At 44.9% G+C, this 220,079-nt stretch overlaps 3 protein-coding genes across 3 annotated transcripts; 2 read left to right on the top strand and 1 right to left on the bottom strand.

The window, feature by feature from the left end:
- Nucleotides 1–25,499: 25,499 nt before the first annotated feature.
- SLC12A7 (solute carrier family 12 member 7) lies at nt 25,500–130,336 on the top strand. Its single transcript, XM_060253941.1, has 23 exons — nt 25,500–25,600; nt 26,204–26,326; nt 27,449–27,595; nt 37,003–37,057; nt 47,307–47,437; nt 49,581–49,822; nt 50,853–51,064; nt 53,149–53,316; nt 58,541–58,639; nt 60,541–60,598; nt 61,519–61,693; nt 65,100–65,218; nt 66,962–67,060; nt 69,252–69,371; nt 71,378–71,482; nt 72,127–72,295; nt 77,533–77,728; nt 79,061–79,230; nt 87,356–87,487; nt 98,196–98,303; nt 109,786–109,967; nt 129,329–129,462; nt 129,978–130,336. The coding sequence occupies exons 1-23, from the start codon at nt 25,586–25,588 to the stop codon at nt 130,067–130,069; spliced, it is 3,051 nt and encodes a 1,016-aa protein (XP_060109924.1). The 5' UTR covers nt 25,500–25,585; the 3' UTR covers nt 130,070–130,336.
- A 65,143-nt stretch (nt 130,337–195,479) lies between these two features.
- CAVIN4 (caveolae associated protein 4) lies at nt 195,480–217,764 on the bottom strand. The gene is made up of 4 exons (XM_060253656.1): nt 217,629–217,764; nt 217,289–217,447; nt 207,607–209,819; nt 195,480–196,139 (listed from the first exon to the last, which is right to left on the bottom strand). The coding sequence occupies exons 3-4, from the start codon at nt 208,039–208,041 to the stop codon at nt 195,492–195,494; spliced, it is 1,083 nt and encodes a 360-aa protein (XP_060109639.1). The 5' UTR covers nt 208,042–209,819; nt 217,289–217,447; nt 217,629–217,764; the 3' UTR covers nt 195,480–195,491.
- On the top strand, nt 196,389–199,202 carry C14H2orf76 (chromosome 14 C2orf76 homolog). The gene is given in 4 exon segments (XM_060254490.1): nt 196,389–196,456; nt 198,620–198,879; nt 199,080–199,137; nt 199,139–199,202. Coding segments are annotated over 4 exon segments (450 nt in total).
- Nucleotides 217,765–220,079: the final 2,315 nt, after the last annotated feature.

The raw sequence follows: 220,079 nt of genomic DNA, 5'->3' as shown, positions 1-220,079 counted from the left end.
GAGTTAGGTCATTCTAAACCTGTTGAAGTTAATAAATTTAGAAAGGTGTAACTCTGTTTAGGATTGTGCTGAAGGTCATTAACAAAATGGTTACAAATATTCTTGTATATTAACTCCCAGGTTACTTAATTTGAACACTGAGTGAGTGGATCAATTTTTATCTTCTTACATTTCAGTACTTCAGTTTTGAAAATATTGATTTGATTGGGGCTAGAGCCCTGACCGTGATGGCTCCGGCTAGCCCAGTTTTCAGGCTTGGAAACTATGCAGTGTTGGCCTTAGTTAGTACTTGGAAGGGAGACTACCCAGGGAGTCACTTTTATCCTGGGATGATTTTATAAATAGTACCAGGTTGTTACATTCTCTGATTTCGTAGTTACATAGAGAGAAATACATAGATGAATTACCCACTATTAAACAAAGTTGGAGTTCAGTAGCACCTTTAAGACCAACAAAGTTTTATTGACTGGACTCCAACTTTGTTACATTGCTTCAGACCAAATGGCTGCCCACCTGGATCTATGCTTAGATATGAAATGTTTAGAATAAATTCTCTGAAATTCATGCTAACAGGAATAATTGTTTCAAGACAGCAGATCTGATGTGTGTAAAGTGCTGTCAAGTTGCAGGTCATATATGGCAACCTCACAGGGTATTCAGGACAAGAGACAGACAGAGATGGTTTGCCATTGCCTACCTGTGCAAAGTAACCATGAACTTCCTTGAAGTTTTCTCATCCAAATACTAACCAGGGCTGACAGTGCTGACTTAGCTTCTGAGTTCTGACAAGATCAGGCTAGTCTGGACTATCCAGGTTAGGGCAGGACACCTGAAGCAAGTAATAAATCTTGATGGTTTTGGAAGTATGTTAACCTGCTTGCAGCTCATCATGAGTTGTTGTGTGAGGATATTACATTTGGGGAGCAGTTGCAGAAGAGGATGAAGTTCATATTTTCAGGAGAAAAGGAAGATGGGGAATTAAATTTGGTGGTTCCTGTGTTGCAAGGCAGAAACTTCTAGTGGTGGAGTGAAAAGACAAAGGACATTCAAAAGAGCATGTGTTAAGAGGAGTTTATTTAACATTCCTAGAAATTATCTTTAGAAACATTGAGGAGAGGAAAGAAAGGATGAGAAAATAGTTATATAGATAAAAGAATAGATCTATATTGTAGGATTAATTTGATTAGTGAGCACTTAGCCGTGCTAAACTGGGGCAAATTCCAGCAATGCTGGACCAGAGAAGATGTAACAAGGAACAACTCCTAAATGATGTTAAGAAACTGGGAGCATGCTGTGAGATTGTGCACTCTTTCTATTCACACACTTTCTTACTCTTGCTGTTTTTATCACTAATGAGGGATACATAAGCACTGGCTTTAACCATTGATAAACTCAAGGTTCCTTTTTAAACTGGACTTTGCTTAGAACATCAGACTTTCAACATTGAGTGTCTATCGCCAGCATTCCCTCTAAGCTGAGTTAGTGAGAGGTAGCTCACAGTTTTTTAGCCTCTGGCTCACACATTTTTGTCTTAGCTTAGGAAGGACATATCCAAAGCAAAGTAATTTATGCAGTAGCCAAATCACTTGGCTCACAACTTTAATGCCAGTTGCTCACGAAATAGAATTTTTGCTCACAGAACTCCACAGCTTAGAAGGTGCACTGTCTATCACCCTCCACAACCTTTCTCCCACAGGTTCAAGGTTATAGGTAGGTCAGGCATTTTTACATGCCTACCCAGCCCGTTTAATAATTACCCCTCAGACAACACACAGAGCTATTGAGGTTGGGGATTCAAACACTATTGTATTCATATGCTGCCATCATTTATTCATATCTTAAAAAATATATAGGCTGAAATCTTAGCTTGTGTGTGTGTTTCTTTTTCTGAGACAACCAGCCCACAGGGTTAAAGAAAACATATGGTTTGAACATGACAAGTCAGGTAGAGTTTTCAAGGTTTCTTTTCAATTGAACTTTTAAATTGTTTCCCTATTCCATATTGGGTCCTTTCTTATAATTTGACTTTTTTCAGTCAGCTGTTAGCAGCTTTCTCCACAGCTTCACTCAGCCAGTCTCTCCCAACTCACTACTTGTCTTTAATGTAAACCACCTTTTTTGCTTACCTATTAAAGGCCATTAATATACATTTTAGCTTAGTTATTTCACATTTACATATTTATATTCACAAGAATTACAACTTTTTCCCTGAAACCCCCCTCCCACATTAAACATATGTATATATTATAACGGAATACTTTCGACTTATTGACATAACCAGGGCTTTTTTTGTAGAAAAAGCCCAGCAGGAATTCATTTGCATATTAGGCCACACCCCACGAGACCAAACCAGCTGGAACTGCATTCCTGTGCGTTCCTGCTCAAAAAAAGCCCTGAACATAACCATTCTTCTGTTTTTCCTGGAGAGTGGATCTGCCAGTCTGTTTTTGCGTCTTCTCATACACTGCAGGTCGAAGTGCAAGTTTTGGAACAACAGCACAGCAGTTTGCTGTTTTTACCTTTAATGTGGTACACACAACTCATTGGGGAGCAGTCCATGTGAAGGATGAATTTCCTTTCCCATAGGTATTGCTTTTTTTTGGAGCAGAAACTCATTTGCATATTAGGCCACAAAACCCTGATGTAGCTAATCCCCCAAGAGCTTAGTACAGGGCCTACCGTAAGCTCCAGGAGGATTGGCTACATGAGGGGGTGTGGCTTAATATGCAAAGGAGTTCCTACTACAAAAAAAGCCCTGGAGAGCAGTATAAAAGTTGAATGAATAACAGCAACAGCAACAATAAATTCCTGTTACCCAATAGGGAAGGCTATAAATTAAATTGATCCTGCCCATATTTCCATTGGGACCAGTAGGTGGGGTTCGTTCTGGGCTATCTAAAAACAGTTCTTTCAGGTTCGCAGATACACACTTGCCTCACCTGCACTCTAATTTAATGACAAATAATTTCACATCCATACCTTTAACTCCGGAAGAGTTTGGTCTATCCCACATAAGTGCTAACCATTTCTCCTCCACACATGCATTTTTCTCCACACATGCATTCATGTCTAACCATTCTCTGTTGTAATATGCTCTCAACAACTTAGTATTCATGTCTCTAGACTTGTCTGGATCCATGCTAGGAATCATAGAATCATAGAGTTGGAAGGGACCTCTAGGGTCATCTAGTCCAACCCCCTGCACAGTGCAGGAAACTCACAAACACCTCCCCCTAAATTCACAGGATCTTCATTGCTGTCAGATGGCCATCTAACCTCTGTTTAAAAATCTTCAAGGAAGGAGAGCCCACCACCTTCCGAGGAAGCCTGTTCCACTGAGGAATCGCTCTAACTGTCAGGAAGTTCTTCCTAATGTTGAGCCGGAAACTCTTTTGATTTAATTTCAAAACATTGGTTCTGGTCCTACCTTCCAGGGTGACGGAAAACAATTCCATACCATCCTCTATATGACAGCCCTTCAAGTACTTGAAGATGGTGATCATATCACCTCTCAGCCGCCTCCTCTCCAGACTAAACATCCCCAGCTCCTTCAGTCTTTCCTCATAGGACTTTGTCTCCAGACCCCTCACCTTCTTCGTTGCCCTCCTCTGGACCCGTTCGAGCTTGTCTATATCCTTCTTAAAATGTGGTGCCCAAAACTGAACACAATACTCCAGGTGAGGTCTTACCAGAGCAGAGTAAAGCGATACCATCACATCACATAATCTGGACACTATACTTCTGTTGATACAGCCCAAAATTGCATTTCCCTTTTTAGCCACCGCATCACATAAGCACATAAGTGCTTATGTAAGTGCTTACAGCATTGAGTCTTTCTAGTATATAGACCAAAATCATAGCTTAACTACTTTCAACTGTCCCTCTTATTAATATTCTGTCAGCTCCCATTAAGCCCATCATGGGCTGTCCTGCAAAAGCTCATAAGTGCAGTATAAACTTATGAAAAACTGTGAAGGGTTAATGCCTCAGAGAACTTTGAGTGACAGCCTGCTCAAAGAGATTTGACAGGTTAGTGTCAGTTGAGGAGAAAGACTTGGGGAACTGACAGCTGAAGGGAACTGAGTTTTAGCTCTGACTGAAAACAGTTTCATACAGACTGAGGGACTGGGAAGGCTGGCAAGGAGGAGCAGGTGGGTCAATGAAGACCCCCACTCAGGCAATAAAAAGGGATAGTTCTTCTAGTTAGAGAAGAGATTTCCTGCCCAGTTGAAAGAGAGATTGCTCTGAAGAGGGAATGATGCCTGGTGTGTTTAGAGAAGGAATTTGGGTTCTTGGTCATGTATCCCTGCCTTCTGAGACCTGAAGAGACAGTAAAACTCAAGAAAGTATACTGGAGTGTTTAGGAAACACTAAAACAAAAGCTTCAAAGATTCTAAGACTGTGTGAAAAGTTTAAAACTCAATTGCTGGAAACATATGAACTGTAGTTTGTGAAAATATGTTATTTCAGAGTTCATTATCAATTCATCTCAGAGATTTTACTCTGATTTCACCTGACCTTCCCCCGTCTACATTGAATAAAATATTTTGTTTATTTTTGAACATACTAAAGCTCTTCATGCGATTTTCAGAAGTATAAGTTAAGGAGGTGATCTTGTCTCTTCCTTCAAGTTCTTGGTCTGAGCCAACATCAAAATACAATTGAGTGACAGGGTGGAACCTTCAGAAAAGAAGAAAATAGATAAAGGGGCTGCTCAGCCAGGAAGGAAGGAAAAATGGATGAAAAATCCTGCATCTGAGTGAGGGAACGGAGCTAGATTGTTATACGTTACTCTTAGGGAGAGGCAGAACCTAACCTTTCTGTCACACTTTGGTCAAATTGGAAAGTTAATTGTTCTTACATATGGCAAATATTAATGCCAGTCTATCCCTTAACTGTAATTAAGGTGAGTTTGAGTTCCCAGTTTCTTCAAAGTTCAGAGAGGATAAATGTTGTACTTAGACAGCTGTTGTTTGGGTCTGTGTGCTTCTTTAAATTCCTTATGCTCAATGTGGCAGCAATCAACATCCTCTTGTAACCTCAATATTATAGGTTTTGAGGGAAAAGATATGCCTCAGGTGAAATCTGGCTTTAGTCCTACCATCCCCCAATGGTAATTGTGCCTCAAAAATTGAACCACTGTGTTAGATCATGCTTACAAAGAGCACAGACAATCTGCTGAGTAGTTATCTTAATTTACTGGGCTTTAATTGGTACAGTTAAGAGTACAATCAAGTAGGAGGCTTCCGACATGCTAGTGTTGACTTGGTCCATCCTGAGACTTCTGTGGTGTTGAACTTACCTGATGGTGGGTTGTCAGTAGATAAACTCATGTTGTGAAATGTGCAGCAACAAATTAGGGGTTCTCAGACATTACCTGGTCAACTGGGAGGGTAGGTACACAAGGAGAAAAAGCTGATTTAAATCATGGTTGTGGGATAAAAATTCTCATTTATTATTTAGATACTTTTCAAAAAGTGCATATTTTGTTTGTTCTGACCATACAGCAGGTTGATTTTAAAATGAATACAGCTTTTATATGACTCCAGAGAAAACACTGTACATTTTTAAAAAATAATAATATTTTAGAATGTGGTATATATACTATGCATTGTTTGTGACCTCAAGGAGGGTCTCTTTTGCACTCTGCAACCATGATAAGTTTTTGCAGCATCATTTCTTGCCAATGATTTTATGTCAACTAATCTCCAATGGTTGATCTGGATATATGTAGCATGATTTGCCTTTCATAATACATTTTGCTTATCTGTTATGATTTTGCTTTTCCTGGCTTTGCACATTGTTTAATGCATTTAATCTTAGAATGGAATGGAGCATACAGCAGATTCACAAGAGAGTCATGGCCTCTCTTTTCTCTGACCTTAAGAAACAGTTGCCTTATCAGAACTGCTGGAAAGAACAGTTTGGAATTTCATTTCCAGAGAAAAGACACTTAACAACTGGGGGGGGGGGGGAATCGGGCACATACGGTATATTGCAAACGCTTTGCCCACTGCTTTTTCGCGCCTTGGATTGCTTATGTCATTAACTGCCATGCCTAATGTATAAGTATCTGGCCCTATCCTATGATGTCAGTTCTAACAAGAAATTTCTTGCTGTGAACATACATCTGTGCAATAAACTCCTTATTTGATTTAAATCAATGAGGATGAGTTGATGAGAACTGCACAGATCACTGACACCAGGTTCCATTTGGAATGAGCACTAGAGCATGGTGCTTTCTCTCTGCTTTGCTCCGTGCCTTGGATAGCTGCCCTGCCCCATTCTGCAAAATAAATTATCCAAGCAAAAACCAGTTTAATACTGATGTCATTGCTCTATATGAGATTACATGTCAATATCTATGATTGATTAGTAGTTGGAGTCATAAATATATAGAATGATATGTTTGAGAATTCCAGTATCATTTTGCATCAAGTTGTTTTAAGAAGAAAATTATAGCTAATAATGAATTTTTAAAAACTATACCATTTGTCAAGCATCGGTATTTCAAATAATCAAGCTATTGTTTAAATCAAAGACTCGTTTTATTGATAATCCAATACTTGCTCCAAGGAACGAAACCTTGGAAGTGATACAGAATGTTACACAGCATAGCATCTTAAAGGCTACTTCAAAGACAAAGTTTCAGATAACTTCAAAAGCATAACATACAGATGTGAATTGCATAGAGGGTTCAAAGCGTACTATCAACTATTCATTTGGGTACTACAACATCTCCTGGTTCCCACACATTCCTGGCTTACTGATATGTATGGGAACTCGGGGGAGAGGCATATTGCTTTACAATGGTAAGATTACTTGCATATCCTGCATCCTTGAGAGTTACCAGGTAGGGGGGGACTTTGAAGAGGAGTCTTTATTCAGAAAAAGGGGAAAAAGTGAAAAGAGGGGGGAGAGAATACATATTGATTCAATAATCAGAAATATCATGCTTGGCACCATTGTTTATTCATCCACTCTGCTTGGAAGCAATCTCTAAGTAATTAGTTGTGACAAGCAACATAATATTGACAACCTACCTTACCCTTTACTTTGTGTGGCGTTGGCAAATAATGCAATGTACAATGTATTGGGTTCCATTTGCTGTTGTGTCACTTACCATAACACTTAGAACAGCTGTATCCCTTGGAGGATGCTTTGCTGTTGTGCAGACCTTACCATCTATGAAGCATGGACAACACTACCCCACATAAATTCACTGGAATTAACTGAACTCCAGCCTCCTTTCTGCCTCTCTCAAAGGGCAGCACAGTAGGCATAGAGGCAGGTAATGTAGCCACCCAGCATCATGGGAGCAAGCAAGTGGGAACAGCATCTGCATGCTGCTGAATTTCTTGGAGTAGTGCCTAGATCATTGTTCCAGTTGTAATCCAGCTTCATGCAGAATTCCATGTGGGGAAGCTTCCTTTTTTTCCATACAATTATGATGTTTTCAATATGGCTTTGCTATGCCTGATGGCGCTGACACGAATGGGCTAATGAGGAATAATCCTTCCTTTTCTAAGGGTGTGTAATGACAAGGATTTTTCAAATAAGATTTATAGGTTCTCTAAGGATAAGACTTGTTAATCCCAGAGGTCAACAGAGTAGCCATGCTCTTTGTATTTGTCCCAGGTGCCATTAGATCAGGAAGCAAGGGAAAGTGGTTTGCAGTGGAGGAAGGAGCTGGTCTAATTTCAGTCTAAAATAATTTTGCAGAAAATTAGGTAAAACTATTAGCAACTCAGCTGGATTATCCTTCCATCTTCATAGCTGAATTAATCAAAGCTTGTTGCTCTTCCTTTCATCGCAGGGATATGATGACACAATGAGGCAGAGTGGGGCTGGTGTAAGATAATGCCTATACGGATTACTATGTCTTCACTCTTTTTGCAGACATTTAATTGACAAGTGACATCTTCTACCTTTCAAATGGTATTATTGACAACCAGTGAGTGGGGAAGGCAGGCGAGCCTCAGTTAACGGTGGAAGTGCAAGGTTGCTGACTGACTAGTACACTCTCTAGTGCAGTCCATCCCTTCTAGACATCCCAAACACGGTAATACCAGTATCCTCAAACTGATCTGTGACACAATTATAATCATGGAAGGGACCTCCAGGGTTGGAAGGGACCTCCAGGGTCATCTAGTCAAACCCCCTGTACAATGCAAGAAACTCACAAATACCTCCCCCTAAATTCACAGAATCTTCATTGCCGTCAGATGGCCACCTAGTCTCTGTTTAAAAACCTCCAAGGAAGGAGAGCCCACCACCTCCCGAGGAAGCCTGTTCCACTGAGGAATTGCTCTAACGGTCAGGAAGTTCTTCCTAATATTGAGTTGGAAACTCTTTTGATTTAATTTCAACCCACTGATTCTGGTCGTACCTTCTGGGGCCACAGAAAACAATTCCACACCATCCTCTAGATGACAGCCCTTCAAGTACTTGAAGATTGTGATCATATCACTTCTCAGCCTCCTCTCCAGGCTAAACAGACCCAGCTCCTTCAACCTTTTTTCATAGGACTTGGTCTCCAGAGCCCTCACCATCGTCGTCGCCCTCCTCTGGCCCCATTCCAGCTTGTCTATATCCTTTTTAAAATGTGGTGCCCAAAACTGAACACAATACTCCAGGTGAGGTCTTGCCAGAGCAAAGTAAAGTGATATCATCACTTCACATGATCTGGACACTATACTTCTGTTGATACAGCCCAAAATTGCATTTGCCTTTTTAGCCAACACATCACACTGTTGACACATGTTCAGTGTATGATCCACTAAGACCCCTATATCCTTTTCGCACATACAACTGCTAAGACAAGTCTTCCCCATGCATTAGATTTTTCCTAACTAATGCAGAACTTTACATTTATCCCTGTTAAAATTCATTTTATTGGTTTTAGTTCAGTTTTCCAGCCTGTCAAAATCATCCTGTATCCTGTTTTGTCTTCTACTGTATTTGTAACCCCTTCTAATTTAGTATCATCTGTAAATTTAATAAGCATTCCCTCTATTCCTTCATCTAAATTATTTATAAGGATGTTGAACAAAATGGGTCCCAGGACAGATCCTTGAGGCACTCCACTTTCACTTCTCTCCAAGAGGATGAGGAACCATTCACAAGCACTCTTTGGGTGCGATGTGTCAACCAGTTACAGATCCATCTAACGGTAACAGGATCCAAACCACATTTTACCAACTTGTAAACAAGGATAGTATGTGTAATCTTATCAAAAGCCTTACTGAAATCAAGATAAACAATGTCTACAGCATTCCCCTGATCCAGCAAGGTAGTCACTTTCTCAGAAAAAGACATCAAGTTAATCTGACATGACTTGTTCTTGAGAAACCCATGCTGGCTCTTAGTAATCACAGCCATTCTTTCTAAATGTTCCAGGGCTGACTGTTTGATGATTTGTTCTAAAACTTTCCCAGGTATAGATGTCAAGCAGACAAGTCGGTAGTAACCCAGATCCTTCTTTTTCCCTTTCTTGAAGATGGGGACAACATTCGCCTGCCTCCAATCTTCCAGTACCTCTCCTGTTCGCCAAGAATTCTCAAAAATAATAGTTAGAGGCTCAGAAATTACATCCACAAGCTCTTTTAGAACCCTTAGATGCAGTTCATCTGGCCCTGAGGACTTAGTTTCATTTAAAGAAACTAGGTAAACACCTAGTTTCCAACCTACCCCTATGCTGATCCTAGGTTGGAGCTTCATTATATGTTCAAAGTAAAATTGGTGAGTTGGAATGATTAGTGTTGGGAGAAAACATGGACATTGGGGGAATTTCAGAAACTTGATGGAATGAGGAGAATCAGTGGGACACGGTGTTTCTTGGATATAAGTTATATCGGAAGGATAGGGAGGGAAGGGTTGGAGGTGGGGTGGCTCTGTATGTCAGAGAGAGTATACAGCCCAGTAAGACTGAGGTCAGAGAATTAGATTCCCTTCTAGAAATGCTTTGGGTTGAAATAGAGGGCCCCAAAGGAAATTTAACTATAGGAGTTTGTTATCGCCCACCAAATCAAAAGATAGAGGACAATTATAATATGATGGAATGATTAAAGATGGTGGCTAAACATAAAAACTGTGTTGTAATAGGTGATTTTAACTACCTGCAGATTGATTGGGTCAATATGTGTTCTGGTCCAGAGAAAGAGATTGAGTTTCTTGATGCTCTCCAGTCCAACACTCTGTGTCACACAGTGGCCCAAAAATTATTTATTTATTTATTACGTTGACCTTATATCCCGCCCTCTCCGCAAGCGGACTCAGGGCAGCTCACAACATCACATTACTTCCATTAAAACCAATAAAATATATAAAACATAATTACATATTTAAATTATTTAAAACATTTCATGGTGTTGTATTAATACAGTACAGTATAGCGGTTCTGAAAGTTCGATGGTGACCATCGGTACTCTGCATGAAGCTCTATATGATGTCCAGTGGCAGCTCTCTCTCAGTTAAATGTCGAAGGCCTGTCGGAACAATTTGGTCTTACAGGCTTTGTGGAATGTAGACAAATCCTGCAGGGCCCTTATGGCCTCCGTGACTGCGTTCCAGAGTTCTGGCACTGCCACCAAGAAGGCCCTGGCTCATGTCGTACGCAACCTGGCTTCTTTTGGTCCAGGGATGGACAATAGATTTTTCGTCCCTGAACGCAGTGCTCTCTGGGGAATATGCAGAGAAAGGTGGTCCCGCAGAAAGACAGGTCCCTGACCATAAAGGGCTTTAAAGGTCAACACCAACACCTTGAAATGAACTCGGAACACAACAGGAAGCCAGTGCAGCTCTTTCAGCATCGGCTGAATGTGCTCCCATCGAGGGAGTCTCATTAACAGCCGCAGCATTCTGCACTAGCTGTAGTCTCCGGGTTAGCGTCAAGGGTAGCCCCATGTAGAGAGCGTTACAGTGATCTATTCTTGAGGTGACCGTAGCATGGATCACCATTGCTAAGTCGTTGTGCTCCAGGAACGGGGCCAGCTGCCGTGCCCGCCGAAGGTGGAAAAAGGCGGATCTAACTGTGGCCGCTACCTGGGCCTCCATTGTAAAGGAGGACTCAAGGAGCATGCCCAAGTTCCTGACCTTAGGGGCTGGTTTTAATGGCACCCCGTCAAGAGCCGGCAGATGAACCCCTCCCCCCCGGACCACTCCGGCTCAGATAGAGAACCTCCGTCTTCGTCGGATTCAATTTCAGTCGACTCAACCTGAGCCACGAAGCCACGGCTTGAAGGGCCAGGTCTAGATTTTCCGGGATACATTCGGACTGGCCTCCCATCAATAGATAGAGCTGGTTGTCATCTGCATATTGATGACAACCCAGTCCATACCTCCTGACAATCTGGGCAAGGGGGCGTATATAGATATTAAATAGCATCGAGGATAGGACCGCTCCCTGTGGCACCCCACAACTGAGAGAATGCCTCTGGGATGCTTCCTCCCCTATCACCACCCTTTGTCCCCAATCTTGGAGAAAGGAGGTCAACCACTGTAAGGCGGACCCCTGAATCCCCACATCGGCAAGGCGGCTAGTCAGTAGCTGATGGTCAACCGTATCAAAAGCAGCTGACAGATCTAATAACAACAGCACCGCTGAGCTGCCCCGATCCACATGTCGCATGAGGTCATCTATGAGAGCGACCAGAACTGTCTTCGTCCCGTGACCTGGTCAAAAGCCGGACTGGAATGGATCCAGTGCGGAAGTGTCCTCCAGGAATCCCTGTAGCTGAGTTGCCACTGCCCGCTCTATAACCTTACCTAAAAAGGAAAGGTTTGATACCGGCCGATAATTTGCCAATACGGCCGGATCTGCAGATGGTTTTTTTAAGAGGGGACGGACCACTGCCTCTTTAAGAGGTGTAGGAAAGATCCCTTCTACCAGGGATCTGTTGACAATACCTTGTAGTGGGTCACGTAGCTACGTCTGGCTAGCTTTTATAAGCCAGGACGGGCACGGATCCAACCTACAAGTCGTAGGGCGTACAGCCAAAAGGATCCTGTTGACTTCCTCCAGGCTGAGTGGGCTGAAAGAATCCAAAATTGGACCAAAAGACGCACTCAGTGCCCCAAGTTCTTTTACTGTATCAACTATGGCGGGAAGGTCACGTTGGAGCGACGAGACCTTATCTGCGAAAAAACTCGCAAAAGCCTCACAGCCTATTTCCAATTCTCTAATATTTTGTTTACGCTGTGATAGAGTTGTTAGTGACCGAATTATACTAAACAATTGTGCTGGGCGCGAGGTCGCAGATGCAATTCTGGATGCAAAGTAGGTCTTTTTTGCAGCCTGAACTGCCATCTCATAGGTCCACATAAATGACCTATAGGATGTTCTCGTAGCTTCGTCGCGAGTATGTCGCCATTATCTCTCTAGTCATCTTAATCGCTGTTTCATTGATTGCAACTCCATGGTACACCATGGAGCAGATCGTGAACGAGGATGAAGAGGACGTCGGGGAGCGATCTCGTCGATGGCCATGGAGAGTTGGTTGTTCCAAATCTCCACTAGCTCATCCAGCGAGTCACCAGAGGGCCAGGGATCCCGCATGGCCATTTGAAGGCACAAAGGGTCCATCTGGCTACGCGGGCGAGCTAAAACTTGCTCACCACCTAAATGGGAAAAGAGTGGTATGTCCACACAAGCCTTCAAGGCCTGGTGGTCAGACCATGGCACTGCCTCGGCAGAAATCTGATCCACTATAACTCCCGCCGCAAAGATCAGGCCTAGTGTGTGCCCAGCCCGGTTCATGGGTGCTGTTATATATTGGGAGAGTCCTAGTGCTGCCATAGAAAGCACTAGGTCCATCGCCTGAGTGGAAGCCGCATCCTCGGCATGGACGTTGAAGTCACCCAGGACTACAAGTCGCGGATGCTCCAATGCCCAGCCTGCTACAGCCTCCATCAGGGACGGTAAGACACTGGCCGGCGCGTTAGGCGGACAGTACACCAGCCAGATTGCCAAACTATTCCTAACATCCCACACCAGGCTCACACACTCCACGCCCTTGATCTTTGGTGGCAGAAGCACCCTGAAGGAGCAATCCTCCCATATGAAAAAGGCCACTCCTCCCCCCGCCCGCTAGTCCGAGCCTGGTGAAGGACAGAGAACCCAGGCGGAGCCACTTGGGAGAGAGCAACTGTCTCCCCGTCCCGTACCCAGGTCTCTGTCACGCAAGCCAGGTCCATATCCTGCCTGATAAAGAAATCCTGCAGGACTGAGGTTTTATTGTTTATGGACCTGGCGTTGCACAGTACCAGGGACGGAGGCGAGTGTTTCCACTTGGCCCTCCTACCTGCTATCCATGGGATGGGACACAGGCTGGAAGGAGAGCGAGCCCTCTTGTGTCTCAGTCTCCTTCCGTTCCAACTTTGCCTGTTCCCACCGCTATACTTTCCCCTCCCCAGGAGCACTGGAATCCCCTGACCTGACATCAGCTACCAACGATCTTACAGAGTACCAGGACACCTATCTCAGTCAACAAAAACATATACAATCACGTATTCTGTTCCTCCCACCCACTCAACCTAATACTCCAGTTTGGTGTAGTGGTTAAGTGTGCGGACTCTTATCTGGGAGAACCGGGTTTGATTACCCACTCCTCCACTTGCACCTGCTGGAATGGCCTTGGGTCAGCCATAGCTCTGACAGAGGTTGTCCTTGAAAGGGCAGCTGCTGTGAGAGCCCTCTCCAGCCCCACCCACCTCACAGGGTGGCTGTTGTGGGGGAGGAAGGTAAAGGAGATTGTGAGCCGCTCTGAGACTCTTCGGAGTGGAGGGCAGGATATAAATCCTATATCTTCTTCTTCTTTTAATTACTGATTACTAATGCGTCTTGTAACCTAGCTAAAAACTTATTCTAACCACTACTAACTATCCCAGCCAATTAATATATATATATATAATATATATATTATATATATATATAATTTATTTTTTGGCCACTGTGTGACACAGAGTGTTGGACTGGATGGGCCATTGGCCTGATCCAACATGACTTCTCTTATGATCTTCTTCATGGTCTCTGTGCAGTCCCACATATGGGTTTATCCGCCAGGATCAGGCCCACCTTGGAGAATTCAAAGCAATCCTTAAGCGTTAATTTTGGCGTGCCTTTCCCCTCGTCCTGGGGAGGAGGCATCGTCTGTGCATGCCTAGACGAGGTCAAAATGAACCTTGGAGACGTAAGCCTCCTCAGACAAAACAACCTTTCCAACAGAGGGCACGCCCTCAAACCGCAAAAAAGACAACACCGACCAACAAACAGTCTCTTTGACTCCCTTATCCCTCTCCAACAGCCCCAACATCGCCCAGACATCAGACTGCAGCCGTTCTACCACAACTGGGAGTCCATAACCTCAGACTCTTGGGTTCTGACAATCATACAAAACGGATACTCCATAGAGTTCAGTTCGACTCCAAGACACCACAGGTTCATAGCTACCCCCCCCCCCCCGTCTCCCCCTCTGCTCCTAGAAGTAGCAACCTTGCTGGACAAGGGAGCTCTAGAACCAGTTCAACCTAAATATCATCACACCGGTTTCTACTCCCGCTACTTCTTGGTGCCGAAGAGAGACGGTGGGCTGCGCCCCATACTAGATCTCTGAAAACTCAATCTTCATATCCGTCACAAAAAATTTCGGATGGTCACACTTCAGTCCATCCTCCCACTGATTCCAGAGCATGCATGGATGGCATCGATAGATCTACAAGATGCCTACTTTCACCTCACCATCAACCACCATCTCAGGAGTAGGGTTGTGATGTAGGACTTTGCCACCCTGTTGGGAGAGTAGGTCCTGGACTTGAGGGAATCGGTGAAATGCGCCGTTCGATAGTAGAAGGAGAGTGGTGAACCAAGGTTGGCGGGGCCACCATGGGGTCACTAGGATGCAGTTGGCATTGTCTGTCATAATTCTCTGCAATACTCTCATGATGAGTGGTATTGGCGGGAATATAAAGTGATACCACATTAGGTAGGAATGCGGGGTCAGGGCGCAATACTACCTTGTTGTGGTGGAAAACTGTGTATGGGGGGTCTGCTCTGAAGGCGCAGATGTCACTGGCTCGTCTGCCGGTAGTAAGGGCTGCTAGTAGGGCCATTTTTCAGGTTAGAAGATGTAAAGGAATGGAGGCCATGGGCTCAAAGGGTGGCTTCATTAACTGACTCAGGACCAGTGATAGACTCCAAGCAGGATTGATTTTGCGGCTTGGAGGGTGGAGGTGAAGGATCCCCTTTAAGAAGGCCTTGGTGGCAAAGTGCGAAAATACAGTGGAGCCCTCAATACGTGGGTGGAACGCGGAGATAGCTGCTAGATGGACCTTCAGGGAAGAGTAGGAAAGTCCAGTGTTGGAGAGAGTTAGAGTGTAAGTAAGAATTTGGTTAATATTGGCTGATTCGGGTTTGAAGCTATGTTGATTTGCGTATTCAGAAAAACGTTTCCATTTGAAGGAATATGATTTCATAGTGGCAGGTTTTCTGGAATTGAGTAAGATATGTCGGACCTCCGGTGGGAAGGTCATGAACTGATTCTCCATGCTGCTGCGCCCTGACCCCACATTCCTACCTAAGGTGGTATCACCCTTTCACCTGGGAAAGCCTTCCATCTTGCCGGCGTTCTTTCAACACCCCACAGATACGGGACAACGCACCCTGCATAACTTAGATGTACGCAGAGCTCTGGCTTTCTACATCGAAAGAACTAGGCAGTTCTGTAAGGACAATAGACTCTTTTTAACTTATGCAACCCACAATCAGGGTACCAAAATCTTAACTCAGAGATTCTCGAAGTGGATTGTAACCACTATTGCACTATGCTATGAACTGGCAAAGCAGCCCATAACTGAGCACTTGCGAGCTCACTCTACTAGAGCCGTCGCAACCTCAACAGCAAGGGCATTCCAATGGAGGACATCTGCGCTGCTGCGGTTTGGTCGTCCCCATCCACATTCGCCTCGCACTACGCTCTGGACGTCCGTGCCCGGCGTGATACGTCCTTTGGACAGGCTGCGCTGCGATTGATCTTCGATTGATGCCTTCTGCTATCTATTTGTGAGTACAAATTTATTCTCTTGAATAACTAACAGTGCTTTAATTTACAGATCCAGCACCCGCCTCCTGACAAATAGCTTGCCAGTCACCCATATGTGGGACTGCACAGAGACCACGAAGAAGATGGACAGGTTTCTTACCTGTAACTGATGATCTTCGAGTGGTCATCTGTGCAGTCACACATACCCACCCAGCCTTCCCCGCTGCTGGATGATCATATCAATGCACTTACGACACCTCTACGGTGGCGGGAAGAAACTGAGTGGGTTGGCGCCTCCCCCTCGTCTATGCATGCGCAGACGATGCCTCCTCCCCGGGACGAGGGGAAAGGCGCGCCAAAATTAACGCTTAAGAATTGTTTTGAATTCTCCGAGGTGGGCCCGATCCTGGCGGATAAACCCATATGTGTGACTGCACAAATGACCACTCGAAGATCATCAGTTACAGGTAAGAAACCTGTCCTCCTTATGTTCTGTTTTTGCCATGTTGAGCAGCGTTTCCCTCAGAAGAGAAGACTGAGGAAGAGTAGGAATTGAGCAGTTTCACCTTCTCTTCATTACCTGTTACAATTTCACTTTGCAACCCTCACAATGGGCATATCATGTCCTTACTCTTTTACTTACTCTGAAGAAAATAACCCTTTTTTGTTGTTTTTAGCATCTTTGGCCAGCCTAAACTCATACTGAGCTTTAGCTTTCCTAACTTTTTCTCTACAAGCACTGGTGATTTGTTTATATTCATCCTTGGTTATAAGGCCCTCCTTCCAATTTATAAAGGGGTCTTTTTTATTTCTCAAGTCTTTAGAGAGCTGTTTATGGAGCCAACTCGGCTTCTTTAGGCTTTTTCCATTTTTTCTTCTCAAAAGGCATTGTCTGTGATTGCGCTTTCAGTATTTCGCTTTTAAGAAACTCCCATCCCTCTTGAACTCCCTTCTTCCTAAGTATTTCTGACCATGGGACCCAGCATAGTTCTAAGTTTATCAAATTTTGCCTTTCTGAAGTCCAACCTATAAGTCTGACTGCGTATAGCTTTCTCCTTCCCTAAGACTGTAAATTCCAAAATCACATGGTTACTACTGCCCAGGGTGCCCACTATTTCCACTTCTTCAATCAATTCTTCCTTGTTGGTGAGAATCAAATCCAAGATAGCACATCTCCTTATTTCCTTCTTCACTTTCTGGAAAAGGAAGTTGTCAGCAAGACAAGTCAGGAATCTGTTTGACTTTTCATTTTTAGCAGAGTTGGACTTCCAACAGATGTCCTGGTTATTGAAATCTCCCATGGTCACTGTATCCCTTCTCTTAGAGAACTTTGCAATTTGTTGGAGGAGTATCTCATCCAAGTCCTCTGCCTGGCTTGGTGGACTATAGCAGACCCCCACAGTATCATCACTGTTATTTCTTACTCCTTTTATTTTTACCCAGAGACTCTCAACTGAGCTGCCATGCTCAGATTCACATGTTTCCTCACAAGTATATACCTCCTTCACGTACACTGCTTCACCTCCACCCTTTCTCATTTTTCTGTCCCTTTTAAATAAGTCGTACCCCTGAATCCTAATATTCCAGTTGTCAAGCATGGTTGAATATTATTGTCAATTGATTGTTTTAGAGTCGGGCCTGAATCTGATCTGCGAATTGTCATGGAGGACCCAAGTCTATTTGTTTGTTATTCTTTCCCCTTTCCTTTCCCGCTTTATGGCTGTTAATTTAGAGCAGTGAAAAGGGAACAAAGTAATCAGCACCTTCCCATATATCCTCCGGAGGGAGGATGAGACATCTGGCGAAATCAAGGACAAAGTTCTGATAAATGTCCTGGGAAAGTAGACAGTCTGCTAGTTTAGGTGTGAATGCGTCCCCGCAGCCCCCTCCCTTGGAATCCTTTTGAAGTATGCCTTAAAAGTATCGTATCAATGTATCAGTTTCATTACTCTCAAGAAATGGCTTCAGCTAAAGTATCGGTCTATCAATAAACGTAGTCTTTGTATCAACTTCGACTCGTCATTGAACCCGCATGCTTGACATTTTGAGAGTAATCCCTTTGAGAAGTTTAACCGTCCTGGCAACTTTATAACTGAATGGCTGAAAAGATTCTAGTAAGCGGTAAATTTCCAGAACCTGAAGAAGGGGTGAGAGCACCAACACTGCCGTGGCATGTGCTGGACGCCCGGAGAGGACCGAGTTCGCCTCTCCACATCCAATGCGCTCTTTTAACTACATAACTTTTTAATTTTAAAGCTATTTTATGGCCTGATTTTAGCCTGAAAACTGTTGTATGCTGTTGAATGGTGCTTTATGCTGTTTTTTATGCCCATGGATTGTTCTTGTGGCTTGTTTTAACACTGATTCTTAGATTACATTATGGTTTTATTGTACTGCTTTTATTTTGGTAGCTGTCAATAAATAATACATGCAGGAGAAACTGAGAGCTTTGTTAGCTTGTGGCTGGAGATTCCTGGAATGACTTCGTGTGCCAAACATTTGTTTGTTCCCAATATTAGGAACAGTTGTAAATTGCTAACTGTTGCTATAAAAAGGAATTTCATCATGACCTGTTACATCTAGTGGTCATAAGAGCAGAATTGTAGGGCCTTCTTGGCATGGAATGAACTCATTATTTTGAAAGCATTTTGTCTGTCAGCTGCTGGATGATTTTCTATAATCATTGAAAAACAGCTACAGGATTTGTCTTGCTTGCTTTTCAAAACTAATACATATAGCTGGATTACTCTTGTTAAATCTTTATTGTGATGTTGATGTTTGAATCATTGCTCACATAATACATTTGAGCAAACCTATTAATCCTGTTTGTTTTTATCACTTTACGCTTTGCAGATGTGCATACTAGAGTTAATCCAGGGCTGGTTTTATGTTAATGGATTATCTCTGTGAGTAACATACAGTTCTTGGAGGGAGGGGAACACAAGTTGAAGAGTTTGCTTCATTCTTTAATTTGTATTTATATATGAGAAATGTGAAAAGAGTTGCACAACCTCACCCCACCCCCCCAAAAAAAATTCACATTAAACAACTTTTTAACGCTTTGATTTTTAACGCTTTTAACGTTTTCTAAGAGAAAAATATTGCTGAGGTGTGTGGGCACATTCAGCCTGTTAGGGCAGACCTGTGCTGCCACTAAGTTGTAAACTCTGGTTTGGGAATTTCTTGGAAGTTTGGGAGTGGAGTCAGAGGAGTCAGGGGTTTTGGTTTTATTTTGGGGGGGGGAACCTCAGAAGAGTATATTGCCATAAAGTCCACTCTTGGAATAAGCCATTTTCTTCAGGGAAACTGTTCTCTGTTGTCTTGAGATCATTTGTAGTTCTGGACACTGCAGCCCCTAGCTACTAATTTTAAAAAAAGAGGCAACGGGGCACTGAGGGGGAAGGGGGTAGGAAGAGCAAGCATTGCACACCTTGTTCCCAAGTTATGGATCTGAGTTGATGGAATGCACAACAGATAGAAGATGTACCAGAATGCATCAGTGTGCTGAGAGAGAGGTGTACCATGAGAATGCTAAAGGGACTGGAGTTGAGCCTCTTTGGTATCAAAATATAATTCAAAGCCAAAAGGCAAGAATATTAATTTGACAGTTCAGTGGGTTAGTTCAAGGTCAACGGATACGTTTTTATGGGTTTTTTTTAACTTACATGACAAATCATTGTTCAGCAGAATCTTTGGTTCCATTGAATTTAATTTGACTCAGGCACATGTAATTTCCAATGCCTGACTCAGCCAGCCTCGAACATAACAAATGGTAGCTCAAGTAGTGTTGACCACAGTGCCCTTCCTACATCACTAATCACAGCTGTCCTGCATGCATTTGGGCTTGGAGATCGAAGAATTTGAGTGTGTTGTGTGGATATGAACATTTGCACTTCTTCTCAAAACAAATCACTGGTCAAAGTGTGCAGTGCCTTTTGGGTTTGGTGAATATATGGACAGCAAACTATTCAAGGAATCATAAAAAGGAATGCCTGATGATAACAAGTTATGCAAGTTGAAGGTAGGATGGAGAAGTTTTTGTTTTCTTTGGCATTTCCTCAGTGATCCCTCCTTCCTAACTGATGTTTTAATATTTTGTATGTTTTAAGTCTGTTTTTAAAAACTCTTTAAAGAGTTATTTTATTTATTTATTTAATTTATATCCCGCCCTCCCCACCGGAGGCAGGCTGAGGGCGGCTCACAGGTTGGGGTAAAAAAAATGTACGAACAAGATAAACCATCGATAAAACATAGGAACATAAAACAATATAAAACATCAGTTATAAAACAACGTATTAGTAGGTGCTAGTGCATTATGAAACACTACCTGGCATGATATTTTATGACACACGTGGCCCGGCCCCACAAAGCCCCATTTGTGTCAGATCCAGCCCTCCTAACAAATGAGTTTGACACCCCTGCTCTAGCCTAACTTCCCTGCCTCTAGTGGACTGTAGCCTAACTTCCCATATTTTAATAATATGTTTTATTATGGTTTAATAAATGTAATTTTATCATATATATTTTTTAACATGTTAACTGCCTTGGTAGCCTTTGTAAGGGCAGAAAGGTGGGATATAAATTTTGAAATAAACAAGCAACAGATAAAAACCAACAAGGGGCTTTCAAGGCAAGTGAGAAGTGAGACCCTGGGACGATAGGAAGAATGACAACCTTGGTTTTGCAGATTAACTGGGCCAGTGTGCCAAATAATTATTTCAAGGGCTCTAGGAATACCACTGACCTTTAATCCTTGATGGCTTGCTTTGTCCTTGTGTTTCTCTCACTGCCATTATTTTGTCAGACCTGAAAATAGGGTAGCCACACCCCTGGTCTGGGGAGAGGTTCTGCCTCCCTGCTACTGGCTGGCAGGGGGAAAACCCCATCAACAAATGCCCTGAAACACAGTCTAATGACATAACTCAGAAGTGATGTCATTACACCACCAATGTTGCACAGTGGCACTCTAGTTTTTTGGGCAAAACTCTATGGTATATTTGGGTACAAATCATATAGTTTTTCCCAAAAACTGGAGCATCGCTATGTGGTATCAGCAACATGATGACATTACTTCTTGGTGATGTCATTGAGCGGGCACATCAGAATATCCTAGGGAGGCCTGTAAATCCCCCTGCTGGGAAGAAGGTGGACCTGGCAACCCTACCTGAGCCCAAAGCATCAATCTCACCTTGATAGCTCTTTCTACTGGCAGATATTCAGGATGATAAAATAGTTGGTTTGTTTTTATTTTGTAATCCTCATTTTATTCTGTATGGATTATGTATTCTTTTAATATATAACCTGGCCGACCCTCTATTTTATATTCTTATATATGCCAATAAAAGCTGTCCTTGTTTGATAAAATAGTTGGACTGTGTGTGCCATCTTTGCAGGTCTGATCACGGCCTACTCAGGGTGCCATCATGCAAGTAGATTAAATCAATATATAATGTATGTATGTAATGGAACATTCTGCTCCTCCCCTAATATCTGTGTGATTTAGTTTAGCGCTATTGAGTGGAGCTCTTGTTTCAGTTTCCAGTTTTGTACATTAGCTGAAGTTGCTTGTTGTTGGTGTTGTCTCCTTGCAAATAAACAGCTGATGTTTTGCACCAGCTTGTCTCTGCTGAATGGCCCTGAAAATGGGTGCCTGAGTGAGTATTCTAACCTGAAAACCCAAAGCCAAAAGGTGTGGCAGTTTATGGTGTCAGAAATTCATGGTGTCAGAAGTGGCAGAAGTTGGCCTGTGTCTCCTTTGAGTCTCCAGCATTGAATAGGAAGGTTCCAGATCGCATCCTTCCACAGTGGAGTATTTCAAGCCTCCATCAGATTTATCCTTTGTGGGAAATTTAGGGGAGAACTGGAGGAGATGGGAACAAAAGTAGCCTAAAGATCACACAAAAGAATAATGGTTGTCTATAGATAAGACAGTGTTGAGGCAACATTTCTCTATTCCCACTGTAGAAGATCAGGAAAAGCTTGGCTGGGAAGAAGCTGTTTAGATGAAAAGGGTGGAAGGTAAAACTGGACAAAGAATCAGAAGTGTTTACCTTTAACATCCCATGGCGAACATAATACTTTTTAACAGGCTCCTTTTTTGTATACAGTCAGCAAGTGAAGTATTTAAGCAGAAAAAAATTGGAATTGGAAAAAAAATTGGAGTTGTCCATATTATTGCAGATGTTTTGATCATCACAGGAGCAAAGAGGAACGTGACGCCATTTTAAAGCAGAGAGCACAGTAAAAGGATGTAAAGTTCAACAAGGATAAACTACAGTTCCTGGTGGAAGAGGTCCTACTCAAGAGTATGGGCCATGTGTTTTCTAAAGATGGCATCAGGCCAGATGATCAACAAAATGTCCCCACCTGTGGACATAGCGTCAGCATAAGGCCTGCTATGACAAATGGGCCATGCCCCTTCCACCCCTACAAGACGGGGAGAGGGTGCGGATGCAGATCCCTGCAGGTTGGGTGCCAGCATCAGTCACAGAAAAGAGGGCTGAACCACATTCCCATAACTGTTGAAACACAAATGAAAACATGTATAGGAGGAATAGGAGACATTTGAGAAAAGATTATTCCTCTGTCCCTTCAGAAACTGGCTGGGCCTGATCATGCTGCCTCAACAGATCTCAGCTGATCTAGACCTGGCCATAAAAGAGGATCATAGCATTCCAGATGTGCTCCCAGCACTTGATGACTCCCTCCCAGCTGAAAGTGTATGGACAAAGAGTGGACGGGTGGTCAGGTTGTCTGCTAGATTAAAGGACTATGTGATGGGTTACCTGTAAAGTTTGAAAGCCAGTTTGGTATAGTGATTAAGTGTGCAGACTTATCTGGGAGAACCAGGTTTGATTCCCCAGTCCTTCACTTGCAGCTGCTGGAATGGTCTTGGGTCAACCATAGCTCACATAGGAGTTGTTCTTGAAAGGGCAGCTGTTGTAAGAGCTATCTCAGCCCCACCTACCTCACAGGGTGTCTGTTATTGGGGGGGGGGGCAAGGAGATTGCGGCCGCTCTGAAGTTCTGAGATTCAGACTATAGGGAGAGATATAAATCCGATGTTATCGTCGTCGTCTTCTTCGTGAGTCAATTGCTAGCAACTTCTGACTCCGCATTTTTGTAGTATTTGGGTTGCACCAAGCACTCCAAAGTAAAGTAGGGAGGTATCATATATTTATTGTATATATGTATGTAATAAGAGACCCATAGCACAGAATGGTAAAGCTGCAGTACTGCAGTCAAACTCTCTACTCATGACCTGAGTTCGATCCCCGGCAGAAGCTGGGTTTTCAGGTAGCCGGCTTGAGGTTGACTCAGCCTTCCATCCTTCCGAGCTTGGTAAAATGAGGGCCCAGCTTGCTGGGGGGAAAGTGTAGATGACTGGGGAAGGCAATGGCAAACCACCCCGTAAAAAGTCTGCCATGAAAACGTTGTGAAAGCAACATCACCCCAGAGTCGGAAACGACTGGTGCTTGTACAGGGGACTACTTTTTACTTTTTTAAATGTATGTAATGGAACAGCTTCTCCCCTAATATCTGCAATTTAGCTTGGTTCTGTTGGGTGGAGTGCTTGTTTCAGTTTCAAGTTTTGTATATTAGTTGAATTTGTTTGTTGTTTTGTCTTCTTGCAAATAAACAGCTGATGTTTTGAACCAGCTTGTCTCTGCTGAATGGACCTGAAAACAGGTGCCTTTGTGAGTATTGTAAGCTGGAAACCCACAGCCAAAGGAAGACATTACACTATATCTGTCGAAACCAGTTTTTTTGAGCGATGGTGAATTGGCCTTCCAGAACAGGTTGAAAAGGCCCTCACAGGATTAGTGTTGTGAAATCAATTTAAGGCTACTCAGAAGCATCTTTATTAAATGGTTAGTTACTTCATGTTTTAAAGTGGGCATTTGAGAAATGATCTTCAGTTTTCTGAAGTTCTTTTAGTTTGATGTATTATAGGCTTGGATCCTGTATAAGTTTCTACCAGGAAAAATAGGGTCAAAGAGAGCCAGTTTGGTGGAGTGGTTAAGTGCACAGAATCTAATCTGGGAGAACCGGGTTTGATTCCTCACTCCTCCACATGCACCTGCTGAGTGACCTTGGGTCAGTCATAGTTCTTGAAAGAGCTGCTTTCTCAAGAACAGTTCTCGAAAGAGTTCTCTCAGCCCCACCTACCTCACAGGCAGTGTTCCCTCTATGCTGAGTGTGAGCTGGTTCACAGTTTTTTAGCCTCTAGTTCACACATTTTTGTCTTAGCTCAGGAAAAATGGCCTCAGAGCAAACTAATTTATGCAGTAGCTCTCAACTTTAAAGCCAGTAGCTCACAAAGTAGCTCACAAATTTCTGTACACAAGACTCCACAGCTCACAGGGTGTCTGTTGTGGGGAGAGGAAGGGAAAGAAGATCATAAGCCACTCTGAGACTCCCAAGGGAAGGGCGGGATATAAACCCAATTTCTTCTTCTTTCCAAGCTAACTGCTAGATTTTGTGCACAGGTGATTCAGTCCTGCCCTTTTGAGGCTTGACTTAGATTTTATCACAAGGTTTATTATATAGTTCTTGATTTTTAGATTCCAGGTTCAAATTTTAAATACAGTTATTTATGATGTCATTTTATGTATTTTATATTTTATTCTCTTTCTACTATGTAATTTTATCTAGATTCTTTGTTAAATTTTCTATTTTTATTTTAACTAGAGCTTAATACCTGTATACCTGATAATGTCAGTTGGATCTGGTTGCTGGCCATATAAAATTGAACTGAACTTCTTCAATATTCACCAGTCCACTCTTCTGCGGGGAATTCTGGTAATTCCCACAAGTTCCCGTTCTCTCAGGATAGAAGCTTTTTGAACAGGGCAGTTTGGGCTGCCACAAGAGGGATAAACTGGTAAAATTCACCCCTTTCAAGACACACAAATTTGAAAAATCCACAGTTGTATACAAAGCTTTATATCAGATAATCTGTATGTGTGTGCCTTAAATTGTGTGAAATTGTTTTGAATGCAGAGAACAGGCGTGTGTACTTTCAAAAGACAGTAGATGTGTATAATCTCACGTGAATTGAATGTTGGTATTTCTGTACACTGGAGTGTTGGTAGCGTGTTGCTGAGTGTGGAGATCAAAACTACAAAGATGTTTCATCTTCCCTGAGGAAGTTGTGCTAAGAGTGCTGTTTTGGGTCGACATGACTCCTTCCCTCCCTAGCAAGTTATAGTGGCATCAACGATAGAATCTTCTTCAAGGAAAAGCAACAGCATTGATTAATCCACACTTTTTACATTTCTCAGTACAAAGTTCTCAGTTTTCTAAAATCCCAACAGGTTCTACACTCTTGCCCCCCAGTATAGAAGTGAACTGCCCAAATCTAATTCATACATTTGGAAATACAGAGCTTGTGGACTTTTTGGTAAATGTGTAAATATCCTGATGATTTCTTTGCAAATAGCTGTCCTTTTTTCTTATTCCATGATAGGTGATGGAATTCCTAGGGAAAGTAGCCCATTCATCAATAATTCTGGACTGGAGAGAGGAATCCTGTACGAAGGGAAGAACATGGCTCTTTTTGAGGTGATTTCTTTTCCAACATTCACTTTATTCAGTGTACATTTCAAATACAATAGTAGTACTTGTTTTGTTAATTTGAAATTGATAGCAGTAGTATTTGTTCTGCTTTCTTTAGATCCATAGCATGATGTCCAAATATTCATGATTTCTGTTCTTAAACATTATTCAGCCTTATTTATTTAAAAAAAATCCTCCGTTTTGTGTAGGACAATTATTTCAGTTATTGAAATATGATCATATAAGAATATAGGAAGGGCCCTGCTGGGTCAGACCAGCTAGTCTATCTAGTCTAGCATCTTCTCATACAGTGGCCAACCAGTTCCTCTGGATGGCCAGCAACGAGGCATCTTTCATTTGATAAAGCTTGTGCATGGGAAAACCCTTGTAGAAGTAGACTTGGAGGGTTGTTTTTAAGATATGAATATTTAAAATATGATTGGTTAACTTCTGCTTTACACTGTTAAAAATAAAGACTCCTTTAAAACTTCATTGTTTCATTTAATAGGTTTTTACAGCAGTGTTTACTCCGCATATATGATGATCTTTAAATGTTCTAGAATGTGCTGTTATCTGATACTAAATTTTAAATTTTTGAATTTCAAACAGGAAGAAATGGATAGCAACCCCATGGTATCATCTCTTCTGAATAAGCTAGCCAACTATACCAATGTTACCCAGGGAGTCGTAGAACATGAAGAAGATGAAGACAGCAAACGTAAAGAAATCAAGGTAGGTGCCATTCAGATGCTGAAGTGGTTTTTGCAATTAATGCAGGATGACTGTTAGTAAAGACACAGAACAGGTGACATTATGCATTGTGTTAGACCCTGTTTCTCTTGCTAACAGTGTCTTTGCATTATTTTGTATGTATGTGGAATCAAGTCACAACAGACTTACAGCAACCCCAACAAGGAGTTTCAAGCTAAGTGAGAAGAAGAGGTAGTTTGCCATTGCAGAATCGTTAGGGTTTCCCATTCGAATACCAACTCTGCTTAGATTCCAAGATCTGATGTGATCAAGCTATACCATACCATACTGTACCATATTATTCCACATCCACCTTTTGATTCATTAAAATAAAAATGTTGCTACTTATCAGCAATGTAGAACACCAGCTTTCTCATAGTCAGGGCTTTTTTTGAGCAGGAACGCAGTTTCTGCTGGCTTGGTGTTAGGGGGTGTGACCTAATATGCAAATAAGCTCCTGCTAGGCTTTTTCTACAAAAAATCCCTTTGCAAAACAATGGTGCCATCAGGGGTGTGTAGTCTAATATACAAATGAGTTCCTGCTGGGCTTTTTCTACAATAAAAGACCTGCTCATAGTACAAGTATTTGTTGCTAAGATGGGTGATCTTAAAGGGCAAAAAAAATACACTCCATTTTCTTTCCTGACTCTTCCCGCTTTGTGTGGGCTGAAGAGAGGGACAGTGTGGGGAAATGAAACCAGCTGGGGCATTTGAGTGAAAGATTGACTCCAGGTGTAGGGTTGAGAGATTTAAACCCTGCCGATCTGCCCCACAAGGCTGGAAGAAGCTGAGGCATGACTCTGGAAGAGGCAGCTGAGAGAGCAACCTGAGGGACAAGCTGGAAAGAAGCTGACTGACTGGCTTGAGTTTGGCTCAGAGCGACTTCTCAACGGGTACAGTTGAGCTTAGAGGGCAGAGTACCAAAAATGTTTCTTTGGATCTGTATGTGTAGGTAATTATTAATTGGTCACATCTGACATCAGGATATATCTCACCTTTGCAGTAGAGCCATTTCTTTAGAAGGTGTGCTTGCCTAATAAAACAGAATATTCTTTTCTCATTAGAGAAACAAACTGCTATATTTTTGTTATGTGTGTTTTTTAGGCTCCACGTATGGGCACTTTCATTGGTGTGTACTTGCCCTGTCTGCAGAATATTTTAGGAGTCATCCTGTTCCTGCGATTGACATGGATTGTGGGGACAGCAGGAGTTCTTGAATCTTTCATCATAGTGTTCATCTGCTGTGCTGGTGTGAGTAGGACTGACCTCTGTGTTCTTTGATGCTTAGTACTTTGAAACTCGGTCTTGCATTCCAGTCCCTGTCTGTTTCCCCTCGTAATGTTACTCGGGTATCTGGGAAGAGACTAAAATCTTCCCTGAGCATCCATATTCCTAGCGGCAGTCTTGTTGACATCACAAAGCAACATAAACTAGCACACCAGCTGGCCATCTCCTTAGCTGTTTCACACATGAAGCTGGTGTAGAAATGTCAGGGCCATGCTGATGTGAGACCTTCTCGCTGGAATCTCCTCAGAAGAATCCCTGGAGGCAGCCCCTCTGCCGGAGCTTTCAAATGGAAATGTGGTGGATCTTCAAGGACCATGATGTCTCCCTGTCCTGCTTCTGAGTAATTTTCTTATCCATGAGTTTAGAAACCAAAATTTCCAACGTGGAAAAATTCTTTACCGTCACACCAGTCCCAGAGGCAGCAGGAGATATCACATACCTGTATAGAGAACCAGATCTATAGAATCAGATCTCCCTACATTTCTATTTCTAACTTCAGATGCCCCAAGATCTTCTTTGTGGTCTCTGTGCTTCACACTCATGCGATAGAGCGCCTGCGCCGATCCCCGAATCAGTACCTAAAAAGCCCGGGATTTTTTTCACGCTCGGCACCAACGGGCATGCGCAGGTGTCCCAGTGCGCATGCTCGCTGCGCCAGCGCGAGGATCCCACCAGTTCCTTTCTGACTGCTGTGCTGAGAGGATCTCCTTTCATGTCCCCGGTCAGTAAAGTAATCTTGGATTGCTTTTTGCCTTTGTATATAGCCCGTTTATTATTTTCTTAGTGTAGTTAGTTAGTTGTTAGATAGTGTTGTAAAAAAAAAAAGTTTGTTGGACTTGCCCTTCGGGGCTTAGTTTTTCCCCCGTTTTCCCCCTCAGAGACTTCCTGGGCGGGGGTTTTTCCTGGGCGTCTATGGAAAGACTGGGTTTTTTTAAGAGGTGCCGTTCCTGTGGGAAGAAGATTGCCCCCCCCCCCCCCCAAACGGCCATTCCCTCTGTCTCCTCTCTCTGGGCGAGGGACATCGAGTTGATTCTTGCACTCACTGTCTGAGTTTCTCGAAGCAAACTCGTAAGAATCGAGCGGCGAGACTTTCGGCGGCTTTGGTCGAGTCGGCACTTTGTCCGCAGAAGATGGCATCAGGCACGTCAGTACCGATGGGTGAGGCCACGGCCCCGACAGTCACATCGGCTGAGACTTTGCCGATCAGGACTGAGATGCCTGTCGAGCATGGGTGTTCCACAAAACGGCCTTCTGAAGGGTCAGTGGACACCCCGGCTAAGAGAAGTCAGGATAATTCGGGGACCCGATCATCCGCGCCGAAGAAGGGGAAATCGAAGGAGAAGCGGAAGAAGAGACCATCCCGCACCCCTTCGCCTTGGCTTGGCATCGACAGCCCCACCGAGGAAGTTCTCGGCGTCCCCACGTCATAGCCCTTTGGTGTCGAGAGGCAGTGCTTCGCAGCTGCGCCTATCGGCATCGGAGCACGAGATCAACCTGACTCAGCGCTCCCACTCTTCAAGGTCCAGGTGTCGCAGTAAGAGCAACTCGGTCTCGGAGGTGGAGGTGTCGGCGCCGATGGAGCCTTTGGCACCAATGGATCAGGCGAGAGGCCGGAGAGAGCTGGAACTGATTGCAGTAGCTCATCGCTTCCCACCGCTTCCACCATGGGAGCAGTGCCAATGGCTTCCTACCCTTATCCTTACCCACCGTACCAATGGTACCCTCCTCGCGAGTTCGCAGACTGGGACCAGCAAACTGAGGCATCCCACATGTCCTGGCTGTCCCAACATTCTAGACGGTATCCCTCGGCATCGATCACTGTCCCACCTGACAGACACGGCGTGGTGGTTGAGGAAGTCCAATCTCGGTCGTCGGGGTCGATCCGGTCGCCCGTCAGAGAGTCTACTCCGGTGCTCTCAGAATATTCTCTGCACAGAGAGTCTTCATCGTCAGACTCTGAGGTCGGTACCGACGATCCGGGCCGGGCTTTGGAACCTTCCCCGGTGTCTCATCCGGCTGAGGATCTTCCCATCTCACCGTCAGAGGATCTGAAGTCGTACAGGGACCTGGTGAAGAGGATGGCACTCTCCCTCTCGCTTCCGGTGTCACAGCCGCAACCCATTGTAGACGATAACGTGTTTGACATCATGCAACGGGATACATCTACAGTGGTTGCCCTGCCAGTAACGAAGGTCATCCTACAGGCGGTGAAGGAGCCTTGGGCGAAGCCTGCTTCTACACCTGTGTCATCGAGAAGGTTGGACCATATGTACCGTGTCCAAGAGTTCCTCTTCACACACCCGAAGCCAAATTTGGTGGTTGTTTCCTCCTCGTCGAGGGCCTGCAAGACGCACTCCTCTCCACCAGACAAGGAGGGAAAGAAGCTGGATAACGTCGGGAGGAAGTTCTATTCTGCTGGGGCACTGGGAGTAAAGGTATCTAACTATGCCACGTGCATGGCTAGTTACCAATACTCGGTATGGGAACAACTAACCCCCCTTCTGTCTTTCCTGAGCGAGGAGAAGAGGTCGGCTGCAAAGAAGTTGCAGAAGGAAGGCTTTGCTGTAGCCAAACAACAACTGGCTGCAGCAAAGCACATGGTCGACGTCTCAGCAAGGACCATCACTTCTGCTGTCTGCCTCCACCGCCACTCCTGGCTCAGATCTACGGCTCTCCAGCAGGACACCAGGGCCTTCATTGAAGATCTGCCCTTCAAGGGCGAAGGCCTGTTCAGCTCTACCACCGACAATGCGCTCCAGGAAATGGACAAAAGTATAAAAACTTCCAGGAACCTGGGCGTACCGGCACCTTCCAGAGCTGCAAAACAGAAACAGTGGCACAAGCCTTGGGCAAAGAAGCTGTACCAAAAGTTCTCCCCGGAACAGCAGTGGAGACCTCGCTCTGCTCAACCTGAGAGTAGGTCCCCATACAGGGGGAACAACAGAAACCATTATGCTTCACAGACCACTGGCAAGTCCAAGGGCACTCGCCCTCAAAAGCAGGGCCTTTGACTTTCTGGCAGCACGCGTCACCATCCCCTCTTCCACTTCGTCTATCCACCTCCGTCCATTCCTGTCGGCCTGGGAGTCCATCACTACGGACAGGTGGGCGCTTTCCATCATAGTGGAAGGCTACAAAATAGACTTTGCTCAGATTCCGAACCAATTTGTGGTAATTACCACTCCCCCTTCTCCACCTCTGCTGGCGGAGGTGAGCAACCTCTTACAGAAACAAGCCATAGAGAGGGTCCCGATGGAGGCCAGGATGGGAGGCTTCTACTCTCATTACTTCCTGGTTCCCAAGCGGGACGGGGGTCTAAGACCAATCATGGATCTTCGGAATCTGAACAAATTCATTTTGTACCAGAAGTTCAGAATGTCCACTCTGCAAACAATTCTGCCCCTCATCAACCAAGGGGATTGGATGGCAACGCTGGACCTCAAGGATGCATACTTCCACGTCAACAGCCATCCTGTGTTCAGACGTTTCCTTCGGTTTGCAGTAGGTTCTCAGCACTTCCAGTTCAAAGCTATTCCGTTCGGCCTGTCCACTGCACCTCAGGTGTTCATGAAGATGATGAGCGTTGTGGCTGCCCATCTCCGGTTTCAAGGGATAGTCGTCTTTCCATACATCAACGACTGGCTCCTTGTGGCGGAGTCGAAAGAGAGTTTGTCATCCCACATTGCCATCACTCTTCGTCTTCTCGACGCCTTGGGTCTGCAGGTCAATTTAGAGAAATCACACCTTACTCCATCAAGGACAGTTCAGTTCATAGGGGCTTTGCTGGATAGGAACCTTCATTGCGTGTTTCTGCCTCAGCAGAGAGCTATGGACATTATCAAGCTTGTCGAACTTCTGCAGAATCTAAAGTGGGGCATGGCGCAGCAGCTGCAGCAGATGCTGGGGCTGATGGCGGCGACTACAAGCGTGCTGCTCTTTGCGAAGCTGAGGATGAGAGGCCTACAGCTTTGGTTTCTTCGTCAGTTTCGTCCGTTACGGGACTCACCTCGAAAGAGGTTTGTAATTCCACCTGTGACACTTCAAACACTGCAATGGTGGAAGTCGAAGGACAACATTTGTCAGGGAGCTCCCTTCCATCTACTTGCACCAACTGAGACTATCACAACAGATGTGTCTTTATGGGGTTGGGGGGCCCACATGGACGATCTGTGGGTCGGGGGTCCTTGGCCTTTGAAATTGACTCACTGCCACATAAATTACTTGGAACTGCTGGCAATTCATTTTGCTCTTCGGTCTTTCCGCCCTATGGTGACAGGAAGATTGTTGCTCTGCTAACAGACAATACCACTGCCTTGTGTTACATCAACAGGCAGGGAGGGACAGCCTCTCGACGGCTTTGTGCGCTGGATATGTGGTCGGAGTGCCTGGACCACAACATCTTTGTGAAGGCAGCGCATCTCCCAGGGGTCTTCAACTTGCAAGCAGACTCCCTCAGCAGGGGTGCGGCTTCCCTGCACGAGTGGGAGTTACAGTGGCGCTTCCTTCAACCCAGTGCGAGCATGCGCACTGAGATGCCTGCACATGCCCGTTGGTGCCGAGCGTGAAAAAAATCCCGGGCTTTTTAGGTACCAATTCGGGGATTGGCGCAGGCACTCTATCCCATGCGTGTGAATGCACAGATGACTACTCGAAGATCTACAGTTACAGGTAAGCAACCTGTCTCTCTTGCTAGGATAATATGTCAAGTCATCGGCTGTCTGACTGAGGCAATGCTGATGAATGTAGCCTTCATTTTGCCCAGTACGAAGGACTGGATACTGTGGATCCATTCAGTATCAAACACCCATATCAATCTGTTTAACATCTATTATACAGAGATTGTTATCTCTTGATCCTTGTTTCCCTTTCTTTTTAACTTTGCTGCTAACTCGAGGAATAAAATTTTCATTATCAAGGGAGGTCATTCATTCAAAGCATTCATAAATAGGATTTGTAGACAAATGGTGCCTCTCCCCAACAGCTGATGGGCCCAGCCACCAGTTTGGACAGCTTCCCTTGCATCTGTTTCCAACTGTTCTCACTTTAAATAGCAGCAAGTGAGGTGTTGTTTCCAGTGTCCACAGCCAACAGACATGGTTCTCTGTCTTTTAAGCCACCCCTTGTGATTTGAGCTAAAGACAGCAAGTGCTTCAGCCATGGGCTGTCTTCCATCTTTCAATATGATTTCACAGCAAAGGATATGACCAAAAGAGCAAATCAAATCCTGCTGACCTTGAAATGTCATCCTGGTGGAGTTGGCAATGTTTGAATATATGTGTAGCTATACTACCCTTCCTACCTTGCCCGCCTGCCCTGGCCATGTAATTTAAAAAAATAATATTTTTTTTTAAAAATTACATCCTACCTTTTAAAGCACTAAGGCTTACATGTTAGCCACAACATTAAAAGCAGATTCTTTATTTTATTTCAAATATTTAGATCCTGCCTTTCTCACACACCAAAGTAGGGCTCAGTGCTGCTCTGAAATGGCCTGTAATTTATCAGTGTCCATCAGACAAACTGGAAAAACAATAAGAAACTTCAGCATGGAAAATGAAGAAACAAAGAAAAATATGTAGACCTTCTGAATGGTTGCTAGAATAGTTACTTTCCAGATCACCCTAGAGAGCCTGTTCCTTTGTCTTTCTCAATTACATCCCCATGTGTCAGCTCTGGCCCTCCAGTTCTCACCTTCTGTCACCCCCTGCTTAAAGCTGCATATTTAGGGTGAACCAAAACCTGTTTCTTCTGAGCGTGGGGTCCCTGCAGAGGGGAGGGGGGTGCCATCCTTTGAGGTTTTTAAGGAGGTATTGTAAAGCTCTTTTTATTTTCTAGAATGTTTTATCAGAGTTTGAGTTACATTTTCTGGGCATCTAACCAGTTTTATTGAATGTTCCTTGAGTCACAAAGGGGAAAGCAGTACATAAATATTTTGATAAAACATTGAGGCCAAAGAAAAGCCCTTTGCCTAGGGAAGATGCAAACAATGAGGCCTGTTGGGCTGACCCAAGGTCAGGCAGGGGGTCCTTTAAATAGTAGGTCTCAATGTAGGGCTTAGAAGATAAGAGCCAACACCTTAGGCAGGGAGTGAAGTTATTTCAACATTGGTGTATTTATGTGTGTGATGGTTTCTGTCTACCAAGAGATGCTGCTTGTCCATACCAGTCATCACAGGATATTGCACTGTTGTCGTGTTATTGGCTGTCATTTGAAACTGGCTCTTGCTGTGTGGACAGGACAGTTCAGTTGCAAATGCTCACTACAGTACATCAGTAATGCCATATCCAGCGATGAGTGGATGTGTCCAACCAAAGCTTCCTGACTGTCTTTAAGAGCTGTCCCAATCAGATCATGTTACAATTATACAACCCGAAGGGTTATGGAATACTATGGTTAGAATCCAAATGCTCTTTTTGGAAAAAAAATGCTAGTTTTTATACACACAGACACTTGCTTTAGGTATTGAGGCAAAAATTGTACTTTGCTTTCTGCTACTAAACGTTATCCACTTGCTACTTTACAATACTTAACATGAAAAAACTTCTAAGTTGCCTAGACTAGGGACAGCTTTATAATGGTAAGTAATGGAATTGTTCTGTGCCCTCACTCAGTGTCTGTTCAAATCTATTTAAATGTTTTATGCTTCAGCTGCCGCAACGGAGTCCATGTGTTAGACTGATAAAGTCAAACTTCTCTAACTTGAATCAGTGCATCATGAGGAAGCATCTGAATGTAACATCATTGAAGTTAAGGCAATATGGACTTGAAACATGTCTTTATGGGATTTCACTGATACCCTCATTTGGGCTGTTCTTGAGTTTCAGTGGAATAGTGGAATACAAACATGACAAACTGGCCTTTTTTGCACTGTTGTTTCCCTTGCTTTAAGCCTGCACCTGTCCCTTCCTTCCTCTCCTTCTGCACTTGCCTGTGCTCTCCTTGAGCATTCAATTCATGTCCTTTTTTTGTTCTTCACTGATCCCCCCCCACTCCCCCCCCCCTTTAACACCCAGATCACTTTCAGCCTGCATTTACCTTAGGCTTTTCAAGAGTAGTTTTATATCCTTTGTTCTCCTCCAAGCCAAAACTAATTTAAAAGCAGAAGTATCCCCTCAGATTTTCCCACCCCGCCCATCTCAGGTCCCTCCTAGGCCAATCCCCCTCCTCATCAATGTCCTTATTGGTTAGTTCAGCTCTGGGTTTTTGTTTTTAAATCGGAAGCTTTCCACTCCTGCACAAGTGACTGGCGGGTGTGCAGCCCTTTGCAGATGCAATTGCTTGTCTCTCACCCTGTCCCAGGCAGTGAAGCCGGCTGCTACAAGGCTCCCCAGTAAGCACTTGCTGCTAAAGGTGTGGGCGAAGCAGGCTGCCTGCCTGTCCCCACTTCTCCATGGCTGCTCCTGCCTGCAGCTTCCCCCTTCTAAAGGGGACAAACCAAGCAGTGCTGCAGGGAAAGGAGAAGCCTGCCAGCCTTTTCCTGACCCCTCCACTCCCGCCTAAACAAAACCCGCTGGCTGGCCGCTTGCTAGGGTCTCTTCTCTGGCAAGCCACATCAATTTCAGGCCTGGGGAGGGGAACAGGCTTTTCCTTGGCTCTCAAGGGAGAGATGGGGATGGGAGGAAAGGAGGAGAAGGGGGCCTGGACAAGAGCAGGGGCTTTGCTGCAGAAAGGATGATTGCAGGATCTTGTAGCTGCCCTCCTTGGCCAGTCTCAGTCTGGCTTCTTCGCTCCCATTCTCCCTTCCACTTTTGGCTCCCTCCTTCCTGCATCTCCCCCCTCCTGGCTGGGTGCGCCCAGCCCTCTTCTTCAGCTGCCTCCTGTCCACTCTCTCCCCAGAATGCTGATGACAAGGCTCCCCAGTGACCTTCCACCCCACACAGGAGGATCACGCGATGTCACAACTAAAATTAAGCAAAAAAGGAGGGTTTTAATTGTAGATGCAGATGCAGGATGCATACACGAATATGTGGAGAGAAGAGACAATGCCAAGGGCAGGCACACAAACCTGAAGTCAGCCTGGCTGCTCGGATTCTCGGGAGTCAGCAACAGAGAGTTGTGCATGCAGAAAGGGACATGGTCTGTCGCTGGAAACTGCCACCACTTGAGGCTTTTACTTGATTTACCCAAAGCACTCTTGAGCATACTTTGGAATTCACTTTGGTCGTTTTCGCACTCACCTCCAGCCGGCGCGACCCCCCTCTTCACCGCGCAGGATCTGCGCGGATTTCGCACTAAATGCCGCGGAGCAGCCTTTTGCGCCGGAAACTCCCGTTGCAAAAGCCGCGCAAACGCCATGTTTGCGCGGCTTTTGCGCCGGGAGTTTCCGGCGCAAAAGGCTGCTCCGCGGCATTTAGTGCGAAATCCGCGCAGATCCTGCGCGGTGAAGAGGGGGGTCGCGCCGGCTGGAGGTGAGTGCGAAAACGACCTTTGTTTTAAATTAACTTGATGGAACTGAGGTTTTAGGCATGGAGTTTGGATCGGAACCCCCCCCCCCCCTTTGTTTTTAAACAAAGCCAGCCTAAGCAAAGGCACACCCTCCTAAGCTCATCAACCTCTCTGGATTTAGGAGGGTGTAACTCTGCATAGGATGATACTTCCCTTGGCAGTTTCTTTTCACAGATTTTTTTCTCCAGGTCTCTCCTTCAAAAACTGTCCAAATGACCTAAAAAAACAAAACTTCCCACCAAACACACTTGTAACTCCCCAATCCATCCTATTCAATCAAGACAAGTAATAACCAGTCCCCTCCAGTTCCATACATCCTTCAGTCAATATGAAAAGTGTTTTTCTAAATCCTTTTATTTTCTCTAAGCTCCTACCATAAATAATACTTCTCTTCCCTGGTTTCTCTTTTATCTTTGAAGTCTGATATTTAAATCAAACCTCCCTTTTTCTCACTTTTGTATAAATAGCTTCACTCTACAGTGTACTTAAAAGTGCAGAGAAGACACAAAGACAATGTCCAGCCTTTCTCCCTCCCCCCCGTAAAACTCCATTGGATAATAAACCAGTGCTACCCAGATCAGTCATGATCCATGCTTAGCAGATATAGGGCATCATACTTTTTAAATTAACCAATAACCCCCAGTAGAGTTTGTGCTTGGTTCCTGTCTCCACTTCCACCATTTGGCCAGTGCATCCAGCAATATTGACCATGTCTGCTTACAAAAGAAGACTTTCTGTCATGTGAAGGAAAGGATGAGAAAATCGTGCATGAATGAGCTTTCTTCCAATAAATAGCTGGTCAGAGTCTATTATGTACATAGCTTTTTTGCTTTCATATCAAAATGCCCTTGCTGCTCTGAGGGATCCCCTAGGCTGACCTGCTGGGATTGCTGGTGATGTTCTCTAATATGTTTGATGTTTTACAGACGATGCTAACAGCAATATCAATGAGTGCAATAGCAACAAATGGTGTAGTTCCAGGTAATTATAAATTTTGCTTTTCTCTTCAAATGTTTTCTGCACTTTGCATGTGATCACTGGGTCTTATCACGAGGCGAGTGGGAGGCAGGTGCCTCTTAGCCTTCCTTGCCAGCATGGGAGGTCTCCCAAACAAGGAAGCACCCTCTTTTCTGTGGTCTGGGCTGTCTCAGGCTTATTGTGTTAGAACAGCCTAGGCCTGTGGTTCTCAGCCAGTGGTACATGTATCACTGGTGGGGCACATGTCATCTAGATGGGACGTAGCTTTCCTAAACATTACTAAGAATTTGCTTGCCCTCAGTCCCAGTGACCTTGGGGCATGCTAGCAGTGCAATCAGAATGCCTGTGAACATAGAACTGTATTTCTCCACAAAAGTGGACTTTTTATGTCTCTTACAGGGGTGGCCAAACTGCGGCTCTCAAAGCCCCCCCCCCCCCATCAGCCAGCTTGGAGAAGGCATTTCTCTCTTTAAATTACTTAACTATGCCAAGCCAAAGAGCCCCGTAGTGCAGAGTGGTAAAGCTGCAGTACTGCAGTCTGAGCTCTTTGCTCATGACCTGAGTTCAATCCTGGCAGAAGCTGGTTCAGGTAGCCGGCTCAGGGTTGACTCAGCCTTCCATCTTTCTGAAGTCAGTAAAATGAGTACCCAGCTTGCTAGGGGGAAAGTGTAGATGACTGGGGAAGGCAATGGCAAACCACCCCGTAAAAAGTCTGTTGTGAAAATGTTGTGATGCGACGTCATTCCAAATTCAGAAATGTCTGGTGCTTGCACAGGGGGACTACCTTTTTTAAGTCAAGCCAACCAGCAGCTTGGAGAATGCATTTAACATTAAAGTTGCTTTATTTCCACCTCTCCTTCCCTTCCTTCCTGTCATGTGGCTCTCAAACATCTGGCATTTATTCTGTGTGGCTCCTACATTAATCAAGATTGGCCACCCCTGATCTATCATGATGGGACCTGGGTTGATAGAACAGTCAGTAAGACATAAGATACAAAAGGATGAGAGCTGCTGGACAAGACCATGCCAAGGAATGTAGGGGGATTTCTTCCTGCAATGCTGCTTTTACCAAAGGATTACCTACCTGCATGTGTGAAAACCCTTCTGCTCTTTTCAAGGTGGCAGTGTTGTAGCTCATGCAGCTGAACTGCCCCATGAAGTGGAACAGGCCTTCTGTTCCTTCCCTATCATACTTTCTGTACTTCAGTGGAGATTTAGGCACTTCCATCCACTGTGTACATTGTAAGAATCGGTGTAATCTTGTTTTCTAGATATAAGTCCAATGTGTCCAAGCAGTAGAAGCTAGGCACTTCTTGTGTGTGTGTGCAGAATGCATAACAAAACTTTATGCAGTCATATATTGCATACAAAATAACTTTCACAATTATATTTATGATATGAATAAAATTAAAGAAATTACAGTCTTTCTCTGTAGTGTGCTTTTATTTCAAAGAGTAAATGCTTAGTCTCTCTCTCTCTCTCTCTCTCTCTCTCTCTCTCTCTCTCTCTCTCTCTCTCTCTCAAATCATGACCTTCATTTATATATCATGACCTTTATAATACATACAGTATGTAATTTTTGGAGTTTGTGTTATTGTTAAAACTAACGCTCTAAAAAATTTAGGATCAGATGCTATTTTTCTGTACTTTGACCTATAGTGGGAGAATTGTATAGACATTTGTGCCAACAGGAAGTATTAGTAATAGAATCCTGTCCGTGGTTAGTTGAAGTCAGTGTAACTTAATTGTGCGTGTATCTGTGAGCAGAGCTGCTGCCTAAGGCTGTGAAATCCAGCAGTTCCAATTAAACCCCTAAAAATGCATAAGCATAAGCATTTATAAGCATAAGAAAGTCAAGACTGCATTTATTTATGGTAATATAATATTTTATTGTTGCACTTTTATGCAATTCCATTCCTTATTCCACAACAAATCTGAACAAAGAGCTGCCACTTATGCAGTTTCCTCATCTTTTCTGATGTTCTGGTCTCTTTATAATAATAGTTGTATAAGCTAAATTCAGGGGTAACTCCATGGCAGTTGCTTTGCATTGCATTGCTTTTGTGACACAAATTAAATGCAGAACACAGATAGTATTGGCAAATTTTTTAGCTTGCTTAGGGTTTTTTTTAATATCATAGTGAAGTGGAGAGCATTGGGAAGAAATGGTGGCTCAGTGGCAGAGCATCTGCTTGGCAAGCAGAAGGTCCCAGGTTCAATCTGTGGCATCTCCAACTAAAAAGGTGTGAAAAACCTCAGCTTGAGACCGTGGAGAGCTGCTGCTGGTCTGAGTAGACAATACTGATTTTGATGGACTGAGGGTCTGATTCAGCTTCATATGTTTTATCCCAGGTTTTCTTCCAAGTTTCATTTCACCAATGCCTCATACAGCATTAAATCACCACTTCTCCATCCCACATTTATATCTAAGAAGTATTTTCACTCTTCTGATAACTGAGGTGCAGGATTGTACTCTGATCTAAGACTGGATGCCTGCTTTATTCTTCATAGAAATAACTAAGTATCTTTCATTAGTTCCCAGGAAAGCAAGCAGGCAGCCACAGGATAGCTTTGTTAATATTGCCTCCTGGAGTTCTGCATCCCCCTTCTCTTGATCCGAGGGGCACAGGGACTGGGCTGGGTGTTCTGATGATTTAGCAGGGAGCCTCCCTGTTTGGTAGCAGTTGCATCAAGGAGTTCCCTGTGCAAAATTCTTCCCTTGGGATGATGTTGCTGTCAATATACAAGCATAGGGTCAAAGTACACAATATGTGTGAAGCAAATTCACTCAGGGGACACCAGAGCTGTGCCGCATGCATTTTGTAGTTGGCCCTTCGGAGGAGTTTACATGTACTGGTATTATAGCAACATGTCCTAGTTTGGATAAGAGGTTGAAATTAATGGAACACTTTGGATACTTATGATTCTGTCACAAGCTGTTGAAATCAAACAGCAGATCTTTTAAGACAAATATTTATAATAACTACATGGCTTCTGAGCATCCTTTGAACTCTCCAGTGTTACTTCTTGACGTGACCATCCAAACTGGAGATGCTGTTCTACAGGAAATTGCTTGCCAGTCTCCTGCTTAGTGCTACTGGATAACTACCTTTTAATACTCCAAACAGTATGCTCTCCAGTTAGCCAGAGCACAGCACAGCAAGAGACCATTTGCTATTCAACTTGGCTAAATGTTCAGCTGCTCAAATTAAACAGTTTTTCTTTGCAAGGGGCAACCAATTAGTTCCAGCAGCTATTAAAGTGTTCAAAGCCAAAACGCTTGCCCCAATCCTCTATGGTATCCCTATTTGGATCTCAGCTTTTACCAGGAAAGTGGAGGGCATTCAAGCCTCATTCTTTAGACAAATTCTTGGTTTGCCAAAATGTGTGTCCTACTTTGCTGTCTGCTCTAAAGTGGGTCAGTCTTTGGTGGAGACAAAAGCCTGGATTGCAGTGTTTAAATTCTGGCTCAAAATTCATTTTAGAACAGATCCCAACAGCCTTCTTGATTGTATGAAAAGAGACCCATATATTTCATCCTGGACAGCAGTGCTTCTGTCTAAACTCAATCAATTGGGGTTAGAGGTAGATGATTTTTCTACCGCTGATGAGTCATATATCTTCAGATGTATTAAACTGAGACTATGGGAATCGGAGGAAACAAAATTACGGCCAACTGACCCTTATATTTGCTCTCCAGCTTCCTTAGGTCTTTATGCTTTTTGTGGCAAAATGCCCAATTATCTATCAGACCTAACCACTCCAAGTCATCGCAGGGCATTTATGTTGGCTAGACTAAACGCGTTTCCCTCCAAAGTTTTACAAGGGAGATATCAGCGAGTCCCTTTAGCCGACAGACTTTGCTCCTGTGGAGCAAATACCCCTGACTCAATCCAGCATATATTGCTTGATTGTTCTTTATACCATAACCTCCGTAAAGATTTATTTGGCAAGCTTTCCTTTTCTTCAGATTTTTCTATTCTGCCACCCTGTTATTATTTATTGAGTGATACTGAGGGGGTGGTTAGTGAGGCTGTGGCAAAATTTCTGGCTGAAATCCTTAAATTTAATTCTGACCATGTTTGAATGCATCTGTAAGCTCGGTTTTATTTTGATTTTATCTCCAATGTTTAAATTTTTATATTCTGTGTATTTTTATCTGAATCTATTATGCCATTAAAGGTTTGGTATGGTATGGCTATTGGTGGATTATCTAGGCTTTTTTAGTTGCTGTTTTCTAATGTGACATTTTGAGTATCATTTTCTTCAAGGTATTAATAAAATTGGATCCCAGGTAGCACTGGACTCCTAGATGGAAAGTGAAAGGAGACAGTGGGAAGTGGTGGAAAGGAATGTCCTAAAGAGGGCATTCATATTTGCAGGGTTGTTTGTTTGTTTTTTGCCATAATTGTACCTCTATAAATAGGTAGAGCAAGTGTCTTTTTGTTGTGTGTTTTCTGTCATACTTTCTTTGAAGGCAAGGAGAACATGTTTACATTATTATTTTGCAAGGCACAAGTGTTTGGATGAGGGCAGTAATCTGCTTTCCAAAAATTAAATCTGAAGTGGGCCCAAGAACCCACTGTGACTTGTACGGGAACAGAACTTGCTCTTCTGGAATTCTCTTAATGGTAACATGATGATTACAGTTGCCCTTTATAAATAAGTCCGAATTCTGTGCCTTAACTCCAGTTCAGTGGCCCAGGTAAGACAAGAATACTATGCAGATTTGCATTATTTCTTTTATAGTGCAGACTGTTCTTGCTAGCCATTGGTTGGGTCGAGGAGCTACACTTAGCACTGAAGCCCTATTCCTCTGACTACTGAAATATAAATGCAGCAATTCTTCTGATTCCTGAGATTTCATCTGATGTAGCTACAACATATTTGAACGTGGGCTGGATAGTTGTAAACACTCAGCTGATTACCTGGATCCATTTCAGCTTGGGTTCTTTGCAATCGACAACCTATAGCAGGCAACCTGGACCTCTCAGCAGTGTTTTACTGTTGACCATGATATCTGGACTGCCAATCCATGTTTAGTATCAGGAGCACTGCTTTCTGATGGTTCTGCTGGGGGGACCACATTTTATAAGGCGATGCTGGAAGTCTGCATTTCTTCCAGGCGGGGGTGGTGGGGAGAGAATGTTGTCTTGTAGGGTTCACTTTTGTTTTCCGTGAATATAAGAAGATCCCTGCTTACTGAGACAAAAGGCTCATCTAGTCCAGCATCTAGTTTGTCAAATGACCAGAGGATTCTGGGAAGGAAGCCCATCAGCAGGACAAGAAAGCCAAAGCCATTTTCCTTTTGTTGCCTCCATCGGCTGCTGATATTCAGAGGTATGCTGCATCTCACCAAGGTGGTACCGTTTAACCATCAGGATTAGCTGTTAACAGACCTATCCTCAAAGGAGTTGTCTCTTCTTTTAAAACTAAATTAGCAACCATCACATTTTGTTGCAGTGAATTACATAAGTTTACTTAGTCCTTCTGCTTCCCTTTATCCAGTACTTTTTCTTATTACCTGAAATCACAGAGAGTGGTCACCCAGAGTTATAGGTTCATGCCTCTCAGTATACTGATGGCCAGGGCTTTTTCTGAGCAGGAACACAGTTCCGGCTAGCTTGGCATCAGGGGGTGCGGCCTAATATGAATGTGTTCCGGCTGGGCTTTTTCTACAAAAAAGCCCTGTGTGAAACAATGGTGCTATTGGGGATGTGGTCTGGTATGCAAATGAGTTCCTGCTAGGCTTTTTCTACAAAAGCCCTGCTGATGGCAATATTTCTGCTTTCCCCCATCTTATCCAGGGATAGCAATGGTGTTCGTGTATGTGTGACTGGGGTTAGTGGTAGTGAGAAAGGTATGACAGTGATGGCAGGAGGTTCAGGGTATCTGCTAGCTGGAGAAATACGTATCCTAGCTGGGTTCATACCTTTCCTAAAGGGGGCAGGTCCAGGTGGTGGCTGCAGTTCAGAGTGCCTTTTACCAGCTTTGGATGTTTTCCAACTGCATCAGTTTCTATAAAATACAGATGTGGCTACTGTCATTGATACCTTGGCTTTGAGATCAGCCTGTGAGGTCATGATAAAAGTACCGTCTCTTGTTCATGCTGAATTACTTCCACGAGAAACATGGCCCCCTCGCTTAGGACATTTATTTTTCTTCCTCCTTAACATAATTAGAGGAAGATTTGTTTTACTATACGCTTTGGGATGTAAGCCATCATTAAAAGTATTTCTGCTTCTGTTTATTTACTTTGTTGTGTTATCTTTTACTTTTTTCAGATATTGTTGTTTCAGTTTTATATTGTGAACTACTTAGAAATGTGATAAATAAATAACTAAAACAGTGGCAACCATAAAAAACCTGAAATAAATATTGATTGATTGAAAAAACTGTTTTTGGTGGTGTCAGGTTCACAGTGTGGTCTCTTCTTGCTACTATCATATAGCTTCTAAAACCAAAAAGGGTTAATAAATGGATAAGAAAACCATCTATTCTAACCATGACAGGAGTACCAATTTCTTCAAAATGAAGTTAAACAATAAACCAGCTATTAAACTAGATTCTGCTGTGATGGCTGTGTCACGAGCAAAAGTACCAGAGCCTGTGGAAGAACACAGGCCACACATGGACATGCTCATTTAAAGAGAAAAACCACAAAACTCCTTTCTGTCAATGAAACATTTAAATAAGAGGAATATGAAGGAGTAAAACAAAGCTTGTGTTTCTGTTAATTTAATACTCAAACTTGGGATTTATCTAGGACAAAAATACTAATACTGGATAGACTGCATTGTGCCATAGACATAATTTAGTAAGCGAGCATGGATCTTTACTGCAAGCAAACGTAAATTTTTGGTCAGAATGAACCTATGAGAAGAAGGATCCTTTTGTAACATAAAATGCTGCTTGGAACAGCTGTGCACAGATTTTAAATGAAATCTTCAAAACCTTTGTATATTTTATAACAACCTTGAAATCTGTGTGTCATCTGGTCAGTGGTAGTGACTAACAGTTACCCCTGTCATCCAGTCACAGGTGACTTATGGTGGCTCATGAAATTCTACCTCGTGGTGTTTTCAAGGCAAGAAATGAACAGAAGTGGTTTGGCCCTGCTTAGCATCTGAGCTTCGATGATATCAGGCTAATCTAAGCTATTCATGATCAGTGTGTGTGTGTGTGTGTGTGCAGCAATTTTTTTTACCCCCATCTTAAGGCTGTTGGAATTTTGTGGGGGAAGTGAAGTCTGCATGCCCCTCGTGTGGTTGGGGAGTTGGCCATCTCTACCTATTAGTTGTAAGGTTACTTTACAGTAATATTCAGGGAAGTTACCCATTACAGTCAATCTAAACAAGGAGCACATTATTTTAGATTGTGGCCATGGCAAATAGGTGTTATACTTTGCTGATTTGTGGAGTGGAATTTGGATTTCAGTGTCCAAAGATCTGATTAGAAGCTAAAGGAAAAATTGATCATAACAGCAAACAGAGGAGAGCAGTAGCCCAACAAGACCAAAAAAAAGAGTCAGATATGAAATGCTTTCCTGGTTTGTAAATTGAAAACTGAAATAAGCTTTATAATAGTAGTGTATGTGCATTTAAAACAGTTTAACCTGAGTAGGAAAGGGAGAAAAATACATGTTGTATACTTAATATTGCCACTGCATGTTTTAAGAATAAATTTTGTAAAGGTGTTTATGAGCTGCCTTAAAACTGTGTAACACAGGCAGATATGTGGGATGTATATGCAGAGCACGTATTGTGAGAACCTGGATGGAGTGTCCCTCATGGCAAAAGAGCATGCGTGGAAGTCCCCTTACTTACCCATCTTAGGTCTTCTCTCTTCTGTTTATTTACTTTGTTATGTTATCTTTTGCTTAAGTGTTAAGCAGTATGCTATGGAATGAGTCAGTTCCCCGCCCCTTTGCTTCTGCATTAATCCATAATATATGTGTCTGGATAACAAGCCCAGAACAGGCACTCATGCAGAGATGCTATGAGCAGCTGAATGTGGAATGCACAACAGAATTACCTGCCTCCCCACTGGTGAAGCAGTGATTGAAAACGAGGCAAACTTGCTGTAAATCGGCCAACGGATGCAGCAGGCTGCAGGCAGCTCTTCTGAGTTCATTATTTGGACATGGGGACATTTTTGTTAATTTATTGTTTGTAGCACATGATTAATTCTCTCTATTATGACCTGACATGCAGTTATAGACTGCATATTTTAATTTTGTATTAAAATTTATTTTATATAATAAGAATTCATGAACAAGAACAGTGGATTTTTTTATCAGCAGTTCAGCAAACTGTATGCATGAATGAATATTTATATTTAGATTACTTCTAAAATATTTTCCTCCCTTACTCAGTAGTTCTTAATATAATTATCTCAGTCAGTTGATTATGTTTACAGTTTATTTATTTATTCATTTATTTATTTATTCTATAACTTATACCCCGCCCTTCCCATAAATGGCTCAGGGCGGCTCACAGCAAACGATAAAACAATAAAACAAAGTACAGAACTATTACAATTAAAAAGTCGAAGCATTTAAAAACCTAAAAACTTTAAATTCTTAACATTAAAATTATTCAATATAATTCACTGAAGTCTGATAAGCTACATTTATCCAGTCAGGTGTAGGCTAACCGGAAGAGGGTTGTCTTACAGGCCCTGCGGAACTGAGTAAAATCCCGCAGGGCCCTCACCTCTTCCGGTAGCTGGTTCCACCATGTAGGGGCCATTGTAGAAAAGGCCCTGTCTCTAATTGTCTTGAGACGGACTTCCTTAGGCCCGGGGATGGTGAGAAGGTTTTGAGTCCCAGACCTCAGTACTCTCTGGGGAACATGTGGGGAGAGACGGTCCCTCAGGTAGGCAGGTCCCAGGCCATATAGGGCTTTAAAGGTAATGACCAGCACCTTGTACCGGACTCAGTATGTTATTGGGAGCCAGTGCAAAGCCCGAAGACCCGGCCGAATGTGCCCCCACCTTGGGAGGCCCAATAACAGCCGGGCCGCGGCATTCTGCACCAGCTGCAATTTCCGGGTCCGGCACAGGGGCAGCCCCATGTAGAGGGCATTACAGTAATCCAACCTCGAGGTGACCGTAGCGTGGATCACTGTTGCTAGGTTGTCGCAGTCCAGGAAGGGGGCCAACTGCCTTGCCCGCCTAAGATGAAAAAACGCGGACTTGGCAGTGGCCGCTATCTGAGCCTCCATCTTTAGGGACGGCTCCAGTAGCACCCCCAGGCTCTTGACCCTGTCCACCGCCATCAGCGGCGCACCGTCAAAAGCTGGCAGGGGGATTTCCCCCCCCCCCCCGGTCCTTGACGGCCCAAACAAAGGACCTCTGTCTTCGCCGGATTCAGTCTCAGTCCACTCAGTCTGAGCCACTCAGCCACGGCCTGTAGTGCCCGATCTAGGTTTTCTGGGGCGCAGACTGGTCAGCTGTCCATAAGTAGATAGAGCTGGGTGTCATCAGCATACTGGTGACACCCCAGCCCATACCTTCGGGCAATCTGGGCAAGAGGTCGCATATAGATGTTAAATAACATCGGGGAGAGAACCGCTCCCTGGGGCACTCCACAATTAAGTGTGTGCCTCCGGGATAGTTCCCCCCAATTGCGACCCTTTGTCCCCGACCTTCGAGGAAAGAGGAAAGCCACTGCAAGGCCAGCCCCTGAATCCCCGCGTCAGCGAGGCGGCAAGTCAGTAACCGATGGTCGACCGTATCGAATGCCGCCGATAGGTCCAACAGCATCAGCACTGCCAAGCCACCCCGATCCAGATGCCGTTGAAGGTCATCTACCAGGGCAACCAACACCGTCTCCGTCTCGTGACCTGGGCGAAAGCCAGGCTGGAGTGGGTCAAGGATGGAAGCGTCCTCCAGGAAAGTCTGTAGCTGCCTCGCCACTGCCCTCTCAATAAGTTTGCCCAAAAAGGGCAAATTTGAGACCGGCCTATAGTGTGCCAATTGGGCCGGATCTAACGATGGTTTTTTTAGGAGGGGACGGACCACAGCCTCTTTAAGCGGCGCTGGAAAAAGCCCTTCCGTCAGGGATCTGTTTATGATATCCCGTATAGGATATCTGAGATCCCCCTTGCAAGATTTAATAAGCCAGGAAGGGCATGGGTCCAATTTACAGGTTGTCTGATCAAGTTGACTTTTCAGCATATTGCACATAGCAGTATGAATATATTTGAATGTGATTTCTGCATTATATACTGAATTTGTGTTTGTTTCACAGCTGGTGGCTCATACTACATGATCTCAAGGTCATTGGGGCCAGAGTTTGGTGGAGCTGTAGGTCTCTGTTTTTACTTGGGCACAACATTTGCAGGGGCTATGTATATTCTTGGCACAATTGAAATTCTGCTGGTAAGTTTTAAACTTCTGTCATATCTTTTTTTATCTGATTGGTTTAATTTTTACTCTGGTTTTGATCTAGACAGATCCTCAAGGTGGCTTTATATAGGCCAGTAAAATGCAATTGATTTGGTTGAGGTTCCAGCTTCTTGGCCACATCCCTACAAATACTCAGTTCCTACCTGGTCATGGTGGGTATTCCTATCCCCTTTAATGCCATATGACTTTCCCACCTGCTTTCAGTTGGATGGTTAGTTGACAGACTGTTCTTACAGGGTCACCATCTTCTCACTGTCCTGGAGCAGAGGTTAAAAATGAGACAGGCAACTCAGCTGAGGTGTGTTGTGTTGACAGTTGAAAGAATAGTTGCTTGGCTTATGATTCTTTTCATTGTCCCAAGAGCAGAGAGCCAGGAGAATATTTAATATCAGTATTATTTTGTTGATAGATCCCAGTAGGCAGCCGTGTTGGTCTGAAGCAATAGAACAAAGCAGTAGACAACAGCACCTTTAAGACCAACTAAGTTTTATTCAGAATGTAAGCTTTCGTATGCTCTTAAGCAGACTTCATCAGACAAATGGGAATGGAAGCAGCAATACTTAATATAAGTGGGCAGTGTAGAATCATGGGATTGCTTTTAGCAGATTAAAAGAATCACAAATAAGGATCTGTGTTTGTTAGTGTTATTTTTTTGTATTATTTTGTGTGTCTCAAATGCATATTTCATATTTTCCATTAAAATGTTGATATGGTCAACATTTTCAATATGAATTTTGTTTCTTGGATGACCTGTTTTTCTGAAATGTAGATACACAGACCGTAAAATATTTAGCGGGCTTTAAAAATAGCTGCTGTCTGTATGCTTTGTTTAAGAATCTAGGAGTTTCTCTCCAATAGCTAGTTTTCATGGGTTTTGTTCTTTATTATGGGACTCCTACTTTTTCTTGGGGTTGTGTGTCTTTTTGGCTTTTTGGAGAGATTTTTTTGGAGTCCCTGGCTGCCTGGTATGTTTTTGTTTTTTCAAACATTTCTGCTGCTTCTAAATTCAATTAGAGAGCTGTGTGTGGATATTATTGCTGCCAATATGGACTGTATTTTGTTTGTATGGGGGTTTTATTATCAGGTTTTAATTATTATTATTTGGCATTTAGTAAATGATCTCTGGATTGTTCAGTTTTAAAAGTGTACAGATTATAAATATTTTAATAAATACAATTATTATAATGCTTTAGCAAATTATGCTGCCTTCACTAATGTTATGTCCAGTGACTTTTTTACTAAAGTGTTCTTTATCATGAAAATTCACTTGTCTCCTCATAGGAGCAGTAGACACAGTAGTGCCCAGATTTTTAAAAGCATTAAGGATGGCACACTTTGCTTATTAGGCAGTTTCCAGTAATTCTGGGGTCCCCAACTTTTTGAGCCTCTTGGGGCACTTTTGGATTCGGAGAGAGGGTGGTGGGTGCGGGCGGAGGGAGAGGTCATGCACAACTCTAAGAGCAAGTTTGCATTTCAAACAGAAGTTCTGTTTAATAGGATGTCTTTTAAGTTGATCCTAATATTGTGTAAATATTTTGCTGCATATACACAGCTCACCTTTAATCTGTAGCAAAGATCCTTATGCTGTTGTGGCTGCTGCTGGCAAAGCGACCTTTAAAAATCTGCACAGCCAATCAGAAGCCCTGCTGGGCAAAATCTCCACCTGACTCCACCCACTTTCTTAAAACCTTTGCCAGGCATCAGGAAAGGGGCTGGCGGGCACCATGGCACACGTGGATGGACCAGCAGCAATTAAAAACCATTCAGTGATAGTGCTGTTTCAGGAAAGGGGAAATTTCAAAACACATCTTTGAAATCTTTGACTAAAACCCTAAAGTATTTTGATAATAGCACAAATCACAAAACACCCCCCCCACACACACACACACACAACTCATTTACCTCATTCCAGTGATAACTGAGGAAGAAAACCCAATTCAACAATATAAAAATTCTTCCCAGGAGTACAGGTTTTTTCCTGATATACATCTTCTTCCTTTCATTTTCTAAAACAGCTTTCCAGATGAATGTCCCAGTTGCTTTCTATGTTTACTACTGAAGTGATTAAAGCTAGAAACTGAGTATTAAAACTGCACAATATTTCCTTTTTCTGCAGAAATATATTTCCCCCAATGCTGCTATTTTTAAAGCAGAGGAAAAGACTGATGCCGAGGAGGCCATGTTAAACAATATGAGAGTTTATGGAACATGCACCGTTGCCCTGATGGCCATAGTTGTTTTTGTGGGCGTTAAATATGTCAATAAACTTGCACTTGTCTTCCTTGCTTGTGTGATCCTTTCCATCATGGCTATTTATGCTGGGGTTATTAAAACTGCTTTCGACCCACCAGACTTTCCGTGAGTAAGATATTTTTTTAAAGGTCTGTGATTATTTTGATTATAGTGTACTTTAAACATTTTGGGTTGGATTTTATGTCTCCTTCCACTCCCATGAGTGGCACATGCATGAGTCCCCTCCCTTCCCATTGGAGATCTTCTGCAGGCCCTCAGTTCTCTTCCCAAGGGCTCAGTGACCCCCAGGAGCAGGATTTCAGGGAGCAGGAAGGAGGAGGTAGGGAAGTTCCATGCCAGAAGTGCAACTGTGCTTTTGCAGTGCATAAGATCCAACCTATTTTCATCTATTTGGGGGAGACATAATTTAAGCAAAACGTGAACACCCGCAGTGCAAAAATCGTCTGCAATGTTCACAGTGGAAAAACTGATGTGGATATCCACTGATATGGATGTTCTATACACAAGTATGATGCATCTGGAATAACTAATGCTCCATTCTAAATGGTCTCTTGTGCAGGGTGAAAACTGCTAGTTTATCCAAGGTACACACTGAAAGGATGTTAAAAAATGATCTTTATCAGAATAACATAGGGGTTAAAGGATGAATTTTGTCTCACAGTCAGTGCATTTTCATAGTTTGGTGAAGCAATTCTAACCAGATTAATTCTATTCCATTTTGTTTCAGTACTCAGTTGTTAGTAGCCTGCTGAGATGTGCTTGCTCTGTTTTCTCCAATATAGTCAATATATTTCAGTGGAAAGACATTGTTTTCGTTAAGCCAGACTAACAAAGGATGCCTTTTTTAAGAGTCATTGCCAAGTAAGCCAAATGTAGGCCTCATGCCAGGTATTATCACTCTCATGCCTTTATTCAACTTTATTAGAGCCAGCAGTATAAATGAGAGAACAATGGGTGTCTCTACAAGTAACTTCTCCTATGTTTATAAAATGCATTTTTCTATTGTAAAAATTTTTGCCAAAGGGGTGACATGTTGTTTCATGCTGTGACAGGAAGCAGACCTTCTAAACGAATTACCTTTGTTTTAACAAAACCTTCCACCATTGTGTATGTTTGTATTTATTTCAATTTCTAGTATATGTCTCCTTGGAAACCGCACATTGTCAAGGCAGAAGGATTTCCCTTGCGCCAAGTATACTGTAAAGGGCAATACAACAGTGGTGACTGAGCTATGGGATCTTTTCTGTGACAGTGCCTCACCAAATGCCACATGTGATGAATATTTTAATCAAAACAACATCACACAAATCCAAGGAATTCCTGGAATTGCTAGTAGAGTCCTAATTGGTAAGTTTACAGCCATAATACTACTGTGAGTAAGTGACAAAGTTGATTTTACAAGGTACAGCAAAGTGGAAACAGACCTAATCTGAGAGTCAAGTCAGGAACCTAAAAGGCTGAGCTGATAAAACCAAAGAGGTAGTACTATTGTGTGCTGTATAACTTGTATTTGTTACTTTTTGCAATGTCTTAATGGATGTGATGTGATGTGATAGCCATTGCCACCTTGTTTTTATCTACATTCTACAAATGTTTTTAATTTGTGGTTACCATGCACGCTGTAATAAAGAGATGTATTTTGCTCTATGTTTTAGCTGCTCAACCGTCTAGCTTCCTGACAGTAGATTATACATACAGCTATATGGGTAGAAAGTGTGTTTTTCAGTGGCAACAAAGGCTGCATTCACACACACTAAATAATGTGCTTTGCAACTGGATTTTCACTGTGTAAGAATAGCAAAATCCATTTGCGAACACTTGTTGTGTGAAAGCACCCAAAGGCAAGGATATATTTTAGAGGATGATATTCTTCTCCAAATCTCAGAGTCAGAGTGGCTCATACTCTCCTTTATCTTCCTCCCTCACAACAGACACCCTGTGAGGTAGGTGGTGCTGAGAGAGCTCTCACAGAAGCTGCCCTTTCAAGGACAGCTCCTGCCAGAGCTATGGCTGAACCAAGGCCATTCCAGCAGGTGCAAGTGGAGGAGTGAGGAATCAAACCCAGTTCTCCCAGATAAGAGTCTGCGCACTTCACCACGACACCAAATCGGCTCCTATTCTGTTTTGAGCCAGTTTATGCTTTCTGCAGCCTCTGTGTGAAGACTTCCTTCAGCCTGTTATGATTTCACAAATTGCAGAGAATAATTGTTAGGAGCTCCATGTTTTTCTTGTGGGTAATTCTGACAGAAGAAAGACAGAAGAGAAAAGCTGTATGGAAAGAGAATTTTAAAATCACAGGCTGGTTTTGTTTGTAGGGTTTCTAACTGAACACTGAACATTGAATTTGAATTGAGTGTAGCTTAAGACCACTGAATGATTTTAATGTTTTATGTATATAACAAATGTTTAGATTTTTAACTAGATTTTTAACTATAAATTATGTAATGTTAATTTTAATGTTTAATTTATATTTTATGTTAGTTTTACATGCTGTAAGCCGCCCTGAGCCACCTAGTGGGAAGGGCGGGATATAAATCTCAGATAAATAAATAAATAACCCTGGGTTGGGAAATTCCTAGAGATTTGAAGGGGGGGAGCTTAAGCAGGGCAGGGGCCATAGCAAAGCAGCCGTTTTTCAAGGGGAACTGATGTCATTCCAGATCTCTCTCCAGTCCCCACCTGGAGTTTGGCAAGTCTGTTTCTTGGGTTCTTTGCACAAGGCTGTAGGACAGCACAGTGCCAGCTGCCCCAGGAGCAGGTAGCGCAAGGGTAGTTTTATTGGCCTCTTCTGCTTCTGTTCCTTCCTCTTCAGGGTAACTTTTAATGAGTGAATTCCGTCTTTCTGTAATGCAGGAACAGGCAACCTTTTGGGCCCAAATGTAAAATTGAAATATCTACCTGTAAAGATGTTTCTGTGCTGGCAAATAAAATGTTGAGGGGAGCAGGGACAGTCTTTCCTTGGCAAGGTACTCTTGGAGCAAGCCATTCTCCAGCAGCTGTGCCAGCATCTTAGGGGCCTTCCGTGGGCTTAGCTGGCCGCTGTTCAGGCCTGGGAGTCAAAGAGGGGAATAATCTGTGCCTTCTCCCAGGCACTGGACCCAGCTGTGCAGCTGTTCCCTTGGTTGTCTGGGTGGATTTGGAAGTAAAATGGTTTAGTTTGTGCCAGGGACTGCCTCCCTCCCTCCCTTTTAATGTATACCTTCTCGGGTCTGTTGACACTCTGCAGGTGTTTCAGGCCACATGCATTGCAACCGCTTCTTCTCATAAGCCTGGCGATTTTAAGTAACATTCCTGAAATTTCTAGGGGTTTCTTATATGTGATTGTTGGATAAAATGAATATTTGAGGGATACCTCACATAATTTGTGGGGGGGAGGGTGTATTAAATAAAGCTGGCGCAAATGACCAAAATATTGTGCTTTTTTCTTACAGATAATTTGTGGAGTGTATATGGAGACAAAGGATCAGTTGTTGAGAAGCAGAATCAGCCATCAGCTCCTGTGCCGGATGAGGCAAAAGATCTTGATCTCCCCTATGTATTTTCAGATATCATGACCTATTTCACCATGCTAGTAGGGATCTATTTTCCATCTGTGACAGGTAACTTCTCTCACACATGTGCATGCACAGCTATATATCAAGCTTAAAGGTGACACAATACTGTGTACACTTTAATTATATTTGCATTTTGTGTTTCATTTGTCTAATAGCCCTAATTCAGGGATGTCGATCTCATTTGTTATGAGGGCCGGATCTGACACAAATGAGACCTTGTTGGGCCGGGCCAGGTGTGTCATAAAATGTAAGGCCACGTAGCAGAGATATAAACTTTGTAAAGGACACAGACAAACACAGGATTTTTTTTAAAAACCCTTAAAACATTAGCATTTGTTGGTCTTAAAGATGCTTTCTTTGTATCTCCCCTGGGATCCAGGGAACTGGGCAAAGGAAGCTCTGGCTCTTTCCTGCCTTCTCCAGGGGACCATGAAGGGGAGGAGCTTCAGCCAATAGAAGGAAGAGAGACTTGGCTCAGTAGCTCTGCTTTGTGATTCAGAGAGCCTGGCAAAGCAAGCTCTCTCTCTCCCCCCACCTTCCTCCCCAAGGGAGAAGCCTCAGCCAACAAGGAAAATACAGGCTCTGTAGCGCCTGAACAAGCCCGGCAAAGCAAGCTGTGATGAAGAAGGAAGCAAGAGAGAGGGAGAAGGGAACAGATGACAGCCAGTTGCTCAGGGACCTGATAGGAGCCCTCTGGGGGCCTGATTTGGCCCCTTGGCCACGTTTGACACCCCTGCCCTAATCTGTCCCTTTGGAACGCAGGCAGCATATTATTTTATTCACACAGACAGGCAGACTTGCTTATTCAGGCATTAGCAATATGGGTGTTCAAGAACACTCTTTTTGTGCTTCAAGGCTTTTACATTTTTTCATTCCTCTACAACTTCTACCATCTTTCAAGGAGTGATGTCCACATTGATTTGTCTGCTGATGGAAACCCCCCTGCTGCAGGAGACTCTGGGGAGTGGGAGTATCCTAGGGCATGGGGCAAACAGGATGCTCGTCTGGCATGGTGGATCTGCCCCTGCCCTACTTGGACACTGGTTGAGCATCACCCAGTCATACACTGAAAATTCTCCTGCAGTTACTTATTGTAGGGTAGTGGACAAATTCCTTCAGTTCCAAGATTGCTGCTCTTTTTCACTGAGGAGCCCACGGATACCCTCAGCATTCTCCAGAACCCAGCAGAACTCTTACTGTTCTGCCTTATCTGTGTCTTTCTCCACTGTCTTCTTCCTACTCTTCTACTTCAACTCCTCTTACTGCTTTCTTCTCCTCTGCCTCTTTACTGTCTCAGATACCAGCAGGGCTCTTTTTCTAGCAGCAGCTCCTCTGCATATCAGGCCATGCTCCCCTGAAGTAGCCAATCCTCCTGGAGCTTTCAGTAGGCCCTGTACTAAGATCCCTCTAAGCTCTTGGAGGATTGGTTACATCAGGGGGGCATGGCCTAATATGCAGAGGAGCTCCTGCTAGAAAAAGAGCCCTGGATACCAGACAATAAGAACTGTATACTATATAGTCACTATATAAATGTTAATCTTCAAGGTGAGCCTCTTGCTCTGCTGCTTAGAGGACGGAAGTTCAGAACTGGTGTATTACTGCTGGGGGTGTACAAAGGAAGGACTATTTGTTCTACGCATTGCATACCAAAAAAATGCATGAAAATTGGCATGTGTATTGGATCCAGGTACTCCCTTTTTCTAACTCTTCCTCTGCAGAAGGAAATCCTTGCATCCATTGAATTTCTGTATCGGCCAGTGTTTGTTTCAAGTTGACAGCCTTGATAGTTTATGGCCCCTATATGGTGGAATCAGCTGCCGGAGGAGATGAGGGTCCTGCGGGACCTTGTTCAGTTCCGCAGGGCCTGTAAGACGACCCTCTTCCGGCTAGCTTACATCTAGCTAAGATGAGAACTCAATGTAGCTTGCCAGACTTCTGTTTTATATATATTTGGATTGTTTATGAGTTTTTAAGGTTTTATCTGTTTTAAATGTTTAACTGTTTACATATTTAAATATTGTTCAATTTTTATGTTTGACTAATTGTTGGAAGCCGCCCTGAGCCACTTGTGGGAAGGGTGGGATATAAATCCTAAATAAATAAATAAATAAAATGTAAAATTCAAAACATAAACCTATGCAAGTTTGGTTTTTTTCTGAACTTCTGCTTTTTTTTTTTGTAAAAACAATTTGTATTATTCTACAACATATTATATCACTATTTAATTTACTTCTCTCAAATAAAAGTCAATATGTTTCATCACATTTTCCACCTCCCCTCCTCCCTTTCAAGACTTCCCCAGTGTTACTTACAATATAAAAGCAATAAAGATAATTTAACATTTTAAAAAAACTGTTTTAAAAGAAAAAAGGAACTTATATTTTTTTATGGTTATTACCTTATTCGATTAATGATCCAATATATTACTAAATTAGGTCATATTATCTATCTTATTATAATCTTTTAAGAAAGAACAAAATATTTTCTCATACTCTCATTTTAACTATCATTCTTGTCTCAGTAAATTAAAAATAGCTGATAAACAAGTTATCCATTATCAAATATCACCAAGTGTCCTTTCACTCTCCAATGTTCTTCCACATAGTTCTGAAACTTTCGCCATTCATTATTAAATTTTTCCATATCAAGTTCCTTTAGTGTTCTTGTTAATTTGTCCATTTCACTCCAGTGCATAGTTTTCATAACCCAATCCCATTTTTCTGGAATTTTATTTTGCTTCCACAACTGCGCATACAATGTCCGTGCAGCTGAAAGCATGTACCAAAGTAATGTTCTGTCTTGCTTCGGAAAATTTTCTATTTGTAATCCCAACAAAAAGATTTCTGGTGCCTTCACTTTGTATCCCAAAGTCTTTGACATTTCTTGCTGGATCATTTGCCAATATTGTACAGCCCTTTCACAAGTCCACCACATATGGTAGAAGGACCCTTCATGTTTTTTACATTTCCAACATCAATCAGACATCTGATTATTTGTTTTCGACAGTTTTTTTGGTGTCATATACCATCTATACAACATTTTGTAACAATTTTCTTTTATGTTATTACAAGTCGATATTTTCATAAGAGTTCTTCCTTTTCTGAACTTCTGCTTGTTCACTTAAGGCCTTTGGTAATTTTCTTCTTGACTGTACAGTTGGCTTTTCTTGGTAAAGAATACGTGTTTTGGGTACACAGCATGAGACCAGTGTATGTTATTTTTAGCATGGCTGCCAGAAGAGAGAATGAACTGGAATTTTGTCAGCATCTCTTTTCATGCCTGAAAAAATATAATTTTTTTCTTATTCTGTGCAGCTTTGATTCTTGTAAGTAATGGAAGAAATTAAATGAATTCCTTTCATGCAGAGAATAAACGTGGCACTTGGTAGATTAGCCAGGGTAATAATTGTTCTGATAATAGTCAGTTGGCTAAAAAGTATCGATATGAATTGTGGTGCACTGGAAACGTCTCCGGCAGAATCATCATAATAATTCCCTAGTGGAATTGGCCAAATACAGCATTCCCATTGGCTGTGATGTGCACTCCTTCAGTGATTGGCGCATCAACCACCACTCAAGAGAACTCGCATGCCATTGACTAGGCCCACTCATCTCTCCTGCGCACTGTTGCCTACCCACTCTTTGTGGCATTTGGAAGAAAAGGTAGGCAGCAGCAAGAGGTAAATGGTCAAGAGACAGGGAATGAAGATGGTAATGTGACTATGCAGAAAGGCTTGACCCTGCCAGGAGCATTTCCTCAGAGGCCCTGGCGGCCACCACTTTCCTGTCACTCTCTCCCTCCCTCTGCGTCACCCCAGGACAGACGAGGATTGGGCCACTGGGGAAGAGGAACAGCCAGAGGCTGTTGCTAGGCAGCCAAAGTTGATTCTGTCAGTAAAGGGAGAGACCTCAGCTGAATAGAATGCATGGAGTCCACCTGCCAAAGCAGTTATTTTCTCCAGGGGGGAGAGATCTGTGTCTGGAGTTCAGTTGTGATACCAGGAGATCTTCAGGCTCCACCTGGAGGTTGGCTACCCTAGGCCTGGCTGCTTGCTCCTGTTCAGCAGCAGGTCCCCTATGACAGCGAGTGTTGGCATCCATTGTTGCCAATCCCCAGGTGAGGGCTGGATATCACTCAGAATTACAACTACTCTCCAGATGGCAGAGATCAGATCCTCTTGAGATGGAGGGGGAGTGAATATCTTCACTTGGGTGGGTGGAAAGACAGCAAGGGTGGAGGGACACTCACTCAGAGCCTTTTTCTAGAGCCTGTTGTATTTTTCTTCACAAAGGGCCATATTCCTACTGCCATATATATTTCAGTACAGTGCCAGTTTCCAGTACAGCATAACCTGAATGCTTGCAGTTCCAACTTTGCTTTAGACTCTCCCTTCTCTTTTTCATCCATTTCCAAAGTATGGAAGTTGGTGTTTCTTTGTGTATGTATCTTCTGATAATGGATGAGCTCCCCTTCACTCAAACCGCAGCTGGGCATGTTTTCTTTAAGAGGGGTGAGGATCAGTGATTTTATCAAGGCTTTCTTTCTAGCTGTATGAAATGTACATTCAGTGTAACCCGTTAAAGGAAACCTAGCAATATTACATTAGATTATGAGTATGTAAGGTTCAAGCAGAAATAAAAATCTCTTCCCTACCCTTTATCAGTTTGTTTGTTCAATTTACATGAAGCTCCCCCCATCAGTTATTTATCATAGCTCTAAAGCCAATCAGACTTGTGATCCTTGAAGGACTGACATTGTGCAGACTGCACAGACATAAACTCTGTATCCCCCCTGTGTTGCCAGTTCTTTGCTGCTTCTCTAGGCTTTACAGTGACATCCAGTCACTCCATCTTTGTTTTATTTTATTTTATTTTTGTATATTTTAGGGGGGGGCATTGAGTGTGTGCACCTGGAAGTTGTGGTGACCTCTGGTGATGACTCAGTACTTCAAGGAAATCTCCCATCCAGTCAACCCTGCTTAGCTTCTGAGATCTGGTAGATGGGCTTGGCTGGGCTATCCAGGTTCGGGCCAGCCACTCCATCTTGATGCTGCCATTTCATTGCTCATCTTTCCATCTCTCCATCTGAGGGATGATATCCCAGAAGTTTGAAATGATTAAATACAGTTATATTGGCACATTAGCTTAATGCTGATACTGTAATTTTTTATGTTGGATCAATATACACAAATGCAGTCTCCTCTGCTCTCCATTTTTCTTCAGTTATGAACATACATAATATGAACGCATATTTTATTTTTGAATGTTAGGTATCATGGCAGGTTCAAATAGGTCCGGTGATCTTCGGGATGCCCAGAAATCCATTCCTACTGGAACAATTTTGGCCATTTCCACAACATCATTTATCTGTATCCTTTTAACACAATTTTAACATATCCCACTTTCATACCTCTTGGTTTGCATATACTCTGATTGAGTGGTTGACTTTTGCTTTGAGACAGCTAAAGGGATCACAGCAGCAAAATCTGTCATTCATGAAGTCTTGAAAGATCAACAACTGTTATAGCGGGAAAAGAACAAAGATGGATAAACCCACCCTAGCTTATCTGCTAAACAAATTTAAGTTGGATTGTTAAGTGAAGACATTGCAGACTTACCTTGAGTGTGGTTACAGTTTTATAAATACCATTATGAAACTGTTTGTTTAAAAGTTTTACATTCTTATATATGTCAGGAACAGATACATGTAACAATAAAAATCCCAACTAAATTTCTTTTGTTTCTTACCTTTTTTCATTTTATATATGTGTGAAAATAAATAAAGCCAAGGCTTTTTTTCTGTAAAAAGAGGTGCTTCCTGGAAATGAAGGAGAAACGTGTGTGTGCCCCTCATGAACTTTTAAACTTTTTTTAAAAAAAAAAAATTGTTTCCATGAAGAGGTCCTGGAACTCTGTTCTGTTGTGCTCCCCCCAAGAAAAAGCCCTGGCAAAACCTAGTCTGCCTACAGAACTGCTGCTGTTTCCTGGAGGAGATCAGGCAGTGGCTGTTGCATGGGCAGCAATTCCCAATGAAGTGTTTGTCGTTCTTGAATTTATGTCAACAGAACAGGGATTCTGATGGTTAAACTGACAACAGTTGCTTCAGTCCAGCAAGGCAGATTTGCCCAAATGCCTCTGGTGAATATGCCTATCAAAACACTCATCAACTGAACTTGTTGTAGGCATCCATTATAGATGCACGCCATAACCCAGAGCAACTAGCAGCATAGAATAAAGTGTACCTAGTGCCTTTATGTGCATACTCCTAAAGCTATTTATTGATTTAAAACATTTATTAGCCACCTTTCTACCATATAGGAATTAATGACCGGTTACGCTGTAAACTAGAAATTTCTTTGTATCAACTGCAAAGACAACATATTTCTCACTCATATCTGGGCTCTACCATTACTGATTGCACTTGAGGACTGCCATGACGTACTACAACAAATTCTTTGTGTATAGAAAACTAGATTTCAGGGAGAAACATTCTACCATAATATGCGTAATATTCTATGCTGAGCCAATTTCTGATCTGCCTATTCGTTCAGCCCTATAAGCCCCCACTTGCAATCTGAGGTGGTACAGCCCAGACACAGGTTTACCTCCTGTGGGCGAGAATGGACCCATGAGTGAAATATACCCTGTAAAATTCCTGCCTCCTCACCTTTCCAGTTGATTCAGTCCCACAATCATATAGATAAACACAATCCAGCAACTGGCAGAGCACAAAACCAGCTACCACTGTATGGAGCTGTTCTCTGCAATATCTGAGCTTACATTCAACATCTGCCCGTACCAGAAATAATTTACGGCAGTGCTTTTATGACATTCTTCAACAAAACCTGAAACAAACGCAGAAGGCATTACCAAATTATTAACAAATGTCCAAACTATGTGATAGAACTTTCCGATTCCTTCCAGTACACCAATAGAATAATACCAAGATAAGGATTTTTCATATAAAGGGCCTGGTTCCAAAAGAAAGTTCATCACTGCAGCAAAATCACAGGCCTTCTTGGACTGCACTCCTTCAGCCTGCAGGAGATGGGTAATATTTTGCCTGTTTTTAAACTTTCCTTACTGAGTACTTTCTACAGTTTTCAGTAGCAAGCATATAATTTCCCCACTTAAATCAATAGAAGTTAAAGGTACTTAGCCTCTTTTGGATTCTGCTGTGCCTTAATGCTGTGCTTCCCAATGTACCTGCACACCTCCCTTTTTTCTTCCATTTTTTATGCCTGTAAAGTTCCTTTAGTCTTAATCACAGATTTGTCTTGTATAATCCTTTTCGGAGCCTGTATAGAAGGTGTGGTCTTGAGGGACAAGTGAGTAATGTTAAATTCTATGCTTTGCTGTGGTTAGACCTCAAGGAGAGTATTCAGTTTTGGGCACCACAATTTAATAAGGATATAGACAAGCTGGAACATACTCGGGGGAGGGCAATGAAGGTGGTGAGGGGTCTGGAGACGAAGTTCAATGAGGAGAGGTTGAAGGAGCTGGGTATGCTTAGCCTGGAGAGGTGATATGATCACTTTCTTCGAGTACTTGAAGGGCTGCCATATAGAGGATGGTGCAGTGTTGTTTTCTGTTACCCCAGAAGGTCAGACCAGAACCACTGGGTTGAAATTAAAAGAGTTGGGAAGAATTTCCTGACAGAGCAGTTCCTCGGTGGAACAGGTTTCCTTGGTAGGTGGTGGACTTCCCTTTGGAGGGTTTTAAACAGAGGCTGGATGGCCATCTGACAGCAATGCTAATTCTGTGGACTTAGGCAGATCATGAGAATGAGGGCTCGGGGAGGTACTTGTGATTTTCCTGCTTTGTGCAGGGGGGTTGGACTAGATTACCCTGGAAGTCCCTTCCAACTCTGTGATTCTAAATTTCTGTGCTGCTGATTTGTGCTGTGTATTTTATGTGACTAAGAATTCTCCCTATTTTTTATAAAGAATAGTACATCCACCTGTAGAGGATATGTACATTAATTGCCATGCAGTATGAGATGTTTTAATCCAGAAGTGAGCCCAGAATGATTGAAAAATCAGCTCTTATTTGAAACCGATATCAGCTGCCATTTCTTAATCGTCTTTTTTATTCATCCTGAAACATTTCTGTGTGTATCTATGTATTCATGTTTTCTAAAAGCAGTTTAGCCCCACATTTTCATGACATGGATGAAAAGGCTGATAGATTGATATATTTGTTAATTCTTCTTTCTTTTATAACACTGCATGTCATCTTCCCCCACAAGATTTGGAGAAGGAGTTAATGGAAACTTAGTCATCGGTACATTGGCATGGCCCTCTCCTTGGGTTATTGTAATCGGATCTTTCTTTTCCACGTGTGGGGCTGGCCTCCAGAGCCTCACTGGAGCTCCCCGGCTGCTCCAGGCTATTGCCAGAGATGGCATTATACCGTTTCTCCAAGTAAGTTTCCTCCCTTATTGCCTTCACTATTTTCAGTGCTTTTACAGTTTTGCAGCAGAATGAAAGCATCAGATGTAACTAAATGATGCTTTTGTGCAGTGGTCTAAACAAAGGTTTTACCCTTGTTGCCTTTGTGATCAGTTGGACTTGACCGATAAAGTTCCTCTGAATTTTGTGGTTCCAAGGGCGGAGCCTCTTTGAATATGAGAAACATTCTGTACTGCCAAGAGTTTGCAAGAAGGAGACTCAGTGTCTTTTGGATTACAAGAGCTGTAACTTGGAGCTTGACGGTGTCCATCTCCCCCTCCTCAAGTGCTCTTCCAAGGGAGAGATTGGGAGCAGGTTTGGGGCCCACGGTCTGCCTAGTCTTTCTCATGCACTCCCCCTACAGGGAGAGGTGAGCAGGGCAGGGCCTGGAAAGAAGTCCCACTGCTAAGACCAGCAGAAATCCTGATCTCAAAAACAAAGAATTTTTGACGTTTAGCTCTTCCAGAGGCAGAGATGTACAATTTTTAGAAATTAAGTTTTTCCTTGTTTTATTTTTTCCTGCCCCGGGGGGGGGGGGGGGAGGAATTTGAGATAATATTGAGCTATATGCAGTACTTATTTTGTTATCAAATGTAAACTTATTTTACTGCTTTAATAACCTATAATTAGGGATGGTCAAGAACCAGCAAAATGGTGGTTCATGTTGGTTCATGGTTCGTTTTATTGTCCAAACTGGTTTTTCATTTTGGTTCGTGGTTTGTTTGATTGCCCAAACCATTTTGTGGTCCATTCAGTTCGACTGGTCCTTAGCCCCGAAATGCCTTCAGAGCTCAGTTCCCCTTGGGCAAGGTTTCTTGGGCAGGTTCTCCCTTCCTTTCCTTTCTCCAGCCGACACTCCTCAGCAGCCAGATGGAGAAGTGAAGTGGACAGAGTGCAGGTCACTTTCACTCCCCTGGGCTTGGAAGCCAGGGGAGTGAAACTGGCCCACTCTACCTCCTATTCCCTATTCTGGCTGGGGACACTAAGACAGCAGCTGGGGGAGAGGGGGGAGGCATTTAAATGCCAGCTCTTCCTTCTCCAACCAGCCTGCAGTGGCCGCCCATGGCTGGAGGAGGGAATGCCGCCCCTTCCTTTCTCTGGCTCAGGATCTCTCCATAGGATACAATGGAGAGATCATGCCAGCACTTCGGGCACAACTCTAGAGAGAAGGGGTTTACATTTTAAAGCCCTTCTCAGGAGTCACGCTGCACATGCAGCACAATCTCTCCACTGTGTCTATGGAGAGACCCAGCCTTGGCAGGCTAGCAGGTGAAACAAAGAAAACTTGGAGAGAGGCCTCCCTGTAGGCTTAGCTGGGCTGCCTGGTTGAATCTGGACAGCCTAGCAATCAACTGATCTTGTGAGGAGACATCTCCCTGCAGGCTCAGCCGGGGCTCTGAGGGAAGGCAGCTTGAAGTGCCTTCGCTCCCAGGATCAACTTCCCCAAATTTCCCACCCACGGGGCACCTGAGGAAGCTGATCTGGGGAGGGAAGGCACTTGAAGCCTAGGTGCCTAGGGAAGCCAAGGCATGGAGGGGGACAGTTTAAACTGCCTGGATCGGCTTCCCCAGGTGCTGCACAACAGCGGGGCACCTGAGGAAGCTGAGCTGGGGAGGGAAGGTAGTTTAAACTGCCTCCCCATGGCTTCCCCAAGCATGCCCTGCAGCTGTAGGGCACCTAGGGAAACTGAGGTTTGGAGGCGGGCAATTTAAACTGCCTTCCCTCCTTGGATCGGCTTCCCCAGGTGCTCTGGGGCAGCAAGGCTCCTAGGGAAGCCGAGGCTTGGAGGGAAGGAATGAACCCTTTCTGAACTTAACAGACCTCCATGGGAGATTCGGAAGGGTTTGTGGGAGGCACTTTCTCCCAAAATGGTTCAAAATGAACCACAAACCGATCAGATTTATGCATGCATTCTGGTTCATAGTTCATTTCATGCCCAATTTTGCTAGTATAAAACAAAGCCATGTATACCTTTAAATTTCATAATAATGTCAAAAGGAACAATTGTATATGCTGTTACAAATAATGCCTCATATGTAGATATAATGCATTATTTGTAACTTAGCATATAAAATTGTTCCTTTTGACATTATGAAATTTAAAGGTTTACATGCCTTTGTTTTATACAAGCAGAATTGCAAGAGCACTCAATGGCGAACTTCTGCAGCGTCTGCTACCTGTGCAGGGCTTTTTTCTGGGAAAAGTGGTGCTGGAACTCTCAAGGGAGATGAAGGAGAAACACTGAAGTGCCCCTCATGAACTTTCAAACATTTTTGATGAATTTTGTTTCCACAAATAGGTTCCGGAACTCTGTTCCACCTCATTCCCCCAGGAAAACATGCAGCCTGCTGGGCGACCCTGAGTCAGTCACAGCTCTCTCAGAGCTCTCTCAGCCCCACCTACCTCACAGGGGGTCTGTTGTGGGGAGAGGAAGGGAAGGCAGTTGTAAGCTGCTCTGAGACTCCAAGTGAAGGGCAGGGCATAAATTCAATCTCCTCTTCTTCTTCTTCTTCTTCTTCTTCTTCTTCTTCTTCTTCTTCTTCTTCTTCTTCTTCTTCTTCTTCTTCTTCTTCTTCTTCTTCTTCTTCTTCTTCTTCTTCTTCTTCTTCTTCTTCTTCTTCTTCTTCTTCTTCTTCTTCTTCTTCTTCTTCTTCTTCTTCTTCTTCCCTTTGTGCTGTAGGTTTCATTTTGAGTAAAACCTTTCACATTTTTCCAAAAGAGGAATATTTTACAGCAGTTTTTTTTAGTGTTTCCCCAAGTTTCCCACTGGAAAAATTAAAAAGAGCCTTTGGGGGAGATGATTGGGGGGGGGGGGGGTTCCCTTTAGTTTTTCCAGGCCCCTGCAACTAGATCCAATGTGAGATGCGTGTGAGATCTAGAAGCGATCTCAGGCAGCTTTAATTTTTATTGTATGTTTTTGTGCAAAATATCAAAAAAATGAACTCTTCAAAATCACAAATTTGGCACAGGACAATTGTCTAAAATATTTTGAGGTGGCCAGTTTGGTGTAGTGGTTACATGTGCAGATTCTTATCTTGGAGACTTGGGTTTGATTCTCCGCATGCAGCTGCTGGAGTGACCTTGGGTCAGTCATAACTGTCAGAGCTGTTTTTTCAAGAGCAGTTTCTGTCAGAGTTCTCAGCCCCATCTACCTTACAACAAGATGTCTGTTGTGAGGAGGGGAAGGGAAAGGAGATGGTAAGCCGCTCTGAGACTCCTTTGGGTACTGAAGGGTGGGGTATAAATCCGTTCTCTCCTCTTCTTCTTCTAACTTATAGGCAACTAGGGAAAATATTTTGAATTGGAAAAGAGTCAATTGGTTTGAATTTTATGGTGCTTGAGGTTTAAACCCGACATTGCTCCTCTTTCCTGCAAATAGGTATTTGGTCACGGGAAAGCAAACGGAGAACCCACATGGGCTTTGCTTCTTACTGCTTTTATCTGTGAAACAGGCATCCTTATAGCTTCCTTGGACAGCGTGGCTCCCATTCTTTCTATGTAAGTATTCACAGCAACGTTTGAACAGCACTTTCTTGCAATTTATTGAAATACATGTCACTTTAAATAAAATGGAAATAAAATATAGATCTGTATGGTGATGATTCTGAATTGGTTCTTCCAGTCCTTAATTTAGGCTCCATGGGATGCTGGGAAGGGAGTCACATTGTTGATGGGGCTGGGTGGGGAGAACCAGCAGTTATAAGCTGTTGGGGGAGGAGTGCTATAATTTAAAAAGAAGCAAGAAGACCAGTCAGACAAGAAGGAGATTGGATTTATACCTTGCCCTTCTTTCAGAGTCTCAGAGTGGCTTACAATCTCCTTCACTTTGTCTCTCCACAATGGATACCCTATGAGGTAGGTAGGGGCTGAGAGAGCTCTCAGAGAGCTGCTCTTGAGAGAACAACTCTGTGAGAACTCTTTGGTGACCCAAGGTCACTCAGCAGCTACATGGGGAATCAAACCCAGTTCTTCCAGATTAGAGTCTGTGCATTTAACCACTGTACCAAAGTGGCTTTCCCGCATCACTATACCAAACAAGTACAGCAGTTTCTTAGCTGGCTGATGATTGCACATACTACATCACCTGTGTTGAGGCTCCCTCTTCTCCTTCTCCTTCTCCAAGATAGAGTATCATTTCCTTTGTATCCTGACTTCATTGCATCATGTGTTTCTGCATCAACAGTGACTAATTTTATGAAGCAGGATGGGGAAACAGAAGGACATTATCAGGTGGTTTCCACACAGGGATTCTGTTTACAGCAGAAGCCTCTTGTCAGCTGTACCATCTAATTCCCCATGATCAAAGGTGAACTCTCCTCTTAACCTACATAGGACTGACTTTGTTGTATATGCCTTGAAATGGCCTCTGCCTTTTTGGAATGTTATGTCACTCATTGCCCTTTGGGAACATTTGTACATTTACTGTGCTTATGCCCAGCAAAATTCCACAAGATACGTGGCAGCAGGGCTTTTGTTGTAGCAGGAACTCCTTTGCATATTAGGCCACACACCCTGATGTAGCCAATCCTCCAAGAGCTTACAGGGCTCTTCTTACAGGGCCTACTGTAAGCTCCAGGAGGAATGGCTACAACAGGGGTGTGTGGCCTATTATGCAAAGGAGTTCCTGCTACAAAAAAAAGCCCTGCATGGCAGCAACCTAAAGCGTTACACATACACAACACACACCCCATATACAATTTGGCAGAAAGGGCAATAAAACTAAGCAAGTAAAGTGAAACCCAGACCCCAGCTTTAAAATGTAAAAAAAAAAAAAAATCTTCATCTTAGATCCTCATCTAAAACAGTGTTTCCCAACCTCTGGCTCTTGATCCAAAGTGAAGCCTATGCAAGTGGGTTCCATGCTTTTGCAATTCTGTTGAATGGTGCCTACTTGTGGATTGCCATACCAAGTTAATTTGGTCTTGTAGGCCGCCATACCAAAAAGGTTAGGAAACATTGCTCTAGAAAAGAACTGTCTTTACTATCCAGGCCAACAAGAAGGGGCTGTCTAGACTTCTTGGGGCAGGGACTTCTAGAGCCTAGAGAGCCAAGAATGGGGAAAACCCTCTGTTACCTACCAAACTCACCTTGAATGGGTCAGGCAGTGTACAGAAGAGGAGAGTCAGAGACAGGTTCACAAACTCTTTGCATAGTTCTATTCCCTTTTGCTTTGATCTTTGTTCTGGAGACTCGCAAAAATGGAGGTATTCTTTTAAATTGGAAATATGTTTTTCTTTGCAGGTTTTTCCTAATGTGCTATCTGTTTGTAAACTTGGCATGTGCAGTACAGACTCTTCTGCGTACACCAAATTGGAGACCTCGTTTCAAGTATTATCACTGGTATGTTCTGTACATGTCCTTTATAAATTCCATTGTTTGAAGGACTAAAAAAGACATATTTGGTGTGTGTTTTCATGTTGTTTTATAGACTCATAGAACATTATATTTTGTTTACAGGGTATGCCTTGATGTTATGCTTTGTTGCTGTATTATGTGAATTTCATTCAACATGGGACAGAAATCCAGCAGTGGATATCTACTAAAGGGAGGAGGGAGTGATTTTTGCCTCTGTAGACATCTGACTCCCCTGCCCCCAAGTCGATTTTGGGGGGCATTTCAGGCTGCAGCAAGGTAGAGGAGGCAAGGAAGTCTCATTCCACTGATGGAAATCTCTTCAGTCACTGGAACTTACTATGTGGTCCAACCAAAATAAATTCCCACCCTAATATATGGAAGTGGTTATGGCCTAATATTTGCCCCAAATTTGATCTAATCTGACTTAAAGGGGAAATTAATTATTTGTCACTTGTATCTGACACCACATAAACTGACATATATTCATAGCCATTATTCTAGGACTTGTTGGAAATGCTGTGTAATCTACAAGCTTTTCTAATGTGTACTTTTTATCTCAACGTTCAAAATATCTATTATTTGAAGAACAAAAACAAATATTTGGCATATATTCTCATGGTCCTCATGTAGGCCTGTCATTCTGCTCACAGCAGGGGCCTTGATTTTTCAGCATTAAAAGTGAGAAATGAGAGGGTTTCCCATTAATTGTTCCCATTACTCTAGAGGAACACGAGGATACATAATTATAAATGAGAGCACAATAGGTATTGTTAAAATGAATATAGGTACTAATAATATATTTCATTGAACAAATTTTCATGACATAAGCTGTTTGTCAATTTTAGGTGCTCAGAACAAAATGTAAGGGTTGTTTTTTGTATGAGAGAAGAGAGCTGGGCAAGTTTAGCTGTAAAGTTTAGCATTTAATGTCTCACCTTCTCTCTCTCTCTGTCATTTTTATTTCCTTTTCATTTCCTTTCAATTGGCTGGCTGCCAGTTGACAGGGCCAGGAAGGAGTTTTACTGGTTCCTTGGCTGGCTGGTTGGGACCTAAATATCTGCCTTCCTCTTAACAAGGAGCTGTTGTTCAATATTGCATGTTGGTTGCTTCTTTAAAAACAGTCATTTCCAGGAACCCAGCTGGCTTTGGCACTTGGATGAATCTGGTTCCCTCCATGCCCCCTAAGGTCCTTGGGGCTCATAGACAATCCAGCATGACCCAGGTTGGTGGTGGCAGTCCAGTCCTGAGGCACCACCATTGCCTCAGTCCAGTCTTCCTTCCAAGGGTTGCCAGCAAGCTCCCTAGGGTTTCGTATTTGCACCTGCTGAACCACCAGTGGCATTCACATCTCTGTGTCCCCTCCTAAACTTGAGGAAGCAAATAGACTTCTGACCATTTTGAATCCAGTCCTCTCCCTCCCCTTGCCTTCCTCATCTCCCCAGTCAGCACACCATAGGGCTGTATGTTGGAGAGTGACAGTGTCTCCTTAAGCAGCATTACACCCTTCCTAAGCTGATTGACTTCAGTGGTTTTAGAGGGGTGTAACTTTGCCCCGTGGCACAGAGTGATAAAGCTGCAGTACTGCAGTCGGAGCCCTCTGCTCATGACCTGAGTTCGATCCCAGCAGAAGCTGGTTCAGGAAGCTGGCTCCAGGTTGACTCAGCCTTCCATCCTTCCAAGGTCGGTGAAATGAGTACCCAGCTTGCTGAGGGGAAAGCGTAGATGACTGGGGAAGGCAATGGCAAACCACCCCGTAAAAAGTCTGCTGTGAAAACATGAAAGCAACGTCACCCCAAAGTTGAAAACGACTGGTGTTTGCACAGGGGACTACCTTTACCTTTTAACGTTGCTTCAGATGGCACTGTAAATGTTTCTGATTAAAATTATTGTCAAGCTCAAAATCATGAAATCTGATCTACCAATCAAGCCCTCTCTGTGGAATTACGTAGTGGGGAACAGTCTGAACATCTCATCGTACTCCAAGTTTCCTAGTATCTTAAGATGTTATGCTTATATTACTGGTTGTATGCATTGTGATAATTTTACCATTTTATTGTATTAACTGCTGTGGCTCTTGCACTCAGTAAATTAACAATTTAAGAATACCCAAAGTTACATACCAACACGGCTTCTTGTTTTTCAAGTTCCCAGTTCAAAGCATCTGTTTTTCTTTCAGGACACTCTCATTCCTGGGGATGACTTTGTGTCTTGCCTTGATGTTCATATGTTCTTGGTACTACGCCTTGATTGCTATGCTAATAGCAGGGTGCATTTATAAATACATAGAATATAGAGGGTAAGGCTGCACATTTATTTGAATTTTTAATGATTATGTTCCAATAAGAAAGTTAGCAAGAAACTTCCTGCTGTGCAAAAATTAGTGAAATTGACACCAACACAGTCTGTCGAGAGTTTGGGCATGATTTTGGATGCCTCCTTGAATATGGAGTCCCAAGTTACACATATTGCCAAGTCACACAATTGGTCCCTTTCTTGTGATGCCTGGACCTAGCCATAGTAATTCACGCAATGGTCACCTCCAGACTAGACTACTGTAACTTGCTTTATGCTGGCTTACCCTTGAGACTGACCCTGAATCTCCAGATGATCCAGAGTGCAGCAGCGTGAGTCCTGATGAGAACATCATGGGAATAGCACAAATACAACCTGTGCTATGCCAGCTGTGCTGGCTTCTAGGGACCAACTTATATATTGGACCGTCCCCTCTGGTATGTCCCCAGACAGTGGTGCACTCACTGGATAGCAATCTGCTGGTGGTCCCTGGCCCCAGAGACATTCAGTTGTCCTCAACCAGGGCCACGCCTTTTTGGCCCCGGTCCCAACCTGATGGAACTCTCTGTCAAACACCATCAGGGCCCTGTGGGACCTCATGCAATTCCACAAGCCTGTAAGGCAGGAGATGTTCGGCCAGGTTTTTTGTTTGAGGGCAGCGACAGTTTTCAAACTGGCTGGCACCCTCCCCCTCCTCCAAACGTACTCTGTTCCTCTTTTCCCATACCTGTGAGGAGGTCAGCAGTCCGGAATGGGAAACAACTATAAAACTTGCCATCTGACTTTTTAGACTTGTATTGTTTTGTTTATACCCTCTGTTTTATGATTTTGATGTTTTTAATCATATGTTGTCTATTGCCCAGAGCCCTGCAGTAGCAGAGATTAGGCAATTCACAAATGTAATAAATAATAAAATGCTCATTAACATGGTAAGTGTATTTACTTCTGTTTGTAGAGGTAAATATCTCTCTTTGACTGTTATGGAGTATGGTAAAGTTCCCAGAACTAAGGAACTGGCAGTGGTTGTCATTTTTGCATACCTGTTGTCTTGAGCCATTTCTGTGTGGGCACACTAATGATACTTGTCTTCATGGCCTCATTTAGATATTGTGCAGATATTTTTTGCAAGTTTTTTTTTGTAAGATTGTTTTTTGTAAGGCTATTCCTTGCTCACTTTGCAGAATTCTCTGTGATTTTGCAGTAAGGCAACTAGACAGTTTGGTGTAGTGGTTAAGTGTGCAGGCTCTTAACTGGAGAACTGGGTTTGATTCCCCACTCCTCCATTTGCACCTGCTGGAATTACCTTGGTTGGGTCAATCATACATCTGTCAGAAGCTTCTGCTCAAGAGCAGTTTCTGTCAGAGCTCTCTCAGCCCCACCTACCTCACAGAGGGTGTGTTGCGGGGAGGAGAAGGGAAAGGAGATTGTAAGCCATTCTGAAACTCCTTTGGGTAGTGAAGGGTGGGGTATAAAGCCAATATCTTCTTTTTCTTCTAGACAGGAACACAGCTCTCTATATAACTGTGTGATCCCTGATGCAATATTATTTTATCCAGGCACACAGAACATGATCAAGGATAAGTGTAGAGTGGGTTTTATATAGGTAACCATGTTGTAGCTTAGTTTGTCCTACAGCCTCATCTATTAAAAAGTAAGTGAACTATAGAAGGGCTGATCACATTCTAGCCTTTGACTCACATAAGATATGGCAATGACCATAAAAGCTTGGTATCATTGGAAAGAGACACAACTGAATGTGAATATAATCATCCCTTTAAATTCTCCACTGTGTTCAAATACTGCCATGTGTTAGAAAAGATCTGAAATTTTTCTCTTACAAATTTTACGTCAGGGAAAATAGGGTTCTTAAAAAAAAGTTACAAAGGTATGTAATTTGGAGCAGAATTTTAGTGACAACGGTTTGTAATTTTGAAGAGTGTTATTGTCTGTAACAAGGAAATAATAGCATAAAAAGATATACTTGGCCAATTAAACCTCTCTCCTTTTAAGAGCTGAAAAAGAGTGGGGAGATGGAATCCGGGGGTTGTCCTTGAATGCTGCTCGCTATGCTTTGCTTCGGGTTGAGCAGGGCCCTCCTCACACCAAAAACTGGAGGTAAGAGTTGGAGTAAGTCCACTGCTTAATTAATACCATTGAGGAAGATGATTTCAGAAGAGGAAACCCACACATGTGGTTGTGTGTTTATAGTTAGAAGCTCTCTTTTCCTCTGATCATTTCTCTTAGTGTTGGACATATACATTTTGGTCTTTTGAAAAAAGGTTCTGTTCAGAAGTGTTGGATTTAGCCTGTGCACTGTAAAATAAAACATATATTGACCAATACTCCCTCTAAGCAGTGGAGTCTTTTGAGCAAAAAATTCCACTTTGTGAGTTACTGGCACTAAAGCTGTGAGCTACTGCATAAATTAGTTTGCCATTTTTCCTGAGCTAAGACAAAAATGTCTGAGCCGGAGGCTAAAAAACTGTGAGCTAACTCACACTAACTCAGCTTAGAGGGAACACTGACAGTGACCTGTTTGCAGGTTTTCTCTTTCTAAATTTTTGTTCTCCTCGACCTCTTCTTTTTTCCTTGCATATTAGCTCCTTATCTGCAGGTTTTCCATCAAGAGATAATATGAATTTCCATCCCTACAGCCATTTTATCCTGTACTTCCATATTCTGAAACATATGTGTGTGTTAAAATACATAAACACACAAATAGAGTGTAGTGTTCATTCTGTACTTTATCATCCCTTCAGGCCTCAAGTCTTGGTTTTGCTGAATTTGGATTCAGAACAGTTAGTCAAACATCCACGGCTGCTTTCTTTCACTTCTCAATTGAAAGCTGGAAAAGGATTAACCATTGTGGGATCTGTACTTCCGGGAATATACTTGGATAAATACACCGAAGCTCAAAAGGCTGAGGAAGTATGTATTAACTAAGAAATAACCCAACTTTTGCATAGTCACAGATTGCTTTCAGATATATGTATCAGAGCACTTTGTATCTTTACTGGCTGCTATAAAAGTTAAGTAAATTGCAAGTACTGATTTTAGAATATGCTAATTTTAGTATTTTAGCACACTTGTATGAATACTAATGAATATGAGTCCTCTCCCCCCGCCAAACTAGCAGATCGACACATCCAAATGCTATTGTATGCGGATGATGCCATAATTCTCTCCAGAACGTCTATAGGGCTGAAACAGGTCCTGAAAAAGTTCTCCTTTTATTGTGAAATTGAACATCTTAAAATTAACTATCAGAAAGCTAAGGTTATGGTCTTCAGGAAAAACACAAGGGCTAGGTGCTGGGAGATTCAGCTGGAATAAGTATCTAGTTTCAAATACCTGGGAGCAGAGGTGCAGGCTGCTGGTTCCAACACAATCCATAACAGCAGCGCCACTGATGCAGGAGAGAATCAGCAAATAGTATCCTGAAATTTTATTGGACTCAGGGGAATTACAATGCTCCAGCTGCACTTCGCCTGTTCAAAGCTAAGGCACTGGCCCAGCTAGCTTATGGAACACTTCTGGGGTCTTCAGCTTCCTCCTTGTCCTGCTCGAGAGAGTCCAATCCAGATTTCTCAGAACATTCATCCAAGTACCCAAGTGTGTATCAAAATCCTGGGTCCACTTGGAAACAGAAATAACTGGAGTAGAGCCTAGAATCTGTGTTCTTTCTATATATAAATGGGTCACTGGTAACATAAATCCTAAAGGGCTGTTCCCTCTTATCTTGCACGACCAATTTCAATGCAATTGGCTCCAAGTATTCCAAGCTGCCATTAGGAGGTTGGGGTTTTCCCCCCAAGCCCTTCTAAACCTTGGCATAGACCAGGCAAAATCATGTAAAGCAGAGAGCACTATTCTCTGATATTCTCAGTTCCCCAGACTATTTCTCTTCAGCAAACAGAAGATACATAGTTGCTCCCGCCACCTGCCTATACTTTCTTGAATCTCACAACATTAGAAGGGCCTTTATTTTAGCTAGGACTATGTCCCTGCCATCTGCGGTAGTAGAGGGGAGGTAGAAAGAGGCTCTGTTCCTGTTCCCAGCCTGAAATAGATTCTCTGGAGCATATATATTTTAATTGTTCTTTTCATACAGTGAGGCGAAGGGAAATTATTAGCCCGCTGTTGGAAAGGTTCCCTGGCAGATCAAATAAACACAAATTAGATTATCCTCTGCCAAATAGGAACCACAAAATAACAAGACAGGTGGCTAGGTTCTGTTCCCAGGTTTATAAAGAATGCAAAGAGCGAGACAAATAGGCCAAATTGAAAATCTTTTAACAAGTTTTAAAATGACTTTTTAAAATGGTTTAAAGGGTTAAATAATAACCTTTTAAATTCTTTTTTTACTGTTATAACCCTCAATTAATCAAATTTTAACGTGCAGATTCTTTGTGTTACTTTTTATAAGGTACTTTTAAGGTTGTTCTAGATGACTAAAATGTTCTGGTCAATGACTGTAATAATAAACTGAAATGAAATGAATATGAGTTTACTTTTTAAAAAGACTCTGGCCCAGTGGAGTCTTAACGTGTCCCAGCATTCCTCTCCCAACCCTGCTTCTTTGCCCACGGGCTTTCTCTCTCCTTGCCTTTTTTGCTTGCATTTCTCTCTTCTCTCTCCTTTTCATCATTATGTTTTACCAAAAATGATGTTAACCCAGATAATCCTTTCAGAGTTCTTCTGAGGATAAAAGAGAGAGGAGAACCATGTATCCTGGACAGTGTTTCTTGGCAGAAAAAGTAGATAGCATCAACATTTGGCTTAAAATTGAATATTATGGTATAAATGGATGTAAATTGGACTGAAAAAAGGTTTTGTTTGCATTGACTTCATCCTGCATGAAACTGAGAATTAAGATCAATTAATATGTAACAGTCTATTTCAGACTAACCTTATCTCTTTTTTTGAGAAAGTTGCTTCCTTTCTGGATCAGGGGAATGCTGTAGACATAGTTTATCTTGATTTCAGTAAGGCTTTTGATAATGTTCCACATACTGTCCTTCTTGACAACTTGGTAAATTGTTGTTTGGATCCTGTGACTGTTAAGTGGATCTGTAACTGGCTGACAGATCGCACCCAAAGAGTGCTTGTGAATGGTTCCTCAGAACCATTGAGAGTGGTTCCTCAGTGGAATAGGCTTCCTCAGGAGGTGGTGGGCTCTCCTTCCTTGGAGGTTCTTAAACAGCAGCTAGATGACTATCTGACAGCAATGCTGATCCTGTGAATTTAGGGAGAGCTGTCTTGAATGTCCTGCATTGCGCAGGGGGTTGAACTAGATGACCCCGTGGATCCCTTTCAATTCTATGATTCTATTATTCTAGTCTGGTATCATAATTAAAGTGTTGAACTAGGACCTGGGTTAAGATCCTTACTTGGCCATTACACTTGTTGAGTGACTTTGGGCCAGTCACCTTCACTCAACCAATCCTACCTCACAGGGTAGGTGTGATTCTGAAACAGAGGAAGGAAGAACCATGCATGCTTCTCTGAACTCCTTGGAGGAAGGGGGGGCAGATAAAATGTATGAGATAGATATAAGTATATCGCCTACAAGGAAAAAAATCATTATACTGTTATAAAACTCTGAAAGATAGATTACTAATTGATGCTTGTGTAATAGTGAAAAATAGTGGGCAGTCATTGGCATTTATGAATACAAATTAAAATACTGTGTTGGACACCATAACCATTTTTGGGCAGTTAAACAGGAGAGATGAAAGCCCCAGACTGTAGAAATTGGGACAGGACCCACCCATCTCATGTAGGACTCAGCTTTCTGTTTCTGTCTGTGCTGCTCCATCTAGCCAGGCTGTTATCCTGCAGAGGGCTTATATGTCTTAGGCCAGCACAAGCCATCTCAGAGTGGAGCTGCTGGTGCTTATGTAGAAAAGTTCCCCTCTCTGGATCCTGGTATCTGTCATGAACATATAACAATAAGGTTTTCTTGTTTGAGAGAGCAGACTGTGTTTCAGCTCCCTGTAGGCCTTAGCCACTCACTCACACTAACCATGAACATACCAGGGAAGGGCTGAAGTAGCTGGGAAATGCTGCCTTTTGCACATGCTCAGATGCAGCCTTTAGCAGTGCTCCTCAAGTCACTGGTAAAGTGGGAGGTTGTATTTAACTTGGGGTGGTGGTGGCATCAAAGAACAAGCACATGAACATGCTACATGTTAGATCCATGTATGGAGCAACATGAGAGACATTTGCAACTGTCAGATGTTGAAGCTCAAGATTCCACTTCTGCATGTCCAATGCAACAAGGATGTCCCATAACTGAGCTTCTCTGGGACTCACAATGCATGAGATTTCCCTTAAACTTTGCCCAATTAATCAGCCTCTTCTTGGAGCAGGACCACAACACTTTATTTTGGTTTGAATAATCAGTTAATATTGAAGATAAGTTATGTATTTTGGTGGGTGATGTCAAGCATGGTAAAAGCTCAATGTTGATCTATGGTTTTAGAGCCCTCCATAAACCTGGTCTGTGAAACATCATGGAGGGTCAGTGTAGTTTGGCTCTGTTATTCTCCCCCCCCTCTTCTTGCTTTATTGCTTTGTGTAGTAGAATAGTGAGAAACGAAACTAGTAACGGGAGAAGAAGAATGAACACCTTCCCATGCATTCCTGCACGGGAGTGTAAGCCACCTGGGAAAGCAAGGACAAGACACTGATAACATTGTGGGAACGTAGACATTTATGATAGTTTATGTGTTAGCTGTCATTCCTTATCCCCTCCTTTGAGGATCCTTTGAAGTGTGTCTTAAAAGAATTGTATCAATGTATTTCTAGTATCACTCTCAAGGTCCTGAACCAAGAGAGTATCTCGATTTAGCAATAAACGCAGTTTTGTGTCTACTTGACTCGTTCTTTTGAAAATCGCATGCTTGACAGTGATAGCATTTGCCTATCTACATATCTTATCCCAAGGGATAGTTTGCATAATGCAACATATAAAAACACAGGAAAATCTGTTTGGTTCATTGCTGTCTTTTCTATCAGATACAAAACTCTTACTCAAGTAGGAAGTTTTCTTGTGAATGAGACTGTGCTCTTGTGTAGGAGAATTCAACAATGTCCCAATGCAGTATGAACCACCTGTCTGAGAGGAGGCAACCTGCATTGTACATCTGAGTTTTCATCAAAATCTTGGTGGCCAGAACTTGTTCTAGCTAAGACATTGACCTGTATCTTCCCATTCCACTCAAACTGACTACTGCCTAAGGAGCCTTCCTCTGCCAGATGAAATTGTAGGGAGACTTTCTACCTACTTTAGTGTAGTGGTGGAATACAAGCCCATGTTATCTGGTGGCCTACTTGCACTATGTATTTTATTATTTACAATAAATTAAGATTAGATGCAGATAGAACCAAAGATCACTTCTGTGTCAGGAGCAGATTACTGAGCCCATTACTTTGACCTCAGCTGCTGTGTCCTACTGCAGATGTATTGTCACCTGCAGTTAGTAGTACAATTGCAAAGAAATAGTTGTATGTTGAGTTTATATTCACTTCCTTTTTCTCTGTTTAAACAAATTAACAGCTTCTTTTAAGATGTAAATCTAATTTCCAGGTAACAAAAGTGATAATTAATTCACTAATTGATTTCCACATTTTAGGCTATTAATTTTTTAAACTAAGAAGCATTTCTGGAAACAGTTTAAATTGTCATTGTCGTGAGCAGTTGGGTTTCTTGTGGTTTTGTGGAGTCTTAAAATATGACTAACTGGAAACATTGGCTTCACAAAATCTTGACTTGGATTTTTCTGAATACTTGGTTCTATCAGAATAGTTACTGATGGCCAAGAAAAATGTCAGTTTAAGCTATTGGTTCATGTTTATTTGGTATGGATTATATAGCTCTGGTTCAGGAGTGTCAAATATGTGGCCCCACCCACCTCACAGGGTGTCTGTTGTGGGGGAGGAAGGTAAAGGAGATTGTGAGCCGCTCTGAGACTCTTCGGAGTGAAGGGTGGGATATAAATCCAATATCTTCATCTACCTCACAGGGTGTCTGCTGTGGGAGAGGAAGGGAAAGGAGATTGTGAGCCGCTCTGAGACCCTTTGGAGTGGAGGGTGGGATATAAATCCAATATAATCATCATATTAGGATTTGTGACAGCTATAACTATTTTCTTCCTCTATAGAATATAAGATCCCTAATGGGAGTAGAGCGAACCAAAGGATTTTGCCAAATCGTGGTGTCATCCACTGTCAGAGACGGAATTTCCCATTTGATACAGTCAGCTGGCCTTGGAGGAATGAAGCATAACACAGTCTTGATGGCATGGCCTCAGTCCTGGAAGCAGACGGATAATCCCTTCTCTTGGAAGAATTTTGTTGGTATGTACTATATGGAATTGGTGCAATTATTGTAAAATCATGTAACACAATATGGGAAGGAATGGGCTTGCAGGCCCTTCCGTGTTCCTTCTTACTGAACCCCAAGAAGGTCAAATTAACTCCTGCCGGATCTTCCACTGAGGGGGAGCTGCCTACTCTGGGTTGGGAAAGATTTTGAGGGCAGGGTTTGAGGAGTGGAGAGAACTCAGCAAGGTATAATGTCCATTTTCCAAAGCAGTTGGAACTGATGTTTGTAGCCTGGGAATCAGTTGTAATTCCTGGATATCTTCAGCTGCCACCTGGAGACTGGCAATTGTACCTGACTGAAGAAACCTTCCTGCAACTCTCTTATGTCTTTGGTGTCATGAAAGATCTTTCTTAAAAGGGCCACAACCGCTGGAATAGTAGCAGTAGTGAAAGCAGCCTCTCTCTTGGAATTCATAGCAGGGACAGTAGAAACTACAGTCTCTTTGCTCCGGTCAGCAGCCATTTTGGATTTGGCCTTCTTGCTGTTGTCTCTTCCTCCTGCCAGCTTGAAACATCTCTGAAGAGTCTCAAAGTATGCCAAAGACAAGGTGCAATCAGACAGGCTTTTTGCCTGCCATAGCCACCCCCACCTCCGGATTTAATCAGCATGATCACATGCCCCCGTGCTGCACTTGCCTTTATCTCCTGGCCTGGCAACGACAACCTCCCACATGCATTAATGAGACACTGGGAACTTCCTGGAGGCCAAGTCGATGCAGTGCTTCCATGGTGCATTCCCAGCTGTCTGATCAGCCCTGGTATGCATCGCTTGCACAGGAGTGGTGCCTTCACTCTCCCCGGCACGTGTGTGCCCCATGACTATGCTGCAGGGTGGGTGAGCACCAGCTGATAGTTGCGACACATCTCTAACTGGAGCAGCTTTTTAAAAGCCGAGAGATGACCACAGCTAACTCCCAGTCTGATCTCACCCACATGCTACTATCTATCTCAGAAGTCTGGAGCTTACTCAGAAGTCTGGAGCTTACTCAGACATGCTGTGTATGGCTAGGAGGCTCCTCCACACTTCAAGTAACTCCTAGGTTTTATGAGCCTGTAGCATTCTGATGGCAGCCTAGATAGACTAGACCAGCCTTCTCTCATCAGAGCTCAGAAACCATGTGGGGTTGGACGTGGTTGGTACTTGTATGGGAGACCCCCAGGGAAGGCCAGGGCAAATCGCTTCTGCTCCTCTCTCGCCTTGGAAATCCCAGTGTCGACTCAGTCACCAGAAGTCAGTTGTGACTTGGCAGCTCACTTGACCTTCAGCATTCGGATGTTTTGAGACGTTCCTGATTCCTTTTGCAGACACTGTACGTGAAACTACAGCTGCTCAGCAAGCCCTTCTGGTTGCCAAAAACATAGATTTGTTTCCAGCAAATCAGGAGCGTTTCAGTGAGGGCAACATAGATGTGTGGTGGATCGTTCATGATGGTGGTATGCTGATGTTGCTTCCTTTCCTACTGCGACATCACAAGGTATTTGCATTTGTTTTACATTTGAATTGTAAGCTCCAAGGGACAAAGAATGATATCCCATGAAAAACCAAATTCCTTGATAGGATCCCCCCCGCCCCTACAGAGAGCTGGGGAGGGGGAACAAAAAAAAAGCAGCCTATAATTCATTTTCACTATCAAAAAGGTAACCAATTTGTCCCAACTGCTCTATGAATCTTTCGGGCTACAGTGATCTCCCGTGTGGCATTCAGGACCTTAATAAAAAAGTTGAACATTGTGAAAGCAATATCACCCCAGAGTCTGAAACAACTGGTGCTTGCACAGGGGACCTTTCCTTTTCCCAGATAGTCTTATCACTGCTTTACCTGTTGACTTGTATGTTTCTAAATGGTCCCAATTAATATGGGAGAAAATGAACTCTTTAGGTATCGATTTAGACTCCCTGGCTAACTCCAATGAAACCTATATATTCCAAACAATTCAAAGGAGAATCCAGGACATTGATTTACAACTAATAAAAGCTGGAGCAGAGGGGACTTGTTCCCCCCATTTCCTGGGTCTTGCCTTCCTGCAAAACTCTGATCGTTTTCGCACACAGCTTACCTCGCAGTCACAATCTTGTTCCCTCCGCAGCGTCTGGTCGGATTTCCCACCATCTGCGCCGGAGTTACAGGAAGTGCCGTGGCTTTTGCGTAGCAAACGTAAACCGCTAAAACCCAGTTTGACTATACGGACTATTGTTGGCAGGGTGATGTCTCTACTTTTTATTATACTGCCCAGGTTCGCCATAGCTGTCCTGCCAAGGAGCAAACATCTTTTAATTTCATGGCTACAGTCACCATCTGCAGTGATCTTGAATTCCAGAAATGTGAAGTCTGTCACTACTTCCATGTCTTCCCCTTCTATTTGCCAAGGTGTGATAGGGTCAGATGCCGTGATCTTACTTTTTTTGATGTTGAGTTTCAAGCCTACTTTTGTGCTCTCCTCTTTCACCCTCAACAAGAGGTTCTTTAGGTCTTCATCATTTTCTGCCATTAGAGTGGTGTCATTTGCGTACCTGAGGTTGTTGATGCTTTTCCCGGCAATCTTAATTCTGGTTTCTGCTTCATCCAGGCCAGCATTGCGCATGATGCACTCTGCATATAAATTAAATAAGCAGGGTGACAATATACATCCTTGTCGAACCCCCTTTCCTATTCTGAACCAATCAGTTGCTCCATATCCCATTCTGACAGTTGCTTCTTGACACTTATACGGGTTTCTCAGGAGACATGTGAGGTGGTCTGGTACTCCCATCTCTTTAAGGACTGTCAGAACTGGCAGAACTTCAAGAAAGGCCCAAGACTTAGTTGCAAGTATAGGCATTTATTAGAGAACTTCAGAGCTTGAGGTGCAGAATAATACTGATAACAGATAGCCAGTATTCGATACACTTTATGTGGTTCTGTTGACAACAATAAACCGATCACTCACAGAGGTAGAGACAACAGTCTGTTTCTCAGCGTTGTTATCAGGCAAGGAGGATGGAATCCCGCTGAGAAAGTGTAGGCCGGTCCGGCTTCAAAGGCCATCTGCAGATGTTGACCCTGGGCTATCTGTTACCCTTCAGTGATCACAGTTTGTTTGAAATGCACAAGCATACACAGCAAGGGAACTGGTTAGTGTTTTGGGCAGCTGCCTGGGTTAGTATTTGCTTTCAATATGGAGTCGGTTATGCTAAGGGCATATAGGAAAGTTACAAGTTTTGACATACTGCCCCCCCTAAGCTTTCGCCCTGGGCTTGTGTGGGTACAGTAGGTGGAATTTTTTAAGCAGTTGCGGGGCAGCTACATCACTGGCTTTGACCCACTCGTCGCAGCTCGGGGGGAAGTATTTCCAGCGGATCAGATAGTACAGAACCCCCTGGTGGACCTTGGAGTCCAGGATCTCCTGGACTTCATGGTGACTCTGGCCCTTCACTCGTGTAGGAGGTGGCTCGGGAGGGCAAGGGTGCCAGGATGTAGCCCCAGGATCTTTGCGAAGAAGGCTGCAATGAAAAACAGGGTGGATCTTACTTAACAGTTTTGGCAGTTCCAACTCCACCGTTACGCTGTTAATTACCCTTTTAATCGTGAATGGGCCCAAGTATTTGTAGGCTAGTTTCTGGCAGGTTTGTGGAAGGGGTAGGTTCTTGGTGGACAAAAAGACTTTCTCCCCCACCTTAAATTCCCACTGGGGAGAATGTTTCTTGTCGAACTGCCGTTTGTATTCCTCTTTGGCTTGTTCCAGGTTTTCCTTTATTGCTCCCCACCCTCATCGTATCCCCTCCCACCACTGCTGACAGGAAGTCGGCTTGGGCTCCCCTGCGGGTAGAGGGAGGTGGGGGAACGGCTTGCCTTCATAGCCGTTCACTATCTGGAAAGGCGAGGTTTTTGTGGAACTGTGTAGGCTGTTGTTATAGCAATATTCTGCGAAGGCTAGCAGCTCCAGCCAGTTCGACTGCTGGAAGTTGATATAGCACCTAAGGTATTGCTCCAGAAGCCCGTTCACCCTCTCCGTCTGTCCGTCTGTCTGCGGGTGGTAGGCGGAGCTGAGTCCTTGTTCTATTCCCGCAATTTTACAAAACTCCCGCCAGAAGTTGGCAACGAACTGTGGCCCGCGGTCACTAATGACCTTGTCTGGGAATGAGTGTAGGCGTACCACGTGATTAAAGAAGAGGTGCGCCAGTTTCTTGGCGGTGGGGAGTTGTTTGCATGGGATAAAGTGGGCTTGCTTGGAGAAAGTGTCTACTACCACCAGTATCACCGTTTTCCCCCGGGAGGGGGGTAGCTCGACTATGAAGTCCATCGAGACTACCGCCCATGGCCGGGTGGCTGTTGGCAGGGGAATGAGGTGGCCCGGTGTTTCCCCCCCCCTCCGTTTTGCCATGATGCATGTGGGGCAGGAGCTTACGAATTCCGACACATCCCTTTTTAATTGGGGCCACCAGAATTGTCTCGTGACTAAGTTCAGGGTCTTCACATAGCCAAAGTGCCCCGCTAGCCTGCCTGAGTGGCAGTTTTCCAGTACTTCTTTGCGTAGGGCTTTGGGTACGTAGATCTTCCCGTTGTGATACCAGAGCCCCCCTTCCCCCTTCGTTATTCCCTCGGGCCGATCCCCTCCCTCCGCTTCCGTCTCGGCCACAAACCGCTCTTTCCCTTTCAGCTCTGGGGCTCCGGTCGTTTTCCCCGATCGGGTGGTGACGCCCCCTGCTACCTGGTCTGGGGGGATTAGAGAGTCTATTATCTCCTCTCTTTGACTATCGTGCTGGGGCATGCGCGAGAGCGCGTCTGCGAGAAAATTCTTGGTGCCGGGGATGTGTTTTAGCACGAAGTCAAATTTTGCAAAGAATCCGGCCCACCGAATTTGCTTTGCCGTTAATTTGCGGTGGCCGGTCAATGCTTCTAGGTTTTTGTGGTCTGTCCGGATTTCAAACGGTACTCAGGCCCTTTCTAGCCACGATCGCCAGGTTTTAAGGGCGAACGTGACTGCGAAAGCCTCTTTGTCCCACACCGACCAGTTCCTCTGTTCGTTTGAGAATTTGTGGGAGATGTAGGCGCAGGGCCGGAGCTCCCCCCCCTCGTCCCTCTGCATTAATATTGCCCCCACCGCGACGTCGGAAACGTCGCATTGCACCACGAAGGGCTTTAGTTCATTGGGGTGGGCTAGCACTGGCTCGCTGGTGAATAACCTTTTCAGTTTGTCGAAAGCGCACTGACACTCAGGCGACCAGTTGAGGCGCGCCCCGGGTTTTTTCGCCTCCTCCCCCTTCCCTTTGGTTTTGAGGAGCTCCGTGAGGGGCAACATGTCCATGGAGAAGGGAGTCGGGTCCCGGATCTTGCGCCTCACTGCCGTTACTCCGGGCTCCAAGGGTCTGTCCTCTAATGGAGTGGTGGGCTCTCCGTCGTCTGGAGCCTTGGCCGCCATTCAGCCAGGTTGCCAGTTCGGATAAGTCCCAAAACAAAGGGATCAGTGTTATAATGTCAGAACTGGCAGAACTTCAAGAAAGGCCCAAGACTTAGTTGCAAGTATAGGCATTTATTAGAGAACTTCAGAGCTTGAGGTGCAGAATAACACTGATAACAGATAGCCAGTATTCGATACACTTTATGTGGTTCTATTGACAACAATAAACCGATCACTCACAGAGGTAGAGACAACAGTCTGTTTCTCAGCGTTGTTATCAGGCAAGGAGGATGGAATCCCGCTGAGAAAGTGTAGGCCGGTCCGGCTTCAAAGGCCATCTGCAGATGTTGACCCTGGGCTATCTGTTACCCTTCAGTGATCACAGTTTGTTTGAAATGCACAAGCATACACAGCAAGGGAACTGGTTAGTGTTTTGGGCAGCTGCCTGGGTTAGTATTTGCTTTCAATATGGAGTCGGTTATGCTAAGGGCATATAGGAAAGTTACAAGTTCTGACAAGGACTTGCCACAGTTTGTTATGATCCACACAATCAAAGGCTTTAGCATAGTCAATGAAGCAGAAATAGACATTTTTCTGATACTCCCATGCTTTCTCCATAATCCAGCAAATGTTGGTAATTTGATCTCTAGTTCCTCTATCTCTCCAAAACCCAGCTTGAACTGGTAGTTTCCAATCTACATACTGCTGAAGCCTAGCTTGTAGGATCGTTAACATGACTTTGCTGTAGGCATAGCCAAAACTTTATAGTTAGTAGCTATGCCCTGGTCTCAATCAAATGGGTTCCAGTCTCTAGGCATATTACCGCATAGCTAACACAGTTGGGGACCCTCCAAAATGCAGCATAAAACGCTGCCTGAATTTGCTCAAGTTGGAAATTAAGGGTGCAAACCCAAATGGGGATCCCGTATAACAACTGAGAAACTGTTTTAGAATTAAAACACATTTAGCAATTTTGTATTTTTAAGTAAAGGGTTGACTAAATTAGCCCTCAACTAATTAAATATAGGGCACTCCATAATCATATGTTCAACTGTTTTGATTTTATCATATGAGCATCTTCATGTTCTATTAGAGTATGATACTCCATTATATCTGCCCTCCAAAACTGCTGAGGGAAGAGCATTCATTCTTGCCAAAGCAAAAGCTCTTCTTAGGGTGAGGTCAGACGTTCATAAAATCCCGCTACGAGCATGAGTGGAGTCCGGGAGCATGTCGGATTTTAAGCGGTTGTCCAAACGTCAGCATCTACAAATGGTGGTTAGCTCGTTCGAGTCCCGCGTTGAGACGACTGGGGCGCGGACTAATTTGATACTGCTTTAAATCAAGAACAAAATCTTTCTGACGGTTCCTGAGCGGAGTTTCTCTTTTTGAATGCTCCATCGTTGGCGAATCGTCAGAAGTGCACCACCGCTTCCCTCCCAAAGCCCCTGCAAGTGATATCACTGCACCAGTGAATGAGCGAGCGAATGTTGGCTCGATAAATCGTTTGCCTGCCCTTATGTCCAGAAACAAAAATCACTTTGAAAGTAGATGTGAACTGATTTGAATTCCTGGGTTCTTTTCTGCACGCGTAGTGCTCGTGCTGGAAAAGTAGTGCCAACGGACTAGCAAAACTTTAGTGATCTGACCCATTTCAAAGCGACGCGCTGCAGATAGCAGGCAGCACTGCGCCTGCGCTAATGCAGATTGATGTCTCATAAAACGAGGTCCCGTAAAGCAATCTGATCGACCAGCAACGGGACCCACATGGGATAGAACGGGAGCCTGGCTGTTGTCTGATCGGAAAATTGGTTGTGCGGATTATAATACAGGCACGTTGCAGATGGATTTAATGGTGAGTGTGACCGCACCCTTAGATTTGGGAATGTCAGTTGAGAAAAAATATTTTGGCAGTTACATTGGGAGGGCATTTCCCAGATGGAGTGATGAACATACCCTAAAAGACATAATTGTGCCCTAAAAGGCATAATTGTAACATCCGGCTTTCTTACACACTTTTTAATTTTTCTCATAATGGCTTTAGTTTTAGTATTCTTAATAATATCATTTGTTATTCCTAGACATTTCATTTTCTTTTCCAGCAGTTGGTCTCATTGACTGGAATGTTTATCTGCCTGGATAAGCCCAAGCAGAGTAGATCCTTCCTCAGATTTAAAAACCTTTTCTTTGAAGAGAAACACTTTAATCCAAGCTCTGGCTTCCATCAATAATTCGCCAACTTCTGCTCTCACTGCTATGCCTGAGATACACCTGGGAGTTGTAAATAAATGTTGGCAAAAGTCATACTGGATGGAATCCATTTTTTCAGAAGCGTCCTGAATCCAAATTTCCACAGCGTACAGGAATCAGTTTGGGACCTCAGCATTAAATGCCTTTAAGGCTGAGGGGACAAATTCACCTCCTGATGAGTAGAAGTATTTTACAATTGTCCTCCCTACTCTCAAGGCTGTGTTCCTTGCTGGATCCAAGTGTATTTTCCATGTAGGAGATGCTTCAGAGTGGATTCCCATGTACTGAAATGTATTGACCTGTTCCATAGGCTGTGTCAGAACTTGTAACTTTTGCTCTATTTGCCTTGACCAAACTGACTCCATGCTGTAACTTAGTACTAACATAGAGTGCCTGGCCACAGCAATTAACCCTGGCCCCTTTGCTATGCCAAATATTTAGGGCAGCAGGGCAGGCGGCAGATAGTCTCTGCTTAACATCCACAGGTGCCCTTTGAAGACAGGCCGTTTGGCCTTCACAACAGGGAAGCATCCTCCCTTCTGATAACGAAGGCTGGGAAAAGAGACACTTGTCTGTGACCGTGTGAATGATAGCTTTATTGTACTTTACTGATGGCATAAAATGTAACCAACTGCCAAGAATTGGCATTACTGTTATTTCGTTGCTCTAGTACTGTAGTTCTTCAATAAAGATCCTAACTTTGTAACAAGTCTTGGAATCGTCTGAAGTTCGTCCCAGTTCTGACAGGCTGGCCAGCTATGTCTTATTTGAAGTTTCCCCCCTTCTTCCTTTTGGTGAATCCCGTGGCCTTGGATTTCACCAGGCTGATAGACAAGTCCTCAGGATAACAGGAAAGCTGAACATTTTTTATCTGCTTGCAGAGGCCCACTATTGATCTAGACATTATCACTGCGTCATCAGCATACAGAAGGATTGGAACTTTGCGCTTGGATGAATGTGGAGGGTGACAGGCTTCCCTCAAGAGGCAGGGCTGAGGTCATTTATATCCCTGATTGACTCCTTTGTGTCAAATGAATGGCTCAAATAGCTGTCCTAACTCTCTGCATTTAACCCAGGCGGAAGGGTGGTTGTAAAGTCGTTGAATTAAGTGAAGGAGACATGGTTCAATGCCATGTTTCTGCAGCTTTTCCCATAGCCAGAGTCTAGAGATTGTATCAAATGCTGATTGAAAGCAGTTGCCAACATGCCTGCTCCAGAACTCGTGGATTTGTCAACCAAAAACTGCAGGGTGTGGCAATGGCCGATGGTACTTGCTTTTTTTCTGAAACCAGCCTGTTTGTTTCCCAAAATGGTTTTTTCTTCAGCCCAAGATCCCAATTTTTCAAGAAGCATTGCAACATAAAGTTTCCCTATAGTGGCAGCAAGTTTACTGGACAGTTAATTCACTGGGTCCATCGGATCCCCTTTTTTATAGATTAGAACAATTACTGTGCTATGCCAGACTTCAGGCATATTTCCCATCTTGTTTATTTCAGTGAAAAAAGGAGCCAAAATCTGTGCCTGCTAGTCTGAGTCAATTTTGAAGAGTTCAGGTGGGATTAAATCAGGTGCAGGTGCTTTCCCTTTTTTGTTGTTGTTTCATTCAAGTCCTAATCTCACTGGCTGTTACCAGAGGCCATTCCTTCATACCCAATGTCAACATTGGTCAATCCCCAATACTATAACTGGAGGTCTTAAAGTGACATTCTCCCATACTCTACTGGGTTTAGGTTCCTGATCAAAGTTAGCACCATTGTGGAACAAATTGGAAATCAATCTCAAAAACAATAGAAAACACTTGTAAAATGGGGCCTTCCATCCCCAGCAAGCAACATAACTGTAAAGTCTCTAGGAACATATTAATTAAATATTTTAGATGAAATTTTGGGGAACTTGGGATAAAAGCAAAACTTACAACCTAGACTGTATCCCAGCCACTTTTTTTCTAATGATGTCTTCATTTCTCTTAAAGGTATGGAGAAAATGTAAAATGCGCATTTTCACTGTAGCTCAAATGGATGACAATAGCATTCAGATGAAAAAGGATCTTCAGATGTTTTTGTACCATCTTCGACTTAATGCTGAAGTGGAGGTTGTTGAAATGGTAAAGTATTATATTTTTCCTCAACTTATAAACATTAAGTTCTTCTTGGTGGTCTCTGTGCTTCCTGCCCTTGGGATTATGGTGCCTGCGCCACCCCCAACAGTGATCTTCAAGGATTTTTGCACTCCTCTCTGAGCATGCTCAGGAACTCCACCACGCATGCCCAGAGGAGGTGCTAGGATCCTGCCAGTTCTCTTCTAACCGCGTGTGCTGCAGTCACACTATTACTTACAGTTAGTTCTGTAGTTTAGTCGAGTTACATCCAAGTTCTCCCCCCAGCTTGGGCCTTTGGCCTATGTGGGGATACTTTCAGTGTTGTTCCTGCTGTGGAAGCAAACTCACCCCGACAGACAGACACTCTCTCTGCCTTATCTGCCTGGAGAAAGTTCACCAAATAGATACTTGCCATCACTGTTTGAAATTCAACTGTCAAACTCGGAAAAACGGAGCAGCTCAGCTCCAGACGGCTCTCAGCCTCATCCCGAACCCCACGGTCTCTGACGGAGGACTCAGTCAGAAGGACAAAATGGCATTGGTAGTAGTCTGTTTCCACCATACTGTACCTGCCAAACAGACCACATCGACCTTGACACCATTGGCACTCATCGATACAGAGGCTTTGACTTCTAAAAAAAATCCCAGTCATCTTAGACATCATCCTTCCTGAGCTAAAACAAAAATGTGTGAGCTAGCTCACACTAACTCAGCTTAGAGGGAACACTGGTTGGGACCTTCTGATATGGATGAGATACCCAACTCCTTGAGTGGTGAATCTGACTTGGAGTCAACAGATCCTACACCTGACACTCCGAAACCATCAACTCCAATCAGGGAAGAACAGTCTGTCTCTCTATCAGGAGATCTCAAGTCCTGTGGGGAATTAATCAAATACATGGCTCACACTCTGAAAATTCCTATTGTCCAACCTCAGCCTGAAGTAACCGATTTAGTGTTTGATGTGGTACAGAAAGATTGCCTTGCCTTTGACAGCTGTACATCTTCTTCGTGGTCTCTGTGCATCACACCGATGGGAGAAGGCACCAGCACCGATCACGATCGGTAAACTTCAAAGCTGCGGATTTCCGCGCCTCCGTCCCAGTGCGCATGCCCAGGAGCCCCACCGCGCATGCCCACTGGGACGGGAGCGGACATCCCGCCAGTCCTCTTCTGACCGCCGTGCTGATCAGTCGATCTCTGGCTACGGTCGGTGAACTTCGTTCCAATCTGTTGGTTGGTTAGTGTAGATAGTTCTTAGCATAGTTTTTAGTATAGTTTGTTAGTTAGTATAGTTTAGGGTAGCTGTTTGAGGGAGTGTGGGGTGAATTTCCACCCTTTGGGTGCCCCCCCTTTTTTTCCCTTCCCGCGATTCCCTTCCCACCGCCCTTGCCTCGCGCATGGAAAGGCGGTGGGGCTTCTTCAGACGGTGCGTCAAGTGCGGGAGTAAAATCGCACCGCCTGACGGACATTCGTTGTGTCTGTTGTGTCTTGGAGAACGGCACAAACCGGACTCTTGCGTGCACTGTTCCAAATTCTCCAAGCAAACCAGAAGAAACCGGGCGGCGAGGCTGGCGGCGGCGCTCATGGAACAGGCGCTTTCCCCCCGCAAAATGGCCGCGGAGCAGGCGGATATTCCCGAAGAGGTATCGGCACCGAAATCGGTCGATACCGATCAGGCTCCCTCCGACCGCCCTCGAAAGCGTTTGGGCTTGGCTGCGGCATCAGATTCCTCAGTACCCGCAAAACAGCACAAGGAGGATCGAGGGGCGCATGGGAAGGTTAAGAAGGCCGAGAAAGTGAAGCCCCATAAATCCGCCTCGCAGATCTCGCCGGAGTCAGAGGGCCCTTCGGATCTGACGCGGACTGTTCCCCCTCTGAAGCTGTTTGCCTCGCCTGCTCGCCGGCAGAGCCCACTCGCGTCCATGTCGACTCAGCTGGTCATATCGGACTCGGACTCCGAGATCGAACCGGCTCAACGCTCCGGCACCGATAGGAGCCCTACAGATCGCGTCACCCCCGGACTGGGGACTCCCCGCTCCCAAAGCCCTCGGGGCCGATGGGATCCATCCCGGGAGCGTCCGGTGGATACCCGCTCGCCACGCTACATGGAAGGCGACCGCTCTCCGCATCGGCCAGTGACTCATGCAAGTAACTCCAATCCATTCCAATCTAAATACTTTTGCTCTGCAGGCTTCCCTTCCTTTATTCAGAGACAAGGTAGCAGCAGGCCCTGTTATATCAACCAGCAAGGGGGCACGGTGTCAGAACTGGAAGAACTTCAAACGAGGCCCAAGACTTCGTTACAAAAGTATAGGCGTTTATTGAGAACTATAGTCCTGAAGGCACAGAATAACACTGATAACGAAGTTAGCATTGGTTACATTTTTATGCGGTTGTGGCAGTAACAATAAAACAATCTTTCACACGGTCGGAGACAACTGTCTGTTTCCCAGGGTTTGTTATCAGCAAGGGAGGATGGAGTCCTGCTGAGATGTCCTGGCCGGCCGGCTTCAAAGGGCACCTGCAGATGTTGACCAGAGGCTATCTGCCACCCTTCAGTGATCACAGTTTGTTTTGAAATGCATAGCGGCTTGGTTAGTGGCCTAGCTAGAAGCACATTGAGTTAGTATCTGGTTACAATATGGAGTCAGTTGGGCTAACAGCACATAGGAAAGTTACAAGTTCTGACACACGGTCTCCAAGAAGTTATGTCAGCTGGCAATCTCCCTATGGACTTGGCATCACACTTAAGGCAACGGACCTGACAGGGAAGATAAACTCACAAGCAGACTTCCTGAGTTGCAGAGGGGCAGTCCTTCATGAATGGGAACTCAGCGATCTATATCTCAGCTCAATCTTCCAGAAATGGGGACACCCACTCAAAGACATGTTTGCTACCAGGAACAACAAGAAACTCCAGGAGTTCTGCTTCAAGAACAGCAGAGATCCTGTGTCTCTGAGGCAAGATTTCCTCTTCCCATGGTTGAACCGCCACCTCTACATATTCCCTCCAGTACCTCTCATCACTTGGGTTGTCCACAAGATCATGCATGATGCTTCCAGCTGCATCATCATGGCCCCAGCAGCCATAGTTCCTGCTGCTACTCTGTCCCAGTGGGGAAATGTTTTATCCCTTTCCACAGGTGGAAGCCACAGCCACAGGGCATGGTAGTAGTAGTAGTAGTAGAAAATATTTATTGTATGTGGCCATTGGCTGTCACAATATAAGATCTAGATGATGACGATGGTGTCTACATCCGCTATCGCACCGATGGCAGCCTGTTCAACCTGAGGCGACTAAAGGTTCACTCCAAGACAATGGAAAAACTTATCCGAGAGCTACTGTTTGCTGATGATGCTGCACTCGTCTCCCACGCGGTATCAGCTCTGCAGCATATGACGTCCTGCTTTGCAGAGGCTGCCAAGCTATTCGGTCTAGAAGTTAGTCTGAAGAAGACAGAAGTTCTCCACCAGCCTGCACCCCAGGAAGATTATCACCCTCCCTGCATCACTGTGGGTGAATCAGTTCTGAAGACAGTCCAGCAGTTCAGCTACCTGGAGTGCATCATCTCAGATGCCAAGATCGACAAGGAGATTGACAACAGGCTGGCAAAGTCAAACCGTGCATTTGGCCGACTGCACAAAAGAGTGTGGAGCAACAAGCATCTGAAAAAAGGCACAAAGATCAATGTTTACAAAGCGGTTGTGATGACAACCCTCATCTACGGCTCCGAGTCATGGGTTTTATACCGTCATCACCTGCGACTCCTTGAGCGCTTTCATCAGCGCTGCCTTTGCACCATCCTCAACATCCACTGGAGTGACTTTGTGACCAACACTGAAGTCCTCAAGAGGGCGGAGGTTACAAGCATCAAGGCACTGCTGTTGAAGACGCAGCTGCGCTGGGCAGGGCATATTTCTAGGATGGAAAACCACCGCCTTCCCAAGATTGCTCTGTATGGCGAACTTTCCACCGGCCATCGAAATAGAGGGGCACCAAAGAAGAGGTACAAGGACTCCTTGAAGAAATCCCTTGGCACCTGTCGCATCAACCATCACCAGTGGTCTGACCTAGCCTCAGATCGCAAAGCATGGAGGCACACCATCCACCAGGCTGTCTCTTCCTTTGAGAACGCATGCATAGCTGGTCTTGAGGACAAAAGGAGATTGAGGAAGAATCGCACTGCTACAGCACCAACCCCAGATCAGACTTTTCCCTGCAGCCACTGTGGCCGGATCTGCCTGTCCCGCATTGGTCTTGTCAGCCACCAGCGAGCCTGCAGCAGACGTGGACTATTGCACCCTTCTTAAATCTTCGTTCGCGAAGTCAAGCCGAGAGAGAGAGAGAGAGAGAGATAAAATTATAGACATCTAAAATAAAGTCAACTAATCTAAGGAGGCAATTTTGGCTCTGCTTTTTCTAGCAGCCAAGCCAAAAAGAGACACTCTATAGGTGGCAAATGGATCAGTGTCAGATAACAAAAAGACCAACTTATCGGTATCAAAAGAAAACTTATGCCCTGCTAACATTATCAATAAATTTGGCTCTAGCCTCTTTGTACATGGGTCAAAATAAAATATAATGGATTAAATCCTCTAAAACTGTAGCTCCACAGATACAAAACCGCTGAGCCATTGGGATTTGAAGATATCTTCCCTTAAGAAGAGTCATTGACATTGACTGGAAATGCAAAGATGTGAATGCCTTTCTGAGAATTTGAAATGAGATGTTCACGATGTAAGGAGACCTAACGTGGTCTCTTTTAAATAACTTAAATCAAGGTGAAGATCTGGAGTGGGCAATTGTAGAGCTGTCAAAATGGGCATCACATTTGTAGACCCAGTTTCGTAAATTGGAATTATTAATCAAAGCCCCTAATAAATCATCTGGAATAGAGTACTGAACAAGTATGTTATTATAGCAAGCAGCCCAGGGTGTATCCTTACGTGTCATGAACTGATGACATTGTTTGCTAAATATGTTGGTGCTGTTACCTTTATTCCAGAATTTAAGCAAAGCTAGATGAACACGAGCTCTGATTGAGGGCAGGCCCAGTTCCGCCCTCATTAAGGCTGCCTGGGTTCCCTTGGGTAGAGCAAGAAGTCTTCTAATCAACAGATTTTGCATTGTTTCCAGTCTGGAAATAACATGTTCCTTCCATCCCCAGACTTCTGTGCCATAAAGGAGGTGGGGAACTGTCTTACTTAAAAATAGTTTTATTGCTGGATTCACAAGACATCCGTCCTTGGTATAGTAAAATCTCAGAATTGCTTCTATAATTTTTATTGTGGAGGATTTGACAATATCGAAATGTGTATTCCAATTTAAGGTTTCACTAAAAGTCACTCCCAAGTATTTAAAAGAGCTGCATTGTTCGATGGGAATACCATGGCTGCTCCAAGAGTGCTTTTTAGGCTTTTTAAAGCACCATAGCCTTCGTTTTTGTATATTTTATATTAAGAGCCTCCTCTTTACAGTATTCACCTAGTTGGAACAGCAGCCTTTTCAGTCCTATCTTAGTAAGAGATATTAGGACCATGTCATCTGCGTATAAAAGAATCGAGATTTTCTGATGACCAAGTGTAGGAGCGACAAACTTGGGACCTGACTATCTGTGTACTATATAATTTAAGTACAGGTTGAAAAGGAGGGGGGCAAGGGCACATCCCTGTTTTACCCCCCTAAGTATTGGAATTTCATTTGTTAGGAAGCCTGATTTTAGCAAAGATGTCTACGTGTAATTCTTGAAGAAGGAATAACAAACGTTTATCTATGTTTGTGTCCACCAATGAGGAACACAGGTGGCCATCCTGAAATGTACAGAGAGCACTCCTTTTCTATCTGGACAGGATGTGTGCCTTTTGGAAAACACTACATCTCCTTGTCACCTAAACGGACAGTAGACAAGCTGTCACCTCAAAGTCTCTCAGAGTGGCTTGTGGAAACCATCGAGCTGTGCTATGTACAAGCAAAGCATCCTCTCCCAGGTTTGGGGTGTGCTGACTCCATGAGAGTGAATGGCCCCTTTGGCAGCCTTCCTGAAAGGTGTACCACTACATGAGATTTGCCAAGCAGCCACTTGGGCTTGTTAAACACCATGCACTTGATGACTGTGAACGACGCAGAGCTGTGGTTGGTCAGTCAGTTCTTCCAATACATTTTGCCAAGTGAAATTTTCTGACTAGTAAAATCCCCGTGTGGGCTAAACAAGGTTGTTTGCTGGCCCTGCATATTTTTAACTTATTTCTAACTGAGCTGGCTCAATTTTTGAACCCTGTTAATGGCCATCCGCCCAAACTAGCAGGCCAAGCGGTCCCCTTTATGCCAATGATACCACCATCCTTTCTCGTAGAAGAGTGGACCTGCAAAGGTATCTTAATGCCTTCTATGACTACTGTCACTCTAATTCACTCTCTATTAATTATGGCAAATCTAAAGTAGTTGTCTTTTCAAATTGCTGGTGCCCACAGAGATGGTTTATTGGCAACTCAACAATTGAGCAAACAAAAAAAATTAAATACTTGGGGATCACTTTTAACCACAAGCTAAGCTGGGTACCACATCATAACAAGACCATCAGCTTGGCTAAATGTTCAGTTGCTCAAATCAAACAATTTTTCTTTGCTAGGGGCAACCAATTAGTCCCAGCAGCATTCAAAGCTAAAACGCTAGCCTAAATTCTCTAAGTTATCCCTATATGGATCTCTGCATTTACTAGGAAGGTGGAGGACACTCAAGCATCATTCTTCAGACAAATTCTTGGTTCGCCAAAATGTGTGTCCTACTTTGCTCTTTGCTTTGAAATGGGTCAGTGGAGACAAAAGCCTGGACTGCAACGTTTAAATTCTGGCAAATTCATTTTAGAACGGATCCTAACAGCCTTCTTGATTGTCTGAAAAGTGATCCATATAGGTCATCCTGGTCACCAGTTCTTATGTCCAAACTTAACCTGTTGGGGACAGTAGTTGACGATTTTCTTACATCTGATGAGTCATATATCTTCAGATGTATTAAACTGAGATTGTTGGAGCTGGAGGAAATGCTCAACCAGACCCCTGTATCTGCTCCCCAGCATCCTTAGGTCTCAAGGTTTTTTGTGGTAAAAATGCCCCATTATTTATCAGACTTAACCATTCCAAGTCATCGCATGTTGGCTACGGTAAATGCGTTCCCCTCCAAAGTCTTACAGGGGAGAGAGCATCGAGTACCTTTATGTGATAGACACTGTACCTGTGGAACGAATATTCCCGACTCAGTTCTGCATATATTGCTTGATTGCTCCATATATCATAATCTCTGTAAGGAACTATCTTGCAAGCTTTCTTTGTCCCCAGATCCATCTCCTCTGCCACCCTGTCATTATTTACTGAATGACACTGGGAGGTGACTGAGGCTGTGGCAACATTTCTGGCTGACATTCTTAAATGTAAATCTGATCTTGTATAAATGCACATGTAATCTCTTTTTGGTTTTATCTTCTATCTTTAACTTTTTACATTCTGTGTACTTTTATTTGCAATTGTTATACCATTAAAGGTTTGGAATTCACAATTCTTCTGTCAGTCTGTAGCTCCTGCCAGCACCCTCCTCCAAGGAGGATTTCGCTTGCTAATCTCCCAAGGGTGTAAAGCACAGTGACCACAAAGAAGATAAACAGGTTGCTTACCTGTAACTGATTATCTTTGAGTGATCATCTGTGCATTCACTCCACCTGCCCATCCTTCCGCACTGCTGTAAGCCTAGTTGCTTCATTCTGGGTTGCTTGGTAGTCAGAAGGAACTGGTGGGATCCTAGTGCCCCCTCTGGGCATGTGTGGTGGAGTTCCTGATCATACTCAGAGAGGAGTGCGAAAATCCTCGATCTGGAGATTTGAAGATGACTGTTGGGGTTGATGCAGGCACAGTAATCCCAAGGGTGTGAGTACACAGATAACTGCTCGAAGATCCGTCAGTTACAGGTAAGCAACCTGTATATCTCAAATGTTAAAAAGTATGTTTGTTTATACATTTTTATCCCACTTTTCATTCTCTTGTGGGGGTCCCAGCACAACTCTGAAAACCATTTACAAACAAAAGAATACAACATAATTATATTAGATATTATCCCTAAGATCTCATTGATAATTGAAACCAAAGGCTGGAAAGCAGTTATTCATTCCAAAATGTCTGCTAGAACAAGAAGCCCTTTGTTCTCTTTTCAGGTATGTGTAAAATTGGGGTTATGTAGGTCTCCCTTAGGAATTTTTATGCGCTCCTTTGGCAACAGTTCAGATACAGTGTTCTGTAGGTTCAGCAAAAGTCACATACTCAATAAAAATGTTGTTATCGGACATTTGATTATCCAGAATGGCATAATCTATAGGGCAAGCTCCCCCCCTCCTCCCCAGTCTTCAGACCCTGCTCTGCTTCTCCAGCTGGCTGCTGGCTTGATGCTGGGCTTCTGACAGCCAGTGTTGCCAGCTGGTGTCACCCCGTGGGGCTCCCAGTGGGATGTGGTTCTGCTGCTGCAGATTCCTCTGGGGAGGGGACAGGGCAGATCAGCGAGCTTGATTATCCATCCCATGTGATTCAGCAGCAATCCCCATTCCTGTGAGGACCAGAGAACACTGTGCTTTGTGATTCACCTTTTACAACTACTCTGGGCAGTAACTATTTATTTTGAAGGGCTCCTTTTAAATGAGTGGTGGATTGTGGATTTGCTCCTCAATTCTTGGCTCCTAAAGCAGCCTGCCAGAAAATTTTGCTGCTGCAAAGAACCAGCATGGAATAGACAAGGCAGACCTAGATTCCAGTTACTCTCCTTCTCAGTATGATCTGCCCAATATATGAGAAAAGAGGGACTTCAGATACATCCTGGAACTCTTGGGAGGAAAGGAGGAATAAAAACATTATAAATAACACCGCCTGGGGCTGCTCTGCCCCCACCCTCCTCTCGATGGGAGGACAAGTGGCCAGCCCTTCTGCAAACTGCTGGAGGCAGCAGGCAGTGGCAACTGGATGGGGGGCCAGGGAAGAGTCATCTGGAGCCTACAGGACCAGCAACAAGGCACCCGGGCTCACAGCCGCAACAGAGTGGCTGAGCAGCTGGCGGTTGGGTGGATGGCAGTGTGGCCCAAGTCCCAGCGACCCAACATGCTGGCATCAGATGGCAGGGAATGGTCACTGACCCTGTTAGCAGCAGGCTGGCACCCAAGTCCAGAACTCAGAGCAAGTGGGAGGAGGGGGCAGAGCAATGGAAGGAAGGCCCTGGCTTCCCCGGGCCTGGCTGGGCTTGAGATGCAGGCCCTCAAAGGTGTGGGTGAGGGCAGAGGCCAGGGGAGAGAATCTTCAGCCGGGACCTCACCCTCATTTCCCCCGTCAACATAAGGGCAAAGGAACTGGAGGAGAAAGAGCCAGGCTCCAGACCAGATGCTTGTGGTGAGGCCCTGGATGCAGAAGGGGAGAGAGAGATGGGGTGGGGGGGGGGGGGGAGGAACATCAACCTCCCTACTCATTTGCTGTTCTGAGGCATGACTGGAGGGATCTCCCCAGAACTCCCAGAATTGGACAAATACAGGACACGCTTTTTCTTTTGCCTCTGTATTGTCAACTAGTGGAGCAATGGGGGAACCTTTCTGGTGGTCTCATGGGATACAGGAACCTCCATTTACCAACTCGTTGCTTAGGGTGTCTTTGGCATGTTGGCCACACACTCTCAGAGACAGCCCTCAGTGCTGCAGCTTCTTACAGCTCCAGTGCAGATAAGAGCTTTCCCCTGTTTCCATACATGTTTCAGTGGAGGAAGCAGATTTATATTTCTGATCATTTATGAATGACATGGGCCAGAGTAATATAAATACGCAAGTAAGGAGACAGAAATTGTTAATATATTTCCGGTGGCAGCTTGGTGCTATTCAGTTCTCATTTGGGGCAAGAGCTCTGGAACCTCTGCATTTTATTGTGCTCTTTTTTACTCCCCCCCCCCCAAAAAAAAATTGCTTCTGGACTCCATTGTTCAATCCTCCTGTGAGAATTTTGGTGAACTCTTAGTATTTGACAAACTTTCTAATATTTCCCCCCACAAAAAAGGAGGAAATAACCAAAACATATAAAGCAGACAGATGGAAATCTTCATCGTGCCACTGTGGCTACATAGGAGAAAAGTAATTTTAAAAGTACGATGGAATTCTTTTCAGTATTACTATGACAATTATAATTCAAGAAGCATTTTAAGGTAGATGCTGAGGTGACATAATCTAGTACACCTTCCAATGATGTCAGGGGTGTGTGGCATATGCAAATGAGTTGTGCTCCAGCACCTCTTTTTCTATGAAATGACCCCTGGTGCTATTAATAATTCTCCAGAAAGGCACATATTTTCTTACATAATTTGATATATTAGGCTATTTTTGTATTTTGTGACCCTATAGCTTTAAAGATGTGTAATTTTTAAAGTTTACAACAGTTTGCAGTAGCTAGGCAACAGAAGACCTCATTGTTTTCTCATGTGCTCTAATAATAAACTAATTGGGACAAGCAATCTGAAAGAATTATTATTTCCCATCAAAACCCTTAAGATCTGCATAGACACTTGGCATCTGTCTTCAAAAGGGGGATATAAATAGAATGGCTTCTTGAAGGAATTTTAGATTAATGCTTATTGGCTAAATGTCATGAATTGCAGCATAATTTCTTTTCTTTTCAGTACAAATAATGTTTATTACTTTTACAGTTTGAAAATGATATCTCAGCCTTTACATATGAGAAGACTCTTGTGATGGAACAGAGGTCTCAGATGCTAAAGCAGATGCAGCTCTCTAAGAATGAAAGAGAAAGAGAGGTGATCCATTTTAATTTTTTTCAGATCCTTTTGTACAAGAAAATAGAAGTCTTAGAGCTAAACAAAGAGGGAGTTCTCTCTGCCTACCATGAAGCAAGGTGCAGGAGCCACCCGCAAGGATGGGTTTCAAGCGGCTCTGTGAGGCTCTGTCCTTCAGGAAACCCTCTGTGGAAATAAACAGGTCTATTTAGCTCAGCAAGCTTTGCTTCAGGGGAGTTGTCTGTTGGAATATTGCCCTGATTGATTAATTTGGTAGTGGAGCCAATTGGCTTTCTCACAGATCCAAGTGGGCAGCCGTGTTGGTCTGAAGCAATAGAACAAAGTCAAGTTGCACCTTTAAGACCAACAAAGTTTTATTCAGAATGTAAGCTTTTGTGTGCTAGAAACACATTTCATCAGACAATTGAATGGAATGGCAAGCAGTCCTAAATATATAGAGAGTGAACAGTGAATTAGTATGCAAAATCATGGAAATGTTTGTTAGCAGATTAAAAGACACACAATTTGGGGTCTGGCGATTGTTAGTTTATGTTAACTGGGCTTCATCAACAAGGAGGCAATATAAGTCAGAATAGCAGATTGATGTCTGTCTATGTGAAGTGCCATAAATAAGTTTGTTGTGATGTTAGCTCTGGGTTTAAAATGAGGGCATTAGTTTCTCAAGAGGTTTAATTTAAACATGTAACACGCATATAAACATCATTCTAGTTTGCCATTAGAAAAAAAAGAATACATTAAAATATTGTGGAAGATGAGTTAGTGTATGTGAGGAGATAAACAGCCAATATCCCTTATCAATACCAAAAAACATTCTGATACACTATTCTAAAAGAGAAATACATTGGAATACTGTGGATATATAGCTATAAGTGAGAGTGTCAAGCATGACATTTCAAAATAACCAGTCCTTGGTTTTTGAAACAAAGTTAGGTTTATTGATAATCCATGTGGCTCATTCGAACTGAAGATTGGGACTGATACTTTGTAGCACTAGAATACATGCTTTAAAATGGCACATCAAAGGTTCTATAAACAATTTTACATTCACGTGTGAAATTCACACGCTGGGCTCCTTATCTATATTGCGACTAGCACATCCTGGGTTCAGGCCTGGCTGGGCCTGGGAACAAGTCCCAGGAGGTCTTCTCTTCAAAGAGGACATTCCTGCATCTGTTAGTAAAAGCGAAAGAAGAAAGGTGGGGGCTGCTACTTTGATGTGCCCATATTTAATTCTGGGTTAGTAACAACTCTAAAATCTGGATTCTGTAATATAAAATGAGTATACAATGCTTGACAGAGAGTGGATTTAGAATATGTAATGAGATAAAAAAAAAACAGGTGTTTGTTCCAAGTTTCATAATAATTTGTAATTTAGCAATTTCTCTCTCCATTCTGTTCTTGAAGTTCCTTTGCAGTAAAACAGCTGAATGCATTGAAAGGTTAAAGTGTCCCCCCACAGGTTTCTCAGTCCTGTAATTCCTGATGTCAGATTTGTGCCCATTTATCCTTTGGCGTAGGACTGTTTTCCATTCCATCCTATTGTCTGATGAAGTGTGCAACTTGACGCCTACTTTGTTCTATGGCTTTCTCACAGTTACTAGAATATGTTGAGCCAGCCCTTCTTATGGATACAGAGGCTGTGATCCACCCAGAGCCTCCCCCCTGCCCCACTATAGCTGCTGAATTTATTTCAGGACAGCTGATCCTTTAATATACAGATCAGATCACTCGACTGCAGTGAATGAAGAGGGCTGCACATGCAGAATATCCAGATCGTATCTTCTTTTGAACACGTTGTGTACTTTGTGTTTTTAAAAGTTGTTAGTTTAACTCAACTGCTATCATTTGGCATCCTATAATTCCTGTTTGTGGGCCAAAACATTATAGTCCTTAGAAAAGTAAAGCAGGGGTAAGCAGCCCCCTGCACTGGTGCCAAAGTGTGGTGCGCCAGAGTCCAGGAGCACCTGAAAGACTAACCAAAGGGGATGAGCTTTCGCGAGTCACAGCTCACTCTTCAGATGCCATCTTGAGCAAGCAGCCAGAGTGAGCCTCTGAGATGCTGGCTGCACTCCTAGGCTGGCAGTGTAGGAGCAGGCAGCAGGCATGGTTTATGCTGGCGCCTGCTGACACCTTTCTTGGTGCCCTCCAAGTGTTTTTAGAAAGCTGTGCCCTGTAGGGCTTTTGATTGGCAGCTGGAGATCTGATTGGCTGTGCAGATGTTAAAAAACATTGCTTTGGTAGCAGCTGCCATCATAGCACAAGAATTTGTGTATGCAAGAAAATATATTAGAAAAATATGTTTGTTTCAAAAGGCTTCCTGTCAAGCAGAGCTTCTGCCTCAAATGTTGAAGAGTTTGTGTGAGAGTTATGCATGACATCAATCTGACATTTTGTGGTTGACTCCACCTCCTGCAGCAGCCATTTTGTGGTTGCATCGACTCTTCTGTGTCACAATTGTAAAGATGCCTGCAAGTTCAGCAAGGTTGGGAGCTTAGGCAGAGCATTTCCTCCTGGACCCACATAGTGATCATCCAAGATGGAGATGTTAGCAGTGCCAGTGGGCCATGGCTTGCTCTGTGTGTGTCTGAGCAAGTGCAGTCCTCGCCCCTTATCCTCCTCTTCTCGTTTGGTGCAACAGTGCTTCTTGGTGTTCTGTTTTCTTGTTGGTGTTCTGTTTTCTTACTAGCTTTATTCCTAGGTATCTCTTGTCTGCAGTCCTGTACTTTTAAGAAATTTTAATTTAACCATTTAGCTTTGTTATTTCAAATTTAAAATATTATGTCCTGCTATTTCTATCCCATACTGAAATATAAAGATTTGTTTTAGGAAATAACATTTTTTCCTCAAAAAGTCTAATGTTATCATTAATGGCTTAAACTGTTTGCTTTATGCTCTAAAATTAATGCTGTGAAACAGAAATCTAGCCAGTCATGTGATTTTCTTTCTTTTATTGCTGGGCCTTATATTTGCCAGCCACATGGAATATTTCCAGTGTGATTTGTCTTGACCTCCTTCTCGTGTGAAGTGACTGGATCTCCAAAGAGTCTTGTTTTGAAACAAGGAGTGGTCTTTTTGAAGGAGAACCCCAATGTGCCTTCAAAATTCCTTGTACCAAAATGTTAATTAGATAACAGACACATTACATCCAGTTTAGGAATAGTAAATAGGTTTTTTTCCCTTCTAGAGAAGCCATCAGGCTTTTGACATGCCTGCTGCAGGGTCCTTGGACTGATGTTGGGAATAGTCATTCAAGTTTTATCATATCTTGTGAGAAGTGGTAAAGGGGCAGAATGCAAAAGGTGATGCAAAATGTAACAAATCAGTGCTGTGCCTATGGAAAGGAAGTGACATTAAAGTACAATATCTGCTGTGTGGATACAGTTATTTTTTGTTTTAATGTGCTGGGATCATGTTTTATGAGCTGCCATGATTAATGATCTCCTTTTTCTGTATGCTGGTTGCACCCGGCGACCCTTCCTGTCCCAGATTCAGAGCATCACTGATGGGTCTCGTGGCTCAATCAGAAGAAAGAGCCGCTCTGGCCTGCAGTGCTTTAGCCAAGATGACACTCGAGAGGAAGAGGTAGAAATTGTACTGTGTGGTTGTTCCATTCCCTTTATAACACTTAGAGTGCCGCTGCATACCACAGCTATACTAATTGCTGTTATTGACCTGTTCTTCTAATTACTACTAACTACTTGGTTAACTACATGCCCAAACACCCCCTACTCCATTATAAAAAGCACATAGGACTTTAATAGTTGTGATGGGTGTTAATAGTTTGCGCTTTCCTGCCTATTTAACTCCTGAAATAATCCCTAGGCAATCCTAACTTGATTTTTGTATCACTAAACAAAATAGATTCATTGTTTTGGAGTGCCAGCAGTCAGTTCTGCTTTGGGCTGGTATCTTTTGTTGCATCCTTGGAAATACTGATCAGTACATATATTGCATAATGTATCTTCTTCTTTTGAAGTACTTGTGAAGTACTGGGAAAAGAACCAACCAACTTGTCTTCTGCAGCTTCACTTCTCCCATCATTCTGTTTCTCTCCAGAAATACTAAAGATTACAGAACACCAAAAATTGTTGAAGGTTATTTTCAATATGGAGTGGTGGTTTGGATTCTGTGTACTTTGCACTAAAAAAAAAATTAAATTTTCACCCAAATGAAAATTTTGTGCCAGAGTCAAATTCTGATGCAAATTGAGCATATTTGCATACTTTTGCATGCTGCATGATTGCGAACACTGAACACTGAAGCCCCGCCCCCATCAATTGGGAATCATGTTCAGCCTGTCTCTCTTGCTTCTGAATTTTAAGCAGAAATGAGTTAAATATGTCCAAGCATAACTTCACAACAATAAAGGCTACAAACCTGTTCCCCACCCCTGATACTGAATTCTGTGCCCTGGCAGAACTGGAGCATACAAACATCTTTTCTCAAATGCTATAACAAAGCAAGACATTCTATGAGGGGCAGTGCACACTAAATGATTGTCACGTAGCTGCTATAAATTGCTTACCATGATGGCTGACTGCACACAGAAAGCTTTTGATGTGCACTTGGTGACTTTATTTTTTGTCCAGATTGCTTGACAAACTCAAGAGAGCAGTCTGCCCTAATGGTACCAGAAATATTTAGTTTGTTTATTGTAGGTTAATATTAATAAAGAATGCAAATTGTCCAGAGTGTTCGGGGGGTTGTCCTAAAAAGGGCTTTTTTGTAGAAAAAGCCCAGCAGGAATTAATTTGTATATTAGGCCACACCCCTGACATCACCATTGTTTCACACAGGGCTTTTTAATAGAAGAGGCCCAGCAGGAACTCATTTGCATATTAGGCCACACCCCCTTGTGCCAAGCCAACCGGAACTGCATTCCTGTGTGTTCCTGCTCAAAAAAAGCCCTGGTCCTAAATGGACACCTGCCTTACTGGAACAGAAGTGTAGTTATGTGAGTGTTTCAAAAAAGGCAGTTAGAAATTCTAAAGTGCACATGAACGTTCCTTCTGCTGAATCAGTCCATCAAATCAGTATTGTCTACTCAGACTAGCAATAGCTCTTTAGGGTCTCAGGGAAGTTTTTCACATCACATACTATCTGACTTTTCTAACTGGAGGTGGTGGGGATTGAACCTGAGACTGTCTGCCACTGAGCCACAGTGTTCTTGGCACCTAGATGTACTATTAAGGTTTATGTCTGCTGCTTAAATTGGAAGACATGCCAGAAATCAGCTTCAATCTGATTTTTTTCCCCATTGGGCATTTCTTCTTCCTCTTTTTCCATTGCTGCTTCGAGCATGGTGTCAAGTTGTTTGTGCACAGGTGTTGCTACCCGGGGTTGCTCTCCTCACTGCATTTGAAATTAGAATTTGACGCATGTGAATTAAGGATACAAAGGAATCTGGTTAGTGCTAACCAAAGTTCAGTGGCAGCTCAGCACTACCATGAAAGGGAGAAACAGGAGAAGGGAGCATGTCCCATCATAGGGCATGTTGGGTCACCTGACCAAAGTTAAGGGACCAACAGTGCTGCACTTGTAAGCCAAGTTTAGGACAGGCGTGTGCAAATTCAGACAAGGGGAATGACTTGTGAAAAGTTGTGAAAAGTTGTCAGTTACTGTGGCTGGTTCCCAGAGTGAGTCGTTCACCTGCAGGGGTTGCAATCCATGCGAAATGCATGAGAGAAGCAGCAGCTTGAAGGTGGACAGGATGCCAGATGGTTCAGTGCTGCATACTGTGTAGCAGTAAGTGTTCATCCTCAGTGCTGGAATCAAGCACAGTGTGCATTCACAACCCATTGTGACACTGAGGCACCTGGGATATTCCTGACTCTGACAGAACAAGTTGGCATCAGAATGGTTGCTATAATTGAGTCAAGCATGTGGAAGGAAGAGGGGCAAGAATGCTGAATTCCTACAGTGTCTCAACGTCCCAAGCCTTCTTTACTCAATGGAAGATCATTTCCAATTACTGAAGAAGTCCTCTTCCTGTGAGGCATTCAGGGCACCCACTGGGCCCAGCCAAGAGGGCTGCCGTAGCCTGGGTGATCATAGTGCCTCAGCACAGCTGAGTCCAGGACATTGCACTGCTTTGATATCACCTGTGAGATGCCAAACTCCGTAAATTTTGAATGAGTAAAACCTTATCTTAAAAAGCATTTTCCAATTTTCCCATGAAAAGGGTTCTTTAAAAAACACATTCCCCTCCCATTGTCTGCCCCCCCCCGCTGAATACAGCAAAAATAACATTTGACTTTTACATAATACAAGCTGAGGTAAAGTTAATTTATTTAAGCCCATTCACAGTGAACAAAGTGGCACTTCAAGTGTGAAAACTGTTCATACCCAAATACCCCCCTTCTAGCATATAGTACTGTGTTGTGTTCTTGTAGTTTCCTTTCAGTATGTTGTATGTGTTTAAAGCAATGTCAGAATCCTCTGAAATTAGAATATAGAATTATCCTTGTCCATGCTTTTAAAATATTTTGTATTTTAAACACCATAATTTTTAAGGTCTTAAATGTTTTCAGTCCAGCAGTAATGGGTATCTGTAATTATCATTTATGTTCTGAATACCAAAGTGTATTTATAAAATTTTGATTTGTAATATTTATTAATATATATTCATAGTTACTGGATATTATTTACTTTGATGCATGTGATATGACTAGTCATAGATCTGTTGCATTTGTAGCTCCGTTATTTGTTTCACAGGTCTGATGTTGGTTTGTGAACGGTTTTTCAAGATAAAAATCGAGGCAGAATGATCCACTAGTATTAAAAATTGAGGAACAATAAACAATATTCATTGTCATGGTACCTGTGCAGTCACAGACGTGTTTTGGCTCCACTCCACCAGGAAGAACGGTTGCTGCCGAGCAAGGCAGACAAGGAGCAGGAGTTCCAGAAGAGCACAGTCAAAGTCCAGTCTGAAGTCACAGGTTACAGAGAGCTGGTAGGCATAGCCCAGTCCAAGATCAAAGACTTCAGGAAGCAAGTCCAGTCCAGTCCAAAATCCAGGGATACAGGTCTAGTCCAGGGTCCAAAGTTCCAGAAAGCATGGATCAGGTGTCAGCAAGGCAGATGGCAGAGTCTTCACCTATACGTTGCTTCCGCACTCAAATGCCATTCTGAGGCTCATCTTACAGCCAAGCCTTAATGAGAGCCAGACCTTAACAAGCCAGCTATCTGGCAATCAGAAAGCAACTCACTTATTATCACTTGACAGCTGGTATTGGTTCATGAAGTGTGCACTCCTCCTTTCTTGGAGCTCTGTGCGTCTTTGCTGACACCAGGCCTCCATGGGTAGAGAGCAGGGTGGACTTAGAGCAGCTTTTGAAGGTTTTACTGCTTCAGAATTCAACTCAGCCATTGTTGTGGGCTGTAAAGCATTATCAGCAAGTAACTAAATTCTCTGCTGCTTGTCTGCTGGCTTAAAATTGGCTGCAAGTAACTCTTCTTCAGCTCCTGAGTAGACCTCCTCGATGTCACTTGGTGCAGACTGACTCACAACACATGGGTACTGTACATGTGCATGCCTGTGGCAGCTCACAAACTCCTGAGGGTGCTCTATCCCCCTCCCTCCACTGTTTCCTGCCTTTTCCAGAAGAGAGGTTTGTTAGTAGAGGCTCTGGGTCTTCTTCAACCAGCAGAAACTCCCAGGTATTTCTACTCTCGTTCTGTGTCTCCAGAGACCTCATGTTCGGGCAATGCCGTAAGAAGTGCTCTTCAAAAATTGCAGGTTCTGTGGGTCAAAATCGCACACACAGATTAAGAGATTAAAGGAGGAGGAAAGAAAATAATATGGTGGATGTACTTTCAGATTTCTTCTAGACTTAAAAATGATACCTGTTACTAAAGAACTGACTGACTTTGAAAAGACAATTTCACAATCTAAAGACCATTTTTTGGGACAAATTTACAAGTTATTGCTTCAGTATGACTCAAAAAGAACAGGTTAAACCCTGCAGGATCAAATGGATGCAGAATTTTGGTGAGAAAATACAATTTCAATGCTGGGAAAACTTATGGACTAAGAACATTAGATCCTCTGCTAGTTGGGCACTCAGAGAACAGTGACATAAGATAGATCCAGATGGGCAGCCATGTTGGTCTGAAGCAGTAGAACAAAGTAGGAGTCCAGTAGCACCTTTAAGACCAACAAAGTTTTATAAGATGTTCTCTAGAAGGTACATTACCCCAAAAGATATTGGAAAGATGGACAAGAATTTATAAAAGATCTTGCTGGAGATGCAGAGAAACAGAAGACACCATTTGCCATATGTGGTGGACCCAGGACTAAGATGAAAAGATACTGGAAACAAAGACATGAAGAGATCTTAAAATATTTTAAAAAACCAAATTCCCAATGAAGCCAAAGACTATGCTGGTCACAGTCTTGGCAGGCAATACAGACAGAACTCTACAGGACTCACTTATCGTTTCCACATTTTCAACAAAGCAAGAAGAGGAAAATATTAAGAAAACTAGTGGATGTGAACTAACAACAAATCCAGTTAAATATCTGGATATAAATTTAACTGGACAAAGTACTTTGTTATTTAAAGATTATAATGCAGTCTGGAAAAGAATATAAAAAGGGGAAAGAATATTAAAAGATATGTTGTTGTTGGAAAGATGGTCTCAATTAAAATTATCCTGGCTGGGAAGAATTTCTGCAATCAAAATGAATATATTGCCAAAAATAAATTCCTTATTCCAGATGATACCAATTAATATACAAGAGAAAACTCTGAAAGATTGGCAAAAACAAATTAAGGCAAAAAGCCAAAAATCAGATTCAAGGTGTTACAAGATAAAAAGAGAAAGGAGACTTACTGGTACCCAATATTGAGCTGTATTCCCAAGAAGCAAGCCTGGTCTGGATTAAAAGTTGTAATGACAGACTAATGAAACTAGAAACCACAGACCAGACAAGGGCTTCACAACCTCCTTTGGGTAAAGAACCTGAATTTTTTTAAAAAAAACCCAAACCCCCATGTAATTAGAGATAGTTTACATAAAACATGGGGTTTTTAAAAAATAAGGATTTGTCCAGTGACTTCACCAATAGATGCATTTTATTGTGTGAGAGAAAAAAAACAATAATTTTGTAACCCAGCAAGACATGTTAAATCCACAAGGAGAAATTAAATTGTGGCAAACAGTAAAAGAAGAAGGAAAGAAAATACAATTGCTGGTATATTTCCAACTAATTTCTGAAAGAAACCACTCATGCTTATAGAGGCCAGATAAGAGACTTATCTGATTTTGACAAACGAAATTACTCAATGAAAGGATCATTTCAGATTTTTGTCAGGCTCTCCGGTAGTCAAGGCTCCAGGGTGTGGCTCTGCCTCAGACTACAGCTGGGGGAGGTTAGGAACACCTGGTTGTCAGGTGCTGCATCAAGAACAGCCTCTGTGATGAATTCAAATTAGGTTTATTCATTAAATGAAGATGTTACTGGTCCAAGACTTCATCTTGGTGAGACTGCAGCCCTCAGGCTCAGGAATACTTTTATAACATTGGGTCCGGACCATTTCAAGTTTGAAGCACTAGGCGCCTTTTTTTCTCTACCAATGAAGCATCCCCTTCTACCCCCCCCCCCTTAGCTGTTATCATCTTCAGCTTAAGCAGGTTACTCCAAAGTGAAAGTTTCCGAGCCATGGCCTTCAACTCCAAATGGTACCACACATTCAGGGTGAGAAGTTACTTGTATAACATTACAGACATAATACAGTTGATAAGCCAGCAAGCAGGTTAAATACAGCAATTCCCTTCTACAACAGTTCTCACTACAGCACTGGTCTGAACTTAAAATGGACGCACTCATGGCCAGAACCATTCTAGACATTGGTATCCCCCTCAGATGTGCCCATGATATAACCTCTCTCTCTCTCTACCTCAGTCAGTTTTGGCAGCAGGCTCTTCCTCCCAGGCAGGTGTCTCCTCTTTTTCCACTGTCACCTCCCTGGAGGGGGACTCCAGGTAGGGGAGCCTCTGAGGTGGGAGGTGAGGCAGGTGATCCGCTGGGCAGCTGGAAGTTGATGACTGGGTGCTGATTGGGAGGGGGTGGGGGGAGTCCAGGAGCTGGCATGGGGGCTTGGCACCAGCAGTTTTACCTCAATATGATATAGAAACTGAACAAGTTAAAGTGCTTATGCTGAAATGGACTCAAAATTTAGGGCAAGAAATAACATTTCAACAATTGGAAAATGGCATAAAAATTTACTGCAAGTCAAGCATTAAGAGACAACTGGTATAAGATGTTCTTCTGGTGGAATATAACTTCTAAAGATATTTAAAAATATGGACAAGAACTATATATAGAACTGCTGGAAACATAGAAAGCCCGTTTGGTGTAGTGTTAAAAGTGGTGGACTATAATCTGGAGGACTGGATTTCATTCCCCACTCCTCCACATGTTATCCATTCCAGATGTTCTTCCTGTGTTATGTCTGAGCATATGGCTTGTAACACTGTTACTAAGTAGGCTGTTAGATGCGTATTTTTATGTAAAGAGAAGACCAGACCATCAGAAATATCTCAATTTCCAACACACAGCTGGCTAGCCATGGCACTCAGGGTATTCACTAAGGTAGTAGCAGTGATAATGGCCTACCTATGAAGGTGGGAGTACAAGATATGCTCATATCTCAACAACTGGCTAATCGTATCCGATATCAAGCCAAGTGAACTTGTGCCTTATACAAGGAGATGCTTGAGGCATTGCACCTATAGGTCAATGTAAAGGAATCCAGATCAACCCATGCAAAGGGTATCATTTATAAGAGGCATGTTAGATTCCACTCTAGTCAGAGCATTCCCACCATCAGAAAGGGTCCTGGAAATAAGGCTAAACATTCTCCATTGCCAGAAATTACATTTTCAGCCAGGCTAATCCAAAACCTGATTATCCAAAAATTGCTAGGATTAATGACTTCCATCACATTGGTGGCATCCCATGCAAGGCTACATGTTCACTCCATGCAGATTCCAGATGATAGAACCACCAGGACTTTTTGAAGTTGAATATATATTGTAGACAAAACAATATTTGGCAGATCATATCATTTCTGCATCTTTTTTTCTTAAAGGTTTCACTCTTTTTATATGTTCATCTTATGGGTTTTTGGAAAGCGAGAGTGCGTGTGTGATGTGTGTATATTGCCTTTGTCCTTTCAACAGTGGTCATCCCTTAAATCATCTCATCAGCTCCAGTATTGAAGCTCCACACACATACATGCATTTACTGGTCTGGAAACAGTATTTGAGCCCACCTGAGGTCAACTGAAGTATGGATTTCCCCCTCTTTTGATAAATCACTCAGATATGTGATTAGCTTTAAACCAGAAATTAACTGTTTTGAATGTAGTGGGTCTTTTCCCTACAAACTGGTTGTGCAGTACAAGAAAAGGCCTCTGCCACTTTAATTTCCTTGACTCTCCAGTCTTTCTTTTTCTTGCTTGTGTTCGGTCAGGCTCAGCTGATCCATGACAGAAACACTGCATCCCACTCAACGGGGATAGTTAAGTCTCTCACTGCTGTTGCTACACCTGACAATGTACAAATGACATGGACAAAAGAAAAGTTTATATCTGAGAAGCATAAAAATAAAGAAACGTGTATGACAGGCTACAAGGACTTCTTCAGTATGAAACCGTAAGTACATACATATTTGATTGAGGTTGTTTGGTGTTTTATATTGGAAGTATCAAACTCAGATGTATAGTCCTCTTATGAAATAAGTGGGGTCCATAAGGTGGTCTCCTAAGCTTCTGGTGGAAATAATAAGAGGAAAATATTGGAAGCTCTTTGAGAACAGTAGTGCATTGATGGAGGTGGTGGCAACGATGTTAATGTTTTGCCATCCATTGATAGCACATCTTGCAGAGTAATATAAATAGGAAACGAAGTTTGAAACCAACAAAGTTTAATTCTGGGTATACGCTTTTATGAGCATGCACACTTGGTCTTTGTCAGTCTTAAAGTTGCCCCTAGACTCAAACTGTGTTCTGTTATTTCAGACCACCATGGCAACCCACATATTCCTAAACAGGAAAAGAGATCCTATTCCCTACCTCAAGGAGCTTAGAACCTAGTTGTGCATTCCTGTGACCTAGGAATACTTTGTCCCATGCCTTCAGCTCAGCAGCATCAGAGTGCAAAAACTGGTGATGTGAAGTGCCATCAAGTTGCAGCTGACTTATGGTAACACCACAAGGATGTCATTCAGAGGTGGTTTGCCATTGGCTGCCTCCCTGTAGCAACTCTGGACTTCCTTTCTTGGTGGTCTCCCATCCAAGTACTAAACAGGGCTGACCCGTTTAGCTTCTCAGATCTGACTAGATTGGGCTTGTCTTCCATATAGCACCATCAGAGTTCAGAAGGAGTGAAGTCTTAACTGGAATCCCATTAAACAATCTGTCACAGGCAACTTTGGGAATCTTTTTTTTTTTTAAGTATTGGTTTGTGACTGCTGCATTAAAAGAGAATGTCAGTCACGAGAACTTAATGCTTTCCATAAGCTTCTGACAATAGCAAAGTTTTTTTCACATTGCCAGCTCCTGTAGCTCTGGTGCGTTTCAGTGATAAAAGAAATACTTTGGTGGCCACTAGATGGTGATGTAAACCCAGCAATAATTTCCTCGGCTGGTTTTACTTTGCAGATAAAACTGTTTAAGTAAGTGGAAAAGAAACTGCTTGTGTGCCACATTCTCAGTAATGGAAAGCTTTTCTGGATTTTTTTTTTAAATAAAAGTTGTTGCTACTTAATTGGGGGGAAAACCAAATATAACTTAGGGTATTTATGATCAGCTATACAAAGTGCCTGGCTTTTGCAATCTTGACGCATTCATTATTCAATGTAAAACTTTTTTTAAAAAAATTAGAAATTATATGTAAATAATGTGTGTTTTATCTGTTGGTTTGATTCTTATGTCCTGTGTTAACAAGAGTCATAGTATATTAGCTATATCTTGTTTTTGTAATAAGTGTGGGCATTTAGAGTATTTGCTGGGTGCTGGAAAATGAGACTGTCAACTTCCGAAATTCTCTAATGTTCCATATCGTAATGAGGCAGATTGGGATTAGGATATGAAAATTAGTCTTAATAAAATGGTGACGACCTGCTTCCTCAGTTGCTTCAGTGAATGTCTCCACTAGCCCAGGAGCCTCACAGGCTTATAATTTATACCAGTGCTACCCATGTATGCAGGTGCTTACTCTCACATTTATGCTCCTATACCAGCCTGCCCCGTTGACATCCATTTATTTTGTTTAGATCTTGAGTAGGATTACTTTTAGGAGTCATGATCTCTCTGAGAGCAAATGGTTTTTTTAATTTTGTATCTCTTAATCTGAATGCAGATTTCAAATTGTATTGTGAAGCTGAATGTGTTAGGAACACTGGCAAAATACAAATAGACTTGTTTTCAACATGCCAAGTAGCTATGGGAATTGTTACATATTTGGATGCTTTATTAAAATGCACAATTTTAATACAAAGGCTGCCTCCCACCTGGTAAAGAGGGACAACGTAGTCAGAGTTTAGATTACTGAATTCTGTATGACCCCCTTCCCTGACCCCCACGGGCTGAAAATAACATCTAATTGTGGTAATAATAATAATGCTCTGCCTTAATCTTGTGCCTTCAGTGTTCAGAGCAGTTTTCACACATTATCTTCTGTAATCCTTACAGTAGTTGAATAAATACTCATGATCTTCATATGGTTGAGGCTGAGGGAAAATTTGTCTGAGGCCCCCTTCTGTGGAGATCACTCCAGACCACAGTGAAGCCTCTATGCTACACAGTCTCCACACCAAGTGGTCCTGGGGAATCAGGGAGATCTAGGAGCACCACTTCAGGCAGGAAGGATCTGTTATGGAAGCAGTGCTCATGGGACAGTGCTTGTGCGGAGGGGTGGCAAGATTTCATAAACAGGGTCAAAAGCATGCTTTTCATTTGAATATTAATTTCATTTTAGGTGGCTATTTGTCACCTAATCTTGCATACAGGTACTCTTGAGGCTGAGCCGTGTATGATCTGAAATATGGTGGGCTGTCACCTCTGGGGAGCTGCTGGGTACAGAGGAAGGCGGCGTTCTGCTGCGCTTGCCCAGAAAGAACAGCTTAGGAAGAGAATGGGGTTGGGATGGGGGGTGAGCAGGCCTCAGGCTGTCCCCTCCCCACGTTGGGCACAGGAAGTAACATCAGGCTTAGTCCAGAGAGTGCACCATGCCGCTATCGATCTCCCTCTCCCTCTTAAAGCGCTATTTAAAAGTGCGGGAAAGGACAAGGTTACACAGGAGAATACCTTTGCTGTGCTTGAAGAATTCATCAGGAGCAACTGGTTTCGTATAGTATTTAAAAAATGCATGGGATGCAATTAAAGAGCTTGTTGATTTAGAGAACACGTGTATACTGTGAGGGTTTTATTTTTAATGACATGAAGCATTTTGTTTAGTAGTGATGAAAATATGAATAAAAATATAAAGTATTTAAGCAGTTATTCTGGGGAAAATGTTTCACATATTCATCAACTAATATATTTATACATTTGTTTTTTCATATAGAGAATGGGAAAATCTGTAAGTCAAAATTGATTTAATTTAGGTTGTTTTTCTGTTTCCTCATGCTTTATTGTTTTACCATAGTTGCATGCCTCCTTCAGATCAGCTGCTTTTCAGTTTTCAGTGTGTGGCATATTTATGTATTAGCATGTGAATGTGATGGCTTAGCATTCCTGTCATATTTTCCTTTTATGTTGTTCTCCCTTTTCTAAACTAAATCTCTCTTTATTCCCCCCCCCCCCCAGAATAAATCACAATATGTGTGTCATAAAATGAAGGTAGCCCTATGCCAGTATAAATTACCTGAAATTTCCTTCATCAAAATCCCAGGGATGTAGCACCTTCCCCCCCCCTCCCATTGTCTCAGCAATCAGATGCACAATAGTTTTTGGAGAGTCAGTCTGATATAGTGGTTAAGTGTGCAGACTCCGATCTGGGAGAACCAGGTTTGAGTCCCCACTCCTCAATATGCAGCTGCTGGGTGACCTTCAGTCAGTCAGTTTTTGCAGAGCTGTTCTCACAAGAGCACTTCTCTGAGAGCTCTCTCAGGCCCACCTACCTCACAGGGCGTCTGTTGTGGGGAGAGGAAGGGACGGAGATTGTCAGCTGCTCTGAGACTCCAAGTGAAGGGCAGGTGGGATATAAATCCAATATCTTCTTTTCTTTTTTTTTGGATAAGGTAACACTGACATAATTGCAAAGATTATGGCTACAATATAGCAAATGGGGGGGGGGGGGTGTTAAAGGGGGGAAATAGCCTGTTGGGTTCATAAAGCTCTAACGCTCATTTTCCAAATCCTTTATTTGTGGGAATGGTGCTACAGTGTTTTTCCATACCCCCACTTCCAGTCCCCCACTTTTTTCCGAACCATGACCGTAACAGTAGATAATCTTATCAAAAGTCTTTTGTATGATTAGGTGTATCATTGCTCTGGCAGAGCATTCAACCTCAGTGTCACAATATTTTCTTCTTCTGTAGACCTCCATTTTTCCCTCTAAAGAATTACTGAAAGATCTCTCTGTGTGAGTCATCTTTTCCTTTGTACCGCAGATCTTTCCACTGCACACTGGTGTTCCTTCATGTTAAAAAAAAGGGAGGTGGGGAGTCTATATATATATTCGTCCTCCATAATAATTGTTGGCATTCAGTCACCCTATTCAGCAGAGAGAGAGAGAGATTTCTTCTGAAGGACTGGCTCAGGTTAGGCATTTCGTGAAACCAGGTTTAATTAAGCTAATGACAGACACTGTGATCATCTAAATGTGGGCCACTTCACTAGCAGTGGCTAGTTAGGTTACATCATAACAGTGTCAAGCATGCAGTTCTCAATGACGAGTCAAGTGGATACAAAACTACATTTATTGATAGACTGATATGCTTTCTTGAGACAGGTTCTTGAGAGTGATACAGTCAATACATTGATAACTTCTTTTAAGGCATTCTTCAAAGGGTTCCCAAAGGTGGGGGCTAGGAAGGCTCTCTAACACATAAACTATCATAAATGTCTACATTCTCACAATGTTATCAGTATCTCGTCCTTGCTTTCCCCAGATGTTTCACACTCACAACCAAGAATGCATGGGAAGGTGCGAATACTCTTTATCTTGTTAGTTTTGTTTCTTTCTACTCTACTTCACAGCAATAAGCAGGAAAGGAGGAGGGGTAAGAATAACAGAGTCAAACTATTTCAATCCTCCATGATACTTCACAGACCAGTTTTATGGAGGGCCATTAAACCATTAATTACCATTGGATTACCAAGCTTGACATACTGCACCCCCTTTAATCAACGCCGGGGCTTCTGGGGAAATGCTTTATAGAATTTACTAATCAGATCAGGTGCCATGACATCCTGCTCTGCCACCCATTCATTTTGGCTGGCCGGGAAATGCTTCCATTTAATCAAATAATACAATACTCCACATTTGAATTTCGAATCTAAAATCTCCTGTACTTTATGATGACTCTGATTCCCAATCTGGATAGGTTGTGGAGCTGGTGGTCGAGGGTGCCAAGGGGTACCACCCGGTTCTCACCTCAGAAGACTGCAATGAAAGACAGGGTGTATTTTACTAAACATTTTGGGCAAATCTAATTCAACTGTCACCTTGTTGATCACCCTCTTTATTTTGAATGGTCCCAGGAAGCGATACGCCAATTTCTTTGAGGGTTGATTCAGCGGGAGATTCTTGGTGGACACAAACACTTTATCTCCTACTTTAAAGTCCCACGCAGGGACATGGGATTTGTCATACTGCCTCTTATAGGCTTCCTTGGCGGTTTTTCTGTATTCCACTCCAACTTTTCCCTAACTTTTCCCACCATTGTTCGAACGTTGTGGGATCTCTGGATTTTTCTCCCCCTGGTAGCAGCAGGACAGGTTTGCCCTCATACCCGTTCACTATCTGAAACGGGGAGGCTTTGGTCGAGCTATGCACACTGTTGTTATAGCCATATTCAGCAAACGGCAATAGGTCTACCCAATTAGACTGTTGGTGAGTCACATAACACCGTAAATACTGTTCTAAGAGCGCATTCACTCGTTCCATCTGCCCGTCCATTTGGGGATGGTAAGCTGAACTCAAGCCCTGTTCTATTCCCATCAATTTGCAAAACTCCTGCCAAAAGTTGGCAACAAACTGTGGCCCGCGGTCGCTAATTATCTTGTCAGGGAATTAGTGGATTTTCACAATATGATGGAAGAATAGATAGGCTAGTTTCTTTGCCGTGGGCAATTGAGCACAGGGAATGAAATGCACCTATTTGGAAAAGGTGTCCACTACTACCATAATTACGGTTTTCCCTTGCGAAGCCGGTAACTCCACTATAAAATCCATTACTGACCATGGCCGGGTGGCTGTCTCCAGAGGTTTTAATAAGCCGGGGGGGGGGGGTCCCCCCCCCCCGGTCTTTTCGCCATTAGACAGATAGGGCAGGAAGCCACAAACTCAGAAATGTCCTTTTTCATGGAGGGCCATCAAAATTGTCTATTAACCAAACGTAGTGTCTTCACATACCCAAAGTGCCCCGCCAGTTTGTTAGAATGGCAGAACTGCAAGACCTCCGCACAGAGGCTTTTGGGGACGTACAGCTTGTCGTCTTTATACCATAGCCCATCCTCCCCCTTTTGCTCCTCGCTTGGTCATTCTTCCATTTCTTTCTCGGTTTCAGTGGCCAGATGCTTCCCCCACACACACTGCTCTGTAGAAAACTTCTGTTTTGATTTCGAGCAGGTGGTTAACATAAGAACATAAGAGAAGCCATGTTGGATCAGGCCAATGGCCCATCCAGTCCAACACTCTGTGTCACACAGTGGCCAAAAATATATATATACACATATATATATATATATACACATATACACACTCTGTGGCTAATAGCCACTGATGGACCTCTGCTCCATATTTTTATCTAACGCCCTCTTGAAGCTGGCTATGCTTGTAGCCGCCACCACCTCCTGTGGCAGTGAATTCCACATGTTAATCACCCTTTGGGTGAAGAAGTACCTCCTTTTATCCGTTCTAACCCGACTGCTCAGCAATTTCATTGAATGCCCACAAGTTCTTGTATTGTGAGAAAGGGAGAAAAGGACTTCTTTCTCTACCTTCTCCATCCCATGCATACTCTTGTAAACCTCTATCATGTCACCCCGCAGTCGACGTTTCTCCAAGCTAAAGAGCCCCAAGCGTTTTAACCTTTCTTCATAGGCAAAGTGTTCCAAACCTGTAATCATTCTAGTTGCCCTTTTCTGCACTTTTTCCAATGCTATAATATCCTTTTTGAGGTGCGGTGACCAGAATTGCGCACAGTATTCCAAATGAGACCGCACCATTGGTTTATACAGGGGCATTATGATACTGGCTGATTTGTTTTCAATTACCTTCCTAATAATACCCAGCATGGCATTGGCCTTTTTTATTGCAATCGCACATTGTCTTGACATTTTTAGTGAGTTATCTACCACGACCCCAAGATCCCTCTCTTGGTCAGTCTCTGCCAGTTCACACCCCATCAACTTGTATTTGCAGCTGGGATTCTTGGCCCCAATGAGCATTACTTTGCACTTGGCTACATTGAACCTCATCTGCCACGTTGACGCCCACTCACCCAGCCTCAACAGATCCCTTTGGAGTTCCTCACAATCCTCTCTGGTTCTTACCACCCTGAACAATTTAGTGTCATCCACAAAGTTGGCCACTTCACTGCTTACTCTGAACTCCAAATCATTTATGAACAAGTTAAAGAGCATGGCACCCAGTACCGAGCCCTGTGGCACTCCACTGCTTACAGTCCTCCACTGCGAAGACTGCCCATTTATACTCACTCTCTGCTTCCTATTAATTAGCCAGTTTTTGATCCACAAGAGGACCTGTCCTTTTACTCCATGACTCTCAAGCTTTCTAAGGAGCCTTTGATGAGGAACTTTATCAAAAGCTTTCTGGAAGTCAAGGTAAATAATATCTATCGGGTCTCCTTTGTCCACATGTTTGTTCACCCCCTCAAAGAACTGTAACAGGTTAGTGAGGCAAGATCTTCCCTTACAGAACCCATGCTGAGTCTTCCTCAATAACTCGTGTTCATCAATGTTCCTACTCATTCTGTCCTTGATAATGGTTTCTACCAACTTTCCCGGTATTGAAGTCAGACTGACTGGCCTGTAGTTACCCAGATCTCCTCTGGAACCCTTTTTAAAGATGGGGGTGACATTTGCTACCTTCCAGTCCTCAGGAACGGAGGCAGATTTCAATGAAAGATTATATATTTTTGTCATGAGATCCACAAGTTCAGCTTTGCATTCTTTCAGGACTCTTGGATGTATGCCATCCGGACCTGGTGACTTACTAGTTTTTAATTCGTCCATCAGTTGTAGGACCTCTTCTCTTGTCACCTCAATCTGGCTCATGTCTTTCAACACCCCTTCCAAAATAAGTGGTTCTGAAGCAGGCAAACACTTCTCATCTTCCACAGTGAAGACAGAGGCAAAAAATTCATTTAGCTTCTCAGCCATTTCCCTATCCTCCTTCAGTAATTCTTTGACCCCTTGGTCATCCAAGGGCCCCACTGCCTCTCTGGCTGGTTTCCTGCTTCTAATATATTTGAAGAAATTGTTATTGTTGGTCTTTATGTTTTTTGCAATATGCTCCTCATAGTCCCTTTTTGCCTGCCTGATCACAATCTTGCATTTGATTTGCCATTGCCTGTGTTCCCTTTTATTAATTTCACTTGGACTAGCTTTCCACCGCTTAAAGGAGTCCTTCTTACCTTTTACAGCTTCCATTACTTTGTTTGTTAACCATGCAGGCCTTCCCTTATACCTGTTTGTACCTTTCCTAACTTGTGGTATATATTTTATCTGAGCTTCTAGGATTGTAGTTTTAAATAGCCTCCAAGCTTCCCCAAGGGTTTTGACTCTATTTACCTTTTCTTTCAGTTTCCTCTTCACATGCCTCCTCATCTCAGAGAATTTACCTCTTTTAAAGTTAAAAGTGGTTGTGCTGGTCTTTTGGGGCAACTGACACCCTATTTATACACTGCTCCCAAGTGGTGCGATCACTTTTACATCTCTCACCAGGTCTTGGGCATTACTTAGGACCAAATCCAGGATCGCCCCACCCCTGGTAGGTTCTGTGACCATCTGCTCCATAGCACAGTCATTGAGAGCATCTAAAATCTCAGTCCCTTTCTCTCGACCAGAACACATATTGACCCAATCAATCTATGGGTAGTTAAAATCACCTATGACGACACAGTTTTTTCATCTAGCCACCATCTTTAAGCCTTCCATCATATTATAGTCATCCTCTGTCTTTTGATTTGGTGGGCGATAACAAACTCCCATAGTTAAATTGCCTTTTGGGCCCTCTATTTCAACCCAAAGCATTTCTATAAGGGAGTCTAATTCTCTGACCTCAGTCTTACTGGACCGTATGCCCTCTCTTACATACAGAGCCACCCCACCTCCAACCCTTCCCTCCCTATCCTTCCGGTATAACTTATATCCAGGAATCACCGTGTCCCACTGATTCTCCTCATTCCACCAAGTTTCTGAAATTCCCACAATGTCTATGTTTTCTCTCAACACTAAACATTCCAACTCACCAATTTTACTTCGAAGACTTCTAGCATTTGCGTACAAACCTCTATAATTTCCTAGGCAAGCTAGGCCCGCCACCTTCCTCCTGCCGCCTCGAGACTCTGCAGGCAGTCCATTATGTTTGTCACCGTCTCAGTGGACAACTCTGTTCCATTACCCGGTAGAAAAGTAACAGCTAACCCTTCATCTCTTTGAGATGAGTCTTCCTGAACCAGAGACATTTCATCTCCTGTCGGCTTTTCCCCTAGATTTAGTTTAAAAACTGCTCTGCCACCTTTTTGATTTTAAGCGCCAGCAGCCTGGTTCCATCCGGGGACAAGTGGAGACTGTCTTTTTTGTACAGCTTCCGCTTGTTCCAGAAAGCACCCCAGTGCCTAACAAACTTAAACCTTTCCTCCTTGCACCATCGTCTCATCCACACATTAAGACTTCTAATTTGTGCCTGTCTCTCCAACTCTGCACATGGAACAGGTAGCACTTCTGAGAAGGCTACCTTGGAGGCCCTGGCCTTAAGTCTCCCGCCTAGCAGCCTAAATTTTTCCTCCAGGACCTCACGACTGCATTTCCCCACATCGTTGGTACCAACATGCACCACAACCACCGGCTCCTCCCCAGCACTGTCTATCAGCCTATCTACTACACGCGTAATGTCTGCTACCTTCGCACCAGGCAGGCAAGTCACCATATGGTCAGTACGTGGTTTTGCCACCCAGCTGTCTACTTGCCTAAGGATCGAATCACCAACTACCAAGACCCTCCCTCTCTCCCCGCCCAGGGATGGTTCCTTGGTGCGAAAGGATTGCCGTTCACCAACCGAAGAAGAGGTCCCTTCTGAGGGCACATTCCCCTTATCCTCAGCCCGGTGCCCTGTTCCCTCTTGACCCTCATGCTCCCTGGCAGCAACAGGGCTGCCACGTTCCGATCGGGGTTCAACTAACACGTCCCCAAGAGTCTTCCGTGAGTGCCTAACTGACTGTCTCTGCTTCTCCACGTCAGTCACCTCAGCCTCAAGGGTATGAACTCGTTCCCTGAGGACCAGGAGCTCCTTGCATCGAGAGCCGTTAAAGTTCTTTTGGGATCACTCTCAAAATGCCAAGCATGCAGTTCTCAATGACGAGTCAAGTGGATACAAAACTATGTTTATTGATAGACTTATACGCTTTCTTGAGACAGGTTCTTGAGAGTGATACAGTCGATATTCTTTTAAGGCATACTTCAAAGGTTTCCCAAAGGTGGGGGCTAGGAAGGCTCTCTAACACATAAACTATCATAAATGTTTACATTCTCACAATGTTATCAGTATCTCGTCCTTGCTTTCCCCAGATGTTTCACACTCCCAACCAGGAATGCATGGGAAGGTGCGAATACTCTTTATCTTGTTAGTTTCATTTCTTTCTACTCTTACTTCACAGCAATAAGCAGGAAAGGAGGAGGGGTAAGAATAACAGAGTCAAACTACTTCAGTCCTCCATGATACTTCACAGACCAGTTTTATGGAGGGCCATTAAACCATTAATTACCATTGGAATTTTACCATGCTTGACAACCAGGACCTATCAGTTGGTTTAAACTGCTGCTTTATAAGTCATACAAATGCAGACATCCTGGTTGAATACTGGCTTGTTCTCCGGTGGTCCTTGGTAGTGGGACGGTCCGAAACTGTTGGGAGTAGGCTCCTCCTCCGGAAACAGGGTCGTTGATCGCTTGATCCGGCCTGGGGGAGGGGCCGCTCCGTTGGAAACTCTCCAGTCCAAAACGGCCCTGTTATGAGACAGGACGTGTTCGCTGTGCGCGGAGCACATTGATCCGTAGACGAGGTCTCCTTGTGAGAAAGTCTCTGCCATTCAGTTCTTCGGCCGCAGCGGGCAGAGCTGTTTACCGCCAGCGTTGGGTTTTTACCTAACAAAGGCGGTTCAGCCGGGGACTGCCGCGGAGAGCGAGGCTCCCCTCCTGAAGCCTGTTGAGGCGGGAGGGGGAGAGCGGCAAGTCCAGGCTTGCGGTCTCACGCAGCGCCGTCAGGCGTAGAGCAGATGACCGAGGTCCAGCGCGGCTGAGAGCAGCTCCCTCAGACAACGTGTCTACTCAAGAGGAGGTGGTAAGCTGCCGGAAAGAGAGCGGGAAGCTCTTTGTGACGCGCGGACTGTTGTTTACTTGGGACGGGCTCCGATGGAATGTGGGAAGCCCACCCGGTAGCTTACGGCAGTTTCCTAGATTCCCCCCCTCCCCCCTGAATGGGGTGCGGGAAGGCTTATGTCGTAGCAGGTCTCTCCATTTCAGGCGCGCTTTTTAGTGGCCTGGGGGGCGGGGTTTTTTACCGCGCAGCAGGGGGTCGCCATTGCAGGCATTTAGCCTGGTAACAGAGGCTTCTCCCTCTCCCCTTTTCACTTTCGTTCAGCCTTCGGTAGTAGCTGAGATGGCTGACGGACGGGGACAGACTAGTGAGACAGGCTCACCCAGTGATTTCTCCATCCCAAAGTACTCTGGATCCGCTTCTGAAAAAGATCGAGAGGATTCTGAACCGGATTTATCTGGAGAGGATGCCAAGTTTAACTTGCTTGCTTGGTTAAAAAGAGAACTGAGCAAGGAGTTTGCTCCTGCCCGAGGCTCTACTGCGCCTGCCCCTTCCCAGAAAAGGAAGAGACACGCAGTTCTAGACATTGCCACTGCCCCTACAGACATGAGCCTGGACTCTCCTTGTGATAGTTCTCAGGAGGAAGAGGAGGCTGACTCTTCAGTAGACTCCTCTGCAAAGGAGGAAGGGGAACTCTCTGATGAAGAGAGAGCCCCGTGGCGCAGAGTGGTAAAGCTGCAGTACTGCAGTCCAAGCTCTCTGCTCATGACCTGAGTTCGATCCCAGCGGAAGCTGGGTTCAAGTAGCTGGCTCAAGGTTGACTCAGCCTTCCATCCTTCCGAGGTCGGTAAAATGAGTACCCAGCTTGCTGGGGGGGGGGAAGTGTAGATGACTGGGGAAGGCAATGGCAAACCACCCCATAAAAAGTCTCCCAGGAAATCATCGTGATGCAACTTCACCCCAGAGTCGGATGCTACTCCTTCTGTGCAGTCTGGGTTTTTTTCCAGTGGAATATTATTCTAAACTCCTTCCTAAGGTCCTTAGGGAACTGGACTTTGCTGCCACACCCAGAGAAAAGGCAGAATTGGACCCTGACTTGCCTGCAGGCTCAGGGAAGATGATGCCCAAAGTGGGGGTTTCTCAGACCGGGGTGCCCTTGCCTGCTCCCTTTTTTAGTCTTATCAAGGCGGAGTGGGAACACCCGGCCAAGCCTAAATCTAACCACATCTGTTTTCCAAACTGTATGGGTTGAGTCCAGAGGCTACTAAACGACTGAATTTGCCTGTAGTGGACGATCCTGTAAATAGTTTATTATCCACATCTGTGCTCCCCATGGATGTGGATGGGCTACCCAAGGATGCCTGCGATAGACGGACAGAGCAGGCACTACGAAAGAACTTTGAGGCTTCGACCTGGTCCTTTCGAGCGTCTTCAGCGGGATCGCTGTTTGCACGCGCAGTGTATACCTGGGCATCCAATTTGGCCTCAGCAGATAGTGATGCGCCAAAGGAGTTCAAAGATGAGCTCAAGAAAATAGCTTTGGGCACAGCGTTTATTGCAGATGCGACCCTAGAGGCGATGCAGTTGTCCGCAAGGGCAGTGGCTTGCAGTTTGGCAGCGCGCAGGAACGTTTGGCTGCGGACTTGGGATGCAGATGCAGCTGCACAGGCTAGATTGGCAGCTGTACCATTCAAAGGCGTTAGCCTCTTTGGGGACGAACTGGAACGCTTCCTTATTGAGGGGAAGGACAAGAAGAAAGTCTTGCCTTCTAAGAGGAAGGATTTTAAGTCTAAAAAGCCCTTCCAGCCCGTTCGGGACTCCAAAAAAAAAAAAAAGAAAAAAAAAGAAAAGAAAGAAAAGAAAAATTCTCTCGGCCTTCGGCCTTTAAGCCTTTCCGAGGGAAGTGGCAGTCTCGCAGTCGGGATGCTAAACCCTTTTCTAGCCGAGGCAACAAGGGAAGCAAAAAAGTGACTCCAAAAAGGGAGGGTCACAATGACTAAAGGCCGGAGCTACTTCCTATCGGGAGGCGCCTTCAGTTTTTTGCAAACCAATGGAGCGTGACGGTTTCAGACCAATGGGTGATCGACACGGTATCCAAGGGCTATGCATTAGAGCTGGAATTTTTTCCACGTCGGAGGTTTCGTGCAGTCCCGAGGAAGCAAGACCCGACCACGCACCAGCGGATGTTGGGTGCCATCCAGCATCTATTGGACATAGAAGCTATAGAACCCGTACCTACGACTCAGAGGGGTCAAGGGGTGTATTCCATTTTATTTCTGGTGCCAAAGAAGAATGGCGATGTCCAGGCCATTCTAGACTTAAAAATGGGTGAATCGATTTGTGAAGACCAAAAAGTTTCGGATGGAGACGTTGCGTTCCATTCTATTGGCGGTTCAGGAACAAGAATACCTGACGTCCATCGATCTGTCCGAGGCGTATTTGCACGTCCCCATTCGACCAAACCACAGACGGTTCCTCAGGTTCACGTACGACGGGAGGCACTTCCAGTACCGGGGCCTTGCCTTTTGGGCTCAAGTCTTCCCCACGAGGTTTCACCAAGATCCTGGTGGCGTTGGTTGCTCATTTACGGATGGGGGCTTGGCTCTTCATCCGTATCTGGACGGCCTCTTGCTCAGGGCCCCTTCCTTCCAGCAGAGCTTGGAGGACACCAATCGGACTATTCAAATACTGCAGGACCATGGTTTCGTGGTCAACAGGACAAAGAGCAACCTTACTCCGGCACAAGAGATAGTGCATCTGGGTGTTCTGATCGATACTCGGAGGCACAGAGTGTTTTTGTCGGAAGCACGACAGGTGAACCTCAGATCCTTGTTGGAGGAGGTTCTGTCTCTGCTTCGGGTCCCTGTGATGACTCTAGCAAAGCTTTTGGGGGTTCTGGTGTCTGGCCAGGATGTACTGTCTTGGGCGCGTTTCCATCTACGGCCCCTACAATGCTTCCTGATCCCTTTTAGCATGTGATAGCTCGCAAGCTGCACAGGCTAGTGTTCCTTCCACCGGAGCTGCGGACGCAACTCCAGTGGTGGCTGGTACCATCCCGTTTTCAGCAAGGAGTGGCTATGAAGGAGCCACAGAGGATAGTGGTAACTACAGACTCCAGCCTCTCGGGCTGGGGGGCGCATTCTCAGGGGATGATGATTCAAGGTCAGTGGTCCCAGATGGAGTCCCAACAGAGCATCAACCTGCTGGAGCTGAGGGCGATTCGTCTGGGGTTGTTACGTTTTCAGACGGCGTTGCAGGGGAGTCACGTGTTGGTGAAAACAGACAACGTGACGGCCAAAGCTTATGTCAACCGTCAAGGCGGGACCAGAGTCAGGAAACTGTGCAGCGAGGCCAACAGCTTACTGGAGTGGGCAGAGAAGTATCTGTTATCCATGAAGGCGGTTCACGTAGCCGGAAAGGACAATGGGCTGGCAGACTGGCTCAGCAGACAACGGCTGGATCAGACGGAATGGTCACTGGACAAGGCGGTGTTCCAGTCTCTTCAACGCAGATACGGCAGAGTGGCTGTGGACTTGTTTGCAACTGCGGACAATCGTCAAGTGCGGCAGTTTTTTGCCAAACAAAAAGACGATCAGGCGGAGGGCGTAGACGCTCTCAACTGCGACTGGCCGGACGGTCTTCTGTACGCCTTCCCGCCACTACAACTGATTCCCCGGTTGGTTCACAAGATTCTACAGCAGACAGCGGAGTTGATTCTGGTTGCTCCCTTCTGGCCGAGAAGGGGGTGGTTTCAGGACCTCATGCGGCTGTCGACGGAGAAGCCTTGGTGTCTTCCAGTATCCGCATGTTAAGCGTTTTTTGAGGGGGGTGTCCCTGTTGAATCCCCCTACTGCACATAGGTTTCCTACCTGAAAGTTAAACGTGGTGCTGAAGACGTTGTGTCATGCACCTTTCGAGCCCATGGCTACTTGTAGCCTGAAGGATCTTACCCTTAAGACACTGTTTTGGTTGGGATTACATCTGCCCGCAGGGTATCCGAGTTGCAGGCTCTGTCCGTGGATAAAGACCTTTGTATCTTTCATGAGGACAGGATAGTGTTGAGACCTGATCCGACCTTTATCCCTAAAGTGAATTCAGTTTTTCACCGGTCTCAGGACGTGGTTTTACCCTCATTCTGTCCTAATCCCAAGCACGAGAAAGAGAAAGAATGGCATCGGTTAGTTGTTAAGCGTGCCTTGAGTTTTTATATTAATAGAACCAAGGACTTCAGAAGGTCAGAGTCCTTGTTTGTTTCCTTTAATTCTCCCTCATTGGGAAAATCAGTTACTTCTTCGACTCTGAGCAGATGGTTGGGGCAACGTATTTCTGCAGCATACACTGCGTCAGGGTTGGAGCCCCCAGGAGGAATTATGGCTCACTCTTTACGAGGAGCGGCCACATCTGCAGTGTACAAGTCCTTCTTGTCCCTGGAAGGCATTTGTAGGGCATCCACCTGGAGTTCCCCTCATTCTTCACCAGGCATTATAAGGTGGATAGGTGGGCCTCTACTGAAGCGGCTTTTGGCCGCAGGGTGCTACAACAGGTTATACGTTGAATGTAGTGGTTCCCGCCCGGGGTACATATTGCTTTTGTATGTCCCAACAGTTTCGGACCGTCCCACTACCAAGGACCACCGGAGAACGGAAGATTGGAAGCTCTTACTGTGAAGCTTCCTTCTCGGTGGTCCTGGAGTGGGACGGTCCATCCCACCCGGTGTTGTACCTTGCTCTAGGCGAATAGCTGTGGGAGCTGGTTGTGGAAGGTACTGGGGCACTGGTAGCGGAAGTGTCTGTTTGGTTACGGTTACTTCTGCCGTTTGCAGTTCTTAAGATGGCGTTGCATCATTATGGTCTCTGTGTGGTTTATTACCATTCTGCAGAGTTTCTTTTATAGATGTATGCCGATGGGGGAGCATGGCTTTTCTATGGACTGGAGAGTTTCCAACGGAGCGGCCCCTCCCCCAGGCCGGATCAAGCGATCAACGACCCTGTTTCCGGAGGAGGAGCCTACTCCCAACAGTTTCGGACCGTCCCACTCCAGGACCACCGAGAAGGAAGCTTCACGGTAAGAGCTTCCAATCTTCCGTTCCTTGGCACTGCTTTGTCCCAGTGCAGGCAGAATACCAACCAAGTTTCCTCAGGGGAAGTGGTGATAAGAGCAGAGATGGTGAAACTAGTCTTTGCCCATGCAAACCAGGATTTAAGTGGTCATCTGTGAATTCTGGTTTCTCAATCTAATCATAGCTGAAATGAGTCATGGTTTTGCATTATGACTGAACTGAGCCTGTACCTAAATTGAAGACTTAAATATAAAAATGGCAAATGCTAAAAAGAAGGAGAAAGGGCTTGACATTATATTCCTCTATATGGTCTGCTGCTTCTCTGTCTTGGTAGGACTCAGTTCTCAACAGGCAAGATCCTTGAAATTGCCTGTGGATTACTAGTTCAATTTGGATATCTTTGCTGTCATTCCAGTTTAGTTGGTTCATCTCCTTGGCACTTGAGGTGTTCCAATTTAGAGGTTTTGTCAAATGGCTGCCATTTAAATGAAGGAAAAACTAGTTTCAGACCTAGATTAGAAGTGAAGATGATAACTCAGCCAGGCATGTGAAAATGCAAATAAGATGGTAACAGATAGTGTTGACATTTCATGAGGAGGTGAGAGGGTGTCTGAGGGCTAAAATGTGGGTTATGGAACAGTTTGTGTTTCTAAATGTCCAGCTGCCCCTTCTCAGCTGAAAGGTGGCTTTGGAAAGGGGCCATTCACAGGAGAGAAATGGGAGGGAAGGGTACTTGGCATTTCCCCACTTATCCCTTTTAACTTCAGTTTCCCCTCCTCGCTCCAGCAGAGGGAGGGGGGCAGATCCATATTTGCATGTGAGCCCAAATTTCAGACCAGCACTTGGAGCCAACCAAACTGTGGCATGTTAAGATATCATGTTAGCATGATAGTCAGTGCTAAGCTTATTGTGAGGTTCTGGGGCGAGGGTTAGAGAAAATATGGAGTGATATATGTTGAGTGCCACATTTACTCCTGTTTGATTTCTTTGAAGTATTGTTGAAACTCTTGCATTGAAAATGAGACTAGAATGCAAACTCCTTCAGCCCTGGTTTAAGAAGGCACAGTGTTGGGGGGGGGGGGCGGTCATGTGAACACTGTTATACCAGAAAAGATGCAGAGTTATATGCAAAGGCCTTGTTGGCAAAGTCCACTGGGACCTTTAAGCCAAATTTAGGGGGACTGTTTGCAGTGGCAGCCCACCCTCTGCCAGAAGAAAGTGTCCTTTCCCTCTTATGCAGATTTATTTTCCAGTCTTGCATTGAGGTAGATTGGATTCTGGCAATAATATGAGCTGGTTTTCCATAATTTATCCATTAATGCCTGTTTGTAGATATGAGCATACATGTCTGCCATATCTGTCTCTAAACATCTTGTCTTAGGGCGTACAATATTCTTAGTTGCCTTGAAGTTGCTTCTGCACATCAATGTATATTGTGTTACTGTACTACAGTAGTTGGTGACATTTGGATTATCCTGTGTATATGTGCCAACCTGATTGTGAATGAGTGCTAGAGCCAAGTGATATTGCCAAATGCACTCCTGTGTGGATGCAGTCTTGGTTGAAAACAAGACAATATCACCTTTAAGAGAGGGAGCGAATGTCTTACTTCCTGGTACACAGCTGACATTCCAGCTGCCGATGGCCTTTCAGCGAGGACCTGTATGACTGAGCAAGGCTAGGCACCTGCTCCAACACCAGCTCTCCTCCTTCCCCACTGCCCTCCTCGAGAGAGCCTTAGCAAGCATCTTCAAGTCTCATAGGAAGTAGAAAGTCAGGTGCACAATGAGCCTCGCACTGCATCTCATTACTTCTGCTACTTCTATCTCTGTCAAGTTGTATGGAACCATGTCCTGTTTCTCTTTACTCCAAGAAAACTGAGGAGAGATTTGGGGAAGGACATTGGGTTTTCTTCAACAGAGATATATTTCATTTTAAAATAATGGCAGCTGATTGCTCTTCATTATAAAGAGGACAAAGTGTTTTGGGCTTCCTCCAGTACAGATCTGGATGCAAATGCATTCTCTGGGAGAACAATCTTGTTGGCAGGGCTGGTGCCAGTGGCACCCTAGACCCCCAGCCCCCCGCCCCTATAGCGGCGAGGGCAAGCTTCGCAGCATCAGGGCAGCACAGCAAGGGAGGGCGGGCTCCAAGCACATCTGCCACCCTCAATGCCCCTTCCCCCCTGCTGCCCGCCCCCAGCACTCCTGGTAGGTGGTGAAGCAAAGGAGGGCAGCAAGGGTGAGCACAGCAGTGGCAGGGAAGGGGCACCAGGGGTGGCAGGGCACATGTGGGGAGGGGAAGGGGGTGCCTGCCCCTGTGGCCAGGTTGTTGTGGCTAGGTGGCTGCCTACCTGGCCTACTGGGATGCGCCAACCCTGCTTGTTGGCAAGTGGTCCTCTTCGCACTGTCAGCTTCATCAGGATCAAGGTGGGGGCAGCTGGAGACCATCTCTGTTATCCAGGGCTGCCTTTCAAGATCAGTTAGAGCAGAAGGTGTGCTTCTGTCTCTTCCTCTCCTTGAAGGGAGAGATGACATGGATGAGAACAGTCTCTCTCTTTCTGTGTTTGGTTTTGAAAGAGAGACTGGAACAGGAGGTAGTATTAGTTTTTCTCATTTATTGGAAAATGCTAACCTTCAGACATAGGTGTATCTGGAATCCAGATTCTGTACTCAGCAATGCAGAGATGTTGGGGGCAAGTGGGACAATCTGAGCCTCTCGGGGGGCGGGGGGGGGGGGGTGGTCAGACACAATGAATTAGAATCATCCACCAAAACAGATTTTAGAAGAAAGATCATTGATCAAAATGTTTCTTTCAAAGGGATATGATCTTTTATTTTTGCATATAGGGCGTGAGGTGAACCTTTGTTTGAAATATGGGTGGTGACTTCCTATTTTGTTTCTTGATTAATGAAACAGTTTCCGTGATTAAAATTTGATAAAACCTGATATTGGGTTGGGGGGCGAGAAAGTTGTGCCGGGGCCAAATCTACTCTGCATGTTGCAAACTGACCGTCCCTGATCTAAACCGTAAACATGGCATCAGAGCTTTGCCTCAATGCTTTATTTTTTTGCAAACTATCATGATGTGAGTTGCTAATGCTGAGTCTTCCATATGTTGTGTTGTGGCTTTCAAGGGCTTTTGACCACAGCAATAACATTTTCTTTTAGTGTTGATAAGGCAAGGCCTGCTGCTGATCTGTGTCTAATGGCTGTTGTGTCATAGGAATCAAGCCAATGTCAGAAGGATGCATACGGCTGTCAAGCTGAATGGTGTTGTGCTAAACAAATCACAACACGCCCAGCTGGTGTTGCTGAACATGCCTGGACCTCCAAAAAACAGGCAGGGGGATGAAAACTGTATCCTTCCTTCAGGTATCAGAAGTGAAAAATTCACTACGTTGTTAGGTGAAGAAAAAGGTACAGAAATAGAGTGGAATGAAGTAAAGACTGTTTGCCTATTATTCGGCAACAGTGTACGAAACCTTTCTGCCATTTTAAATGAACCTTCTTTTTTCCTGAGTTCTGTGCAAGGGTGTGGAGGGACAGCCCTTTTCCGCACCATTTCCAAAAGCCTCAGTGTGCAGCAGGAGAGATGACATCTGCTTCCTAGCCCTTGCTCTTTTATAACCCTCTGAAGAACTTCCCATTTTTCTGATAGATAAGAGAGAGCCTGGGAATGTGAATGGTTTACCTGGTGAATTCTTGGTAGAGCCAAGGCTGGAAAATGGACATTCCACACTATTAACCTTTTTGTTAACACATCTCTGGTGGGGGGGGGGGGGGGCGTGCAGGATGGCGTATAATAAATGGGTCACCATAAGAATGAGAAGCAACATAGGTCTTGTTTTTGTTCCTTAATATCACGCACCCAGATATGGAGTTTTTGGAAGTTTTGACAGAAGGTTTAAACAGAGTACTCCTGGTGCGAGGAGGAGGCCGTGAAGTCATCACTATTTATTCCTGAAGATTGTGTGAAGCGCGCCTATTATATATCAGTAACACCTGTTTCTGGAACTGAACAAAAGAACTTTGCAAATCTTGGACTCGTGACTTTGGGTTCTACCTCGCATACAGGGTAGAATTCAACCACTGAATCCTTTATATTTTTGTTATGCAAAATTGTGCAAAGAAAATTGTTTCCTACATAGATCTCTGATATTTGTCTTTGCTGAAGAAATTTGCTATATATCTGTTTGTTTGTTTTTTTAACCTTAGAAAGCAGGGGGACTTTTTCATCCTTGTTTTTCATCATTGTTTTGGGAGGGTGGGGGTGGGGCATGTTCTTTTTTGCACCTAGGATTTAAATGTGATAAACAGGAGAATTTGCTTTTTATGTCGTAGGAACAGACAACTATGTTTGTACTACTTTTTATAATGACAACTTTTTAAAAAAAAATGAGAGAGGGTAATGTTCTAAGAGCCCAGTCGACATCTTTTGTGCCACTGGCCCTGCTGAGTTGTGGCAGGTTCAGTTTCCATTTCAGGTTTCCCTGGTTCTGTGTTTAAAGAAATCCACAGATATGTCACTCCTCTAGTATTGTGTTTTAATTGATGACTGTGCACAAAGTAGAAAGGATTACTTGGGTGATATTGTCCACTGAATTAAAAGCATGCAAATTGAGCCGCCACCCACCATTTACCAAATAGAAAGTGAGTTTTATTTGCTGAGGCCCTGCCCGGGAGTGGTGCTCTGCAGCAAAACTGGAAAGCTGGGGCTGTCCAAACAGTATGGAGGGAGGGGTTATCTGATTTTTAAGGGTTGCAACCCAGCCCTGAGGCTTCAGGTGAGGGAAGAGTAAAATGAAACAGGAAGCACCTGAGTTGGCCGGATAAAACTTCAGGGGCTGCATTTGCTGCTCTGGGTGCTGCTGCCTCTGACCTGCCAGCAGCAGCTGTTTTGGACACTTTTACTAAAGGGCTCATTTTGCAGGAGTCGTGGGTGCAAACCTGACCAAGAAATACAAATAAGGCAAAGATTAGTATAAACAGCAGGCTTAGGAGTAGGTTAAGTCAATAACACTAGTTTGCCTTCTTTAAAAGGTTAGCAGGTGAAACCCCTGTGGTCCAGAAATGTTTTTATAAAGACAGCGGGTTTTGAGCAAGAAATAATATCTGGAGGGAATCAGGTGACAGAGAAAAGGCTATGCTGTTCCAGGTACAGGGGAGGAAAACAGATGGGAACCGCAGAAGGAAATGTGATGGAGAAGCAGCAGACACACTCATCACCACAGAGCAAGGTGGGAGAATGGCCCATTCTGGATGCGTGAGCAACTGGTAAAGAGATGGACAAGTAGAAGACCATTCGCATGTAAGAAACTCACCAGACCTCAGAAATTAACATCTAGAGGAAGACTCTTGAGCAGGGCTTTTTTTGTAGAAGAAGTCTGGCAGAAGCGACCCCGTACCTTCCCCAGCTTGCCTGCTGCAGCCATCAAGGAGATGGTTAAAGAGCCCTCCTCCCTATGCCTTCCCAGCGTGCCAGCCGGAGCCCTGGTCAGTCCAGGCAGAGCTCTGCTCCTGCTGCTGCCCCAAAAGAGCCCTTGCTCTTAAGCAGTATTAGCAAACCCTTTTAAACAGCAAAATGCAAATCTAAAATTAGTTGTGTTCTTTAACACCCTTGGCTCCCTATAAACTGCTCAGGATCTATTTCCTTAAATAGGTAGTTAGGGAGAGGCTGCAGAGCATTTTGTTCCTCTCTAAAAATTTTCTTTCTGACCATGAAACTCTAGGCCTGTTTACTCAGAAGTAAAGTCAGGTGAATGTTGTCAGTGTCTCCAGACTTTGCCAGCTTCGTTCCTCCATCCCGTTGGAGGATGGTGTCGCTGTTTGCTTTCCTGGCTGCCTGCCTTACACAGCTCTCCTTATACCTTAACTTTATACGTTTTCAGTCAATATTAATGCAAAGTGCAGTTTGCATTGAACATATTAGTTTAAGTACAACAAGGCTTAACTGTCCACAGAGTTGATGAACTTGAACAGAGCATCTGAATAATCCAACATCTATTGAATTTGTATGCAAACAGTTGTGCTAAGGTTGATGGAGAGCATAAAAGTCTGGGGAGAATCTGAAGGTTTGTTGCTGTTCTTGACTCTTTGCTGTTGCTCAAAAATGGAAATGTTTATATTTTGGAAAAATGTAGATTTATACAATATTAAATTGTTTATCACACTTAAGTTTTCTTTTTCACTATAAGAGATGCAGTTTTTAACTTAGTTACCTATTAGTGCACAAATGAACTGTTTGATATGTTTTTTTAAATGTATGGACTATTTCACATTTTTCAAACAATAATGATAAATATACCCAAAGATAGAAACTTGAGCTGAACACTGCTATACCATTAGGAACACAAACCTTTGACATGGTTTTAAACAGATAGGAGGATTGAATGGGTCTAGAAATAGCCGACAGACTTCTACATTATAGGAAGTTCACATTTCTAGAGTGTGCTCAGCAACAAACAACCCTATAATACAATTATCATATTCCACTGATTTTTTTTTCTGGGAGAGCAAGTTACGCAGGCATGGAAATGCCCACACACAGTGGAGATCAGGATTTCCCTGCCCAGATCTATTGTAGTATGAGAAAGTCAGAAGCTGACCCTAGGAGAGAGATCCAAGATGGTGACTACCCAGTATCATCTTCCTGTCACTTCACAATTTTAGCCATTTTTATCTAGGGGGTTTTTTTTTTGCTCTTCTGTTTTTTTTTAAACATACCTACCAGACTATAATTGAAACTGTTTAACTAACTACAAGAACTAAAAACATCAGTTGTTGGCTGTGGCTCCATTCCTGAAACTGCTGAGAGTTACTTAATTACTCTACTACTAAGAACAAATTGAGGGAAAATTGAGTAGAAACCATTATCAAAGAGAAAATGAGTAGGCACATTGATGAACACAAGTTATTGAGGAAGACTCAGCATGGGTTCTGTAAGGGAAGATCTTGCCTCACTAACCTGTTACATTTCTTTGAGGGGGTGAACAAACATGTGGACAAAGGGGACTTCCAGAAAGCTTTTGATAAAGTTCCTCATCAAAGGCTCCTTAGTAAGCTCAAGTGTCATGGAGTAAAAGGACAAGTTCTCCTGTGGATCAAAAACTGGCTAATTAATAGGAAACAGAGTGAGTTTAAATGGGCAATTTTCGCAGTGGAAGATGGTAAGCAGTAGGGTGCCGCAGGGCTCATGATTTGGAGTTGGGAGTAAGCAGTGAAGTGGCCAAGTTTGCAGATGACACTAAATTGTTCAGGGTGGTGAGAACCAGAGAGGATTGTGAGGCACTCCAAAGGAATCTGTCAAGGCTGGGTGAGTGGGCATCAATGTGAGGTTCAATGTGGCCAAGTGCAAAGTAATGCACATTGGAGGCAAAAATCCTAGCTATAAATACAAGTTGATGGGGTGTGAACTGGCAGAGACTGACCAAGATAGAGATCTTGGGGTCGTAGTAGATAATTCACTGAAAATGTCAAGACAGTGTGTGATTGCAATAAAAAAGGCCAATGCCATGCTGGGAATTTTTAGGAAGGGAATTGAAAACAAATGAGCCAGTATCATAATGCCCCTATTTGGAATACTGTGTACAATTCTGGTCACCGCACCTCAAAAAAGATATTATAGCATTGGAAAAAGTGCAGAAAAGGGCAACTAGAATGTATAAAAAGTTAGAACACTTTCCCTATGAAGAAAGGTTCAAACGCTTGGGGCTCTTTAGCTTGGAGAAACGTCGACTGTGGGGTGACATGATAGAGGTTTACAAGATTATTCATGGGTTAGAGAATGTAGAGAAGTATTTTTCTCCCATTCTCACAATACAAGAACTCGTGGGCATCAATTAAATTGCTGAGCAATCAGGTTAGAACTGATAAAAGGATAGAACTGATAAAATCACCCAAAGGGCGATTAACATTTGGAATTCACTGCCATAGGAGGTCGTGGCGGCTACAAGCATAGCCAACTTCAAGATGAGAATGGAGCAGAGGTCCATCAGTGGGTATTATTCACAGCTTATTGTTGGAACTCTTTGTCAAGGACAGTGACGCTCTGTATTCTGGTGCTTGGGAAGGGCACAATTGAAGGGCTTCTAGCCCCACTGGTGCACCTCTAGATAATAATAATAATAATAATAATAAGTTTTTATTTATACCCCGCCCTCCCCGCCAAGGCAAGCTCAGGGCGGCTTACAGAACATGATATAGTATCATGGTATGACATTAACAGATAAAATCAATCAACAATATAAATACAAAATATAAATTAATTTTAAGAATAAGCTAAAACAATACAGTGGTGCTACAGTCTCTGTTTATCCAGGCAGCGTAATATTCATTCTGGTTACATCTTAAAGGCTTCTTGGAAGAGGGCAGTTTTGCAGGCCCTACGGAACTGGTTGAGATCCCGTAGGGCCCGCACCTCCTCCGGCAGCTGATTCCACCATTGGGGCACTTTTATAGAGAAGGCCAGCTCCCTAGTTGTTTTAAGTTTGGCCTCCTTAGGCCCAGGGATTTCCAAAAGATTTTGTGAGCTGGAACGCAGTGCTCTCTGGGGAACATATGGGGAGAGGCGGTCCCTGAGGTAGGCAGGTCCTCGGCCATATAGGGCTTTATAGGTGATAACCAGCACCTTGTAACGAACCCGGTATACAATTGGCAGCCAGTGCAGTTCCCGCAGCCTAGGCCGCACGTGTTCCCACCGAGGTAGTCCCACTAGTAGCCTGGCTGCTGCGTTCTGCACTAGCTGCAGTTTCCGCGTCCGGTACAGGGGCAGCCCCATGTAGAGGGCATTACAGTAGTCCAATCTCGAGGTGACCGTCGCATGGATCACTGTTGCCAGGTCGCCTCGCTCCAAGAAGGGGGCCAGCTGCCTCACCCGTCTAAGATGAAAAAAGGTGGATTTGGCAGTGGCCGCTATCTGGGCCTCCATTGTCAAGGAAGACTCCAGTAGCACTCCCAAGCTCCTGACTTCACGCACTGGTACCAGTGGCGTCCTGTCAAAAGCTGGAAGGGGAATCTCTCCTCCCGAGGCGCTGCGGCCTAGGCAAAGGACCTCTGTCTTCGCTGGATTCAATTTCAACCCGCTCAGCTTGATCCAATCAGCAACGGCTTGCAATGCCCGGTCCAGATCTACAGGGGCGCTCGGTCCAGATTTTCCGGGGCATTGCCAGTCCGGTCACCCATCAATAGATAGAGCTGGGTGTCATCAGCATACTGATGGCAACCCAGTCCATGTCTCCGGGCAATCTGGGCAAGGGGGCGCATAAAGATGTCGAATAGCATCGGAGAGAGAACTGCTCCCTGCGGCACCCCACAGTTAAGTGAGTGTCTCTGGGACAGCTCTCCCCCAATCGCCACCCTTTGTCCCCGACCTTCAAGGAAAGCCACTGTAAGGCTAACTCCTGAATCCCTGCGGTGGCACTTGGGTTGTTGGTTTTTGGCCACTGTGTGATACAGAGTGTTGGACTGGAGGGGCCATTGGCCTGATCCAACATGGCTTCTCTTCTGTTCTTATGTGACACAGAGTGTTGGACTGGATGGGCCAGTGGCCTGATCCAACATGGCTTCTCTTATGTTCTTAAAAGAAAAGAAGTAGATCTCTAGACTTTAACTTCCCATCAAAGAAGAAGGGGGGATTGGATTTATATCCCGCTCTTCATTACCCAAAGGAGTCTCAGAGCAGCTTACAATCTCATTTCCCTTCCTCACCCCACAACAGACACCCTGTGAAGTAAGTGGAGCTGAGAGAGATCTAACAGAAGTGCTTTTGAGAGGAACAGCTCTGTGAGAACTTGTGACTGATTCAAGGTCACATCAGCAGTTGCCTGTGCAGAAGTGGGGAATCAAACCTGGTTCTCCCAAATAAGAGTTTGCACACTTAACCTCCACACTAGACTAGCAAAGCAACTACGAATGGATGATTCTCCTTTAAAATAAATAGTATCTTTTCTCATTCTACCTACAATAGGTTCAATGTTTTAAACGCAGAGGAAGAGGAGCTACTACAATCAGCTCCCCTGCAGTTGACGCCCCCTCATAATGAGAGGTTTTCTCCAGAGAGTGGGGAGTCAGCTATTCAGCTCCTAAAACGCTCTCTGATGAAGCTTATAGGAGAACATTGCTCACTAACCGGAGAAACAGTAATGGCTATTTTTCAAGAACTTAATAACATTTCAAACTAGACACACTTATTAACACAGTAACGGCTTCTAATAAGGAGACATGCTATTATCCACAAAGGAGCTAAGTTTCCAGACCTTCTAGGTCACATTTACAACCCTCCAATTCATCTTCAAAGCTAAAGAAAATATCAGCCTTACTTATCCCCCAAGAAGAAGAGGATATTCAAAAAGGGGGAGAAGTAGGTTCTACTCTTGGTTTTTGAGCGATGTTTAGCCTGGAGAGGAGGCGGCTGAGAGGTGATATGATCACCATCTTCAAGTATGTGAAGGGCTGTCATACAGAAGATGGTGTGGAATTGTTTTCTGTGGCCCCAGAAGGTAGGACCAGAACCAATGGGTTGAAATTAAATCAAAAGAGTTTCCGGCTCAACATTAGGAAGAACTTCCTGACCGTTAGAGCGATTCCTCAGTGGAACAGGCTTCCTCAGGAGGTGGTTGGCTCTCCTTCCTTGGAGGTTTTTCAACAGAGGCTAGATGGCCATCTGACAGCAATGAAGATCCTGTGAATTGGGGGGGGGTGTTTGTGAGTTTCCTGTATTGTGCAGGGGTTGGACTAGATGATGCTAGAGGTCCCTTTCAATTCTATGATTCCATGATTCTATGATTTTCTTTGAGTTGGTTTGTACAAACTGAGATCCATTTAATTGATCTTTTAAAGTTTGAAAGACTCCCTGGTAATTTTCAAGGGTTCAGTTTGCTTTTAACTTTTGCCTCAACAATACCTTTGATGTTACTGAAAATCTCAGCCCCTGGATTTTGTTCCATTTCTGAGCTTGAAGGATAAACCTGCCCTGATGTCTAAATCTAAATTTACCTCTATAAAAGAGACTATTCAAGAGGAGCAAGACAATTTGAAGAACTCTACCCAAACGCAATGGGTCTTGGCAGAACATCTCCATCAATGTACCATAGAGAGACCAGCAGACAGGAGGAGATCCATGCCCCAAGATCCTGATATTGAAGAGGTGGAGGATTCATTCCCTCTCTCTACATCTTTGGATCATGAGGTACAGAGGACAGTTGAACCTGCATTTTTACATAATGAAAATGCAGCTGAAATCTCCATTCAAGATGAACCAGCAGTTGATGATATAGCTGATTCTCCACCACCACCACCACTCCACCCCCCGAGCACAGGACCTCAGAAGAACAAGCTGAAATTTCTGGCTGGGTTTGACTTTAGATAGGTTTCTGGAACATTTTAAGGTAAATATGAAAGTGATATTTCACAACCCCTCCTTGAACAGTTTGATAACTGATCGTATGGCAGTCCGATTTTCTTTAGTTATTTATCTTTGTTTCTTTTCTTTCCTCTTCATCGTCCAATCCTTCCTTTTCCTATATGGTTATTTTCCTTCCCACTGCCCCATCCCTTCCTTTCCTGAACCATAGTCATGGATTTCCCCTGGTGTTCCTTAGACATTACCTCCTTGTCTCAGCCTGGAGTTTTGAAACTATTCCTTTCCTATGTTGGGGGAAATGGGGGTGTCAAGTCGGCAGATTCAATAACGAGTCGTTTGTTGAAACAAAATAACTAGTTTATTGATACTGTTGTTCTCAGCTAGGTTAGTACTGAAAGACTAAAGATCATACAGTAAAATGCAATCATATAAGGTACACTTCAAAGGGATTCTTTAGGGAGGGGGGACTATGCAGGGCACATTCACACATTAATGTTACCATTTCATTCTCAGGACTACTTTGGCCTTGAGCGTTGCCAGCTCCAGCCTCCCCCTGAGCTAGGCCTGAGAAGGCTCAGATAAAACTTTCACATATTCCCATTTCAAAGCATGACTACATAACAAAGAAAAGGAGGGGGGAAAGGAGAGTTCAAGCTAGCAGCAATGGAATACAGTTTGGCTTTACCCAGGATGCCTTTCCCCTGAGCCAGAGTTAGATACAGACTTGACCAGAGTTTTATACAGACTTGACAGGGGGTGGACCACCAATGGAGGGAAGGCAGTTTGTGATTTGTGCAAAATGATGGGGTGGGAGTAGGGAGTTCATGAGGGTGGACTTTGTTCTGTTTTACTCCCTCTTTTTTTAGGTCAGAATTCATTGTTATGGGTTTGGGGCAGGGAGGGTGGGAGACATCTTGGGACTGGTGAAGAGTTTTATTTAGTACAGCCTAAAGGAGTGACTCATCCTATTCCAGTGATGTTTAGTGCTCCCAGTTGTTGTTGTTGAATGTGGAATGGGAGTGAAATTTCTCTATGTGGATGTCTTGGAAAGTATATTCTTAATCCCAGGAAGCAATCTCTGATGTACTTGGAAAGGGGGCATCAGTATGATCTCAAGTTAGGAATATTGATTTTCTGTCTCATTCAAACTTAGATAATGAAAACAGGGAGAGAACCCAGTACATCTGTATTTGTTTTGATCTTCTTCGTGGTCTCTGTGCATCACACTGATGGGATTAGGCGCCAGTGCCGATCTTGATCGGTGAACTTAAAAGCTGCTGATTTTCGCGCCGACGTCCCAGTGTGCACGCCCAGAAGCCCCACTGCACATGTCCACCGAGACGGGCGTGGACATCCCGCCAGTTCTCTTCTGACCGCCGTACTGATCAGTCGATCTTTTGTCGCTTCGGTTGGTGAACTTTATTCAAAAATAAATATATATATAGTTATAGTTGTAGTTAGTTATAGTTCTTAGTTAGTTATAGTGGTTAATAAGCATTTGGGGGAGCGCGGGTTCGAAGACCTTTTTTTTCCCGCTCTTCCACCCCCCCCCCCCTTCCCCAACCCATCTGTCAGACAGTGGAACTTCAAATCAACCAGACCTTGAGTTGATACAAAGTTTAGGCTTTATTCGAGAGTCCATAGCATCTGAATGAAGAAAGATTGGAACTGATACAGTGTTGCATATTACAGCATGTCTTAAGGAATTCTACATCAAAGGTTATTATGCAAAAAACCCACATTTCTAAACATTGCTAGGTCGAGGTGCAAGATTTCACATGGTCATTCCTTCTTATCTCATTGTTATTGCTGCTTCACAGGGATGGCTGAACTTTTTAGCTTCTGGCCCTCTTCCCTTAGTCTTCATTAGGTCAGTCAGGGGCAACATCACCTGGGCAAATACCTGAATGAACCCCCTGTAGAAATTTGTGAAACCGAGGAAGGATTGTAACTGTTTACGTGTCCTCAGGGGTTCCCAGTCCAGCACAGCATGTATCTTAGCTGGGTCCATGGCTAAACCCTTCCCCGACACCCAGAACCCCAGATAATCCAGTTCCGTCTGGTGGAACTCGCATTTAGATAACTTCGCATACAGTTTGTGCTCATACAAGGTGGATAGCACTTTCCTGACCAGTTGCATGTGGGAGGGTAAATCCTTGGAATAGATAATGATGTCATCCAGGTACACTACCACCCCCTTGTACAGGTATTCTCTGAGCACTTCGTTGATAAAGTTCATAAACACCCCCGGGGCCCCTTGAAGCCCAAACGGCATTACTAAGTACTCGAACTGCCCCATTGGTGTGTTAAACGCCATTTTCCATTCATCCCCTTCCTTGATCCTCACTCTGAAGTAGGCGTCCCTTAGGTCCTGCTTGGTAAAGATGGACCCTTCTGACACCGTACTTAGTAAGTCTTTGATCAGGGAAATGGGATAGGCATTTGACATTGAAATCCCATTTATCCCATGAAAATCCGTGCAAAGTCTAAGTCTCCCGCCTTCCTTCTTCCAGAAGAGGACCAGGGCAGCATGGGGGGCTGTGGCCGGTCTAATAAATCCCCTCTTTAGGTTCTTTTCAATAAACTTCCGCAATTCCGCTTTTTCCGCCCACCCCATGGAGTACAGTTTTGCTTTTGGGAGCTCCTGGCCCGGAATTAGTTCGATCGCGCAGTCCGTACTGCGGTGGGGCGGCAGCTCGTTGGCTTCCTCCTCCCTAAACACCCTCCGCAAGTCCTGGTACTCTTTAGGTATGGAACGGACCTCCTCTACCGATACACACATAGTCTCATTCCTAGGGGGTGGGGTTGGCTCCCATTTTCCTAGCCAGTGATGGTGCACACACCGTCAGTCTGTAAAGTCTATGGTCTGTGCCCCCCACTGTATGTCCGGCTGGTGCCTAGCAAGCCAGCCCACCCCCAGCACTACATCGAAGGAGGAGGATGGAGCAACAACGAATACTTCCACCTCCCAATGTTCTTCGATCCCCACTGGCAGCCCCTGGGTTTCCTCCGTACATGGCTCCCCCCTCATTGTGGACCCATCCATTTGCTCGAACTGGATTGGGTGGGGGAGGGTAGTCCGTGTCAGCCCCAGAGTGTCCACCAGTCGCGGGGTTATGATCTCTCAGGTGCACCCCGAATCGATTAAAGCCCGGGCGTGCATGAACCTCTTAAGTCTCGGGTTTAGTAGGGTCAGGGGAACGAAAAGTAGGAACCCCGTTATTCTCACCCGCAATGGTGCCGTTGTTTCCACGACCTGCCATCTGGCACCCTTTAGTGCAGGCCGTCCTCGTTTTCCGCCGGCTCGGGCTCCCAAGCCTCATCACTCAGGTCATCGGTAATTGTAGTATCCTCGTCAATTGCCACCAACATGGCAGTGTTGCCCCGAATGGGCTCTTTGGCCTTCCCCACCGTCTTCTTTGGGCCCACTGCTGTTGGCTTCGGGGGGGGGGCTCGAGGTTTCTCCGGGCAGTTGGCTGCCAAATGCCCCGGGTCGCCGCAGCAGTAACACTTTCAGCCCCCTGATGGCTTAGGGGTTCCCCCCGGGGCCTGTGTCTTCTTCACCTCTGGTTTCGCCCCCGACTGAGCCTCTCGTCCCCCCCTTCACCCCCTGCTGCTGTTGGCGTTGCAGGGCTATGCGCTTCATGTTAGTCTCGATCTCCCCGGCCAGTTGCACTCACCCCACCAGTGTGGTCAGGCGGGCTTGATGGAAGGCCCGGTCAAGAAGGCTTGCATTGAGGCCCCGTTGGTAAACTTCGATCTTCATCGCCTCGCTCCACTCTCGAATCTTCGCGCAGTGAGCCCGGAAAACCGCGGTGTACTCTCTCACCCTTCTCAACCCTTGTTGCATGTCGTGTAACGTGGTGAGGGCTCACGTCTCTTGGAGGGGGTCCTCATACTGGCGTAGCATTGCTTGCAGGAATCCCCCCACACTGGTCAGTTCGGGGGCCCGACTCTCATACAGACTCACATATCATCTTCGAGCTGCCCCCTTCAGCTTCGATTCGAGGTAGTCCACCCAGCTGGGCTCGTCAGGGAATGTGTTCCCCCAGTAGTGCATGTAGCTGTTGCCCTGGATCGTGAAGTACTCCACTTCTTCTGGGTCGCCATCGAACGTACTGTCCAGCCCTCTGCCTCTTCCCAAATCCCAAGGCCCCGGGCCTAAGGGTCTTGGAGTGGCCGGCCCCGCAGGTGGTGGCGGGGGCACTGCTGGATCCCCTGCCAGCGGGGCTGGCGGGGCGGGTGCCGGGGTGGGTGGGCCCGCAACTGGTCGATCTGCCACTGTACTTCTCTGGCGATGTGTACTGTGTTGGCTTGGATCTCGTTCCGGAGGTCCTTCGCCCAGCCTCTCATCTCTTTTCGTATCTGCTCGAGGATCTCTTCCCCTCTCGGAGGGTTCCCATTCTCCCCATCCGAGTCGGCCCGCCGGTCGCAATCCTCCTTCGTTTCACCTCACTTCGGGTTGCCGTCGCCTGGGTCTGGTTTCGCGAGTATGTTCTCGTGGCGACCCGGTGCCTCGTCCATTAGGGTGGTGGAGATACAGGGCTTCCACTGCTTTGGGGTGATGAACATCGTCTGGAAGTGCAACGGGAATCCTCCCGTGCCCCGAACCCCAGTAACGTGGGGGGGGGGGTGTCTTCGGCTCCTCCACTGGTTCAGTAGGTTCTCCGTTATCTAGAAATTTTGCAGCCATCCAGCTTAAAAAGTGGCCGGAGCGGATAAACCCTTAAAATAAAGATCAGTTCCAAAATGTCAGACAGTGGAACTTCAAATCAACCAGACCTTGAGTTGATACAAAGTTTAGGCTTTATTCGAGAGTCCATAGCATCTGAACAAAGAAAGATTGGAACTGATACAGTGTTATATATTAGAGCATGTCTTAAGGAATTCTACATCAAAGGTAATTATGCAAAAAACCACATTTCTAAACACTGCTAGGTTGAGGTGCAAGGTTTCACACGGTCATTCCTTCTTATCTCATTGTTATTGCTGCTTCACAGGGATGGCTGAACTACCATCCCTGGAGGCGCTTATCTTTAAAGGAAGGTGGCTTTTGTTAGTTTCAGGGAAAGGAATGTTCACATCAACTGTTAGTAACATTCTGGGCCTATGCTTTGATATGCAAGGGCTTTCTCAGGGTTAGTAGCATGGGATATAAAATGGAGTCATCACAGTTATAGCATTTCATTACAGTTATATTCCATTCTCTGACACCGTCCTTTCTTCTACTTTTTCATATGGAAAGACATCGGGGATTTTTCAGAAGGTGCTCCAAGTGTGGGAGTAAAATCGCTCCACCGGACAGACATTCATTATGCCTTGGGGAGCTCCATAGAATGGACTCTTGTGCACACTGCGCGAAATTTTCTGAACAGACCAAGAAAAACAGAGCTGCCCGCCTTGCAGCAGCTCTTATGGAGCAGGCGCTATCCCCTCGGAAAATGTCTTCATCGGAATGGGTCGACCGCACCTGCCGAACCATCGACCTCGACATCGCTAGATACTGATCGTCCTTTTTCCGACGCCAATCACCCTCACAAACACTCGGGCTCGTCTGCTCTGTTGGATTCCTCTACGCCTGCTAAGCACTATGAGGAGGATAAGGGCGCTCATGCAGAGAAGAAGAAGAAAGCTAAGAGATCGGATAAGCCAAAGCACACCAAATCCGTCTCTCCAGCTTCTCCGACCTCACCATCGGACCCGACGACACTGATCGTTCCACCACTGAAGCTCTTCACTTCACCGGGTCGTCAGCTAAGCCCTCCGATCCTCACCTCGATGTCGACTGAGTTAGCCATATCCTCTGACTCCGATCAAGAGATAGAACCAGCACAGCGTCCTGGTACCGAGACAAGCCCACCTAATCGATCCCAAAGGGTGGCTGAGGTCTCTCGATCCCGAAGCCCGCTTCCCCGAGGTCGACTGGAAGAATCATGAAGGGACCGCTCTTCGAGAAGCCGCTCTCCTCGATACCGAGAGATCGATCGTTCTCCTCCTCACCGCCTGCCTTTGCAAATCCTGTGGGATCAGCGTCAGTGGCAGTACTTATACGGGCGTATCCCATGCAACCTTCTTTTCCTTGGCTTCCTCCTTGCCAGATGGACTGGGATCAGTTCTCTGAAGCTTCCCATCGATCCTGAACCTCTTATCGACCATCCAGACGAGCACCCTCTGCGTCAGTGTCAAGGCCACCCGATGTCGAGCCGATTTGACATCATCGGGACCCCGCTCAACAGATTTCTTCGGAGCAATCTAAGGGCTTAACAACGGACCTGGTGTCATCCCCGACTCCACACTTATCGGAGCGCTCTGACTCTACTGATGCGTCACCCAGGTCCATTGAAGGGTCGACCCCAGAAGAACAAGAATCATCACCTAGGGAACCCTCTCCACCGCAGAAGATAGCAGAGGAGCAACCCATTTCACCTTCTGAAGACTTAAAGTCTTATGGAGACCACATTAAGTGTATGGCTCAGTCTTTATCCCTCACTACAGTCCAACCGCAACCAGTGATTACAGACACCGTCTTTGACATTGTTCAAATGGACACTTCTACTGCAGTAGCTCTACCACTTACTACTGTCATGCTGCACACTGCTAAATCATCTTGGAGAAACCAGCTTCCACGCCCATCTCATCGCATAGGCTGGACCACATGTATCGCATACAAGAGTCCAGTGCAGACTTCCTCTGCACCCACCCCAAACCGAATTCCGTAGTAGTGTCCTCATCTTCCAAGGCGAAGAAGACACACTCTGCTCCCCCAGACAAGGAAGTAAAGAAATTGGACAGCCTGGGAACGAAGCTATATTCTGCTGGCTCCCTGGGTGTAAAAATTGCCAACTACACCGCTTGCATGGGTCGCTATCAATACGCCCTCTGGGAGCAGGTGTCCAACAACTTGCCTAGCCTTCCAGAACAGAGCAGGACTGCTCTCTGGAAGATACAAAAGGAGGGAATGACCCTAGCCAAGCAGCAACTCGGCCAAGCATTCGGGTGACACCTGCGCCAAGACCCTGACAACGGCCATCACTCTAAGACGCCATTCCTGGTTACGCTCCACAGCCTTACAACCGGACACACAAGCATACATTGAGGATGTACCCTTTGATGGCAATGGTCTCTTCAGTTCAAATACCGATTCAGTGTTGCAGGAGATGGATAAGAGTATCCAAACCTCCAGAAACCTGGGAGTCTCCACGCCGCGTTCCCAAACTAAACGGCCATGGCCAAAACCTTGGAATAAGAAACCTTATTCGAAATCTCCTACAGATCAATCCTGGTGTCCGAAATCGGCACCACCATTCACTAAGCCTTCTTATGGAGCCAAACCTAAATACTCTCCTTCATCTTCTCAATCTTCTCGCCAGAAAGGCCCTAAACAGCCCAAGCAGGGGCTTTGACTGCCTTTTGGTTTTCCTCCTTTCCCACCCGTCCTCTTTGGGCCATACCCGCCTTTTCCCCTTTCTTCAGGCATGGTCCAAAATAACTTCAGACCAGTGGGTCCTATCCATAATCCGGCGGGGTTATGTGATCGAATTCCATCAGAATCCACCCACCCCAACATTAGTTTCCACCAGCCCTTCAAACACCTTACGAGAAGAGGTTCAGTCACTTCTTCTCAAACCCACCATCGAAAAAGTTCCCTTAAATCAAAGGGGACTCGGTTTTTACTCACGCTACTTCACGGTCCCGAAACGAGACGGAGGTCTTCGGCCGATCATGGACCTTCGAGCCTTGAATTTGTTCATCACCTACCACAAATTCAGAATGACCTTGCTACCCAACATCCTCCCTCTTCTCAATCGAGGAGATTGGATGGCCACGTTGGACTTACAAGACGCGTACTTCCACATCTCCATTCACCCCTCCCACAGGAAGTACCTAAGATTCACCATTGGAGCAGCCCATTTCCAGTACCGGTCATTGCCTTTCGGTCTTTCTACAGCCCCCAGGGTTTTCACCAAGACTATGGTGGTTATCGCAGCCCATCTGAGATTGCAGGGGATAACCCTGTTCCCGTACATAGACGATTGGTTCCTCATGGTAGAATCCAAGACCAGTCTTTTGCAGCACATTACCATCACTCTCTCTCTTCTTCGGGAGCTAGGACTGCAGATCAACCAAAAGAAGTCGCACCTACAACCCTCTCAGAAGGTGCAGTTTATAGAAGCCGTAATAGACACCCTTGCCTGCAAGGCCTTCCTGCCTCCAAATCGAGTGGACAACATAATCAATCTTGTTCAGACCTTTTGGCGCAGTCCCACAGTCACAGCTCGCCAGGTACAGCGTCTTTTGGGCCTTCCAAATGAATCCAATGAAGACTGAGGTCCTTTGCATGGGCCGGGGCAGACCGGGAGGAGAGATCATTCTGCCGGCTTTTGACGGTGCGCCACTGATACCAGTGCGCAGGGTCAAGAGCTTGGAAGTGCTACTGGAATCCTCGCTATCAATGGAGGCCCAGATAGCCGCCACTGCTAGATCCGCCTTCTTTCATCTCAAGAGGGCAAGGCAGTTGGCTCCCTTCTTGGAACGCGACGACCTAGCAACTGTGATCCACGCAACGGTCACCTCAAGACTAGACTACTGCAATGCCCTCTACATGGGGCTGCCCTTGTGTCGAACACGGAAACTTCAGGTAGTGCAGAATGCGGCGGCCAGGCTGTTGGTGGGACTACCTCGATGGGAACACGTACGGCCTGGGCTGCGGGATCTGCATTGGCTGCCGGTTGTTTACCGTGTTCGCTATAAGGTGCTGGTTATTACCTTTAAAGCCCTATATGGCCGAGGGCCTGCCTACCTTAGGGACCGCCTCTCCCCATATGTTCCCCGGAGAGCACTGAGATCTAGCTCCCAAAACCTCTTACAAATCCCTGGGCCAAGAGAGGCTAGACTGAAGACAACCAGGGAGCAAGCCTTTTCAGCAATGGCCCCTCGATGGTGGAACCAACTTCCAGAGATGGTGCGAGCCCTGCGGGACTTGAATCAGTTCCGCAGGGCTTGCAAAACCTTTCTCTTTCAGCTCGCATTTAAGTCAGGACCTGACCAAATTGACTAAATTGTTTTGTAGCCCCAACCATCTTATGCACAATTGTGACAGACAGTAATGATTGTATGACAGTATGTATAATTGTGATTGATAGTACTTATAGCAACTGTTTTATCTATTTTAATTAATTTATGTAATTGAACTGTATTTTAAATCATTGTTTATCTTGTATTTTATCTAAATCATGGCATGCCATGTCTGTGAGCCGCCCTGAGCCCGCCTTTGGCGGGGGAGGGCGGGATATAAGAATAAAACTTACTTACTTACTTCTGGTCTTTGTCAGGCTGCATATGAGGATCCTGCAACTATGGTTCCTCAAACACTTCAAATGCAATCTCGATTCTCCATCTCGTCTGATGACCATCCCTCCAGAAGTTCTATCCTCTCTCACCTGCTGGCAACAGCAGCAGCACCTGATGGAGGAGGCTCCCTTCCACAGACCATCCCCGTCAGTCACAATAACATCAGATGCATCCCTGTGGGGTTGGGGAGCACATATGAACGGCCTCTGCGTGGGGGACAGGTGGCCCAGTCACCACTCACACCACCATATAAATTTCTTGAAACTGTTGGCGATCTTCCATGCTATCCAATCTTTCCAGTCGCTTCTCAAGGGAAAAATGGTAGCCATTCTGACAGACAATATGATGGCCATGTCCTACATAAACCGGCAAGGAGGTACGGTCTCCCGCAGTCTCTGTATACTTGCTCTGAACATATGGGAGATGTGCATGTCAATGAGTGTGTCCTTGGTGGCGACGCATCTCCCGGGGGACTTCAATGTGTGTGCAGATTTCCTCAGTCGAGGGGGAGCTTCGCTCCACGAATGGGAGCTCAACTGCGAATTCCTTCAACCTGTTTTTCTGCTTTGGGGAACTCCGGAGATAGACGTTTTTGCCACGCACAACAACAAGAAATGCAAACTCTTCTGCTGTGGGGTGTGTGTGTGTGTGTGGATCCCCTGTCCTTGGGGGATGGCCTCCTCATTCCGTGGAGTCAACATCATGTGTACCTGTTTCCTCCCATTCCCCTGATCAACAAAGTGGTGCAGAAGATATTGAGGGGAAAAACTGTGGGCATCCTCGTGACACCCTGGTGGCCCAGACAGCATTGGTTCTCCCTGGTCCTTCATCTAGCCAATGGAATGTTTCACCACTTTCCTCAGGCTTCAAATCTTCTTCTCACTCACCAGGGGCGTGTGGTACACCACGATGTGTCTCATCTGAAATTAACAGCGTGGCATCTACAGTGACTTTACTGTCAGACAGAGCTCAGTTTGTCAAATTGAACAGCAGGAAGCCATCTACACGCAAGTCCTATGCCGATAAATGGGCAAGATTCGTTCAGTTTTCTTCTAATCTTTCCTTAGACCCGTCAGCAGCGGGCTTATCTACAATTTTTGATTTTCTTCTTTCCCTTTTGGATAAGGGATTAGCAGTCTCGTCATTACGCGTTTATTTGGCTGCCATATCTGTTAATCATTCCCAGATTGATGGACATTCTGTTTTCATGCATTCTGATACAAAGAGGTTCCTCAAGGGTCTCTCTAGACTGTATCCTGCTGTGAGACAGCCTACTCCGACTTGGGACCTATCTTTGGTTCTACATGCGCTAGAAGGGAAACCCTTTGAGCCGATGGCCACTTGCTCTCTTCAATTACTGGAGTGGAAAACGGCCTTTTTGGTGGCAATTACTTCTGCAAGAAGAGTGGGTGAGCTAGCAGCTCTCAGATGCGACGCCCCCTACCTGTGTTTCACTAAGGAAAGTATAGCGCTTTGTCCGGATATCACCTTCCTTCCCAAGATGATTTCTTACTTTCACTTGAACACTGAAATCTACCTGCCAGTGTTTTTTCCTAATCCAGCTAATGACGCAGAACGGAGACTTCATGCCTTGGATGTGAAATGAGCACTATCGTTCTATCTCCATCATGTAAATCCCTCTCGGAGGGACTCCAGGCTTTTTGTTTCCTATGCCACTGCATCTTTAGGGCAGCGGATCTCGTCCCAAATGGATAACTGAAACCATAAAACTGTTATCTATTGAGCAAGAAGCCCCTGCCAGGTCCCATTGTAAGCAAAGGGTTCATTGAAGTTTCAAAATGATCAGACTCGTCTTTGTTGAAAACTAAGTTTCATTTATTGATTACAACAATGTTACTCTATACATGGATTCATTGAAACTGATAACAGATAGCTTGAACCATTGCCATTTATGAATATACTTCAAAGGCTTTGGACTTTAAACTCTCTCTCTAGGCTTGGCTTCGCGAACGAAGATTTAAGAAGGGTGCAATAGTCCACGTCTGCTGCAGGCTCGCTGGTGGCTGACAAGACCAATGCGGGACAGGCAGGTCCGGCCACAGTGGCTGCAGGGAAAAGTCTGATTTAGGGTTGGTGCTGTAGCAGTGCGATTCTTAAACTACTTCTCATAATAAAACTACAGTTGCTCCTGCAAGTAACACTTTCATATGCCCGCTTATCTTTTACCGGTGATGGTTACATCCCCCCCCCCTGGTGATGTCCTTGCTTTGCTCGGGAGGCGCCAGCAAGGCTAGCTGAGCGCTCTGCACATCAAAGGCCTTACTGGACTTTGGAGTCCTGGCAACTTCCATTCCCACCCCTCCTCTTTTCCTTGCAGGGCACATGTGTTAGTAGCATAGAATTTTATTCAGTAATGACATTAGTAAGCAGGGATTAAATACATTCATAGAGCAAAGTGACTTCAATGAAGCATAGTCTGACATACTGCCCCCCCTAAGCTCTTGCTCGGGGTTTGTCTGGGTGCAGTAGGTAAAATTGCTTAAGTAATTGTGGAGCTTTGAGGTCAGAGGATTTCACCCACTCATCACAGCTGGGAGGAAAGTAATGCCAGCGGACCAAATAGTGCAGAACCCCCCTTTGCCATTTAGCATCGAGAATCTCCTTCACTTCGTGATGTTTCTGACCCTTCACCAGAATAGGTTCTGGCTCTGGGTCCCGAGGATGCCACTTCGAACCACCCGGATCCAGACGGATAAGACTGCAATGGAAAACAGGGTGTATTTTACTAAACAGTTTGGGAAGCTCCAGTTCTACGGTTACTTTATTAATCACCCTTTTGATTTTGAATGGTCCCAGGAATCGGTACACCAGCTTCCAAGAGGTCTGGGGCAATGGGAGATTCTTAGTGGATAGAAATACTGTCTCTCCTTCTTTGAAATCCCACCCTGGACTGTGTTTTTTGTCAAATTGGGCTTTGTAATCCTCTTTTGCCTCTTCCAGGTTCTCCTGGATGACTTTCCAAGATTTTTCTAGCTTCCCCCACCATTGTTGGCAGTCTGTGGAGAGGGGGTTGTCCCTGCCTCGAGGCTTTCCCTCGTAGCCTTGCACCGCTTGGAAGGGAGACATTTTGGTGGAACTGTGAAGACTGTTATTGTATCCATACTCAGCAAAGGGCAGGAGCTCCACCCAAATGGATTGTTGAAAGTTTATGTAGCACCGTAAATATTGTTCTAAAAGCCCATTCACCCGCTCACTCTGCCCGTCCATTTGCGGGTGATAGGCTGAGCTCAGTCCTTGCTCCATTCCGGTGAGTTTACAGAACTCCCGCCAGAACTTGGCAACGAACTGTGGCCTGCGGTCGCTAATGACCTTGTCGGGGAACGAGTGGACCCGGACCACGTGCAGAAAGAACAGATAGGCCAGCTCCTTTGCCGTGGGAAGTTTCCGGCAAGGGATGAAGTGAGCTTGTTTTGAGAAAGTGTCCACCACCACTAATATCACTGTTCGCCCTCTAGAGGGCGGCAGCTCTACAATAAAATCCATTGACACAACCGACCAGGGCCGCTCGGCGGTGGGGAGGGGTTGCAGGAGTCCGGGCACTTTCCACCCCCCCCCCTTCGCTTGACCATGAGACAGGTGGGGCACGTCTGCACAAACTCTGAAATGTCTTTTTTCATTTGTGGCCACCCGAACTGCCGATGCACTAGATGGAGGGTTTTTACATACCCGGAGTGTCCAGCCAGTTTGTTGGTGTGACAATGTTGTAGCACCTCCACCCTCAGTGACTTCGGGACGTACAGTTCCCCTTCGTGGTACCAAAACCCTCCTTCCCCTTTTTTCAAGCCGTCTGGCCGGTCTTTCCCCTCTGCCTCTGCTTCTACTATTAGCTTATTTCCCCGCCAGGGGTTGCCTTTTTGGGTGGCAGTTCTTGATCTGGTTTGTGCTACTCCAGCCACGGCTTCGGGGGGGTATTAGGGAGTCTATGACGTCTTCCCGTTCACTCTCGTGCTGTGGCAGCCTAGAGAGTGCATCCGCTAAAAAGTTTTTGGAGCCCGGGATGTGGCGCAAAGTGAAGTCGAGTTTAGCAAAGAATCCCACCTCCAAGTTTTTGTGGTCAGTCCAGATCTCGAACAGCACCCTAGCCCCTTCTAGCCATGACCGCCATGTTTTGAGAGCAAAAGTTACTGTCAAGTCAGCTGGATTCAATAACGAGTCCTTGGTTGAAAACAAGCTTCTAGTTTATTGAAAGCAGAAAAGTAGACCATGATAACAATTGAAGGACTAAGGTACCAAACATGAACCAAGCATTTTTAAGGTGTAGATCAAAGGATTCCTACGGGCGGGGTACACTAAACAACAGGTTTTCACACTAGGATGTTAATCTCTCATTCTCACACCAAAGCCGCGGCGCTCTGTACTCCCACAGCCCTTTTGGTCTGAGAAGGCTCCAACATCTCATTCCCACATCAGCATTTCAAAGTAAACTACCCAACAAAGGCATAGCTAGGAGGAGGGGGGGGGGGAAGGAGAGTTAGCTAGCAGCATTCGGTGTTCAGTATGGACCCAGAATCCCTTGCTTCTGAACCAGAGTTAGAAAATATATTCCCAAAAATACAGCAGACTTGACATACTGCCCCCCCTAAGCCCCCCCTACGGTGCGGGCTCGAGGTTGTTCTTGATCATGCTTTCGTGCTTTGAAGCCTGGGGGGGGGGCTCTGCACTCCCCCGACCCGAGAGGGGCGTTGATTCCGTTTGATGCCAATTGGTCGAGGTTGGGCTTCGACGCAGCAGGCTGCAATGAAACACAGGGTGAACTTTACCAAGGGCCGGAGGCAAATCTAACTCCACAGTTACTGGGTTAATCACTCGTTTGATCTTGAAAGGCCCTATGAACTTAAAGGCCAACTTTCTGGATGGTTGGGAGAGAGGTAGATTTTTCGTTGACAGGTACACTGAGTCCCCAACCTTTAGTTCCCAGACTGGCACATGAGACTTATCATATTGCTTCTTGTAAGCCTCCTTTGCTGCTTTTAAGTTCTCCTGGATGGAGGGCCAGTATTGGCTAGGTCCTTGCCACCATTGCTCAAACGCAGAACCCGTTTCTGGGCTCTCCCCCCCCGGCAGCAGCGGGATTGGCTTTCCCTCATATCCCAACACCGTGGCGAAGGGGGAGGCTTTGGTGGAACTGTGGGCGCTGTTGTTGTAGGCGTACTCTGCAAACGGGAGGAGGTCTACCCAGTCTGCCTGGCGTTGGCCCACAAAGCATCGTAAATACTGTTCTAGCACCCCGTTCACTCTCTCCGTCTGTCCATCTGTCTGGGGGTGGTATGCTGAACTTAACCCCTGCTCCATCTCTAATAGTTTGCAGAACTCCCGCCAGAAGGTGGCAACGAACTGAGGCCCCCTGTCACTAATTACTTTGTCTGGGATTGTATGGTGTTTGGCCACGTGATCGAAGAATAGGATGGCCAGCTTCCTGGCTGTGGGTAGTTGGGCACAGGGAATGAAATGGGCTTGCTTGGAAAACGTGTCCACTACCACCAAAATGACCGTTTTCCCCCGTGAAGAGGGGAGCTCTACTATAAAATCCATCGACACAATGGCCCAGGGGCGTTTGGCTGTTTCTAGCGGCTGCAGGAGACCGGGGGGCTTCCCCCCTCTCTTCTTCGCCATTATGCACACTGGGCAGCTGGTCGCGAATTCCGACACGTCCCTTCGGAGGGACGGCCACCAGAACTGCCGGTTTACTAGGTGCAGCGTCTTTACATAGCCAAAGTGGCCCGCCAATTTAGATGAGTGGCAAAGCTGCAAGATTTCTTTTCTCAGATTCATCGGGATGTACAGTTTCTCCCCTTTATACCACAGTCCATCCTTCCCCTTCTGCACCCCCTCAGGCCGCCCGCCTCCCTCCCTCTCGGCCTCTAGAGCGATGCGTTCCCGACTGATTCCGTCCAGCTCCCTCCTCTTTTGCGAGCGGGTGGTGACCGTGGCTGCCACTTGCGTGGGGGAAATTAAGGAGTCGACCACCTCTTCCCTCTGACTTTCGTGCTGCGGGAGCCTGGACAGGGCATCAGCCAAGAAGTTACGTGTCCCCGGGATGTGTTTCAGAATGAAATCGAACTTGGAAAAGAACCCCGCCCATCTGATCTGTTTCTCACTGAGCTTTCTTTTCCCCGTGAGTGCCTCCAGGTTTTTGTGATCCGTCCATATTTCAAATGGCACTCTAGCCCCCTCCAGCCACGATCCCCATGTCTTTAGCGCAAACATGACTGCGAAGGCTTCCTTGTCCCACACTGACCAGTTCCTCTGCTCATCTGAGAATTTCCTTGAGATGTAGGCACAGGGTCGCAATTTCCCTTCCCCATCCCTCTGCATGAGAATGGCTCCTACGGCGACATCGGAGGCGTCGCACTGGACCACGAAGCCCTTGAGCTCGTCTGGGTGACTCAGGACTGGCTCGCTAGTGAACAGTTGCTTGAGCCGGTCGAAAGCCGCCTGGCAAGCGGGTGTCCAGTTAAGCTTCGACCCCGGTCGCTTTGCGTCTTCCCCCTTCCCCTTTGTTTTGAGGAGGTCCGTCAGGGGCAGGGCGATTTGAGCGAACCCCTCAATGAATCCTCTGTAAAAATTGGAGAATCCGATGAAAGATTGGAGCTGTTTACGTGTCCTCGGGGGGGCCCATTCTACGACTGCCTGCACCTTCACGGGATCCATGGCTAGTCCATCTTTGGACACCCGGAACCCGAGGTAGTCTAAATCGGTGCGGTGAAACTGGCATTTAGACAGCTTGGCATACAGTTGGTGCTCCAGCAGGGTGGTTAGCACCTCCCTCACTAGTTTTACATGGGACTGTTCGTCCTGGGAATAAATAATGATGTCATCCAGGTACACCACCACCCCTTTGTACAGAAATTTTCTCAGTACATCATTTATAAAATTCATGAATACCCCAGGCGCCCCCTGCAGCCCGAATGGCATGACTAGGTACTCAAATTGTCCCATCGGGGTGTTGAACGCCGTTTTCCACTCATCCCCCTCTTTGATGCGCACTCGGAAGTACGCGTCTCTCAGATCAAGCTTTGTAAAGATCTTCCCCCCCGCCACCGTGCTCAGCAAGTCTTTAATGAGGGGGATGGGGTAAGCGTTGGACATGGAAATCGCGTTTATCCCGCGAAAATCAGTGCAAAGTCTAAGCGTATTGTCCTTCTTCTTTCTAAACAGCACCGGGGCCGCGTGGGGCGCCGTGGCGGGCCTGATGAAACCCCTCTCCAGGTTCAGGTCTAGGAACTTGCGCAGCTCCTTCTTCTCAGCCCACCCCATTTGGTAAAGTTTGGCTCGGGGGAGGGTTTCCCCGGGGATCAGTTCTATGGCACAGTCCGTGTTCCGGTGGGGGGGTAGTTGGTTGGCTTCCCGCTCACTAAACACTTCCATGAGGTCCTGATATACACTCGGGACCTGGTGCACCTCCTCTACCAGGACGCACGCCCTCTCTCGGGCGGCGGGCGCCCGCGGTCCCCACGCCGTGTCCCACGAGTGCCCGCTGCAATCAGGGTCGGGGAACCGGATGGTTTGTGCTTTCCAGCGGATAAGGGGCTCGTGTTTCTCCAACCATCCCACTCCCAACACCACGGGGTAGCCACAAGCCGGGGCGATGACAAACGTTTCCCTGTCCCAATGACTCTCAATCCCCAGGGGGCATGGTTCTGTTTCCTGCGTGCAGGGCTCCCCCCCCATCACCGACTCGTCCATTTGTGCAAACCCCATGGGGTGGGGAAGTTGCAACCGCTCTAGTCCCAGGGCCTCCACCACCTTGGGGGAAATTAGTTCCCGGTTGCACCCCGAGTCTATGAGGGCGCGGATCTGCAGGAACCTTTTCAGTTTTGGGTTTAGCAGCTTCACCATTACAAAGTACAGTCTTCCCGTGGTTTTTACCGTTAATGGTGCCTCCTCCCGATCGACCTGCTGGCTGGCACCGTTCAAAGCAGGTCGGCGCCGTTTCCCGCCGGCTCCTCCTCCCACGCGAGGTCAGCTAACTCTGCGGAGAGACGGACTTCTTCCTCCTGCAACTCCTCTTGCACCATCAGAGTGCTGCTTTTCGCCGCGTCCTTAGGGCGGCCCGTGGTTTTCTTCGGACCCGGGGTGCCTTGCCTGTTCAGCCCCGGCGTCGGGGCGGCTCCTGCGGGCGGCTGGGGGCAGTTGGAGGCGAGGTGGTTGGGGTCGCCGCAACGGAAGCAGCGGCGGGGCCCTGCCGGGGTGGCCGCTGGCGGCTTCTTGGTTTTGGGAGGCTCGACCTTTCCGGGTGGGGTTTTGGGTGCGCTTCTTCCGGCAGTCAGTGCTTGCCGCAGCATTGCCACCCGCTTCAGGTTGGTCTCCACCTCTCCCGCGAGCTGGATCCACCCCACTAGCGTGTCTGGGTGGGCCTGGGTTAGCGCCCGGTCCAGGATGCTGGGGTTCAGCCCGTTGGTGAAGTGTTCAATCTTCATTACTTCGTTCCAATTCCGGGCCCGGGCGGTGTTAGCCTGGAAATCCGCCGCATACTCCCGGATGGATCGGGCCCCTTGCTTCATATTTCGTAGTGCCGAAAGCGCCCTGGCCTCTTGCAGGGGGTCCTCGTATTGGGTCAGTAGAGCTTGCACGAACGTGTTCACGAAGTGCAGGATCGGGCTGTTGGTCTCACACAGGCTCACATACCACTTCTTGGCGGCCCCCCGCAACTTCGAGCCCAAATAGTCCACTCGGCTCACTTCATCGGGGAACAGATCTCCCCAATAGTACATGTAACTATTCGCTTGGATTGCAAAATAGTTCACTTCCTCCGGATCCCCGTCGAATGTTGCATCCAGCTCCCGGCTCCCCCCAAGGTCTCGCTGTCTGACCGGGGCGGGGGCTGCCGGCGCTTGGGGCGCCGCCGGCGCCTGGGTGGTCTCCACAGCGGCGGGTGGGGGTTGGCTCGGTCGGCCGCGTGGCCCCCCTGGCCCCGGCTGCTGTTGGCGAGTCCCGGTTACTCCCAACGCTCTCCCCAGTTGGGCGGTCAGGGTCTGTAGTTGGTCCTTGAGGTCTCTCACTGCCCCGTCGACCTCACGGCGCACCATTGACCGGAACATCTGGAAGTCCTCGTCGTGCGGGTCCTTGGGTTTCAGCCCCCCTTCGTCCTCCTCCCCGCACTCTGCGCTTTCGCTCCCGCCGCCCGGGACTTGGGTCGCGGTCGCCTCGGCTCCTTCCTCCGGCTCTCCCGGGTTGGTAGCCGTGGCTTCGGCCAGTTGAACCCGCTTGGTGTGGCGGGTCATGATCGCCTCTCGGCGGATCGGTGCCTGGTCCATCAACGTGGTCGAGGTCCTCGGCTGGTATTGCCGGGGGGTGACCACCAACTGGAACTGGAGAGGGGAAGCTGTGGTCCTTCTGGCAGTGTGGATGTGCCAGGGTGTCTCGGCCCCCTCCGCTCTGGCTGGGAATTCCCCGTTGTCCGGAGGCTGATCGGACATTGCCTTTTCAGTTGCCGGAACGGTTGAACTCCGATAAAGGGAGTCCTTCAAAATGTCAAGTCAGCTGGATTCAATAACGAGTCCTTGGTTGAAAACAAGCTTCTAGTTTATTGAAAGCAGAAAAGTAGACCATGATAACAATTGAAGGACTAAGGTACCAAACATGAACCAAGCATTTTTAAGGTGTAGATCAAAGGATTCCTACGGGCGGGGTACACTAAACAACAGGTTTTCACACTAGGATGTTAATCTCTCATTCTCACACCAAAGCCGCGGCGCTCTGTACTCCCACAGCCCTTTTGGTCTGAGAAGGCTCCAACATCTCATTCCCACATCAGCATTTCAAAGTAAACTACCCAACAAAGGCATAGCTAGGAGGAGGGGGGCGGGAAGGAGAGTTAGCTAGCAGCATTCGGTGTTCAGTATGGACCCAGAATCCCTTGCTTCTGAACCAGAGTTAGAAAATATATTCCCAAAAATACAGCAGACTTGACAGTTACTGCGTAGGCTTCTTTGTCCCACACGGACAAAGAACTTGCGGGAGATATAGGCACATGGTTTTAGTTGACCCCCTTTGTCTTTCTGCATCAATATTGCCCCCACCGCCGTGTCAGAGGCGTCACATTGGACCACGAAGGGTTTAAGTTCATTGAGGTGCACCAGCACCAGTTCGCTAGTGAACAGCCACTTCAGGGTGTCAAACGCTTCTTGACACGGCTTAGTCCAGTTTAGTCTAGCCCCCAGGTTTTTTGCCTCGGGCCCTTTCCCTTCGTCTGTAGGAGGTCTGTCAAGGGCAGGGCTACTTTTGCGAACCCCTGTATGAACGACCTATAAAAATTTGCAAACCGGAGTAATGATTGGAGCTGTCTAAGTGTTCTCGGGGGTTCCCAGTCCAGCACTGCTTGTATCTTGGCCGGGTCTATGGCCAACCCCTTGCCTGACACCCGGAAGCCTAAGTTATCCAGTTCCTCTTTGTGGAACTCGCACTTGGATAGTTTGGCGTAGAGTTTGTTTTGGTACAAGGTTGTCAGGACTTCCCTCACTAGTTTTACGTGGGAGGGGAGGTCCTTCGAATAAATAATGCTGTCATCCAGGTACACCACCACCACCACCCCCCCCCGGTACAGGTATTTCCTAAGCACGTCGTTGATAAAGTTCATGACAACCCCCGGGGCCCCCTGGAGCCCGAATGGCATCACTAGGTATTCGAACTGCCCCATCGGCATGTTGTACGCCGTTTTCCTCTCATCCCCCTCCTTGATTCTAACACGGAAGTAGGCATCGCGCAGATCGTGCTTGGTAAATATCAACCCCTCTGAGACTGCGCTTAACAAGTCCTTAATCAGGGGGATGGGGTAGGCGTTCGACATGGAAATCCTATTAATCCAACAAAAATCGGTACAAAGTCTCAGGCTCCCATCCTTCTTCTTGCAGAATAGGACTGGGGCAGCATGCGGGGCCGTGGCCGGCGAATAAAGCCCCGGCACAGGTTTTTATCCAGGAACTTCCCCAGCTCCACTTTTTCTGCCCACCCCATCGAGTAGAGTTTCGCCTTGAGCAGGGACTGGCCAGGTATGAGTTCTATGGCACAGTCAGTGTTCCGATGAGGCGGTAGCTCATCGGCTTCAGTTTCGCTGAATGCCCCCTTTAAGTCCCGGTATTCCCGGGGGATGGTCTTAATCTCCTCTATGGTGACACACAGCCTCTCGTTCTTGGGGGGTGGCCGTGGCCCCCACTGTTCCCACCAGAGGTGGGAGGTGCACCGCCTGTCGAGGAAGTCGATCGTGTGCTCCCCCCACTGTATGTCCGGCTGGTGCCGTGCTAGCCACCTCACCCCCAAGACAATGTCGAACGAGCAGGAGGGGGTGACCACGAATACTTCCAAGTCCCAGTGGTCCTCTACACCCATGGGGACTTCCTGAGTTTGTTCTACACAAGGCTCCCCCTTCATCCGGGTCCCATCCATTTGTTCGGATTGGAGGGGCCGGGGCAATAGTTATTTGCTGAGTTCCAGCATTTCCACTAGCCTAGGAGTTATTATTTCCCAAGTACACCCAGAGTCTATGAGGGCCCTCGTGTGCACAAATCTCTTCAATTTCACGTTTAACAAAGTCAATGGGACAAACATCAACTCCCCCGATATTCTCACCCGTAGTGGTGCCGCTTTCTCTGTGACCTGCCGCTGGGCACCTCTTAGTGCAGGTCGGCCTCGTTTCCCACCAGCTCGGTTTCCCACGGGTCTTCCCCCAGCTCTTCCAGCATTATAGAATCCTCGTCGAGCACCATCGATAGGCCAGTGCTGCTCCGGACCGATTCCTTCAGCTTGGCTGGCTGTTTCACACCCACGGGCACCTTTTTTGGGGTCGGTGTGGCGGTTCGGGTTCTCTCTGGGCAATTGGCTGCCAGGTGATTTGGGTCACCACATTGGTAGCACTTTCGGGTGGGGGGAAGGGTTCTAGCGGCACCCCCACACACACACAGTCTTTTTTGCGTCGGTCTTCGGGGTGGCCTTGGGCTCATGGCTTGACTTCCCCCCTGGTGCTGTTGGCGCTGGAGGGCCACCATCTTCATGTTGATTTCGACCTCCCCTGCCAGCTGGATCCACCCAACCAGGGTCGCCAGCCGTGCTTGCCCCAGAGCCCGATCCAGTAGCCTGGCATTCAGCCCCTGTCGATATGCTAGGATCTTTATCGCCTCGTTCCACCCTCGTATTTTACTGCAGTGGGTCCGGAACTCGGTGGTGTACTCCCGGATCGACTTGCTTCCTTGCCGGAGGTTTTGTAGGGCAGTGATGGCCCGAGTCTCCTGCAGCGGGTCCTCGAATTGAGAGAGTAGGGCTTGCAGGAACCCGGCCACGGTTGCTACTTCGGGGCCGCGGGTCTCGTGTAGGCTTATGTACCACCGCTGGGCTTCTCCCCGCATCTTCGACCCCAGGTAGGCCACACGACTGTGCTCATCGGGGAAGGCGTTCCCCCAATAGTGCATGTAGCTATTGGCCTGGATGATGAAGTATTCCACCCCATCCGAGCTCCCGTCAAAGGTAGCATCTAGTTCACAGGTCTTCACTCTCCTCCCTTCTGCCGTCGGTGCGGCTGGCCAGGCCAGGACTGCGGGGCCCACCAGCTGTGCGTGGACTTGCGGCTGCACCCACGGTAGTCCCCCAGGGGCTCGGGTTAGGGCCCGATCTATCTGCTTCTGCATCTCTTGTACCATCAGCAATAGGTTCGCTTTCATCTCGCTTCTCAGGTCACGGTTCATGGCCGCCATCTCTCGCCTTAGGTCTTCCACCTGATCACGTTTTGGAGGGGGGGATTTCGACCTGTCCCCTTCCTCCAACTCAGACTCCGACAGCATGTCGTCTGGTTTCAGGGCCCCTCGCTCGCCCTCGTCCTCTGGAGGAGATTCTCCCGGGTCGCCTGGGTTGCCTGGGTTCTCTTGCTCCCCCGGGTTCCTGAGGATGTTCACGTGCCAGAGCTCTGCCTTATCCATCAGGGTAGTTGAGGTGCAGGGGTACCACGCCTTCGGGGTGATGAACAGCTCTTGCCTCACCTGCTGGATTTTCCGGGGCTCAAGTATGTGCCACGCCGGAGTCCCCGATAGTTTGATAAGTTCTGAAGGCTCTTGGTCGTCGGGTGCTTTTGCAGCCATCCGCTACAAAGTAACTCGCGCCGATAAGCCCTCTTAGGGATCAGTTTCAAAATGTCAGCAAAGGGTTCATTGAAATTTCAAAATGATCAGACTCGTCTTTGTTGAAAACTAAGTTTCATTTATTGATTACAACAATGTTACTCTCTACATGGATTCATTGAAACTGATAACAAATAGCTTGAACCATTGCCATTTATGAATACACTTCAAAGGCTTTGGGCTTTAAACTACTTCTCATAATAAAACTACAGTTGCTCCTGCAAGTAACACTTTCACACGCCCGCTTATCTTTTACCGGTGATGGTTACATTCCCCCCCTTGGTGATGTCCTTGCTTTGCTCGGGAGGCGCCAGCGAGGCTAGCTGAGCACTCTGCACTTCAAAGGCCTTACTGGCCTTTGGAGTCCTGGCAACTTCCATTCCCACCCCTTCTCTTTTCCTTGCAGGGCACATGTGTTAGTAGCATAGAATTTTATTCAGTAATGACATTAGTAAGCAGGGATTAAATACATTCATAGAGCAAAGTGACTTCAATGAAGCATAGTCTGACACCCATACAAGCCCATTCCACTCAAGCTATGGCGACATCGGCAGCTTTCATGAAGGGTGTTCCGATCCAGGACATTTGTAAGGCTGACAACTAGTCCTCCTCGCATACCTTTGTGAATCATTATGCGCTGGACCTATGTTTTCGCCAGGACTCGTCGGTGGGCCATGCTGTTCTGCAGTCTCTTTCCTGCTGATGGACCATTGCACCCTCCTCCAGGTAGGATTTTGGGCTTGCTAATCTCCCATCGTTGTGATGCACAGAGACCACGAAGAAGATAAACAGGTTGCTTACCTGTAACTGATGATCTTCGAGTGGTCAACTGTGCAGTCACACTACCTGCCCTCCTTCCCCTCTGCTGCCAGTCCATCTTTGGGCTTGTGCAGCAGTCAGAAGGAACTGGCGGGATGTCCGCATCCGTTTCAGTGGGCATGCGCAGTGGGGCTTCTGGGCGCGCCCACTGTTTTTGTATATTTGTATTAGGGTCTTTTATTATAAATTCATTTATAAACGGGGGGATTTCCCTGCCCCAACCTTGCATCTTTTTTTTAACATTTTAAGTATTTATTAAATTGTCAGGGAATGTATAACAAGCAAAGAAACAAGGCTTCACCAAACTTGGAAACAGCATACGCAGAGAATAAACTGGTCATAAGGACAGTAGCATACAGTGGCAAATTATAGAGTTAGCAAATTGCAAAAACATACAGTACAACAAAATATATGTAGGAAATATTAATGACAATGGAATAATTAAGAAAAAAATATGAAATATACAAACCTGTGTTGTTGTTGAGGTACAGCTGCATAGTGCTGAGGCAAATAATGTCACCAGCTGAGTATAGAGTGTAAAGTAAAATTAAAAAATGGAACATCTTTAAATGGAGTGGATCATGCTTAGAAAGATCTTGGGAGGAGATATGTTCAACAAAAGGCATCCATTTTCAGAAAAATTCATACTCTTAGGGTATATTGTCAAGTGCCCACTATTCCTTCAATAAAAAAGACTCTCCATAGATTTAGATAAGCATTTATTGTAAGGCAGGATACTCTTGACGCTGACTTGTCACCAAGCAGTGTTGAACTGACACACAACAATACAAGTTCAGGTTATATACCCTTGCTATAGTTAAAAGCACACCTGAACTCAGGGAGTGAAGGCAGTTCAAATTTAGTGGCTCTAGGTCACACACACATTCACTACCAAGCTATCAACTAAACATCCAAAGTGTCACGGGCTGGGGCCAGGCCAGGCGAAGTCCAGGGGCAGTCCAAGGTCTGTAGCTGGGTAGCAAGGAGGGTCCAAAGCGCCAAAACCGAATCACAGTCCAGGTATCGTAGGTCAGAGGTTCAGAAGCCGAAGTCAGGGGGTCCAGAAGTCAATGCCAGAGTCAGGGAGTCCAGAAGCCGAAGTCAGAAGCCAAAGTGGATGCTAGAACATCAGGTAAGTGACTAGTTGCTTCCACAAAGCCTTCTCTCAAAGCCCACAGCTATATAGCCCTCTGCTGTCTGTTGCCCATTTGGGCTAATTGCTGACTCAGCAGCCAGGATCCTGCTGAGACTCAAGCACCCTCACTCCTAGAAGGGCCAGAATCCTTTCAAAACTCAGGGCTCAGGGAGCATCTTGCTCGTGAGCGTGCCGCCCTCCTCCGATCCCTGAGGTCCTGACGAAGGCGGTCATGCACACGAACAACCCGAGAGGGCGAGGCAGGGGGGCTTGGATCTTCTCCAGCAGGAGGCAGGGGCACTGGTGCAGGTGGCAGGGGCACAGTTTCTTCTGCAGGCTTGGCTTCTTCTGTAGGGCCCCCAGCACCCATGACACAAAGGAGGTAGTAAACGACCTTGGTACGATGATGTTTCCCAGCTCCTAGGAGGCCAAGTGGGTTAACTTGATTCTGCAATAGACTCAGCATTCTACTTATGCATTCCAGGCACTACATCAAAGAGACATAGCTAATACACAGGAACTTGACATATATATCAGATTGCAGTAGGCCAACAGTAATTTTTTCCAGAAGGAAAACATCCCAGACTTTTTTGAACCAAGTTGTTCTAGTCAGGGCCTTCAAGGCCTTGCAATAGGATGCAACTGAGGATTTTGCAGTTACAAGAAGACTGACAATTAACTCCCATTGAATCTTGGGAATACAAGAAGACTGACAATTAACTCCCATTGAATCTTGGGAATATTCAATTCATTCCGAATATTTAGAAAAATCAGTTCAGGAGAAAGAGGGATTCTGTAACATTTGCTCCTTGGGAGGACAGCTATGGCAAACATAGGAAGTATAATAAAAAAAGTAGAGACATCACCCTGCCAACAAAAGTCCGTATAGTCAAAGTGATAGTATTTTCAGTAGTAATGTATGGCTGTGAAAGCTGGACCATAAGAAAGACCAAGCGCGGAAGAATAGATGCTTTTGAGATGTGGTGCTGGAGAAGAATCTTGAGAGTCGCTTCAACTGCAAGACCAAATCATTCAATCCTAAGGGAAATCAACCCCGACTGTTCCCTGGAAGGTCAAATGCTGAAGCTGAAAATCAAATACTTTGGCCACCAAATGAGAAGGGAGCACTCCCTGGAGAAGATCCTGATGCTGGGAAAGACAGAAGGCAAAAGAAGAAGGGGACAGCAAAAGGAAAGATGGCTTGGGGGGGAGTGGCTCTGACCAATATCCAGTCAGGAGCTTTTGCCTAACGCTCTCCCAGCTGTCTCCAAAGTTATATCTTTTTTCACCCCTTTAACTATATTTTTTGAACTTTTGAAAGATGCCTCTGAAAGGGGGAAAAAAAACCAAGCAGAAGGAAAAAAGCTTTCAGCCTTTAACTAACTTCTTGGAACAGCCGTCCACCTTCCACGCAAGGCTGGGGAGAGATGAGGAACCAGAAACTGAAGATAGCCCTCTCACTGTGAATTTTTTGTCTCAAGCTATGTCTAAATTAAGACAAGAATTATGAAAGGACATAACTTCTATGCTTCAACCAATGTGTCAGCGTCTGGATGAATTAGAGAATTCTTGTGAACTGGCAATCCAGACCGCACAAGAAGCCTTAAAAAAAGCTCAAGAGACGACTTCAGATGCATGGACGAGGGAACGAGTTTTAACAATGGACTTTCGTAGCCGGGAGCTGTGCTTAAAATTTAGAGGTTTTAAATCGGATGTGGAAGCTGAAATGGACTTATGTATATTTATGGCAAATTGGCTTGCTGAAGTAACCCACCTGGAAGTCGAAATTCTCCCACTCATTCAGAAAGCATATCGTGTTGGCAAGGTATGTGAAGACAATTCGTCTTATACCAGAGATATTGTGGTGCAGTTCAAGGATTATAGAATGAGGCAAAGAGTCTTTGCAGAGGCTAGGGAGAGGGGAGGCCTCAACTACCAGGGGTTAAAGATTCAGGTCTTTCCAGATCTTCCTCCTGAATTTTTAAGAATCAGAAGAGACCTTAAGGACACAACTGCCAAATTGCGGGACTTAAAAATTAAATATAAATGGCTACAATCAGGCAAACTATGTGTCCAAAAAGGCTCCACTTCATTTACAGCTTATGACGCAGCCTCGGGTGAGATACTACTCTCTAAATTACCGTATTTTTTGCACCATAAGACTCACTTTTTCCCCAAAAAAATGTGGAGGGAAAAGTGTGTGCGTCTTAAGGAGCGAATACTGCAAAAAATTCACACAAATGCCTCTAAATTCACACAAACAGCTCTAAAAACTAGGTGCGTCTTATGCTCAGGTGCGTCTTATGGAGCGAAAAATACGGTAATTCCCTCCTCCCCTACATCAAGAGTTAATAAGAGAAAGGAATGCTCTCCACTCGTTCCTCCAAGGACAACCCCTGCGTGTACTGAGGGAGTTCATGTCAATCTGGAAGAAAATATGGACTCTATTTAAAAGACACTGAAGCAACAAGAAAAGGGAAAAGCTGAAGAAACTTATAATTTATATTTATTGTTTTTTCTTTCAGAATTAAAGGCTGGGTGGGGTCAGCTGGTGAGAGCACTTGGGTAACATCCCTCCTTGTTTAATTCAGCCCAGGTGAAGAAAGAAGGACTTTCTCTCTTTTTTTTTTTCTTCTTGACCTTAATTTTAAGGTCTCCAGGGACTGAGATATATAGTTAGAATTTATTCTTTATGGATTTTTTTTGAGAGTAGAAGGAATAATCAAGATATAGAAGAAGAAGAAGGAAAATAAGAAGTTATATTGAATGCTTGTGGTATTAAGTTTTAAAAAATCTGTTAGGGAAAGCAGCATTGTCAAGCTTAATTATTCCTCTGCTATAAAAAAATAGAAAATATAAATAGAAACATATATATATTAAGTGGTGTGGAATGGTAACATATGAGATATTTTTAAGTTGCGTTGTTTTTGATTTGTTATTATGGTACACCTACCTGTTGGAACAGGTAGTAATTGTAATGAGTCTATAATAAAAAAATTGAGTATAAAGGAAAGATGGCTTGGAGAATGGCTTTCAGGGCTGCCCACATTACGATAGTGAAAGTTTTCTGCATTTCCAGTATTCAGGCTTTTGTTTATTTGTTCATATGTTTTTAAAGTAAGTTTCTACCCATATTCCCTGACTAAATGTAGTTTTAAATTAAAGCATGGAATTATCATCATTACAAAAACAAAACAAAACCTCAGTTGGCAACTGCAGGAGACTTTGCAGGGGAAATTGCCATGTGGTAGCCATCTATTAATTCCGTGTTGCTGAGTTCAATAAACTTTGGATTAATCTGTGTGTCTACACAGGCTACTTATATTACATTGACATCATCTGAATGTCAGCATGGCTATTTGTATGCATTGGGTTAATGGTTGTGAAGTTTGGACACAAAAATAGTATCAGTTAACTGTGATAGCTGACTTTTGGGACTGGAAGAATGTGAAAATTGATTACTGCTAGCATTTTATAGAAATCATATGCTTCACAAGTTTTATTGCAGAATGAATGAAAAATGCCCCTGCCATCGGTCTGTTGTGACTCCATTTTATTGTCATGGTTGTTGCAGTCCAGTCATTAGGGATGTTCTAATTAATTATTGATTGTCCATAATGTATTCCACAGCTGAAGCCATACTGTGCTCCAGAATACTCCAGGAACAATTTGAAGGTTGTCCTTACACGTGACCTTAATAGGATGCCTTGAAACGCATCGCTTCACAGGGTCAGGACTTGGGCAGTTCTAGAGGTAACAGTGCTTCCTTATTCTAGAAGATTTTTTTAGAAGGAGGTGGATATCTCAATGTTGTTGTTTTATACAGCATCTTTTTAAATGGATAGTGTTCTGCTGTCTTTACAGTGTGAAATAAAACAGGGTTGCACATACCTGTAACCATTATTCATTGAGTAGCCTTCTGTGCAGGCACACCTGTGGACTGCATGATTGCAGGCCAGCCATGAAGAAGAGCTTCCACGTTTTCCTGAAGAAGCGTCTAGGCTCTGGAGTGCCCCCCTCCCCTCTCCTCTAGAGGTGGTCCTACATGCCGCCCACTCTTGGCACCATGAGGCAGATGGCCCTCTTGCCATTTGCTTCCATCCTTAGCTAGTAAGTTAGTAATCTCTCCTGTCTCTACTCTTTCCTATCCAAAGTCTACTTCTCTAATAGAGAGAGGAGTATTTTCTCCTTTTAAACTTGTAAGATGGCTCTGTGTAACTTTGTAAGCTGAGTAATTTGGTTAAGTAATGCTCCTGCATTTCTAACTTTATTTAAGCACTTTGCTAACTAGTGGGAACTGGCCTAACTTTACCAGTTAATCCCAACACCCTTTTCCTGCCCAAAGGGTCATCCTCTCCTTTCCCAGGGCTATGGAACCAACCAGTGGAGTGGGAAACAGTCCATTGCCTCCTGTTACTTTCAGTATTGAAATCCTAAACCGATGCTGGAGCTACTGTCTCAAAACCATCCATGGGGGATCGCCCTCACAGACATTCCTCTTGTTTGAAGCCTGTACCTTTGAAATTGACACAACTGACTTAAGACCCAGTATGACCCAACATCTCTTGGAACCTTCCAATACTCAGGAATCCTATAGTGCATCCAATCACAGATCTGGAGACAAAGAGTCTGATCATCATGATTCTAATGCTGACCCCTCCTGTCAGACGATGGAAATTCAAAGTAAGCAGGCTTCCATTGGTTACAATGTTAAGACTTTATTTTGATAATCCAAAGGTTCTGAACAGGGATTCATTGGAACTGATGCCCTCCCTTTAGAGCATAGACATTTTAACTAGAAGTACATCAAAGGCTTTTCTAAACAAGACTACATTCCCACAGTATGGTGATACATTTCACAAGTTAGGTTCTTCTTATCTCGCTGTGGTTCCCGTTCTCACAGGAATAGCTGCTAGCTGCCCCTGAGGCACTTTATCTTCAAAGGATTGTTGCATTTGTTAGTACCAAGGACAGGAACTCACAGCAGGGCTAATAACAACTTCACTTTACTTTGATATGCAGGATTTCTACATTGGGTTTAGTAGCAGAGGTTAGAAAATGGAGTAGGTTAGGTCAAGCAGCTCACAGCAACTTAAACATAGCATCATATTATACTAAAGCATTATATCATAACAGTAAAGCTTTCCAGTGTCTGAACCTCCCCTGCACCGTATGTAGCAGATGTCAGGCGATGGAGACTCAAGGCTGTATTCATTTGAGACGATGTAATACTTTTATTGAAAACTCATAGCTTGAAACAGAAATTGAGACTAATACCTTGGTAGGGGTGTTTCTGGGTCTTATTGAATCTACATCAAAGCAACATCTGAACAAAGGCATTATTATCAAAACAACAGGGAGTGAAGGTGCAAACTTTCACACGAGAGCCTCTGCTTATCTTCTAGCCTCTGGGAAGATGCTGGCCAGCGGCGGTATCTATTAATGGTCACATTCCTTTGCTCTCTTCACAACCTAAACAAAGTTAACACTTCAAACGTTCCCTTTGATATGCATGGTAATTACAATCTCACAAAGGCCAAGGGTTAGTATAGAAAAGTCCATTTGGTTAGTATTTTATAATTTCAATATTACAGAGTTACAGAGCCTGACAGCAGAAGAATTACCCATATCGCCATCAGAAGATCTGAAATCTTATGGCATTTTTGTCAAATGGATGGCACATACACTGGCGCTCTCAATTGCACAGCCTCAACCTCTTGTCACCAACATTTTTTTATATAGTCCAAATGGACACCTTGACACCTGTTGTGCTACTGATGACCAGTCTTCCTTCAAGCTGCTAAACCAGCCTTCACCTCAGTTTCCTCCAGGAGGATCAACCATATGGATAAGAGACAGCAGTGGACTTTCCTTTTTCCCACCCAAAGCCTAACTCCTTTGTAGTCTCATCCTCCACCGGAGAAAACACATGCACTCTATACCCCCAGACAAGGAGGGAAAGAAACTTGATGCTCTCAGCCATAAGTTTTATTCTACAGGAGCACTGGGCATCAAAACATCCAATTATGTTGCTTGCATGGGGAGATACCAGTATGTGCTGTGGGAGCAACTCTCAGATTTCATGGCTTTTCTGCCTGAAGATGAATGCCTTGATGCTCGATGCATCCAAAAGGAAGGGATGCTGCTGGCAAAACAATAACTGAACTCGGACAAACTCCCTGGTATAAGGACTGCATCTTCTTCGTGGTCTCTGTGCAGTCCCACACATGGGTTATCCACCAGGATCGAACCCAACCTCGGAGAATTCAAAGCAATCTTGGAGCATTAATTTTGGCGCACACTTCCTCTCGTCCCGGGGAGGAGGCATCCACTGCGCATGCCTAGATGAGAGGGAGGTGCTTCACCCACCCAATTTCTTCTTTACCGCCACCCGGGATATACCTGCCTCACTGAATCTCCTCTATTCATCGCGATCTTCATCTTTTTCCTGCACTATTCCTCACCGTTTTTCCTCACCGTTCGTCGTCTTCTTCAACTCACTGGTATCGTAAAAAATATATATATTATCCCTCTTTTCTTCTTCGGCCTACGTCTCTCTCCTTCCCCTGCCCCCCTCCCCCGAGCGGATGGAAGGAAAAGCCAAAATCAATTTTAAAAAGTGTGTTCGGTGCGCCTCAAAAATTCCATCTACCGAAGTTCATTTTTTATGCCTTTTCTGTCTGGGTGAGGCTCATCGTACCAACACTTGCCTGCATTGTAGCCAGTTTGGGAAGCAAGCAAGAAATAACAGTGCGGCTAGACTCAGAAGTCACTTCACTGCGCCCTACGATGTCCCATACTTCGGGATCCCAAACCTCGCCATCTTCCCTATCTACTCAAAAGGGAGTGGCTCGACCGGCAGCTTCCGTGGCCTCGGTTCCCAGTAAGCTTAAGTCCGGGAAACATTCGAAGAAGTCTGATCATTCTAGGAAGAGACATTGCACAGAATCAACTTCTAAGGACCCTTTGACTTCAACATCACCAAAAACGAAGTCTAAAACAAGCCATAGACCCTCGGATTCGAAGTCTCCAACAATGACTTCTGCATTGACCCGACTATCGACACTGTGACTTCAGTACAGGCAGCACCGACTCCATTGGAAGCCTCGGCTGTCAAGATCGACTAATAATGGCTTAAGACTGGGGGGATCCGGCTTAAGCAATAGGCCTGGTTAAAATCATAATGGATCCACTGCTGCTAATGTTTTACCTTAGTTGCTTCCCTTCCCCCTTTTCTTATGTTGATTTGTAACTGGTGTGAAGGAACTAGTCGGCGCCTTCTCAGGGCCTGAGGTGGGAGGAAGCCTTGCATAACAATCCAAGGACACTGGCCAGCTATCGCCTGAGAAAGTATCTAGTAGTGATGTGTGAATGTTTCCTCCTGTAAACTCCCCCGTAGGAATGTTTTTGAAGTGTACCTTAAAACCCATGTATCAATGCATTGGTTTCATTCTTAGCAAGCTAGAGGCTTGCGCCAGAGTACCGGTTATCAATAAATGGGAACTTAGTATCAACTTTGACTCATTCTTGAATCCGTCGACTTGACATTTTGCTAAGAATCAACTTTGAAGCTTAACCACCCTGGCTACTTTGTAGCTAAATAGCTGAAAAGATACCAGAAGGCGGCGAGCTTCCCGACACCGAAGAAGAGCCGTCCATTCCCTGGCATGTCTTGGACGCCCGGAGAGTAGTGGCACCGGCCATGGCCCCAGCGCCGCCCACAGCGCCCCGGCAGGCGGCCCCCCCCCCGCCCCTCGCGACGGAGGGAGAGGAAGGGAGCTCGATGCTACCTTCGACGGGGACCCAGACGAGGTGGAATATTTCACAATCCAGGCGAACAGCTATATGCACTATTGGGGGAATACCTTCCTGGATGAGTTCAGCCAAGTGGATTACCTGGGGTCGAAGCTGAAGGGGGCGGCCAAAAGTTGGTACGTGAGCCTGTACGAAGCCATGAGCCCGGAACTGGACTATGTAGCAATGTTCCTACAGGCTCTGTTGGACCAGTACGAAGACCCCCTCCAGGAGACCTGGGCGTTGGCGGCTCTGCTCGACATGCAACAGGGGCAGAAGTCAAGGTGCAGCCAAGGTGTAAGGGTGGAGTGAGCGGATGAAGATCAAGCACTTCACCCGGGGGCTGAATGCAGGCATATTGGATTGGGCCCTCACCCAAGCCCGACCTACCACATTGGTAGGTTGGATCCAGTTAGCGGGTGAGGTTGAGACCAATATGAAACGTGTCGCCATGCAACGCCAGCAACAGAGCGGAAAAGGGGGACGGGACCCGAAAGCAACCCCAAAAGCAGAGGTGAAGAAACCGGCAGGGGGTTCCAGTGGGGGTAAGCCAGCCGGGACCCGCAAGTGCTTTCGGTGTGGAGACCCAGGGCACCTAGCGAGCAGCTGCCCAAACCCGCCGCGAGCACCACCACGTGTCCCGAAGCAGAGCACTCCCGTCCCGAAGAATGTTCCTGGCCACCCTAAGGAAGCGGCAAAAGTCAACGTGGCGGCTATTGAGGGGACAGAAGAGGAACCATTCCTGAGCAACGAGCTGAGCAAACTGGTCTGGATGGAGGAGCCATCGGGAAACGAGAACGACCTGCTCTGAAGGGTGCCCACCAGCAGATCACGGAGGAGCCGGCACCAGTGAGGGTGAGAGTGACTGGATCACTATACTTTGTACCACTGAGGCTGTTGAACCCCAAACTCAAGAGATTCATGCAAATGAGGGCTTTAATTGACTCAGGGTGCAACCGGGAATTAATAACACCCAAAATAGTAGAGGCCTAAGGCCTGACTACCACCCCCCTCCCCTGCCCCATATAGTTCGAACAGATGGATGGGTCAGTGATGCAGGGGGAGCCCTGTGCTTCAGAGACTCGATTTCTGCCAATGGGGATCCAGGAGCATTGGGAGCAGGAGTCTTTTGTAATTGCCCCCTCCTGCTCTTACCCAGTAGTGTTGGGGGTGGGGTGGCTGGCCAGGCACGAGCCGGACATTCGGTGGGGGAGGCAAACCATAAGGTTCATAGACACGCTGTGCAAAGATCACCTATGGAACTTAGAGTGGGGGCCTCGCCCTCCACCGAGAGGGTGTGCCTGACACTGGAAGAAGTCCCGGAAATCCCCCGGGCATATCAGGACTTGATGGGGGTATTCAGCAAGCAGGGCGCCGACGAGCTGCCGCCCCATAGGGACACGGACGGTGCTATCAAGTTAATACCAGGAGAATTGCTCCCCAAAGCCAAACTACCCGATGGGATGGGCGGAGAAGGCAGAGCTGCGCAAATTTCTGGACAAGAACTTAAAACGGGGGTTTATTAGGCCGGTCACGGCCCCCCACGCAGCCTCGGTTCTGTTCCGGAAAAAGGACGGCTCACTTAGACTTTGCACAGATTTTCGTGGGATAAACACGATTTCGACCTCCATCGCCTACCCCATCCCCCTCATTAAAGACTTATTGAGTACTGTGTCGGAGGGGAAAATCTTTACAAAGTTGGATTTGAGAGATGCGTATTTCCGGGTGCGAGTTAAGGAGGGGGATGAGTGGAACACAGCGTTCAACACACCACTGGGGCAGTACAAATACCTGGTGATGCCACTTGGACTGCAGGGGGTCCCCGGGGTGTTCATGAGTTTTATAAACAATGTATTTAGAAAGTTTTTGTTTAAGGGGATGGTGGTGTACCTGGATGACATCATTATTTACTCGCAAGACGAACGGTCTCATGTGAAATTGGTGCAGGAGGTGCTAAGCACCCTGCTGAGTCATAAATTGTATGCTAAACTGTCCAAATGTGAATTTCACAAAACAGAGCTGGACTACTTGGGTTTCCGAGTGTCCGCTAGGGGGCTGGCAATGGACCCGGCAAAAGTGCAAGCCATGTTAGATTGGGCTCCCCCGAGGACACGTAGACAACTCCAATCGTTCCTCGGGTTCGCAAATTTTTATAGGACGTTCATACACAAATCATGCTCCCCTTAACTGAGTTGTTAAAAACGAAGGGGAAGGGCCCGGAAGCCAAGCAACCGGGAGCCCGGTTAAATTGGACATCAAACTGCCAGTCGGCGTTTGATAAATTGAAGCTGCTGTTCACAAGTGAGCCGGTCCTGAGCCACCCCAACAAGGTCAAACCCTTTGTTGTGCAATGCGACGCCTCCGATGTAGCCGTTGGGGCCATTCTCATGCAGAAGGATGAGGAAGGGAAACTGAGGCCGTGTGCTTACGTCTCAAAAATATTCGCGGCAGAGCAAAGAAATTGGTCAGTGTGGGACAAGGAGGCATTTGCAGTAATGTTTGCCTTAAAAACATGGCGGTCTTGGTTAGAGGGGGTGAAAGTGCCATTCAAAATATGGACCGACCACAAAAACCTCGAGGCTCTCACAGGGAAGAGGAAATTGAGTGAAAAACAAATTAGGTGGGCCGGTTTCTTCTCTAAATTCAATTTTGTGCTAAAGCACTTCCCAGGCACGATGACCCTGATGAAACTAGTTATTTGTATGACTATATTTACAGAGTTAATTCAGAATATGCCAGAAAAAACAAACTACCAAGAGATGTGGTAGTAAGATTTGTGACAAGAGATATGGTGGGAAAGTTTCTAAGTAAACAATTTGAAAAGGCATTGGAGGTGGATGGCAATAGTGTAAGAATCATGAAAGAATTGCCAAGGAAAATTTTAAATGACAGGAGATTATACAAAAAAATGACTGAAAAACAGAGAGAAAATGAAGTGAGATACAGATGGATACGTCCAGAGGGTTTAAATTTTGAATATAAAGGAAAGAGTTACAATTACAAGCACTCAAGAAATGACAAAGTTTTTGGATGAATATAAGGAGTTTGGGGGTACAGATTAAAAATAGAAAATCATGATGGATTACAAATTAATATCTTGGAATGTAAATGAACTTAATTCACCACAAAAAAGAAACGCAAAATTTCATTGGATTGGGAAACAAAAATGTAATAAAATTTGCCTACAAGAAGTAAACATTAAAAAAACTGATTACAAATTTTTATGGAATAAACAACTGGGTGTGGAATTTTGTTAATTGGCTAAGGAGAAAAAAAGGGCGTTGTTTTTTATGTTAAACAAGAATTGTGTCAAGCATGGTGAAATTCCATTGATAATTGATTGTTATAGGGTCCTGTCTAACACTGGTCTGTGAAGTATCATGGAGGACCCAGCTTTGCTAACTATGTTATTCTTTCCCTTCCCCCTTCTTGCTTTATTGCCTGAAAAGTAGAAGTAGTGAGAAATGAAACTAGCTTGAGAAGAAGTAATCAGCACCTTCCCATACATTCCTGGTAGGGAGTGCGACACATCTGGGGAAAGCAAGGACAGAGTCCTGATAACACTATGAGAATGTAGACATATATGATAGTTTATGTGTGAGAGCTGCCCTGCAACCCCATCTTTTGGAATCCTTTTGAAGTAAGCCTTAAAAGTATTGTATCAATGTATTGGCAGCATTACTCTCAAGAACCTGTTACACAGAAAGTATCAGTCTATCAATAAACGTAGTCTTTGTATCAACTTTGACTCGTCATTGAACCCGCATGCTTAACATTTTGAAAGTAATCTTGCAAGAAGTTTAACCGCCCTGGCAACTTTATAAACGAATGGCTGAAAAGATTCCAGGGAGCGGTGAACTTCCAGGACCTGAAGAAGGGGCGAGAGCACCAACACCACCGTGGCACGTGCTGGACACACGGAGAGTCGCTGGAAAGGGCTCCCCTCTCCACATTCAACAAATCTTGGTCACCCTGCATCAGTGGCAACCACGTACCTCTACCACCACGATGGATGAAGCCCCGGCGTGCAGAGAGGCCATCCTAACCAGGCACATGCGCCGGGTGAAGATGGCCAACGAAGAGGGTGAGGGGGCCAAGCCTGGACAGGAAGGGAGCACAGCAGGTGGTTGGGACCCAAGAGGTAACGGGCCTGAAAGAGGAGGAAGACAAGATTGCTCGAGAATTCTGAGCAATGATCCGAAAGGAAGTCGAAGAGGTCGCCAAGGGGTTGCGGGATGAGATGCAAGCGATGACCACCATGATGGCCGGAGAGTTTAACAGGCAAGTTGACCGGATTCTAGGGACAACTGACCTGAGAAGAGCCCCGCAACCGCCTGTGGCTAGACCCTCGACAGTACCGCCACAGGCACAATCAGTGGCACCCCCGGTCCCTCGAGAAGGGGGCCGAGGAAGGGAGTTGGAAGCCACCTTTGATGGGGAACCTGAGGAGGTGGAGTATTTCACGATCCAGGCTAATAGCTACATGCATTATTGGAGGAACACCTTCCCTGATGAATTCAGTCATGTGGATTACCTGGGATCGAAATTGAAGAGGGCCGCCAAGATATGGTACGTGAGCCTGTACGAGGCCATGAGCCTGGAGCTGGACTTTGTGGTGACTTTCTTACAAGCTCTACTGGCCCAGTACGAAGACACCCTGCAGGAGACCCACACATTGGCCACCCTGAGAGATATACAACAAGGCTCCAAGACGATTCGTGAGTATGCGGCCGAGTTCCGCACCAACGCGGCTAAGGTGAGGGGTGGAGTGAGTTGATGAAGATCGAGCATTACACCCGGGGGCTGAACACAAGTATCTTGGATCGGGCCCTGCAGCAAGCGAGACCAACCACCTTGTTGGGGTGGATACAGCTGGCGGGAGAAGTGGAAACCAACATGAAGCAGGTGGCCATGCAGCGCCAGCAACAAAGCAAGTCAGGTCGGGACCTGAAACCAGGGGTGAAGATGGAGGTGAAGAAAACCCAGGTGGGGGGAGCAGCCGGGAAGCCCCCAGCACCCCGCAAATGCTTTCGGTGCGGGGACCTGAATCACCTGGCCAGCAGCTGCCCGAACCCTCCTAGACCACCATCTAGTGCCTCCAAGACAAGCACTCCGACTCCAAAGAAGCAGACCGGCCGCCCTTAGGACGCGGCGAAAAGCAGCGCAGCTGCGAGCTCGATGCCTGACGAGGACACCATCGTCACTGATGAGCTGAGTGAGATATCCTGAGAGGACGTGCCGGCGGGAAACGAGGACAACCTGCTCTAAATGGTGCCAGTCAGCAGGTCGCTGATGAACCAGCACCACTCAGTAACTGAGAGTAATGGGGTGAGAGTAACGGGGTCGCTATATTTTGTACCAGTAATTTTACTAAACAGCAAACTCAAGAGGTTCATGCAGGTGAAAGCTTTGATTTACTCGGGCTGCACGAGAGACATCACCCCTAAGCTGGTGGACACATTGGGGCTTCCCACAAAGGCTTTGCTGAACCCCATCCAGTTTGAGCAGATGGATGGGTCAGTGATGAGGGGGGAGCCATGTGTGTTAGAGACTCAGTTAGTACCGGTGGGTGTTAAAGACCACTGGGACCAGGAGGCATTTGTAATAGCCCCATCCTCCTCTTATGATGTGGTTTTAGGAGTAGGCTGGCTGGCCAAGCACAAGCCAGACATTCGGTGGGGAGACCAGATGATGGAATTTAATGATCCGAGATGTCAGGCCCACTCGGGGTCCCACTCTGTAGCCCCGAAATGAAAAGGTTTGCTTGACAATGGAAGATACTCTGGTTTCTCTTCAGATCGCATAAATCTTTTGCCTTTTGACAATGGAAGAAGTCCAGACGATCCCTAAGGCTTATCAAGACTTGAGGGGGGTGTTCAGCGAACAGGGAGCCGATGAACTTCCACCCCATAGGGACACGGACTGTGCCATTGAGCTGATCCCGGGACAGACTTTACCTAAAGCCAAGCTGTATTCGATGGGATGGGCTGAAAAGGTGGAACTGAGGAAGTTCCTAGATAAGAACTTGAAGAGAGGATTCATCCGCCCCGCCACAGCCCCCATGCAGCCCTTGTCCTCTTTAGAAAAAAGGATGGCTCGTACTGGCTTGTACTGATTTTCAGGGGTTTAATGGGATTTCCACCTCCAATACCTATCCAATACCCCTCATCAAAGACTTACTCAGTACGGTGTCGGAGGGGAAAATTTTCACTAAGCTGGACTTGAGGGATGCGTACTTCTGGGTGCACATCAAGGAGGGGGATGAGTGGAAAACGGCATTCAATACACCAATGGGACAATTTGAGTACCTAGTAATGCCATTTGGGTTGCAAGGAGCACCAGGAGTGTTCATGAACGTTATCAATGAAGTGCTGAGAGAATATTTGTTTAAGGGGGTGGTGGTGTACCTGGATGACATAATTATCTACTCACAAGATCTTCAGTTGCATGTAAAATTAGTGAGGGAGGTTCTCAGCACACTATTGAAACATAATCTGTATGCTAAGTTGTCAAAATGTGAGTTCCACAAGACCGAACTCGACTATTTAGGTTTTAGAGTATCAGGGGAGGGACTGGCTATGGACCCAAGTAAGGTTCAAGCAGTATTAGACTGGGCTCCCCTGAGGACACGTAGACAGCTCCAATCGTTCCTTGGGTTTGCAAATTTTTACCAAACCTTCCTACCGGGGTTTGCCCAAATAATGTTGCCCCTCATGGAGTTACTGAAAACAAAGGGGAAGGGTCCAGACTCCAAAAAATCGGGGGCAAAGCTAAATTGGACGCCGAAGTGTCAGGAGGCGTTCAATAGGCTCAAACAACTGTTCACAAGTGAGCTGGTCTTAAGCCACCCCAATGAACTGAAGCCTTTCATTGTGAAATGTGACGCTTCTGACGTCGCTGTTGGAGCCATCCTCATGCAAAAAGATGAGGAGGGAAGGCTAAAGCCCTGTGCCTATATTTCTAAAAAGTTTTCCCAGGAGCAGAGAAATTGGTCGGTGTGGGATAAAGAGGCTTTTGCCGTGACTTATGCTTTAAAAACATGGAGGTCATTGCTGGAAGGTGCCAAATTGCCCTTCGAAATTTGGACCGATCACAAAAATCTGGAGGTGCTCACAGGTCATCGTAAATTTAATGAAAAGCAAATGAGATGGGTGGGGTTCTTTTCCAAATTTGATTTTGTGCTAAGGCACATTCCAGAGACAAAGAATTTTTTGGCAGACGCCCTTTCACGCCTTCCCCAGCACAACAGCCAAAAAGAGGAGGTGGTGGACTCCTTAATCTCCCCTTCCCAAGTAACCGCCATGATAACCACCCGATCCAAAACACAGCAGAATCTGCAAACAGAGAAGTGGGGGGGAGAATGCCTGGCCACAGAAACTGAAAAGGAGGGGGAAAACCAACCGGGTGAAGTGCAAAAGGGGGAGGATGGGTTTTGGTATAAAGATGACAAGCTTTATGTTCCTAAAAGCCTCCGGTTAGAGGTCCTGCAATTCTGCCATTCCAACAAGCTAGCTGGGCATTTTGGGTATGTGAAGACACTACATCTGATTAATAGATAGTTTTGGTGGCTCTCTATTAAAAAAGGACGTTTCTGAATTTGTGGCTTCCTGCCCTATTTGCTTGATGGCAAAAAAGAGGGAAGGAAGCCCCCGGGCTGTTAAAACCTTTAGAAACAGCCACACGTCCTTGGTCTGTAGTATCAATGGATTTCATAGTCAAACTACCAGCCTCGCAAGGAAAGACAGTAATTCTGGTAGTAGTGGACACCTTTTCCAAGCAGGCACACTTCATTTCTTATGTGCAATTACCAACTGCTAAGAGACTCGCCTATTTGTTTTTTCACCACATTGTGAAACTCCACTTGTTCCCTGATAAGATCATTAGTGACAGAGAGCCACAGTTCTTTGCCAACTTCTGGCAGGAGTTTTGCAAACTGATGGGCATAGAACAGGGATTGAGCTCAGCTTACCACCCTTAGATGGACGGACAGACGGAACGTGTGAATGCGCTGTTAGAACAATACTTACGGTGTTATGTGAACCACCAACAGTCTAACTGGGTGGACCTCTTGCCGTTTGCCAAGTATGGGTACAACAACAGCGTGCACAGCTCAACCAAGGCTACCCCGTTTCAAATTGTAAATGGGTATGAGGGAAAGCCAATTCCATTGTTGCCAGGGGGAGAGCAAGCCCAAGACCCCACCTCGTTCAAGCAATGGTGGGGCAAATTAGAGAACAGTTGGAAGGAAATTCAAGAGAACTTGGAAGTAGCCAAGGAGGCTTATAAAAAGCAGTATGATAAATCCCATGTGCCCATTTGGGATTTCAAAGTGGGGGACTCTGTGTTTGTGTCAACAAAAAACTTTCCACTGAATCAGCCTTCAAAGAAGCTGGCTTATAGATTTTTGGGTCCTTTTAAAATCAAGAGGGTAATTAATAAAGTGACAGTAGAACTGGAGTTGCTCAAGATGTTTACTAAAATACACCCTGTCTTTCATTGCAGTCTTTTGCAAAGAGACCCAGGTGGTACTCCTTGGCACCTTCGACCACCAGCTCCACAACCTATCCAGATTGGGAATCAGAGTCATCATGAAGTGCAAGAGATATTAGATTCAAAGATGAAACATGGAGTGTTGTATTATTTGATTAAGTGGAAACATTTTCCAGCCAGTGAAAATGAATGGGTAGCAGAAAAAGATGTTTTAGCCCCTGACTTGATAAACAAGTTTCATAAAGCGTTCCCTCAGAAACCCCGAGGTTGATGTTAGGGGGGCAGTATGTCAAGCATGGTAAAATTCCATTGATAATTGATTGTTATAGGGTCCTGTCTAACACTGGTCTTTGAAGTATCAAGGAGGACCCAGCTTTGCTAACTATGTTATTCTTTCCCTCCCCTCTTCTTGCTTTATTGCCTGAAAAGTAGAAATAGTGAGAAACGGAACTAGCTTGAGAAGAAGTAATCAGCACCTTCCCATACACATCTGGGGAAAGCAAGGACAGAGTCCTGATAACACTATGAGAATGTAGACATATATGATAGTTTATGTGTGAGAGCTGCCCCACAACTCCATCCTTTGGAATCCTTTTGAAGTAAGCCTTAAAAGTATTATATCAATGTATTGGCAGCATTACTCTCAAGAAACTGTTACACAGAAAGTATCGGTCTATCAATAAACGTAGTCTTTGTATCAACTTTGACTCGTCATTGAACCCGCATGCTTGACAAATTGGACCCAAAATTGATTTTTAAGGATAATGATGGCAGATATATTGCGGTGGAAGTGATGTTGAACTATAAAAGTACTTTGTTATTGGGATTGTATGCCCCAAATGGAGCAAAAGACTCTTTTTTTAAAGGTATTATGCAACAATTAGACCAAGTGACGTATGAGCAAATTATGCTAATGGGGGATTTTAATGGAACAGTTAAAAATATTTTGGACAGATCTGGGGGAAAAAATAATGAAGGAAAATTACCAAAGTCATTTTTTTGAGTTAGTAAAACAAGAAAGTCTGGAAGATATATGGAGGGAATTTAACCCTAAAGAACGTGATTATACTTTCTTTTCAGCAAGGCATAATTCTTTCTCAAGAATTGATATTGTCAAGTCTGTTATGATGCTGAGTAGTCTAGGCCCAAAACGCTGGTTCAGGAAAGGGATCCTGGGTAAAAGCCATACTGTATTCATCTGCTGCTAGCTCATCCTTGCCTTCCCCCATCACCTCCCCTTTGTTATGTAGTACAGCTTGGTAACGAGAGCATAAGAATAAGATTATGAAGCCTTCTCAGAGATAACGAGCGCCAGGAAGCGCCCAAGGCCAACCAAGGCCTGAGAACGATAAATGTAACAACGATGTGTGAATGTGCCCTGCATAGTGTGCCCTCCCCTCAGGAATGCTTTTGATTTGTACCTTAAAAGTTTGCCCTTTGTGTATGCTCGCCAGTCTCGCAATCTTTCAGCCACAGTTCTGCAACATGTTACAATAAACTAGAACTCGTTATTGAAACCTCAGACTTGACATTTTGCGAGACTCCCTTTTTGGGACCTAACCGTTCCGGCAACTTGAAAGGCCCGATGGCCGACCAGATTCCGGACGACGGAGAACTCCCACTCGAATCGGGATCCGAGGGACCGTCCCCGTGGCACGTCTTAGACCCTAGAAGAGCCGCGGAGTCCCCCCCAGAGTTCCAGCTGGTGCTATCGCCTCGGCAGTATCAGCAGAGGACCTCGACCACCATTATGGATCAGGCTCTCCTGCACCGAGAGGCTATCCTGAACCGCCACATCAGGTCGATCCAGGTAGCCGGGTCTGAAGCCGCGAGCCCGGGCTCAGGGGAGACGGGAGAAGCGGACAGCATCATCGTCGTCCAGGTGGGAGACGATGGAGAAGAAAAGGCGGGAGGCCGGAAGGCCGACTGCGGAGAGCGGAGGCTCCGGGACCAAGACGAGGAGGACTACCAAATGGTCCGCCGAGAGGTCATCCATCGGAAGCCTGAGGGATGAGGTGCGCGACCTAACCATCCAGCTCGGGAGAGCGCTGGGAATCCCGACCTCCAGAAGACCAGCTGCGGCTCCGGCGGGGCCCCGCGACCGACCCACTCAACCGGCCGCACAGGCAGCCCCGCCGTGAGCCGGGACCGCCCCCCCCTGCCCCGCCACCTCCGGCGCCACCAGTAGGGCCGAGGCACGTGAGCCGAGAGCTGGACGCCACCTTCGACAGGGACCTGGAGGAGGTGAATTACTTTGGAATTCAAGCAAACAGTTTCATGCACTACTGGGGGAACTCCTTCCCAGACAAATTCAGCCGGGTCGACTGCCTAGGGTCGAAGTTGAGAGGGGCAGCCAAGAGATGGTATGTGAGCCTGTGCGAAACCAGGAGCCCGATCCTGGACGACGTGCACACTTTCCTCCAAGCCCTACTGACCCAGTTTGAAGACCCGCTGCAAGAATCCTGAGCACTGGCGGCCCTCCGCGACATGCAGCAGGGGGCCCGCCCCATCCACGAGTACGCGGCCGACTTCCAAGCCAACGTCGGCCGGGTCCGGGGTTGGAACGAGGTGATGAAAATTGAGCAGTTTACGAGCAGGCTGAACGCCAGCATCTTGGATCGGGCCCTCACGCAAGCCCGCCCGACCACCTTGGTGAGATGGATCCAGCTAGCTGGTGAGGTCGAAAACAACCTGAAACGAGTGGCCATGCTGCGACAACACCAGTCGGGGAAGGCCCACCAGAAGGGGACCCCGGCAAAGGGCGAGCCGACCAAAGCGAAGAAACCGTCCGCCGCCGCTGCCCCGGCGGGACCCCGCAGATGCTACCGGTGTGGGGACCTGAACCACCTAGCGTCCGCCTGCCCTCACCCCCCGCCGGCCAAGTCGCCCCCGGCCCCACCGAAGCCGACCGCTCCCACTCCGAGGAAGCCCCCTGGCCGCCCTAAGGATGCGGCGAAAAGCAGCGCGCTGGTGCAGGAGGATCTGCAGGAGGAAGAGGTGCTTCTCTCCGCGGAATTGGCCGACCTCGCGTGGGTGGAAGAGCCGGCGGGAAACGAGCCCGACCTGCTGCTCTGAAGGGCGCCCAACGGCAGGTCGACCGCAACAAGGCGCCGCTGACGGTGAGCGTAAAGGGGAGGCTGTACTTTGTGACTGTTAAATTACTGAACCCCAAACTACGGAGGTTCATGCAAATTCGGGCCCTCATAGACTCAGATGTCAAGTCTGGGGTTTCAATAACGAGACTTTCTTGATAAGAAGTTCTAGTTTATTGTAGTCTGAGACTATGACGTTTGCTTGAAGGTAGCAAAAACAAGTATTCCCAGCCTTCTTTTCTGGTCCTGTAGAGGTTTTCCAGCTTCTTTTACAATGCTGGTGAAGAGGCTGGTTTTGCTCAGATAGCTAAAGCTATGTCCTATATTCCTTGCAATAGTGGGAACACCACAGGGCCCAAGTCAGAGTTGTACAAAGTCTTTATTATAGGGTCAGATGGTTGCTGCTTTGAAGCATTAAACTCTAGACCCAGACTTCGAGTTCATCTTAAGATCCTGTGCTGGATTGGACCAGGAAAGACTGATGACCTCAAGCAGGCGAGTTATGATTCTGTGGTGATGGAGATGGTCAATTCCAATTGGAGCTTGAGCAGCACTTATGCAACAGTGATCTGGCGAGACAGTGTTTTGCTCTCTTTTTGGCCTTTTTTAGAGGTGGTTCCGACACTGATCTTGGGATGGAGACTTGAGTATGCAGCTTCGATTAGAAGGGTGTCAGCAACAGTGACAGAATGGGCTTATCTGTTTGGGCCCGTTTTTCCCCATGGGGATCCAAGGCCCCCAGAGCTTTTTCACAAAGTGTGGTTTTAAGACATGCCACTCTCCCCTGGCATGCCTTAGGAGTAAGACGTCTACCAGCTGGGCATGTGGCTGTATTGTTGCCCTCTCCCAGACAGAGGAGGGATGAGGAATGATCATCATTTTGGACCAGTTTCACCCTCCAGTTCTTAAACAGAGCCATCTATCAATTTGTAGGTTGAAAGTCTTCACTGTTCTCCATTGAAAACTTTGTTGTTTTATTCCTGAGACCCCATGAAGCAGCAACTTAGAAGCACATCCTCTCCTCAAAGCAGCAAGAAGAGAACTGAGGGAAGGAGTACTCGCCCTGCCTCTGTCACATTACCCTTGGGTGGGAAAAGTGACCTCTATAGACAGATGGAAGAGGAAGCACTCCACAGAGCTCTGCCTCGCCAAAAAAGGCCAGGAAAGTCAATTTTGCTTAGTTGAAATGATGAACAGATCCATCCTTTCCTTGAGTTTGAGAGGAAAGAACACAGCAGCTTAAGGACAGAAGTTTTACTGAGAATTTCTGTGACTGGTAAGAACTGGACAGTGAGAGAATGCATGTAAGGATTGTGTCCTGTCATGGGCTATTCTTCTGTGTCCTGTCATGAGCTATTTTTCCTGCCCCATGTTTATTACACCTATATGCTGTAAAGGGGAGAAGAGTGATGTTCTTTTGCTTTGTAGTTTAGATCTGGTATTTTGTAGCCCATAGCTTATCTAGTTGTCAAAGAGACGAGGATCTGGCACCTGGAATGGAGTCTCCCACCCAAAACCAAGAGATGTGAACAGCTTTGAGGGTTGTTATTGAGATGGCAGAATGGGGAGGGACTGTGTCTCAGTGGCTGAGCCATCTGTTTGGCATGCAGAAGATCCCAGGTTCAATCCTGGGCATTTCCATTTAAAAGTAGGTAATGTGAAAGACCTCTGCCTGAGACCCCAGACAGCGACTGTCTGTCTTGAGTCGACAAGACTGACTTCAAATGGTCTCACTCAGTATAAGGTATCTTCCTGTGTTTGAAAGTCTGAACTGCCAGGCAAAACCATGAACAAGAGTAAATCTGCATATCAGGGAGATGAACTAATTCACTACATGTGGGGACCACTCAAATGTAAACTCCCAAAACAGCTGAGAGGGAGAAAAGATGGTGTCTGCTTGTTGGAAGTTCGCTTGAAGAGCTCTCTGTTTTGTTTTGTTTAGTTAAGTACTCGACCCTTTATCTTGAGCAATTAGTATAGAACTCTTGAATGTGCTTTCAGACATGTTTTATTGATGGTTGCAGGTTAATTCTTATCCTACTTGGGTGGATGTTTTGATGTGAAGCCCTGTTATTGTTAGCTTGGAGAAATGAGAAGATAATGAGCTGAAACTGCTGACCTGGCATTGCTTGCTGACTGTCTGTTTTCTCCTCCTAATTCTATAAACAGCCTTGAAGCACTGGATGGTGATATTTTCCCCTTGTTCTAAATAGAAAGTTCAGGAAGACAAACTGTAAACTATGAGTTCTTATAAGAACAGGGCAAAGGGAAAAGTAGAAGGACGAACTCAGACCAGTCTTTGATGGCAAAAAATGTAAACCAACTTAAAACCGATTACTCTTTCTCTCCACAGGACAATGTAAGTGGCTTGTTTAGCTTGTATTCATCTAAGAGATATGAAGGTTCAGCAACAGAACAAGTTTAATTATCTCAATCTTCATTAAGTAATCACTTCCAGGATACCTACAACCCAACAAAGTTAATTGAAGAGAAGGAACCAGGCCTGTTAGGCAATACTGAGGACTGTAAACTGGATTTAGATTATTTAAAAGATTACTTACTAAAGTTTGTCAGAGACCACTGTTTACTGATATTACAAACAGTTACTGAAATCCTTCAAAAACTGAATTGCATTTCTACTCAACTTGAACAATTTAGTCTTAGCTTCAGAGATTTTATGCAGGAGACTTTAAATTCTCTTCCCTCAAAAGGCCCACTGGATAAGACGCTGAATAAATCAGAGAATAATGGTATTTTTCTTTCCTAGAAGCTGCAGTCCATTAAATCCACAGATAAGAGGAAAGGGGCAAAAACTTGCTGGTGGAATGGCATGAGATTACAAAAACAATCAGATAGCAGTTCATGTTTTAGAAAATGACATGAATTGAAGTCAATGGCAAAATAAGCATAATATCACATATTCCATTAGCCAGATTCTGAGAACAGAGCCTCACCTTGTTGACCTTGTTAAAGTTCAAAAGCTTGTGAACTTGCCATTGGTTCTCACCTTCTCCCAACTAACCATTCCATGAATGTTGTTAAAAATGCACAAATTCCTTCTACCATTTGGAATTAGTCACTAGAAGTTTTTTTTAAGAGGCTGTTTGCCCACTATTACAAAACACTAGTGACAGATCACCCATCAGCTGTGGGGCAGGAACAGTCACTTACCAAATTGCCAAGATCCTCAAGATCTTTACATGAGTCATCTTGTAAAAATAAAAAAGGATTGGTAAAATCAGACTCTATCTCTACTACACCAGGTGGAGAGACAAGCCCAATAAAGAGATAAACCAGAACAATGGCCTATGGTGAAAGAACAAGAAGAATGGTTCAAACTTTCTTTCACTTACCAACAAGAAAGACTTCTTCAAATATAGAGAACCAGCAAATTATTGATGAAACTAGCCAAAAACAAAAATTAGATTCAGAATCTACAGCATCTTTGACATACAATACACCAGATTGGACTGCCTTCCCAAAAAAAGATAATGTCTGAATTTAAAGCTGGATTACTTTCTTGGTTATAATCAAAAAGAGAAAAGTTGAGGCACTTCCGGTTACAGCGAGATGAGGCGGTCGCGTTTCAAGCCATCAGGGCAGGAACGGATCGAACTGTGCGGGTTGGGGGGTTGTAGGACCCAGCATGCTCCCGTCGGAGGAGCATTGCTAGCAGAAGGGGTCTTGGGGAGAGGCACAGGGGAACTTTTAGGTTCCTGGCTTTTCTACCCTCCCTTTGCCCCAACTGCATCGCGCGCCATTAGGTGAGAGAGTCTCCGCTACCGGAGACAGAGGTGAAGGTGGAGGGCGTTTGGTGAAAGTAAATGAAACTAACCCAAAAACGGAAGACTAAGAGGAGACAAAAAGGAAAAAAAAGGACAGTATATACCTGAAGTGAAGCGCTTTTTGTTATGGCTGCAAATTGGGCTTGCCTCGGTCGCATATGTGGGTGTGGCTGAGAGAACTACTTTGAGACAACTACTTTGTGGCTGGCAAGAGGAGCAGAGGAACAAAGTCGGAGGAAGGAGGAAAGGAGGTGGGCGGTGGCAGCTGCAGCGGATTTGGCACTGAAGAAACAAACTGATTTTTTCTTTCCCTGTCTCACCTCCTCTCCGTGGCTAGCAAACACCATAATTGGTATTTTTCTTTCTTTTTGAAGTATTCTACTTTTTTCTTGTTAAAGAACACTGAAATGTGATTTAAAACACTGTATCTCTAGCTGAAGGGCGTGGAAAAGAGAGGAGGCGGAAAGTGACAACCCTGTGCTACAAGAGTGGAAAGACCTCGAGTTAGAAAGTAAATTTCTTGAAACTTGCCTAAAACTAAAGACTCACTTAAAACATTGTGTGTAAAGACTGCTACGTGTTGTGGAGATCAGATGGGAGAAAATATATAATGTTATAGAAGATCTGATTTATATTAAGGATTAGGTGGACTATTTCTTTGGACTAAGAGCTGTAGAAAAGTGAATAGTTCATTAAAAGACTGTGTTCGATCAATATAATATACCGTAAGTAACTTGGAAGAAGAAATTTAAAGACTAGAAAGACCAGAAAGACAAAAAGGGGGGAAAACGGACAAAGAAGAAGAGGAAGAAAGGGGAAACAGAAGGACTGAAGGAAAAAAGAAGAAAGAGAGGGAAAGCAAGGAATTGAATGTTGTTAGCCTATCACTGTATAATTTACAAAAGTGTGTGAATGTGTGTGGGTCTAAGTAAAAGTGTATGGTTAATGAGAAAGGATTAGGATGGAGAATGAATGAAGTGAGTGTATGTAGTCTGCAAGAGGTAGTGAGTGGAGTGTTTGAAAGGGTTAAGTGGTGCAAGAGGAAGGCAAATAATGAATAATTATTGAAATCAGTTGAACATGAAGCATTATTGCTTGGGGAACAAATTGATTTAGACTAGTTGGTAAAGGGATACTAAATCTCTGTATTGGTGTCTTCATTCTATATTATTATATGATAATTTGAATTTCTCCTGCTTAACTCAATGATAGAGGGAATCATGTTGTCGCAGGATGCTCTCAAAGTATTTCAGTCATCTTTTGAAGATTCTTTAATGGGGGCATTAAATCAGATGCAGAACAATTTAATGGAACAGATAGGGGGATTAAAATTTAAGCTTGATGGATTAGAAAATGGACTGAAGGACATAAAAACGGATATGACAAAGTTGACGCAAACCAAAAATTCTATTGATACAAAACAAATACTAAAGGAGCAAGGTACAGGCAACTTGGAAATTAAACAGGAAGAATCAGAGACCAGGATTACTAGATCAGACATGTATAAGGTAAAATATACTCCAAGATTTTTAACCATATCAGAAGAAATAAATGAGGATTTATTTTGTTCAGTAGTGGAAACATTGACCCCCATGCTGGAAAAAGAACAAAAAAAACCCAAGAGGGAAATTGAATATATATATAGGTTAAACTCTCTAAAGCTAAAAAAGAATGGTTCACTTAGAGAAATGCATTCAAGAGACATAAGGAAACAGATCAAAGATGTAGTTTGGAGAAGGGAAAGGGAGCAACTTATTAGATCTAGAGGTCAGAAAAATAAAAAAAATGAAAGAGATATCATGGATAATTAGGCATTTAACTCCAAAACCAAGAGAGGTTTTAAATAACCAAGAGAGAAATTGGCGTAAACGGAAGAAATACCAAAAATGGAGGACTCATTAGGAAAGAAATACCAAAAATGGAGGATTCATAATTGGATGGTGCTGCTGAATGGAATGCCAAAGCAAATAGTTAGATTAGTGGGGCAGGTCATAAAGACGGTTAAAGGTGTATGGAAGTAAAGTATTATGTAAGGTGTCAAGCGTCATCGATAAAATATCTTTAATTGAGTTTTCCTTGAGTGCAAGTGAAAAGGATAAATGGGTTTAATTTGTAATGTAATAGTGAAGGTGAATGCAGTAAATGGTGAATAGAGATAATGGAATTTGAATGTATATATAATTAGTGAAAAACACTGCCTTCGACTTCTGTTTTAATAATTTTTCTTTTGTATAGTAACAGGCTTGTACACAATATATTAATTTAATAAACTATAAAAAAAATTAAAAAAAAAAAGAGAGAAAAGTCTTCTGGTGGGAATGGGCTGTGAATGTAGACATAAAAAACCAGAGTGTGAATATGCAGATCTCTGTCAATCCTCCCCTTTAAGCATCACATTTGGACAACCTCTTTGCTCTTCTTCATATATTTTTTGCTCCAGACCTAACTGCTCTATTCAGGGGTTCAAACATCCACCCCACCCCAGCACCCAGGGGCTTGTATGTGGCCCACAAGCAACTCACTGCCCTCTGCTTCCTCCCCCCTCTCTCTTGCTTTCATCTGCATCACGCTTAAAGACTTGGCTGCTGGGAGTCAGTGCATAAAGGGCCCTTATCTGGTTCTCAGGAGTGCAACATTCACCTCAAGATCTGCCAGTGGCTGTTATCTTCCGTTGACTAATGGAAGATAATTTACTTTTCAATAGAAAGGCCGGGGATGCCAGTGTTCAGAGACACTGATGCTAGATGAGATTCTGGCAAGCCATCATCCAGTTGTTGTCCTGGTGCCAAGAGCAATTCTGGGGACAAGTTTTTGTTTGCTGCTTGATCTCCAGATTTCTGTAGCACAGAATCCTTATGTGAGCTCTGTGTTAGTTTATTTATTTTAGTAAATTTCTATTCCGTCCATTCCCCGTAGGGCTCAGGGCGGAGCACAACATATAATAAAACAATAAAATACAATAAAAATATTTTATAAACAGACAACTCAACAGCACTCAGGTTACCATGACATCGCATATTGCCCCATTAGCGCAAACTGCAGTACTTGCTTCTTTACCCCAAGCCCTTAGCCAATCTGGAGGAATTTAGTATGGTCCCACAAATGCACAGGAATGCACCTAGCACTGGAAATGAATGAATCATCTGTGCAGCATGTGGTAAAAATATTTAACAGTTCAGTTGTAGATAGTAGGCATGGTGACATTAAATTCTGACCTTACTGCTGCTTGTAATATTCCTGCCCTCCCCCAGAGATCATTTCTCACTGTTAAAAGTCTTTGAGGCAAGGGTTGCAGTCATATTGGGAACACACCGTATTGAGCATGGCCAACAGCTCAATGGAGTGTTACATTAATGTGCTTGAATTCTGTCACTGATCTAAGAAAGTTCTAGCCATGGGCTGACATTTCCTGCTTACTGGATAGATCCATACAGGAGGGATTAATGGTGGGTTTGCTGGAAGGCCCCGGTGCAGTCCCCTGGCTGCTCATAGGAGAATTAATCCCGGCAGAGACAGAGTGCCAAGGCAACCCTGGCAACTGAAGAATGGGCCTTACCTTAGGGACACATCATGCTAAGGAAGGTGCTGTGTGACGCTGCTAAGGGCAAGGATGGACTATGGCAGCAAGGATTTCCCACCTGTCCAGTGAGAAAGTAGACTCCCTCCCATGACAACTGGCCTAGCCATGAAAACAGGGGATGTCCTCGCATCCATGGTTGACTGGGGAGCTGTCAGGAGGGCTCTAATGCTACATGTGAGCAATGTTTTCATGCTGTAGTGGTTGTAGCCTCAATACAGCTTGGAAAGTCACAAAATCAGGCTGATGCAAGCCAGGGGCCACCAACATTTTCTTCAACAAGAGCCATTTCAAAGCAATGTAAATATCCTGAGTGACTCCCTTCCCTGAACCAGCATGCCACCAAGTTTTATTCTGTCCTGAAACAGAACACAGACTAGGAAGAGCACCAGAACTGAAGCTCTTGGCTTAGTGGCACACATAAAAAGCCTATCAAATGCAGGCTTTTAGAAAAACTGGAGCAGATCTTTATTTCATCCTTTCCAGGACCTTCTACTGGATGCAGAACTTATTTTGCAACAAGCCACTTGATGCAATGAAATGGAGGAAGGACCTTCTTCCAAATGCAGGATTGTGGCTGAGTAGTCTTGCTGCTTTCACTACTTTTAAATAGCAAGTTTGATACATCGAATAGACCATATGCATTTTGATTTATGATACTGGTGTATTTTTTAAACTTGAACTGTTTAAAAACTTTTTTTTCATGAAAGGTGTGCCTTGACCTTCTCCAATGACAGAGCCAAACCCCCACGTTTATTATTCTTTGAAAAAAAGGGCGATGCTGGGCAAAGTGAATACAGTGTTCCATGGCGCAGAGTGGTAAAGCTGCAGTATTGCAGTCCTAAGCTCTGCTCACGACCTGAGTTCGATCCCGGCGGAAGCCGAGTTCAGGTAGCCGGCTTGAGGTTGACTCAGCCTTCCATCCTTCCATGGTCGGTAAAATGAGTACCCAGCTTGCTGGGGGCGGGGGGGAAGTGTAGATGACTGGGGAAGGTGATGGCAAACCACCCCGTAAAAAGTCTATTGTGAAAACATTGTGAAAGCAACGTCACCCCAGAGTCAGAAATTAATGGTGCTTGCACCTTTACCTTTATATTATGTTTATGAATTGCCTAATCCCTGTTACTGCAGAGCTCAGAGTGATATACAACATAGTCAAACATTTAAAATTTTTAAAATACTTAAAAATTCTACAGCAATCTAAACAATCAAGTGGTGAAGACAAAAGTCACAGTTCAACCCCTAATTCTAGACAGTAGTCGCCTGATTGTTGAGGGGGGGAGACAGTCTAAAGCAGGGGTGGGGAACGTCAGGCCCAAGGGCCATTTACAGCCCTCGAGATCATTTGGTTTGGCCCTGAGGGATAGCTGGGCCAAGCCTCTCTCTTTCTTGTGGGCATTGTGAAGGACTGCTGCTGGGGTATGTGGGTGCCTTTAAAGGTCTGCTGGGAGCAGTGGGAGGGAGGGAGGGAGGGAGGGCTGGCAGGGGTGGGGGATGGGAGCCAGCTACCACCAGTTCAGTTTGCACGTGATTATCCCAGATGGTGTGGCCTAATATGCTAATATTAGGGGTTGTGGTCTAATATGCCTGGACTTAGGCATTTGCCTAGGCTGGTGTGTGTGTGTACTGAATTAGGCTCTCCCCACATAACTTCAAATAGAAAAAAAAATTATTTGCATTAATTTTGCCAGCCTGAATCGTTCTCTTGGCAGAGCACTGTTTTTAAAGTTGATAATTTTGTATGGCCCGCGAATGATGTTATAAATATCCAAGTGGCCCTTGACAGAAAAAGGGTTCCCCATCCCTGGTCTAAAGGGAAAGAATATGGGGGGTGCCAGCCAGAATGGAAACCATCACTGCCCTCAACCAAAGCCCTGGCTGGCCCTGCAGAATGTCATAAGATCCTGCAGGGCCCTATTGGTGTTTGGCAGAGAGTTCTACCAGGTTGGGGCCAGAACCAAGAAGGCCCTGGCCCTGGTCAAAAACAGCTGGATACATTTGGGGTGACAAAAAAATAAGTAGTGCTACACAACTACTCTTGAGATCTGGAGTGGCGGAAGTGATGTCCTTAGGCTTGCCAATCCCCAGGACTCAGCAGGGGTTCTTCCGCTTTCCCAGGCTCCTTCCCACCCCCAGTCAGCTGGCCAATGGGGGAAGCCTCGCCCCCAAAGCCTCCATGTGACTTTCCCCCGCCGGAGGTTCCAGTCTCCGATTGGAAAGGCTTCTTCTTGGGATGGGGGGTGTCTGTGTTACTTGGAAGAAGTTGGCTGCAACTCTTGAGTAGAGAGGCCAATCCCTCACTTCAGAGTCACCAGAAACGGGTGGGGGGTTGGGGGGGAAAGTCTGCTGAGCACTTCATTATTCCCTATGTGGAGATCAATTCTCATAGGGTATAATGGGAAATTGATCTGGAGGTTTTGGGGGCTCTGGGGGAGCTGTTTTTTGAGGTAGAGGCACCAAATTTTAAGTATAGTATCTAGTGCCTCTCTCCAAAATACCCCCCCCCCCAAGTTTCAAAATGATTGGACCAGGAGGTCCAATTCTATGAGCCCCAAAAGAAGGTGCCCCTATCCTTCATTATTTCCTATGGAAGGAAGGCATTTAAAAAGGTGTGCTGTCCCTTTAAATGTGATGGCCAGAACTCCCTTGGAGTTCAATTATGCTTGTCACACCCTTGTTTCTGGCTCCGCCCCAATGTCTCCTGGCTCCACCCCCAAAGTCCCCAGATATTTCTTTAATTGGACTTGGCAACCCTAGATGTCCTGGATGCTAGCCAGTAGGTGCCTACTTTTAATTCAACAATTTAAGTCATTCTCAAGAGAAAAATTGGGCTCACTTGCACTGTGGACAACAAAAAACCCCCTATGGAATAGCTCTGAGTAGAGCGCCTTAAAGTGGGACAGAAAAAAGTGAGCTGTCTGTTGTGGGCAGTAACACTGCTACTAAACTGCTTCCACCAACTCTCCTATCTCCAGTCCCAGAAAACAATGCCATCTTTGTTCCCTTTCTTATCTTGTCCTTTGAGTCAGTGGCTCAGTTTACACCAGAACCTGAAACCTCATTTTATTTTAGCCATGATTTGTTTTGGAAACAAGACTCCATTCACGGACCATCACTCCAATGCTGCTTTGTTGTTTCCATGGCCTGAGCACCATCACTGGGGAACAAGCCAGGATGACTGGATTCATACACCACACAAAGCAACAGTACAGACTCATTGTGGTTATTAAACCAATTTCAAACCAAAGTTTTCAATTCTGGTTTGTCAGACTGTTGGAGATTTAGCAGAGTAAATGAAGCAAAGCAGAATAATTCAGCAGTGACACATGCGTGTTTAACTCCTAAGAAAAAGTTTACTTCAAAATTAGGGAAAGCATTACATGTAAAGAAAACTAGAACAATCCAACTCATCTTTCTAGTTCTGATCTACTCCATCTTGGGGTTTTTCCCTCTGACCCTAAGAAGGGAGTTTTCCCCACAGTTCCATTGTTTTTGTGCGTGTAAAATAGCATGAACTATCCTCAATATATTGATTAGCCAAAAGTAAATCTTAAGATCACCTCATTAAGAATAAGACCTTTGGGGGGGGGGGGAGGTTTTACTCTACACTTAATTGATTCTATGTTAAACTTACGAAATGTCAGGTTAACTTTTTCACGACTGAAGGGGTGATACTTGCAAAACTCAACACGGACTCTACCCATATCAGCTGGAGTGGCCGTGGTCAGACAAGCACAGACTTGAGTTACTTCATTAAGCCCATGGCTTCACAGGATGGCCAAACTGAGCCGTTCTCTTTTCTTTGCAGACTTCAGTTGAGCATCAAGGGGAGGGGCTGAGTTGGATAGTGTAGCCTGGGGGGGACTGGCTTTTGTCTTTCTACACTTTCACTATGAAATATCTGTATGATCTGAAGAGCAACCAGAGTTTTCTGGATTATAATGGCACATATAAGTCTTTTTTGTTAGTCTTGGTATTATATGTGTTAGTTTTTATTAATACCTTCCAAGCTGACCATGTATTGAAATAAACTGACCTGAATTTTTGCTGCAGTCTGGGTGTACATTTGAAAAACAGCATCTTGGATTCTTTAAAATGTACTATTATTCTTTGGACTGTAGTCCTGTTGCTGTAATATATATGTCCATGCATCTATTCAAATGGTATATGTAAAAAATATGCTTCCACATTTAAGTGTAATGTGCAGTGTCATGATTTTATTTAAACTTAGAAAACGATTCAGTATTCTGTTCCAGTTCATTCCATGTGAGCGGATTGTTTGGTCCCGAAGATGCAGGAGCCTTCCTTAAGAGGTCTGACCACATATATAAGAAACTTTGGTTTTAGTTCATGTCTTACTTTATTGTAGAAGCTGATCCCTACAATATAAGTCAAACAGTCATGCAGCACAAAGTACAGAATAAATAAAATTGCAAACGAAGACCATTTTAGACTCTTAACAAAATCCAAGATGGCCACAGAATCAACATGTCAGCATAGCTTGTAAAGAAAGCCACCAATGACTTCTGTCCAATAGAGCAGTGCATTATTTTCATTTGGTACCATTTCTGTTGACCATGTGTGGGACAATATACTTACAGTACATTTGAAACAGTTTTCTCCCTTATACAGTCTGTCTCCCAGGCCTTCCATTGCAATGAAGTCACCCATCCCAATCTGGAAATGCTAATCCACTTTGAAATTGTCATAGCAGAGGATAGCATTACTCACTCACCACCACTGTTCCTTGAGTCCTTTAGCTATGTGCTGACAGGGCAGAGAAAAGGGGGAAGCACACGCACACATCTATATGGGGCACAGGATCCAGCATTACAAGAGACTTCTTTTTTAAGGCAAGTTTCATGCTCCTATGGCTGAACAGAGAGACTTTTTACAAGTGTCTGGAAGTCCCTGATGAATCTTAAAGCTCCAAAATGAAAGATTCGCAAAGATTCCTACAGCTGGGGGGGCATGGCTTCAGCATTCTCCACAGTCCATCGGGTTGGATCCAGCAAATGTGACCAGATAGAAAAATGTACTTAACACTGCGCTGCGAGTGCAAGCAATCGTGGTTCATTGCAGTAGTGACCCCTTTTTTTTTTTTAAAGTTTGTATCCAGTAGATTCAACTTAGCGCAAACAGCTTATTTGGCCTTACACGTCTGCCTGTGTAAAGGGCTGTTGCACATGTTGCTCCTTCGTGGGATCCACCCTCCTCCTTCTGGCCTAACAAAAGTAGGATAAATGATGCAAACTATGGAACCAAATGGAAATCTGTTTACACATTTTATGCTCCGATTTTTCTTGATGTAAATCATAGTGGGGGGCCGAGTGAAACTAGTCCTGAATACAGTCACTACATACAGGAGGAGGGGAAATGATGGCCTTTGAATATCAGTTCCTTAGGCCACATCTTGCCTTTGAAAGGGAACTGATCACTCCCTTGTTTTACCGAGCCCACAAGCCACAAGCAGTAGGCAGAGGGAAGTGATTTTCACTGACAGAAATGCTGCCATTCGATGTGCCCACTAGGGGTGAATCTGACTTACCAAACACATATAATTTTGTTCAAACTTTCTCTTCCTGGAAGCTCACAGCTTTCCTCCCCAACCTGCAATGGGGTTATGTGGTCTGTCTCAGTCCACATCCACCTGTGCCCAGCCAAAAACTAGGCCTGATCACAGCACACATGAAAGGATGGCTCCACTGAGCTATTTTGCTTGAAAATGGAATCGTAACAGTGGCATCCTCAAGGGAGTTACACTCTTTGACGCAATGGACTAAGACGGTTCTAATTCTGCTGGCTATTTTCAAACAGTTTTCTAATATGCCGTTTCCTCCAGCATCTACTTCTACTCCCCTTCTGCTTAAAGATATTATGTATTTGCTGACTTCAGGGAACTCTCTCTCAGCATCCCTAATGGACTCTTCATTTTTGGTCCTAACCACAGACAGCAAACTTGGGTCTTCCTAATAAATGCCTTCCCAGAATCTAGTCACTTCGCTGCAGCTTTTCCAAACAATGGCTTTCTCCTCCAAATATCTCCGCTGAAGATTCATAAAAAAGAAACCAAATAGTTAGCCAGAATCTTCAAAGTAAAGCAATAAGTTAAGCCACCTGTTCATTCATTTTCTCTCCCCCCACTTCCCCCCCCCCGCCCACCATAGAATACTTGTCTAATGTGTAATTCAATGAGGTTCACTCTGTTTCGTTATCACTGTGCATAAAATAAAGTAGAAGGTCACTAAGGGAATTTAAGGTCATTACAACACGGGCAGGAGGGATTTCCCTTCCCTTTGGGGTTGATAAATGGCATTGATGCATATACATCTCAGCAGATCAGCTCTTTATTTCTATTATTGGTGCAATATTAAGTGATGAAAAAAAGAAAATCCATTGCCTGCAAATTAAAACAGTATATACATATATTCTCCACAAATAACAGGACAGTAATCAACACATATTTCTCTAAATCAGTGGTTTCCAAATTTGTGTTCCTGGGCACCAGAGGCGTTTATCAGGGATTTCTCAGCAAGAAGACTAATCATGGCAGACAAGCTACCTGAAGGACAGTATAGCCCCCATTCTCAACCTTCCATGTAAAACACAGGCCCAGGGGAATGCTGGGTAAATTTCTATGTACTCTTCATCAATATGAGATGACAGGCACAAGCGGACAGCATATTAGCAGATTATCTCTCAAAATTAGCAGATTGTGTCTCACAATAATGCAAAGGCTCTTGGGGAAATGTGGGAGGAATTACCTCAGGGAACATTTGAAACCAGTCTAAATCTATCCAAGTTAGAGGGATTGCTCCTCCACCACAGCGGCACCGAGGAGGATAGGCATTGCCTGCTTAAGCGGTTGGCTTCAGATCCAGTAGAAGGGCATCCTCATCTTCTTTGATTTCTGGCCTGTGCACAATTTTTTCTGGAGTAATTGCTCTCTTCTCTGCCTGCAAAGGGCCTTTGGCGTTCCCACCCCTGTCTTTCTTCACTTTGGTTATCACTTCAGTGTAGGAGATTTCCTCTGTGAAGGGTTCAGCCTCTCTGCTGTCCACTGCTGTATCAGTGCTGGCATCCTGGACACTTCCTCGCTCTTCAGTTGTCATTGGCTCCTTCATTTTCTTATTCTTCTTGAATGTCTCCTTGGTTGGGGCTGCCTCGGATATAGTTTTCTTGAATCTGATCCCAGATTGTCTGAGCCTCTCTCCTGACTGCCGGATTCGCTCTCTCCTCTCTGGGGTCACTATTCTTGTTCGAAGTCTGTCCACCTTCTTACCAAAATTTTGCCTTGTCTTCTGAATGTTCTCCCTGGAAAATGCCTTTTTAATGTTGTTAATGCGTCTCATGCCAGATTTCTTAAACCGAGATGCTCTGCTTTCTTCTATATAATACTCTTCGTCAGAGGAGAGGTCATCAGGAAGACAGAAGGCGTCCTCTAGATTTCCCCCTTCTGTCCTGTCTTTGATCACTGATAAAGATGACGGACATGGAATGTCCTCCTGCAGATGAAAGCACAGGACGTCAGTCTTATAGCACAACTCCCCCCCCCAAAAAACCCCCCCCATCTTGTGTATGAAGGGTGAAGAGGCAAAGGATAAAGGGTGTCTCCTCAGCATCGCTAGAGAGGTGAGGCTGTCATTTCCCCTGCATGCTCCCTCCACTTACAGTTTTTCCGGTTTCAACACATGAAGCCCTGTGAAGCCATTAGTTTCCCCCCTGGAGACACACATAGGCTGAAGGGAATTGAAATGGAAAAGGGATCTAGGGAGGGGATCAAGATAGGCCAGATTAACCTGACATCATCTGATCTAAGCAGGTTAGTACTTGGATGGGAGACTACTACAGGAGCCCAGGCAATGGCAGATTACCTCTGAACATTTTCTACAAGGTCACCATAAGCCAACTATGACCTGATAGCCGCCCCAAAAAGGTGGGGAGGAGAAAGTGTTAACCCTTCCCCAACCCAACTGAATTCATCTGCAAAAACCTGCAAGAGCCTGTTCATGGATTTCCTTCAGTCCCAATACTTTAAAACAGTTAAGGGAGGGGGGGGATTCATACCCAAGAAGGAACAGAAAATGCTGGGAGTACGGGGGTCTGTGGTTTCAAAGAAAATGATTTATCAGTGAACCATGGCTAATATAACTACATTGGCTGTTGCTGGTTTTAATTATATTGGAAATCAGAAATCAAGTCACAGAAACAGAACAGAGACTTAATCCTCTTGGTAACTGATGGTTACTTCACATACCATTCAATACAGGCAAGAAATTGTATTTGGAGCTGCACCAACTACTGGAAGCTGCTTAAGCCTTGGAAGAATAGAGGCTGCCAATATACATTCTCATCTAGCCTTTGATAGAACCAGTCAGCAAAGTCCACACTCTGTGGGAACAGTTTTGCACATGTGTGTGTACACGCACTGCATCTTTGTGCACATGGATACTTTTATTTATTTCAAAAAGCTTCTATAATGTGATCTACCATTCTCAAATAAGAGGAAACCTTCCCCCTACGTTGTGGTCATTGTAAACAGACGAGTAACTTCCTTATCCTAACCATAGCTGCAGCTTGATCCAACAGAGTTAAGTACTTTAATTGTTGAAATAATTCCATTTAGATTAGATTAGTTGTGCACAGGATTGCATTGTAGCCATATACTTTGAAGCAAGCCTTATCTATTTCCCTAGGAGTTGCTTCCAAATATCACTAACAGGACACTGGCTGGACACAGGAGAGGGGTTGAAAGCAGCACAAGACAGCTGGGTCTTTATGACTTGGGGGACTTCCCGGGTATGCAGAAAAATATGAACCAGAAATTATTCAGAAGAAAAACTCTGATGTGGCCTAAATATGCTTCAGAAGGGAGGGAGTGTTGAGAGCAGCTGTGCTCTGCCTCGCCCCCTTGTGGGCATCCTGCAGAAGATTCTCTTCTGGGCCTTTTCAGAGCCCTTCTGCTTGCGCATCTTTAGGACTTCAGCTGCACTGTCAAATGTTTAGCTTTACACCAAATTCCTAAATAACCACTTGCTTATGATTAATTGGAGTTGTGTGCATGGAAACAGAATGCATACTGATTCCCTGCCCCACTCTGCCATCGCTATGACATTTATTTATTGATGTAAAACATTCCTATGCTGCCTTTCCACCACAGGGCAGGAAGCATCAAAACATTAAAACAACATTTAAAATAAAATATGTCTAAAAGTATATTGCTGCCCGAATAACCCAGAGCAGCCTGATCTCCTCAGAGGGTGCAGGGTCAGTATTGGGGGGGGGGGGGCTTGCTGTGCAGAGGCAAAACACACACACACACACACACCCGTCTGTTGCCTTGAAAACCTCATGAAATAAAATGTCATGTGGTCACAGTGACTTGACGGCCAAGCTTCCCATTATAGAGAAATTATTAAAAGCATATACACACTTAGGGGCAGGTAGGGGCACTATGAACTTGGACAGTATCTGAATAAAGTACATGGAATATATTGTCCAGTAGCACCTCTAAGACCAACAAAGTTTAATCTGTGAAGCGTCTCGGTAAGAAAAGGCAACTTGGTGTGGGTGGGGGAAAGGAAAGGAAGGTCCCCTGTGCAAGCATCAGTCATTTCTGACTCTGGGGTGATGTTGCTTTCACATTTTCATGGCAGACTTTTTACGGGGTGGTTTGCCATTGCCTTTTCCAGTCATCTACACTTCTCCCCCAGCAAGCTGGGTACTCATTTGACCAACCCCAGAAGGATGGAAGGCTGAGTCAACCTCGAGTTGACTACCTGAAAACCCAGCTTCCACCGGGGATCAAATTCAGGTCATGAGCAGAGCTTAGGACTGCAGTACTGCAGTACTGCAGCTTTAACACTCTGAGCCATGAAGAGACTATGTCATATGACATTGGTGGGCTGGCTGAGGCAATACACGGGAGCCTGTAGCACCATGCAGAGCCCAAGACTTTGGACTGCAGCCAAAAGTAACTTCTGAGTCGCGTATCATCAGAAGGCATGGCAATTACTGTTCAGCTGGTTCACTCCTTTAAGCACTGGAATTTCAAACCTGTCATGTATTGTGGTGTTGACCTGGAGCAGACTGTACTGAAGCTTATTGCGTTTGTGAAGACTAATGTGTCAGTAAGAACAGGACTTCCGCCTTCCTTTAAAAAATACAGACACTACACAATGAAGATTATTCACCAAGCGCATGGCTCCAAGACCAATGAACTCATTGTGAGGTTAATAGACAATGACAAACTGAATAATATATAACATCTAGATCTTAGCACCAAACTAAACGTTGACTGTTTTAATTATTGAATGAACAATTCTATAGAATGTATGATTTATAATACGTATTGTTTTAACTTCTGTGGTGTTTTTATGCTGTGAGCCGCCCTGAGCCTGCTTCGGCGGGGAGGGCGGGATACAAATCAAATCAAATCAAAATAAATAAACTTATTTTGGCAGAGGACAGCATCCTGAAAGCAGCTGGAATAGCACATGAAACAGTTAGCATTTTTTGGCATGAGTGATTACAGGAAAATATAAGCCAGTCCTCCTGCAGCCTGGTGAAGATGTTGAGACTTGGAGAGAAGCCGCCTCCGGGATTTTGTGTGAGCATTTCCCCCTCATTTTGTTGTCATCATTAATGAACCCTAAAGGTGTCTATTAAATATTTTTAAAAGCTTAATTCTGTGTGTAGGCTTTTGGGTGCATGCATATGAAGGCTTATACCCAGAATTAAACTTGTGGGCCTTAAAGGTACCACTGTAATCAGGGGTCATTTAATAGAAAAAGAGACACCAGAGCTCATTCGCACAACTCATTTGCATATGCCACACACCCTTGACATCACCGGAAGGGGTACTCAATCATATCAGCTCAGCAGCTACTTTAAAATGCTTCTTGAATTAAAATTGTCATAAGAAAACCTTACTCCCATCATACTTCTTAAATTACTTTCTCCTATGTGGCCACAGTGGCAGGATGAAGATTTCCATCGGTCTGCTTTATATGTTTTGGTTATTTTCACATTTTTTGTGGGGAAAAATATCAGAACATTTGTCAAATCTTAAGAGTTCAGCAAAATACTCACAGGGGGTTTGAACCATGGAGCCCTGAATCAGATATTTGGTGAGGAGGGGTAAGAAAGAAAGAGCACAATAAAATGTAAAGGTTCACTCCTGTGAGCTCCTGCCCAAAATGAGGCCTGACTGTAATCAGTATTTAGGACATGCTTTTCGATCACAGAAAACACTTTGGATTTGCCCATATCAGAAATATAATTGGCTGACATTCCAACGTCAATTTCTCATCCAGAACTTTCATCCAAACCGATTTATGGGTATCCCATTTCAGAGCAGCTAGCATGCCACCTTCAGCACTGAACAATTTCTCAGCTGGAAGGCATAGAGCCATGCTCTTATTCCCAGGGATATTTGTCCAAATTCTGCCCACAATACAACATTTGATACATAACTGGGGACATTCAGTCTGGGCCAGAGGTTGATCAATATGATCCAAGAGAGCTTTGATCCAAATACCTGAGCCACAAGATCACTCTCGCAATAGCAAAATTCATTTCAGTCTTTTTAGCCCTTGTATGCAAAAAACGAGGCATGTGAATCTTCTGCTGCTTTGTTGATAAAGGAGCTTCTCAGGGAATAAAGAGAAGAGGTGCCACTGGATGCAAACTGGTTCTGTTATCTCAGACCCACACGCTACTCAGATGCATCCAATATGGCAGCAGCAGCAGACTACAGTGAATGGCCAGCCCTGCATGGGTGTTGTTGATCCTCGTTTCAGTCCCATGTTTGTTTTGTTTCAAATTGCTCCCTTGTTGTTCATGCTGAAGACAAGCCAGGCCTTCAGAACAAACTGGGATGTTTGGCAGTTAGCAAATGCACATTCTGTGCTCTTCAGTCCTGCAGTTGTCACAAAAACCATCCAAATAAATTAAATGAATGGAGATGTAGCCTCAGCTAAGAGAGATTACAAAAAAAGACAATATCAGTGTAATGATCCAAGAAGCCAACAATTAAGCACTGAAACTTAGACCCAATAAATGTTTTCAAATAACTGTCTCTTTTATACAACAGCGCAGAAGGCTTACATATGGAGTGATAACAATAAGGATCTGGAGCCCTATGGAGGAAATTATCAGCCTGACTCTGGAAACAGGGATATTTCCAGAGGGTCTCAAGGAAGCAGTGGTCCTACCGCTCTTGAAAAAAAAACTCTGGATCCATTAGATCAGGGTTGAGGAACCTTTTTTTCTTCCAAGGGCCATTTGGATATTTATAACATCATTCGCGGGCCATACAAAATCATCAGCTTAAAAAACAATGCTCTGCTAAGGGAGAACGATTCAGACCAGCAAAATTAATGCAAATAATTGTTTTTCTATTTGAAGTCACGTGGGGAGAGCCTAATTCAGCACACACACACACACACACATTGACCCACCACCCTAGGCAAATGCCTAGGTCCAGGCATATTGGACTACATCCCCTAATATTAGTATATTAGGCCACACCATCTGAGATAATGACGTGCAAATTGAACTGGTGGTAGCTGGCTCCCACCACCACCCTCCCTTCAGCTGCTCCCAGCAGACCTTAAAAGGCACCCACATATCCCAGCAGAAGTCCTTCACAATGCCATGCCCCAGCAAGCCCCAAGGGCCAGACCAAGTGATTGGCCCTCAGGCCTGATGTTCCCCACCCCTGCATTAGATCCATCCAATTACCATCCAGTTTCAAATCTACCGTTTCCCGGCAAGGTAATTGAGAGAGCAGTAGCTGAGCAACTTCAGGGCTTCCTGGAGGACACATTGGCGCTAGATCTGTTCGAGTCAGGCTTCCCCCCTGACCACGGGATGGAGATTGTACTGATCCCCCTGACAGATTATCTTTGTAGACAACTGGACAGAGGTCAGGCGGTGCTGCTGTTATTGTTAGATCTCACGGCAGCATTTGATACCATCGATTACGACCTTATGACTCACTGCCTTGCCAACGTAGGGATATGTTGGGTAGCCCTTCAATGGCTTCCTTCCTTCCTCCACCGTCAGGGACAGAGGGTGGTGCAGGGGGGAAATGGATCCGCCAGATATTCTCTGCTGTGTGGGGGCCCTCCCTTCCCCAACGTTATTTAATATCAATATGTGCCCCCTTCCCAGTTGGCACAAAGTGTCGGGCTTGGATGTCACCAATATGTAGACGACACCCAGCTGGTATCTGTTACTGGGCAGCCAGTTGGCCACTGTCCCTGAATCTCTGGCCAAGAGATTGGAGGCCATGGTGGGCTGGCTAAGAAAGGGCAGGTTGAAACTGAGCCCATCAAAGATGTAGGTTCTGTGGCTGGGGCTGGAGAACTGGTTACCAGCTCTCGATGAGGCTCCCCTAACACAAGCACCATCTGTCTGGAGTTTGGGAAGTGACACGGAATACCCCCCTTACAATGGAGGCCCGCATTACACGTATTGCCAAGGTGGCGTTTTTTCCTCTTTGCTAGACTCAGCAGCTGGCTCTCCACCTGTCCCGCTCTGATCCATGCAATCGTCACCTCCAGATCAGACTACTGTAACTTGCCTTATGCTGGCCGACCCTTGGGACTGACTCGGAACCTCCAATGGGTCCAGAATGCAGAAGCCACAAACAGCACTCAACCTGTGCTGCCCCAGCTACACTGGCTTCCAAGTCAGATCCAAAGTTTGGGTGTTGACCTTTAAGGCCTTGAGCAATATTCCCTCTAAGATGCAGAGCCTTGTGAGCAAAAAATGAATCTTGTGAGCTACTGGCATTAAAGCTGTGAGCTACTGCATGAATTAGAGTTGTGTGAGCTGGAGGCTAAAATCTGTGAGCTGGCTCATGCTAACTCAGCTTAGAGGGAACACTGGCCTTGAGCAGTTTGGGCCCGACCTATCTGTGGGCTGCTTCCTCCGCTGTGTCCCTGTTGATCCCTGACCCTAGAGAGGTCTGGCTGTCCTCGACACAGGCCAGGACTTTTTCAGTCCTGGCCCCAACCCCCTGCAGGACCTTTTAAAATTCTGCAGGGCTGCAAGGCAGAGATGTTCCACCAGGCTTTCGATTAGGGACAGCAACAGTTGCCTAGCTGGCACCCTCATCTGCCCCCTCCCAGCCAATATTACGCCTATAGTCTAGAATTATATAGAAGTAGCAGGGTGCTATTGGGTTTATGAAATGTTTTAATTATGCTGTTTTAAGGTTCTTCACTTTGCAGTATGTTGTATTACTGATGTCCATCGCCCAGAGCTGGCACTAGCCAAGATGGGGAGATTAATCAAATTTAATAAATAAACAACAATAATGGGCTCAAATACATCAACAGGCAAAATCTTATTTCTTACAAATCCTTCCCAAGAGATTCCAGCCACACTAAGTGATATAAGAGGGCAACAAAGGCTCACATAAGTACTGAGAACACACAGTAGCTGCACTCCACAAAGAAGAACTGGGGCTGCAACCCAGAACTCTGCCTGCAATGCTACAATCCTGCTATGGATCCTCCCTCACCCTTGGGGGGACACTGGCGTGTCAAGCTGGCAACAAATGTCCATGGAGCTGGTGGCTGCTCAGAGACAGGAGCAGGGACCGGAGAACTCACCTGTCAGGTTGGTTTTGTGAAGGGACTTTTCCAACTCACTCCTCAGCATAGAAGCTTATTGTGGAACCCAACGTGAATAAAACCAACTTGAAAAATGTGGACCCAGCCGGGAACAATTTCCATATTTTCAATATGTCTCACATAGAGGAAGGCTTGGACAGGATCCATAACAGAATCACAGAATTGCAGGCAGAATTTTGGGTTTAATCCTCAATTATTATGTAAGCTTTATGCACGATTGTATAAAAGAGAAACAGTTGTTTGAAAACATTTATTGGGTCTTCGTTTTAGCTAAGAGGAAAGCAGAACAATCTGAATGGCCTGTGTGGAGGACAGAAAGGTTTCATTCACAACATCCTCTGCATAATAATTTATAAGGCTTAAATACGTGAGTGCAATATAGTTTTTGATTTAGCAACCAATGCAAATTTGATTTTTGAGCATAGTCTGATTTCTTCCAATGATCAAGCAGAAGTTTTGTCAAAAATACAATTAACCGTTAGTTCAGATGCTGCTCAGGCACAAACTGTGCTATTTAGCATGTCTGTACAGTACAGACATGCTAAATAGTACAGTAAAAATTTATTGCATAAAACCCCTGGCTATTGCAATTTCAGTTACAGCAACAAACAGGTTAAAAGCAGTCAAGAACTCTAAGATGAATATATTGAATTATTCAAAATCTTATTTACATACAGCAACCCTGTGATTCCATAGTCAGGCTCTAATAGTCTGGTTAACAACTTACTGTCTGCTGGAAATTACTTTTGCCCTGATTTTACTAGCAGCCAGAGCAAAAAGTGCTACCTTATAAGAAACCATAGGGTCAATATCTGATAATATAAGTATTAGCTTATCCATATCAGAAGCCATAAACAATTGATTTGTTATTTCAGTCAGAAACTTGCATCTAGGTTCTGAATACAGTGGGCAAACTATAACATAATGGAAGAATTCCTCCAGAGAAGTTTTGCAAATACAGATATGCTGTTCTTGAGGTGTTTAGAGTATTGCCCCAGAAGGTATTCTGTTGGCATGGTCTGAAACTGCAGAGTTGTAAATGCTGATCTAAGTTTACGCAGTAATATTTGCCAGATATGTGGCTCTTAGATGGTCCTTCTTTATATTTTTATGCCATGTGGCAGATCTTGTTTGAACAATTAACATAGTCTATTATGGCGTCCCCAATAAACACCCATAAACCCTGGTAAGTTGATGTGGAAACCAGGTGGTTGCATGTTTTTCCTTGTTTTCCCCACATTACCACTAATTAGGATTGCCAGGTTGAGGTTGGGAAAGACTGGGAGACTTTGGGGGTGGATCTGGGAGAGGGCGGGGTTTGGGGAGGGGAGAGGCCTCAGCGTGGTACATGGCCACAGAGTCCACCCTTCAAAGCAGCCATTTTCTCCCGGGGAGCTGATCTCTGCCAGCTGGAGATCAGGTGTAAAAGCAGATCTCCAGGCCCCACCTGGAGGCTGGCAACCCTACCACTAACCCAGCAGTGGCCAACCTTATTTGGCAAGTCTGGTATCCAGTCAAATCCCCATACAGTTCTTGCCCCACCCCTTGCCTCCCCCTCTTGAACCTCCTGCCAACAGCCACACCAGGAGGCCCATCTGGAGACCACCTCTCCATACAGTGAGGATGCATCCCCCCCACAAGCGCATGTCAGCAAACGAGACACATCGGTGGGGGTGGGAGGAACCTGCTAGTTGTCCCAAAAGGAAGCAACAGGTATTTTAATCAGTTTTGCCTAATACCCTATAAATATATTTCCAGTTACCTCCAATTGTTATGAGTATGTAATCTGCAGAGAATCTGAAAGAAATAGCAGCCCTTCACATTCATCAATCACTTTACAACTATTGCAGATGGCCCTGCACTGCATCTGGGGAGACAGACTAGGGCTAGAAGCAGAGCAGGCTATCAGAGGAAGTGTCTGTCTTCATATCCAAACACGAGCTGTAATTACTTTGCAACCTGACTCTGAATATATTTGCTTGCAAGTCAGTCTCACTGATTTCGATGGAACCATGGACAAGAGCCAGCCAAAATTAAGCACTTTTGCAGGGCTATCCTAAGCAGAGTTCACCGTACTATGCCTCCTGACTTCAGTGGTCAAAGAAGGGTGTAATTTCTGAAGACTGCGCTGTTCAAGGCCAAGGAGTTGAATCCTGTGGATTTATTCTGCAGCCAGAGATGACTTCCTACATTAGTAGGAGACTTTCCCTAATGTGAGCTGAGGAGAGCCCTGTGGCGCAGAGTGGTAAGGCTGCAGTACTGCAGTCCTAAGCTCTGCTCATGACCTGAGTTCAATCCCAGCGAAAGCTGGTTCAGGTAGCCGGCCCAAGGTTGACTCAGCCTTCCATCCTTCCGAGGTCGGTCAAAAGAGTCCCCAGCTTGCTTGGGGGGAAGTGTAGATGACTGGGGAAGGCAATGGCAAGCCACCCCATTAAAAAGTCTGCCGTCACCCCAGAGTCGAAAATGACTGGTGCTTTACCTTTTCCCCTGATGCAGGACACTCCCAAGCCCTTTCCACAAGAGGGAAGCACCTCACCTAGTGGACTGGCTCCAGCCTCATGTTTCCACACATGCTCTGTGTAGGGAAATTCCTGGCAATTTGGGGACAGGGCCTGGGGAGGGCAGAGCTTGGGGAAGGGATGGACCTCAGCAAGCTATAATGCCAGAGCCCACCCTCCAAAGTAGCCTTTTCCCCTCAGGGGACCTGATTTCTGCATGCGAGAGAGCAGATGTCATTCCAGGAGATCTCCCGGCCCCAGCTGGAGTCTGGCAGCCCTACACTTGCTGGGGAGGGGGAGGGGGAGGGGTCCTTCATTTCCATACAAGGTTGTCTGGGAAAGAATTCCAACACATCAATGCTGTTTACTTCAGTTTAAGCTTCAGGGTCAAAGAGAAAGTGTGGATAGGATCACAGTCTAAGATTGCAATCCTATCTCTTCTTACTTGGAAGTAAGTCCAACCAAGCTTAGTGGGACTAACTTCTGAATAAACTCACCTAGAATTTGTCTGCACACCTCCTTATGGTGCTAATGCTGACTACATGTCATCCAAATTGCTTTTTTTAATTTTCAGAAAATTGGTAACTATTCCTAATTATGGTTTCCGGGTGAACAAAAGGGCACATTTAATTGCACTGACCCAGCATATACAGCAAATGTACCATTTTAGAAGAAAGGTGCCATTGCTGTACATGGGGAATCCTCCTCTTTAGAATTTTGTGACGATTCAAGGCCAAGGAGTTGGATCCTGTGGATCCACTAATTTTCTCCCCCCACTCCCAAGTCTGTCCATTTTAACCCACATATTGCTATAAGGAAATTTTGATGTAATAAGTGAATATCTCTCCAGACAAAGTAAGCACAGATTTCAGTGGAGGAGACTGAAACGCATGCTTGGCTCTCACACTGAAAAAGTAGGATTTCAAAGGGCTGAACTTGGCCTGGATTGGGCCAACTGCTATTCATTAATTCCACAGCACCTTTTCAGTGAATGTCCAGAGCTTTGTAGTTCTCATCTGGAATCTGTTCCTTGGCTAAGCATGAAGCAAATTAAAGTAATTTCCTATAGTTTAAAACCACGTTCTTTGTTCATATGAACGTCCTCAAAATGTCTAAAAAAGAAACCCCTCCCATCAATGAAATCATCCCTGCATCAAGGCATTTTTCACAATGCAGAATAAGATGGATGTGCATTTTCTAAGACTCCTCTCTCTCACGCAGAAAGCCCTTAAGAATATTTTGAAAATTAGCACAAGAATGTCTGATTTCTTTCCACTGCAGGGAATCCATCTTGCTAAACCCTGCTTGGGTAATTCATTGCAAGATGCCCTGTTCCAGAAGAATCCTGAAAACAAGAAGCATAATAAGCTAAAGGGGAAAATCTACAAGTACATATGGTATGGAAAGGAGGGGATACACACAGTGCAACTTACAACTGCAGCCAATATTTAGGAAACAACATATAAACAAGCTTTAAAAAAAATGCAATCCAGGGAAAGGACTACTTTGTGTAAAGGAATGCTGAAATTTAAATCTCTAGTTAAGCTGGTCAAAAAATAACAGGGCTGGAATCCTCTGGAAGCCATGACTCCCTCAGATGGCCTTTCCGAGAGGCCCTGCAGACCTGCACTTAATCTTGTGCTGGCAGCCTCACACAAGCCACCTGACACTATCAATAGACCGAGTGCCTCGCCACCAGGAGATTCACACTGCAATACAGTCACAGGCAGAAATCAACTTTTAAAACACCACCACACGCTGATCTCTCTTTCTCTGGTTTGCTTACACAACTGGGGGTTGGTCCAGCTGTTATCATAAAGCCTGTTTACCTGGTAAATGACAACGCGGAACTTGTTCTTCCGCAGCATTTCCTCTTGCTTGGCTTCAACTTTCCGCACATTGGCACCCTGCTTCTCCACCCGTGCCTGCACCTCTTTGACGCGAGCACTCACTTTGCGGGTCTTCCGCAGCAGCTTGTTTACAGTGTACCCAGTACTGCCATGAGCCTGAGCAAGCTTCAGCAGGTCAATCTGGATGGTCTTGATGGCGTCCTCCATTTCTCGGTGTCTCTCTTCAATGCGTTTTTGGCTGGCCTGCACACTGTCCACAATTGTGGCCACCTTGTCCAGGACCCGGACAATGGTAAACGCTGCATCTTGCTCCTCATCATCGTCCGGGAGGTTGGACAGGCGGTTCTGGTGAACTTTGCCCGTCTCCACGGTGGTTTCATGATGATCCATGCTGCCTACCTTCAGCTGGTTCATTGGAGCTGAAATCCAAGCTTTCTTCACGACAGCCGTTCGAGCCTCAACAGGGCAATTCTGGCACCAGGGCAAGAGGCTTGCTCGACAGCTGCCTTTAGGGGAATGTTCAAAAGGAGGGTCTGAAACTCCACCCAAGTGACTTGGCAAACATTTATAACTACAAAATACCCGTGTGTTGATTGTTCAAGCACTTTCTGCAATATGAAGCCTCTAAAATTAGGAAGCAATGCTAGGAAAGGAACATACAGACAACAAACAGTGTTTCTGTACCAATTAATTAATTCAAGTTAATCCACGTTTAGCTAAGCAATTTATTAGTAAATCCAGAGAACTGGCACTGTTAAGATCCACTGTTGCTTTTTTGTTTTAATTGAGCCTTTTCCTTGAGTAGCAGCTTGGGTGAAGTTCAGTGTTTTCCAAAAGATTTCTGGCTATTTGAAAAATAACAAACAGAACAATAATTCTGCCATTTCCCTTCAAGCCATAAAGGCTTTTCTTTCCAGCAATGAATAAACACACACAGAACAGTTGGAATATTGTTGGAAACCACTGTATTGACATGCCTTTCCAGTTCAAATATTGAAATCCTTTTTATTGAACAGATTATTCAATCCTACATGCAGAATTGGAAAGCCTAAAACTACAGGCTGAATGGCTGGAACACACCCTAGTTACATTTTAGCTCTGTATCATCCAAACAACTACTAACATTCTATTAATATAATACCTACGACTAGAAGACTTGTATTTGGATGTGACACGATCTTAGCTTTTGAAAATAGTCTAGACAAAAGCACAAATCTTTAATGCCATTTAATCATTTTTCTTCTTTTTGTTTTGTTTTGCATTTTAATCACAAAGACTATACAATTTAAATTTGCTGATGTGAAAACAGGTACCTCTTTAGAAAAAACTGTAATAAATATGACAGTAGTTTAAACAAAGATCACTGCAGACTGGACCCCAATCGCTTGAGGCTAATTTTTCAACAGAATGTTTTTTAAAAAACAACCCACAAGTCTAACCAAGACCTGTTTCCATAGCACAAATGGCCTCTGCTTTACTGGGCAATTTTTCCAATTATGAAATGTATATTATTATCAATTTTTACAGTTTAAAAATAAAGTGTCAGATATTTATGAAGATAGTGCTGCCCTGACCCAGTCCATACATGTTATAAATATGTTACAACTACATACAAGTACACATCTTCACAATTCATGCAATTGGCAGCATCTAAAAAAATCATTTACTAAACTTCCAAAAACATTTAAATATCTACGGTATTCAAACACAGTGTCTTCTAGTTCCTTGTAAGAAAAGTAGGCTGTAAACATCTTTACCCCTTCGGTCAGGCGCAGTTCCCTAGAAAACATCACCAGCCCCATTTGTTTCTTCCACAACCACTGACGAAATGTCTCTGTTCTCCAAAAACCATTACATTCCATAAGTAAACCATGAGTCTGTTATAAGCGTGTGAAACAAGTATCGAAAAATCAAACTACTGTATTCTCCAAATTGTAAAATGAGAAATTACTTGAGCTGTCCACAGTTTCAGCTACTTTTCGAATAAAAACAAATGCACACACACAAAAAGTCCAAAAATAAGGCCTCTGAAATAAATATTTCCATTATTTAAAAAAAAGACAATAAAAATGTACATCACTTGGTCAATGTGGGTATAAAACTTATGCTAAACCATTCTGGATGATGTATCTGAAGTAAAATGGCCTAAATTTTGCTTCTGCCGCCGTCCTCTGTTGTTTTTTGGGCATTTCCTGTTGTTGGGAGCAAAAGGAGAGAGTTATTCCTTAAGTGACTGTAAAATTAAAAGACTGTTCCACAATTAATGTTCTCTTTACACACAAATAAAGAAGAAAAGGGCGACATCTCTGAAAACCAGAAAAGAAGAGGTATGCAGGTCACAAGAAGACACAAAGCCATTTGTATTTATAACTGCTGCTACAGAAAATCCATTGTATTATTTGTTTATACTGTCTGACCACTTATATTTTTTACACATCGACCTATTGGAACTGCTTCATTGTTTACACTCTCAATTTTGGGATTTTTCCCCACAGAAATTGTCTTTTATTTAGAAACGGACTGTCTTTGGGTTTTCTGTAGTAACCGATACGAATGCAAATGGCGTTGTGCCTTCTTGTATCCTCTGGTGCTGCCACCTCTTCCTTGGCAAGCACAAAACAGCCAGAATGCAGTGAGGCTAGACCCACTCACCACTGAGCCCTGCTGCTGTAGAAGCCACACATGTCGGCCATTTGCAGTTTGCTACCATGCGTCTGCTGATTGTGCTTCTGCATTGGCTGGTGAAGGAACAAAAGGGCATCTTCAACTACACTGGTTTACATAAGTCATTTCTAGCCCTGGTTTCAAGAAGAATGATCCAAGGGAGTGTGCAAGAACAAGACTGGATCGATTCAGTCTCATTGTCCCCATCTTCAAGAAGGGGAAAAAGGAAGAGCCGGGCAACTACAGTCAGCTTAATGTCTATACCTGGGAAAGTTTTAGAACAAATCATCAAATAATCAGTCCTGGAACATTTAGAAATGATGGCTGAGATTACTAAGCATGGGTTTCTCAAGAACAAGTCATGTTGGACTAACTTTATCTCTTTTCAATAAAGTTACTACCCTTGCTAGATTAGGGGAATGCTGTAGACATAGTTTATCTTGATTTCAGTATGGCTTTTAATAAGGTTCTGCATAATATTCTTGTTGACAAGTTTGTAAAAAAGTGGTTTGGGTCCTATTACTGTTAGGCAGAGTGGGAAGCTGCAGTACTGCAGTCCAAGCTTTGCTCATGACCTGAGTTAGATCCTGGAGGAACCTTGGTTCAGGTAGCCAGCTCAAGGTTGACTCAGCCTTCCATCTTTCCGAGGTCAGTAAAATGAGTACCCAGCTTGGTGGGGGTAAAGTGTAGATGACTGTGGAAGGCAATGGCAAGCCACCCCATAAAAAGTCTGCCAAGAAAACATTGTGATGTGACGTCACCCCATGGGTTTGTAACAACTTGGTGCTTTTACCTTTAATTTACCCTTTTGCTATTAGGTGGATCTGTAACTGGTTGACAAATCACACCCAAAGAGCACTTGTTAATGGTTTCTCATCCTCTTGGAAAGAAGTGACAAGTGGAGTGCCTCAGGGATCTGTCCTGGGACCTGTTGTGTTTAATATCTTTATAAACAAATTGAATGAAGGAATAGAAGGAATGCTTATTAAATTTGAAGATGATACTAAATTGGGAGGGGTAGCAAATATGGTAGAAGACAGACAGGTTAGAAAATGGGCTAAAACAAAATGAATTTTAACGGGGATAAATGTAAACTTCTGCTTAAAGGTAGGAAAAATCCAATGCATCGTTATAGAATGGGGGAGACTTGTCTTGGTAGTAGTATTTGCAGACAGGATCTAGGGGGCTTAGTGGACCATACACTGAACATGAGTCAGCAGTGTGATGCAGTAGCTAAAAGGCAAATGTGATTTTGGGCTGTATCAACAGAAGCAGCGTCCAGATCACGCAAAGTGATGGTATTGCTTTACTCTGCTCAAGTTAGACCTCACCTAGAGTCAGCATTTTTTTGTAGCAGGAACTCCTTTGCATATTAGGCTACACACCCCTGATGTAGCCAATTCTCCAAGAGTTTACAGTAGAAGAAGAGCCCTGTAAGCTTTTGGAGGATTGGCTACATCAGAGGGAAGTGGCCTAATGTGCAAAGGAGTTCCTGTTACAAAAAAAGCCCTGCTTAGAGTACTGTGTTCAGTTTTGGGCGCCACAATTTAAGAAGGGAAGCTGGAACTTGTCCTGAGGAGGACAACAAAGATGGGGAGGGGTCTGGAGACCAGGTCCTACCAGGAAAGGCTGAAGGAGCTGGGGATGCTTAGCTGGGAAAGAAGATGACTGAGAGGTGACAGGATCACCATCTTCAAGTACTTGAAGGGCTGTCATATAGTGGATGGTGTGCAGTTGTCTTCTGACGCCTCAGAAGGTCAGACCAGAACCAATGGGGCTGAAATTAATTCAAAAGTGTTTTTGGCTCAATATTAGAAAGAACTTCCTGACAGAGTGTTTCCTCAGCGGAACAGGCTCTCCTTCTTTGGAGGTTTTCAAACAGAAGCTAAATGGCCATTTGACAGTAATACTGATTCTGTGAACCCACGCAGACAAGAAGGCGAGCAGGAAGGGTTGCATCAGAGCTTAGTTCTTACGTGCCCAGAAAAATGCTGATGGCTACTTTGGAGTTAGATTTTTTTTTCTTCATGTCAGTTTGGCCAGGGGACCTGGAGGCTTTTTTTTGCTATCTTCTGGACATGACCCTGGAGGTCCCTTCCAACTCTATGATCCCAACAGCAGTGTTTTCCTCGGGGAGGAGCCTGTCCCAGGATGCAAAATGGTGAGCCTTTTAGATCAGGGGATGGCTCCTTTGGCTGGAGGGAAGTACTGCAGTGAGAATAATGGATCCATGGGATCCAACACTTATTATGGAAGAGCCCTGATCATACCTAACAATGTTCTGCTTCTTGGAGTTTTTCATGTTGGTATTTTTCAGTGTCTTGACTTCACTGGCTTAGAGGGTAATCTAAACAGGTCCACTTACAATCCTACTCAGGTTTAGTCAATGAGGCAGTTTGCAGGACTGCACCATTTCTGTGGTAGACCCAGCCATCCTCCTTACCAAAAGAATGTTAATGAAAGCAACAGCACTTAAACTGGAAATAATTATTCTTTTGGAAAGCTCGTAAAAGCAGTAGCGAAACGTGGATTGAGTACTACCGCTTCGCATTTTACTTCCTGTGCCTTGCTGTTCAGAAGAAAAAGTTTGTGGAGCGTGGATCTCCCAGGCAGATTTCTGAAACATGATCTCAATCTCATGTGAAAGACTTTACCATTTGAATTTTCACCTTCACCCTACTATTGAAATATTGGACATTAATTTGTTGCTAGATGACTGTTGGTGTGGGTGTTCGTTCCTTATTGTCTTATAATTTGCAATTTATTCAATGAAAATTTGTAGATTTATCAAATGTTGTGAATAGTGTTTAAGTGGTATATTAATTTTGAGGCTGGTTCTTGAGGAGGTTCACTGTAACCCTTATTCCATCCTCCGTATACTGGCAGAAGGCTTCACACTTGAGCCAATGTGAAAGGTGGAGTAAAGATACTTCAACAAATACATACACAAATAAATGGGTTCAAGATTAAATCAAAGAAGCTTAAATGACTAAAGTGAGGCTACTGTACTTTGGTCACATCATGAGAAGACAAAACTCTCTGGAAAAGACAAGAATGCCAGGTAAAGTTGAAAGGAGTAGCAAAAGAGAAAGATCCAACACAAGATGGATTGACTCAAGCAAGAAAGCCATGCCCCCTTTCATTTGCAAGCCCTGAGGAAGGCTGTCCATTGTAGGATGGGGTTTTTTTTTTTGGGGGGGGGGGAGGTCATTAATTCATAGGGTTGTCAAAAGTGACAACATGCCACATACACAAAAAAATATGCTCAGCAAAGTGGTGAGATAGGAGTGTGATGCACCCAGGGACAGCCCAAGGGCGTGTGGCACCCCAGTCAGACTTACTGTCTGCCACCTTCCCCATGGGAGCCCTAGGCACACATGTGTGCACACCCCAGGCTGGGCAGCCACCGCCCCCTCCCTTCTGCAGCACTGCACTCTGACACCCGCCCCCCACCCTGGTGCGCTCAAAGGAGCACCACTAGAATCGCCCCTACCCTTTTAGACGTGGCATCTCCGCCCTCTCTCTTGAGTGAGCGCTCTTTGGAGCTTTGCACCCCCTCACTTCTGGTGGTTCTGAACGTGAGGGGCGAGCAAGCCTCACTGAGCGCTCCCTCAAGAAGGGGGAGGGGGACGGTGGCGTGGAGGGGAAGGCAAAGTAGACATTAGACTTGGGTGTGGGCGGGAGAGTCCAAATGCCTAGTTTGCCTAGTGGGTGAGCAAACGATGATGCTTTTTCTGTGATTAGTGTTAGCTGCCTGGTCTGTTTTAAACAGGCTGGGCATAAAATTACAACCTAAAATTACAAAAATCAGTAATGCATGCAAAGCCTCACAGCTATGAGTGCCACCAATTAGCTGAAGGGCTGCATATGCAGATTTCAGAACAATGGCATATTGAGCTACTCCCGATTGCTTGCAGCTCTCAAGAGTTCCAGAACTGGCTAGCCATACCATTTCCTGGGCCCATCTGCCATCTGCCCTGGGGATGGTGGAAGAGGAGGAAAGTGTCAACAGCATTTAGGGACAGTTTGCCCTTGCCTGCCTCTGCCCCAGGCTCTCTGGGGGGCCTCCCATCCACACAGTAACCAGGACTAATCCTGCTGAGCTTCCAAGATCTGGTGAGATCAGGCCAGCCATCCTGGTCGGGGCTCCGTCTGCCTTCCATCGGGAGCTCAAGTCCCAAAGTGAACAGCTGTGGGAACTGGTCGTGGCCCTCCACTGTGGGAGCAGGGCCTGCAGTGTCTTCACCACAGAGTCACTAGGAATCCTATCCTCCATATTTTAACCATGATTAGCAGCTTGTTGACTTAGCCAGGTCTCCCCCTCCCCCTCCCTCGCTATCCTCATAGGGTGTCCTGCTGTGCCTGATGCAGAGGCAGGGAGGAGGGCAGAATCTCAACTGCTACAAACCAGAAGCCAAATTCTGGCAAATTCAGCCTGCAGTCCTGCAAAGGCTTACTTCAGAATCAACTGCATCTAAGTAAGCATATGTAAGAGGATCCATCCGATCCTTTGCAAATTCTGAAGCCAAGGGCCTGCTTCTTACCCACTGCAAAAGCAACTCAATGTTTCTCATTCTATAATCTGCAGGCCGCTTCACGGAGCGTGAGCAGTTGGAGTATCAGCAGAACACAAAACCAAGCATAGCAAAACAATTTTCTCCTCATTTTTACTGAGCAGCTGGTTTGGACCTCAGGAGGTTTACCAGACTCTTTGCATCCCATTCCTTTACACACTCCTCATTCTGGCTTTGTTCCCACTTTAGTATAGGACAACCCAGAAACAGCAGCTGGTCTAGAATGCCACAGCTGAACTAGTCAGGAGCTAGCTGATGCAAACTTACAATGAACATTATGAAAGAACTACACTGTTTCCAGGTTCAATTCACTTTGCTGGTTATGACCTTAAAAACCTTTCATGGCCTGAGGACCACATGTCTGAAGGGCCGTCTCCTCCCATGATGCCAATGATAGCCTTCAAGCTGCCACCCTCAGGATGGCCTGCCTGGCGTTGGCCAGAACATGGACCTTTTCCATCATGGCTCCTCCCACTCTGTGGAAGGGGCTCCCTCGAGAGGTGAGGGGAGGGGAGGGGAGCCGGCTTGCTGGAGATCTTCAGGAGGCGCACCAAGCCTTGTTTGTTTGCCAGGGGGGTTGATAAACATCTTTGGGGGGGGAGTACTTTGTTTTCTTTCAACTTGTAAGGTTTACATCATTACTGTAAACCACTTTGAACCAAGAAGAATAGTGGAATATATCAATTTTAATTAATAAAAATAACAAACATTATGCGCTCCAATGATTTCCTAAACACCACAGAGTTTAACCAAGCTCTGCTGCCTCCACCTCACCGCACCCCAGATGGCTCTTGTGTTGATTTCAGTTAATGCAAAGGAAATGGGGCAGTCTGTTACTCCTGGGATGGTATGAGACATTGTACAGCCATCTGTGGAAACTGCTTCCTCCCTCCCACCACGTGAAAAGAGCAATCCAAGCATACACACGGCACTCACTGCTAGTTCGGCATGTTATAGGATGTTGCCTTAGGATGCAAATGTCATTATTTCAGCAGCAGCAGCAGTTTTTTGTCTTGTTGGTTGCATAGGATGTGGCCTAGGCATAGTCAGGACACACAGCCTGTCCTAGGAAGCCATCAAGGAGCACTCTCACACCAATGAGACACCGAGACTCTAGGTGCAGACTGCTCCAATTCACAGGGACCTCCCAGTCCACCACACAGGCAGACCACCAAAATTTTAATAAAGTAATGGAACTTGTTCTGTTAAGGACCAACGAGTTCCCTCTGTCAAGTCTGCTTCAACTCTGGTCAAGTCTGTATTCCATCTTTGGTTCAGGGGGAAGCATTCTGGGTAAAAGACACACTGTATGCCAATGCTGCTAGCTCGAACTTTCCTCTCCCCCCTCCCTTCCTTTGTTATGTAGTTTTGCTTTGAAATGGGAATATGTGAAAGAGATTGTGGTGCCTTCTCAGGCTGGGCACCGGGGGAGGTTTCTCGTCCAAGGCCAACAGGCCTGAGAACGAAATTGTAACATCAATGTGTGAATGTGGCCTGCATAGTGCCCCCTCCCTAAAGAATCCTTTTGAAGTATGCCTTATATGATTTCACTTTGCTGTATGTTCCTTAGTCTTCCAATCTCTCTGAGTAGTCGAGAACAATGATATCAATAAACTAGAAACTTTTTATCAAAAAGGTCTCGTTATTGAATCAGCCGACTTGACACCCTCCCTCTCTCTTCTCCAAAGGTGTCAAGAAAAGAGCAGAAGGAATCTGTGTGGGGGTTTTCTCAAGGGCCCATCCTGGCTCTTGATCGCTTCCATCTCTGGAGATGTGCCAGAAGCATGGTGACCCAAACTTCTTCTGCTATGAGGCCATCTTTAGTGGGCAAGTCGTATCTCAAAGGCACTTCACAGACATTACCTCAGTAATCTCTACAACAGGTCAGTAAAAATGATCAATATAGAGCCTGAAATATGGGAAAGTATGTCTGTTATTCAGCTGTCACCTAGATTATGGACTCTACAAGCCCACCTCTGGTCCTTTTTCTCTCATGCTCTCATCTGGCATGATGCCTGTAATCTTAGGGTCTCAACAGTTGAAAGTCTCTCTAGGAATCTATTATCACTCACTTTAATAGTCACAATAAGATGTGTATGTTGGCTTGGCTTAAGCCCACCTGAGGAGTTCATGGTCAAAGTGGCATCTGAGCTACAGATTTCCCATCTCACAGTTTACACTGTTAGCCACTCCAGCTTTATGGATTCTCTCATTTCAAATGTAGCAGCTTCAAACACAAACACATCCCAAACCTTTAAATTCTGTAGCTGTACCCATAACTGTATCCTGGAGCCCACACTGGAAACTATAGGAATCTAGGCTGTGAAGAGGCAAAATACCAAGGTTTCTATAGCAATACGAAAGAACTAAAAGTGAAAAAAAGGGCACAAGCATTTTCTGGCATGGTTTTTCTAGCAACTTACCGGGTTATGCACATTACAATGGCCACAATAATGGCAATCTGGACTGCTCCAATTATTGCTGCAATGAGGACGTGTGTGAGCTTTTGCCGACTAGGGACAACATAAAGTATGCTAAAGTCAGTCTTTTCACAATGTTGTCCTGTGTATCCAGATTCACACCTGGAAGAGAAGAAGAAATATTTCTAGAATGTCTTCTCAGCATTTTACCAACAGTGTTTTACTACAACAGTGAAATTACAAGAAAAGATTCTAGTCAATGAAGGCAGTCAACACCACAGCAGACTAAAAAAAAACCCAGCAGATTTCCCAAATGATGTTTTTCTGTGTTCCCTTGACTTACCGGCAGGAAGCTTTCTGCGTTGAATACATGAATTCGCATTTCCCATGGATGCAGTAGCCATTGAAGCTTTCTGAACAAGGAATGTGGTTTCCAATATAGATGTCTTCTCTTTGATCACTTGCATCTTTTGTATAAAAGCAAATGACAAAGGAACATTAGTATGTTTATCACTCACACGAATGCATATTCTTTTTTAGGAAAAATCTCTTTCTCTCCATGGGAAAAAATCCAAACTGCTCAGCTCTCAGGCAGAGAAGACTTTCGGTTACAATGAGAAGGCCCATTTTGATTTGTAAATAAAACTGCAGAACTTTTGGCACATGAAATATTGGAAATGCAAAGTTCTAGATCAATACCCTTCAAAAAAATAAACTGATGGGATCATATTATAAGATTAGTAAAGAAATACAACAGAATTTATGAAGGCTGAAATTGTGCCCCCCAGTGGATCCCCAGAGACAAGGCAGTGTTGCAAAGAGAGGAGAGAAATTGGGCAAAATCATAGTCTCCTCTTCCACAAGCAGAAGTGGAGCTTAGGATACAAGCCCCAGTCATAATGCCATCCTCAGGTTTTTGTTTCATTAAACATCCCTAAGACTGAAGACATAGAGAGACTTCATATAATCCAATGGCACTCAAAGAAGGATGAAAGGCAACATAGACATTAAAACTTAATACAGTTCCAGGGTCTGAATTTTTCTCATGTGTTTTAGAAAACATGTTCTGAAGCAGGCCATTAAATTAGCAACAGTCTTGATTACTTGTGACTCAGCACGATGCCACTTGCTTAAAACCAAGTGATATTAATTCCAAAACCTAATGAAAATATATAACATCAAGTCAAACTGTACTTTATGGGTAAACGGGCACATTTCATATGCCTTTTCATATGTAGAAAAGGCATATGAAATGAATGGAAATACAGTATTTAACTAACGGAACATTTTGGACTGGGAGCAAACTGTCCAATAGTTAAAAATAATTCACAGTGTATCTTGCACGACTATCGTGGGAAATAATTATGTCTATGGAATGTTTAATTTAGAAAAGAGCTCTCTCTTGTCACCCGTTCCCCACTTTTAAATTTATCAACTGAAATAGTGACCCTAGTTTGTATTTATATTAGTTTGTAGGATCACAATCAAATACACAACTAATACTCCAGAACATTTTGTCCTCAAGTCCAAACGAGTGAATTAATGATAATTAATGATACAAAGGCCTGGGGGACACAGTTGACTTTATATCACAGCTGTAAAATACAGCAATATTAAAAACTAATGTGCTTCCCATTCCCCTCCCACCCCACTGTTTTTGTGTCTTCTCAATGCAGAACTAGTCCAATTTACAAATACTGTGAAAACTAAATTCAGTTTATTCATTTGGAGAATAGGTTTGCTGAGATTAAAACTAGTATATTTAAAAATTAATTATGAATGATATGTGGAGAAATAAAAAATATTTTTAAAATAATTCAAAAATATCCTGGAAAAGACACACAATTCCTGACCCAAAGCCAACACTCGCACAATGTTGTCATTTGAAAATTTTTCCACTCTTTTGCTTCTGGCAATCAATTTGAAAAAAGATGTTGGAATTGAGATTGAAACCTGTTCATGTTCCCCTTAAAACATGGCAAGATACATACACAGAAAACCAGGAACAGAAACCATAGTCCGTTGAACTCATAGTCTCTCTAACACAGGGGTGTCTAACCCGCAGGTCAAAACCAGCCTGCCCAGAGCTGTAATCCAGCTCGCAAGTGGGGTTATCTTCTCCCACCTCCACTCCCCATCCATCTGTCCTACCTTCCTTGCTGCTGCTGAGAGCAGGGAGTAGACAGCAGGGCTGCCCAACTTCCCAGCTTACTTAGTTTCATCTTCACTAGCTTCTCCTGTGCCTGGCTGGGCTCTGCCCCCATCCAAAATTCCTCTGGGCCCACTCTGTCTTGCTGACCCCACAATATGGCAGCTAGCAGATCCTCAGTGCCTGGGATTGGCTACTGGCTGCCTGCTCTGGTGGGGCAGGGATAGGTGGCTCTCCTGGAACTCTTGACAGCGAGATGGGTGCGCACACAAGGCCCCTGCCCGGTGGCCATGCTGTGGCTGCCCTGGAGGGCTGGATTTGGGTGCAGGGGAGAAGCAGGGGGGCTGGGGTGGAGTTGCACAACCAACGCAGAGGGACAAAGCCTGGCCAGAGGTTTCCTGCTGGTGAGATGCCTCTGGATGGTTGTGGCTGGACCAAGGGTTTGCAGAACAGGGGTGGGGTGAGTGCTCTTGGGAAGGCTGATGCTGCAATGGAGCCCTTCTTTGCCAAGGGAAACAAAAGCGGGGCGGCTAAGCTGGTTCCCTCAGGAGTCAGCCCCCGGCAGAGGGCAATGCACTTGCCATTGAGCACATGCTCATGGGAGCTACTCCCAAGGAAATATGCGCTGGATCAGAGCCTTGCTGC

Source organism: Heteronotia binoei, chromosome 14, assembly GCF_032191835.1.
Source record: "Heteronotia binoei isolate CCM8104 ecotype False Entrance Well chromosome 14, APGP_CSIRO_Hbin_v1, whole genome shotgun sequence".
Lineage (NCBI taxonomy): Eukaryota > Metazoa > Chordata > Lepidosauria > Squamata > Gekkonidae > Heteronotia > Heteronotia binoei.
The sequence above is the reverse complement of the archived record's forward strand: the minus strand, read 5'-3'. Positions and strand labels throughout refer to the sequence as shown.

Bases quoted from the DNA above. Each gene is read 5' to 3' on its own strand.
- SLC12A7 (XM_060253941.1), top strand. The intron at 27,596-37,002 runs GTGAGTAGGACT...GATGTTTTACAG, and splicing joins TGTTCATCTGCTGTGCTGGT to ACGATGCTAACAGCAATATC. The intron at 47,438-49,580 runs GTAAGTTTTAAA...CTTTTTCTGCAG, and splicing joins GCACAATTGAAATTCTGCTG to AAATATATTTCCCCCAATGC.
- CAVIN4 (XM_060253656.1), bottom strand. From the start codon at position 208,041: ATGAACCAGCTGAAGGTAGGCAGCATGGATCATCATGAAACCACCGTG. The intron at 196,140-207,606 runs GTAAACAGGCTT...TTTCATCTGCAG, and splicing joins TCCGCGTTGTCATTTACCAG to GAGGACATTCCATGTCCGTC.